Source organism: Balaenoptera ricei, chromosome 6, assembly GCF_028023285.1.
Source record: "Balaenoptera ricei isolate mBalRic1 chromosome 6, mBalRic1.hap2, whole genome shotgun sequence".
NCBI lineage: Eukaryota > Metazoa > Chordata > Mammalia > Artiodactyla > Balaenopteridae > Balaenoptera > Balaenoptera ricei.
In genome coordinates, this window is record NC_082644.1 from 100,957,263 (window position 1) to 101,245,620 (window position 288,358).

The 288,358-nt window shown below is 39.1% G+C and overlaps 5 protein-coding genes, 1 non-coding gene and 2 pseudogenes across 8 annotated transcripts; 4 read left to right on the plus strand and 4 right to left on the minus strand.

Annotated features, from left to right (window-relative positions):
• Positions 1 to 12,512: 12,512 nt before the first annotated feature.
• Positions 12,513 to 20,966, plus strand: ZNF483 (zinc finger protein 483). Its single transcript, XM_059925295.1, has 5 exons — positions 12,513 to 12,948; positions 13,420 to 13,508; positions 15,371 to 15,497; positions 15,875 to 15,970; positions 19,364 to 20,966. Exons 1-5 carry the CDS (start codon positions 12,561 to 12,563, stop codon positions 20,887 to 20,889), a joined length of 2,226 nt encoding a protein of 741 aa, XP_059781278.1. The 5' UTR covers positions 12,513 to 12,560; the 3' UTR covers positions 20,890 to 20,966.
• On the minus strand, positions 17,860 to 18,303 carry LOC132367594 (large ribosomal subunit protein uL15-like; annotated as a pseudogene).
• A 30,787-nt stretch (positions 20,967 to 51,753) lies between the features above and the next one.
• On the minus strand, positions 51,754 to 72,921 carry PTGR1 (prostaglandin reductase 1). Its single transcript, XM_059925297.1, is given in 10 exon segments — positions 51,754 to 52,016; positions 55,055 to 55,089; positions 55,092 to 55,171; positions 58,789 to 58,904; positions 61,618 to 61,773; positions 64,371 to 64,488; positions 68,084 to 68,251; positions 69,979 to 70,024; positions 71,406 to 71,521; positions 72,768 to 72,921. Coding segments are annotated over 9 exon segments (924 nt in total). The 5' UTR covers positions 71,512 to 71,521; positions 72,768 to 72,921; the 3' UTR covers positions 51,754 to 51,917.
• Positions 72,922 to 88,341: 15,420 nt separating this feature from the next.
• On the plus strand, positions 88,342 to 88,507 carry LOC132368267 (U1 spliceosomal RNA). The gene has a single exon (XR_009504011.1). It is a non-coding gene; the product is annotated as a U1 spliceosomal RNA (small nuclear RNA).
• An 8,770-nt stretch (positions 88,508 to 97,277) lies between these two features.
• On the plus strand, positions 97,278 to 114,484 carry DNAJC25 (DnaJ heat shock protein family (Hsp40) member C25). Its single transcript, XM_059925296.1, has 4 exons — positions 97,278 to 97,681; positions 110,563 to 110,715; positions 112,498 to 112,968; positions 114,118 to 114,484. The coding sequence occupies exons 1-4, from the start codon at positions 97,349 to 97,351 to the stop codon at positions 114,238 to 114,240; spliced, it is 1,080 nt and encodes a 359-aa protein (XP_059781279.1). The 5' UTR covers positions 97,278 to 97,348; the 3' UTR covers positions 114,241 to 114,484.
• An 8,469-nt stretch (positions 114,485 to 122,953) lies between these two features.
• On the plus strand, positions 122,954 to 134,364 carry GNG10 (G protein subunit gamma 10). Of its 3 annotated transcripts, none has more exons than XM_059925300.1 (3): positions 122,954 to 123,100; positions 127,531 to 127,662; positions 133,281 to 134,364. In XM_059925300.1, exons 1-2 carry the CDS (start codon positions 123,020 to 123,022, stop codon positions 127,654 to 127,656), a joined length of 207 nt encoding a protein of 68 aa, XP_059781283.1. In that variant the 5' UTR covers positions 122,954 to 123,019; the 3' UTR covers positions 127,657 to 127,662; positions 133,281 to 134,364. The 3 variants fall into 3 exon arrangements, with proteins under 3 accessions (XP_059781283.1, XP_059781282.1, XP_059781281.1); XM_059925299.1 differs by lacking the exon at positions 133,281 to 134,364 and adding an exon at positions 128,701 to 130,947 and having other exon boundaries at positions 122,955 to 123,100; XM_059925298.1 differs by lacking the exon at positions 133,281 to 134,364 and adding an exon at positions 128,698 to 130,941 and having other exon boundaries at positions 122,959 to 123,100.
• Positions 134,365 to 135,299: 935 nt separating this feature from the next.
• Positions 135,300 to 222,987, minus strand: SHOC1 (shortage in chiasmata 1). The gene is made up of 27 exons (XM_059925293.1): positions 222,943 to 222,987; positions 220,373 to 220,493; positions 216,551 to 216,638; positions 208,946 to 209,130; positions 201,704 to 201,869; positions 201,389 to 201,500; positions 200,310 to 200,460; positions 199,253 to 199,354; positions 198,060 to 198,168; positions 190,047 to 190,141; positions 188,703 to 188,945; positions 182,773 to 183,186; positions 179,689 to 179,808; positions 178,534 to 178,710; positions 174,028 to 174,132; positions 170,323 to 170,501; positions 160,887 to 160,959; positions 156,737 to 156,803; positions 154,544 to 154,722; positions 152,749 to 152,866; positions 151,452 to 151,563; positions 150,055 to 150,176; positions 145,831 to 145,924; positions 141,752 to 141,883; positions 139,486 to 139,635; positions 137,864 to 138,827; positions 135,300 to 135,447 (listed from the first exon to the last, which is right to left on the minus strand). Exons 1-27 carry the CDS (start codon positions 222,985 to 222,987, stop codon positions 135,347 to 135,349), a joined length of 4,524 nt encoding a protein of 1,507 aa, XP_059781276.1. The 3' UTR covers positions 135,300 to 135,346.
• LOC132367941 (heterogeneous nuclear ribonucleoprotein K-like) lies at positions 192,953 to 194,523 on the minus strand (annotated as a pseudogene).
• Positions 222,988 to 288,358: the final 65,371 nt, after the last annotated feature.

Below are 288,358 nucleotides of genomic sequence, written 5' to 3' on the forward strand. Positions count from 1 at the left end.
TTTTTAAAGTTCAATTTCAAGTATATATGCTTATAGGAGTTGTTTTCTTAGATCTTAATTCTAATCCCTACGTTCTTTTTGGTAACCCGAGTGATTTATTTTGAATATAGCGATCTTAACTTTATGCCTTCAGTTTGTCCGTGAGGTCACTTAGTGAAAAACACTTGCAATATGGAATTCAAATTAAGGGGTTGCATAATTGCTGTACTTTAAGTGACAGTACTGTCATAAATTAGGTACAAGGTCAGATACACTTTTTTTTTTTTTTTGGTATAAGAGGAAGAAATCAAGATCCTAACTGAATTGAAATTGCCTTTATCCCTAAAAGAAATCTGTAAAGCCCTAGTTAACGTCTTGAAAAATGAATATATGTCATTCCAGATGTAACTTGGGCAAGTAAAAGGTACTTACACAACATTAAAGACATTTATGTCCTTTATTGCTTTTATTATAGAGATTATACATGATCTTTGTAAAAACTGCAAATAATTCAGAATTTAAAAATGAAAATGAAAGGCCTTGCTTCCCCTCCCAGCATCCCACTCCCCTGAGGAAACTATGGTTAACAGGTACAGTTGAGCGTGCACCCTCCAAGGCCTTGTTTCTGTGCACATGTGTATACGGCCCCCAAAATAACGAAGTGGGGAGGAGGTTCAGACTCATGATAAAGTTCTGTATCAGTGTTTTTCCTCCATAAACATTCTTCCACGTTAACTCAAAAAGCTCTACACCACCACCACTCTTTTTATTAATGACTTCATAGTATATAAAGTTAACCAGTCCCTTTTTTTGAGCACATTTTGGCTCTTTTTGTTTGATGGTGACACAAAATCGAATCACAATGAAGTATCTTCAAACAATACTGAAGTGTATAAAGTAAAGGTTGTCCTCCACCTTCCTGCTCACCATCCCCTCATCGTACTCCCTAGAAATAATCCCTGTTAACAGTTTGGTGCATACAACCTCTCCTGACCATTTCTATGAATGTATAGAGTGACTGTACCAAGGAGTAGTATGGGGAAACTTTGACTTCCCGTAACTTCCAATAGATCCTTCTAAAGCCAAGCCACCGTCCCCCCCCCAACCCGTGCCAAAAGTATAGAATCTAAGTTAAAAAAAAAAAGTTCGTTTGAAATTTTAACTTCCAGACAAGGCCAGTTAGCAACTCATAAATTCCTCCTATATAGGCATTCCAGAATCCCACATGTGTGCAAATCACATATAGGTATTTACACGCAGATTTTGTTTGTTTTGACAAAAATGAAATCCTACTATACATATTACTGTGTAACTTTACCTTTTCACCAAACTGTATATCACAGGTATCCTTCTATATCAGTAATAATAGCTATACTAATTGTGCCAGGCACTATTTAAAGTGTTTTACTTGGATGAATTCATTTAATCCTTACAACAATCTTATGAAGTAGGGATTTTTATGATACAGGATGATTGAGGAACAAAACAAAAGTGCCGCAAACTAGTAAGTGGTGAGGCAGGAATTTGAACCGATACAGTGTGGATCCAGAGTCTACATTCTTTTTTTCTTTTTTTAATTTATTTTATTTTATTTTTTTTTTTGGCTGCGTTGGGTCTTCGTTGCTGTGCACGGGCTTTCTCTAGTTGACGCGAGCAGGGACTACTCTGTTGCTGTGCATGGGCTTCTCATTGCAGTGGCTTCTCCTGTGGAGCACGGGCTCTAGGCGCGCGGGCTTCAGTAGTTGTGGCTCGTGGTCTCTAGAGTGCAGGCTCAGTAGCTGTGGCGCACTGGCTTATTGACTCCACGGCATGTGGGATCTTCCCGGGCCAGGGCTCAAACCCATGTCCCCTGCATTGGCAGGTGGATTCTTAACCACTGCACTACCAGGGAAGTCCCCAGAGTCTACATTCTTAACCGCTCTGATCTGTATGTGCAGAACTACCTCATTCTTTTAAATGACTGCATGATAGTCTTTAACAAAGACTTGCAAAAAAGAAAAAAAGACCCTTCATGATAAGTACATGACAAAATTTAATCATTCCCCTATTGATGAGCATTTAAGTTTCTACAATTTTTTACTACTGCAAACAATGCTACTGTAAAACATTCTTATAAGTACATCTTTATGAAGTCACATATTTCTATATGTAGACATGGAATTGTTAGGCAAAAAAAAAAGATGGCATTAACATCTCATTATATACAGTAGTTTATAGCAGGTTACAATGCTGCTTCTAATCACTACTGTTTAAGCTTTTTTATAGCTGCTTCTTCCTTCAAACTACTTATAGTTTATTTTTCCCACTAAATAACGTCATCATCTTACTAGGCACTATGGTTTTGAATAGTAGCCTTGAGATACTTCCTATCTAGAATTTATTTCAACTTTAAAAAACAGACAGGAGACTTCCCTGGTGGCACGGTGGTTAAGAATCCGCCTGCCAATGCAGGGGACACCGGTTCAAGCCCCAGTGCAGGAAGGTTCCACATGCTGCGGAGCAACTAAGCCCGTGCGCCACAACTACTGAGCCTGCGCTCTAGAGCCTGCGAGCCACAACTGCTGAGCCCAAATGCCACAACTACTGAAGCCCGTGCGCCTAGAGTCCATGCTCCCCAACAAGAGAAGCCACCACAATGAGAAGCCTGTGCACTGCAACGAAGACCCAACGCAACCAAAAAAAAAAAAAAAAACCAAGAAAGTCCCTCATGGACCGTTGGTAGGAATGGTAATTGGTGCAGCCACTATGGAAAATACTATGGAGGTTCCTCAAAAAATTGAAAATAGGGGAATTCCCTGGCGGTCCAGTGGTTAGGACTCCGTGCTCTCACTGACAAGGGACTGGGTTCGATCCCTTGTCGGGGAACTAAAATCCCACAAGCTGTGCAGTGGAGCCAAAAGAAAAATTTGAAAAAAAGAATTGAAAATAGAACTACCATATGATACAGCAACTTCACTTCTGGGTATTTACCTGAAGAAAACAACACTAATTCAAAAAGATACATGCACCCCAATGTTCATAGCAGCATTATTTACAATAGCCAAGATATGGAAGCAACCTAAGTGTCCATCAATAGATGAATGGGTAAAGAAGAAATGGATACATGTATACAGGAATATTATTCAGCCATTAAAAGAAAGAAATCTTGCCATTTGGGACAACATGGATGGATCTAGAGGACATTATGCTAAGTGAAATAAGTCAGACATAGAAAGACAAATACCATATGATCTCACTTACATGTGGAATCTAAAAGGCAAAACAGAGAAAACAAAATGAGGACTTCCCTGGTGGCACAGTGGTTAGGAATCCGCCTGCCAGTACAGGGGACACGGGTTCGTATCCCTGGTCTGGGAAGATCCCACATGTCACGGAGCAACTAATCCCGTGTGCCACAACTACTGAGCCTGCGCTCTAGAGCCTGTGAGCCACAACTACTGAGCCCGCACGCTTAGAGCCCATGCTCCACAGCAAGAGAAGCCACTGCAATAAGAAGCCCGCACACCACAACATAGAGTAGCCCCTGCTCGCCACAACTAGAGAAAGCCCGCGCACAGCAACAAAGACCCAATGCAGCCAAAGTTTAATTGATTAATTAATTAATTAATTAATTGAAAAAAATGAAAACAGACTCATAGATACAGAGTAAAAACGGGTGATGCCAGAGGGGAGGAGACTGGAAGGTAAAATGGGTGAAGGGGATTAAGGGGTACAAACCTCGTTATAAAATAAATAAGCACAGGGATGTAAATATACAGCATAAGAAATATGGTCAATAATATCAGAACTTTGGGGACAGACGGTTACTAGACCTATTTTGGTGATCATTTATTTCGTAATGTATGCAAATGTCAAATCACTATGTAGTACACCTGAAACTAACATAATATTGTACATCCTATTTTTCAGTTTCAAAAAACAGACAAGAAGTAATTGGGGGAGGGTAAGAGGGGGGCCAAGAAAGGCCACTGAGAAACCAAAATAATATATCACAAAAATCCAAGAATTAAAAATTTGTATTTTACTCCTTAGAAGTCCCCTCTCCCTCTTGTAGGTCCTACTCACACTAAATATCTGCATGGTTCTGATAAGGTGAACAATCTTGCTTCCATAGTCAGTCAAAGCAGAGTAGAAGCAGAATATTAGAGGGCACTCTTCTGGGCAGGTACATGGATGACAAAAGTACTAACGGACACCCTGAAAACAAGGGAAGAAGGAGGAAAATTATGAAAAGAAGCTATAAGAACTCAAAAAGCAAAGCATGCTGGGGTTATTTATAAAGTACTGAAAGCACTACCCACCACATAGGCCCTGAAATCATTTCACTTGAATAAGTGATGTTTATGGTGCTAATCCTGACAACAAGAAATGGTGAAATAGGGACTTCCCTGGTTGTCCAGTGGTTAGGACCCCATGCTTTCACTGCCAAGGGCCTGGAGTCAATCCCCTGGTTGGGGAACTAAGATCCCACAAGCTGCATGGTGTGGCCAAAAAAAAAAAAAGAAATGGTGAAATTATGTCTAATTTCAAGCAACAAAAATCAAGGAAGTATGAAGTATATTTTACAAAGCTTTTCATCTAAAATGATTATAATAAGTAAGCAATTTTTGGTGCTTAAAGGTTTAATTCTAAGCTATCTAGAAAATCCAGCTATCCTAAAAGATTCAATTATCCATTCCCAAAGAGCCCCAGATAAGCCAAAATTCTATATAAATAAGTCTAATATAAATAAGACTTATATAAATAAGTCTAATTGTTTCGGTTGCTGAAAAAGTTAGGGACTGGATCCAATCCGCCAACAGAGGCACAACCCTAATGATCTTCTTCTCTGCTCTTCTCGGTCAGTTATTGACTGAAGACATATTTCATGGCACATAAAACCATGTCATGACTCAAAACATTCCACTTTCTAAAACTTGAACTCAGAAACATCAATCTCTAACCACCATATAGAATCTTTCCTCTGTTTTACTAATTCCTGTGGATTGGAGTACATTTTTTTAATCATTGAACATTTTATTTTTAATTTTAATAACCGAGTAAAACAGTAGGCTTGTCATAGCAAACTAGAGAATTAGCAAATTGGGAGATAGAGGAATGCTAAAAGTATGTCTGTCAGAAGAATTAAGAGAGAGAAAATACAAAAAATGAGTTTGAAAACATAGAAGCTTCAAACTTCTCTATTAGAAGACTAGGTGGAAAGAACATAGAAGACTGTGGAAAAGCAATTTTTGAAGCAATTCCAATTGTGGAATGGCTGACTGCATCTAGAAACTAATGCAATAGCTGTAATTTGTTTAGAAGGGTCTGAGTCAACAGATATGTCATTTTTGCTTCCTGCCTTTTCTGTTAATTCTGCCTGGAATTTAGGCAAGGCTGGAGCTCCAGTGGCCATGCTGTGAATATGACATACCTACAGGCCATTTAAGCAGAAACATAGCACGAGGCCAGGTCTCTGAATGTATTGTGAGAGCTGCCATACAAGCTATGGTCAGCCTGATTCCGATTTTATTACTGAATGAGAAAAACAAAATCCTGATTAGCTTAAGCCTTTATTTTTAGGAACATAGAGTACATTTTAGATCCTCATCATCACCTCGAAGTTTTTGACCACTTTATGTTCATGGCAATGAATCCTTATTAGCACCTTCAAGTTTTTCTTTCCTTGATTTCTCTCTTACATACAGTGCCAATCAATTCCCAACCTTGGGCAAACCCCACCATTCACTTTATTTTTCCCCTCCCAAATATCACTGGAGAAAGGCAAAAAGCTGATCTGGTCCAGTATAATACTACACCTTGCATTTTGGAGAATGAGGCAACCTGTCCCCTATCTTCTAGGGATAGGATTTATCCCTATACCAGAAGATTCTACCTCCTCTGATTTCCTTAGGACAGTGACTTCACAGGTTTTTGTTCACATCTCCCCCCAAAAAATTTTTTTTGAAAAACAATGTAACCCATTTGCACATTTTTAGGTTGACATCTAAAATTTCCCCTTATTACTTAAATAATTGAAAAGAAGAAATTTTGACAATGAATTCTATTGTAAATAGTAGCATTTTAAATAAAGGCCCAGGGACTTCCCTGGTGGCACAGTGGATAAACTCCGCAGTCCCACTGCAGGGGGACTGGGTTCGATCCCTGGTCGGGGAACTAGATCCCACATGCATGCCTCAGCTGAGGAGCCCGTGTGCCGCAACTAAGACCCCAGGCAACCAAATAAATAAATAAATATTTTTAAACAAATAAAATAAAATAAAGGCCTGGGACTTCCCTGATGGCGCAGTGGTTAAGAACGCACCTGCCAGTGCAGGGGACACGAGTTCGATCCCTGGTCCGGGAAGATCCCACATGCCACGGAGCAGCTAAGCCCGTGTGCCACAACTACTGAAGCCCACGTGCCTAGAGCCCATGCTCTGCAGCAAGAGAAGCCACCGCAATGAGAAGCCCGCACACTGCAACGAGGAGTAGTGCACAACAATTTATACTAAGGCAATATAGTTTTAACCTTGAAAGTCTTATTGTTTACTTTATCATCCTTTTCTTCAACAAAAATATGTATATAAATTTAAATATTTGAAAATTTTTCTATGGTTATTTTAAAAATTACTATGAATAATCATAATTAATAGTACACAACTTATCAAAAACAACATAAAATACATTACAACATTTTTTAAGGTTTCAACTATTAGTGATTAGCATATTTTTTATGTTACAGCTTTTTTTTTATGTTACAGCTTTTGAGAGTTATTAAACATGAAAAGTAAAATTTTATTGGAAATGTATTTCAATGAAAAGGACAGGGGCTTTAAAAAAAAAAAAAAAAGATACCCAGTTGCTGTTATTCACTTCCTCATTACCTAATTTAATATATCAAATTGTCCCTTTGATGGTAGTCGTCAAGTTCTTCCTCTGAGGGCAATCAACCCTCGTTATTCTAGTCGGGAGATGGCTGAGAGGCATGGCTTGCTTTTGTAAAGTGAGAGAAGGGCCATTGTGAAACAGGACATCCTGATTTTTAAAGGCATTCTTAGGCAAAGCAATTTGAAGAAACACTATATATGATCTAGAGATTGATTTTCTTAGTACTATCCATGCCCCTATATCCTAAGAAAATCTTCATGTACTCCTGAGGACCCTTGTTCCAGAACAATGCATCTTCAGTGTTCTTCCTTCTTATCCTATTCTGTCCCTAGTCTCTCTTTGAAAAAATAACCTACCCAATACCTTCTCTTTCCATTCTCATATTCAGGCTGCACCTTTATTCTTTCCTCAACCCCCTGGACTTCCCTGAAATTAATTGCCTGAGGATCAACCAACTGCAAACGCCCATGGACACTTTTTCATTCCAATCTCATTAGAACTATTGACTCCATCGTCCCTTTCAAAATTCTCCTCTGTTGGTTTTCCTTTACCAGTTTCTCCTGATTCTTTTCTACTTACCAGTTAACTTCACTGCCTTCTCTCTCTGCCACCCCCTCAAAGTCAGCATTTCCTTGGGTTTTAACCACAGACCGCTTCTCACTCCACCTCCTCTTCATTGCAAACTTCACTCCCTCATCTTTAATTACTAAATGACTCTTTAATTTCTTTCTCCAGTTAAGTCATCTCTACCTAGATGTCCCACATGTGCTTCAAACTCAATGTATCCCCAGCTGAATGTTAATCTTCTTTCTCAAACCTTCTTCCTGTGTCCCTTAGTGTATGTGGAACCAGCATCCAGTTGATCAAACCAGAGACCCTGGAGTAGCCTATAATCCCTTCTTCTCCCTCACTTTTTTTTTTTTTTAAAGCACTTTTCTTTTTTATAGCTACTTTATTTATTTATTTATTTATTTTATTTTTGGCTGTGTTGGGTCTTCGGTTCATGCGAGGGCTTTCTCTAGTTGAGGCAAGTGGGGGCCACTCTTCATCGCGGTGCGCGGGCCTTTCACTATCGCGGCCCCTCCCGTCGCGGGGCACAGGCTCCAGACGCGCAGGCTCAGTAGTTGTGGCTCACGGGCCCAGCCGCTCCGCGGCATGTGGGATCTTCCCAGACCAGGGCTCGAACCCGTGTCCCCTGCATTAGCAGGCAGATTCTCAACCACTGCGCCACCAGGGAAGCCTTCTCCCTCACTTTTATTCACTATCTACATATTGTCACTGAGTACCGTCAGTTGGGGTTTCTCTGGTTCCTGGCACAGAAAAATCTCATGTATGTACAAAAATATTTGAAGAAGAGTACTGGAGTAGTTCACAGAAACAAAGAAAAACTAAACATCATGAAGGATAGGACCTGGGCAGCTCCCAGGATCTCTGCAACAGGAATTGAAGATCATCCCCCAAGGAACTGCAACCAAGTGATCCAGCAACAGCAGAGCCTTTCATTTCTGGGTGTTGCAGAATGAAAATCCGAAGTCCCAAACTTTGATTCAAGCTTGCTTGAAATTAAAACAAACCATAGGTTGAAATGATAATAGATAAGAGGGAAATGACTGGGCTTCCCTGGTGGCGCAGTGGTTGAGAATCTGCCTGCCAATGCAGGGGACATGGGTTCGAGCCCTGGTCTGGGAAGATCCCACATGCCGCAGAGCGACTAGGCCCGTGAGCCAGAATTGCTGAGCCTGCGCGTCTGGAGCCTGTGCTCCGCAACAAGAGAGGCCGCGATGGTGAGAGGCCCGCGCACCGCGATGAGGAGTGGCCCCCACTTGCCGCAATTAGAGAGGGCCCTCGCACAGAAACGAAGACCCAACACAGCCATAAATAAATAAATAAATAACATTTAAAAAAAAAAAAAAAAGAAATGACCTTGTTGACATAAATTCTCTGGGAATCCAAAGTACTCTGTTGGTCTAGCATTTCTCAAGAATAGAAGAGATAATTAGAAAAATTTGCGTTCTGATGACTAGAGGAGCACAATGAATAAGAGATTAACTCTTAAAGGGGCAAAGGTCATGTTTAAATTTCCAACCTATGCATTCTCTATTTCTTGTTATTATGATATAGTTCTTTAATAAGAGGTTCCTGTCTTAAGGAATTGAATTTTCTTTTTCTTTTTTTGGCTGCATCAGGTCTTCATTGCTCTGCGTGGGCTTTCTCTAGTTGTGGCGAGCAGGGGCTACTCTTCGTTGCGGTGTGCGGGCTCTAGGCGCGCAGGCTTCAGTAGTTGTGGCACATGGGCTTAGTCATGGCTCGCGGGCTCTAGTGTGCAGGCTCAGTAGTTGTGGTGCACCGGCTCAGTTGCTCCACGCGCGTCATTTGGGACCTTCCTGGACCAGGGCTCGAACCCGTGTCACCTGCATTGGCAGGCAGATTCTTAACCACAGCGCCACCAGGGAAGCCCCCTCCAGCTTCTCCTTGATGTCCCCTCCATTTTCAGCCAGTCAAGGGGAGGTGGTAGAGGAGAAGAAAATGCATTCAGACCTGGGACTGGACAGCTTCTTGACTTCGGGCAGCCCCGTTTCCTCGGCTTGCCTTGCTGTCTGTGAGATGAGTGCAGGGGTTCATTTAGTTGAGCTTGTTCTGTTCCTTTAAAGTCTCAGAGCCTTGACTCACCCTGCTCCTTCAGTCTAGAATACTTTTCTCTCCCAAGGGCACCGCTCCAAAAGTCACTTAGTTATAGGACACTCCCGACAATCCTTCTGGAGTTCGTCAGCCCTTTTTGCTATTCCCCCAGTAATCCCTGCAAGTACCATTCACATATTCAACAAATATCTGTTGAGCACCTACTACATGCCAGGTACTGTTCTAGGGCCTGGAGAGTGTATTTCCATGGAACAAACCAGATAAAAATCCTTATCCTTGTGGAATTGATAGTCTAGTGAAAAAGCAGACAATAAGCAGTAATCAAATAAGAAAATGATATGATACGTTGAAAGGGGAAATAGGAGTGAGGATGGGATTCCACTTTAAGCAGAGAAGTGATAGAGCTTCACTGAGAAGATTCGTGAGCCATACAGGATACCTAGGCAGGCAGCAAGTCAGCCATACGTGCCAGGCAGGTTGGAGGGAGAGGGAGAGCGAGGAGGCCATTGTGACTAGAGCAGGGAAGTGGGGGTAGAGGTCAGGGAGGTTATGAGTGGCCAGATTCCATCGGCCTTGTAGCCCACTGTAAAAATTAGAATTTCTACCCTGGGTGAAATGGGAAGGCTTTAGAGGGTTTTCAGTAGAGGAAGTCCATAATCTGTTTTTGGTTTTTTAAGCATCTCTCTGGCTGCAACATGAAGAGACAAGAGAAGAAAAGTGAAATCAAGAAGCTATTGCAATAATCCAGGCGAGACATGATGGTGGTTTGGACCATTATGGTGGCAGGTGTGTAAGCCATAAAATTAATATTTGTTTAATTCAAGTTGCGGCATTAATTATGGCTTGCAGTGAATGCACCACTAATATGCTTCTGCAGTGGGTTTTTGCAGCCTGGATTTCGGAGAAGGGTAAGGAAGAGGGGAGGGACGGTTTGAGGTTACCAAGGAAACAGAACATCAGAGACCTGAAAACGTGAGACGGCTCTAGGCCTTTAGCCCTCTGGCGCAGCAATAATTCCGCAGTTGAGACCACCAGCGCTTCCCAAAGACCATGCGCAACAGGCCGGGCTGGGAGCCTATGGAAAGCACGGGACTTTCGCAAAACGGGACAGGCGCATCCCGGGAATCGTAGTTCTGCGCCCCTGCGCAGGCGCAGTGAGCCCCCCGCCGGTGGGGCTTGCGCGCGCAGCTTCTGCAGGACCAGTTTCTAGAAGCTTGTTGCGGTGGTGTGGGTCATGGCTGCGGGTCCTGACGCAGGTAGTGGTTGCCCTGGGCCCTTAGTTTGGGGGCTGCGGCCAGGTCGCCAGCTCCGAGGGCGCACCTTGGGCGGGGTGGGGGCCGAGGGCAGTCTCGCTGTGCACACCCAACGCCGCAGCTTCTGCGGGAGGTGGGCGCGCTCCTGGATGGAGCTTTCCTCCATCGCTTCCCTGCGCCCATGGTCTTGCAACTTCGCTACTTTGGTATTTTGGGCGGGAAAATTAATTGTGTGAGCATGGGGGTAGGGGACTGTCCCGTGTACTGCGGGTTGTTTAGCAGCCTTTCTGGCTTCACTCATTAGGTACCCGTAGCATCCCTCCTCCTTAGTCGTGATAACCAAAATGTCTTCAGACATTGCCAAACGTCCCCTGCGGGGCAAATTCCCCCCCGCACCCCCCTCGTTTGAGAACTTCTTTCTGCCTGCGTCACATTTTCGCAGAGCCTTTATTGTAAGCTCCCTGGAGATCGTGACAGGTGCCTTGCTTAACCACTGCAGAGTCTCAGGTGTCCAGCGCGGCGCCAGGTACGTGGTGGGCGCCTAATATTTGGCGGAGGAAGAAATGACGTAATGCATACTGTGTGCCGGCCTTTGTGCTCGGAGGTGGGTAATTTTTGGTATGATAGTTGCAGTTGGAGGACAGTGTCCTCACTTGCCGGAGTGAAGCACATCTCAGACTATATTGTCATTTTTTGGGTGCTCTGTGAGGGTGGGGGCCCAGTTTCACTGTCCATGCCTGTCTCCTTAGTGTCCCACTCTCAGGTCATTGTATATGGTCAGTTATTTGTGGAATGAGAAAATGCATGCAACACAGGGCAGGCTTTGTGCAGAAGAGCACTTGGGAATCAGAGAAAGCCTCATACAAGAGGTGACAGTGGAAAGGAGTCAAGTTTTAATGAGTAAGCTTGGTAGGAGAGGAAAAGAAGGCAGCATTCCAAGGAGAGGGAATGGCTCTAGTGCAAAGGCGGAAGGAGTTAGAGTTTTTGGAAATGGAGAGATACCTTCTTACGGCTGCAGTGTCCATCAGGGGCAGCTAGAGCTGGAGGTGAGGTCATCAGGGCAGGGTTTCTAGACCATCACTTGTGGCTTCAGTGTTTGAATTTTATCTTGAGGCAGTTGGGGAGTGATAGGACCATATCTTGCATATTAGAAGGAATCCTTAGGCTTTGGTGTGAGACTGAATTGAAGAAGGCTGTCCTTAGGTAGTTTCAGTAGGAGAGAATGGAGAGGTTCTTATGAAATAAAACCACCAGATCTTGGTTATTGATTTTGTTAGAAATTTGAGAGTCAAATATGAAGTCAAGTTTCTCAGTTGAGCAGCTGGTGGGAAATTGTGTGGCCATTCATTGAGAGAGGGCAGGAGTGGAATAGGTTTGGATCCTCTTGTAGCAGTGAGCCTTTTCTGATATGTTTTGCTGATGAGGAGTATTTAGTCTGAAGAAACTGTTTTCTTGGAGGGTACCTTTAATTACCCTCAAGTAACTTCTCAGCTTTTCACCTACAGAGAAAATTATTCTTTTAATACAGTAGGGCGGTTCTAGGCCTCTGAGAATGTGTGTGTGTGTGTGTGTGTGTGTGTGTGTATGTATGTATCAGAACCAAACTAAGAACAATGTTTTTTAGGAGTCACAATTTGTTTCATTTATTTCATAACTTATATTTCTTGACAGTTTCTGCAAGACCATAAAGTGGATCCTTGGAACACTTGATATTTTGCTGGAGAGTGCCTTTTGGTGGCCTGTGTTGACACTTGAAGTCTAAAGGGGACTGAATTCCTCCTGGTGATACACATTGCAAGCCGGAGTAGCCTGAGCGAGATGACAGCCGTCTCCCTAGATCCTCACACTTTGGTCTCAAGTGAACAAAACAAGGTGCTAAGAATGGAGACCCCTGGGGATCAAGAAGCGCTCCTAAGAGGAGACACTGTTGACCCAGAGTCTTTCAGACAGAGGTTCAGGTGGTTTTGTTACTCCGAAGAGGCTGGACCCAGAAAAGCCCTGAATCAACTGTGGGAGCTCTGCATTCAGTGGCTGAGACCAGACATCCACACGAAACAACAGATTCTCGAGCTTTTGGTGTTTGAGCAATTCCTGACCGTTTTGCCAGGGGAGATCAGGATTTGGGTCAGGTCACAACATCCTGAGAGTAGCGAGGAAGTGGTGACCCTAGTGGAGGAGTTGACCCAAGTGCTTGAAGAAAAGGAAGGTGAGATTAATAGATGGAGGGAGGAAGTGGGAGAGATCTCCTCAAGATATGAAAGTAAACTCCCCAAAAGAGCACTTTCATTTAATAAGTGATTCTTGCTCAAGCCACTGTGCAAGGACTATGAAGAAAACACTTTACTACATAAAACAGATGTGGTATTTCATCTTAATATACCTTATAAATATTTTAAAGATTATTATGAAAATTAAATACGTTAAAACAGTGGGTATATGGAATGAATGAAATCAGTTTTTGTGAGCTTAGAAATTGAAAGGATATTTTATGAGGTGGGGGGGAAGCTTGGGTTTTAATAGGAAACTGTATCTTTGGCTGTCCTGTGTGTCTTCAAAGCGTAGGGAAAACTTTTTTTCTGTTTTTTCTGACCTTTTTCTCCAGAGTGACATATATAATAATTTCTAGTCTGAGGAGCTCATTTAAAAGGTTGGACTGTTTTTTTTTCCCCCTTCCTAGATACGATCTCTCAAGATTCTGTTATTTCCCAAGAGGAGAATCCTGAAGAAGATAAAACAGTTTCTGTTCCTCCAAATACTGAGTCCCAAGTAAGCTTCCTTTCACTGGTTTTCATTCATTCATTTTTTTTTTTACCGGAAATTTTCATTCTTAAGTTAATTTGTTAATTGAGGTTTGATTGACCTACAACATTGTATTAGTTTCAGGTGTATGATGTAATGATTAGATATTTGTATATATTGTGAAATGACCACCACAGTAAGTTTAGGTAACATACGTCACCATGTATGGTTACAGGTTTTCATTCTTAAGTAGATACTCACTGAGCTCCTCCTGGGTGGTATAAAGATGCTAGAATAATTAAGACAGTCTCCTTTTCCTCACAGCCTTCACATTCTTAGAGCTCATTCTTCATATGCTATTTTACTTCAGTTACCAGAATTGATCATGTCTGACTCTAATAAAAACAAAAATATTTATTAAAATTCCAACAGTTATTCCTGATAAAATTGGCCAGGTGGAAATAGAATTATATTTCCTGAACATGATAAGAAAATTTTCCAGCTGGATAATGTTGGAAAATTAAAAGCAGTCCTCACAATAAAAAGTAAGAAGATAAGGATGTCTCACCTTACTGCTATTAATGAGTATTTTCTGAGTATTCTAGCCAATACAGTGCTAGAAGAAGGAAATGAGGTAAGTACAGATATGAAAGAAGCAAGTGTATATTACTTACAGATAACATAGTCTTTTTGGAAAACCTCAGAGAATCAACCGAACACGTACTGAAACTCATACAATAGCTGAGAAAAGTAGCTGGTTACAAATCAGTAAGTTTCCTGTATACCAATAATTATCAGTCAGGAAAAAAAATTCTTATTCACAATGGTAAATAATAGTGCTCTGGTAGGCTGATAATGGCCCCCTGAAATATGTCCACTTCCTAATCCCTGGAACCTGAGAATGTTACTTTATTTGGAAGAAAGGTCTTTGCAGATGTGATAAAATAGGGATTTGAAATGAGGAAATTACTCTGGATTATATGGGTGGGCCCTAAATGCCATCACAAGTGTACTTAGAGAGAGCTTGAACACAGGAACAGGAGAAAGGGACGTGGCGATTGGAGTGATAAGGCCGCAAACCAAGGAACACCACGGAATGCTGACAGCCAAGGAAACTGGAAGAGGCAAGGAATGGATTCTCCCTCAGAGCCTGAAGGGCGTGCAGTTCACGCAACACCTGGATTTCAGACTTCTGGGCTCCAGAATTTGGGAGGATAAATTTCTGTTGTCTTAAGCCACCAGAGTTGTGGTAATTTGTTATAGGAGCCACAGGAAGCTACTCCAAGTGCTAATAGTCGCTCTGTTGTACTGCCTTTCAAAATGTCATGCTGTAGAGGATGCTATGGAAAGTGTGTTTTAAGGATTAATTGTGCTCATTTGTAATTTGGAGTAATTGTAAGTGTGAGTTTGTCATTGAACACAGATCCTTGTTTGATTGTGATAGAAAATAATTGCTACTTAGAGCCAATTGGAAGTTACAGTTTAGAATATAGTCACTGATGTTACTCTTACATGTTTAATTATTGCCTGTAGTGCTTATATTCTGCAGATTTCGGGTTTGGGAATGTAATTTGTATCCTTAATTTAATATTTTCTGTTAATCCTAGAAATCATTGTGTTAGGGTGAATTTGATCAGTGTTAGACATTCCAGAGAATCCTTGTACAGCATTTCACACCAGGAACTAAATGGCAAAGGCAGGGATTGTTTCATAATCTTGTTCTGTGTCACTTGTAATAGATGTATAATAGCTACCTTGAAGTTTGCTTTGGAATTCTCAGAAACTTGAATACCATCAAAACTAGTACTTTGTATCCTAACTACTTCTCTGAATTCTTAGGATCTATTTGGGAATAACCCAATGCGAAAAGGCTGTCTTTGGTGTTCTAGGAATCCATGACACTCAAGGATGTAGCTGTGGCCTTTTCCAGAGGAGAGTGGAGGACGCTGGAGCCTTCTCAAAAGGAGATATATAAGGAAGTGCTGCTGGAGAACTATAGGAACCTAGAATTTCTGGGTAAAGACATCTTCTCTTCATAATCTAGCATCTAAGCTGGGTATCTTTTTGTCCATTTTTATTGAAAGATAAGTGCTATTAACTGTTTTGGCTGGGCTTACAGGGGTGATGTGACTAATCCTAAAAATGGGTCCTAAAAATGTACTTTTCTACAATGTTTTCTCCAAGAAAGAGTCTTTGCTTCATTGTGCTGAAAATGTTGAGCACCATTTTGCTGTCGCCGAGGCCATACCTTCCCCAGTGTTCTCCTCAAATGCCAGTATTGAAGTCTGTTTGGCAGCATCCTTTTCTTCCCTGGAGAACCAGAGGCTGTGAATGTTGGAATGTCTTTGTTCTAGGCAAAAACAGCCATTTTCTATTCTTTTCTCTATGAGCAGGCTTTCCAGTTTCCAAGTTAGATTTGATTTCCCAGCTAAAGTGGGCTGGACTACCACGGCTGCTGCAAAAACAAGCCTCAAGAGGCTCCAGACCAGGTGAGTCGGTGAAAAGTGGAGGAGGAAATTGAAGTAGTTGCTTTACCAAGCCATTTGGAGGAATTTTGGAAATGTTGGGTGGGCTCGGTGCTAACATAGAAAGATGATTAGAATATCCACCTTGCCGTCCTGGAATGTTCAGTTTAACAGGGGAGACTGTTAGTTTGCGTCCTCGAGAAGCAGATGCCCAGATACGATTAGCCAGGTCAGAGACTTACTGGGGAGAATTCCAGGGAAGGAAAGCTGGGAGGGGACTGGAAGAGGCTGGGATTGCTGTCAGAGTGTGATGCAGGTCTGACACCTGTGACGAGAGAGGGAAGGAAGGAAGGCTGGGTAGGATGAGTCTTAGATTGAAGTGCAGGTTGAGGAGGTCTTGGCAAAGCCAAAAAAGAGTCTTCCCGCCAAGAGTCACCTATCAGAGTCGTATGCCTCACGGAAATGGGCCTAGTATCCCTGCCATACTTGAAATTGACTGGGAGCACCTGTGGCAAAGTGGCCTTGGTGTGATGCTGTGGTGGTCATTGAGCAGCAGCGGGGGGCTGTTGGGTAAGCACCCCAGAGGAGGAGCTCTGAGAGGCACGTTTCCATGGATGCCATAGATGCAGACATCAGAACTAAACGTGTTGGTAATGGGATGTATGTCCTAATGGTGGCATGTGTAAGGAGCAGTGGGAAGATACAGGAGCAAGGGCTTAATTAACAATTGAATTGAGTCTTGGAGAAGAAATAGGAGTTCGTTCAATGGACAGCATGTATAGTATAATTTGTTAAAAGGAAAAAGTACATATACATGTATATGTTTAAATGTATAGATACATATGGGATTTTACTGTCTGGAGAACATTCCATGTTAACACTGGTTATCATTGAGGGATTACATTTTTTCTCTATTTTCTTCCTTACACTTTAATAATAAACATATTAAGTTTGTATTTTTAAAAATCAAAATAAATTATTATATATCAATACCTTGGTTTATTTTAAGGAAAAAACCAATAATTTACTTTGCTCTATTCCATCTTATTAACCGTTCATTTTAGTCAACCTATTGGCTGTTTCCAGCATAGTTACACAAGTAAAGGACGGCAGTTGTCTTTTTATGTTTAAGTACATTTGGGAGAGTTGTTTTGAAAACGGATTCTAAAAATGTTTTGAGTAAAATCTAGCAGCATTGGTATAAATACACGCCTCTCCCCCCAGGATGCTTATGTAAAAGAAGCATCATTTAGATGTACAACTTATTTAAAAAGTCATTTACAACAGAATGGAGAAAAAGGTTTTGACAGACAAAGCCAGAATCAAGGGCTATGATTTATAAAAAGCTCGTGCAAATCAGCAAGGAACACTGAGTATGTCAGAAAAATGAGCAAGGAACTTCAGCAGATAGCTAACCAAAATAACTGACAAAAATAAAATTTAAGGAGCTGTTAACGTGAAAAAAGTGTTCCAAATCACTGGTCAACAATGTAATTTACATTTAAGGAACAGTACTATTTATTATGAATCAAATTTGCAAAGGTTTAGAGAAAAAGCATTTGACCATAGAAGAGTAGTCAGATACTTCTCATCATGTATTATGTGGTGATAGAATTTTTCTACCCTTTGGTTCAGTGATTCCACTTTTATGACTGAGTTCTGAGGAAGTATTAATCATTTGATAAACATGCCATAAGGAGATAACTAAATAGTAATATATTGATATGATGGATTATTATGTGATTAAAATCATGAAGAATTAACTAATGAGGTGGGAAAGAATTATGAATAAAAACAGTAACTGTACATATTATACATAGATTTTCTATTCTACAATGTGCAGAAAAATTTCCAGAAGAAAATACACAGAATTTTTAATAATGGTTAACTTCTGGGTAATAGGATTTTATGTCTTATTTTATTTCTTTATGTTTTGAAAAGCGCTCGCCAATCTTCTCAGCTTTTCTGCTGAAGAATTTGGCCTTCAGGATGACAGGCTGCTTTGGGCGCTCTCTCTTCCCCAGAACTTTGTAGTAGCTCGATTGCTCCACATTAGTGATAGGAGCAGCTCCAGTCTTGTTTTTGGCAGCATTTAGCGTATCTGCTCACTGACCAAGGTCCACAGTTTATCCAGGTTGACATTGGGGCAGAAGCTCTAGTTCCTTGCTAAGTGGTAATGCCTCATACCAACTTTCCCAGAGTAACCCTGGGTGATATTTTTCGAAATTGATCCTCTGGTGACATGTGCCACCAGCATTACCCTGGCCTCCCAGATGCTTCTGGTGTTTGCTGATGCGATCATGGCTGGGGCTCATGTGGCCCCTAAGCTTCCAGTTCTTCCTTAGTCTGGATGGCATGTTGGTGACTGTCAAGTCTTGAGAGCCATCCAGGATTTTGTATTTTATAGTTATCTGGTTAAAAAGTCTTATGAAAGTGACACTGGAATCTCATAACTAAGAGCCAGGATGAATGATGTGGTTAATAAAAGAATTCAGGGTTCTGAGAGGAGCACAAATCTCGAGAGGGTGGTGTTGGAGATTGTGGGACTTGCACCCTAGGCCCTATCAGATTTTCTGTGTTTGTGATAGTGAAGGTGCATAGGGATTGAATTCTAGGCAGTATGAAGTATTAAGATGCTGTCGTGTAGTAGGGACCATAAATGGATGTCTGGTTAGAGTATTCATAAGATTGGTAGGGCCAGATTGTGGTAACCTTTGAAAGTCTAGCATAGGTGTTATTGCATATCTGTGATGTGATTAACATTGTCTATAAACTTAGTGCTATTTGGCTGCTTTGAGGAGAGGCAGTATGGTACAGGGGTCAGAAGTGTGGGCTTTGGTGTCAGACTGGGTTAAAAATCTGGCTCTACCACTTACGGTACACGTAACCTTGGGAAAGCTGTTTACACTCTTTGTGCCTAGTTGTCACATCCATAAAACAGGGATAATAATAGGACCTACTTCATAGGGTTATTGTGAAAATTAAGTGAAATACAAGTAAAGTGCTTGGTATGGGACCTGGCATTTGGTAATTATTCAATAAATGTTTGCACTATCATTATTATTTGGAAGGAGGATAGATTGGATGGCAAGAGGAATAAGTTTGAACCTATTACAGAAATTTGAAATGAGGGTGAGAACTTGCATCTCTAACTATAAAGCACAAACCTTTCATCTTCCTCAGTATTTTTCCTAAGCTCTAAGTTTCCCCAGTTCCCACATGTCACTTTTCCCTTCCCTGTTTTATGACACTCTGAGAATTGTCCACACCCTGTTTCTTACAGTCTCTACTGTCTCTATTCCTATTTTAGTCCCAAATGCAGCAGCTTCCTTTATTGCAAACAGGAAATATTGTATTTGTTATTTCTTTTAGAGTGTGAACTTAGCGGTGAATTGAAGGAATCTGGCGGAAATCAAGATGTTCTTATGGAAGAATCGACTTTAGATAAAATAATAGAAAGGTATCTAATGAGTGGTGATTGTGACTTGACGGGAGAATCCTGGAAACATTATGGCAGACTAGAGGAGGGTCGTAGTGATAGGGAACATTCACAAGTAGCAATCACACAAAAGAAAACTCAAGGGAGAGGCAATAAGGGTGAGGAATTTGACTCAGAAAAGAGCCCTTTTGGAAATAACTTCAAACCACCTTCAGACCTAATTAAACATCTCAGAATCTACTTAAGGAACAAATCTCGGAGGTATAACGAAGGCAAGAAACCCTTCAGTTTTCATTCAGACCTTGTCCCGAACCGCAAGGAACACAGTGGAGAAAAGCCACGAAAATGTAATGAAGGCAGGAAAGCCTTAAGTCACTCTTCATCTCGGACTGAACATCAGAAACATCAGAAAATCCATTTTGGGGAAAAGTCCCAGAAGTGCAGTAGCTGTGGGGTAGCCTTTACTCAAAACTCATCCCTTAGTAAGAGAAAAAACTCCTCTACGTGCGAAAAATGTTGGAAAGATTTAGGTCAAGATGCAGCCGTAGATAAAGACGAGGGAACTGAGACGGGAGAAAAAACCCATAAATGCAGCAAATGTGGAAAAGCCTTTGGCTATAGCGCCTCACTGACCAAACATAGGAGAATTCACACTGGGGAGAAACCCTACATGTGCAATGAGTGTGGAAAAGCCTTCAGTGACAGCTCATCACTCACACCACACCACCGAACCCACAGTGGAGAAAAGCCCTTCAAGTGTGATGATTGTGGAAAATCTTTCACCCTGAGTGCCCACCTCATTAAACATCAGAGAGTTCACACTGGAGAGAAACCCTATAAATGTAAAGAATGTGGGAGGCCCTTCAGTGACAGTTCATCTCTTATTCAGCATCAGCGAATTCATACTGGAGAAAAACCCTACACGTGTAAAAACTGTGGAAAATCCTTCAGTCATAGCTCATCCCTTTCCAAACATCAGAGAATTCATACCGGAGAGAAACCCTATAAGTGTGGTGAGTGTGGGAAAGCCTTCAGACAGAATTCTTGCCTTACCCGACATCAGAGGATTCATACTGGAGAAAAGCCGTATTTGTGTAATGATTGCGGGATGACTTTTAGCCATTTTACATCTGTGATTTATCATCAGAGACTTCATTCAGGAGAAAAACCTTACAAGTGTACCCAGTGTGAGAAAGCCTTCCCTACCCATTCGCTCCTTAGCCGTCATCAGAGAATTCATACGGGCGTCAAGCCTTATAAATGTAAGGACTGTGGAAAATCCTTCAGTCAGAGTTCATCTCTTAATGAACATCATCGAATTCATACTGGAGAGAAACCCTATGAATGTAACTACTGTGGAGCAACCTTTAGTCGAAGCTCAATCCTTGTAGAACACCTGAAAATTCATACCGGCAGGAGAGAATACGAATGCAACGAATGCGAGAAGACATTCAAAAGTAATTCTGGCCTCATCAGGCATCGGGGATTTCATTCTGCAGAGTAATTCTTGGAAATATAGTAAGGTGGGGGGTTGGATTTAGTCACAGTTGTCCCTTGTCAAAAACCTGGGGTGTAAACTACCACAACATTGATTAGTAGGAAATTTAGTCACAATTGTCCCTTATTAAAAACCTGGGGTGTAAACTGCCACATCATTGGTTAGTAGGAAATTTAGTCACATTAGTCCCTCATTAAAAACCTGGGGTGTAAACTGCCGCAGCATTGATTAGTAGCTGCAACTTTGATGGGTTGGCAGCTAGGAAAAAGATACTTTTTGTCATTCACCCCTCTTCTTTGCAAGGATGTCAACTTTCAGTAGATAGTGATTCGGGTTGGTAAAGTCACATGAAAAGAGAAGAAAGTAGTAGTATGAGATGTGAAATGATTCTGAAAAGCCAAATGTGAATTTAAAAAGCAGGAGAGGGGTGCACAGGGCCCATCTTACGAACCTCTTCTCTTCAGATTGCCTTCTCTCCTAGCTTCCGCGTTCACTACCATGTAGTTTTATAGAAAGAGGACCTGACTGTAGTCAGGTAATCTGGGTTCTGTCCCAGTTTGCTGACCAACTTCCTATATAACCTTGGATAAATCATTTGACCTTTCTGAATTTTAGTTTCTTTATTGCTAAAGTGAAGGGGTGGGACTAATGATTTCTGAGGTTTCTTTCTTTGGTACCTCTGGTACTTTCTGAAGCTGTGGGAATAAGTTAAACATTTTTGATTCTTTGGCATTTTCAAGTTTCCCTAGTAGAAAATAACTCATTTAAGCTACTGAACTTCTGGCTTAGTGACAATGCAGTATGCTTTTTGAATACTTGATGCCAGAATTGCTCAAATGCTGTGCACAGGAACAAGTCAGTAGAGCTCAAACAGGTTTGCCTTCAGGGAGTGTTTTGATTGGACAAAGGACCCCAACCTGTTTTTCCTCTAGACTTTGGCCGTGGGGATTGGGAATCTCGATGGCATGCTCCTGGGCCATCTCAGCCATGAGAGTAACAGTCCTAGGAAAATAGGTGAGGGGTTGGGGGGGAAACGGGTACTGAAAACGGCTATTTTGGATAGATTGTCTTTTGCAAAATAGAATTCTATTTTTTAAAAAGTTTGCCTGTACTAAGTACAGCTTCTTGTAATTTAAGTGCAAACGTTCTGTATGGCAAAGGTCACAAGCTAAGATTGGGCCCTTTTACATGTTTTAGTTGGCCTGTATGGTAAGGTGGTTTTGTGTGTGTGTGTGTGTGTGTGTGTGTGTGTGTGTATGTATGTAATTAGTTGTCATCATTTAAAAATTAGGAAATTTCATACCCCCCGAAAAAGAGTCTTGTTTTGAAAAATTAATAAGGGCTGACAGTACTGGGCCCATATTTCAGTGGGGCAGTCAGCTGGTTTCGGGTAGCTGCTGCTACCTTTAGATGGGGAATCTATTCTCATACTTGCAAAGTTATCTCATTTATGTAGCTTGACTTGCCCACCGTAGGAAACTGACATTACAATCCCCTACCATCTGGAGAATACGTATCCTAAAATCTAAAGAGACTCCACTGATAGTAAAATTCAAGAAAAGAATGTAGAAATGATACAGAATAAATTTTAAGTTAAGTTTTCTGTTATGAAATTAGACCTCACAGGAATAGACTATACAGATATTAGTGGGTTATGTCTTATGAATGTCAGTGGTGGAGTCTGAATAATTCTAACTGTGAAAAAGGAACTGAAAACCCTGGGTCAGTTAGGTTTGGGTCTCAGGTCATAGGGTTCTAGAGGAGCCCCACTGACTCAGCAGTGGTGCAGAGTTCCTAAAGTTGAAATTTGAGGCAGCTCCTGTAGAAAGAGAACAAAACGGGTAAACTTTCGGCTTCCGGAAGTGAAGAGATGCTTAATGCTCATCTGAGATTCAGCAATATTTGCTGTGATTTAATGGGTTTAGTTTGCAGTGCTACTTCTGGATGATGTTTTTGGTTTCTTCCTTGTGCACCACCCCACAGTAGTTCAAGTGTTGCTGTGGGATAAATTAGTCTATGTAGTTATTGCTAAGTGGACCAGCTGGAAACATTCTAGTCATGAAAGGAATATGGCTTATCAGAATTATTCACCCCGGCTTAAGTTTTTTTCTGAAAGGATAGAAACCTTGGTTTGTTTTCTGGAAAGATATAATCTAAGAATTAAATACGTAAAAATCTTGAGAAGAGGCTTGTTCCCGGATGTTTACTTCTTACATTCCCCAGCATTCATAAGAGGAAGTTTTATATAAATAGCAGTTGGGAATCCAGAACATAACCCCCACCCCCTTTTTCTTTACTGTGTTATTGAGGTATAAATTATATATTGTAAAAGTCATTCAAATGTATAATTCAGTGAGTTTTAGCCAATTCACTGAGTTGTACAGTTGGTGCCACAATCTGTTTTTAGAACATTTTATCATCATGATAATATCCCTCACACCCATTTAGAGTAATCCCATCCCCACCCTGATCCTAGGCAACCACTAATCATTCTACTCTCTGTCTCCTTAGAGTTGCTTTTTCTGGACATTTTATTTAAAGGTAATCAATCATATGTGGTCGTCTTTAGTTTTTCATTAACTTGTTTCTGAGTTCATCCGTGTGGTTTTCTGAATTCATCTGTGAGGTAGCATATTGGTACTTTAATCCTTTTTATTGTCAAATATTATCTGATTGTATGGATGTTCCATATTTTGTCCATTCACCAGTTGAAGGACATTTGGGTTGTTTCCATTTTCTGGCTGTGAAAAATAATGCTGCTTTGAACATTAGCGTGCAAGTCTTTGTGTAGACATAATGTTTTCATTTTTCTTAGATGCCTGAGTGGAGTTGCTGGGTTATATGGTGAATTTTAGTTCAACTTTTTAAGAAGTTGCCAAGTTGTTTTCCAAAGTGACTATGTCATTTTACATTCTGAACTTGAGTGTATGACAGTTCCTGATGAAGTTACATCCTCACCAACCCTTGTTATTGTTTGTATTTTTTATTATAGCCAACCTAGTGATTGAAGTGGTATCTCTTTGTGGTTAATGATATTGAGAATCTTTTCATGTGTTCTTTAGCTGTTGATGTACCTCCTTTGGTGAAATGTGTTGTCCACACGTTATTTATATTATTAACTTGCAGTTCTTTTTATTCTACCTATAAGTCCTTTATCCAGTATGAACTTTCTAAATACCATGTACTAGGCACAGAAGACAACCTCAAATCCTGCTGTACAATATTCATCAAAAGTTTGGTTTCAGTAACTGCTTACATAAAATTGCCTAAAGGATATTTAGTCTGGCCTATTATCTAAATATTTAAATTCATTTTTGGGGTTAGATCATCAAAAGGTTTTAAACTTCTTTGGACTCCTTATAGAATTGCTTTTATTAACCTGTTTTACTTTATGCTCTTTATCTATGACACATTTTACTTCAAAATGAAGAACTTGCATTTAAAAATGTTTCCTCTTAATGAGTTTATATTGAAGAAATTTCTTTTCTGTCTCAGGACAAGACAAGGCTTTTCCTGTCAGTTAATTCACTTCTATTTACTTATTTTAGAGTTCCTTTTAAAATTTATTTATTTTTTATTTATTTTTGGCTGCATTGGGTCTTTGTTGCTGCGCGTGGGCGTTCTCTAGTTGAGGCGAGCGGGGGCTACTCTTCGTTGTGGTGCGCGGGCTTCTCATTGTGGTGGCTTGTCTTGCTGCAGAGCACGGGCTCTAGGTGCGCGGGCTTCAGTAGTTGTGGCTTGCAGGCTCTAGAGCGCAGGCTCAGTAGTTGTGGCACACGGGCTTAGTTGCTCCGCAGCATGTGGGATCTTCCCAGACCAGGGCTTGAACCTGTGTCCCCTGCGTTGACGGGTGGATTCTTAACCACTGTGCCACCAGGGAAGTCCCTAGAGTTCTTTTTTAATGTGGTAGAATATACATAACATAAAATTGACCATTTTAATTCTTTTTGGGTGTACACTTCAGTGGCATTAAGTACATTCACATTGTTGTGCAATCATCCCCACTATTCATCTCCAGAACTTTTTTTTTTGGCCACACCGCGTGGCATGCAGGATCTTAGTTCCCTGACCAGAGGTCAAACTCATGTCCCCTGCAGTGGAAGAATGGAGTCTTAACCACTGGACCGCCAGGGAAGTCCCTCCAGAACTTTTCCATCATCCCTAATTGAAACTTAGTAGTTAACCATTAGCTCCCCATTCTCTCCTCCCCCAAGCCCCTGGTAACCACTATTTGACTTTTTTTTTCATATGTCTATGATTTTGACTATTTTAGGTACTTCGTATAAATGGAATCATTCAGTACTTGTCCTTTTGTGTCTGGCTTGTTTCACTTAGCATGATGTTTTTAAGGTTCATGTTGTATCATGCATCAGAATTTCATTTTTTTTCATTATTTTAACACTGAGTAATATTCTGTTGTAAGTATATACCACATGATTTGTTTGTGCATTCATTTTTCAATGGGCGTTTAGGTTATTGCCATTATTTTGGCTCTTGTTAATAACACTGCTATGAACAGTGGTGTGCAAATACTGTTTGAGTCCCTGTGTTCAGTTCTTTGAGATACATACCTAGAAGTGGAATTGCTGGATGCCCTCAAGGTTCATCCATGTCATGGCGTACAACAGGATTTCCTTCTTTTTTAAGGATGAATAATGTTCCATTGTATATAGATACCACATTTTCTTTATCCATTCATCCATCAATACACGTTTAGGTTGCTTCTATCTCTTGGCTATTGTGAAAAATGCTGCAGTGAACATGGGTGTGCAAATATATCTTCAAGGTCTATTTTCAGTCTTCTGTATATATACCCAGAAGCAAGATTGCTAAATCATGATAATTCTATTTTTAATTTTTTAAGGAACTTCCATGCTGTTTTCCACTGCAGCTGCACCCATTTCACATTCCTACCAGCAGTGCTCAAAGGGTTTCTGTTTCTCCACATCCTTGCAACACTTACTTTTTTCTGTGTTTTGATAGTGGCCATCCTAACGGGTATGAGATGATATCTTGTGGTTTTGATTTGCATCCCCCGATGATTAGTGATGTTGAACATCTTTTCATATACTCATTAGACATTTCTATGCCTTCTTTAGAGACATGTCTGTTCAAGTCCTTTGCCTCTTTTTTTAATGAAAACTTTCATTTCTTATTCCATTCCTTTTCACTGCTTTGATTGTTTTCTTTGCTATGTAGAAGTTTTTGTGTTTGATGTAGTCCTATTTGCCTGTGTTTGCTTTGTTTTGCTTGTGTTTTTGGTGTCATAGACAAGAAATCATTGCCATATCCTGTATCATGAAGTTTTCCTCCTATATTTTCTTTCAAGAGTTTTATCACTTCAGGTCTTAATGTTTAGGCCTTTAATCCATTTTGAGTTAATTTTTGTGTGTGGTATAAGGGTCCATCTTCATTCTTTTGTCTGTGGGTATCAAGTTTTCCAAGCACTGTTTGTTGAGGATATTATCCTTTCCACATTGTGTAGTCTTTGTACCCTTGTTGAAAATCATTTGGCCATATGCACTGATGTGTTTCTGTGTTCTCTATTCCATTGGTCTATATGTCTTTTTTTTTTTCTTTTGTTTTTTTTTTTATAAACGTATTTATTTATTTATGTATTTATTTATTTATTTTTGGCTGTGTTGGGTCTTCATTTCTGTGTGTGGGCTTTCTCTAGTTGCAGCAAGTGGGAGTTACTCTTCATTGCGGTGCGCGGGCTTCTCATTGTGGTGACTTCTCTTGTTGCAGAGCTGGGGCTCTAGGTGAGCGGGCTTCAGTAGTTGTGGCACGTGGGCTTCAGTAGTTGTGGCTCACGGGCCCTAGAGCGCAGGCTCAGTAGTTGAGGCACACGGGCTTAGTTGCTCCACGGCACGTGGGATCTTCCCAGACCAGGGATCGAACCCGTGTCCCCTGCATTGGCAGGCGGATTCTTAACAGCTGTGCCACCAGGGAAGTCCCTGGTCTATATGTCTTTATGCCAGTACCATGCTGTTTTAATTACTGTAGCTTTGTAGTATGTTTTGAAATCAGGACATGTGAGGCCTCCAGAGTTTTTCTTCTTTCTTGAGATTGTTTTGGCTCTTTGGGGTCCTTTAAGATTCCATATGAATTTGGGGATGGTTTCTTGTGTTTCTGCGAAAGACCACTTGGAGTAGTATAAATATTTTAGCAATATTAAGTCTTCAAGTCCATAAACATGGGATGTCTTTCCATTCATTTGTGTCAACTTTCAGCAGTGTTCTGTAGTTTCCAGTGTACAAATCTTTTACTTCTTTGGTTAAGTTTATTCCTAAGTAATTTATTCTTTTTGATGATAGTGTAAATAGAATTGTTTTCTTAATTTCCTTTCTGGATTGTTGACTGTTAGTGTATAGAAATGCAACTGATTTTTGAATTTTGATTTTATATTCTGTAACTTTGCTGTATTTGCTTATTCACCAGTTTTTGTGTGTGTGTGTATGTGTGTGTGTAATGTTTAGGGTTTTCAACACATAAGATCATGTCATCTGTGAAAAGAGATAATATTACTTTTTTCTTCCTAAGCTGGATGGCTTTTAATTCTTTATCTTGTGTGATTGCTCTGGCTAGGACCCAAGTACTGTGTTGAATAGAAGTGACTAAAGTGGGTATCCTAGTCTTATTCTTGATATTGGAGGAAAAGGTTTCAGTTTTTCACTGTTGAGTATGATGTTAGCTGTGATCTTTTCATTAATGAACTTTATTATGATAAACAGATTTGCTAGATATAGAATCCTCAACCAACAGTTTTTTTCTTTATGCACTTTGAATATATCAACCCACAGACTTCTGGTCTCCAAGGTCTCTGAGAAGAAATAAGATAGTTTCATTGAGGATCCCTTTTATACGATGAGTTACTTCCTCTTGTTGCTTTCAAGGTTCTCTGTCTTTGGATTTTGACAATTTGATTATAATTTGTCTAGATTTGTGCATCTTTGTGTTTACAGGCATATCTTGTATATATTGTGGGTTTACTTCCAGACCGCTGCAATAAAACAAATGTTGCCTAAATTGGATAGCACGAATTTTTTTGTTTCCCAGTGCATATAAAAGTTATGTTCACACTCTACTGTAGTCTGTTAATTGTGCAATACCATTATGTCTAAAAAATCGATGTGCATACCTTAATTTAAAAATACTTTATTGCTAAAACAAAATGCATCTGAGCCTTTAGCAAGTCGCAGTCCTTTTGCTGGTGGAGGGTCTTGCCTCATTGATGGCTGCTGACTGATCAGGATGGTGGTCGCTGAGTTGGGGTGGCTGGGGCAATTTCTTAAAATAAGACAACATTGAAGTTTGCCTTATTGGTTGGCTCTTCTTTTCATGAACAATTTCTCAGTAGCTCTCAGTGCTGTTTGATAACATTTTACTCACACCAGAACTTCTTTCAAAATTGGAGGGACTTCCCTGGTGGCACAGAGGTTAGGAATCCACCTGGCAATGCAGGGGACGCGGGTTCGAGCCCTGGTCCGGGAGGATCCCACATGCCACGGAGCAACTAAGCCCGTGCACCACAACTACTGAGCTTGTGCTCTAGAGTCCGTGTGCCACAACTACTGAGCCCGCTCGCCTAGAGTCCGTGCTCCACAACAAGGGAAGCCACCGCAATGAGAAGCCCGTGCACCACAACGAAGAGTAGCCCCCGCTTGCCACAACTAGAGAAAGCCCGTGCGCAGCAACAAAGACCCAACACAGCCCCTAATAAATAAATAAATAAATAAATAAATAAATAAATAAATAAATAAATAATTGGAGTAAGTCCTTTCAAACCCTGCTGTTGCTTTAGCCAAGTAAGTTTATATATGTAATATTCTAAATCCTTTGTTGTCATTTCAGCGTTCTTCACCAGGAGTAGATTCCATCTCAGGAAACCACTTTCTTTGCTCATCCATAAGAAGCATTCCTCATTCCTTAAAAATTTTATTATGAAATTGCAGCAATTGAGTCATATCTTTAAGCTCCACTTGTAATTCTAGTCTCTTGCTATTTCCACCACATCTGCAGTTACTTCCTCCACTCAAGTTTTGAACCCCTCAAAGTCACCCATGAGGGTTGAAATCAACTTCTTCCAAACTCTTGTTCATGTTGGTATTTTGACCTTGTCCCATGAATCATGAATGTTCTTAGTGGCATCTAGAACGGTGAATCCTTTCCAGAAGGTTTCAATTCACTGTACCTAGATCCATCAGAAGCACCCATCTCCATCAAGTCATCTTCTGTTCATTCTGTTAGCTCTTAAATTTCTCCAGGATCCTGTTTTGAAACCTTTCAACCCCCCCCCCCCCCACACACACACACTTTTTTGCCATATCCACAATCTCTTTAATCATTTCCTTGGTTGGCTCTGTTGTAAGTTCTGTGGAGTCATGCACATCTGGACCCAGTTTTCTCCAGCAGGAATTTATTGTTTCAGGTTTGATGGCTTTCATGGCTTTTTCTTTTAACAACGATGGTGTCTTTAATGATGTAATCCTTTCAGACTGTAATGGTGTCCTCTCTGTCTAGGTTCTCTTCATAGCACTGACAGTCCTTTCTGTAGAGTACCATGTGGAATGAGCCTTAAAGGTCCTATGACCCCCTGCTCCAGGGGCTGAATTACAGATGTTGTGTTGGGGGCAAGTAGATCACTTTGACTCCTTCATTGTTGAACTCACGGGGTTCTGGGTGGCCAGGGACATTGTCCAATATCAAAAGAACTTTAAAAGGCTGCCCCTTGTTGGCAAGTTACTTCCTGACTTCAGGGACAAAGCACTGATGGAACCAGTGCAGAAAGTGTTCTCGTCCCGGCTAGTGTTTATCTTTTCCCTTCAAGGTTCCGTGTTAGCAGCTTCATAGTTGAGGGCAGCCCTGATCATAAACTCCACTGCATTTGCACAGAACAGTAGAGTTAGCCTGTCCCTTCCTGCCTTAAATTCTGGTGCTTCCTTCTCGTTGTTACTAATAAATGTCCTTTGTCATTTTTTTCCATAATAGGGCACTTAAACATCTGCATTAAAAACCTGTTTAGGCAGATATTCTTTCTCAGCAATTTTCTTAGTGGCATCTGGGGAAGTCTGCTGCCTCTTGGTCGGAAGAAGCTGTTTCTCCTGTTATCTTGACATTGTTTTAGGCCAAACCTCTTTCTAAAATTATCAAACCATCCTTTGCCGGCATTAAACTTTCCATCTTTCCATCTTTCAACTTTCTCTGCTTTAAGTTGTCACATGACTTTGCTTTTTCTTGAATCATATTAAAGTCTATAGATATGCCTGCCTTAGAGCAACCTTGCATCCACATAAAAGCTGCATTTAAAGGATAAAAAGGGGGACTTCCCTGGTGATCCAGTGGTTAAGACTCCATGCTCCCAATGTGGGGGGCCCGGGTTCTATCCCTGGTCCCACATACTGCAACTAAGCCCGTGCACTGCAACGAAGAGCCCACGTGCCGCAGCAAAGACCCAGCACAGCCAAAATAAATAAAATTTAAAAAAAGGATTAAAAGGTATGTATTTTATAAAAAGAGCAAGGTTGAGCTAGTATGGTTGTGGCTTGAGAAAGATTGAAACAGGTATGGGAACATCCAATTGTTACAGCCTAACCCAGTAGGTAACATCCGTAGGCTTGTAGATATAATTGGCAGTGACACTTGGGATTAAAGAGAAACTGGTTACAGATAAGACCAAGGGGTCTCAGTCATCGTGAACAGACTGGAGTTTCTGGTGACAGATCCAACAGTCAGAAAGGTTTTCCCCTTTTGCAATGGATTGGGAGATGTGGACAAGAGCGTTGCCTTTCCAAGAAAGAGGGGGGAAATAAGGTAAGAAACAAGAGCAAGAAAAGGGTATACAGGCCTGGTCTCATCATTTTGGGAAAGCTGTCTCCTTTGGCTGTCGTCTGCTTCAGTTCTTGGAAATCTTCAGAGTGAGGTCACCAGTTGGTGTGCAGGTCCCATAAGGGTTTGAGGCTTTAGATGAGACACGTGGATCCAGGAGTCAACTCCTTGGAGTTTGGTGGTGCAAGGATTGGTCAGTTACACTTGATAAAGGCCTTTCCAGCATGGTTGAATAAAGTGTTTTGTGGAGATGTCTTTTCCAATAAAGAAATCTCCAGGCTGCAAAGTGTGGCGTTTGACGTCTTCATCTTTAAGAGGATTGCTCTATTAAAGTATGGTTATTTTTTTTAAAAATAAATTTATTTATTTATTTATTTATTTTTGGTTGTGTTGGGTCTTCGTTTCTGTGCAAGGGCTTTCTCTAGTTGCGGCGAGCGGGGGCCACTCTTCATCGCGGTGCGCGGGCCTCTCACTATCGCGGCCTCTCTTATTGCGGAGCACAGGCTCCAGACGCACAGGCTCAGTAGTTGTGGCTCACGGGCCCAGTTGCTCCGTGGCATGTGGGATCTTCCCAGACCAGGGCTCGAACCCGTGTCCCCTGCATTGGCAGGCGGATTCTCAACCACTGCACCACCAGGGAAGCCCAAGCATGGTTATTTTTAATAGATGTAATTAGACCTATGCAACATTGTAGTATATCTCTTTTCATTAGTTGTAGATGAAAGAGGCAGGAGCTAGATGCATGGGGTGCCCAGCAGTTAGATCAAAGGGTGAGAGTTTATGAGTTCCAAAGTGACTGGACCTGAGTTTGAGAAGGACCAGAGGCAGTGCTTTTGGCCAAAGTATTTGGAGGATTTCCGCAAATTTTGATTATTGAGGTTTTTTTTTTTTTTTTTAAATTGGGTATAGTTGCTTTACAGTGTTGTGTTTCTGCTGTAAATTGAAGTGAATCAGCTATATGTATCCATGTAGTCCCTCTTTTTTGGATTTCCTTCCCATTTAGGTCACCAAAGAGCACTGAGTAGAGTTCGCTGTGCTATACAGTAAGTTCTCATTAGTTGTCTCTTTTACACTTAATGGTGTGTATATGTCAATCCCAATCTCCCAATTCATCCCACACCCCTTTCCCCCCTTGGTGTCCATACGTTTGTTCTCTGTCTGTGTCTCTATTTCTGCTTTGCAAATAGGTTCATCTGTACAATTTTTCTAGATTCCACATACATGCGTTAATATACGATACTTGTTTTTCTCTTTCTGGCTTACTTCACTCCGTATGACAGACTCTAGATCCATCCACGTCTCTACAAATGACCCAATTTTGTTCCTTTTTATGGTTGAGTAATATTCCATTATATATATATACCACATCTTTATCCATTCATCTGTCGATGGACATTTAGGTTACTTCCATGTCCTGGCTATTGTAAATAGTGCTGCACCGAACATTGGGGTGCATGTGTCATTTTGAATTATGGTTTTCTCAGGGTATATGCCCCATAGTGGGATTGCTGGGTCATATGGTAGTTTTATTTTTAGTTTTTTAAGGAACCTTCATACTGTTCTCCATAGTGGCTGTATCAATTTACATTCCCACCAACAGTGCAAGGGGGTTCCCTTTTCTCTGCACCCTGTTTAGCATTTATTGTTTGTAGCTTTTTTTTTTTTTTTTTTTTATAAATTTATTTATTTTATTTATTTATTTTTGGCTGTGTTGGGTCTTCGTTGCTGTGTGCGGGCTTTCTCTAGTTGCGGCGAGCGGGGGCTACTCTTCATTGCGGTGCGCAGGCTTCTCATTTTGGTGGCTTCTCTTGTTGTGGAGCACGGGCTCTAGGCGCATGGGCTTCAGTAGTTGTGGCACTTGGGCTCAGTAGTTGTGGCTCACGGGCTCTAGAGCGCAGGCTCAGTAGCTGTGGCGCACGAGCTTAGTTGCTCTGCGGCATGTGGGATCTTCCCGGACCAGGGCTCGAACCCGTGTCCCCTGCATTGGCAGGCGGATTCTTAACCACTGCGCCACCAGGGAAGCCCTGTTTGTAGCTTTTTGATGATGGCCATTCTGACCACTGTGAGGTGATACCTCATTGCAGTTTTAATTTGCATATCTCTAATAATTAGTGAGATTGAACATCTTTTTCATGTGCCTCTTGGCCATCTGTATGTCTTCTTTAATGAAAGGCTATTTAGGTCTTCTGCCCATGTTTTTGATTGGATCTTCTTTTTTGTTATTGAGGTGCATGAGCTATTGGTATATTTTGGAGATTAATCCCTTGTCAGTTGCTTCATTTGCAAGTATTTTCTCACATTCTGGCCGTTTTCTTTTTGTCTTGTTTATGGTTTGCTTTGCTGTGCAAAAGCTTTTAAGTTTGATTAGGTCCTATTTATTTATTTTTGATTTTATTTTCATTACTTTAGGAGGTGGGTCAAAAAAGATCTTTCTGTAATTTATGTCAAAGAGTGTTTTTCCTATGTTTTCCTCTAAGAGTTATGTCAAAGAGTGTTTTTCCTATGTTTTCCTCTTAAGAGTTTTGTAGTGTCCGGTCTTACACTTAGATCTTTAATGCATTTTGAGTTTATGTTTGTGTATGGTGTTAGGGAGTGTTCTAATTTCATTCCTTTACATGTAGCTGTCCAGTTTTCCCAGCACCACTTACTGAAGAGACTGTCTTTTCTCCACTGTATATTCTTGCCTCCTGTGTCATAGATTAGGTGACCCTAGGTGCGTGGGTTTATCTCTGGGCTTTCTATCCTGTTCCATTGATGTACATTTCTGTTTTTGTGCCAGTACCATATTGTCTTCATTACTGTAGCTTTGTAGTATAGTCTAAAGTCAGGGAGCCTGATTTCCTCCATTCTTCCAGCTCCACTTTCCTTTCCCAAGATTGCTTTGGCTATTCGGGGTTTTTTGTGCTTCAATACAAATTGTAAAATCTTTTGTTCTAATTCTGTGAAAAATGCCATTGGTAATTTGATAGGGATTACATTAAGTCTGTAGATTGCTTTGGTAGTATAGTCATTTTCACAATATTGATTCTTCCAATCCAAGAACATGGTATATCTCTCCATCTGTTTGTGTCATCTTTTATTTCTTTCATCAATATCTTAAAGTTTTCTGCATACAGGTCTTTTGCCTCCTTAGGTAGGTTTATTCCTAGGTATTTTATTCTTTTTGTTGCAATGGAAAGTAGGATTGTTTCCTTAATTTCTCTTTCTGATCTTTCGTTGTTAGTGTATAGGAATGCAAGAGATTTCTGTGCATTAATTTTGTATGCAGTGACTTCACCAGATTCACTGATTAGCTGTAGTAGTTTTCTGGTGGCATCTTAGGATTTTCTGTGTATAGTATTATGCCATCTGCAAACAGTGACAGTTTTACTTCTTTTCCAATTTGTGTTCCTCTTATTTCTCTTTCTTCTCTGATTGCCATGGCTAGGATTTCCAATACTATATTGAATAATAGTGGCAAGAGTGGACACCCTTGTCTTGTTCCTGATCTTGGAGGAAATGCTTTCCGTTTTTCACCATTAAGAATGATGTTTGCTGTGGGTTTGTTGTATATGGCCTTTATTATGTTGAGGTAGGTTCCCTCTGTGCCCACTTTCTGGAGAGTTTTTATCATAAATGGGTGTTGCATTTTGTCAAAAGCTTTTTCTGCATCTATTGAGATGATCGTATGGTTTTTATTCTTTAATTTGTTAATATGGTGTATCACATTGATTGTGTTGTGTATACTGAAGAATCCTTGCAACCCTGGGATAAATCCCACTTGATTATGGTGTGTGATCTTTTTTTTTTTTTTTTTAATTTTATTTATTTATTTATTTTTGGCTGTGTTGGGTCTTCGTTTTCGTGCGAGGGCTTTCTCTAGTTGCGGCAAGCGGGGGCCACTCTTCATCGCGGTGCACGGGCCTCTCACCATCGCGACCTCTCTTGTTGCGGAGCGCAGGCTCCAGACGCGCAGGCTCAGTAACTGTGGCTCACGGGCCTAGTCGCTCCGCGGCATGTGGGACCCTCCCAGACCAGGGCTTGAACCCGTGTCTCCTGCATCGGCAGGCAGACTCTCAACCACTGTGCTACCAGGGAAGCCCGGTGTGTGATCTTTTTAATGTGTTGTTGGATTCTGTATGCTAGTACTTTCTTGAGGATTTTTGTGTCTATATTCATCAGTGATATTGGTCTGTAATTTTCTTTTTTTGTGATATCTTTGTCTGGTTTTGGTATCAGGGTGATGGTGGCCTTGTAGAACATGTTTGGGAGTGTTCCTCCCTCTGCAATTTTTTGGAGGAGTTTGAGAAGGATAGGTGTTAACTCTTCTCTAAATGTTTGATAGAATTCGCCTGTGAAACCATCTGGTCCTGAACTTTTGTTTGTTGAAAGATTTTTTTATCACAGTTTGAATTTCATTACTTGTGATTGGTTTGTTTATATTTTCTAATTCTTCCTGGTTCAGTCTTAGAAAGTTGTACCTTTCCAAGAATTTGTCCATTTCTTCTAGGTTGTCCATTTTATTGGCATATAGTTGCTTGTGGTAGTCTCTCATGATCCTTTGTATTTCTGCAGTGTCACTTGTAATTTCTCCTCTTTCATTTCTAACTTTATTGATTTGAATCCTCTACCTTTTTTTCTTGATGAGTCTGGCTAAAGGTTTATCAATTTTGTTTATCTTCTCAAAGAACCAACTTTTAGTTTTATCGGTCTTTGCTATTGTTTTCTTCATTTCTATCTTATTTATTTCTGTTCTGATCTTTATGATTTCTTTCCTTCTACTAACTTCAGGTTTTCTTTGTTCTTCTTTTTCTAGTTGCTTTAGTTGTAAGGTTAGATTGTTTATTTGAGATTTTTCTTGTTTCTTGAGGTAGGATTGTATTCCTGTAAAACTCCCTCTTAGAACCGCTTTTGCTGTGTCCCATAGGTTTTTTTTTTTTTTGGCTGTATTGGGTCTTTGTTGTTGTGCACGGGCTTTCTCTGGTTGCGGCAAGCGAGGGGGCTATTCTTTGTTGTGGTGTGCAGGCTTCTCATTGCAGTGGCCTCTCTTGTGCGGGGCTCGGGCTCCAGGTGCACGGGCTTCAGTAGTTGTGGCACATGGGCTCAGTAGTTGTGGCACACGGGCTCAGTAGTTGTGGCACACAAGCTTATGAGTGTAGGCTCAGTAGCTGTGGCGCACAGGCTTAGTTGCTCTGCAGCATGTGGGATCTTCCCGGGCCAGGGCTTGAACTCGTGTCCCCTGCATTGGCAGGCAGATTCTTAACCACTGTGCCACCAGGGAAGCCCATGCGTCCCATAGGTTTTGGATCGTTGTGTTTTCGTTGTCATTTGTTTGTAGGTTTTTAAAAATTTTTTCTTTGATTTTTTTCAGTGATCTCTGGGTTATTCAGCAGCGTACTGTTTAGCCTTCATGTGTTTGTGTTTTTTACAGTTTTTTTTTCTGTAATTGATTTCTAATCTCATAGCGGTGTGGTTAGAAAGGCTGCTTGATACAATCTCAATTTTCTTAAATTTTTCAAGGCTTGATTTGTGACCCAAGATGTGAGCTATTCTAGAGAGCATTCCATGTGCACTTGAGAAGAATGTGTATTCTTCTGCTTTCAGGTGGAATGTCCTGCAAATATCAGTTAAGTCTGTCTGGTCTGTTGTGTCTTTTAAAGCTTGTATTTATTTATTTTCTGTCTGCATGGTCTGTCTATTGGTGTAAGTGGGGTGTTAAAGTCCCCCACTATTATTGTGTTACTGTTGATTTCCCCTTTTATGGCTGTTAGCATTTGTCTTATGTATTGAGGTGCTCCTATGTTGGGTGCATAAGTATTTATAATTGTTATGTTTTCTTCTTGGATTGATCCCTTGATCATTATGTAGTGTCCTTTCTTTTCTCTTGTAACAGTCTTTATTTTAAAATCTATTTTGTTTGATATGAGTATTGCTACTCCAGCTTTCTTTTGATTTCCATTTACATGGAATATCTTTTTCCATCCCCTCACTTTCAGTCTGTATGTGTCCCTAGGTCTCAAGTGGGCCTCTTGTAGACAGCATATATACGGGTCTTGTTTTTGTATCTGTTCGGCCAGTCTGTGTCTTTTGGTTGGAGCATTTAATCCATTTACATTCAAGGTGATTATCGATATGTATGTTCCTGTTACCATTTTCTTAATTGATTTGGGTTTGTTTTTGTGGGTCTTTCTTCTCTTGTGTTTCCCGCTTAGAGAAGTTCCTTCAGCATTTTTTGTAACGCTCTTTGGTGGTGCTGAATTCTCTTAGCTTTTGCTTGTCTGTAAAGCTTTTGATTTCTCTGTCAAATCTGAATGAGATCCTTGCTGCATAGAGTAATCTTGGTTGTAGGTTTTCCCCTGTCATTTTAAATGTATCCTGCCACTCCCTTCTGGCCTGCAGAGCTTCTGCTGAAAAATCAGCTGATAACCTTATGGGGTTTCCCTCATATGTTTTTTTTTGCTTTTCCCTTGCTGCTTTTAATATTTTTTCTTTGAATTTAATTTTTGTTAGTTTGATTAATATGTGTCTTGGCATGTTTCTCCTTGGGTTTATCCTGTATGGGACTCTCTGTGCTTCCTGGACTTGGGTGGCTATTTCCTTTCCCATGTTAGGGAAGTTTTTGTCTCTAATCTCTTCAAATATTTTTTCAGACCGTTTCTCTTTCTCTTCTTCTTCTGGGACCCCTATAATTTGAATGTTGGTGCTTTAATATTGATTGTCCCAAAGGTCTCTGAGACTGTCCTCGATTCTTTTCATTCTTTTTTCTTTATTTTGCTCCTTGGCAGTTATTTCCAGCATTCTATCTTCCAGCTTACTTATTTGTTCTTCTGTCTCAGTTATTCTGCTATTGATTCCTTCTAGTGTATTTTTCATTTCAGTTATTGTGTTGTTCATCACTGTTTGTTCTTTAGCTCTTGTAGGTCTTTGTTAGACATTTCTTGTATTTTCCGAATCTATGCTTCCATTCTATTTCTGAGATTTTGGATCATATTTAGTATCATTACTCTGAATTCTTTTTGAGGTAGGTTGCCTATTTCCTCTTCATTTTTTTTGTTTTGTAGGTTTTTACCTTGTTCCTTCATCTGTTACATATTTTTTTGTCATCTCATTTTTTTTGATGGGTGGGCCTGTGTTCTTGTCTTGCTGGTTGTTTGGCTTGAGACATCCAGCACTGGAGTTTGCATGCAGTTTGGTGGAGCCGGGTCTTGGTGCTGAGATGAGGACCTCCAGGAGAGCTCACACTGATTAATATTCTCTGGGGCCTAAGGTTCTCTGTTAGTCTAGCGTCTTGGACTCAGTGCTCCCACCACAGGAACTCCGGCCTGACCCCCAGTCTGATTGTGCAGTGATTCCTCCCATCCCCTTAGGTGTCCAAGGTCCCCCACTAGCACCCAGTAGGTGTTCTGCAAGCATTACTTCAACGCATTCTTTTTTTTAAAAATAAATAAGTTTATTTATTTATTTATTTGTTTGTTTATTTTTGGCTGCGTTGGGTCCTCGTTGCTGCACACAGGCTTTCTTTTAGTTGCTGCGAGTGGGGGCTACTTTAGTTGCGGTGCATGGGCTTCTTATTGCAGTGGCTTCTCTTGTTGCCAGACACCGGCTCTAGGCACGGGCTTTAGTAGTTGTGGCACGTGGGCTTAGTAATTGTGGCCCATGGGCTCTAGAGCGCAGGCTCAGTAGTTGTGGCAGATGGGCTTAGTTACTCCGTGGCATGTGGGATCTTCCCGGACTAGGGCTCAAACCCATGTCCCCTGCATTGGCAGGAGGATTCTTAACTACTATGCCACCAGGGAAGCCCCTCGATGCATTCTTGTTGTACTTGTGAGGAGATGCGAACTCCGTGTCCTCCTACTCTGCCATCTTGACTCTGCCGCCCCCACCGCATTGAGTTTTTTTTTTAAACTCTAGGTTTTTTTTTAAAATTAATTAATTCATTAATTTACTTACTTATTTTTGGCTGCGTTGGATCTTCGTTGCTGCAGATGGGCCGTCTGTAGTTGCAGTGAGCGGGGGCTACTCTTTGTTGCCATGCACGGGCTTCTCATTGCAGTGGCTTCTCTTATTGAGGAGCACAGGCTCTAGGCACGTGGGCTTCAGTAGTTGTGGCACGTGGGTTCAGTAGTTGTTGCTCATGGGCTCTAGAGCGCAGGCTCAGTAGTTGTGGCGCATGGGCTCAGTTGCTCCTCAGCATGTGGGATCTTCCCGGACCAGGGCTCAAACCCGTGTCCCCTGCATTGGCAGGCGGATTCTTAACCACGGCACCACCAGCAAAGCCCCCCCCCTCCCCAACTGAGTTTTGATGACACTTAGTTCATTTGATTAGTCCTGAAGCCTGGTGATGATGTGTAGAGTGAAAGTACTGAAGATTTGGCCAAACAACACATACTTGCTGTAATATTTGACCAGTAAAACGGGTCCCTTGGTTGCTGTGGAGCTCAAGAGGGGTTCATCAGGTAGGGATGACTTTTTCCAGTAAGTTTTAGCTACTGAAGAGGCAATAGTTTGTCTATGTGGGAAAGCTTCAGTCCAGTGGGAAAACATACAAATCATTACCAAGACATATTTGTATCCATGGGGTGAGGTAGCTGAGTAAAGTCCATTTTCCAACTCTGATGGTCCACTGGGCAATTTAAAATGTTTGGGGGCAGGGCGGACAGGTTTCCCAGGATTATATGTTGAACAGGTGGGGCTTCTCTTTGGGGTACAGAGATGATTAGAGAGGATCCCATGATTATTTTTTTGGTGGCCTTAACTAAAAGGACAGTAGCAGGAATGACTCTAAGACCAAAGGGGTATACTCGTGCCCAGGGTCTAGCTGCCAACTCTAGTACCCTATGGGGTGATGGTGATCCCCATGCTTTTGGGTAAGTACTCTAAGTGCTTCTCTTCTTCTCTCATATGAAGAGGAAAAAGGGAAGTTGATCAATAGTAGGGAGATTTATCAAGCTTTCTTTAATGTATTAAAAGCTAGATCATTTGATTCATCCAGTTGGCTATTTTGGTTGCTGCTATCAAATTCTAGATTTATCGTCCCCTTTTGGTAGAAATGCCAGCATGACATTTTTCTAAGGAATCTTGGACCAATAAATGAACAGGGATAGAGGAACTAAAGAGAAAAGGGTAGCTATCTCTTAGCTTAAACCAAAGGGGATAGGTTAACAGACAGGAACCTGGGGAGGTTTATTTTGAGACCACCCCCCCCCCCACTGAGCCATTTTAATTCTCTGAGTCAGGAGCTATTGAGTAACAGTGAGGTTGAGCCCCAAGACTGTAGCTCTGGTGTCAGTGAGGATGGAGGGACTCATTCCCAAGCTGGAGAGTGGTTTCTGTAAGTTGATTGAGGGGAAGGATTCAGGAAAACCCCTGCAATTCCCTGGGAATTGGGGAAGCTGGTTAGATGATTGAAGGTGCCTGGCGCACTTAAGCTTGTGACAGTCTTTCCTTCAATGTGCTGGCTTTTTGCAGTAATGGCAAAGACCAGGAGGGTTTGTGTTTCATTTAGGGGCCTCCACTTGGTGGAGTTGAAAATTGAGGATTTTAGTTAGTGGTCTTCCTTTTAGTTGAATCATCTGTGGTGCAGGTGAGCTGATTTGCTGAATTAAATAAATCTGGAGTGGAAATAATTTCCCATTCCATCCTGGTCCTTTTAACTAGAAGAGAAAGATCCCTATTCAACACATTAATGAACATAGAGTTAAAGGCTACCCCAGGGGCCAGCAAAATTGAGTTTGTTTGGGAATAACAGAGAAATTGCAATTTGGGACATGCAAACTATGGTGAAATTTATAGGCATGTCTGGAGAAGGAAGGTGAGGAGTGTTCTTTTTACAGAGGAAAGGAGGAAGTTAGGAGGGGCTGTTTTGAATGAAAGTTCATTGGAGGAGAATGAGAATTCGGGGTTGTGGTGGCTTCTCATTGGCTGAGTTGCAGTGGTTTCTCATTGGCCGGGCTGTTGTTGGCGAGGGAGAAGTCTTTCTTCCTGCTGAGGAACGTAGAGTAAGCTGGTATGTGCTTGAGAGCTCTCTCTTCAGGGCTTCCAGTCTTCATTTTGCATGAGGTTTTTCTTTTATTTTTTTTTCACAAGTTCTAAGAGATTATTTCAGGTTGGAGTCCTTAGGTGTCTCTCCCTATAGAGTGGTTCTGATAACTTACAGCTTTGCTAAATCTACCTGTAGCTCTTCAGGGGCTTTTCCCCATTGATATTCAAGATGTTTATGGTTTTGTTTTTTTGTAAAGTGCGACCAAGGAGAGCATTCCTTTTTAATTTTTATTTTGTTTATGGCTGTGTTGGGTCTTCATTTCTGTGCGAGGGCTTTCTCTAGTTGCGGCAAGCGGGGGCCACTCTTCATCGCGGTGCGCGGGCCTCTCACTATCGCGGCCTCTCTTGTTGCGGAGCACAGGCTCCAGACACGCAGGCTCAGTAACTGTGGCTCACGGGCCCAGCCGCTCCACGGCATGTGGGATCTTCCCAGACCAGGGCTCGAACCCGTGTCCCCTGCATTGGCAGGCAGACTCTCAACCACTGCGCCACCAGGGAAGCCCCTTTTTAAATTAATCATTAATGGATACATATTCCCCAGTTTTTTTCTGCTCTGAAGAATCTTCTTCATTTTCTCTCTTGATCTGCCAACATGTTCAGAGCCTTCCTTTAGCTCTTTGAGCATATTTGACAGTTATTTTAAAGTCTTTGTCTAGCAGGTCTGAGTTCCTCAGATATACCTCCTGTTTCTCTGTATGCCTTGTGATATTTTTTTGTTGAAAACTGGATATGTGAATCTTACATAATCATCCCCCCTTATGTGCAGGGGATACGTTCCAAGACCCCCAGTGGATGACTGAACCTGCGGATAGTACTGAACTCTTATATATACTATGTTTTTTCCTTTATATACACACCTGTGATAAAGTTTAATTTATAAATTAGTCCCAATAAAATATTGACAATAATAATAAAATGGAATTATGATAATATAGTGTAATAAACATTATGTGAATGTGGTTTCTCTCACAAAATATCTTATTATACTGTATTCATGATGATGATGTGAGATGATAAAATGCCTATGTAATGAAATGAAATGAGGTGAATGACATAGGCAGTGTGACATAGTATTAGGCTACTATTGACCTTCTGACACTGTGTCAGAAGAAGGATCATCTGCTTTGGGTGATCCTGGATCACTGAACATGATGTTGATGGATAGATGTTGGGAGCAGAAGATGTTTTTGGTTGGGAATCCCGGGCAGGTTGGAGCGGGATGGTGTGAAATTCTATCACACTATTCAGAATGGTGTGCAGTGTAAAAGTTATGAATTGCTGGGGGCTTCCCTGGTGGCGCAGTGGTTGGGAATCTGCCTGCCAATGCAGGGGACACGGGTTCGAGCCCTGGTCTGGGAAGATCCCACATGCCGTGGAGCGGCTGGGCCCGTGAGCCACAACTGCTGAGCCTGCGCGTCTGGAGCCTGTGCTCCGCAACAAGAGAGGCCGCGATAGTGAGAGGCCTGTGCACCGCGATGAAGAGTGGTCCCCGCTTGCTGCAATTAGAGAAAGCCCTCACACAGAAACGAAGACCCAACACAGCCATAAATAAATAAATTTAAAAAAAAAAAGTTATGAATTGCTTATTTCTGGAATTTTCCATTTGGTGTTTTCGGGCTGCAGTTGACAGCTGTTAACAAACTGTGCAGAACCAGACCATGGATAAGGCGGGGGACTACTGTAGTGTGGTAGCTCTGGAAATCAGATTCTCCTTCTCAGATTTTTTTTTATTGTTTGTTGTCGTCTCTGTGCCAATTATCAGTCTGTGGTGAATGCTTAGACTTTTCTCAGGTCTTTTCTGAGCCTGCCTTTCCCTGGGCAGAGGCAGAGGCTTTCTAAATTCTCCCATACGTGGGGGGATGGTTCAGGCGGTAATGCGAGGGATGGGGAGCGATGGGGAGTGGCAGGTGAAGGTTCACTCGCCCGCCCACTGCTCACCTCCTGCTGTGCGGCCCAGTTCCTAACAGGCCGCCGACCGGTACCGGTCTGTGGCCCAGGGGTTGGGGACCCCTGCTTTAAATCCCCTGGGAGCCACTTTAGCCAGTGGGGGGAATTGGAAGAATGGCCACTCACCTCTGTGTCTGCTCTTCCTTCTTGATCAGAAGCAACCATCCACAGTCAGGACCTGGGACCCTGGTATTTGGAGGAAAAGGTCTTTATTGCCCACCTTGGCTCCAGCAAGTCAAACTAGAAATGTTTGGGCTGGCTGATGGGGAATGGGTAGCTGCTACTGTGCTAAAGGCTAAAACCCACCACTAGTAGTTGCACTTTACCACTTTAAGGTTTCTCCTGGACACTACAAGCCTTAAAATAGACTCCTGTGTTCCAAATAATCACTTTAGGTACTTTCTGCCAGTACAATTGTTGTCTAGGTGGAGAGATGGATTCCTGGCACCTCCTACTGCTCCATCTTCCCTGACATCAGTCCTTCCATGTCTTTGGTTTTTATCCTTCTTTCTGGAAGCTGTTGTCAACTTTTATCTTCCAACTCTACTACTAAATGTTTTGAATGTTTTATTTTTGTTGTCATATTTATATTTCCAAGTGCATTTTCTGATTCTCTGCTTACTCCTTTTTTAAAAAAATCATATTCTGTTCGTGTCATGGGTGAAATACTCATTTCTCGGAGGATGCTAATATGGTGTCTTTTAGTGTTACCGCTCCCTTCATTATCTTTCCTCTAAGTTGTTTTTACTTGTTTTCTCTCTTTCTCCTTGGAGGCTTTCCTCAAACTTCTGGTGATCTTTGACTACTCACGTTTAAGAAGAGGGCTCTAAAACACCACTTGGAAGGTGTTTCAGTTACTGTGGCACTGCCCATTAGGAATAGAATGTGAGCCACTTAATAATTTCAGATTTTCTAGTAGCCACTTTAAAAAGGTAAGAGAAGACAGGTGAATAATATATTTTGTTGTACCCAGTATATCCATAATATTAACATATAATCAGTAAAAAAAATTATTGGTGAGATATTTTATATTATTTTTTGCACTGTCTCCAAAACCCATGTGTATTTTACAGTTGCAGCACATCTTAGTTCATACACTAAATTTTTATTTGAAATACTTGAGCCATATTGAGATTAATAAAACTTAGAGTTAAAAAGTAGATTCACATAGTTCTTCCAAATGCACTTTGTTGTTAGTCTACATATACCTAAATTTTTCAAGTATCAGAAAATTATTTTCCTTCGATATTTGCATCCACATTTACAAAGTTGTTCATCTTTTTATTAGAAGAATTGATTTGATTTTGAAACAAAAGCATATAGTTTCAAAGCAATATCTGTTTAAATAAATTCAACTCTTCTGTCAACTCTGTTATTACCATTAAATTCAATGAGGCATTGCATACATGGAAACAAAACTAAATTTATCAGTATCAACCATTCTTCACATTTTTCTTGTGTTTTGCAGCCAATTTATACAATGCTATTGATTACATTGAAAATTTGCATGTTGACTCATGTTAGAAAAATGTGTAATGTCATTATTTTTTGTTTATATTATGAAATGTTTCAATTTTAACTAATTTTTCTCACCTGAGTAGGTCACAAGTTTTTCCCATTCTAAGAAGCTTCAAATGTAGCTCATTCATATTCAGTGTGATACTGCCACTTTTTGTCTTTGATTTTCGAATACTTAGCAGTCATTCCTTTCATTTCAAGAAAATCTTGAATTGGAATTCCCAGTACAGGAAATCTTTGTAAAATTCTTTTATGATTCAACCAAGGAGTATCAGTAAAGAACACAAGATCATTAAAAACACTATTTTCAAAAGTTTCATAAACTAGCATTGATTATATCATTTGCACGCATGTACGGAAGAATTTTAACATCTATATTCATGTCTGTCTTCTTGGAGTCTGCTTCAGAAAACTGAACAGATATTTTCAATAGTTACCATATAGTGGAACAAAGCAATGAGGGAAATACCATTCTCTTGCTTTAAAATTCCAGTATATCTGTCTTTGGACCTAACACAGCTGCAGTCTTATCTTTATGATAGAAACGAATTTTTTTCTCTAGTTGAAATTTCTTCTTTATCCGGTGGAAAATTGTCAAAAATATCTGTCATGCGTTTGAGTTTTTAGGCAATGAATTGACATTTCTTTATAAATTTGGATGTTCTTTGAGACAGAATGTACTCAAAGTTTTCAGTTGGCAGTGTCTTATATCTTATATTACATACCTAAAGCTAAGTACTTGAAATTTTTCTAATTTTGAACCAATTGATCTTTGATATTACGAGAAATTTCTTGTCTTCTATGAGCAAAATTAGAAGGTTAATTAAAATTTTCAATTTTTATGTGTCTTTTTAAGTCTTCCTCATAATTTTCTAACTAGATTACCATAATTAAAATGGTCATTTCTTTTATCATCTCTCCATCGAAGATCCTTGTGTGTGTGTGTGTGTGTGTGTGTGTGTATGTGTGTGCGCGCACGCACATGTGCAAGAATTTAAACCATTTTATAGCTGGCCAAGTATAAGCTTGAAATCCTGTTAAAAATTGTTTAAATTTTTTGATGGAAATGTAATTCTCATTTCGTAGGACTTATTTCGTGGATTCTTTTTTGACTATTGGGAGAATACTTATCACTAAACTGTTGCTGAAAAAATGAAATAACTATTAGCTGCTGTCTTAAATATTGTCTACTGTATTGAACACTTGTGTACAACAAACAGCCTTCTCATTTTGCTGTGCCTGCAGTGAGTTGCATTTGCTACTCATCATCGAATGTGCACTGTACCCTCTTGCACTCTTTTTTCTTTGCTATACTCGTGGTACTAGCTTCTATATTGCACTGAATTCTGCCTCATTAATATGCCTTCATTAAAAATCTAAATATTTTTCCATATTTTTAGCCTAGATAATTTTATTATATTACAGTTAAAATAATAAGTGTCTCAATTTATGATTATGGTTTACATATAGGTGTCACTGTAACTTGTGCTGTCTGCATAGGTGTTCTTTAACTTGTACTATCTACATAAAATATCCAAGTAGACACATTGTGATGTTACTTCAGTGCATAGAAAAAAATCATCTGAACTGAATCAGTCTGTTGATACTGACTAGATTGGTGAAGTGTTTATCTGTAATACTAGAAGTCATGCACGTTCCTGTACAAGCATTACAATACAACAGCAACGTCCTGTGCCGTGCAACAGTTAAAGTGAATTGTAGTTCTACCAAAACAATAAAGTTGTGTTTAATGGAAAAATATTTACTCTGCCTCAGTTTTTTAAACCTTGAAATGTGGCACTCTATCCGTATTTCCAGTTCTCAGTCGCCTTAAGTGGCTACCATGTTGAACAGTACAGAGTTGGAGTACGCAGTGCTAGCCACAGAGAACCCAACAAATCAGAGTGACGTTAACTCAGGAAAAGTTTATTTCCCAGTCAGACTTCCACCGTTTTCTTTCCAACATTTTGTAGTCATGCCATCTGGAACATACGGCCTCCAAGGTCCCAGAAGCAAGGAAAGCAAGACCTGGAACATGATACAATGTTTCTAAGCACTGGCCTGGAAAAGCTTAGAACCTTGGGTCCCATTTTGGTGCAAAGGTGTCCCAGGGCACTGTAGAGAATTCACAAGGGCTTCCTAGGATATTTTAAATTTTAGGGAAACAGCTATAACTACTGGACATGGCACCAACGAATATGTTGCTTGGACCTAACTATTTAGCAAATGGAACAGTCAGGTATTTCTTTTGGCCCAGGGACACTGTGAGAAAAGGATTTTGCTACTAAGGATGCTGTAACCAAGAAAGTTTGGGAACCTCTGGCTTAGGATAACCACACCCTTTCCTTCTTCCCACACCACACGTTGTACATACTTTCCCCGAGGGAGACAGTCCGAAGTCTGATTCGATCCATGTTCCCAGCTCAAAGTCCAGGGTCTCTGGGTTGGAAGTTTGAGTCCATGGGAGCAGCAGGTCAATTTGTGGGCTTCACAGAAGGGTGATGGGGGTGTTCACTTAGATTTTGCCTTTGGAACCCTAAATGTCAGTGTCTGTCAGTCCTTGGAGCAGTGTTATTTCTTCAGAAGGGTCTACAGTTTTACTAGAGAAGGACTTAAGCTGCCAGGGGCCATAAGCCTGGCTATTTTTCTGGAACAGGTGGAAGAAAGCTGCATGGTAGTATGGGTGTTGGAGTTCACCCGTATACAGAATTCCATGTAATCTGTTTTCAGCCTAATGTCCTCCAGGGCCAGGGTCCCCAAGTTAAAAGCCTCTCAAGTTCTCTTTGGTGAAAGATGATACCTTAGATTTCAATGGGGGTGAAATTTTCATAGGGTGATGGACAGTCCCTGACCATGAAGGGTGGGAGTGGCATGTGGGGCTTGAACCGCTCTGATGCGTGTTTTCAAGCACTTTCTCTCCTTTGAGTCCCTGATTTCCTCCACCTCGTGAATCGTCCGGATCTCATCAGTACCTTTTCAGAAGGCAGTCATGGCTTTTTCTCCTGCACTAAGTCAGTAAAATTCTTCCGAACGGTATATGTTTTCAAATATTATTGTTTGGGCTTATATATGTCTCTTAATTTTTATATCAGGTTTATTGAGATGGAATTTACATAAAATTCACCTTTTTTCAGATTTTGTCTATCTAGTACAATTGACAAAAATGTAAGTTATTTAAAGTATATAACATGATGATTTGATATACATTGTGAAATGAGTCCACACATCCATCACCTCACATATTTGCCCTTTTTTTTTTTTTTTTGGCAAGAACATGTAAGTTCTACTCTCTTAGCAAATTCCAACTATACAATATAGTGTTAAAAACTGTAGTCACCATGTTATCCACTAGATCCTCTGACCTTATTCATCTTATAACTCAGTTACACCTTTTGATTAACCTCTCCCTATTTTACCCAACCCTGGCAACCACTTTTCTACTTTCTACTCTATGCGTTCTTTTATTTTTTATTTTTTTGAGTCCACATGTAAGGGGTACTATAGAGTGTTTTTCTCTGATTTATTTCACTTAGCGTGTTCTCCAGGTTCATCCATGTTGCTGCAAATGACAGAAGTTCCTTCTTTTTTTAAGTCTGAATAATATTCTATTGTGTGTGTGTGTGTGTGTGTATATATATATATATATATATATATATACACACACACACACACACACACCACATTTTCTTTACCAATCTATCTGTTGATGGACACTGAGGTAGTTTTGATACCTTGGCTATTGTGAATAATGCTGCAAAAAACTACCTCTTTAAATTTCACCATTTTACATTCCACCAGGAGTGTATGAGTAAATTGGTAAGATCATTGTTTCATCTTTCTGCCATCACCTGTTATTTTCTGTCTTTTTTATTACAACATTCTACAGCTTCCCCTAAATTTTTCTTAAAAATTTTTCTTTTTGGGCTGCAATGTGTGGCTTGTGGGATCTTATTACCCCGACCAGGGATCGAACCCGGGTCCACAGCAGTGAAAGCCCTAGCCTTAACCACTGGACCGCCAGGGAATTCTTCCCAATTTTTGTTTCTTATCATCTATATTGTTTTGGATTTTCCAGAGGAGAAGGCAGAATTCTTTACTACCTTAAAATTGGAATCTCTGTAGATCTTGCTTAACCTTTTCAGTGGGGCTGATAAAATCTGTCATTGGTGATAATCCTGCCTGGTTCTTACCAGGGAATGTCTCCTGGAATGTTGACCACCACTTTGCTATCGAGATTTCACTGAAAAAGATTTGTGCACCTGGGATATACACCAGTTCACAGAACATAAACTAAATGTCTGAGTTGTAGAATAATAGCACATGCTGGCAAAAATCGTATTTTCTTGAGGCGGTGAGTTATATCAAGTCCAATTAGCTACCTGGCAGCAGTTATGGATTTGCCATAAGCATCAGGCTAAAACATTGTGGCAAAAGTTCTAAATGCATTAATCTGAAATACTGTATTCAAAAGAGCACTGTTTTCTTTAATACTTTATTCCAGAAATGTACAAATTAATTGTGCATAGATTGATAGGTGTAGTTAAAAACTGTCCAGAACTCCAGCAACAACCAATCAAAAATGTAATGGAGGGACTTCCCTCGTGGTGCAGTGGTTAAGAATCTGCCTGCCAATGCAGGGAACACGGGTTTGAGCCCTGGTCTGGGAAGATCCCACATGCTGTGGAGCAACAAAGCCCGTGTGCCACTACTGAGCCTGTGCTCTAGAGCCCGCGAGCCACAACTACTGAAGCCCACGCGCTCTGGGGCCCATATACTGCAACAAAGAGTAGCCCCCATTCGCCGCAACTAGAGAAGGCCCGCGTGCAGCAACAAAGACCCAACACAGCCATAAATAAATAAATAAATAAATAAATAAATAAATAAATAAATAATGTAACGGAAAAAACGAACAGATGAGTCTAGATGTGGAACCATGTTATCTATTAATAGAATAGATTATAAAGGAAAGATGGACTATTCCATAGTGGTGTATGAAAAACTAGCTTGTCTCTTGGAAAAAATAAAGATGGATACCTATCTTACTGTTGGGCCCAAAATAAATTCTGGAAAGAGATTTAGATGGGCATGGGGGAAACATGAAGATCTTTGTTCTTCCTGTCTCCTCTTAAGGTGAAATATATCAGTGCCCGCTTGGGAGGCTTCTCCACAAAGAATGTAACATGTGATTGTGGATCCTACAGATGTTGGCCTTTCTTTGGCTGTTTATTGTACTTCTTTCTCCCTACAAGTAATCCAGGAGTCCATAGCACTTTGGTAGCAAGCAAGCTCCTGTCTTGTGGCCTAAGTTTTGTACTGGACCTATTTTTCTTCTTTTTAAAAGTTAACTTTACTGACGTATAATTTATATGCAATAAGATGCACGCATTTAAATGTACTGTTCAATGAGTTTTGACAAATGTCTACCCTTATGTCACCCCCATCCCAACAGAACATTGAAATCACCCCAGAAAATTCTCTTTTGCCCCTTTGCAGTCAATCCCAATCCCCTATTCCCTGCTCCATCACAGATCTAACGTAAAAGCTAAAAGGGTAAAACTTACAGAATAAAAATATGGGAGAAAAATTTCATGACCTACAGATAGGCAAAGATTTCTTAGGTGAAAGACTAAAAGCACTTAACCATCAAAGAAAAAATGGTAAGTATTATCAAAATTTAAAATATATCCTCTTGGGAATTCACTGGCAGTCCAGTGGTTAGGACTCTGCACTTTCACTGCCAGGGCATGGGTTCAATCCCTGGTTGAGGAACTAAGATCCAGCAAGCCACACAGGGAGGCCAAAAAAAAAAAACCCAATATATATATATTTATAATATATATATGTGTGTGTATGTATATATGTACACACATGCTCTTGACTTCTGGTTTCTGGTCCAGCATGTATTGCGCTTGGGTGTCATCAGTCTGTCCTAACAACAAGAAAAACATTGAGCATAAAAAAATTAACAACTCTTTTGAGATCAAGCAGAGACCTTAGGTCACGGGGTAAACCACTGCCCCCAGAGTGGGAGAGTCAGACAGATACTGAGAGTCACAAGCTACTGGGGTAGAAGCCCTAGAACAGAACCCACCACAGGACCCAGTGCCGGGGCAGGAACCCTTCACCTGGAGCTGACACGCTGCTGGAGGCTCAAACTTGTGGACAAGTTCGAGAGGTAAAAACACCAGGGGGCGCCCAGCCTTAGGGGTGACCCCACCTTTTCCTGAGTTTTTTCTCAAGCATATGTTATTTCCCCCATATGGGAAGGGGACACAGAAGCACAGGGACTTTAATTTTTTTTTTTTTTTTTTCCACATATTGTTTTTTTATTTAATTAATTAAGTTATTTATTTATTTATTTATTTATTTATGGCTGCGTTGGGTCTTTGTTGCTGTGTGCGGGCTTTCTCTAGTTGCGGTGAGCGGGGGTTACTCCTTGTTTTGGTGCACGGGCTTCTCATTGCGGTGGCTTCTAGTTGTGGAGCACGGGCTCTAGGTGTGTGGGCTTCAGTAGTTGCAGTGCGTGGGCTCAGTAGTTGTGGCTCGCGGGCTCCAGAGCGCAGGCTCAGTAGTTGTCGCGCCCGGGCTTAGCTGCTCCGTGGCATGTGGGGTCTTCCCGGACCAGGGCTCGAACCCGTCAGTGTCCCCTGCATTGGCAGGCGGATTCTTAACCACTGCGTCACCAGGGAGGGACTTTAATTTTTTAAATTGCATTTGTAATAGTGAATAAATTTGTTCATTAGATTCAGAATTCAAAAAGCACAAAAGTGTAGTTTTTCTCTTATCCCCCATCCTTCAGGCACACCTCAGTTCTTGTCCCTGGGTTATTACATCTTTCCAGAGGTTTTATACACACACACACACACACACACACACACACACACAATCGCACACTTTTTTCCCTTATTTTTTCCTTGTACTCCAATTTGATCCCTCCTCTATTTGGTAGCAGAATTGATCAACAGAACTGACATTTCATGATACTGAATCTCCCAGTCCAAGAGCATGGTAACTTCCATATGTTCAGTCTTCTTTTGTGTTCCTCAGTCATGTTTCAAAGCTTTCTTTATAATAATCTCTCACATTTTTGTTGGCTTATAAAGATTCCCATATGTTATCTTTTTTTGTAGCTGTTGTAAGCGATAGATTCCTTCCTTGGTCTGCCACGTTAGACCTGCCCGCAGAGGACCAATGGGGGCTCCCCTGAGTCCGTGTACATCAGCAATGGTTATTTCTCCTTGTGTAACCATAAGCCATAGGGGTGGTGATCTTCACTTCAAATTCACTGATTTCTGCAGGGAGGTAGCTAACACTTACTGAGTACCTAATATATGCTACGTGTTATGCTGGTGTTTTAAACAAATGTATAATATGTATGTGAAGCAGATGTTACTGTCCTCACTTTACAGATGAAAAATCAGAAGTTCAAGGTCACAGAAGCAGTAAACTTTTGGACTCAAAAGCCATTATTTTCTACCATAACCCTGAGGGAACTATAGCAGGCAGTAAGTTCATTTGGCCATTGTTCAATATGAAATTTTCACTCTCTCTTGCTAATTATATTCCACTTAAATGTATTTTATTAGGTAGATCAAATGCATTACAATTAATGTTTTTTAGATCATGAAGACAGCGTACCTTTTACTAAATGATTATAAAGAAACTAAGTAATCATCCAAATGATTTCTAGATTCCATGTGTCATTTTTGTTCATGCTTTCACTATTGCTTCCCCAAATTCTCTCCTTTCAGCATTCCCATAAATGCAGCTGGCATGTTTTCAAATCCTTCAGTGATGTGTTCATGGTACTGGATTTTACCCTGTATCAAAACAACAACAAATATAATAGATTAATTTTATATTCTAAATTATATACTCATTGTAGCAACAAATTTATCAGTACATCATGGGAAACTTGGAACTAGGAAGTGGAGACCCTATTCTCTTTGAACTTATAGTCATTTGGGGGGCATGACCCACATACACAGTGTATGTAACAGATTACAGTACACATAAGAGTTTAATAATGGGCGTCAGATCACAGTATAACAATACGAGAAATATCACAAGGAAGCAATTAACTAATTTCTAAGTAAACTGAACAGAAAAATTTAATAATGTAATGATCTCAGAAGAGGTGGATGCAGATGGAGCAGGGGACATCCTTGCAGGGTATCATCTGTGTTCATCTTTCCAGTAGCCCAATGCTGTAGCATCATTACCTCTATTTGACCCCTGAAGAGGCAGAACCTGTTCAGGAAATGTAAATACGACGGCAGTCTAATAATATGTCTTCCCTTCAAGCCAAGATTTGTTCAATACATGTTTAACATTCATTTAGGAGTGTGGGAGGGAAGAGTTCATTTAGTGAAGAAGGGTTTTCATTTCTCTTTTTTCTACAAGGCACAGTCTACTAAACAGAACTAATTCACATTCTCACATTATTTTAAAGAGGTCTTATGTGGAGACCTAAGTTACCTTATACTATTTTTCCCTAATGTATCCAGTGATGGTTTAGCATCATTTATGGATTTATGGAGGGACTATTTATTTGCTTGAGGTCACTCAACTAGTACGTAGGGAAACTGGGATTTGAATACTTAACTATCAATAGAAAGCCCCAGCTCATTCCTGTTCTTGAAGAGGCCAAGAACCTGGAAAGGGTCAAAAGCTATAATCAAAAGTTTAGAGGTTAAAAGTAGAGCTTGAATACTAATATAAAATGTTAATAATATGGGAAATTAGGATATAATAGAATACAGAACTCTCTGTACTCTCAGGAATTTTTCTGTAACTCTAAAACTATTCTAAAATAAAAAGTGTATTAAAAAAAGGGGGACGGATGAGAAAGAAATAAGTAGATGAGAGAGAAATTAAACCAATTCACTAGTTACTTAGAACAAAATTATAATTAGGTTCACTTTGTAGGAAGAAAGCATTTGGGACACCAGCACAGTGGTGTCTGCTGTCAGCTGTGATCATGTTTGATTTCACCAACAGGGACAAAGAGGCTACACACTGGGAACTCTAAAAGCATCCCACTCTTCCCAGCTCCCTGGAAAGAGCCCAGCCCAGCACTCGGAGAGTGTTAGACTGGGAAGAACGCCAAGCTCCAGGGGATGCCAGGGGAGCAGTCTATGTCTTTGAATTTGGAAATGATCAGGAAGCCAGGAGTTAGGAAGTATGGTACCACTTTTCTCCTGGGAAACGAAAATAATGCCACCTCGGTTATTCAGATTTCTGTTGACTAAAACTCCACATGGCGTAAGGTGGGAAAATGATCACAGCTCAGGACAAAGCGATTGGATTCTTCCTCTGGATCTGTAAGGCATGGCTATAAGACGACTCCACTCTAGGACCTCGAAGAGCCATGGCAAAATATACGCCCCTCTAACACTCATTCTTCTCAACAATGTTCATCTAGTGCCTATTCAGACTATTCTGGGTGGTGTGGACACATCAGAAAACAAAATGTGTGAATATTGCTGCCTTCGTGGAGGTTACATTCTCATGGGAGGGAGACAGACAATAAGTATAATAAATAAGTGAATTATAGTGTATATTATGTTAAAAGATGATAATTGCTATGGATCAAAGTAAGATAAAGAGGATCAACCAGTGAAGGGGGATTGCAATATAAAATAGGGTCGTGTTCAAAGCTTCCTCATTCAGAAGGCAGTTTTCAGCAAAAATGTGAAGGAGGGGGTGAGAATTAAGTAAGCAATTACAGAGAAGTGGAGGGGTGTGGGGAGAGACAGTAAGAAATGAAATTAGAGAGGTAACGGAGGCCAGATAGTGTCCAGCCTTGCAGGGTTTATTCTAAGTGAAATGGGGAGCTTTGCAGGGTTTTGAGCATAAGATGACTTGGTGTGGTTTATGCTTTAAAAGATCGCTCTGGCTGCTGTGTTGGGAATTGTCTGTAGGGGTGAAAAAGTGGGAGAGCAGATTAGAGGTCACCACAACATCCGGGCCAGACGAGACGGTGGCCGAGACCAGGATGGTGGCGGTGGAGGAGGGGAAACAGGGCAGATTCTGAATGTATCTCCGAGGTTGGGCCACCAGAATTTCCCGACAGATTAGACACGGATATGAGAGAAAGAAAGGAATCAAAGATAAATTTCAACGTTTTTGAATTGAGCAACTAAAAAGGTTGTCATAACTGAGACGGTGCGGTCTATATATAGAGCAAGTTTGGCAGGAAAGATCAAGACATTTTTGGTTTTTAACACTTTAAGACAGAGATGGAGAAGTGTATTGCACATCCAAGCACGGCTGTTGAACAGTCTAGAGCTCAGGGGAGAGATCTGGGCTGGAGACAGACAGTTGGGAGCTGTCAGCATACAGATGATATTTAAAAGCAAGAGAGTGGATGAGATAATGAAGGGCTGAGAGAGAGTGGACAGAGGAGAAAAGAGGCCCAGGGACCATGCATGGGGACACTGTTATTAATTTGGAGAGAAGAAAAGAAGCTAGCAGAGGAGTCTGAGGAGGACCAATCAGTGAGGAAAACCAAGAGCCAAGGGAAGCCAAAGGAAGGAGGGAGGGAGTGATGCCCTCTGTCAAACACTCCCCACAGCCAAATTATGCTACGAGCCGACGACTGGCGTTCGCGGTGTGAGGGGCATCGGCGACCTTGACAAAAGCTGTGTCGGTGGAAGGGCAACAGTGCAAAACCTGATAGGCGGGTTTAAGAAAGAATGGAAAGAGGGACTGCAGACGGTGAGTGCAGACAAGACTTCCAGGTATTTTGTTATAAAAGGCGGAGCAGTGAGATGAACCCATATTCCCAGTGGAAATGAAATCTGCAGCATCCAAAGGGAAGGGGATCTGGTGGAGGAGTGGCTCTGGAGCCTGTCACCTCTGAGACCCCTGTCAGCAAGTCTTTCAGAGCCTCTGACGGACTTCTCCTTGCCAGCGGTAGACGGGGAAGCCTTCGAAGTGAAGCTCCTTAAAGATAATGGCCTCCGGGGTGGGCCTGTGAAGAGGAGGGCACATTTGGGCACCAGGGCCCAGGCAGGTGGCCGTGGTGAAAACGCAAGCGGTACAAGGCATGTCAGAGTTCTCCCAGTGCCCTCCCTTCTGTTTCCTCCACTCTTTCTGACCCACGGGACTGCCCACAAGTCAACATGCACTCTGTGGTAGGCAGAATAATGGCCCCCAAAGACGTCCACATCCTGATTCCCAGAGCCTGTGAATATGTTACCTTACGTGGCAAAAGGGACTTTGAAGATATGACTAAGTTAACCTTCAGATGGGGAGATTATTCTGTATTATACAGGTAGGCCCACACGAGGGTCCTTGTAAGGGAAAGAGGGATGCAGAAAAATTGGAGTCGGGAAAAAATATGTGATGATGGAAGCAGAGGTCAGAGCGCGAGAGAGAGAGGGAGATTTGGAGATGCAGTGCTGCCGGCTTTGAAGGTGGAGAAAGGGAGTATGAGTCAAGGAACGCAGGCGGCCTCTAGCACTGGAAAAGGCAAGGAAACGAGTCTCTTCTTGAGCCTTCAGAAGGAATGCAGCCCTGCCGACCCATGTTAGACTTCTGACCTCTAGAACTGTAAGACAATACATTTGTGCTGTTTTAAGCCACTAAGTTTGTGGTAAGAGTTAGAGCAGCCATGGGAAACCGACACACACGTGGAGTCCTTGTACAGGCCAGTCAGCCAGGAACTGTTCACCGCTCACCTGCCAGAAGCAAGGTCCACCAAAAACTTCCCAAACAGTTCTAGGGAACAGAAAGAGGTCCTGAAGATAACACGTGAAACATTTCTGTGCTACTCAAGGGTGAATACCCTGATATTCACAATACTTAGCATGTTCTTCTTTATGGCTTAATACAGTCATTTCATGGCGTAAATCTATCAATTTCTGTTCTGTTCTCAAAGCGGATGCAAAACAACTAGTGTCCACCCCTGGCCTACAAGCCAATAAGAGAATAGATCAAGGGGCTCAGCAAATCCCACACCTGCCCCTGCCCTCGCCATTTCAAGATACCAAGAGTTAGCCTGAAACAGTGGGTCTCACGCTTTCATAAGTGTCAGAATAACGTGGAGAGCCTGTGAAAAGCGATTGCTGGGCCCCTCACCCAACTTCTGACTGTGGAGATGGAGTGGGCCCCAAGGATTTGTATTTCTAACGAGTCCCCAGGAGACGGTGATGCTGTTGGTCTGGGGCCCACACTTTGAGAACCACCAGCGTAGAAAAGCACAGGGCGACCCTGCAGCCTGTAAAAAAGATAGTACTCTTCTGTGCGTGAGAGAAAAGGTCGCATTGGTTGCCTGGTTTATTTTCCCAAGGATCCTAAGTGACCAGAAACTGAGGGAATGACACCTGAGCATAGTCTTACAAGTACCAGGAAGTCAGGTGAAAATGCCCAGGGAATATCAGGGCCAGAAGAGCCCAGACGACTGGCAGAATCTAGCTTCAGCATCCTTCTTAACTGGCATTACTCAGGCCTAAAGTTCCCACTTGCTACTTTGAAGAAAGTAATGTCAGCAGTCAGAAAAGTAGGGCTTTGGGACTTCCTGGTGGCACAGTGGTTAAGAATCCACCTGCCAATGCAGGGGACACGGGTTCAATCCCCGGTCCAGTAAGATCCCACATGCCGCGGAGCAACTAAGCCTGTGCGCCACAACTACTGAGCCTGCACTCTAGAGCCTGCAAGCCACAACTACTGAGCCCACACGCTGCAACTACTGAAGCCTGCGCGCCTAGAGCCCATGCTCCGTAACAAGAGAAGCCACCGCAATGAGAAGCCCACGCACGGCAAAGAAGAGTAGCCCCCGCTTGCCACAACTAGAGAAAGCCCGCCTGCAGCAATGAAGACCCAAAGCAGCCAAAAAAAAAAAAAAAAAAGAGAGATAAAGAAAGAAAAGTAGGGCTTTGTCCTGAACCAAAAGAAACTGATGCAAGATGAGTGAGACACGAGAGGGACACATCCAAATGCTAGATTAGTCTTGCAGAAAGAGTGCTTCTCCGGAAGACTCACCCCAGCCATATTTCTCTTGGGTTAAGAAGTGGAGTCCTCATTTTCTCATCTTGGAAGAGGATGAAATACTGTTTCTGGGATTGTCCACGCTGATGGGGATGTGGTTTCTTTATTGCGAGTAGAAAACAAATGTGGCATGAAAGCTGGGGGAAACAATTACTTGCCTCCAAGCTCTCCTAACAGTGAAATATGTTAGAATTTCTGGAGATCAGAGGCAGAGCAGAATCTCACCTGATTAAAATAGAATGGACAAGGCCAGCTTGTCCACAAGGCCAGATAGGTCTCAAAGACCTGAGACCTGAGCCGCTGAACTTGCAAAGACTAATTGCTTAAAAGCCTAGATCAAGTTACTGTGTCCAAAATATTTGGCTGTGGTCAGGAAAATGCATCCTGGACCTCTGCTCAGTTGGCAGGAAGATTTCCCAGGACTCTAGCTTAGCATCAATTAGAAAAATATGGGGGGAAAAGCCCCTAATAAGATTGCCAGGTGCACCTGGAGTGTCCTTCTTGGAGAAAGTAGCGTCTTTGATTTTTCACAACCCAGCAGGGAATCTACAAGTGGTCCTTCCTCAGCCTCTTCCACTCCCACCCACCTGTCTCAGTGCAGCCGAGGTGTTGTTAACTAGCAGGGTTATAAGGTTTCATTCCCACGAGTGAAGCCCATCATTTATTTGTGGTTGCCTGGATCCTGATGGTAATCTGGAAGATTCCTTTTTGTTCTTCTTTCTCCTTTTTAAAAATTTTTAGACCACAGGTAAATCTGTAATCTCACCAACAGCACAGAATCATTTGTAGCAGAAAGGACTCTGTATGAGGAGTTCAGAAGATCTGCTTTTATTCTGAGTCTGTCGCTAATAGGATTGAAAGAGTCTCTGGTCCTTCTGGCCATCCATCTCCCCATCTGTAAAATAAGAGGCCTATACGACATCTCTTAGAAAATTGAGATTTAATGAATATAGTTCTCTAGTTGATGCTGCATTTGGACTTATTTGAGCATGGAGGTGGGAGGGGAAGGTCTCAGCATAAGAGAGTGGAGAAGCGGGGGATGGAGGGCATGGCAGGGCACAGGAGAAGCAAAACAAGGACATTCTAGGGATGGAGAGAAAATGCATGCTCATTTCCTTTGTAGTGGAAATTGTCAGTTTGGTGCTGCTGCAGGAAACTCTGCCCACTACTGTCTGAAGGAAATGGCAGCCTGTTTTCCCTTCACCCACATTAAGCCACCATCTACCCACCCCCAAACCTCCAGCACATCCCGAATATCCTGAAGAACCCTAAGTTTTTACCAGCCAGGACAACGTGTTCTATTTCTAAATCAAATCATGGCTTTTTACAACTTTGCAGAAAACAGTAGGTAAAAAACTAAAACTTTTAATAACTCTGTTTCTTCCATATTTTCAGCTCCTGTTACTTTCTCTATGTCAAAATCCAGTATAAGCTGATTTAGCACAAATATACACAATTATGTATTTTTAGTTTAATAAATACTATTTCATCAAGAATATTAGGAAATCTTTTAAATACTTTGATAGTCACTGGCCTATACCATATCTGTGAATCTCCTCCTTGTCCCATCTTTCTACACCTGTGATCATGTGTGTGAGCTCATTACCTGGGGGAAGGGGGCCGGTTCTGTCATATGTAGAGATGGGTCCACGTATAGCAATTCTTCCAAATTTCTTAATCTGGGGGATAACAACGTTGGAAAACTCTACACCCACCTAAACAGACAGGGAAACAAAAAACCGAAACCTTTAAATAACCTAAACCCTAGAAGATTCAGGAAAATCATTAACTCACAATGATCATTTCACAATACTTGTTTTAGCAGCAATAACACTGATTAAATTAGCACCGCAGGGCAGAAAATTGCAGTTGGAAAAAGACATTAGAAACTAGGCATTTTCATTTGACTGTAGAAATATACCTTGTATAACTTATAAATTTTACTTCACTATAATTTGGGGTTTTTTGATCAGTTCAATAATCTCATTGCCTTATCTAAAACTATGGAAAAATAACTCAGAAGCCATATCAAGAACAAAGTTGGAGGACTCACATTTTCTGATCTCAAAACTTACTACGAAGCTGTATCAATCAAGACAGTGTGAGAATGGAAATATAGATCAATAGTACTAAATTGAGAGTCCAAAATAAGCCCTTACGTTTATAGTCAATTGATTTTTGACAAGAGTGCCAAAACAATTCAACAGGGGAAAAAACAGTCTTTTTAACAAATGGTGCAGAACAACTGACATCCACACGGAAAAGAATGAAATAGGACTCTTTCCTTACACGGTACACAAAAATTAACTTAAAACGCGTCATAGACCTAAATGTAAGAGCTAAAACGATAAAACTCTTAGGAAAAAACCATAGGAGTAAACCTTTGTGACCTTGGATAAGGCAAAGGCTTCTTAGACATGACACCAAAAGCCTAAGCAACAAAAGAAAAAATAAATTGGACTTCATGAAAAATTTAAAACTTCTGTGTTTCAAAGGACACCATCAAGAAAGTGGAAGAAAAGAAAAGGAAAGTGAAAGCAACTCACAGAATAAGAGAAAATATTTGCAAACCCTATACAGGAGATATTATTACTAATGATCCTCATTATAAGTATATTCCGTATTTGAGAATTGGACGACTTGCTAAAATTTATTTATAACCCCAAAATCAATACTCATAGAGCTTTCCCTGGTCATTTGCAGACATACACAGAGTGGCTAGTGGCAAAAGAGACACAAAGTTCCCAGCTAAGGTCAAAAAAGGCCAAGGGTCTGCCTTCTTTTTTCAGCTCTCATACCAGAGATTACCAGAGGATGAAGACAGTAGGGGGCAGTGTAGAGTGGTTCAAGAAGCTCCAGCTCGGGCCAGCTGAATGGAGTATGAATCCCAACTGTGGGAGGATTAGTCCTGGGGCAGCCTCAGACAAGTTACTTAACACTTTTAAACAAAATTTTTCTCTTTTGAAATAAAGAAAAGAGAAGCTATAGGAAGGACTTAAGATTGTAATCTATGTAAGATATGTGCATGTGTGTGCACACTTCCAGTAGGAGCAATGGTTCAGTGTTTGTGGTGACTTTATAGAACATAACAACCAGGAATACTGAGAATTGACTGTATCTGATAAGGGACTTGGGTCCAGAATATATAAAGAACTCTGACAACTCAACAAATAACCCAACTGAAAATGGTCAAAGGATTTGAGCAAACATTTCTCCAAAGAAGACATAAAAATGGCCAATAAGCACATGAAAAGATGCTCAACATCATTAGCCACTGGAGAACTGCAAATCAAAACCACAACAAAATATCACTTCAAACTCACTAGGATAGCCACAATCAAAATGACAGATAATAAATGTTGCTGAAGATTTGGGGAAATTGGAACCCTTACAGATTGCTGGTGACAATGTAAAATAGTGCAGCCATTTTGCAAAATAGTATGGCAGTTCCTCAAAATATTAAACGTGGAGTTACCATATGACCCAACAATTCCAACTGTAGTCAAGGAAAATGAACACATATCTCCACACAAAAACTTGTACATGAATGGTCATAGCAGCATTATACATAATAGCCAAGAAGTGTGAATGACTCAGTTGCCCATCAACCGATGGATGGATGAATAAAATGTGATATATCCATACAATGGAATATTATTTGGCCATAAAAAGAAATGAGGGACTTCCATGGTGGTGCAGTGGTTAAGAATCCGCCTGCCAGTGCAGGGGACACGGGTTCAATCCCTGGTCCAGGAAGATCCCACATACTGTGGAGCAAATAAGCCCACACACCACAACTACTGAGCCTGCACTCTAGAGCCCATGAGCCACAACTACGGAGCCTGTGCGTCTAGAGCCTGTGCCACCGCAATGAGAAGCCCGCGCACCACAATGAAGAGTAGCCACTGCTTGCCGCAACTAGAGAAAGCCCGCACGCAGCAACAAAAACCTAATGCAGCCAAAAATAAATAAATAAATAAATAAATTTATTAAATAAAAAAGGAAATGAAGTAACATTGTAAATCAACTATATTTCAATTAAAAATTTTTTAAAAAGGAATGAAAAAATGATACATGCTACAATATGGATGGACCTTGAAAACTTGCTAAGTGTAAGAAGCCAGTCACAAAATATCACTTTTGGGGGGACAAAGGGGAGTGACTGCTAATGAACACAAGCATTTGTTTTCAGGGTGATGAAAATGTTCTAAAATTGTGGCAAGGGTTGTACAATTCTGTGAATACACTAAAAATTACTGAGTTCTATGCTTTAAACAGGTAAATTATATCTCAATAAAGCTAGTTTTTAAAAAAGGCATATGTGCTTTCCTCATATATTTTTAGATGGAAACTCTAGAAGTAGATTCCCTCATATAGTGCTTTGTTGCTTTGCTAGTAAATCAGATATTAAGTCCAGTTTGTACTTACATTATCAAAATCACAATCATAACCCTCAGGAGAGGCTTTTTGCAAAGTTTCTTCCAAAGACTTTACTGTTTTGTAGTTAAAGGCAACATCAAATCCATACTTTTCAAGGCAGGTAACCCTTTTGTCAGACCCTGCTGCTCCAACAACTTTGCAGCCCTAAATGGGGAGAAAAATGGAAACCATTTATAAACCACAAGCATGGGCCAAGTCTATCCTCCTAGTCTAGAATGGCCAGATTCCTCCAAAACACCCTCCTAGGTGCTGAGCCACATATATAATGGGCCAACAGACCCCCTAGGTGAAATTCGTCCCTAAACTAACCTATGATACAACCCAACCATAACTTCAGCTTGCCTCTGACCACCCCACCGATCCCTCCTATGTTTAGGTGGTTTGCAGCTCATTTCAACCTGCTGGCTTGACTCTCCTGTTTCTTTATGTTGGGGCTTCTTCTCCCTTGCAATGACTTGCATGCTATCTCTTGGTGCAGTGACTCTTTAGACTATAATTTTGGCTCTGCCCTGGGACTCTCATATCAAAGACAGCCCTCCTGGTAACTGCCCCGTGTTCTGTGATTTGGCCCAAAGCACTGGACTAGATGCTGCCTAATCATAGAGGAACTGGAGTGCATTCTGAGAAGCACTTTCAGGTTGAGACTAGAGATTATATTGGTACATAGAGAGTAGATCTTCAGAAAGCTCTCTTCTATTCTGAATGTATCGTGAAGACCAGAATATCAGCCTCTGTTCACTTCCAACTGGGGAAAGGCCTTTGGGTTCGTACATGTATCTGTACAAACAACTGCCATATACTTTTTCCATTCCTTCATGATTCAAGAAAAAACGATTTTGCAAAATCTCTTATCCTTGGTCCTTTTGCCTTCTAACCTTATACTCTCATAAGATGATCCCATTTACTCTTATGACCTCACTGCCACCTTCATGCAGATGATTCCCTTGTTTATTAACTCCAGCCATGCCTCTCTCCTGAGTTCCAAATCAGTATTTCCAACGACCTATAACAATCTTCACTTGGAGAGCCTAAGGGGCCTCCAATCAATGTGTCTAAAATGGAATCTTTTTTTTCCTTGCTTCTTACCTGTTGTTCCTCCTCTATTCTTTATTGTAGTGGGTGATACCACGCAGTTATCCAAACCTGAAACATGTGGGTCAAAGGAGATGCTTTCCTTTCTCCTGTTATCCACATCCAATCACCAGGTGTTTATTCTTTTTCAACAAATATCCTTAAAAGCTGCCTCTGACGTCCCATCTTCACTGTCAGGGTATCATAATTTTTATCTGAATTATTGTAAGAGCATCCTAATCTGACTTCTTTTTTCTAGTATTGTGTCCCTATGAACTATTCTCCTCCCAGGGTCAAAAAGATTTCTCTAAAATGCAGAATTAATCATGTCATTCCTCTAAGGATTAAGCACAAACTTCTTAGCATGGCAGTCTCTAACAGAGTTTCTAAAAGAATAGGTTTAAGAATGAGTCCTATCAGGACTTCCCTGGTGGTCCAGTGGTTAAGACTCTGCGCTACCATGGCCGGGGGCACGGGTTTGATCCCTGGTTGGGGAACTAAGATCCCACATGCTGCATGGCACAGCCAGAAAAAAAAAAAGAAAAGGGAGAGAGACGGCTCTTCCCTAATTAAAAAATACGTCCTATCAAATTTTTGAAATAAAAATCCCTTAAAGTTTTAATAAAACATTTAAAATTTGAATTTTGGAAGTATTACTAATTCATTTTGTAAGTCTAGCATAACCCAAAGCTAAACACTGATAAGTTCCAAACAAAAGACTTTAAACCAAACTCACCTATGAATATAGATGCAAAAATTCTATATAAAATGTTATTAAATCAAATCCAAAAGTATAAATTCATAATACACCATTGGTAAATAACGATTATTTCAGAATGCTATTATGGTGTAACATTAGAAAACTAATGTAATTCCTTAACTGCAGAATTTGCAACCTGTATGACAGCCTCATCTCTTTATTTGTATTCCAAGCTCCCATTAGCACTGGAGACCAGCCCAAACCCTTGGCTGTTGGTTGTAGTCCTGTACTTATCTGTATTCTCCCTGTTTCCCTAGAAACTAGATCCTGAATCCAACATCCAGCCTCTGGCAAAGGATAAGCCAAACCAGATCACCTTGGAACATTTCCACTATGTGATACATCCTGAGCATGTGTGAGCTGCCTGATGTCTTGTACCCCTACCATCAAATCAGATCTCTTGAGCACAGACACCTGTCCAGATCAGAGGCAATGTTTCCATGCCCTGCGTGCCTCCCATGAGTTAGTTCCCAAGCTGGGGCCCCACCGCTCTGGGCTGACTGCAGTAGCCTTTTGCAATGGGGCCGTGTGAGTGATGACTCTTGGTTGGCTGATCTCAAGTTCCTCTTTTAATTGTTGGGGGCAATCATGAAGAAAGGAGATTAAGTTGTAACAAGAAATGTTCAGTAAAAACTATGAAAATAGTTACTGCTTACAAATTCACTACTCTAGCAGAGGCCATTCCTGACTTGAGACCTGCAGTGGTATCAAATTACAGTGTTCAGGTCATCTTTGCTGCGCCATTTCCCCCATTCCCCCCGTTTCTCAGTCATTCCCAATCTCCAGCTTCTCAACGAAATAGACTAGTAGACCAAACTCCCTGAGACGACAAAAGGTCTGCTGTGTTCACCTCTGTATTCCCAGGGCACGCTGTGGGCGCTGAGTAAATGTTTGTTACGGAGGAAGACACCTTGAGCTTAGCGATCTGCCCCACAACGGAGCCCACTGCTCCTGCGGCCACATTAACCAGCACTGTTTCTCCACCCTGCACACCACAGATGTCAAGCCGGCCAGAGCAGGCTTTTAGGCTAAGGGAAGAAAAGTAAGGCTATGGGGATAAATTTGTTTCTTTCCCTTGTATCTCATTTATATATACCCTGAAGGCCTTCTCGGCAGCTCAGTGCCATGGGTCCACGTAAAAGACAGAAAATATAGGAAATGGATATTACCAGCCACTAATGGTCCACCTCCTCCTTCTTTACCTCCAGGAGAGGAAAAAAGATGATGGGAACTAGGGAGGGAACAGAGAGGTGGCTGGAAGGGGGGAGTTTCTGGCGAAGTTTCAGGGGTGAAGGAAAATAGATCCCCCTTAAACTTTAGGGATCCAAGAACAGAGAGCTTATGCCTCATTCCTATGTAAGTTCTAGGGAGATGGCGAGCTTCATGGGGAAAGCCTCCATGTCATCATGATGCCATAAACAGATATAATGGTATATGGTGTCTAGGCCTGAGAGGGCCAGGAAGAAACACCTTGAACTTCCCATGGCTCCAGAGTGGTATGAAAGAACAGCTGCAATCCCCGCATCTCATCCCTAGTGAGATGCCAAAGTTAGCTTGCAGGGAAACGACTAGTGGGCCTGCAAAGATGCAGCTCACATAGCACTGATGGGGATTAGGTCAAGAAACCACCACACTTCAGTGGATTTCCAGCTTGGAAGGGGATGTGGCTGAGGACTCAATGAGAAAAGTTACACTTTGAGACGGGGGGACCAACACAAAACTAAGATCAAGAGCAAGAAGTTGGGCTTCCCTGGTGGCGCAGTGGTTGAGAATCTGCCTGCCAATGCGGGGGACACAGGTTCGAGCCCTGGTCTGGGAAGATCCCACGTGCCGCGGAGCAGCTGGGCCCGTGAGCCACAATTACTGAGCCTGCGCGTCTGGAGCCTGTGCTCCGCAACAAGAGAGGCCGCGACAGTGAGAGGCCCGCACACCGCCATGAAGAGTGGCCCCCGCTCGCCGCAACTAGAGAAAGCCCTCGCACAGAAACGAAGACCCAACACAGCCATAAATAAATAAATAAACAAATACTTAAAAAAAAAAATGACCTTTGATATATGTTAATGACATTAAAATTTCCTTTAAAAAAAAAAAAAAAGAGCAAGAATTTGTCCCCCCTCTGCTGGGTTTGTGTTAGCCCTGGGAGCTTTACATCAACCCTAGGGAGAAGACAAAGGAAATTATGAGTTTTAAACCTGAAATGATGGGAGAAATCACTGGTTTAACGGAGGTTTTATTTTACTACACCAGCTTGAGATAGAAATGAAGTACAGGAGTAGAAACATTTTAAGTTCTATTTTTGCACCCCTGAGTCTGAGCCCATGAAATCTATACCCATTACGGTGACGGTTAAGCCACTGGCAAAATTTCAGATAATTCATATAAAGTCATTTCTGTGTAAAACAAACTACACGTTGGCGTGACTTAAGCTTATTCAGCCTTGACTACATTTGAGGGCTTGTTAGAGTTGGGCATTGAAGGGAAAGCAGTGAAAGGCAAACAGCACTTTTTCTGAGGCTCCAAATATCTAATATTCCCTTAACCCACTGTTTTCAAAAGATGGATGGAACACCACTTGTCTCAGAATCACCTGGAGCTTTATTAAAAATTTAGATTCCCAGACCCTGCCTCAAACCCACTGATTCAAAAATACTGGGATGTGGATATATGAATTTTAATAGGACTCTAGGTGATTCTTATGAATGCAAGCAACTGAGAACCACCGCCTTAATGAATGCTGATATCAGAGTATGCTAGGCAAGTTAGCCTAACTCCCAAAGAGAAGCAGAAGGTACATTTTCAGATTGGGTCATTCCACCCATGACAACCTGTACACCCCCTCCCCCAATCTCCCGTCTAGATGTCTGCAAAATCAGCTTTCAGTTAGACATACTGACCTAAGATATACAAGGTCTTTCCCAAACATCACCTCCTTTTAAAAGTAAAATGGAGATAGGATGAAGAAGCCAGCAGTAAAGAAATCCTAGAGGGAAAATGAAAGGTATGCTTTGGACGCAGGGGGACTGGATAGAATCAACAGGTTGGAGAGCAAAACACTTGAATTCTTCCAGCTTAACAAGAAGACAGAGATCCTATTGAAGGAAATAATGCAATACTTTGGGAGGATGTTAAATCTTTGGAGCCTGGACAGCTGAAAGACCCTAGGTTCAAAGTTCAACTTCTTTTATAGTTTATAGCAGAAGTTCCAGCATTCTGGAAGGGTTGACCCATCCCACTGGTAAGGGCGCATAATGGCAGGAATTCTCAAAGAATTGGTGGTGTGTTGCTCATGGAGGCTAGAAATATGGCATATGTAACCCCTCCCCCTCAGTCTTTGAGAACCACTGGTATGAAGTTGATTATCTGGAGTAAAAGCGTACTCCTTAGGGGCTTGAAATGGGTGAATGAGAAATATACCCACAAATGAATACATTATCCTCTGTTTTTAGAATTCAAATCTCCTAATATTTTACCAATTACTTTCTCTCCAACTAAGTCATGGGAGACTGGCTCCTTGGTTTCCTCATGTCTGCCTTCACCCCCGTGCTCCTACCCCCAGCTCACCATTTAGAGAAGGATGGATGGGATAACAAGGTGGGAGAGGAAGAGCTGTCACTAGTAGAGGGTACGGGCAGGCAGGAAAGACCAGAAAGGGCTGTCATTCTGTTTAGTGCCTTAAGCATCCGCTAATTTCACAATGTTGTCTCTTGGCTGTGGCAGTTCTGAGGAGCTCAAATTCTGTGTGTTATATGAACTTGGGGGGTATGGGACTGGTTTTGCTGGAGGCTGATCATTTGGGGATATATATATTTCTGCTTCATTCTTTAGAAGTCCTTCAAAGGGTGAAAAGAAAGAGGGAGGAAGGGTGGGAAGAAGGAATGAAGAAAGAAAAGGATCACACAACTTAGAGAAATTACTTAGAGAAACTTTCCAGGCTAGGAAAATTTGGGGGACTTCAAAGGGAATTCAGTTGACCTTGCTTCTCCAGGACCTGAGAGGAAACTTGAGGTGCAAAGTGCAGCTGGGCCCTGGAGGGCAGACACAGGATGAACTGACCAGGAGTCTTCCTGAGGGATAAGGCCAAGAGACACTTGAGTGTTTTAAATCTGCACCACACTGACTGTACAACTATACTGTGATTCATCTCAGTTATTTAAACTTCAGATCCCCTGACACCTCCGGAAACTCAGATGTGGAAAGGAGGTGAGGTGTCAGAGACAGTACAGAAAGGCCAAGGTACACTGAACTCTTTTTCCCTTTTTAAACTCTGAAATGGAGGCAGACATGAGTGAGGGGTGAAGCCAAGACCTTTCCAGGGACAGAAGGAGCTGGTTCCTTTGTGTCACGCCATTTACCAGAGGCTTGAGAGGGACAATGCGCCCCCTCCCTCCCACGCTGCTCCTCACTGTCACTTTCTCTTTGCACCTGAGTTCCCCTCTCTCTCCTTCAGTCCCAAGGCTAACTCTAGCCCCTCTTCTTCCCTTCTTAGTCCCATCATCCTTTCTAATCAGCCCCTGAGCCTAGAACGTCTCGAGTCTCTTCTCGTTGATCAAGTTCTGGACCAACCATTTTGGAAAACCAGGATGTCAGGTATTCAAACGAGTGAAATAAACCCATGAAACTCACCTGGGCATGCCAACCATTCCCAGAGCCAAAGACAGTGGTAACGTGTCCGGCCACTCTGCAAGCAGCTTTTCCAGGTTTTTCCCATCAGAAATGGAGTGCGCTGTCCAGCCGGAAGGAGCCACTACAGTAGTTCCTATTGGGAAGGCTGCGTTTTTACTTTCCACAACCCTGAAAGAGACAGCACATTCAGACACGGGAAACCCCTTTCCTTTCCAGTGAGTCCGATGCTGCATGGTTAATGGCCACAGACGGGTACTGAGTTTCATGTTCCGTGATTTAATACCCTACCACATCTCTCCATCTGAACTCTTAGCCATTGGTCTCTCCTCCTCAAGAAAAAATATGGGCCCTCAGAGAGGAATTCTCAACTGGTCCAGCATCTGTCCCTGTCATCACTCACTCTTCTCTCTAAGCAAGAGGTGTTCATCCTCTGGCTCAAGGTGACCTGGACACCAGCCTCTTCTCTTCTTCAGAGGCTACCCTCCATTTCTTAGCCCTTCCTCTCTTTTGAATCCTCAACATTCTCCTCTCTTACTGTCCCTTTCTTACAATCTCATCCTATCTCTACCTCGTCTCTCTCTCTTCTTCTTCTTTTAACAGCCAAGTTTCTTCACTTCCCATTCACTTGATAACCCAATGCAACCTGCCTTCCACCCCCACTGTTGGAAGAAACCTAAATGTCCATCAAGAGAGGAATGGATAAAGAAGATGTGGTACATATATACAATGGAATATTACTCAACCATAAAAAGGAATGAAACTGGGTCATTTGTAGAGATGTGGATGGACCTAGAGAGTGTCATACAGAGTGAAGTAAGTCAGAAAGAGAAAAACAAATATCATATATTAATGCATATATGTGGAATCTAGAAAAATGGTATAGATGACTTTATTTGCAAAGCAGAAATAGAGACACAGATGTAGAGAACAAACGTATGGATACCAAGGGGGAAAGGGGTGGGGTGGGAGGAATTAGGATATTGGGATTGACACATACATACTATTGATACTATGTATAAAATAGACAACTGATGGGAACATACTGTATAGCACAGGGAACTGTACTTAATGCACTGTGGTGTCCTAAATGGGAGGGAAACCCAAAAGGGAGAGGATCTATGTATATGTATGGCTGATTCGTTTTGCTGTGCAGTAGAAACTAACACAACATTGTAAAGCAACTAGACTCCAATAAACATTAATAAAAAAACAAAACAAAACAAAAAAACATAAGCCAGGTACACTGGGTACTTGTTACCCAAAACACCAGACACACAAAAAGGGATGCTAGTTAACATTTGGAAACATATTTTTCACTTTAGATTTTAATCTCTACCAATCAACTATGAAAAAAATTATTTAAAAGAATGATGGCTGCATTGTTTACCTAGGCAAAAAGTTACTGAGTCAGTGGCCAGTGAAAGCGTTTTTTCTCTCCTCTCCCTGAACTGTTTACTAAGTACACACGTTTTAGTCGACTGCAGATTACCTAAATTAAAAGAATATAGGTAAAGGAAAGGCAAGAAAACCTAATTTTAGTCTTAGCGTCTTTCTCTACCCAAATTATTTGCCAGTAGTGAAATGGAGAAATTCGAGCTTGGCTTCTTTCTTCTTTTACGTTTTTGGGAAGGAATTCTGGTGAACAATGAGAGGTAAATTGTGCACATGAAGATAGGGGATGGCTGTAAAGTAAAGGGGCCAGTGTAATCCCTCACTGCTCTGCTCAGACTTTGGCCTGAAAAAGATGAGCATCCGTGAATCCCATCACTGACATCCTACTGGGAGAAACAGGGGGAAGTCACAGCGTTTTGAATCAGCTGGATATTTTAAAAGATTGACCACGTCAAAGTAGTGTCCAATGCACAACATAAGAATTTTCTGGAGGAAAATAATACCTCATATAAGGATCCACAGTGAAGAACAAAGCTTCCAGCAGGACCTCTACAAAATAAAGCATTCCACAGGCAATTAGAAACCCTGGCCTGATGCCTTGTCTCTGGCCTTCTAAATAAACACAGACAATCTCTCTGCTTCTGGGTTGCCCTCTCTGTGCTTTCTACTGAAGAGCCAAGAAGGGCTCTCACCTTTGTCTCAGTCCAGTTAATAAAAATAAAATTAATTTTTAAAATTTTTAAATAAAATTTAAAATTATGTTTATTTATACAGTACTCACTCCATGCTCTACATAGACTATTTCATATGATGTTCTGAACAATTATTGTTTCCATTTTATTTAAGCTTAGGTTAAGTATCTTGACCAGGGCCACATTTGTAACCACTATGTTACAGGGCTCACATAGGGTTTTATTACCAGTCTCAGTTAGTATTAAAAAATACATGCATTTTGCTGGAGTGACCCTCATGCACCCATCCTCTGGAATTTTGGTTCTGAGTTTTGGCTATCCCAATCTAGATGGGATCGATAACTTTGCCATGCTACTTGATTGCATGCCCTTTTCTCAAAGCTTACCTACCTGAAAATAGCCCTTAGAGACACCCTTTAGCACGTGCTCTGCAAAGCTTGTCTCCAAACACGTGATGGGGTGTGTCACCATTTCTCTCCCTTCAATTTCTGCAGGGATATTGTCTGCTCACAGGGATAGTCTGAGGTCTTCACAGTGCTGCTAGGCAGTTCTTACCCTACTGTCATCGTGGGGCTCACTGGGACAGAGAGGAAATCCCCCCCATGGGCTGGCGAAAGTCAGGAAGAACAATGCACCCAAGAATGCGTTTCAATTACCAAGGAAAGTAGAGGGATCTTCTAACATGACACTGAGGCTTCACACACACAGCCTTGAAAAGGTCTCTGCGGCCATTTGCAAAAGGGCCACAGATACCACCCATCCCTGTGTGCGGGCTTCTTTGCCGTCCTCCCATCAAGAAGTCTACTGCCACACCTTGAATCTGGGCTTGCTTTGATGAACATCATATTAGCAAACATGATATAAGTAGAGGCTTGAAAAGTGCTTGCATATTGGATCTTGCCAATTCCTGTTGCTCTAGATTTATGAAATCACAGTGAAAACAAAGAGCTCAAACCAGCCAGCTAGGAAGGCCACATAGAGGAGAACTGAGGCGTGCACCTGAGCAGAAAGCCGGCTTACATGACATGTGAGTGACGACCATCCTAAGTTAACCATTTAGCCCAGATGAGACCTACAGAAGGCCCACCAACTTAACCCAGCCCAAACTGCCAACCCACAGAATTGTGAACTAATAAATGATTGTTGTTTGAAGTCACTAAATGTGGAGGTAGTTTGTTATCCAGCAAAGGCAAACTGATATAGTCTCTTCCAACTTAAATCTAATAAGTATGACTTACCTCCATTTTTTAAGGGTGGGAGTTCGACTGTCTTCAATTCAAAGTCACTATTAGTAGGGTGGCCTACAAAGTGCTTCTTCAGGGTCCAGCTCTTAGCATGAACCATCCTGAAGCTCCTAGAACACAGTAAACATGTAGTCAATGCCATGAAGTGATTGGATTCTTATGGCTCCCTAAGTGTTGCGCTGAGGCCAGACAGCAGGGTCTACCCATCATCAACTTTGCCATTATCATTTAACATCAATCACGTTTATTTAGTATTCACCGTTTCTATTGGTGTGTTAAGCACGTCATACTTATCATCTCATTTTACCCTCATAATTTCCCTATAAGATAGGTATTATCATTGCCAGTGCACAGTTGTACAGAAGAGGAAACTGAGGCTACCTTAGAAATCTCCAAGGCAAGGAACAACGTTAACCCACACAAATTCCTCCTAGCCACTGCTAAGGTTTCGCTAGGGCACTGAACAACTACCTGGAGTGCAAATATTCCATTTCTGTCCTCATATGAAGCGAATTCTAAGAAAAAGTATCAAACACAAAGAACCGACGTCCATGCACATCTTTCAAAGGGACAGAGCGCTGCGTTCTAAGGCAAGCAGTCTCAGGAACACCTGACAACCGCCGGGTGGCGCTGCGCTCAGCCCCATTTTCAAGCGCGAGTTTTCTTTGGCACCAACGGGGAAATCAGGGTCTGTTTGGGTTTAAACTTGCCTGCAGACAAGGCCAAGAGAAGATGATTCAGGCGGCCCTGAGCTCTCAGGACATTTTGCTTGGAGCGATCGAGGTGGTTCGACCCGAAACCTTACTGTTCCTACTTGTCTTTTTTTTCCCAAAAAAGGCAGCCGCTGAGAATTCTGGACTCGCCATAAGTCCAGAAGCACCCGTGGAAAGGGCGCGACTGCGGAGGCAGGCGAGGATCAGGACGAGCCCCACCCGCTAGAGGAAGGGGGCCAGGTGGGATGCCCGGTCCAGGCGCACTCGCCCCCGGATCCCACCTCCTCGCCGCGCCCATACCCGTCCGTTAAATGAATTCCGACCCCTGCCTTTCTTCTCCTTCCACACTTGTCCCACTTTTGTAGTCCCGCAAGTTCCTTCGCCAGCCCCCTCCCAGGTGCAGGCAGCTATGCCAGGCACCCGAAATACAGCCAGGCCACGCCCTTCCCTCCGGCAGCCGTCTCCCATCTCTCCAGGAACCTGCACGGGCCAGGAAGCATCGGTCCGGGCGTCCTGCTTCCAAGTTTCTTCCGAGGGCAAGACGCAGAGGTTACTCAGCATTAGGAGAGGGCGAGCAGCACGCAAACGCTCCGCCACAGGGGAGTCTAGATTCTAAAGCTGTGGGGTGGGCATATTTACTTACCAACGTCCGCAGGCTCCATTACCTAACGCAGGGAGTTGGGACTGCGCAGCGCAACTCCGGGAGCCGGGATTTACGGCCGGTCCCAGGAGAGGGTGGGGTTTCCCCCAGGGCGCGGCTGCTCCGGGAAGCGTGTGGGCACCGGCCCGGGGAGGGTCACAGGGATCGAGGAGAGTGTGTGTGTGTGTGTGTGTGTGTGTGTGTGTGTAGTAAAAGCCTCCAGGGAGCAAGGGGACCAAGGCGGGGTCCCGCCGCGGCCGGGGGGCTCCTCCTCAGTCCCGCGGCTTGCCCGGCGTCCACACCCCCACCCTGGCACTCGGGTGCTGGCCCCGTGCCCGCCTGGCCCCAGTCTCCGTGATGAACACCTCTTTACCCTGCAAGAGCCAATTCAAGGCTCACCGACTCCGTGAGTCTTTCTCAGACTCTCCCGGGCAGGAGTGAGCGCCCCTTTAGTTAGGGCGCCCCACCCGGGCGCCCCACCCCGCCGCAGCCCTGCAACGCCCAGCCCTTGGTAGGGCCTTTCCCCGGCGACTCCAGGAGGAATGGTGGATCCAGGGACGCGCTGTGCGCAAGGCAAAGGTGCCCGGGCTCGGTTCCAAGCCTGCGCCCACCACTTCCTAACAGTGCAGCTCTGAATGAGCTACTTAACCCCTTCCTGCCTAACTGACCCATCTGCGAGATCGGGATAAGAGTAGTGCTTCATGAAAATTAAGTCTTTTTAAAGAATAAAATGAGTTAACACCAAGTGCTTAGACTAGTACTGGCGTGTGGTAAGCTCAATAAACGCTAGATCCCGGTAACAATCTTTTGATCTCCCCACTGGCCCTGAGTCAGTCCCAGGCACCCCACACTGTCTCATTCAATTGTACACCCCCAACTCCGAGCCCAATCCTGGTCGGTCACATAAACAGTGAAATAATGCAAAGATGTTTAAAGAACACTGCCCCTTCTCCTGCATTACCCTCTCCGAAAGGCAACAGATGTTACCAGTCCACTGCTGACCCTTTCCCTCTCTTCCCCACAGTCATTCAGACATATACACTTAGAAGGTTCCCCGCCCCCCGACCCGTTTTCACAAACACGTGATCATTCTAAAGCTGGTACTCTGCATCTTATTTTTTTATTTTCCCAGACTGAAAATCTTAGGCCTGGGTTATCTAAACCAGGGATAGGATTCTTTTTAACAAGGCACTGAGTGAAAGATTCAGAACTCCAAGAGGATATAGCATTAAGTAATAATCAGATGTTAGCTATACAGTATTGCCAGATTCGCAGGAAGGATTGTTTGTTGGCTTCAAAAACTTTCCACAAAAGAGTTGAAAGAAATCTGGATGTCTCTGAAAGAGTGTATATTGGATTGCTAGGGCTGCCATAACAAAATACCATAGACTCGGTGGCTTAAACAACAGACATTTATCTCCTCATGGCTATGGAGGCTGGAAGTCCAAGATCAAAGTGTTGGCAGGTTTGGTTTTTCCTGAACCCTCGCTCCTTGGCTTGCAGATGGCGGCCTTCTTTCTGTGTCTTCACATGGCCTTTTCTCAGTGCACATACATCCCAGGTGTCTCTCTCTCTTCTTTAAGGACACCAATCATATTGGATTTTAACCTTACCTAACAGTCTCAGTTGGATTTAATCATCTCTTTGAAAGCCCTGTCTCCAGGGACTTCCCTGGTGGCGCAGTGGTTAAGAATCCACCTGCCAATGCAGGGGACACGGGTTCGAGCCTTGGTCCAGGAAGATCCCACATGCTGCAGAGCAACTAAGCCCGTGTGCCACAACTACTGAGCCTGTGCTCTAGGGCCCACGAGCCACAACTACTGAAGCCCACATGCCTAGAGCCCGTGCTCTGCCACAAAGAGAAGCCACCGCAATGAGAAGCCCACACACCGCAACGAAGAGTAGCCCCTGCTCGCCTGCCTGTGCCAATGAAGACCCAAAGCAGCCAAAAATAAAGAAAGAAAGAAAGCCCTGTCTCCAGATACATGGATTAGAGCCCACTCATATGATCTCGCTTAAACTTAATTACCTCGTTAAACTCCTATCTCCAAAAATGATTATATTCTGAGGTTCTGGGTTTGGGGTTTCAACACATGAATTTTGGGAGAACATAATTCAGCTCATAACAGAGTGTATGGGTAAAGTGTGGTGGATGTACACTGGGAGGTATCACGCAGCTATCAGAAGCACTGGGTTAGATGGACATAAAGCAGCCTGGATGGATCCTAAAAACACAACGCTGCATGAGAAAAGTACGGAACAGAAAGAAGTGTGTGACCCGGTATCATTTCTATAAATTAAGGGCACTATGAGCCCTTAGTGCACATTATGCAAGAACATTTACAGAAAATACAAACTACATATTAAATACATCACAATAGTTGCCTATGGTATCAGGAGGAGAAGAGGAGGGAATGGGGATTGCTTTTTAAAGGCACATAAATTAATGAGAGACAGAGGGAGAGAGAGAATTTGGCAGACCAGTGGTGATAGTACACTGTAAACTCTGATGAGTATGAGGAACTCAACCCTCCGGCCCTCAGTCCAAAATGAAATATGCACAGTGTGGAAATCAAGACACCCCTCCCGCATCTTCTTAGCAGAGCGTAGAGAGAGGTTTTGCTACAGTCCAGCTCCATGGACACAAGACAAACTGCTTCCCTCTTTTTATCTGAGACATTGGCCCAAGTGGTGACACCAAGTTGCAACATATGCCTTCCCATTTGGGGCTCAGAAGATGTATGGTTTCCTCTATTCTCTAACAGAAATATTGCAAAGTAACCAAAGTAATAAGTATGTACACTTAATGGCAGAGAGCCAGATATAAAGACTTTGAAAAAGATTTCATGCCTGGTATATCCAGTGGCAGACCATGTTGGTTGCCTGTCCAATATCCAATATCCTCTTTGTCCTTCCTACATACATAGCCCAATTTTGTTTAGGGTAGCCGTGTACCCAGTTAAAGAACTCTGCTTCCAGGCTCCTTTGTAGCTGGGATTTTGACATAGTTCTGGTCAATGAGACAAGCAGAAATCTAATGGGTAGGGCTTTTAGGAAACGTATTGTTTCCCAATTAAAATATAAAGGGAGAAACTCAATAGACATGCATCTTTTGTCCTTTGTCTTTCTTCCTGCCTGAAACGTGGAGACGCTGCCCAGGGGTGCAACGAACATTTTGTGACCATGGAGCCACTCACGACAGGTGGCAGTAGAGAAAGGGAAAAGATGTCTGGTTTCCTGAGTAGTTGCATGAGCCCTGGACTTCCTTCTTTGGAGTCCTTGTTACATGAAAACAAAAAAAGTGCTTTTTAAACCATTGTAGTTTGGGTTTCTGGAACCACTGAATCCAGCCCTGACCCCCTGCAAATGGAGCAGGTGAGCCTGTGCCTCCCTGGTTCCCTGGTGAGAATTGATGAAGTCCATCCTTCTTCCAGATGAAGAGAGGAATATCATGGCAATTGGTCAGGAAGTCCCCTCTGCCTGTGAGGTGTGTTTCCAAAGCTTACCTGGCGTATGTGGCATATGTGGAGTGGATTTTAGGGAAACATCTGTCATGTCCACTACACTATTAAACAGGATTGTTGTAAAGATTGTGTGACATGGGATATAAAGTACCGGCAAGTACCAAGCCCCCCAAACATCTTCCTTCCTCTCTTCTCTATCATGACTTTTTAAAAATTAAATATTTAAAAATATTGAGCTGTGAACAAAGCATGTTTCAGGTATATCAGAGAATCAAAGATGAGAAAGACACTCTTTGTTATTGGATACTGGAAGTGTTAACAAAATCACAGGTGTGCAAAGTCTTTGGAAAGCAATATGAATTATAGCAATAAAGTGCCTGGAACAAAGTATCCCTCAAACATTTACTCACTTCTTGTTTGTTTGTTTGTTTGTTGTTTTTTAAAAAAAACCATTTACTCACTTGATATCAAATAGAAGGTATGGATAAGATTTGGCCACACCAGGTCAAACAGGATCCCAGTCGTGGTGACTCTGTCAGGCTTAATCACTGAAATTTGCCAAGTCATGGTGATTAAGCTAAGTCATGGTTGTTAAGTCATCACAGACAGAATTAGAATGTGGGGAAAAGGCCAAGGGAAAACATTTTCCCTTATTTTGCTCTGAGACAAAACCGAATTCAATTCAGTCCTCCAGCCTTAGGGTTCAGAGAGCTCTGATCTAGCTAGCTGAGGGAACAATTCACTGTTTAATACAATCACAGAAGTAATAAGAGAATGCATCTTGTCAAATAATTCAGACAATACAGATGCACACAGTGTAAGAAGCAAAAGTCCTTGTTCTCTGTTTGGGGAGGATTCCTTTTGATGTTTTTCTATGGCAACGCACTTTCAGAATGGACACTCATCTCTTCCTTCTCTACAACTTCCATTGCATTGACCTGGTAAGATAATGCTTGGGAAATAATTATAAAACTGGGTAGTAATATTATTCTCATAATTGAAAGAACCCCTTAATACATGTAAGACACTGCATTTCGGGAGAGGATGATTATGCCTCTTCCCACAGTACTAGGAGATGCATTGGTGCAGCACTAACTGTGAGCCTTACCCTAGAGAAGAGCTTGGTACCTAGTATTTCTTGTCCTTATAACAGTTCAGGGAAGCACTTGTTCTTATTATCTTCCTCAGAGCCTAAGGAAACTGAAGTTCTAAGAAGTAAAATAACTTAGACACAATCACATAGCTAGTCAGTTGCAGGGTTGAGATTTGAATCTGAGTTAACAAGCTCCAAAGCCCCATACTTTTCACTGTTCTGTTTTACTTTCCAATACAGGCAAGACGGATTCCTCTAATAGGTAAGAGCAAATTTAGGAAAGGTCACACTTATGGGATATCTGTAAACTATGATTAGTAATGTTATTTTATTCTTTTTCTTTTTCTTTTTTAAAATATTTATTTATTTATTTTGGCTGTGCCGGGTCTTAGTTGCAGCACGTGGGATCTTTTAGTTGCAGCATGCGGACTTCTCAGTTGTGGCATGCAGACTTCTTAGTTGCGGCATGCGAACTCTTAGTTGCGGCAGGCATGTGGGATCTAGTTCCCTGACCAGGGATTAAACCCAGGGCCCCTGCATTGGGAGAGCAGAGTCTTACTCACTGGACCACCAGGGAAGTCCCAATAATGTTATTTTAGACATGCAAATATGTTACCAAACTCAGGTTTGGCTGCTTGCTGCTCAAAAGCCAATACTCAAGAGGCAACTGTTGGTAGAAAGGAAAGTTGCTTTAATCAGAAAACTGGGCAATCTGGGGAGAAGGTGGGCTCATGTCCCAAAACCAACTCTGAAGATTCTGCTTGGCCATGGAAGTTTCTAAAGGGAAAAAGGGAAGTAATCTCAGTCACTGAGATAGGGGATCAGACTCATAGCCGTCTCCCACTGCATGCAGGCTTGTTGACTCCTCGTGATCTGTCTTTTTATGCTATCTTGTTCACACAGTTTGTTTGTGAGATTACTGAAGGTGAAGCTGGGGAAGAGATCTGGTCCTCTGTTAATTACTTATTATTCATTTCTACTTCTTTGATCTATGGAAAGAACTATGGAAAGATCTATGGAAAGAAAGTTAGGCAAGGTATAATGTGATCAAAAGATTGAAAGGTGTGCTTGGGCTGGAGATGAGTAGAGCATGGGGTGACTGGTTAAAGGTTAGCTACCATATAGCTTTGCTAAAGAGACAAGACAAAAGGGGCCTCCTGCAGAGAGCTCTTTCCTGCCAAAAGCTGCTTACAAATCCCCACTTGTCAGAACATCATTCCATTTCTACGGGATTATGGGCAAAGGTCCGTCTTCTGTAACTTCTTCATGCTGACATACAGCACTGTATTCTTAGAGTGGAAAATGTTGACATGGGTCTGTAGCATCCCTTTGCTGACAATTTTAGTTGCCCGCTTACATATATGGGCAGAACAAGATACAATTACTTTGATGCCCACAAAGATATAGATTATTATGAGCAGTAGTGTTAATCCCATTCTCTTAAGGCCAGTTCTTGGAATTGTGCTAGCCATGGATTCAGTACTGCTCAAGAAGGAACAGCTTATGTCATGGCTGCAGTCTGGTCATCATGCAGTTAGCTTTTCCCCTCTGGTGGCAGTTATAGTATCTGTAAAATGACTCCGGAATGTGCATCAGACACTGAAGAATTCTGTGATTCTATTGTCCTAATCATTAACTGTTTGAGCCTGCTCATTTGGGACTCAGGGAGGCCTGGGAGAGTTCAGCTTTTCTACAAACAAGAGGCAGGGGACATGGAGGGGCCTTTGTACTTGGGAGGGTCCCTGCAGGGTTCTGCTCGCTTCCAAATACACTGAACATCTTGGAATGTCACTCTCTCATCCTGGCCTTCCCCTCTTAGTCCCTCTGCCATCCTCCTATCCACTTGGCTAGGGTCTGATGCAATTCTGTGGCAGTCTTCTTTCTGCCTCATGATGGCAGGTGCTGGGACTGGGGCAGAGAAAATAAAGATGAACCTGAAACATCTTTTTGTACAAGTAAGAAAGTATGTAAAATATGATGGGGACACAAAAGGATAGGGGTCATGTCAAAAGGACATAGAAACCCTCTTAAAGGAGCTGCAATAGGCCAAATCTAAGACAAGTTGAACATCAAAACAAATTCAAAGAATGGCTAAACAACAGGGTCCCACTGTATAGCACAGGGAACTACAGTCAATATCCTGTGATAAACCATAATGGAAAAGAACATTAAAAAAGAATGTCTGTATGTGTGTAACTGAGTCACTTTGCTGTACAGCTGAGGTTGGCACAACTTTGTAAATCAACTATACGTCAATTAAAAAAATAAAATTAAAAAACCCCCCAGACGTTATTGTGGGCAAAAAAAAGAAGTATATCCTCCCCCCACCAAATTTAAAATTAACATATTAGCACCCATATGATTAACAATAACAATTATATGTTAATGTAATTAACATATTTTATCACCCATAAAATAAGTTACCATGAGTTCATAAATGTAGAGATAAGGAAAAGATCTTCCTTACAATAGAATACCAACTAATAAATGTGGGTGGAAAGATGGAATTAGAATGTCACCATTTTGCAACCACTGTATTAATAACTGATTCAGGCAAAAATCATGGAAGCTAAATAAGCAGGTGAAAGCTTGAGGAGGAATAGAATAAGTCTAAAAGTATCTCTTCACAAGTTATTTATTAAAGGAGAAAAGGTAACTTTACAGTAGAATAACAGGACAGATAACGGTTCAAAGTCAACATCAGTGTTGAGGCAAACAGACATTATCTTGTGCTTTCTGATACTGTGCGTCGAGCACACAACATCATTTCTGTGGTATCCTGATAGAAATGCATAACATGGATTTCATTATGAGGAAATATCAGACAAACTCCAATTGTAGGACCTTCTATAAAATAACTAGCTGGTAATCTTCAAAAGTGTCCAGGTTATAGAAGTCAAGGGAAAACTGAGGAATTGATTTTCTAGCTTATAGGAGACTAAAGAGACATGACAATTAAATGCAGTGCAGGAAACTGGATTGGACCGGGGGCAAAAGGATAGCTATAAAGGGCATGATTGAAACAACTGTGAAATTTGAATATGCCCTACAGATTAGATCAAGAGTTGGCAAAGTACATATGGCCTCTGGTCAAATCCAGCCTACTGGTTTTGCTTTTTTGGCTGCACCGTGCAGCATGCAGGATCTTAGCTCCCTGACCAGGGATTGAACCCGTGCCCCCTGCAGTGGAAGCGGGGAGTCTTAACAACTGGGCCACCAGGGAAGTCCCCCAGCCTACTATTTTTGTATGGCTTGCAAGCTAAGAATGTTTTTTACATTTTAAAAATTTGTGGTGAAAAACGTAACAAAATTTACCATTCTAACCATTTTTAAGTGTATAGTTCACATTATTGTGTAACAGATCTCTAGAACTTTTTCACCTTGGAAAACTGAAACTCTGTACTCACTGAACAACTCCCCATTCCCCTCTCCCCCACCCCCAAACCCTGGCATCCACAATTCTATTGTCTATTTCTATGAGTTTGACTGCTTGAGATGACTTATACAAGTGACATCATACAGTATATGTCTTTTTGTGACTAGCTTACTTCACTTAAGAGTAATGTTCTCAAGGTTTATCCATGTTGTAGTATGTAACAGGATTTCTTTTTTTAAGGTTGAATAATATTTCATTGTATGTGTTTAACACTTTTTTTTTTAGTTTGTATATTACTTTTTTTTTTAGTTTTTAAAAATTTTATATTGGAGTATAGTTGATTTACAATGTTGTGTTAGTTTCAGGTGTACAGCAAAGTGATTCAGTTATACATATATATATACATTTTTTTTCAGATTCTTTTCCCATATAGGTTATTACAGAATATTGAGTAGATTTCCTTGTGTCGTATAGTAGGTCCTTGTTGATTATCTATTTTATATATAGTAGTGTGCATATGTTAATCCCAACCTCCTAATTTACCCCCAATCTTTCCTCTTTGGTAACCATAAGTTTGTCTTCTAAGTCTGTGAGTCTGTTTCTGTTTTGTAAATAAATTCATTTGTATCATTTTTTTTAGATTCCACATGTAAGTGATATCATATATTTGTCTTTCTCTGTCTGACTTCACTTAGTATGATAATCTCTAGCTCCATCCATGTTGCTGCAAATGGCATTATTTCATTCTTTTTTATGGCTGAGTAATATTCCATTGTATATATGTACCACATCTTCTTTATCCATTCATCTGTTGATGGACCTTTAGGTTGCTTCCATGTCTTGGCTATTGTAAACAGTGGTGCAATGAACATTGGGGTGCATGAATCTTTTCAAATTACTGTGTTCTCTGGATATATGCCCAGGAGTGGGACTACTGGATCATATGGTAGCTCTGTTTTTAGTTTTTTAAGGAACCTCCATACTGTTCTCCATAGTGGCTGCACCAATTTACATTCCTACCAACAGTGTAGGAGGGTTCCTTTAAGGCAGTTTTAACCGCCAGGGATGAGAACACTCCCAAAAAGAAAACACAGACAAATGGATAAAGAGATTCAAGAGGGAAGTGTGACAGCAACAGGACAACAGCAAACCTGTTTCAAATTTTCATCCAAATAACTAGAAAATACAGATTATAGACTGTTACTATTATATAGATTACTGTAGATCACCTTTCAGTGGGACCCTTTGATGTATGCACCTGAAACACAGGAAAACTTATGTCTCAGAGTAGATATAAGGAAGGAAGGAAGGAAGGGAGAAGGGAGGTAGAGAGGGAAGGAAGGAGGGAGGGATGGAAGAAAGGAGTCAAAAAAGAGGAAGGAAAAAAGAAAAGAAATTCCCCCAAATTTTGGAAGGTGAGGAGGCAGGATTCAGAGGCATTTCAAATCTGCCCTAGCTTCTCATTATCATAGAATAAAATCTGTCCCAAAGCTTTTTAAATTTGTTTAAACCAAAAGAACTTTGGGTGAAGGCAAATTATTTTTAGAATGCTCGTTATTCAGGTTGAAGTTACTACTGATACAGAACTCATAAATTATACAGTAACAATTTGTTTTCTTATTATAACATTAAAAATAACATAAACCAGTGCAGTATTTTTGTGCATCTGCTGAATGAAAGAAAGATAATTTAAATTGGGAGCCTCCATGCAGTTCTAGGCAAGTTCGAGCAGAAACTCTCTGTATCAGTCTCTGACATGGCAATTTTCTAGGAAAGAAATTCATTTAGGGAATCAATCAGGAATTCATTCGTTATTGTTTGGTTAATATTAACTAAAGATTTTTTTAAAAATCACCCTTGTCTTCTTCATTTGCTCATCTTAAGTTGTGAGTATATGAAAACAATGTTTACTTTTCTTATTGAAGACTGTGCAGAAAGACCCACAGGTATTTGTCTCTGGGTGGGAAGAGCAGAAGATCTGGATCTGAAGGCTGGCCTGGCCTCTTACCTGCTTTGTACCTTTGGGTAAGTCACATCTCTTCGCAGGATCATACATACATATTCATGTCCCTGACAGAGTTGTGACACAAGGTACATGGAAACAATCTCCGACCTCAAAGGGCTGTATAAATAATTGTTTATAATTATTAATATAGGGACCAAAGTGCTCTGTGATAGGAATAAGCAGTCAAAAACACCCACTTTCGGGACTTCCCTGGTGGCGCAGTGGTTAAGAATCCACCTGCCAATGCAGGGGACATGGGTTCGAGCCCTGGTCTGGGAAGATCCCACATGCCACAGAGCAACTAAGTCCGTGCGCCACAACCACTGAGCCTGCGCTCTAGAGCCTGTGAGCCACAGCTACTGAGCCTACGTGCCACAACTACTGAAGCCTGTGTGCCTAGAGCCCCTGCTTCACAACAAGAGAAGCCACCGCAATGAGAAGCCCGCGCACCACAACGGAGAGTAGCCTCCGCTCGCCGTAACTAGAGAAAGCCCGCGTGCAGCAACGAAGACCCAACACAGCCAAAAATAAATAAATACATTTATTTAAAAAAAAAGACAACAAAAATACCCACTTTCAGGGAGAGGCAGGAAGACCTGACCCTATTCGGATTTTCTCCATTTGCCCTCCAGATCCACTCTCCACCCTGCTTCTCACAAATCCAGCCCCCTTCCCTAAGCTTCTGCTTGGTTTGGGCCGGTCTAGTGTTGATTCTCCCTATAGGTTACTTCGGACTGGCTGTGTCCTTCTAACAAAAGCCACAGCTCCTTCAGGCAGCCCCTGGGCACACCTCCCTCCCCTGACCCCTTTGGGCCCAAGGGGTCTTCCCAGGCCCTGTTGGTTTCCTTTTTCCCTGCACACTGCCCTCTGGGTGGGTGTGCCATCTGACTCCTGCTAGGAGGAGGCTGCTCAGTCTAATTAACTTGTGTAATTACTGTAAAAAATATGAAAGTACATTGACTTTGAAAGAAAAAATAAGTAAAAACAGGTAGTTTAGACAAATGGTTTAAATTAACGAAACTGGGAAAAGGAACCCTTCCCAAAGATATATGGATGCGTATGACACCTTGCCACGTCACCATTGTGGGGAAATATGCACACATTTCTCAATCCAGTAAAGAAAGCTCTGAACTGTAAACAAACAAGCACACAAAAACCCAGGGTCATCACCCTGCAAACTTCTTTTTTACCCTGCATACTTTTAGTGCCAAAATAAATGAACCTTGAATTTTTCCTGTAAGTTATATACTTACTCCCTGACATAACTCCATCCGTAGCATTTTCAATGCTGACCTTTTGCAGATTTGCAACATTCAGGGCTATCACAATCATGTGAGAAAATATATTTTTCCACTAAGAACAAACTGAGTGTAAACTTGGGAATGCTGGCAATCTTGTGATTTTCTTTTCATTTAAATACATGTTGTGTTTGTTAATATAGTGAGCCAGTCCTTTCAAAGCTTGTACTTTCTTTAAACATTTTTATTGCAAACAATCTATGCTTTTTTCCTTTTTGTTTCTGTCTTCCTTACACAGTAAGAACTCAAAATCCTATGTTTTAAATAAAAGGAAATAAAATTCTTGGCTTTATTAGGTAAGCATAAATATAGAGAAGAGTAAAAAGTTTTGCTAAATAGTGAACGGAATTAAAAAGGTGATGCTTATCTTTTAAATCAGTGATTCTTAAGGTTTGGTGTCTATCAGGATAATCTGTGGGGCTTGTTAAAAATAAACATCATGCCCTCTCCATGACTGTCTAGCATTCTGTATCATTATAAAATTCAATGTTCTCATCTGTGAAATGGGGATAACCTCACAGAGTTATTGTGAGGATTAAGTGGGATAATGTATATAAAGCACCAAAGCACTTAGAACGGCTCTTAATGCACAGTAAGCTATAGGAGTGTGGCTACTATTATTTTTGTTGGGAGACAATTCTCCATGTTTCTGCATGTCTTGGGAGCAGAGGCACTGACCACCTTTGTTCTGGACTATTTTCTCCAAGATGTTTGTATAGCAAACAGCCTTGGAAGATACAGGGTCTCCCTCCAGAGCAGGGGGCAGTTGTGTTTTCTTTCTAGTGTAATAATGTCTCCCTTTGGTAGCAATGTCTATTATCAAGATTTGGGCTCCCTAGCTCAGAGCTCCTCAGCTGTGATGCAAATCCTCTGCAAGCATGGCATTCACATGGGCCCCTCTGTCTTTCCCCTGTGAACTTGGGGGTGGCAAGAGGAAACCAACATGAACATGAACCTCATGCTGCTTGCCGTGCCATAAGTAATAAAGTCCTTTGTCTCTGACCCAGGAGTTTTGAGTCTTCTACCAGCATCTGTGTGGCAGGCAAAAGGAAGGTTAAAAATCTCAGCCCCTTCACAGTTCTTGACAATTACAGGGTTCAGAAGCATGCAGTCATGTTTAGAGAAGTGCATTTTGTCAACCAAAAGTAATTTAATTAAAGTAATTAAAAAGTAATTTCAGGGAATACCCTGGTGGTCCAGTAGTTAGGACTCTGTGCTTTCATTGCCAAGGGCCTGGGTTCCATCCCTGGTCAGGGAACTAAGACCCCATGAGCCACGTGGCCAAAAGAAAAAGTAATTTCATTTTCCACTCCCATCTCTAAATGAATATTTGGAAGGATCCAATTCATAGTTTTCTTATTGCACAACCTTGGCACCATCCAGCCGCTCCCACATGCAACCATGGTCCCCGTCTTATCTTCTGGTTTGAAGAGTACTATTAATGACCTTTGGAATCTAAATCCACCTGGCCATTATTCAAAACCACTAATCAGTGGCCAAATGGTAGAGCTGCAGAAGGTTTGAAGAGAATTTGCATTTCTGAACTTCCTCCAGGATCTCAGTTGACCCCTTCCTCACCATTCCAGCATATGATGCACAATTCCCAGCATCCTCCTCCAGAACACCTTATTTCATAGCAACTATAGTTTTGCCCCTGTTACTTCCTCAACCCACTCAGCACCACTGACATCTTGATGACTGACTCATTCCTAAGAGAATATAGGCCACCAAGAAGGGAAACCCTCCGGAGGGGCAAACACTATTAGAAGAAAGATGACTGGTACTAGCTCCAGAGAGAAAATCCAAGCGGTGGACACCCCCTGGTTCTCCCACCGTAATTTACACATGACCAAGTCTAAAGCCGGAGGACAGCTACTTGGGTTCTTTCAAAGGATGCAAGTCGTCAGGCCAAGGCCCTTTGGACCCAGTGTATCTGCTCTGTCTTTTACCGTTCTTTGGCAAGCCAAATTCAATGAGGGCACAGAATAGATAACAAGAGAATGTTATTCAAGAGAAGTTGGGGGCTTCCCTGGTGGAGCAGTGGTCGAGAGTCTGCCTGCCAATGCAGGGGACACGGGTTCGAGCCCTGGTCTGGGAAGATCCCACATGCCGCGGAGCAGCTGGGCCCGTGAGCCACAACTACTGAGCCTGCGCGTCTGGAGCCTGTGCTCCGCAACAACAGAGGCCACGATGGTGAGAGGCCCGCGCACCGCGATGAAGAGTGGCCCCCGCTTGCCGCAACTAGAGAAAGCCCTCACACAGAAACGAAAACCCAACACAGCCAAAAATAAAAGAAAAAAACAACTCACTCACTTAAAAAAAAAAAAAGAGAAGCTGGACTCATGGTGCATCCCAGCACACAGAGGAATGGCTGTGGGAAGGGGTCACCGTTAAGAGTACTGGAGCCTTGCTCCCCCGAGTGCGGTCCCTGGACCAGCGGCTGTGAGCCTGTTAGAAATGCAGAATCTCGAGTTCTCAGTTCAGACCTACTGATTCAGAAATTACATTTTAAACAAGATCCTCAGGCGATTCAGATGTACATTTTACAGTTTGAGAAGTACAGCGTGATAGCTTTCAGTGCGGGGAACCCAGGGAAATACTAGTTCTGCTTTGTTAATGGTGATCTGGGTGTGAGGGTGTATGTGTGTGTGCATGTGTGCAATCTAAATGGCCTTGTGGCCCCTAATACTCTCCTCATTACACATCATTGTGGGCTAGACTCCAGCATCCCAGGAAATGTCTCCCAGCTCCTGCCTGGCATTCTGAAGCCATAAAATCTGTTTGGGGTCTCTGCTTGCCGTCTCATTACCTTGTACCTGATGCTTAATTGTCTGCTGCACACAATTCCACATCTGCATCTCCTCACCTCCACATGGCCGCGGGACAACCTCATTTTGCCTGTGTCCCACAAGCTCCATGCTGGCCCTCCCAAATTCTGTGTCCGTGGGAGTGGGGTTTAATAACAAGCACCCATTTCTCTGCTAGATTACTGCATGCCCAGCTAGAAGCTTTTGGCCAGGAAAAAAGTGAGTCAGTAAGAAAGTGGTCTATATTCTTTTATCTGTCTGAAAGACTTGGGAGAAGAAACATCTCTTGGTTGCGTCCTCATAGCAGAGGCTGAGGGTTCTAGCTGGACACTTCTGGGCATGCTTGTTTTGGCTGAGGCTGAAATGCAAAGCTGGTGCTTTTTGCTAATGCCCTCACTGCACTTGTCAGGCTTGTTGAAAAGCCTCTTACCAGGAAAGGAACAAGCAATGAGGATTTGGCAGAGCACAAAGCTCAATTTTAATATCGTTATTAAGGGTCCTTTATGCATCTTTGATTTATGTGCTTTTTTTTTTTTTTTCAGCCATGCCTTGAAGCTTGCAGGATCTTTGTTTCCCTGGCAGGGGTTGAACCTGGGCTCTTGGCAGTGAAAGCGTGGAGTCCTAACCACTGGGCAGCCAGGGAATTCCTTTATGTGCTCTTCTTTCCCTGGTTTTGACTTTTGGGCCTTTGATTACCATAATCATAGTGGACATTAATTTTTAGTCCAGTTTAGTTCAGATAAGATTCCAACGTGCTCCACTGTAATTATTCCCTGGCAAATGCCTTCAGCTTCCTTGTTTCTCTCTTTCTCTCTCAATCACCTTGGCATAAATCCCCGAATAAAACCAACCATTGACTTTTCTACTCCTTCCCATGAACAGCTGAACACTGTGAAAAATCACACAACCACACTGACTGGTTTTACTTTAATTATCACAGACAATGTGTAGGCACACTCAACCCTGTCCAGCAACTCCAGGATTCTCCAGTAAATTTGCTTTCTCACACAATGTGATAACAATTTTATACTTTCACTTCTGTTCTCACACTTCAGCCCTCAATAGATACTCTTATCTTACGCTTCATTGAGAAAACAGAAGCCACTAGACCAGAGACCTTGTCTTTTCGTGGTCAAAGCTACCAACTTCTCTGCATCTGCACCCATCTTTTCTTCCTGCAATGATGGAGGAAGTGTCTCTCCTATGAAAGGTTAAAGTAGTACTCGGATCCCAACTCTTCTAACCTTCTTGGGCTTACTTGGGTTATTTCTTTTCCCCTGCATAACTAACCTCTTCTGTAACAACTCGAAGATTTTCACTGCAAATAAAAAGACAGAAAACACTTATAAAGGCTCCCAAATTTACATCTTCTGCCTACAATCTGGAGCCAGACACCTGAGTGGATGTTATGCTAATTAGTAGATCCACGTGTCCTTAAGCTTCCCGTATAAAACCTTATTATAGAGAATATTTCTGAAATGACTGTTTACCTAACTTCACAGATTATTCAGACTAAAAGTAAATAGGTGTTAGCCTACACATTGGAGATTTTTCTTTGCAAATCTTTCTCCTCCCTTTAAAAATGAAGCCAAACGTATCCATTGCACTCCGGATGTGCTGACCCCTGCAATTTCCCCAAATGTGGGAAACTCGACTGCATAACTTGTGGTAGTGGGGGACTGCATTCGTGCTTTTCCCATTTAAAAAAAAAAAAAAGAAGAAGCCAAACACCAGTGTATCAATTGTGTGTTTGGCTCAAAATCCTCTTAACCACCAACCCATTAAGAAGCATGCCAAGGGAACGGGCATTGGAGCTATGTTTAGCTTTCCCCTTTTGTCTAGGCAACCAATCAGATAGGTTTATCTTCCCTTTGTAGATGCTTGGTTTTAAAAAGTGCTTCATGCATGAATTCTGAAGGAAGGCTAAGAAAAATTGGAACCATTCTAAATTGTGGAATTCAGCCATTAGACACCTGTAGCAGACTGTACAGGGATGGGTAGCATTCTTCAGTGGATGATTTTGGAACTGGCGTAGTCTCTGTTGGATGCATTGTAACCAGTTGGAGAGATATGGGGCCAGGGTGAGATCCCTCTAGAATCTCTGCTCAACCAGATTCTATCTGTGGCTCTCTGGTGGTCAGCAAGTAAGCAGCTGGCCTCTGTCTCCCTGATGACCTAGTGGGTCCAGGCTATAAACCCACTAGGAGTGGCCTGTGTGAGTTGTGTGATTTTTCCGCTTGCTCTAAATAAGGATGCTGGAGGAGTGGGAGGATTGTAAAATGAGTTTCTCCACAGAAATGACTGAGTGGGCCGGACAGTAAAGGGCAAGTGGATGTGAAAAAGACTGGAAGGAATATTGACAGAATCCCCTCCCCCCTCCATTCTTTAAGTGGATGGCTGATAGAAGAGGTAAGGAGGAAACAGATACTAACTCTTAAAAAAGGAGGCATATATCAAGAAAGCAGAAGAGAGGTTATATTCATACCAGTCTGACAAAATTTAAAAATGGGGTTGGCAATGCAATTCATGATATTCCAACTATATAAACCACCTCACTCACACTAGCAGACCTCTGGGCTAGAGACATGACCAAAAGGAAGTTCAAGAGTAATGCTGGCTTTGACTTAGCCCCTACTCCCGGCCCAGTTTTAAGATATTCTTTATTTTAAAAAAATGATCTTATAGTATCAATTCCTTGCCTTATAAGTATAGTGTACTTTAAAATACTGCAATATCCAAAAGTCATATATGGAATGGTTGTTTTTCAACTATTGATTTGTGAGTGTGTAGGTATAACTTTTGCTCACTTAATACAAATCAACTTTTAGGCCAAGCAAGTCAATGGAAGTATGAAGAAAGTATACTCAGTTTGAATGGAAAGAACTTTTAAAAGTCTTGTACCCAGAGATTATAACAAGAGGTCTTCTCTCATTTCAGGTAAATGGAGATTATCGATACATCTGCATTGGTCTGTGCATTTTGGTCAACCAATCATTAGTCACCCAGCATGGTAGTACAAGGGTCAGCTATCTGGAAGTATGAATTATAACAACCTTACTGCTGTAGTTGGACAGTAGATCCATTAGGCTAAAGTTTATGATTAGAGCAATTTTTTTTTTTGCCTTAGTAATTTTTTTTCTTTCTTTTTTTAAATTGGGGCATAGTTGTTTTACAATGTTGTGTAGAGCAATTTTTTATCTTTACTGTTTTGTCACTGGATATGTAGACAAAGCCAACTGAATCCAAATTGTTTTACCCAGATTTTTTGCCTGGCAGATTAATCAATTTATTCATCATTCAGAAAGTATTTATTGAATGCTAAGGCATTATGGCCTTAGTGTTTATTTACAGACAATTTTTTAGAGCAGTTTTAGGTTCACAACAAAATTGAGGGGGGAAGGTACAGAGAGTTCCCATACACCCCTTTCCCCCACATGCACAGCCTCCCGCATTATCAACATCCCCCCACCAGAGTGGGACATTGGTTACAACTGATGAATCTACACTGACACATCCCAATCACCCAAAGTCCATAGTTTACACTAGGGCTCATTCATTCCTGTATAACATTCTGTTTGTTTGGACGAATGTATAATGACATGTGTCCATCATTATAATATCATACAGAGTATTTTCACTGCCCTAAAAATCCTCCGTGCTTTGTCTATTCATCCCTCCCTCTCCCAACCCCTGACAACCACTGATTTTTTTTTTTTTTTTTGCTGTCTCCATAGTTTTGCCTTTTCCAGAAATGTCATATAGTTGGAATCATACAGTATGTAGCCTTTTCAAATTGGTTTCTTTCACTCAGTAATATGCATTTAAACTTCCTTCATGTCTTTTCCTGGCTTGATAGCTCACTTCTTTTTAACCCTGAATATTATTCCATCGCCTGGATGTACCACATTTATCCATTCACTTACTGAAGGACAAACTTAGTGCTTCCAAGTTTTGGCAGTTATGAATAAAGCTGCTATAAACATCCATATGCAGGTTTTTGTGTGGACACATTTTGAACTCCTCTGGGTAAATACCAGGGAGTGCAATTGCTGGAGTGTAAGGTAAGAGTATGTTTAGTTTTATAAGAAAATGCCAAACTGTCTTCCAAAGTGACTGTACCTTTTTGCACTTCCACTGGCAGTGAATGAGAGCCCCCACTGCTCTACATCCCCCTCAGCGTTTGGTATTGTCAGTGTTCTGGATTTTAGCCATTCTAATAGATGTGTAGTGATACTTCGTTGTTTCAATTTGCATTTCCCTGATGACATACAATATGGAACATCTTTTCATATGTTTATTTGCCATCTGTATATCTTCCTTGTTGAGGTGTCTCAAGATTTTTGGCCCATCTTTTAATCAGGTCTTTCATTTTCTCATTGTTGAGTTTTAAGAGTTCTCTGTATATTTTGGCTAAACAGTTCTTTATCAGATGCGTCTTTTGCAAATATTTTCTCCCAGTTTGTGGCTTGTCTTCTCATTCTCTCAACACTGTCTTTCACAAAGCAGAAGTTTTAAAATTTTAATGAAGTCCAACTTATCAATCATGGCTTTCATGGATTGTGCTTTTGGTGTTGTATTGTTAAAGTCACCAACATACTCAAGTTGAGAGAGCTTTTTAATCTGTGATTTTATTTTTAAAATATATATGCATTGAGCATTTTTTTCTTCATTTGGAAAAGAAAGATTTTGAGACTTCCTGCAATGTGTGTGAATTAGTTGTGAGTGTACTTGCAAATCTGCAAATGTTACTGTTAATAGAGACTTCTATTTTGGAATAAGTATGTGTGCTTAGTCTGTGAGAAGTTAACATCAAATGAAATAAAATTAAGTTTATGGAAGTTTCAAGTCCATATTGATACTAGAAAATTAATTGTATTCCATATGACTTTCCAATACTGTTTATCAAAACTTAGAAATGCTGTAGAGGTCAATCTCAGTTACCAGAATCCAAAATTCAGCTGTGATCAAGTTGCTAATCATGAACGCTGTTTTAGGCTATAAGTCTACTAACTCACTGAGGTCATTTGACTAGAGATTGTCTGTGAGGAAATCACTGTTTACTATGCTATCGTTTCTCCTTTTATAAAGAAATCCAAGGAAGAGATAAATAAGGAATAGAATGTATAGGCTACATCTCAAAATTCCACGTTTGCTCATCTAATCTTGAAATTTGGACTAAAATAACTAGAGCCAAAGGCCAGAGATTAGATAATAAGGATGTTTTGGTTTCAGATGTTATTGCTGAAATAATTTAATATTGGTCACCACAACCCTAATTGTGTTGGGGTTTTGTTGATTTATTGAACGTGTTTTTACCTAAGCAGTTGAGCCACAGGAGGTAATAGCTCTTAAACCCCATTCCCCGGGTTCTAGTATGAAATGAACCAATGAGTGATAAGTCTCCCTGCTTCTTCTAGCACAGCCTTGGGAAAGAAAGTCAGGAAAGAAGAAGTTCTGCTCTGTGGACAACGGCTGTGGGGAAAGGGACTTCCCTGGAGGCACAGTGGTTAAGACTCCGCGCTCCCAACGCAGGGGGCCCGGATTCGATCCCTGCTCAGGGAACTGGATCCCACATGCATGCTGCAACTAAGAGTTCGCATGCCACAACTAAGGAGCCCTCGAGCCACAACTAAGACCCAGCGCAACCAAATTTAAAAAAAAAAAAGGGTTGTGGGGAAAACATTACAAATGGGATAGCCCTGTGGCTGCAGTTAGTAGTACATCCATTCCTATTGGATCAAGATGTAGGGCTTTTTACAAATACTGTTGGATTCAATTAGCTGTTATTTTTTTCTTGTCTTACCCTTATCTGGTGTTGGAATCTATATTACACTAACTTCATGAAACGAGTAGGCAGGTTTTGAAAGTTGTCTATTTTTTTGGTAACAACTTGTTCTTTTCAGGAGAACAGTCTGATGACTTTTTTGGTCATCAACAGTCTGATGACAGTCTGATGACTTTTTCAGTTTCCTTAATATTTATACAAGCACCACTTTTGGCATTTTATATATTTCTAGGAACTTCTGCATCCCACCCATGTTTTCAACTTACTATCTATTTGGTGGTTTTCCTAATATTTTATTCTAGGTTCTGTTTCATGGAGTTTTCTAAAATGAGACAGATGAAATGAAACCTGAGCAGGTCAACACTTTTCAAACACATCGTCCACCCCTCTGAGCAGGGTAATTCTGCCCAGGATGTAGCACCCCCATGACTAGTCTATCATCTGACTCTTACCTGGCCTGGCCCTTCTGTGGTCCTCCCTGGTTGCCATCTAGTTTGTCTTACCTTCTCTCAGAGTTCTAACCCCAGCTTAGGCATCCTCCTTGATGATGCCGGCCATGGTAAATAATCAAAAGGGGTAAAAGAGAACTCTAAGGGGTACAGAGGAAAGAAGTAGCAAATGCATGCTTTATAGGTACAGGATTTCCTTCTGGAGTGATGAAAGTTTCCGAAACTAGATCGTGGTGATGGTTGCACAACTTTGTGAAAGTATTTCATGCCGCTGGATTGTACACTCACTTTAAAATGGTATGCCTGAAACTAATATAATACTGCATGTCAATTATACATCAACATAAATACATACACTGGTTCAGATGGTAAATTTTGTTATGTGTATTTTTCCACAATAAAAAAAAATTAATCTCAGACTTGGGGCAAGAGCCTCCTCTGAGTTTCTTAGTTCCTTATTTATTTACATTTCCCTCAGTCGCAGGGGTAGTAGCTACCCTTTGCATTTACTATTTTAAAAAAAATTTTTTTTGAGGGTTTCCCTGGTGGCGCAGTGGTTGAGAATCTGCCTGCCAATGTAGGGGACGCGGGTTCGAGCCCTGGTCTGGGAAGATCCCACATGCCGCGGAGCAACTGGGCCCGTGAGCCACAACTACTGAGCCTGCGCGTCTGGAGCCTGTGCTCCGCAACAAGAGAGGCCGCGATAGTGAGAGGCCCGCGCACCGCGATGAAGAATGGCCCCCGCTCGCCGCAACTAGAGAAAGCCCTCGCACAGAAACGAAGACCCAACACAGCCATAAATAAATAAATAAATAAATTTAAAATGCATTAAAAAAAAATTTTTTTTTGTTATGTATAAACATAACAAAATCTACCACCTTAGCCATTTTAAAGTGCACACACACTTTTGTTTCACAGTTCTAGAGGTTATAAGTCTGAAATCAAGGTGTTGGCAGGGTTGGGTCCTCTTGGGACCTCTGAGGGAGAATCTCTTCCATGCCTCTCTCCTAGCTTTTAGTGGTTGCTGGCAATCCTTGGTGTTCCCTGCCTTGTGGTAGCATAACTCCAATTTCTGCTTCTGCCTTCACATGGTTGTCTTCCCTGTGTGCACGTCTCTATTTTCTCCTCTTATAAGGTCACTGGATTCAGTGACTTCATTTTAACTGATTACATCTGCAAAGACCCTGTTTCCAAATAAAGTCATATTCACTGGTACCAGACGTTAGGACTTGAACATATCTTTTTGGGGAGACACAATTCTACCCACAACAGGAGTCATCACCAATGTGGTGGCAAAGAAAACTGATGCCACACAGAGAAATCTGCACATAGACCTGTTTACTTGAGGGAAAAAAAAGTCCCCTTTTCCTTTTCCAGCCTTGCAGTGTGCTTCAAGCACCCTCTACTGGCAGAGTTTAACATCCAGCCAGCTGGCAACAGGGAAATGCAGTCTGCAGAGTGCTGTTCCCTGGGGCAAGGGATGATGGGCTTTGCAGCTCAGAGGCAATAAATTCATAACAGCCACAGACTAAAGTTCTGTCTGCTTTGAAGTGAGCCTTCCCTACGTTAGTTTTAGCTTGACTACGGAGCTCTAAATCAGCTCTGGGACTAAAACCTGGGAAGGGAAGAGTCCAAAGAGAGGAGCTGGTTAGGCTAGGTCTGGTAGGTTATAGGAGGTTGGAAGGCCTTGAAGTGGGAGAGGGATGATATTTTAGGCAGAGGGACCAGTATGAGCAGAAGCAAAGCATGGGAGACCCTAGGTTGTTATGGAATTCTGAAAGCCACGTTAAGGTATTTGAACTCTAATCTGAGGGTGAAGTTGGGTAAGAGTAACATGACCAAATTTGTAATGTAGAAAATTTCCTTTATCTCCAGGCAGCATGGGAACTCCTTCTGTTTGGGAAGGAGAGCCCTGAACAGGCAGCAATGAGCTTCTATAGGAGGAATGTGCACGAAGGAAGTGGGCTGGGAAACCTGCATAGCTGAAGAGCCTCTTGGGAGACAAGGTTCAATGAGAATCATCAAATGTTTCAAGTATGGAAACGACACGATCTGATGTGGAGATGGCTGGCATCTCAAACACAACACGTCTCAAATGAATGCATCATCTTACACTGTAAGTTTACTTTCCTTGTGTTCCTTATTTCAGGAATGGCACCTGATTTCCTAATCTAGAAACCTTAGCGTTATCAGGACTCAGTGCTCTCCTTCACTCCTCCAGAACCAATGATTAAATACTGCCCATTTTGCTTCATAAATGCGTCTCAACTTTTCTCCATTCTCAATACTACTACCTTGAAACACGCCTGTAGCATCTCTTACTTGGACTCTTATAACTGTCTCATAACGGTCTTCCTGATATCTCCCAGCTCATTTTCTCAGGCAGAGTAATTGTTCTGAAATGCAAATCTTACGGTGTCACTTTATTACTTAAAAACTCTACACTGGCTCTCCATTGCTCTTAGGATAAATAGCAATTTCTTCAACATGGAACAAAATGACCCCTCATAATCTGGCTTTTTCCAGTTTCATCCCCTCCACTCCTCATCCCCCAGCCCCACCCCCATCCCAGCCATATGGGTTGTCTTTTATTTCTTGAAAAGCTTCACGTGGGACTTCCTCAGCGGTCCAGTGGTTAAGACTCTGCGCTTCCACTGCAGGGTTCCACCAGGAGACTGGTTCAATCCCTGGTCAGGGAACTAAGATCCCACATGGTACACTGCAGGCCAAAAAACCAAACCAAAACAAAACAAAAAAAGCCAAAACAAACAAACAAACAAACAAAAAAAGAACCTTTAAAGTTCAGGTTGGGATATGAACCACGGGGGAAGGAGTGGCTAGAGGGAAGGGGGAGATGGAGATGGTATAATTAGCAATATGCCTACGGCTGGGAAAATAAACTTGCTCTTTAAAAAAATAAAAAATCACGTTTTTTTCCTTGACTGTCTCTTTTTCTCTTCTTGGTACTTATGTCACCACTCCCTTATCCCAAAACTTCTCCCTTACTCCCACCCCTCAAATTATCCTCTATTTTTCCTTTAAAGTCAGTTTAGATGTTAATTCCTCCTAGAATAATTAGTCAATGACCCTAACACTTGTCCTTGACTCTGATAATTTCAAGTTCGGCAACTCTCCTATGTGTTTGCATTAATTCTGTTCTCTCTCTTTCCTATATATATATAATATACATACACATATATAGTATGATATATGCTATATCATACTATATTTTTAACTTTATTTTGTTCCATTTTCTTAAAAGAATTTATTATTTCTTAAAGTTTATTTGCTTGTTTATTGTCTGTCATCCTCCACCAGAATATATGCTCCTTGAAATTAAGAACCTTGTCTACCTTGCTCACCACTATGTCCTCAGAGCCTACAACAGTGTCTAGTTCATAGTAAAGACTCAAGAAATATTTACTGAGTGAATGATAGAAACAACTTTTTTGAGGTAAAGTTCTTCATGTTGCAATAGAGTCCCATGCAATATTTTGGACATAATATACTAAAAAAATGTTTATCTGAAATTCAGATTTAACTGAGCGACCTGCATCTTTTCTGGCAGCCGTACCCCCAGAACACATTTGAGAATACGTGGATACATTTTTGATTGTCACGACTGAGGTGGTGGTACTACTGGCATCTAGTGTGTAGAGGCCAGAGATGCTGCTAAACATCGTACAATGCATAGGACAGTCCCTACAAGGAAAAGAATTATCCAGGCCAAATGTCAATAGTGCGGAGGCTAAGAAACCCGGAACTAGATGGCCATGAACTTTAAGGCAGAGAGCGCCTAGAATCTCTAAGTTAAACTTCCTTTAGGAAAGGGAAAATGGAGTTAGTGAGACGGAGTCGGGGCTGAGACCCAGCTTTAAAACCCTGGGCACACATCTTGAGGCTGATAACCAGAGGGCAAGAGAGCCAGACTACCTACCAATGGCAGCAAACGAAGTCATGATGCCTAAAAGATTGCCTGGGAAGGGCACTGTGGACAGTAAAGCACTCTGCATACACTGGTTAAGTGCACCTCAGACACAGAGACATCCTTTAGGTCCGTCCAACTGAGGACAAACCCTCTGGCTGCTGGGACTAGGAACGCGTTCACAGACAGCCGAAGCAGCCGGGAGGCTGAAGCGTCCTACTCCCCTAGCAACGGTCGTGACGGAAGTGGTTGAGGCAGCCGCGCCCGGTGCGCCTGCGCGGAGGCGCCGCGTGCTGACGTGGTTCTGGGTCCCGCAGCCCAGCCGGGCGCGCGGTGGAGTGCCGGGGTGCGGCTGGGCTAGTGGAGCCGTGGCCCAGCCGGGATGGCGACGCCGATCGCTCCGCGCCGGGGAGCCGGCGCTACCGGCCGGCGCTGGTTGGTGCTGCTGCCGCCCCTGCTGCTGGCGGTGCTGCTGCCGCGGCCCGCGGCGGCCCTGGTGGAAGGGCTCTACTGCGGCACGCGGGACTGCTACGAGGTGCTGGGGGTGAGCCGCACGGCGGGCAAGGCGGAGATCGCGCGGGCCTACCGCCAGCTGGCTCGGCGCTACCACCCCGACCGCTACCGGCCCGAGCCCGGCGACGAGGGCCCCGGACGGACGCCGCAGAGCGCGGAGGAGGCCTTCCTGCTGGTGGCCACCGCCTACGAGACTCTTAAGGTAAGCCTGGGGGCGCGGATGGGCTGCGAGGACCCGCTGGCGAAGCGCGCGGCGTGGCCCCTTCGGCCCCTGGCCCGGGGAGCGAGGCTCCCTGTGACTCCGGCGCCGGGCGCGACCACCGCCACCACCCTTAGGATGCTCGCGCTTCCCCACGTGAGAGAGCGCATACGGCCCACTGACAAAGATGGGAACCCCCTCGGTCTTGGAGGGCAACCAGCCCCCTCCTTTTTGTTACAGTCTTTTTTATGCAAAGCTTTGGGCTTCTTACGATTTAGTGAAAATGTTTTAATAACGTGCAGCTCACTCTCGGAAAGCAGGGTGATTGTTATTACCAAGATCTGTGATAGAACGCAGGAAAGGGCTCCAGTGACAGTGAGAGGCCCGAATTTGAGTTGACAGAAACTTGGTTTCTGGGGATGGTATTAATTGTGACATTTAGCTTGGGTTTAAGGATGTAGAAAAATACTAAGAACAACACCGGATGTTTGACTCCGGCTCTGAACACCCCTGTATGACCTTGGATAGTGACTTAATATGCCTGTTTCTTCATAGGCACAATTAAGGCCATGATACCTGCTCCACGGGTTGTTATGAGGTTAAATGATAAATGAGAAACCCCCTATACAGGACCTGCAAATAGGTGCTTAATGACTTGGGTTTCAAGACTGAGAATTTCTAGTAGGAAATATTTTGTGAGTATATGTATAGTCATTTGCCAAAGGTTTTATTGAGTCTTGTGGGGATGGGGAGATTTAGCCTGATCCTGTTTTCTTCTACTGCTGGGAAAAGCAAACCATAAAAAATCACTATGTACAAATCATATTTGGTGGAAGTGTTACTGCTTCAAGGGCCCCATCATGCTAATGCAACAGCAGTTGCAGTTGTAGGGTACTTTTTTCTAGCTTTTTTTTTTTTCATTTCTTTTTGAGGCAGAGTTTTCCATGTTGCTGTATCATCTGCTTTTAGTGACTACTTTGAGTGGGTATGCTATAATTTAACCATGGATTATTTTTCCAGGTTAGATTTCCAGAGCTGAAAATACTGAGTCAAGGAGTTCATGGCTTACTTTCCAGAGCAGTTTGGATAATATGGAGTCATAAAATTCACTAAATTCTCACCAGCATTGGTGAGATTGTAATTTTTCTTGGCAGTTAACTGAGGAATGGGGGGTTTGGGAAAGTGCTGAGGCCAGAGGGCTTGGTTGCCTATTATTTGGGATAGAGAGTGATTGAGGAAAGACTTCAGAAAGATGGGAAAGAACTTCATTCAAGGCAGCCCAGCATCTGAAGCTCCAGTCTGCTTTTCTGCAGTGAGGAAAGATAGTGGTCCAGACGAGCATCCAGAAGGGCTGCCACTGGTCCTCCAAAGCCCTCGTGGCACAAGAGGGAGCACTGGGCAGGTGGAGAACTTCCAGAAGAGAGGCAGCAGAAACAGTGGCGACTGTTGCCTTCTGCTGGGGTTGGAGACGGGTAGATTTGGCATGAAAACGGTGAGCACGATAGTAAGAACTTTGAAAAAAAGTGCCAAGAAATAGAGACTGTAGAAAATCTGGCTGGGAGGAATCCCAGGACTCTAAATATTCTTGCCATTTTCTTGAAGAGACAAATTCAGAGGCTGATCTGGCTGTAATGGTTGCCTCTAAATGCTGCTACAAGTTTAGCACTGATTTGTCAGCTAACAAAAAGCTCAATAAAATAATTTGTCCACTCAAGAACAAGGAACTTTGAGGCAGTTAAAAACTAGTATGTCTGGAGAAAGTAACACTTATTCTTGACTGGGACAGGTTTGCGGTAGCTGCAAATGCCTCCAAACAGGAAACTAGAATTGGAGTTGCACTGATGGAGGGTGGGAGAGAGTGTTCTATAGTTTCCCCAACCCCACTCATTATTACTGCAGGAGAACGAAAATTATCTGTGAGAGAAAAGGGCTGTCTGGGCTTAGTTTGGACCCATGGAAATCAGACTTAGTTGAGCTCTATGAAAACTCCCATGTTAAATTTATAGAGATAGATAGGGATTCCACTTCCAAGTGGAACACCTTCAGAAACTTTTTAAAAAACTTCATTGCAGATGCTCTCTTCTGGAATAAGGAAAAGGACTTTGACTTGCCATGTGTGGAAGAAGTTATTAAAAACAAACAGGGTGGTCTAATTTTATTGCTGTCATAATGGAGAATTGTGAGAAGGTTGCCAGAAGATATCATTTCTGGGTAATGCAGAGATCTGATAAACTGGGGTCATCCCCTTGAGGCAACAGGGATGTAACCACTGTTTTGCTTGGATTATATCCACAGACTGGAAAGAGGGCTTGTGAGGGATAAGAGGTCCACCTGGCCTTTACTACGAGCAGGTCAGATAGAATAGTGGGAGAAGCTGATAAGTTCCAGTGGCTCTGGAATGAAGATGAGCCGCAGAAGCCTACCTGAAATTCCATATATCATCTCATGGGGGCAGCAACTGCAGACCTGGGACCACATTTCATTTCTATTTGCTCTTTTTGTTATACGCTATATATTTCTCCATAAAGAATAGCAATAAACCCTGTGAGAGCTGAAAAGGAGGGAGGGCCTTGGGAATACTGTGTCCTCCTTCACAGCCATGTTCAGTTATTGCTGGCATATAGAGGGAGAAGTTGATTCTATATTTGCTTTGTAGAATGCCCAGGTGGATTCCATCTCTGGAACAGTGTATCTAACAGAAATTGTTTCTTTTGTGAAATCTGAAATAAATTAGTTGTAAATTCATTGGAGCCAGGAGCCTTTTTTCTCTCCCCATAATGTTTTGATAACCTTCTTAATTTCTTATTCTTGGTCTGTTCAAGTCTCTTAGCATTTTTAACATGTATGATATAAAAAGCTATACTATATCCTCATTATAGTCTTACAGTGGTGTTCCATCAAAACTTATAACAACCAAGCATCTCTGAATAACCAAAATGAGAGATATATTTGTGTAAGATATAGTGGATTTATGACTCTGAAGTTGTCTTGGTTAAATAAATGCCTCTTTGAGAGAGAGTTTTTTTAGATGGAAATTGTTAAAAAATAAGGATACTAACATGATTTAAATGCAGTTGGTCAGACAAGGAGATATTATCACAGCTGGTCATTGTTTTCATAGCAACAGAGATTCTACCTGTGAATAGAGAGATTGAGAAAAACCAGAAAAAGAAGGATGGGTAATAATGGAAGGCAAAGGGACTTGTCAGATGCTTTTACCAAGTCATGCTTAGTTCATGTTCTCAAATAACTTAAACCTCTAGATCTCAGCAGGACTTGAAACCATTATGATTTCACACACTGCTTTATATTTGTTTCATAATATGAGTTAAGACGGTGAAATAACTATTTAGTGTATTTGACTACTGGGGATTCAGGGACACATGGACTTTGGAAGTTAAGTAAACAGACTCTCACTCGCTGTGTCAACATTCGATCTTTTTATGTGGATATAGCACTTATCACACTGCACTGTAAATCCTGAGTAGCCCTTCTCCCCTCTCCACTAAACTTCATTTTTGCATGTATATCCATGGCACCTAGCACAGTGTCTGGCACATAGATAATGAATGCTTGTAAAATAAAAACTCCTATCTGGAGATAGATTCAGATAGGATGGAAATCGAAAGTGGATTTCTGGCGTTTTGACATTGTTATGTGAAGCCTACTTTGGCATTTTACCCCAAATTAATTGTAGTTTTAAAGAGTGGTACAGATAAAGTAGATTGGATGGGTATGAATGAAAAATTCCTGCATGAGAGAAAAATTATACTTCTGTTTTTAAGGAGAAATTATTTTCTCAGGGCTTTTAAGAACATTAATTATTTTTGATATAGATATGAACTGGATGAATTAGATAAAACGAGAAGGATGGCATAGAAATCAGATGAGGGAATAGGTGGTAAGGATGCACTTAGAAAAACTGTAATTGGTAGAAAATGGTAGAGTTTGACAGCATTCTGCAAGATCGTGAGAGAAGAATACAGAAAAGGTCTTGGAGGTATTACTGGCATGCAGGTTATCTGATAAATTGAAGGGATGTATAGAGAGAGACTTCTGCTCCTCCAGCCTTGTCTTGGCAGGGAAGTCACAGGAACATGTCAGTTTCTTTTTATCAGTCTGGTTGATGTGGCAGGGCTTTAGCACTTAAGAGTGATTTGACAAAAAGGGGATTATGAACTCCCTGCCCTGTTATGGTTACTGTTTATTGTTCTCCCTTTGTATATTCGCTTAACCCTTCCTCTAACTGGTACTGACACAGGTGCTGGGGGAGGAGACCATAACAATGAAAACGGCACAGTTCCTGCCTTTAAGCTTTTAGTATAAGAAGGATACAGATACTTATTGTTTGGTTATTATTTATCTAAGTTATATAATAAAAACTTGTAGATTATATTGCAGCACTGAGAGAACACAATTATTTCTTCTCAGGGGATTGGAGAAGAATGTACTCTTTGATCTGGATCTAGAACAGTCACCAAGGTTGACTGGAGGGACATTTCTGGTAGAGAAAAGTCTTGATCCACGAAAACGTGGAGTCATGAGCGTGCAAGGCTTGTTCCAGGAATGAGATGTAGGATCACTTTTATTATGCTTTTCCCAGGGACTCTTCGTTTTGGAGGAAAAAAATTAACCGCACTTATTGGTATTACAATATTTCTTTTCCAGCATCGATCCAGGTTTTAATCAGTCATTCATAATAATTGGGTATTCATAAAACTAATAGAAATGATGTAAATTTCTATTACAGTTGTGATGCTGATAAACAGCCAAGTTAAGTAAGCTTGATGGCAGATAATTTTCATTTCACATGCCAACTGTAATTGGTCTCGACTCCATGTAACACTTGTAAATTTGGGGCCTTTGTCTGGGTTTAGTGGAAAAGATGACATGTTAAACTGTTCTCCCATGGGCCCAGGAGAAGGGTGTGGTACCTTATGTGCCACATTTGCTGTTTCTGCTGTGAACCCATAAGTGTTGTTTATTTTTTACTCATCCCTTAATTTCACCTGTTATTCCCTACTTATGGCCAAGGTTGATTATACACCAGATGTGTTTAAATCTAGTGCTGTGACTACCTGACACATGATGGTATCAACAACACATCAGAGCTTTTTCGAGTAACACAAAAACTACTGAGTTGATATAATTCTAGCCAGAAACTAAGCACTTGATGTTTTAATTTTGCTTGTGCAAATTTATCATGGGTAAACAGAATATTTTGAGATATTCACAGCACAAAGACCCTTACTGTATTTTTAGAGACTGTAGGGGATCTACTATTTCTAGGTTAGAAGCCTGTCAGGTGCATGGTAGGGAGAATGTTTCAGGAGACTGGAAATAGTTTGGGATCGACCCTTTAAGCTGTGTTCAGGCATGTGAACCTTATGTATTGAAGTTACCAGAGGTTTTAAAGTGCATAAGTAACACAATCTGATGTTTGTTTCAGAAAGAAAGTTCTGGGAACAATGTGGAAGATGGGTTGGGGGAAGGCAGGAAGGTATTCTTGGCTGAACTCATTTTATTTCCATCTTAGTCTTCTGGAATCTCATCATTCCTCTTTGGTAACTTAAGAATCTCTTATTTGGTTCATTTCTCATTCCTTAATTTTGCTTCTTTTAAAGCTATGGTCAATTTTTCTTCTTTCTTCATTGTTGGCCATCCTTACTTCCTCATACCCCTTTCATTTAAACTATCATAGACTGACATGTGCATCAGCACACGTTCTGGAGCTGTTCTTCCTAAGATGAATAGTGATGCTCTAAGCATCAGATCAGAGGGCTGCTCTTCCTGTTGGAACTATTTGTGGCATTTGATGTTGACCACGTAGTTCTTTAAGCTGTTCTCCCTTGACTCCCTTCATGTAATTCTCTCCCCTTTCTCCAAGCTTTCTAGCCATTTCTTTTAGTCTGTATTTCTTTTCCTCTGCCTTTACCTTAAACATTGCATTTCCTTAGAGTCCTGTCCTTTGGGTACTCTTTTCTTTTTATTTTCTAAGCTCGTCCTGATGAAACTCAACTACATCCTTGACAACCCTGAAATTCGTGTATTCTCTAGGTTCATATTTTTCGATTGTCTCTCATTTGTAGCACAGGTACCCAAAATTATACATGAACCTAATCCTGTTTTCTTTGTTAAAGCATACATTTTAAAAGAGGTTGACTCTTGTACAAATACAAAATGAACATGTGTCAAAGATTTTATTTAACTCATTAATTAATGAGGGAACCAGTAAGATATTAAAACTGGTTCAAAAGAGAAAAAGTGCCACACAGTTTACAGTCAAGACAAAGAGTGCTGAAATGCCTGTAATACTGGTCAGTATGACAAGGCAGTTATCAGTTGCCTTAATTCCACTGGTCACGATTTGTCTTTTTGTGAATAAGAATTATTTGCATTACTTCCAGTTTTCCACAAGTTACTTCTTTCTCTACAAAGTTAAAATAGACTTTTCAAAGACAAATAAAGGCACACCCCTCCTACAGGGATAATCCTTGGAGGCTCCAGGCATTGAAAAGCTATCCAGTAATTTTCTTTCCTCCCCATTTCAAAATCTTCCACAATTTTCCCCTGCCTCTTCTCCACACTTGCTGTCCTCTTCCTTTATTCTTAGAATAACATGGTTCACACAGTGACTATAATTAGAAACATCACTCATGCTCAACATGATTGATTCCTGTACCCCTTTAATCACTAAGTCCTATTTGTTCTACTTCTTAGTCTCTAAAATCTGTTTCTCCCTCATTCCTTTCTTTACAATACTATCAGAGTTATCGTCCCAAAATATACACTTCTACTCAATGCTATTTATTTTTCTCATACTTGAAAACATTTTATGTTTGAATAGCACAGACAGTAACACCCTAACACTTTAGCATGGCATATAAGATCCCCTGTGGTTCTTATCCAAACCTATCTTCCTGGCCACATTTACTACTCCTTTCTTCCCTAAACTTCCCCAGTGCTTAAGCTTCACTGAATCTGTTCTATACACTGATGCTTCTGTACCTTAACACTTGCTGTTCACCTTGCCTGGAACAAATTTTACCACATCTTACTTGCTTTTCAGGATCTAGCACTCATTTCATGTCTTCTGTGAATCCCATTACCAGTGGTCTCAGGCAGAGTTAGTCCTTAGTACATTGAATTGTGCTCTTCTTGCTTGCTAGATTCTTCTTGTAGATGGGAGAGTTATTGAGGCCAGGTCCTTAATTTATTTGTTTTTTTATCCTCCTTTGTGCTCAGCACATGGCTTAAGGCCCTGCATAACTATTTGCTGAACTGAAAATAACTAAGGTTTTTTAAAGCTCAGGTAACCAAGTAGATGGTGATACCGTTAACTGAGACACAGGAGCAGATTTGGGTTTTGAGCATGTTGAATTTGAGATATTTATGTTACATTTAGGAAGTGTTCAGGAGGTATCTGAAAATAGTAGGAGCAGGGAAAACAGATCTGTGTGTCATTCGTATATGATATATAGGTGATACTGCAAATGATGGAAGTTGCTATGACCACATGTAGACTGAGAAGAGAAGACGTAGAAGATAGTTGCACGAGTGGCTGGTGGGTAGGGAACAGGAAGAGAAATGAAAACTCAGAGCAGTTAACTTTCTTCCTCTTTAGTAGGGTGTAATGTCCTGGAAAAAAATTTAGGGGAACAGATGTTATTTTTTTAAAGGATCATTTGTGTGTGTATTTCTCTTAAAAACAGGATTACTATATATATTTAAGAATGAACAAACTATTACTATATTTTCATATATTATTGATTCTTGGCCTTTGCCATCCTAAATGGTTTCTATTATTTGTATAATCGAAGATTTTAAATGTGAAACTGGCTGCAATATCTAATTATTGCAATTTAAGTTTATTGAAATCAAACAATTCATTATTTCTTTCAAGGACAAGAACATAATATATTTTTGCCTCTGGGGAGGGGGGAACGATCATTTTCATAAGAGAAGGAAGGATTCAGTGCTTTCTTTGCTTGTGGGTTTCCTCTTGTTCACTTCTGATCTAGATATTGGTGGTTATGTTCCAGTCCTCCTGCATATGCCCAAGAGGATTGGGAGTGGAGTGGACACCAGCAGAAGCACCATTTTTTCCTGTAGAGATTAGAAACAAGGAGCTTATTGCCCTGCTTGTCAAGGCTCAGGACAGAGAGGAGGAAGAAACAAGTATAAAGGTTTTGGTTTTGGAAAGAAGTTGGAATCTCCTGACCCTGGGACGTTAAGATCCACAAAATTGCTGAAAGAAAAAATACTACCTTATTGAAAGGTAAGATATTACACTGTTTTAAGGTTTAAGCTATTTTAGCCACATTAGCATATCTTCATAAGCTATGAAGACAAGCAGTCATTTCTGCCAAGCCCAAGTTTTTGTGGCATAGTCACCCGTCTCACCTTCCTGGTGAGGTGGAGACCTGTGTGGCTGGAGAGATGTCTGTAGTGAGGGAGAGCCTTTATAAAATTTCATTCAGTTTTGAAATGGTATTTATTGAATGCCAGGCACTGTGCTAGGCCTTGGATATACAGAGATTAAGGAATCACCCTACCTGCCTTCTAGAAGTTCTCATTCAAGGAAAAGAAAAAAACTGATGATTACAATGTGATAAGTGCTATAATAAATAGGTAATAAGTGTAATAAGAGTGGTCTAAATCTGTCTACTAATGTTTATGTTCTAAAGGATTAATAGGAGCTCATGAGGTTGGAAGAAAGGCTTGGGCATTTGAGTTAAAGTGAATAATTATCTGTTCAGTCATAGATATAAAAGAGCATGCTGTACTTGAAGAACACACCAAATTCCAGAAATTGCTATCTGAATGTTTGCTATGGGCAAAAGAAGGGAGAGTGATAAGATGTTTCTTAAGTAGGTAAGTTTGGGTCAGTTATGGAGGCCTTGTTGCATGACAAGGAAAATTGAACTTACCTTACTAGACACTGGGAAGTGTTGGACAGAACAAACAAACAAACTGTGAGGCTACTTTAGTCCCAAGATGGGTAGGAGAAAAAATAAATATATGGTATTAAAAATAAATATGTGGTAAAAATATGTAAGAATGTACGTGAAACTCTCTAACTGGGTCCCAGTCTGTCTTTTCTTTTTTGCTAATATTCCTGGTATCCTGTGTTCTTACTAGGTTGATTCTAAACTTAGTAGGCTACTGAAGAGTAGGACTTTGACTTAGATTGTTGAGAATCCCTAACTCTTCAATTTGTGCCAACCTTGAACAACCTTGTAAAGTGTATTATGCATGCCTCAGCCTAAAATCCATTTTCTTCATTCTGGAGAGAAAGCTTTAAACACATTAAAAAAAGAAGATTGTGGCTGAATAAACGCTGTAACAAGGAGATCGCAGACCTTCTTGTCTCTAATCATGACCAAAACAGGGTCATGAAATTATGGTGGCCCCAAGGAAAAGAAAACCATTCTAAGAGAAGTCAGACTTGACCCTGAAACCTTTTACAGGGATGAGGTAGTTTGAGGACTCATTATAGAGGGCCCTGAATAGACCCTGCAGGCTCTGGTTACAGTAGAGAGGCGAGACATAAGGTATAAATTTTGGAGTTGCTGGTACTGGAGCATTAGCTGACCATCCTGTTAAATGAAGCTCTGGACTTGATGAAGTCACAAATCCAGGGACCAGTGAGATGGTGACTCGGGGGGAAGATATGGGTGAAAAGCTTGAAGAAGGACATCTGCATTCTGTGGACTGTGACCTTCACTAAGATAAGAGAACAAACAAGAGAACAGCCACTAGACGCATGACGTTCACAGAGCAGATTTCAGTGACACTCACAGATCTTGCTGTATACTTCAACCAGGAGGAGTACAGACAGTCAGACTGGGCAATGGACTGTGCAGAGATAGTGATGCTGGAGGACTGTAGGAATCTCATCTCAGGGGGGCAGTTAGTTTCAAAACTACCTGTAATCTAGTTGGAGCAAGGAGAAGAATCGTGTTTGAAGAAATACATTTCAAAAAGCATCTGCCAAGATTGGGAGGCTGAGTTTAAAAGGCAACGAATTCAGGCCAAAAGCAGAGCATATCTATAAAATTAGCCAAAAGGGCAAAAAAATGGAGGGAGAATGGAAAAATTCTCAAAGGATGTCTTGAAGTACTCAGAATGAAATACATCAAGAGACATAGGCTTATGACCTGCAACGTTTTACCCTCTTTAGGTTAGAAACTCTAGAATATGATGATGGGTTATAGGAGGAATAATGGACTGACAGTTGAGGCATGTGGCACGCAGCTTGCGGGATCTCAGTTCCCCTACCAGGGATTGAACCCAGGCCATGGCAGTGAAAGGCTGGAATCCTAACCAGTAGGCCACCAGGGAACTCCCGAGAAAATCTTTTCTAATGGAAGAGAACATACAAGGAGTGAATTTGAAAATAATATCAGCCTGAGGGGCTTCCCTGATGGCGCAGTGGTTGAGAATCTGCCTGCCAATGCAGGGGACGCGGGTTCGAGCCCTGGTCTGGGAAGATCCCACATGCCACGGAGCAACTAGGCCCGTGAGCCACAATTACTGAGCCTGCGTGTCTGGAGCCTGTGCTCCGCAACAAGAGAGGCCGCGACAGTGAGAGGCCCGCGCACCGCGATGAAGAGTGGCCCCCACTTGCCACAACTAGAGAAAGCCCTTGCACAGAAACGAAGACCCAACACAGCTATAAATAAATAAATAAAAATTAAAAACAAAAAAAAAAGTTACAAAAAAAATCAGCCTGAGCTCAGCTTTCCTTATATAATAGATGATTCGCATATTGGCCCTCCATACAGTGCCATGGAATAGACTTTAAATATATTTACATCTAATTATACTAGATACTACTTCATCTAGTTTCAAATTCCAGTCAGAGGTAAAAAATATTTTGAATGTAAGAACTGTTACTGAGGGCTTCCCTGGTGGCGCAGTGGTTAAGAATCCACCTGCCAATGCAGGAGACACGGGTTCGAGCCCTGGTCCGGGAATATCCCACATGCTGCAGAGCAGCTAAGCCTGTGTGCCACAACTACTGAGCCTGCGAGCCACAACTACTGAAGCCCGCGCACCGAGAGCTCATGCTCTGCAACAAGAGAAGCCACTGCGATGAGAAGCCTGCGCACCGCAACGAAGAGTAGCCCCCGCTCGCCGCAACTAGAGAAAGCCTGCTCACCATAACTAGAGAAATCCTGCGCACAGCAACGAAGACCCAACGAAGCCAAAAATAAAATTAAAATAAATTAAAAATAAATAAATTTATTAAAAAAAAAAGAAAGGAGGAGGCCCTGAACAGACCCCAGCGCCTCTGTGGTAACAAAGCACTAAGTGCAGATTTTGAAATGTTTAGCTAATAATCTGCAACTTTATGAATGCTGAATAATTAATTTATCATAGAAAGAAGTCATCTAGGTTAAAGAAAGATTTTTTTTCATAATGGTTTATGTTGTACTCACTTATAGAGAGTAAAGAATTTGCTGTAGTTTTAGTCTTTAACATTTTTTGGAAACAAGACAAGCTGAAAAATAGGTTTCCTGTGGGATTAAAAAAAAAAAGCAAATCATAACCTAGCTTTTCAACCTATGTAGCTCAGTAAAAGATTGGCGTTTATACCTGTTGGAAACTGATTAAAATTAGAGAAGGTTTTAAGAAATGCTTTATTTGTGACCATTTGAGCAGCATTTCAGAATGCTATAATTTTTTCAACATGTTTGCATGATTAAGAAAGAGCTATACAGGGGCTTCCCTGGTGGTGCAGTGGTTAAGAATCCACCTGCCAATGCAGGGGACATGGGTTCGAGCCCTGGTCCGGGAAGATCCCACATGCCACGGAGCAACTAAGCCCGTGCGCCACAACTACTGAGCCTGCGCTCTAGAGCCCGCGAGGCACAACTACTGAGCCCACGTGGTGCAACTACTGAAGCCCGTGCACCTAGAGCCTGTGCTCTGCAACAAGAGAAGCCACCGCAATGAGAAGCCCGCGCACTGCAACGAAGAGTAGCCCCCACTCGCCACAACCAGAGAAAGCCCACGTGCACAGCAACAAAGACCCAGTGCAGCCAAAATAAATAACTAAATAAATTTATTTAAAAAAAAAAATAAAGAAAAAAAAAGAGCTATATATTACCTTATTTATGAACTGGGCTGTGAAAATGTGTTATAATAGTGAAATACTACATATTTTTAACCTGTTTTTTTGTATACTGTATGTCATCTGATATACAAAATAACCCTGTAAAATTAGTAGGGCAGCTATTAATATCTCTAATTTACAAGTGAAGAAGAGTGAGGCTCAGAGGCTAAAATTTTTGCCTAATATCACAAAGCTAGACTTTGACCATTATCCTGCATCGATGTCTCAGTGTTTCCTTGGGATGAGCATAATTCAATTTTGAGGGCATAGACTGGTTTCGTCTACTTTTTTGTTGTTTTAATCATTGCTTTCGAAAGAAAACCTTCTATACAAGGTTGGGAAATGATTGTGAATATATACAACAGAGATAAACATTCTTTTTTCTATCAACAGTTACTGAGAGTAGGTGTCAACATGCTCTTCAATTGTAAGAACACGGCGACATCCTTATTAGCACCACAGCACTGGCTAAAAAGGCATGGTTCATTGCTACTGAAGTGTTTTTATTTTTTCCAGGAGGACTAATACTCCTCAAGAATTTGAGGAAATTTTTTAATTATGCTTTATACCTAGTATTAAAGTTCTGGAAACAAATTTGTGTGTCCCTTTGAGGAATTATGGGAAATTTTTTTATTTTGACAGTTTATTCTTTTATTCAGATTGATTACATAATTACAAAATTCTAGGTTTGACTTTAACAGATTATTAACTAAGACCATTTTATGAGCTGCCCTATGAAACTGGATATCTTGTTATTTTACAGGATGAAGAAACTCGAAAAGATTATGATTACATGCTGGATCACCCAGAAGAGTACTACAGCCATTACTACCACTACTACAGCAGGCGCTTAGCCCCTAAAGTGGATGTGAGAGTTGTGATCTTGGTCAGTGTGTGCGCTATTTCAGTGTTTCAGGTGTGTATTGATGGATGTGTGTATCTACGTGCATGTGCAGGAGTGCACAGTGGCTAGTGCTAGTCATTCATACTGAACTAGAAGTACCTTTTTGTAGAATTTTACTTCCAGGTGAGATTAATTTTTTATATTAGAAAAATATTTATTTAACCAATTGATAATATTGGAATCTTTGTTGGCAGGCAATCTAAGAAATCATGAATGTCATTATATAACTGTCAAAAACAAACAAAAAACTCAGATCTTTTTCTCGTGGCCCCCTCTAGAGTATTTTCCATATAACAGCCAGAGTGAATGCCAACTAGATCATATCATTTACAGGTGACCCTTGAACAACATGGGTTGGAATTGCAGTGGTCCACTTACACACGGATTCTTTTCACTACATGTAGTACCGAACCGCAGCGGTGCGCCATCTGAGGTTGGCTGAATCGGAGGGCCAGCTATACGCTGCACTCAGATTCTGCAGAGGGTGGTGCCCCCCCGCATTGTTCAAGGACGAAACTACTTTCATAGGACTTTTCAATGATTTCCCATTAAACTTGGGGAAAATTCCAGACTCCTTAATATGGCCTAACTAGTCCTGGCACCTACCTGCCAAATGCCAGGAGTGTAGAGCTTGCCATCATTGTAACAAACAAAAATGTCGCACACATTTCCCCATGGCAGCTAAGGGCACTCCTGCTCAGTTTGAAAACCACTGAAATAGACTAAAAGTGCTACAGTAACTTTTTATGTTGTTTTAAAATATCACAGAAATACAAGTTTAGCCTGAAATGAGTTTTCCCTACTATTATTCCTCAACTAACCACACCTATCATATCCTCCTCTGGAAGAAAAAAGAAAGTCAAGTGACTAGAATGAAGCAATTTGCTAGTTTCAGAATTACTTCTCCAGTTTAATTCCCAGAAATGAAATTCAATCGATATGACAAGAATTCCTATTGAAAACTAAAGCTGTATATTTTAAATGTATCAGCTTTTGTAGTGTTGCCTTTTCAACAGGGAGAGGAAGGGCAATCTTACTTTTCTGTTTTAGATAACGTAATACCCTAGTCATTTTTTTTTTTTTTTGCTATTCCTAATAGATTGCTACTATAATATTTCAGGATATTATTGGTACAACTGCTGTATTTATTCAGTAAAATAGCTGAAATGTGTGGAGGTACTATATGAGGAGTAGGACTTTTTCTGATAATAAAACCCTTTGCGGTTGAATATATTTATGAAGTGACTTAATGTCTTCCTGTCCAAATAAGTAAAGAGTTCAAACCTATTTGAATCTTTCAGTTCAGAATATGATGAGCATTACTGTGGTATGTGCAGATGGTCTATAGTTGCCTAAGTCTATACCCAGGGATTTTTTGAAAGAAACTCCTCACCAACTAGTTTTACCATTCGATTCTTCCTCCAGTAAGTAGACTGCAACCTTAAAAAAAAAACAGAAGAAGAGGGATTTCTTAATTGTGATCCAGGGAAGAGTCACATGGTAAAGATGTGAAATCAACAGGTGTGATGTGATTCCACCTATCCATCCTCTGATCCTGGGTGTCTCCTGTGGAGAATCAGTGGCTTTTTGGCTCAGCTCAGGGCTTATCTGACTTATCAGGCCTGGAGATCCCGTGTCCACATGGGCATTATTCAACTGTATCTTTAACTTACAGAGTAAGATTTTTGAGGTCCTGTTTTTAATCAGAATAGGTTTTGGGGGGGGGGTTGTTGTGTTCACCAAGATGAATTTTGGTAATAAAAATGACCCAGTTTTCTTTGTTAAATATTCTAGTTTTTCAGTTGGTGGAACAGCTACAACAAGGCAATCAGCTACCTGGCCACAGTGCCCAAGTACCGTATCCAAGCCATGGAGATTGCCAAGCAGCAGGGATTGCTGAGAAAAGCCAAAGAGAAGGGCAGAAACAAAAAGTCCAAAGAGGAAATTCGTGACGAGGAGGAGAACATCATAAAGAACATTATAAAAAGTAAAATAGATATAAAGGGAGGCTATCAGAAACCCCAGTTCCGTGACCTTCTCCTGTTTCAAATTCTCTTAGCTCCCTTTCACCTGTGCTCATATATAGTCTGGTATTGCCGGTGGATCTATAATTTTAACATCAAAGGCAAAGAATATGGGGAAGAAGAAAGACTATATATCATACGTAAATCTATGAAGATGTCAAAGTCTCAGTTTGATAGTCTAGAAGATCATCAGAAAGAAACTTTTCTTAAACGGGAGCTTTGGATAAAGGAGAATTATGAGGTGAGTAATTACTGTAACCTTCGTTACCAACTTAAAACTAGGTATGTGACAAGGGATCACAGAAGTGTGCTCAAATTTCTGAAATCGAAGAGTTAAATATAGAAAGATCTTTTGTTGACTGTATGACTATATTTAGTAGTGGAACAGTGGGTTTTTAACCTATAATTTGTCATTTTATAAGATGAACTTCAAATACTTTAATTTACTAATGCTAAAAATTTGAAGTATGGTCTAATTTGTTGTGTTAAACTGTACTGTGAATTGCCAGAATGATTTGGCAAGTAGATATATTCAGCCTACTTACAAAGAACATAAAAATGGAGGGTAACATGGTAGCTCCTAAATTATTTGATAAGTTTTCACTTTTAAGTAGTTGAAGCTGCCCACTATACAATAAGCTCTGTCTGTCATAGAGTGCTATCCTGGGCTGAATTATCACGGTATTACATGAGGTTATCTTAGTCGTTACTCCCTGAAATTTGGAAGTAAAATAATTTCTTTCTGAAATTTGATATGGCTGTGAAATTGGTTATGAAAACTTGTCCATTTAGCTTCAACTGATACCCACAAAAGGTTATAGAAATGAAAGATGTTCTTTGTTCTTAACCTCTGTGGTTTATTTAACTGTCTTTGGGAACTTTAGTTAAAAATATTTTGAAAAACCAATAATTATCATTGAAGATAAAAGTAGTTGTAAGTTCAATCTGGAGACAAATGTATTTATAAGGTCACTTTGTTCCTTGGTTAGGATCAACAAAACTGAAAGTCATCTGTTAAATTTACAGAGTTAAAAAAATAAAGTGTTGATTCTTTAATATTGGACATTAGTCATAGAGAGGAAATGTTTAAACCCTTTAAACTCAGCTTATATATGATTTCAAGGAGGAAAAGAATGTATTTCCAGGTTACAGAAATCAGTGAAAAAAATTACTAGTTCTTGCACAAGTTATTCGTTTTTATTTAACACTGAACATTAAAGTGCTTAATTGCTTAGTAATCTTAGGTGCATGGTCTTCAGAAGACAAACCAATACATTCATTGGAAACTTTTACCTAAAGTTATATTTGAAAAATATAAACATGCCATAAAGCTAATGACAAATGTTTCTCTTTGGATTGTCAAGTCAGTTTATGTTATTTATGCTGACAGGTCTACAAACAGGAACAAGAAGAGGAACTAAAGAAAAGACTGGCAAATGACCCTAGATGGAAGAGATATAGGAGGTGGATGAAGAATGAAGGGCCCGGACGGTTAATGTTTGTGGATGACTGAAGATTGCTGGAATGCTACTATGCCAAACCTTAATTGTGATACTATTTTCATAACTGAATTATTTTAGAAATGTACTGACTGTTCCTCAGCAGTAACTAAAATTCCTCAAGTATTTGATTAAACAGAATAATGTAGAAATTTAAACTTTCCCTTCAAACTTTATACATAAGACATTTATGATTGTTCAATTTTTATAATCAATTTGTGGATTTTGTTAAAAGATTTGACATGAAGATTTATTAGTTGCCACTTAAAAATTTTATATGTTTGGTTAAAAAATTTGACATGAAAATTTATTAAATACCATTTAAAATTTTTGCGTGTTAAGTGTTTATTCTTCAAAAGTGTTTCCTTATTTTGTTATAGTGCTACATTTTTCTGCTTTCGTGGCCTCTAATAGTTTCACAAAACATAATAATTATAACAGCATTTAATTACATTTTTGAGTGTCTTTCTAGACACAGACTTCTTCAGCAAAATGATTCAACTATCATGTCATCTTTATGACAGTCATTATAGGTTTGAAATATGTTCAAAATATCTCTCTAGGAGAGTCTTCTGCTGGACTGTCTTTATAATATCTCCCCCCCAGTCATAATATTCTTACTAAGATCAGAAACTCTCCAGGAGAGTGACTCTACCTTCATGTCCTTGTAGGATGAGCTTGATTACAGTCATTATAGGACTATAAGTGTATTCTCACACATTTCTCCAGAAAGAACCTTGTAAGAAGGTCTTTCGTACCACAGTATTGCTTTTTTACCCCCCTTCAATTAAAAAAAAAAAAGAGCAGAAATAGTGTCATGAAAAGTTCATATATTGTGAAGTCCTTGAGTGGTGAAAAATCCATTTTATGTGAGCATATTGACATGCATATAAACCAGAAAGAAGAGGTGCATGGCTGTGTGCTGTTCTATCAATGAAATGTAAATGTTTTATATGTGTGAAAGTGACAGTAATTCACACGTAATTTGACTGAATCAAGTATGATACTGCAGCAAAGTATCGAAACACATTCATGGTAGTGAATCAATACTCCTGTTAAAAGACATATCCCAGTCCGTCATATTAATAAAACGGTTGCAATATATCACAAGTTTGTTGGTATGACATTTTAAGTCAAAGATTAACATATTGCTTTTTGTATTATATAATTGTAAAAGACGTAGCATAAAAGTGTAGCATGGTAGCTATGCAGAGTCTGTTTCTACTCAAAGTAAACTAGTCCTTTCAGGAGCTCAGCCCAAATATGTGACACATACAAAGATGCAGGAGGGAAGAGTTCCATCCTTGCTAATACAGCAAAAGGCCTGAGGTGGGTTATTTAGCCTGTGAGTGAAGGCCTCAATTCCTCATTAGAAAATTAGGGGAGGAGTTTGACCAGATTATCACTAAGGCCTTTTGCAGCTTTAAAATTCTGAAATTATATAATATTTATATTTTTGTAAACTTGAGATGAAAGTGTTTTATGCATCCATTCTTTTTTGGGAGCGTGGAGAAATTACAGTGCTAAATTGTAGCAAGCTGTGCTTCAAACCCCAAATGCCCAACTCTACACCATAGGTAAATGCCTTTGAAAGGTGCTGTGGTTGCAGTCAGTAACCCCTGTCCCAGCGAAGATGTTACCACACACGTGCCACACAACAGCATTATCACCTAAGATTAGACGTGGGTACCATATGTTATGCAGACCAGAAAGAAACGGAGGCTCTTGCCCTTCTGTTAAAATTTCAAATAAATTTATGATTAACTGTATTTCAAAAAAACCTAGTGATAAGGAAAAATAGGAGGACTGAATATGTTAGCATTCATAAAGGTTGGCTGATAAAAACCATGTATCTTTGGATATTATTTTGCATATATGCTAGATTGCTATATTTCTGTCTTTATATAGAAGTCTCATTTCTGGAATTGTTCTGGCAGCCTGCTCACTTGGTAAAAGTTTGGTTGGTCTTTTGGAATCATGGTCATCGTATGGGTGATATGAATGGATTCGCCTTAACGGAAGGACTATGATTCTTTTCTCCCCTTCCCTCAACAAAATGGCTTTATGCTTCAAAATCCTGGAGGAAAGGAAGGGCAATTAGTTGTGTCACAAGTGTCATTCACGTATTTTGGGTATCTTTACTATCTCCATACTCTGCCAATCCCCCACCAAAGAACCAAAAGCTTCTCCATTTCAGAAACACTTGGAGAAGAATCCTGGGCAGGGGATCCCAGAACCCCACTATAGTTAGAAAATTTCTCTTGTGCTTCATTTGAGGGCTATCACCATTTCCTCCTTGCTTGGAATTCAGGGGTTTATAGAGCATAGCTGCTTATTGCTTTCTATTATCACTTCCTATAATTGAGGTCTGTGCTAAAATTACCCTTAGGGTTACTTACATTCATGTCAGATATCCTCAGAGCAGTTTCTAAAACTGACCCTTCCCTCACTGGTCTTATTTCTTTATGAATTCTCCAAGCTCTACAAATCCTGGGTTGCAGTTTCATAACATATCTATCAAGTAGGGGCCATGCGTAGAATTTTAAACACTACAAGTGGTATACAGAAATTTTAAATGTTACATGAAAAAATAGTTCAGTTTATAGAATTAACTATTTTAGTACTACTGCATTTATGTTTAGAAAAATAGTAGTTTTACTTCCTTTGAGATTCTTTTTTTTTTTTTTTTTTTTGGACTGAAATGGCAGGAAACTTTTAACACCCACACCTTGGAAATATTTCCTCGAGTAGAAGCCAACTGCTAAGCTAACATGCAGCTAGTATTATGGACCAGTGTGCCAGCCCCATACTGAAAGTTCTGTGGAAGTTAAAGAGAAATAGCTTTTATTAGACATTAGTATGAATAGGTCTAGCTACTTAAAGACTTTAAATCAGACATGGTCTCTGTTGAGTTATAATTGTGCAATTGAGGCAGATAAATGTTGGTATTGATACAAAATAGTTGTGTACGGATGAATTTCTTTTTTTAGCTGCGGCATGCGGACTTCTTAGTTGTGACATGTGAACTCTTAGTTGTGGCATGCATGTGGGATCTAGTTCCCCAACCAGGGATCAAACCCAGACCCCCTGCATTGGGAGCGTGGAGTCTTATCCACTGGACCACCAGGGAAGGCCCCGGATGAGTTATAATTAATTTTATTTACAAAGTGTGATACTCTTCACATTTAAATATGGGCTAAGGCCAAATCTAGCCCCTGATAACTAAATAAAATTTGCTAAACAAATTTAACCTCTCTGGTTTCCTCATCTGTGAAATGAGGGGATCTTTTTAGATAATTAGGACTTAAAAACCTATAAGCCTGCAAATTTACATAGGTTTAGGGTCTGAAGGAGGTTAGATTGCCTGCAACTGAGAAAGGTTATGAGTATCTAAGTAAAAAGCCTATATGATTTGTCATAAACTTTAATCAGTTTCTTAACGTATTCAGAGTATCCTTGACAGTTATGCATGGAGTGGATCACATGGTCTTAGAGCAGGGACCTATGGGATTTCCTACAGGCTCCTCCCCAGTTTCATCAGGGGATGAAGAAACTTCCTCCCGTTTGACAGTGTCTCCTTTTATAACCTCAAGAAGAGTGAGCAGGGTGCAGGGGAGTGGCTCAGGCTTTGCAGCCGGATGGACCAAAGTTTGGTTCCTGGCTCTGCAGTGAATAGTTTGACTTCGGGCAGGTTAACCTCTGAGCCCCATTTTTCATCTCTAATAGTTAGCAGGGATACTAACTACTTCACAGGATTATTATGAGAATTAAATAAGATGCGGTAAAATGGCTGGCATATATTAATGCTTCAGAGGGAACAGGAAAGAGTCTCGTTTGTTAAAATCCATGGTAATAGAGTGTCTGGTGATGATTACAAACCCGTTGTTTCTTTATTATTTAAATAGGTATTTGAACCCCTTACTCTGTGCGGAGTACGGTGCTAGAGTGGAAGAGTGATGCTCCTTAGCATTGGAATTGTGTGTCTTAAAAGCAGCCGCCTGCCCCTTGTCGTGCCCTGGGGTACCAGGTGAAGCAGCTGAGATGACAACTCAGGAAAGAAAGAACTTTCAGAGCGAATAGAATAATCCGCTACTCACTAGTTCAAGGCCTCCATTTACAGAAGGGACACTTCCAGTGAGATACAGAGGCATGCCTGGAATGGCTGCTCAAAAGAACATCAAGTAGCCCCAAGTCACACTGCCTCGCAAAGTCTCAAGCAGCCTGTAAAAATCTCTCCAGAGAAGCTGAATCCACACATCTGTTGGCGAATCTTTTACTCCTGAGTCATTAAGTTCTAAAAATAATGCAATGGGTAGAAGGGAGTGAAATGATTTTTTTGGGGTACATTATACTGTGTCACATTAAATATAGTTGTTAATGTGTTTCCCTGTTTCTTTTTTAGAAAACTGAAGGTAGCAGAAACACCTTCCCATTTTATCATTATTTTTATGGAGAAGAGTGATTTAAAGCTGCTTTTCTGGAAAAATAACCTACTGTTAGTAAAAGGGTGACAAAATACATGTCAGGAGTGAAGAATTACAGATCACAACAGGGAAACAAATGAAATGTTTGTCTTTACAAGGACACTGACATTTCTCAAAAGTACTGAGACTCTTAGAAACAGTGGAAATTTATAAGTTTTATTCTTAACCAAGAAAAAAATGGGTAACAAATTCTCTAAAATAATATACTGGTGATCTGTGCATTTTAGCTGGGGTGAGGAGGAAAGGATACTCTGTCCCCATGCCTCACCTTTCAGAGCTCTGGAAATAACTGCATCTGTGGGGACAGACTCTAGTCCTCCAGGTGAGCAGTGACTTCTCTTGAAAGCTAAAATGGAAGTTCTTTTCCTCCCACTTTGTGTGATACTAGGCAAGTCACTTTTCTTAGTGGGCCTTAGTTTCCTCGTCTCTAAAACTGGGAATGGACTACCTTATCTGAAGGTCTCTTTCCACTCTGAAGTTCCACGATGCAAAAATAATGGATGAGAAGACAGTTTGGTGATGTATAAAGCAAAGCACAGATGGTCAGCCCTCCGTTACAAGTGGTACCCAGCCTGCCTGTCCATGGATCACTGCAGGAGGCTGGATGCTAAAACCTGGCTGTTTCTTTCAAAGCCAGACCACTTCTCTCCAAGAAAAGCACAATCAATCATACAGCAGCAAGCAGGGTGGTGGGTGTGATCGGGCATGAAGGAGGGAGATGGGGCACACTCCTAGACCTTTTCTGCTACCTCATGGCTGACACACAAGTATCACCTTGGGTGTTCCCTCACCGTGGGCAACCCCAGAGCCCCCTTTTCTAACTAGAGATCATTTCATTTCTTCAGCGACCATTAGGTTGTGCAGATGTCTCCCACATCAACATCTGCCACTAAACATTTTCAGCAGCCTAGAGGCACGAAGCAGTACAGCTGAAGACTTACTTTCTCCTAAGCCAAACTCATCCTTATTCTTCTCTCCTACCTTCAAACCTAGTCCTGTTTCCTAATTTCTGTGACAGGCATCAGATCTCACCTATTCTCTGCTTCAGAAGCCTCTGCCCACTTTCCTTTGCATTTCATAACTACAATGAAGTCCTACTGATCTAATCTCTTGAATTTGTTCTCCATCCCACCTTCACAGTCCTCTCTAGGGCCTGGATCCAGCCACTCCACCAGAAGGACAAAACTACTACTGAAGTCATCTTGTCTCCCCAGCTTCAGTTCATTTTCTATCCTCATCCCAGATGAATATTCCTAAAATGTCTTACCATGTGGCTACCCCGCTGTTTGCCGCAAACTCCTGTTTCTTATGAGGTTTTCTGTGACTTTTCTGTTCCTCACAGAACAGAGCCTTCTTTTATTCATTCACTAATTCATTCCACGTGTGCATGGCCTCCTGTTCTCCCTGCTTTCCCCCTTCCTTTCTGCCATCTGCAGGACACATGTCTCCAAGGTCTAGGTCTCACCATCTAAGATGAGCTTTTCCTGATCCTCCAGGCTATATCTTTGCTCTGAGATCTTTGCCTCATCTTTCTGACACACAACTTTTCTATTCTGTCACCAATTTAGTCACGTTTCTAACGTGTACTTTCATGTTTTGACAGGAATATACGTTCTTTGTGGTGAGGGAGCCCACGGGAGAGGGCTTTAAAATTTGCAAATCTGCTCTTGTCATGAGATAAGAAAAACTCTTTTTTAACACCTCAAAGATTGAACACATAGCTCACAGAAGGAATAGGAGAAATGTTCAGCCTCAACAGTTAAGACATCTAAAAGACTTAAGACACCATTTTTCATCTATTAGGTTTTTAGAGATAAAGAACCACAATACAGAACTGTGAGGGTGCAGAGAAACAGGCAGTCTTCTGGTGGGAATAGCAATTGCTACCACCTTCTGGAGGATAAAGAAGGGAAAAGTTTTAAAAACTGTTTTATATTCTTTGATCCACCAGTTCCACTTTTAGAAATGCATCATAAGGAAATAAAAAACATACACAAAGCTGTATGTTTCAGGTGGCCACCACAGTGTTAAATAATAGGGCAATAAGGTAAATAAATTATGACCCAGTTGTACAATGGAATATCATGCAGTCATTAATAATAGTTGAAGAGCAGATCTTTTTTTTGACTCCCCCTGGCCCCCTTCTAGTATCAGCATCCTGGTTTTCCTTTAGGGAACTGATCTTCCCCTTTCAGTCCATATGGTTTGGGTGGGTGTCTTAGTTTGGGTTCCCCAGAGAAACAGACTCTGAGATGGAGATTTTCACGCAGAAAGTCTGTTGGGGAGTGTCAGGATCAACACCTGTGGGTCAGTCCAGGAACTGGGGATCAGGCAGAGGGAGGAACTGAACTGTGAGGCAGCTGCCATAAAGGCCTCACATGACCCCAGGGGGCGCTCTGAGCTGCCGTCATCCTTCACTGTTGTGGCAGCTTGAGGCAAGGGGGTTGGGGTGCAGATCTTATGCATCCCACACATCCGTCATTGGATGAGGGATGACCCTGGCAGGGGGGGCTCTCGGGCTAAGGGCAGTTTCCAGAAGGACTCAGCTGAGAGGCATCAGCCGCTGCTACTCCCGGCAGGTGGGGCAATGAATGCCTTGGTCCTAAATGGGAAGTTGGGTGGCACACCACAGGGCCCACTAGAGGTGGGGCTGACCCCAGCCCTCATCCTGCTCTCGGCCAGGGGCAACTAATCCAGGCATTCCAACACCACACAAACCCTTGCCTTCGAATGGACTTGTTCAGGGGTGGACACATGACTCAATAAGGTCAGTGAGGTCCATTATGGGGATTTTTGCTGCAGCAATTAGAAAGACAGAAAAGAGGTGCTACTGCTCCTGGGGTTCCTAGGCTGGGACAATAAAAGCATGAAACTTTCCTTCACAGCACTAGAGAGAGTCTGTTTACCATTGAAAAAAGCAAGGCCAACAGTCAGCAAAAGCAGAGCCAAGAGATGGAGAATGAGAGCCCCACAGCTATTATTTGGGCAATTAAACCCATTACTTTAAAGTCCCTGGGCTTTTCAGTTACACAAGCCAGTGTATTACCTTTTTGCATTACTCAATTTAAGTGGGTTCTAACAAATACAATGGCGCACAAAAATAATAAGGAAATATTCATGATACATTAAGCGAAAAATAAAATCAATAAAAAACACACGTTTGGGTCTTCCCTGGTGGCTCAGTGGTTAAGAATCCGCCTGCCAATGCAGGGGACATGGGTTCAAGCCCTGGTCTGGGAAGATCCCACATGCCGCGGAGCAACTAAGCCTGTGTGCCACAACTACTGAGCCTGTGCTCTAGAGCCGGTGAGCCGCAACTACTGAGCCCGCATGCCACAACTACTGAAGCCCACAGGCCTAGAGCCTGTGCTCCGCAACAAAGGCAAGCCACAGCAATGAGAAGCCCACGCACCGCAATGAAGAGTAGCAATCACTCTCTGCAACTAGAGAAAGCCCTCGTGCATCAACGAAGACCCAACGCAGCCAAAAATAAATAATAAAATAAAATAAATTAATTAAAAAAAACCCCAAAACCACACGTTTTACATATAGTAATGATGCCAGTTTTGTGAAACAAACTAATGTCCATTATAAAAAAAATGCAGCACAACAGAAACAATGGTTACAGTTGAACAGCGAGACGGGAGTGAGGGGGGCTGAATTGAATTTTCTTCTGTATGTTCTGCAAAGATGTCAGGGTCTGCGATTTTACCCTGCTTACTTTACTGACCCTGCCGGGTCAACTGCTAGGATTCCCGTCACACAGTCACAGGCTAACGCAGAAACCTGTTTCTGTTGCATGGAAACCCCATCGACCGTCCTCACCTACCCGAGGATAACTCCCTCGCAGGGCTTCGAAGCCTTCACACGTGGCGCCTTATTTCTGCCACTCGCTCCACACCTTGCTCCAGCCACACGCAGTCACAGTTCCGAGTCTCCCGGGGAGCGCTTCGCCATTTCCACTCCCCACACCCACTCCTGCTTCTCCTAGAAGCTTCGATGTGCAGGTGGGCGCCCTGTGTGGGCCCCGCGACGCGGCTCGGGGGACAGGGGTAGACGCAGGCGCCCTCCCTGCTTAGCACGCAGAGTTAGGTGTCAGTCAGCTCGGGACCCCAAGGTGTCGCTTACCTGTTGGGTCTGCCACTGAGGGGAGCGGCTGCCCGGCGAGGCCGGGAGCGGCCGGGAGCGGCCGGCGGGCGGCGGGGCAGGCGCAGCGGCTTCCCCGCCCCGGGGCGGCGCCGGGCCTCGGGGCCTCGCGTCTCCGCCCGCCCACCGGCTTGCTCACTTGCTCGGAGCCCAGGCCGCCGCCATGTCTTCCGGGGCCAGCGTGAGCGCCCTGCAGCGCCTGGTGGAGCAGCTCAAGCTGGAGGCCGGCGTGGAGAGGATCAAGGTGAGGCCCGCGCCGGCGCCTGGCCTCGGGGTGCGGAGACCGCCCGCTCCCCCCCGGCCGTCCGCGGGCCTGGGAGGAGGAGGCCGCGCCCGGGCGGACAGCTGCGGGGCCGGCCCGAGCGCGAGCCGGTTGGCCGGACGCGGTGGGCGGCCCCGAGGACGGCGCCCGACCAGGCTCGCAGCTCGGCCTCGGGCGATGGGAGTCCGCGCAGGGCCGGGCCCGGACCCCGGCGCCCGGGAGAAACGCACCTGTCCCCGCGAGGGCGGTCCGGGACCGAGAGCCCCGGCGCGGTCACGTTTCAGTGATGGGGACAATGACTCGGGGTGCCCGACGGACGCGAGGACACCAGGAATGCGGGCGACGTGCTGGTGGCCCCCCCGGACTTGGCTGGTGCGGGAGGATGGGGTCCAGAGCTGCGGAGGAGGCTGAATGGATGGATGGGCCTCGGTGATGGGTTGATAGGATGAGGGGGGGAGGAGGGCGCTGCTCGGGTTTCTGGCCTGGTGACAGGATGGATGGCGTTGCCATTCGCTACGGTAGGGAGGAGAGATGATGCGTAAGTTTCGGATACGTGGACTTTGAGGGGATGCCCGGGAGGTGTTTGGCTACCGGGGCCGAAGCTCAGAGAACAAGGCTGAAAGAACGTATGGGAGTGAAAACTGTAGGAAGTGACCAGAGCGTGGAACCCAGGGACCAGCCGAAAGAGATGGCCGCGAGAAGGGAAGCAAGGGAAAGCAAGGGTACTGAAGCGAGGAAGGAGGGGTTTTCACAAATCTGGGGCTTAGTCAACGTGTCCAATGGTTAGTCAGTTGATTAAAAAGCATCTGATGTGTAATTGTGTTTACCAACTAGTATATAGCATTATTTGTAGAATGTGTGTGTGAATGAATGGACACTGCTGCGATAGTCTGTGGACCTCAATAGTGCCTTTTCTTTGTACCAGGCCCTATTCTAGGTACTGAGAATACGTCATTCTGGTGGGGAAGATAAACAATAAACACACTAACCAATAAATAAAATAATTTCAGAGAGTAATTGATGTAATTGATTCTAAAACAAGGTAGAGAGAGAGCTGTGGAAAGCAGAAGGGGTTTCAGTGACATATGTAGTAGTAGATGCTGAATCTAGATTGTAATAGGATAGAAAGACTTTTTTGAAAAAAAAATCTGGTTTTAGAGAGGAAACCTTTTTTTTTTTTAATCTAGGAAATGAAAAGCTGTGTTTTGAGGTTGAGAGGAAGGAACACACTGTATTTTTAGGTCGAGGGGGAGAAACAAATGGAGAAGGAGAACTGGAGGTAGAGACAGGTAGTCTATCTAAGGGGGCCTGGGGTTGGAGGGGCACCTTCTGAGACAGGAAGAAAGGAGGAAGGTTATGTGTTAACATAGATGTTTCCAGATAAGGGCTTAAGACCTTGTATGATGACAATTTTCTTTGTGAAATAGGAGGCCAAGTTTTCTTTTAAGGCAGAAAAAAGGGAACTTATGGTGTCACAAGCGCTGAGGATGAGGGAGAGAGTGCTGTTGGGAGTGGGAGAGGACCCCCTAGCAGGCACAATCATAGACACCTTGTGATTCTGAAGACCCAGCTACTGTGAGATTGATTGTCCAACTTTTTTTTTTTTTTTGTCTCCAGCAGTATTTGGCTGCCCACGAATCTGAGTGCCCAAGGTGAATGGTAGTTGATCCAAGTAGTGGGTTAGCGGGGGAGTTTTGCCAGAAAGACAGAAATGGGAGTGGAGAGCAAGGAATTTGAGAGTCTGGCTGGAAAGAGGCTGAACCCAGGCTGAATGGAGAAGGAAAAGAGCCAGCCTCCCTGTGATGGGCCAGACAAAAAAGGACGAGATGTTCCCCCTGAGGTCAAAGAGCAGGTATAGTGAGGAGAAAGGAAGCAGCACCCTGGATGGGCAGGAGAGATTGTGATTGGAAGGCGGGATGTTGGAGTGTGAAATTACAGATGCGGAGCAGTTACAGGTGTTGGCTGTAACTACTGCTGTTGAGGAGAAGGTTGTTTGAAGAGAGAAGCTCAGGGAAATGAAACTAGGGTTGTTGGAAATGTTTAAGATGATGTGGGGACCTGAAGTGGAAAGAAAAACTGTGAGCCAGATGCCTGCCTACCCTGTGAAGTAGCTGGGGAAGGTATTCTTATCTACATTTAAAAAGTAGTTACAGGTGATGAAACTGAGACCCAGAGAAGTCAAGTGAATAGCTCAAAGTCACACAGATAATAAGCTTATTTGCGGGGGTGTCCTCATGGGAGTATGGTTCAGGGTGCTGGGCAGGGCTTCTCTCAGGCAGCACCTTAGGGAATCACAACCTTCCAGGGTCTGGTTTGACTCATTTCAGGGCTCAGTGACGGATGGATGTTCTCAGCACACCCAGAGACGTCTTCTCTTTCACAGACTTGCTAACTGGTAAATAAACCAGAATACCAGTTTCTTAGCATATGATGGAGGGCACCCCTTCCCAGTGCTTCAGTGCTCAGTATCCTTCCAAAGACCCCTTCTTTGCTTTGGAGAAGTCTCTCAGAAGTTGATGGGTCAGCCTGGGCTCAAACCAAAGAAAGTCATGTGATTTGGGTAGGAATTATCCCACCTCCATTGGGAGGATACAACTTCTAAGGGTTTGGGTTTGTATTCTCCCAGGCCAGAGTTTCTTTCCCTTGAAAGTGCTAGAGAAATGCTGACCACTTTACCCTTCTCTCATTTGCTTTGCATATCCCTCACCTTAACTTTTTGACCATGTTCTTTAGGCTAGGGTGCAGTTAGTCCCATTTCTCTGGGAGTCCTGGGAGACAGTCTCTTTCCACCCATCATGTGTGGAGTTCACTCGTTCCCTCTGAAGGTGAAATAATAAGCATGAGCATAATTGGTTCCAAATTTCTTTTGAATTAATAACATATATATATATAATCAGTAATTCCAATTATAATTAACATGAAAATGTCAGAACTTCTGTGGAGGGAAAGGCAAGCTTAAACATTAGTTTGGCAATATTCTATTACATGTTTATATGATATAAAGTAGACTGTTATTACATTAATGAAACCAAAATTCCTAAAGTATTCTAGAAACTAGATGGTAACTGACACCTAAGGAATTGATTTTTTGAGTTATTTGGAAGCTTGGAAAATTAACACAAATTAGTAGTAATACTTGAACAGCAATTGGAACATTTTTGTACAATATGGGTAAGATTTTATACAAAACACTTTTTCAGTACAAGAAAAATGGAAAGCAAGGAAAGCCTCCAAGTACAAATATGCATCAAATGGAGGCTAAGAAGAAAGGCAGAATAATATTGTGTCAATGCTGCCTAAAACACTTCTTCAGAACTTAGTGGTTTAAAACAACCTTTATAAACTCGCCATTCTTGTATCAACAGTTTAAGCTGTGCTCAGCTGTATAGTTCTGCTGGTCTTTGCTGGGCTCTCTGTGCATCTGCCATCAAATGGAGGGTTGGCTGATGGCTGGATGATCTAGGATGGCCTCACTCATATGTCTGGAGGTTGGTAGGCAGGTGGCTGGGGTTTGGCTGACTGGTTCTCCTCCACAAGACCTCCAGTAGGCTAGCTTGGGCTCATTTGATGGTGGTCTTACAGTTGCAACTATAGCAAGAGAAGTAGCTGCAAAGGCTTCTGAGGCCTAAGCCTGGAACTTGCCCATTATTTCTGCCATTGTCCTGGTCAAAGTAAGTTTCAAGGCTAGCCCAGATTCAAGGGGTGGATAAAGACTTTACTTCTTGGTGGTAGGAGCTGCAAAATATTGTGACTGTTTCCGCAGTCTGCCACAAATGATTGCTAACTAGTGTGAACACTATTCTAAGTGCTTTACGTGCATTAACTCATTTAATTATTACATCAACTCAGGGAGGTAAGCACTGTTACTAAATACATTTCACAGATGAGAAAACAGGTACTGAGAAGTTAAGTAACTTGTCCAGAGACTGCACTCTTAACCAATAAGCTGTTCTGCTTCAAAAACATGATGGAGGGACCTCGTCACTTGTTTTGAGCAGACCAGATAAGGCTCCATCCAGCCTTGTAAACATTAAAATAGTCTGTTCACATGGCAGACCTGGATATATCAATGCATGCTTTATAAGTGAAAATTTGTAAAGGGCACACTAGGATAAGCTATTTCTTTACAAATTCAGTCTCAAAACTAGGATTCTAAATGGATGAAAGATACGGCTTTATCTTTCCTTCGTTGAGTAAGCCACTAAACCAAAAATACCCTAAATCAAGGTTATAGAAATTGTAACCTTTCCTCTTTGGAGTTCAATTATTAGAACTTTCAGCAAAAAAGACTCTTGGAGGTTGTACAAAGTATGACCTTTGTCAGGTTGTATGATCATTTTTCAGAGTCTCAAGTGGCTGCGGGATGGATCTGGCTGTGAGCAGCATGTCAAGCTCTTGTTCCTTTGTTTCAGGTCTCTCAGGCGGCGGCAGAGCTTCAACAGTACTGCATGCAGAATGCCTGCAAGGACGCCCTGCTGGTAGGTGTTCCAGCCGGAAGCAACCCCTTTCGGGAGCCCAGATCCTGTGCTTTACTCTGAAGGCTGGTGAGTAATGATACACCAGGCCGTCTTGGGGCCATGGCATTATCATGGGGCTTCCCAAAGGACTTGGGCAACTGAGTTTTAAATATCTACTGTTCTTGGGGGAATTAAAATAAACCCAGCAAAATGCACAACTTTCCCTGAAGGGTGACTCTAATCCGCCTGCTTGTGGAATACATCTAATTAGAAGAGTCTCAATTCTCTTTGCACTAACTCATGAGATGCTAATATCCTTATGTACTTGAGCTTTTGAGCTGAGCTGGCCAGTAATAATTTCGTGACCTCAATACCATCTTCTCTGTCCTTACACCATCCTGGAGTTGTGATTTGTTGCTTGGTGCTATCAACTGACTTGTTACTCTTGGGACTAAGGACTCCCCAGAGGAGACTTGGTCCTATCACCAGCTGTGATTTCTTTCCTAGAAGCTTTCAGAATGTATTTCTGTATTTTAATGGAGGAAGAAATGGAGTAACTGGGGAAAGTGTGAGTAGGGTTAAAAGAACCTTAAAAATTTATTCTTGAAATGAAAACACCTCTTTGGTGGCCTATAATAAATTTCCTGGGTTCTAGTGTGTTGTATGGGGTCTCATTCACATTTTCACTGTTTTTTTTGGAGGCGGGGGAACAGGTCAGGGCATAAATTATTAGCGTCTTTTGGGGCCAATATATTTCAAATTACATGTTCTAAGGGGTGTTTATACAGGAAGTAATCATCTTAGGTCTTTTTTCATATACTTGAAAAGGAAATTATTCACATTAACAAGAAGGAAGTAATCATACTATCAGATACTATTGTACCTTTTAATGGAAAATGTCCACATTTATGGTATTAAAATAATAGTCTTATGCTGGCATAACATTTTTCTTTTTACAGAGCACTTTCATGGGTCCTACTCATTCAATGGTGTACTTTGGATTTTCTGGTATTAACATGTTACTTTCTTCTTTGAGAACCCTAAAGTGACCTATGAAATGATGACTAGTTAATTTTATGTATAAATCTTACTAAGTGAAAGCCTACCAAATTCTCTCTCCAGTAGGGAAGAAGTCCGCTGAGCAATGCTTTCAAACACCAAGTGATGAATGACTGCCTCCAAATCTCAAGAACACATTTCTCCAGCCAAATGACTTTTAGATATTTCACAGGACCTTTCCTGTGGCCTGGTCCTTTAGCCAAAATTCTATGGAAATTTATGAGTTTCTACTCAAGGAAACTGGGTGAAGGAGTAGATTTTAAATAATAATGGCCTGGTTCTTTGTTGAAGTGCTTTATACTTAAACAAAAACCTTACCACCAAATATACCAAAATACACCTCTTTCATTAAGTGAATTACTAGTGTTTCTATACCTGGAATGTTACGTATGTTTTATTTACTAGATGTTTACATTTTGGGAAGGAAAACAGTATTGTTTGTTAAAAAAATTAAATATTTGTAATTTGTTGTTCCCGACTAAGATTTTTATACCATAACAAAATTTGTTCTTTTCTCATGAATTTATAATTTCTAAATGAAGACAAGCAAGTATAAAATTGGGGGAAGAATGGGCTTTATTAATCAAATGATGTCTTGATTTTTCTAAATGAGAGGATTGTTTTATTTTTAACACTAAATATGGGAGCTGTTTCTTAGCAAACTTGTTTGAAAGGATTAATGTTGTGTTGTGTATTAGATTGCCCCATCCTGTATATGAAGCAGATTTGATCTTTGTCTTCTTAAGTTCCTCTATTTTATAATGGTGGTTTTACTTAAAAAAAAATACTGAATTATTTCATGTCTTTAAAACAACGTTTAAATGTGATCTACAGAATATTGCAAATGATTAAAAAAAAAAAGTGATGTGAAAATATTACAACCTAAATGAATTCTCAATGTCACAAGTGTTTTACTTTGATGATGTGCCTTTGATTTAATTTGGGACACTTAAAAGAATACTTTGTGTTTGTTATAATCTTTGAAGAGCTTGGAAATAAAATTTCTGCTTAATTTCTGCTAATGACAGCAACATTTTGTATCTGATTTTGTTTTAAGGCTTCATAGATTTTGTTTGCTTGTGAGATTGAGTGCTGGAAGTGGGAGGTGAAATTTTTGTTTACAAGCCCTCATAGAATTTTGTGAAAAATAGATATATGTATAACATGCAGAAATACCTCAATTACTGGCAACATTTGCTCTTTGAAATAGCTATGTATAAATCCATAAATAAATAAATGAGAATATATTTGAACATAAGTAGTGTTATAGTAGAGAATGTAGAAGTCATAAGATGGAACTCCTTTAACTTCCGGCCACTAAACTTCCAAATCTAAGTGATCTGAATCCCTTCCATTCGATCAAAATTCAGGTGTCCTTTTTCTAACCCTCTTATTTATTCTGTGGATCCGTTTCACCTTCTCTGAAATGTCACACTATCAGTTAGCCTTTTTCTCCTTTATCTTCAACATTTCTACTACATCCTTTTATCAGCATTTAAACATGTTCCATTCTCCATCTTAACAACAAAAAGCATTAAAAAAAAAAATCTCCATTAAAAAATAACTTTTCGGGACTTCCCTGGTGGTTCAGTGGTTAAGACTCCATGCTCCCAATGTAGGGGGCCCGGGTTCGATCCCTGGTCAGGGATCCCGCATGCTGCAACTAAGAGCCTGCATGCTGCAACTAAAAGATTCCTGCATGCCGCAGCTAAAAGATCCCGCATGCCGCAACGAAGATCCTGCGTGCCGCAACTGAGACCCAGCACAGACAAACAAAACGAAAAACAAAAACAAAAAAACAACAAATTTTCAGCTATAAAAGATGAGTATATCTTAGAAATCTACTGTTTAGCACAGTGCCTGTAGTTAATAGTGCTGTACTGGATACTTTAAAATTTGGTAAGAGGGTAGATTTTATGTTAATTGTTCTTATCACAAAAAATAATAAGGCAGGAGGAAACTTTTGGAGGTGATGGGTAAGTTTATGGCATAGATTGTGTTAGTGGTTTCATAGGTGTATACGTATCTCCAAATTCATTAAGTTGTATACGTTAATTATGTAGAGTTTTTTTGTGTCGAAAAATATCTCTTGATCTCACTTTCCCTTTGGCAAAAACTTGGTAAGATAGTACAAGAAAACTATAGACATCTCACTTATGAGTATAGATACGTCTTAAATATAAGCAAGTCAAGTTCTGTAGTTTATCAAGAGAAGATACAACCTTACAAAGCTAGTTCAACATAAGCAAATCTATCAATGTCATTCATTACATGAAGGGTTTAAAGAAGAGAATGTTTATTACATCATTTCATTTTTTCATCTTACTGCATTAGCTAAGACTTCCAAAGTAGTGCTGAATAATAGTGGTGATAAAAAGTATTTTGTGTGTTCCTAATATGCTGAATGCTTCCACATTTCACCATGTAATATGAAATTTCCTGTTGATTTTAATAAACTGCCTTTATCATCTTTGTTTCTCTTATTTCACTAATTCACTTAGTTTTTATTCAGAACAGCTATTGGATTTCATCAAATGACTTGATGGCATAAACATTTAAGAAGAAATAATATCTGTATTTATGGATTATATAATTTTACACTTTGAAAACTTAGTTTAGTAAAAGAAATACTTGAATTTGTAATATTACAATTTGGGAGGCTGGCTGGATACAAAGTATGTATAGAAAAATAAAAAGCATTTTCTACACTGACAATAGCTAGTTAAAAATGGAAATGGACACAACTTTGTAAATCAACTATAATTTTAAAAAATAGAAATGGAAACTATCCCATTTCCACTTTAATGACAAAACTGTAAAAAATACTTGAAAATACATTTAACAAAAGTGTAAGAATCATAAAAGATTTTACTGATGTTTATAGAACAGGGTCCAAATAAATTTCAGGATATTAGGACAATTTCATTAAAATGCAATCTTACTAAAATTTATATAAATTTAGTGGAATTCCTATTTTATTTTTTAAGGGAAACTGGTTAAAATATCTAAAAGTTTATATGGAAAATCAAGTGTCCAAGAATAGCTTTTATAACTGTGCGTGTGGGCTTCCCTGGTGGTGCAGTGGTTAAGAATCCACCTGTCAATGCAGGGGACACAGGTTCGAGCCCTGGTCCAGGAAGATCCCACATGCCACAGAGCAACTAGGCCCATGTGCCACAACTACTGAGCCTGCGCTCTGGAGCCCGCGAACCACAACTACTGAGCCCATGCACCACAACTACTGAAGCCAGTGGGCCTAGAGCCCATGCTCTGCAACAAGAGAAGCCACCGCTATGAGAAGCACGTGCACCGCAGCAAAGAGTAGCCCCCGCTTGCTGCAGCTAGAGAAAGTCCGCGTGCAGCAACGAAGACCCAATACAACCAAAAATAAAAAATAAATAAAATAAATAAAACAAAACAAAATCGTGCATGTGTGTGTATAAAACATGGGAGGGTGAAACTTGCCTTAGCAGATACTAACTTACTTTGAACCTGCTGAATCAGAACAATATGACTTAAAAAAACAAAATATTCAAAACAAAAAATTCAAAGTAAACAATATTCTTGTAGTATAGCACTAGACAAATAGATGATTGGATGTATCATAATAGTTCAGAAATAGACCTGACTTTTTTTTTCTATTCCGTGGAAAGTATAGTTAATTTAACAAATAGTGCTGGCATTATTGGCTATGCATTTGGAAGGAAATAAAATTGGGCCTGTATTATACTATGCAAAAAAAATTCCACATAGGTTAAAGAAAGGTGATAAAAAAGCATTAGAAGAAAAGTTAGGAGAATAGTTGTGTAACTTTAGGGTAAAAAAGGGCTTTGTAAACAAGGCAGGAAACCCAGAAATCAAAAAAGAGAAGATGTGTATACTTGATGATCAAATTAAACTTAAATAAATAAATAATTTAATTTAGTATGGAATTTAAAATTCTTGTACGGTAAAAATGATAAACCAAATAAAAAAGCAAAAGACAGAAAACATATTTTTTTCAGCTTTCATTTTGGATTGCTACAGTTTGCACTCCCCCATCCCCTCCAACCTAGGCTACTCCATTTATTAAATTGTTGGATACTTTGCTTTAGGGCAGGCTTATTATTTGGGGAGAATAACCAGGCTCTTACTGTGAGAGGCAAGGCGTGGGACACCCTGGTGTTGATCCCCAGTTGTACGCTGAGTCTCACTGACGAGGGAAGGAGTATCTTATGTCCACCCACATCTGGAAGGGACAGCTGATGTTCTGATGAGTCCTACAGAGTTTGGGCTGGGCCTAGGAACTTGGGGGTAAGGCTACTCAAAAGCCCTCAAAGGTGAGCATCACAACTACCAGTCATAGATCTAAGGGCAAGTAACTCCCCTTAGAACATGAAAAACCTCATGGGGAAACGCTCTCAGAGAATCGAAGTTTCCATGGCAAGAGCCAACCTGGGAAGTTGGGCCTATTCTAAATAATTCCATGTGATATGGTGTTTGGGAGAGGATCTTGGAGGCTGGACTGACACTTTTGACTCCCTAACAAGGGCCTATCCAAACCCTTCAGGCTTCTCCTATGGGCCAACCCAAGCGGTCATGTGACAATCGCTCCCTGGGAGTGCTCTGCTGAAGCAGAACTCATTTACTTTATCCTCTGTTCCCAGGCTACCAACACAAGACTTGCCTCCCAATAATACCTCTGATGGGCAACAGCATGAGAGGCTGCTCCAGACCCACGCAGAATGAATGTGTCCTTAAACACCGAGCATCACTGAGAAATACAGGCAGGAGGACTCAGACGCTTTCACTCTATTTGGTGAGGAAGCAGGGGGGTGGGTGTTGATAGCCTGGCCTAAGCTGGCCCCAGTCTAGGGCCTGTAAAGAAACTCCTCTCCTCTGCAAGCTGATTAAAGATGGGATCAAGGGACTTCCCTGGTGGCGCAGTGGTGAAGAATCTGCCTGCCAATGCAGGGGACACGGGTTCGACCCCTGGTCCAGGAAGATCCCACATGCTGCGGAGCAACTAAGCCCATGTGCCACGACTACTGAGCCTGAGTGCCACAACTACTGAAGCCCGCGGGCCTAGAGCCCGTGCTTCACAACAAAAGAAGACACCGCAATGAGAAGCCTGTGTACTGCAACAAAGAATAGCCCCTGCTTGCCGCAACTAGAGAAAGCCCACGTGCAGCAACGAAGACCCCACGCAGCCAAAAATAAATAAAATAAATAAGTAAATAAATTTTTAAAAAAAAAGTTAAAAAAAAAAAAAGGATGGGATCAAGGAGATCCGCAAACTGCCAAGACAGCCTTACCTTAGTTTAGGAGAAATCCTGCCAAAACTTTAAGAAAGCACAACAGAAATTCCAATAAAATTTCCAGAAATAGTTTCTCTTTGAAGTCTCCACCCACCACACACCCAAGCAAAACCAAACATCCTATAAATAAAAGTGTAATAAAAGAGTAAGAGAGTTGATTTAAAGTCAAGTTAAGCCAGTTTCAAAAAGGAGGACGTGATTAACAGTATCAAACACTGAAGAGAAATCAAGTGAGGTGATGTCTGAATGTCCTTTGGATCTAAAAAGATAGAGGTCAATTTTGGTAGTAACAGGGTGATAATTTCAGAAGCCAGGAAAGAGAGAGAGAGAATGCTTGTGGTCTTCAAACATTTTTGCAAAAAGAATGTCCCAAATCCATGTACCTCCATTTTACAGTTGACATATAAAAGTTTTATCAGAACTTTGAATAGTTGCAAAGAATAAAATTTTATTAGAAATACTGACATTTTAAAATAAAATTATTACATCTTTCTTTTAAATGTATTCAATGGAATACAAGTAATATAGTAATTAGAAACCTACAATCATCCATGTAAAAATATACCAACTATCCTCCCCAAATGTTGTACCAACAATACAGGAAAGCGTTCTTTCTCCCATATGCTGACACTGGAATTCTCAAAAATTTGCTGATCTGATACGTGAAAAAACAGTAATTTATTGTTTTAATTTGCATTTGCCTAATAAATAATGAAGATGCATATTGTTTCAAATGTTTATTGGCTATTTTTGTTTCTTCTGTGAAATATCTATTCATATATTTTGCCCATTTTTCTATTAGGTTGTCTTTTTTCCTATCAATTTGTAGGAATTCTTTGTATATTAGGAATGTGTGCCCTTTTTCTGTCATGTGGGTCGCAAATATTTTCTCTTAGTGGTTTGTTTGAAAATTTTGTTTATGAAGACAGCATTTAAATTGGAAGTTCTCTAACTTCAATTTTGCCCTAGGTTTTAACTTTCTTGGTGGTGGAGGGTTGACTGTGGTGATCTTCACTTCTGGACTAGAGGGTCAGACTGAGATGGAGGCTCATTTCAAAGGCTTTTGCTGTTGGAAAGGTGGAGGCAGCAGGCCCTTCAGGAGACAACAAACAACCCTTTGATATACATCCGGCAAGGTTTTCTATTTCTCTTAAAAAAAAAAAAAAAGGCTTTTCATGTTTAAGTGAATCTGGGAGCTATTTGGATCTTATAACAATATTATGTTAATTAGGATACTTTACTTACAAAGATATAAACTATAAGGCAAGATATATATTATGAAAATTTAATGTAGAAACACCGAGAACATCAAAGAACAATTGCATTTTCGTTGATATATGAGCAAATCTAAATCATTTTATTACTGGTTTATCATAAAAAAGAATGAAATGTGGCATGCAGCACTATCCTTTCTTTCAAAAAAACCTCAGACGAGTTTGTCCATCACGTCTACCAGGGACTTTTTCATACACTAGACGTCGTGTTTTGAATGGTGGTAGTTGTGAGCATGTGAAATCTGTTAAAAGGAGAAAAAGGAAAACCATTTTATTGCTGATAATAATACGTGCAGGTATTTTTTTTCCAGCGGTTCAAGTGGATCCTGTCTCTTCATCATCTATTTACAAAGTGTTAAAATTTCCAAACTGAGATAAAATAATTATTAAAAATTACATTTTTTTAGCATATATGTGCTTGTTCTTAAAGGCCCAATACTGATTAGTGTTAGATACATGTATTTGTATTTGTATGCTCATGCCTTGTACAAACAATTAAATCTCCCTGGATTTAAGACTCTTGCTTTTAAGTTTTCCTTCATTAAGCCTGTTTCTTAATGCATATCTGTAATGTTGTGAAATTTATCCTGAGCTCTGATATATGATAGGTAGTGATCATGTATAGACTCATCTTTCATGATTGTATTATAAATGACACATTAGCCTAAAATATTCTAGATTTGGATACTTATAGAGATTGATTCATTAAATCAATAAAAAGGGAGGCTAAAATATTTAAGACAGTAGTAATTATTCTTGGCCATATAATCTCAATGGCAAGAGTTGGATGCCATTATAAGCAAATTCAAAAGGCAAGGCAATAAATAATTTTATCATAGAGACCACAAATATACATTCAGAACAAACGGAAAATTATCTTGAGGTTATACCAATGTCTCTGGACAAATTTTCTAGGGCTGCATCAATATGAATTCAAAAAGTGTTACATCTTAAACAACATATTTGGAGGTAATGATGTGCTATGGAAAACCACAGTAAAAAAGTCAAAAGTTGCCATAGTGATAATGAAGATACTAGCATCAAAGATTCTTGTTAACAGTTTGAATTAAGTTATTTTATAAAAATAATTGCAAAGTGGAAAAAAGAAATATTTTTAAACCAACATTATTTATATGATATATGATTGTAAAATATATTATAACTAAATTAATGAATTAAAATATAGGTAGACATTGACTATTCCATCTATATCCCTAAAACCTTAAATACTAAAATTTATTAAAAAATAATTTCTGAGATCTTCTCATTGAGAAAATGGGTTATCTCATACATTGGGATGCCCTATGTTAAAAAAATATACAGTAATTCACATGCTTAATTTGTTCCAGGGTGGAAAAAAGATGAAATTTTCATCCAGTTCATTTATGAAGCCAGAATCACCTTCATGTCAGACTGTTATGGAGTACAAATAGAGCACAATAAATTAATTTCATTATGAATGTAGATATGAAAATCAAATAAATATTAGCAACCATATTTAATAGCATATTTAAAAAAATCATTCCTTAAAAGCCAATTAGGGGGATATGGGGATATATGTATACATATAGCTGATTTACTTTGTTGTACAGCAGAAACTAACACAACATTATAAAGCAATTATACTCCAATAAAGATATTTAAAAAAAGCCAATTAGGTTTATCACAGAAATGACAAAAATGATTATTAGTAAACCTGTAAGCATTTACATTAATGTCAACAGAGAGAACATGTTTGATTTTCCTCAATAGGGACCAAAAAGAGTTTGAATAAAATTCAGCATCTATTCCTCACAAAAGTTCTTACAAAACTAGGGATAGAATATTTTCCCTTAAAATCAGGAACAAAACAAATCATGACTATTAAATGGGACCAAATCCAAGTTTTGTGAGTCTGGAACTTTTATAGTTTGAGTGTTCCTCTTTTAATAAAACAAAGAATATAAGATTTTCTGGGCCCCTTTTGGCCTCACAAAATGGCCTGGGCAAAAGAGGAGTTTTGAAGCTTCCAGCTTCTCCTTTCTTTTTGTTTTTTCCCCATCATAGTAAGGCTACCTTTGTATGACCATCAGAACTTAATATTTTGTTCTAAATGCTTAGGCCAAGGCAATAAGAAATAACACAGAAAAAAAAGGTATAATTACCAGAAGTGAGAAAATAAAATTGTTCTTTTAAAAAATTGATATGACTAAATGTTCAGAAACATCAATTGTAAAATAGAGAGCCAATAGTAGTATCTATTTAATAGGATTGTCAAAATTAAATAATCCACATAAAGGAAATATAATAAGTTCTTAATAAATGTTAGCTCATTAAATATCCCTGCTTGACAAAGAGGCTACTTTTCTAATTCACTAATTTCTTTATTTAATCTTTGTTAATTTTAGCCTTCTGCTTGACTTAGATTTGTTCCATGTTTTTACTTGTAACTTCTTAAGTTAAATGCTTAGCTCATCTAAAGCTACGAGAATTTGACATATTTTCTTTGCCTTTATTTTCTTAAAAGTCTATAATTAGAATTTTGATTTTCTTTGATGCCAAAGTTATTGAAGATTCTTAAGTGTAGTGATTAAAACAAAAATTTTTTTTAACTTGGAGATGAGTCTATCTTTTAAAATTACATTAGAGAGTCATTTTATCAACTATAGACAGTATTACCTGTTAATGATTTCTTGTCTCCTGAGTTAGATGAAGATACAGAGTGCCTTTTCTGTCCTAAACATTTTCCAGCTCTTTGGTAGAAATAAAGACTGTTGAATTCTTTTTGACTTACATCAGAATCAGAAGCACAAAATAAATCCAAACTGGGGACGGATGGTAATTCTTTCCAGAAAGTCTTTTTAGTCTCAGCATTTGAACTTTCACATATGAAGCCTTCTAACTCATCCGATAGACATTTTTGCTGATTAGTGAATAAATTATCTTTCTGAGAGTACCATTTGTCACATGTATTCTGCTCTGCACCATATTGTAAGTTGAATGAGTGATTCTGTTGTTCCCATACATTTCTCTTAAAGTTCCAGTGAAGAGGAGATTGAGAACCCTCTAGTGAAAAGACAGGGGCATACAATTCTTTATTTGTAGGTCCTTTTGCTTCATGTGTTCCCTTTTTCTGATAATTTATAAAGTTAGGGGTAACTCTCTTCTGAGTGTCAATTGGTGATATCATGGTTTCACAATTCATTGCTGTTAGACCCAAAGAAAAGACATCTGACTCTGAATCATTCTGGTTCAGAAAGGAATTACCAGACACATTCCTTGCTTCCGTATTAGTCAGGAAAGAATTATTCTGCACTATGTTAGGGTTACAATTGGACCCTTTCCAGTAGCTGGTCTGATTGTAAGAAGTCACAGGTGGTAAAATGCATGGCATTTCTTTTAGTTTCATAAGGGAAGAGTTATAATTTGAAGCGGTGTTTGTGTCTTCATGCACTGTCTCTCCTAAGTCTGAATATTGGTAATATTCATTATGTTCTTGAATGACAGAATCTGAAGAGCCAGAAGCTGAACTCTGAGAAGTAAAGGCACTAGTTTGATTCCTATTTTCCTGAGGTGATGAAATTTGAGGTGATTTTGTTACGGAAGGACTAATCTTGAATAAGGAAGTGATGTCACAAAAATGCTAAAAAAATTTTAAAAATTAATTAATATAATAAAAATACAACATAAACATGTGTCAAGTAAATATAAGTAATGACGTTTATCTAAATGGAAATAAGGAAAAATATAAATAAGTCCATCCAAAGGTATTATATTGATCCATGTAGTGAGAACATGACTTAATTAGGCTCCATTAAAAGAAAAACTTATTGTAATTTGCATCTATTTTCTAATCACTTAAAATAAAATTTTTAGTTACACAATTTACATGAATACCATTTCCTTCATAAAAATTAAAGAAACTTACTGATAGGACTAAAGTTCTTTTTAGCTACTACTATAAAGAAGGGCTTCAGGATTATTTGGAAGAGATAATGTAAACACATATGAATAGAGTGTGTAATTGAATATCTGTGGGTAGTATAACACTTCAAAATGATTTGAAGTGTGATAAACGATCTGTACAGAATTATCTATATAAGATAGCTTTAAAATATATAATGTGATTGACGACCAATGAGAATTCTGTATGAAATTTAGTTTAAGTAAATCATTTCTTTGCTCTGTGAAGTCCAAAACAAACTTGGATAACTTCATTTTGAAAACCCTTATGGTAAAAATAGATACTCAAATGCAAAGGAAATAAACTCATAGAAGAATATGGATCTCAAATAGCTAACCTTTAACACTTTTTCTGGAACTTCAGGTAGGAGTTCCCGAAGTTGACAAAGAGTTGCTAATAGTATCCAGTTCAGTGAAGGTCCTTTATTTAACATGAGCTGAGCCACCAATGGATTAACACTTGGAAAATCAAGTAAGTACATTTCTTCCTAGAAAAAAGTGTAAGGAATAATCAGCCAGTGGTTTTTTCTTACTCTACTCACTCCAGCAGATTAAAATTTGTGTTGTTGCACCTACCACTCAATTTGAGATGCTTGGGGGAAAAAAGTATGGCCAGGAGGAAGGAAACTTGTTTGTCAGTAAAGATTCATACACCCAGAATTGGGAAGGATCTTAGAGTTCATTCAGTCTAATCACTCATCCAAAGAGACTCATTACAGTCCATTTCCTTCAAATGACAATCGTTTTATCTAATGACAGCTCTTCTACCTTTCAGGGCAGGGTTAACCAGCCCCCCGCCCGCACAGCAGGAGGTGGGCGGAGGGCCAGCGAGCGAAGCTTCATCTGCCGCTCCCTGTCGCTCGCGTTACCGCCTGAACCATCGCTTGCATCACCGTGTGAACCATCCCACCCCACCCCAGTCCGTGGAAAAACTGTCTTCCACGAAACCGGCCCCTGGTGCCAAAAAGGTTGGGGACCGCCGTTTTAGGGGACTTAGTTATATAGCTCAAGATTTCTTTAGCTCTCCCTTTGAAGACCATATACTATCATGGTTTGGTTAAATGAACCATGTTTATGATATCTAGCAGATGTTATAATTTCAGGAAAGGCTTATTGTGAAAAGTACAGGAAGAATTACTATCAACCAGAACTGACCCTGACAGTCTAAAAATATACATTTTCAGAGAGATCTCATAAATGTCTAGAAATGTAGCAGCCACCTTTATTGCCAAATTTCTTTTTTTTTTTTTTCTGGGTTACACTGGCTTTTTGCACCCTCTTTTAGTTTATCAAACGACAGACATGTGAATAGATTGGACGTGCCTTTGTAGGAAGGAAATTGCACATACATACATATATGTCATAATTAATTATACCCATACTTGTTGATAGTGCTATGTTCTGTTAGGCATGTAAAAGTCCTGTGATTTAATATATATGACTATTTTATTTATTTGTTTTATAATTTTATTTTTTCTGTAGGTAAAATAGTCACATGGTTCAAAATTCAAGAGGCACTAAAAGGTATATGGTGAAAAGTCCCATTCCTACTCCATTACCTCAGTTCTCTCTAGAGATAATCAATGTTATAATTTCTTGGTATCCTTCCAGAGATATTTTATTCATTTACAAACAAATACATATAAATATTAATTTCCCCTTGTTTTACACAAATGGTAGTGTACTGCATACTCTGCACTGCAACTTTCATGTTTCACTTAATATATTTTGAAGGTCATTCCAAGTTAGTACATAACGATCTTCATCATTCTTTTCTCATGGCTTCAGGATTTGAATATATTAAAAATAAAGGCAACAGAAACACTAGGTTGGTATGAGAGCCTGGAAATATTTATGCTTAAACAAAAGGAATTTCTGAAAATTAACTAATCTTATAACTATTTCATAACTTTACTTTCAATTATATAATTGAGTTACTGACAAATCACAGAATGATAGAATTTTGCTATTCTCATAATATACCTACTATTCTTGAATGCTGAAATGTAGGAATTAGAAAAATTATTATATTTTAAGAATATTAGACATTGAAGCCATTAGATCACCCTATAATAAGTTAGATTTGAAAGTTCATTATAAAAGATCCCATTAAAATAGTTCTATGAGGGACTTCCCTGGTAGTGCAGTGGTTAAGAATCCGCCTGCCAATGCAGGGGGCAGGGGTTCGAGCCCTGATCCAGGAAGATCCCACATGCTGTGGAGCAACTAAGCCTGCAAGCCACAACTACTGAAGCCCGCGTGCCTAGAGCCCATGCTCCGCAACAAACAGAAGCCACCGCAATGAGAAGCCTGTGTGCCACAACGAAGAGTAACCCCCACTCGCTGCAACTAGAGAAAGCCTGCATGCAGCGACGAAGACCCAACACAGCCAAAAATAAATAAATTTATAAAAAAACAGTTCTATGAGATTGAAAATATTCATAATTCTGGAAAACTGTCTAAATAAATGCTGTGCATTATGGCTATTGTTACATATGTTCATGCAAGCATGATAGAACAAGAAAATGCTACCAGAAAGAGAATTCAAGTACATGTATTTATATTTGCTTTGCAAATATCTAATTTATATATTAGGAAATAAACCTTAGATGGTGAAACTTCAAGCCAGGATTTATCCAACCATTCATGAGGATCCCTCTTCGAGGTCATTAAATTGTGGTCAGCAATTTGTCGAATTAGCAGTGCAGTCTCTTCCACTCCTGGGGCAATTATAAGCTAAAATATATTTTTTATGTTAGATTATAGGAAATACTAGGAAACAAAATATATCACTCAAAAATTGTTTGCAATTAGGAGAAAAACTCCCCCAGCAGATTCTAATCTTTGTACACTGTTTTAGATATAATTTACTAATTTATCTATGTGAAATCCAGGATGTTTTATTTGTGAGGATAAACAATTTACTTTCCTTCTTTAAATATGATATCCTTGTAGTTTCTAATTTTTGGAACTAAATTGTTATTCTTCACTTCCATTTGGCATTTATTAATAAAGTCTTTTAAACATATTTGGTGTTTTATTTCATCTGTATTAGAAAAAAAGCAATTTGGATGTCACTAGCAATAATTAATATTTTGCTTTTTCTAGGTTAAACTTAATAGTTCTCAAATAAAAATAAGAATTAAACAATAGTGCAAGATTTTTCAAAAAAAAAGTTGAAAAATAAGGATATTTACAGATTAATTTGATGCTGTATTCAAAAAGAAGAATGTGTTTTGATTTAGAGTATTCTTGGTATTGTTCATCCAATCTTGGCTTATTTGATGGTAAGATACCCCTGCCAAAAATGTGTGATGTGTGTGTGTGTTAAACTTAACTCTAAAAAGAATTTCTTAATATCCCCTACTTCCTGTCTGTCTCTTGTGTTTTCCTCCATGCCCTTCCCTCTTCTGAAATGCCAGCCTTTTCCTTCCCCTTTCATTTCTATTTTTATCTTCTGCTTCATCTTTTGGCTTTGGTTGAAGGAAAGATAGTTCATGGGTTAGCAGTTTAATGTGGATAGAGAACACTGCCCTAAACAATCACATCTTAAAAATATGAATATTCTGTCCTGTAGTGGAAATTTAAAAAACAAAGACTGTACAAACCTCACAAAATAATTATGACTTTTTTTTCTTCCACAAGAATAAATAAATAAAACTGCTAGCATATACCTGGGGGTATATGCATGCTAAAGAAGGATTTTCTTTTTATATTAAATATATAGAGTACACAGAAATACACTGATTCCAAATTTATTTTATTAAAAGTTTTGGACATTTTGAGAAGATTTGAGACTTTTATTTAAATATAAATTTTATTTTAAAGGGCGTAATTTTATAATGGTAATGAATATTACCTTAACTTAAGGGTAAGGATTCTGGAGCTCATGGCTAGACTTTGGGAGATTCAAGAACCCCCGCTAACATTGTTTTCAAAAATTTGCATATGTGTGTATCTATGCATTTTTCTGCAAAGAGAATTCATAAGAAATTTATAGAATTTTTTTATATTAGAGTAAAATATGGCATGACACTACTAGCTGTATTTTCTTTTAGTTTGAGAAAATGTACTTAAATTTCGTAATGTTCCCTTTATGGCTAGGCTCTCCAGACGCTTGGAAATAAAAAAATAATCCAACCTGATGGATTTTTTTGGCCTAAGAGGCCAAAAGCCATATTACTAAGTGTATTCTAAAATAATACGAGTCTCGGGAGCCCCCTTTAATGTCATAAGGTCATCAAGTTAGGAGAATGGGAGGCTTGAGTATTGGTGATACATTGATACAAGAATTAGAGCAAATTAATCATCTTGTTTCTTAAATTCCATGGAAAAATGGATATACTTTTAAGATTATTATGTAAACTTGAAAAGCTTTTGGAGTAGTTTGATCCAGGTGGGAACAGACTTTCATTTGGAATGGACTGTGCCTGAGCAGTACCTCCTATTTCATCTCCAAATGCCTTCCTTGGAACATGTCCTCTGTGGATCATGTCACTGTACCTGAATAGGGTCACTTACTGGTATCAGATAACCCATGTATAGATTTTTTAAATGATTTTCTAAAGCATATTTTGCATATGACTGCTTTCTATTAGCTGAAGAGAAAAGAGGCTGATTAAGTGGTAAAACCTCACTTGAATGAATAAATGAGACAAATTTATATTTATTTAGATAACTTTTCTAAGAATTTTACTTCTATGTTTAACATGCATCACAGGATCAAAATTATCTGGATTCTATTTCAAATAGATCATTTGTTGATTTTCTTAACAGGTTCTGCTTTCACTGAATTCTATTTAGTAGATGTTTGTTGAATATTTTTACTGTGTACAAAACACTGTGCTAGATGCTATAGGCTTTACAAAGAAAAGGGCCTAGTTCTCACCATCCAGGGTGGAGGGTATATGAACAAACATCTCATATTATAATAAAGGTATAAGCATTATTAGGAGGATGGGAGGAGAGATTCCTCTTGAGAGAGTATAACTGGTGCAAATTTTTTAAAGGAGGTGGTATTTGAGCTGGGTAGAAAAAGTCAGAACTATGAAGACTGGCAGTAAGGGGATGGGGAATAGTATTTCTGGGGGAAGACAGGACAGAATCAGATGGCTGAGAGGTGGGGGCATATTCAGGAAAAGGTGAGTAGAATGATGTTAAAGGAAGGATTACTAGGGGTCAAATCATGGAGGAGTTTGAATCCACCTGAGGTTAACTCCATTTTGATGAAGTAGGAAGCTACAGAAGGTCTTTTGAGCACAAAAATTCAATTCAACAACAAATATTTATCAAGAGCCTACTACATAGGCTCTGTGCTTGGTGCTAGGAAGACAAAAATGAAAAGCATGTTCCCTTTCTTTTATGCTTACAGTCTAGGGAGTGAAATATTCACAGCTGTTATTTCAGAAATGTAATTGGTGTCAATATACATGATGCACGGGAGTGGGAAAAGAGTAGAAATAAAGAGATTAATTAGGAAGTTACCTTAGAACGCCAGGTGAGAGGTGAAGGCCTGAATTTAGGGAAATAGCAATGGGAGTAGAAAGGAGAGGCATACTCTAGAGACACTGCAGAGTTAAAAGGAAGATTTAGCTACTGATTAGATTAGAATAGTGATGCCATAAACTAGGTGTAAAAAACTAACAGAAACCTTAATTAAAATAGAGTTGGGAGACCAGCAGGAGGAGCTCTCATGCCCTACCATGATAGTACAATTCAATAGGAAGAAAGACTTCCTCTTCTTTCCTAGCAAGAGCTCAGCCAATAAGAGGCTGTCACAACTCAGCCAATGAAAAGCCACTATACTTCGAACTCTCAACTCCTCCAATGGACTCTTTGTTTACTATAACCCTCCCAACTTCCTTTTCCCCTCTTTAAAAGATTTCGCCTCTCGTTGCTGTGCCCGGACTTGCATATGGCTTGCCATGGTTGCAGGCCCTGAGTTGCAGTTCTTTGTTGATCCCGTATAAACCCATTTTTGCTGCAGAAATAACTGGCAGTCTACTTGTTTTAGGTCAATATCAAGTTTGGGGGAGGATGAGAAGTTGTGTTTTGGATATGCAGAATTTGAGGCACCTGTGGGATATTCATGTGGCGATTTCCAGTAGAATTCTAGAATATAGGTGCAGACCTTAAGAAAAGTTAGAAAAATTTTAAGGATTTTCTTAAAAATGAAAGCTAAATTTGTGGGAATGTCTGAGTTTATCAAGGAAAGAATATAAAGTGATAATAGTAGAGGACTGAGCCCTGAATTTTGGGGAAATATATAAACTTCAGAGTGGGACATTGAAAAAAAGCCAAGAAAGGAGACTGATTAGAGATCATCAAGATATTGCTCTATTCATATGTCATAAGATTTCCATTTTACAGCAGATAAAAACAGTATGTCTCTCATAAGTGAGCATTTTTGATCAAGGGATATTTATTTTTATTCATATCCTGACCTGTTTCAAAAAATCTAAGTAGTAATGAAGAGATAAAATATGAAGTTAAATTCATTAAAGGCTTTTAGAGCAGAAATTTAAGTGGAAAGAATATTTGTTAATTTGAAACTGTTCTTTATATGGCTTTTAAGTGTTTTTTAGTTTACCCATTTAATGTTTCTTCTCACTGGGCAGTTGAGTTTCAGATTTCATAAATTTTGGTTTATGAAAAATACAAACAAACATATAGAAAAAGAATACCTTTACATCCAGTTCTTCTGATTTTAGCCCAGATGAAACCAAAGCTGCATAAATCAAAGCTAGGTGATGAAGTGTCTTTTCTGTAAGATAGTACCTAAAAAAAATTATATTATTATATTCTACTCATTTGATGTCTGACTATACTTACTAAAATTCATTTTATTTTTCACGTTTTATAAAGTTTTTAGAATAACCTGGCTAAAACAATGCTTGTGTGGCAGACTCATTTTTTCTTCCACTCAGTACTCTTTTGTAAGAACAGTTCCACCTCCATTCTTCAATAGTACCGTTAAATCTAGGAGATGCTGAGTGTGCGTGTGTGTGTGTGTGTAGAAAAGTTTAACTCATCCCCTTACTAGCCCCAGGGATGGCTATGTGACTGAAGCCTAGCCAGCTAGAATACTCCATCCCCCTGGCCAAAGTATCAGGTTCAGATATGAACATATGACCAGAGCCAGGATAACTAGAATCCTCCCTGGGTCTTTTCCCTGAACTGTTAGAAAAAACACTCTTTTAAATGATCATTATATGATGTGATAGAGGTGTTAACTAACACTAAGGTAGTAATTATATTGCAGTATATAAATGTATCAAATCAACAGAGTGTACTCCTTAAACTTACACAATCTTATATCTCAGTTATATCTCAGTAATTTTAAAAAACACCGCTATTTTCCTGTCTATAGTTATTAAACAGGTCAGATGTGACTCGAGCTGTGGGTGGATATTTCTACTATCTTTATCCACTTTAAGTACTCCAAGCAACGAAAAAGAAATTTGTTGGCTTATATTACTAAGGGGTCCAGGAGAAGACATTTTTGGACCCAGGGACTCAAACAATGTCATTGAGACAATGGCTCTCTTAATCTCTTTGCTCTTTTTCCTCTGTTGGCTTCTTTCTCAGGTAAGCTCTTTTCAAAAGAGTGGCTGATAAGAGAGACACACTGTGCCTAAACTGTTTGTTCAAACAATGTGGTTTCTATTGAACACCTGCTTTCTTTTTGGAATCTAGAGTTTTGATTTGTGACTAGCTCCTACTGAAAGCCCTGGGCACTGAGTGTCTGGAGAGTTTCCCTGGTAGACAACATTTTACAAACGTTATCACAACTCGTTGCTGGGGAAGTTAAGCATGCTCTGTGTGACTCTCCTAGGAGAGGACTCTCGGAAGCTTCCTCCTAGTTTCCTCTGGACTTTGATCCACGCCCTTTCTCCCTTTGCTGAATTTGCTTTGAGTACAAGAATATTTTCAGCGCTGTGAATATTCCTAACAAATCATCAACTTGGGGGTTGTCTTGGGGACTCCTGACACATTTTCTCAAATAGGAACTAATGGCATGAACTACTAAAGTAATTAAAAATTTTTATTTTGTATTTTCAATTCTCCTCATTTGGTCAGTTGATTAAGATACTTTAAAAATGTTCCAATGATCTAAAAATATGAAACCGAGATACCTAGAAGTCTGAACAGAATTACATTTTATAATAATATATTATTGTGAATAAATGATAATTCTAGCCTGAACACAAAACAATCTCAGAGTGTTACATAATTAATTTTTTTCATGAACATCTGGATAAAAATAAGTGTAAATCTCTTCTTATAATCTCTTGTACTTCAATTGCACCTCTAGGTGGATACCAATCTAAAAACAACTTTAAAAAATTTCAAATCAATTATTTATCCAGAATACTTCCAAGTTCTTGATAAAGCTTAACATGCTTTACAGCCTTTATTAATCTTCAAAATGAAGATTTTAGACTTGAATAATTTTTAAAAATATCTTTATTGGAGTATAATTGCTTTACAATGTTGTGTTAGTTTCTGTTGTACAACAAAGTGAATCAGCTATAAGTATACACATATCCCCATATCCCCTCCCTCTTGCGTCTCCCTCCCACCCTCCCTATCCCATCCCTCTAGGTGGTCACAAAGCATCGAGCTGATCTCCCTGTGCTATGCAGCAGCTTCCCACTAGCCATCAATTTTACATTTGGTAGTGTATATATGTCAATGCTACTCTCTCACTTCGTCCCAACTTTCCCATCCCCCCGTTAGAACTGAATAATTATTTTAATTTTTCAGTTCTGGTAGAAAGGAAAAACTATATTAAGTGACTACTAGAGGTTATTGTTAATAGAGGAAGGAATAAGAACCAAGTTGTTTGTATTCTTACATTCTAACTTACACGTATCGTCACATGATAATAATAATTTTATACAAAGAGCTTGGTACAGTAAGATAAACAAAATGGAGTCAAACAAGAAAGTCAATAATGGAAAAAAATCACACAGATAATATAATGTTAAATAAGATAAGATATCTGTACCTTATCTAATAACTAAAGAATATTTTTGAAACTTCTACTATGATGTGGTATGTGTAATGTAGTATTGTAGAGATTAAAAAAGTGAATAAGGCTAGTGTGCAATTTAGTTGGGAAGATTCATTCATTCAATCAAGGAGTATTTACCAAGCATCTATCATATGAAAGCAATGTGGTCACTGCTGTAGGGCAAGTGCCCCAAAATGATAATACAAAACAAAATACGATAATATCAAAGATGAGGAGAAAACAGGGAGCTAAGGAGTTCGAAGGTTGGAAAGGTTACAACTAAATATCTGTTTATATGCATGAGTGGGGGATACTGAAGAAAGGTTGACTAGAAAAAGTAGATAGGTCCTGAAAAATAGGCACAATTTCACCAGATGGAATAGCTGGAGGAAGGAAGGAATATCGTAGGAAGAGAGAACTGTATGAGCAAAAGTAGAAGTAGGAAAGCAAGGAGGATGTTTGCAAGCTAATGAGCAGAACTTTTGATTGAAATGGAAAGCAGTGAAAAGTAAGCCTGAAAATATAGGTTAGGATTATATGCCGAAGACTTTGACTATTAGGGTGAGTAGTCTGTATATATTCAGTAAATAATGGGGAAGTCAGTGAAGGTGTTTTATCAGAGTGAAATAATAAGAGCCTGGTTTTAGGAATATTAATTGAGTGTATGACAGATTATGGAGAGTAATGTTGAGAGTCATCTGGAGGTGGGAAAACCGTTTGTTATAATAGTCCACATAAAATAATGAGAAACTGAACTAAGATGTTGGTAATATAAATAGAGCGAGGGGAGAGATGAAAGTCCAGTGGTTGAATCTATAGGATTTGTTTTCCAGTCTTGATGACTAAAAGAAAGGCAATGGTCATAAATAGCTAAAGGGCAGAAAAGAGGATATGCAGTTTTGGAGGGAAGAGAGAATAAAATGAACTCATACTATGTTAACTTTGAGAGCCTGTGGAATATAAGAGTGGAAATATTATATAGAAAATTAGAGATATTATGTCAGGAATTTCAAAGAGAGACTGCAGCTGCAGATAGAAATATAATAATTATATGCAGAAAGATGATAACTGAAGCTATGGGAGAGGATAAGATTTTTAATGGACAAAATAGAAGAAAAAAAGAGATTTCATATCTATCTGGAGACTGGGACAAGGAAGAAGAAGAGGTAAAGACAGAGAAGAAGTAGAGAGGTAGAAGATCAAAAACATTGAAGTGCCATGGAACTGAAGAGTTTCAAGACAGAAAGCACTGACAATAGTCTTAAATACTTCAGAGCAGTGAAAGATAAAAATATTTTTGGATATGATCATAAGAAAGTCACAAATGATGAGTGACATCTGAGAGATAGAGATCAGTATAGAGATAGAGAGAAAAGCCAGATTGCAAAGAATAAAAGGAGAAAGTGAAGGCAGTACGTTCATAAAATTTAGAACGAGGGAAAGGAGAGACATATAATGATAATTTGAGCCAGTGTCTTGGCGTGGATTTGGGGGGCAATTTTTCAGTTAAGCACATCAATGAAAGGAAGTATAGTAAGATGCTAGTTAGTTGGTATATCTAATAAAATTTTAGAGAGAAGTGATTGAAGAATGACATTTTTTAACAGACGAGTCCAGAATTAAAAATTAATAAGAAGTGAAACACTCACAGCAGCAATTCTTAGTGAGGTAGAGGAGGGGAGCATGATTTGCACTGACTGTCCAGGGGAAATACATCATCTCCGAAATTCCGATTTGTTTTCTAAGGGCATGCCTTCACCTTGAGAATCCCTTACTTAAAGCAAACTAGATGAGCAAGAGGAAAATTTACATAGCTACTTTTATTCGAAGAAGAAAATGGAATAACTTAAAAGATATATATGTGACTTTGGATGGAGACGTGTTTACTTACTCTGAGTTTAATGGTTTTTTGGCATATAAAATTATCCAACAATAGCTGTACTGGAATGATAATGCCATCAGTCTCATAATGATATTGTCTGATGCCTTCTCACAGTTTAATTCTTCTAGGTCCTACCAGAAAATAAATAAAATAAAAAGATTCACTGGGTTGACCAGTTGTTACGAAATTATTGTTGCCATATTTCTAGTATCTATGATATATAAATTATAACTTGAGAAGAAGCATGGGTATGGGTTCCCATTTTATGGAAAAATTAAAGTCACACTGGAAGTAGTAGGGGAAAAGCTACAGTAGTTGTAAAACGGTTAATGATAGCCTCAGCAAGGAGGGTTCATGAATCTCCCAAAGTCCTAGACATGAAGCAAGCAGTCTACAGAGTGCTCCTATCTGGGCAAAGTTCTTTGTAGACAGGGATCTGGCTACTCTTAAGGACAAAAACCCATGGGATAATCTGCACTTAATGCTTACTTAAGGAAGATGAAAAAGCAGCAGTTAATGGACTTATAGGAATGTATTTCTAATGATCTAGAATCCCTATTTTCCTTTAACAATATTAATTTTTGATAGAGTGAATAATTCAAGAAGTATTTTATTCTAACAGTAAGTTATGTAAGCATGGATTAAAACAGTTTTCCCAAACAGGATTTCCCTCCCACAAATAATTGTTATTTAATAACCTTAAATATGCAAGACACAATATTCCATAAGAATCTTTCTAACAGAGCTTTTTTGTTTCCGTCATATAATTCTTATAGTATTAACATTTGCTTATCAAATCAGACTTCTACCTTACCATAATACGTGCCATTAATTTACACTCCATACCATCAAACTGCTTTCTGCTCTCCACTCCCACACTATTAAATTAATTTCTTTGTAATTTGTACTCCAATCAAGCAAACAAATCAGGGAGATTCATACATCTTAAATTCTAAAATATATGGATTTTTGAAGAGATTTTCTCTCTCTTTTTAAAAACTGACTAATCTATAGGCAATCCCCACTTACTTTAGAGGAAATCCCGTATTACCAATTACAGATTAATATGTTACCTCCTTTTAAGAAACACAGTGGCTAGAATTTGATTTTTAAAGTTTTCAACACTATAATTATTCTATAAATGTATTTAAAAATAGGTCAATACAGAATATTAAAGATACTATATTTGCTCTATCTTCTTAAAGTATGTTAAAAATTACAAGGCATTGAAAAAGCTTGGTAATAGCCATTTTCTACGGTGATGATTTTAGCACTTATGGTCCATTTGCAAAGTTTTGGAAGAAATCATGAGTAGATTATAGTTAAGCTCTCTAAAGCTAATAGATTACATGGTTACACATGTATTTTAATATACTTGATTCATATTTTTTATTGTATAGTTTTACCTGCAAAATTATGGTGGTGTTCTCATCAATTGTCACCACTACATAATGCTCTGTACCACCAAAGAGTTTCAGTGACTCACTGCAGCACCTCTCCACCAGTGTGATATTATACCTGTAAAATATAATATTTTGGGGTGACAGATGGCTAAGAAAAATTCTTTAAGAAAAACTGTACTGTCCTCCTGCATATTAAATTATTTGAACTACTGTGCAAGTTTCATACCTCAATTTATTCTACTTAAGAAATTTGAAGAATGAAACTATGAATTATTCAGTTTATGACAAATTAGTTGAGATATGTGTTGCCTTAGGTATTTTGCTAAATATTACTGTACATGATACTATTATAAATGTTTTTTTTGTTTGTTTGTTTTTTGGGGTTTTTTTTTTGCCCGCACCCACGCGGCTTGTGGGATTTTTGTTCCCCCACCAGGGACTGAACCTGGGCCCCCGGAAGTGAGAGTGCAGAGTCCTAACAACTGGACTGCCAGGGAATTCCCCTATTATAAATGTCTTGACCAATTTATTCTGGCTCCGCAAGTAATAATTCATGAAATTAAAACATTGTGTTATGAGACTAAAACATTCTGCATTTATCAGAATTTTCTTTTTTCTCCTGAAAAGTTGCCTAGATTTAAACTATCTTTTACAAGCTCGCAGTTTTCTGTGAATGCCGCACAGCCTTAAGTTATAAAAACAAAAGCATGGAAAATAGATCTGCATTTTAACGAAGGTCACAGCATAATTATCCTTCCTTGTCTAAAATCCTATGTCTAACCTTCCTGTGACAACTTGTATGCTATGATAGTGTTTTAGATCATTTAAAAATGCTCCGTGTTGGTATGATGTTAGAACTAAAGGTCTAAAAACTTGAGAATTCATTTAGAACTTCATAATCTTGTTTCCTAGTCAGTGTTTAAAGTCCCCTAAATAAGAATACTCATTCTCAATATCAATGACCCAAAGACATGACCATGTAATTCACAGAAAACCCCCCCACATAAAATGTTCATATTTGCTGGTAACAAAAGAAATGCAATTAAAATATGAATTGAAATAATAATTAACTATTTTTTCTCCACAAAATTGATATATAACCAAAAAAAGACAATATTCAATAATTATGATGGTGTACTATAGGGAGAGAGTATAAGTTGACATAAACTCTATGGAAAACTATTCCTATGTGATATAATTCCAGGCTTGAATCAGAAAGAAATAGTGCCACATATATAGCATAATATTTAGCCAATTAGGGTATATATATCTTTCCTAAGTTATGAAATCAATAACTTACTTGGATTCTAACAATTGAAGTATTTCTGGAGTATTAAGAAGTCCTTCAGATGCAAAAAACACATATGGAATCTGAATTTCCAAAAGAAAACCACCAAAACTATCCAGCAAGTTGCTCCCTAAATATGAAAAAATTTATAAATATTTCTCTTTTTTCTCATCCCTCAGTTCTTTCTCTTTTTACTAAACATGAGAATAACAGGTGTATGCTCAAGGAGTAGTATAAAAATAAAACATATTCATTGTAAAAATATGAATTCAGAATAAAGAAAGGTCTGAAGAATAAAATAAAAACCATGTTATTCTACTCCTAGAAATAATAGTTAATAGAATTTATTAAAACTACTATATACTAAAAACAGAGTTTAACACATACTTCCACACTTTTTTCTATATGTTTGCTTGTCTATACTTACACATGTACATTCACTTGAAAAAATAAGGAAAAGAAAAAACAGGATCATACTCTACCTGAATGTTAATATCTGCTTTATTCAATTAGTACATGTTGGACATTTCCTGTGTAAATATATATACTGATTTACATCAAAATTTAAAATTATGCACAATAATCCATAGGGAATACTACAGATCAATAGGAAAAAGGTCATATACCTCAACAAATAAGTGGACAAAGGACATAAACAGGCAATTTATAAAAGAATGGCTATACAAGATCAATTCACTTATGAAATGATATGGATAATCAAAGAAATGCAAATTAACACAACTATAAAATATTATTTGCCTCTAATCCTTTCAAAAATTTAAAAGATTAATAATACCTACTCATAGTAAAAATATGAGGGAAAGGATTCTCTCACACTTTCTGCATAAACATAAATTGGGATAGAATTTCTGGAAAGCTATTGGCAATATATAAATGTGTGTATACCTTTGAACCGGCAATTCATTTTACCCTGGAATTTTTACTTCTCAGGACAAGTACATAAAGATATATAAGATATATAAGCTACTGTAAATCTTGTGGTATAATAGTAGAAAATTGAAGCATTATAAATGACCCAAATAAGGAATTGGTTGAATAAATTCAGTTTAAAGATGAATGTTTAACTTTTATCCCTTCTTGAACCCATGTTTTCATTATTTAATGAAGTTAACGCTTAAATCTCTGTATCAAAGATTCCAAAGTAATAATTATGGTTACTGTATTTTTAGAATTGAGTTGGAATGTCTCAGAATTCAAACTTCCTACTCATACTTCAGGTGGATGGAAAGTAACTTATGGCAAGTTTTGAATGAGAGATGCACTGGGACTAAAAATATACAGGCTTTTTAATTTAATGGATCTGAGAATTCACAACCTTAGTCATGTGAAGCGTTACTGAGAAATACAAAGAAACCAAATGCTATGCAAAGTGGTTTAGGCTCTTTGCCAAGCATTTGTGCATTATTTTTTGTTGTGTATTAAAAGTTCTCTGTGTCAGTCAACATACTATGACATATTTTCCCCTAAAATTCAATAAAAATATTGTTGCATAAAAGTCAGATTAAGATTAGATATAATTATAATTTAATTGTGCTATTGTAAGTAAAATTTAGAAGCTAAAGGGATGAAGACAAATAGAATCAGTAAAGGCTATTTTACAAAAGAGGAATATGAGGCAAGAGATAGTTAAAGGCCTTGCTCAAGGTCACACAGTTGGTGGTGAGGTTAGAGCTTGAACTCAAGTCTTCTAATGCTATAGTTTATTCTCTTTCCATAGATCAGAAATAGAAAGCAGAAAATTTTCACGCTAATGGAACAAAAAAGGAATTTTAGTTTATATCCTTACTCTTTAAAACTGTGTCTGGAAGAATCACTTTAAAGGCCAAGTAAGGAATATTCAATTTTTTGCAATGTTCAGTCCAACAAGAGTTTTCTACAAAATTGTATTCCACCACAAATGAGAAATTACTCCAGGGGAAATCTGCTCCAATATATTGATTGTGTACAACTGCACAGAAACTTGTACTGAAGACAAAAGAAAGCCAAGAAAATAGAATTAGTCTCGTGTCATTATATACTTGGAATGCTAAAAGATGACTGTTTTGGCTATTTTATTCTTCTCTAATCTATGCCTACTTATCTTGGAAGGACACTGGTGTATTTTCTGTTGACTTGTTTTCCAATCGTGCTAATCTCTTTTTATCTTTCTTTTTGATGGTCATACTTAAAAAAAACAAACAAACCAGGATATAAAAAAACTGTGGACTATTTGACATCCTCATATGCAAGGGACCCTATTTTATTACCTGAGTCTTATCAGTAATACACAAATCACCATGAGAAATCAACCTCATTTTCTTATAAATGTGAGATTTTAATCTTTGAGAATCTATATAGTAGAATATTACCTGATTACTTTGTTTTTTATTTATTTTATTTTTATTTTTATTTTTTTGGCGGTGTTGGGTCTTCATTGCTGCGTGCGGGCTTTCTCTAGCTGTGGCGAGCGGAGGCTACTCTTCGTTGCAGCGCGCGGGCTTCTCATTGTGGTGGCTTCTCTTGTTGCGGCGCGTGGGCTCTAGGTGCGCAGGCTTCAGTAGGTGCGGCACGCGGGCTCAGTAGTGGTGGCTCGTGGGCTCTAGAGTGCAGGCTCAGTAGTTGTGGGGCACAGGCTTAGTGGCTCCGCAGCATGTGGGATCGTCCTGGACCAGGGCTCGAACCCGTGCCCCCTACATTGGCAGGTGGATTCTTAACCACTGTGCCACCAGGGAAGTCCCTACCTGACAACTTTGAAATGGCTTTTTTTTTCCTCAATGGGCTTCATAAGTGATTTAACAACAACAAAAAGATGGGTACTTAAATATCATAAGTTTATCTTTCCCATCTTCAAATTTCATATAACATAGCATTTACTATAATTAAAATTCTCTATTGCTGCTTTCTATCTAGAAATAATTTCACATAAAATAAGGCAAAATAAAAACATTTTTAGACAAGTCAACACTAAATTTATTATTAGCAGGCTCTCACTGAAAGAATTTCTACGTGATGTACTACAAGAAGAAGGGAACTCAAAAGGAATGAAGAAAATATAAAAAACAATGCTGAGCAAAAACACTGGTAAAAAAAAAACAAGTGTAAGTCTAAATAGGTACTACTTGTACTGTCACTAACAATAGCAATGATAATTTGGAGATATTAAAGAAAGATTGAACTAAAGTTCTGGATGACAATAATACATAATACACAAGGCAATAAACTTAGTTAAAGCATTTTTCAGGAAGAGAGTAGAGACATTGATTAATTTCAGGTTTTATTAAACCTTTTTTGGGACTTCCCTCGTGGTCCAGTGGTTAAGAATCTGCCTTCCAATGCAGGGGACGTCAGTTCAATCCCTGGTTGGGGAACTAGGATCCCACATGCCGCAGAGCAACTAAGCCCGCGCGCCGCAACTACTGAGCTTGTGCACTCTGGTGCCCACATACTGCAACTAGAGAAATCCACGTGCCCCAACGAAAAGACCCGCATGCCGCAATGAAGATCCCATGTGCCACAACTAAGACCTGACGCAGCCAAATAAATAAATAAATAAATAAATTTTTAAAAATTGGTTTTAAAAAAACTGTTTAAAAAGTTAAGTTCTAGGGCTTCCCTGGTGGCGCAGTGATTGAGAATCTGCCTGCCAATGCAGGGGACATGGGTTCGAGCCCTGGTCCGGGAAGATCCCACATGCCGCGGAGCAACTAGGCCCGTGAGCCACAACTACTGAGCCTGCGCGTCTGGAGCCTGTGCTCCGCAACAAGAGAGGCCGCGCCAGTGAGAGGCCCGCGCACCGCAATGAAGAGTGGCCCCCGCTTGTCGCAACTAGAGAAAGCCCTCGCACAGAAATGAAGACCCAACACAGCCAAAAATAAAATAAATAAATTAATTAATTTAAAAATTTATAAAAAAAAAAAAAAAGTTAAGTTCTAGGAGAAACTGTGCTTTTCCTGTGGAACTGGTGTGTCTCCTCCCCATAGATGAACAAATATGTTTTTACCCATTTAAAACACCTTTGGATTCCAGAAAATCTTTTTTGTTCGAATGGAAGACAGTCAGTGTCAAACCTGTTGGAAAAAAGAGTAATACAAAAAGTTTTTTTCAATATTTTGTTCATATATATTTTTAGGTGTGTCATATATTTCACTACCATAAAAATGAATTAAAGATCTGTGCACAAGGATTATTTTTCTAAGTCTAGGGAATCAGAAAGTTTGAGCCATGGGCACTGTTTCTGGTGTGTATATATGTTGTGTGTATATAAGCCTGGAAATTCTGAATTTATTATGTAAAATAATAAAATGGATCAAAAACTTAATGTTAAGATAACTAAACACTCACCAATTCTGTGCAGTTCATTTTATTTTGCTAAAAATTATGGTAGATTTTACCTTTTTTCTAGCCAAAAATTTAAGTACATAACTAAACAGCAAGAGACTATATTTCAGTCTGGTAGGAATTTTTTTTCCTTTCTCCTTGCTGTATAAGAAAAAGAAGACTTCCTGGACACTACCTGTTTCGTAGATTCACTCCTGCTTCTCAATTATAATTTAAATTACTTATATTATTTATGTTATATTTTAAACAAAATATAATAAACTTAAAAATTTTATTATACCCACATATACAGTTTATTTTTGGTAGACATAATTGATTTAAGAGTAGCTAATTCTAGTTAAAATAAATTCTATACTCTATTAGTGAACTTTTGTCAACTGTAGAGTTCCCAAAGGTGTGATGTAATAATGGCAGAGTAATGTTTAATAATTTCATGTTTACTTGATATGACAGTAGTTTTGGTGATAATAAGAATGGAGTTAGTAGTATTTCTCTTTTATAATTTATGAGGTCATATTATTTAAAACCTCATCTCCTTAAGTGGTTTGTACTAGCTTTGATCCCAAAGCAGATTACTTGCTGAGCACATTACTAGGATCTTTCAAACACATGGAACGATGGAACTACATCTTATTTTCTAACACTAGACAGAAAAAAAGGCCTAGCTTCTAGATACAGAGGATAGTTGCCAGTTACAAAGAGAGTAAGAACATTTTTCAGTATATAGAGTCAATATTTTTGTGTCAGCAGACCTTGTTGAAACAAAACAATAAGAGTAGTAATGATATAATCCCAAATGTCAAGAGAAATAGGAATGTTCAGCATGAAACCTACATAAGAACCGATATATATACAGCAATAATTTGCCAATATATCTTACGTGACATCAAAGGAAAATGTGTCTCATTAAGTAGGTTTAAGTATCCTTTTCTGTGGGGCAGGAATATTTCCTCAGCTTCTCCACAAAAATATTCCTTTGGTTATCCAAATCCCTTTGTCTTATTAATATTTTAAATTTTATTTTTTAGAATTTTTATTGGAGTATAGCTGATTTACAATATTGTGTTAGTTTCAGGTGTACAGCAAAGTGAATCAGTTATACATATACATATATCCCCCTTTGTTTTATAATGCTAACATTGATCAGCGCAATATACACTACTATGTATAAAATAGATAACTAATGAGAACCTGCTGCATAGCACAGGGAACTCTACTCAGTGCTCTGTGGTGACCTAAATGGGAAGGAAATCCAAAAAAGAGAGGATATATGTATACATATAGCTGATTCACTTTGCAATACAGCAGAAACTAACACAACATTGTAAAGCAACTATACCCCAATTAAAAAAAAAAAAGTTTCCAATTACCCTGATTGTCTAGACAACTGTGGCAGCTTCAGCTCCACAATTGTTAAGTATTGCTCTAGCATTTTGGTACTAGTAAGGATCTTGTGATTTGGTAAATATGAATTCATCTTCCCAGGACTGGAATACTGAATGAAATAATAAGATCCATGCTTGAAAATTTGGACTCTAGCACATGATAACATCATCAAGAAATAGCACCGTATAAGGCTCTGCTTAAAAGAGTTTCCATTCTCACATTACTATTGATATGTTTTAATAGTTTACTAAGAGAAGCAGATATTTGTCACAATACTTGCATATATTTCAGTTAAATCTTTCTCACTAGTCTTAGTCTAAGTAGGGTATATAGGGAGGTATTCATTAGCTCATTCATTTATTCAATAAATCTTTATGAGGTGCCTTCCATGTTCCAGGCATTTTTGTGGGTGCTGGAGATACAAATCAGGGCATGGTCATTACCTTCCAGAAGCTGAAATTTTAGTGAGGAAAACAGACAAGATAATCAGTTATTATAGCCCAGAATGGTAAGAAGTGCCTTAGAAGGATGCACATAATACCCTAAGAGTAGAGAGGGAAAGTATTTAAATCAAGTTTTCCTAAACAAATGTTTTAACTAATTTTTAAAGGATGTGTAGGAGTTAGCTTCCTAAAGAAGAGAGAAGAGCATTATGATAGCAGGAACAGGAAGTGTAAAGGCATGGAGATAGGAAACAGCATGATAAATAGTTTGGTAGGGTTAGAGCAAAGAAATATTTTGGGAGATGACAAAAGATGCAGTTCATAGAGGGAAGAGAATAAATAAAGGTTAACACAGGTTGAGGGTGGTATTTTATTTTATTTTTAAGACTGGAAGGCTTAAAGATTAAGAGAAAGAGTCATTAGAGAAGAAGGCTGGCTGGGAAATAACTGATGGAACAAAATGTTTGAGACTGCATGAAGAGATGGGATCCACAGCACAAGTGATAGATTGGTTTTCAAAGGGTGGAGATTCACCTCCTCTGTAGAGAAAGGAGGAAAGATAAAAGAATAGAAGAAATAAATGTAAGTTTGTAGATGGTGGGGAAGATGAAACTGAGGAGGATTATTACTGGACTAAAGGATGTTAGAAGGCATAATTCCCTTCTCAAAATGAGGGGATGAGTGGCATGATACGGGTTTATGGTACAGCCATTAGTATGATAGGAATGGGAACTAAGAACATACAGAAAGATTGTTAAGAATTATTAAAAGCCCTTATAAGTTCAGAGAACCTGATTTTGTAGTGGTACAAATCTATCTGATTTTCTCCAGTAATGATCAGCAGCTCAGGTGTAGGATAGAGAGATTAAATCTTGATTGATTGAGGGTTGAAGTTTAAATGGAAGTTATCAATACAATAGAAGAACAAGACTGATTAAAGTGATGGCCATCACCAATTCTGGAAGGAGAAAAAAATGAAAAAAGGAGTTGACAATTTATAAATCTCTAGAATGCTGAAGATCATGAAAGAGCTAGAGGTAGCTGTAGACACAGAACAATGTATCAGAGTTTAAAGTTTAGAGGCAGGACAGTTCTGTATTATCACAAGGTCGATAGCAAAGTGAAGGAGTGAATATCATATTTGTTGTGAAGGCCAATGAAACTAAAAGGTCAGGGTGTTGAATGAATCATTCACATTAAAGACACCTAGGATAATGGCAAGACCAGATGCAAAACTGTCCATGGATGATTGTGGGGTAGTAGAGAAGGACATGGCAATATGGCATAGCCTCAAAGGATGGAGGAATAAAGTTTTGGAAAGGATAATGGAAAGCAAGAAATGGCCTTCTCATCCTTATACATAGAGAGAGAAAATTATCAGCTTCTATATGAAAGGGATACAGGGGAAGCATTATCATCTAAAGAAAGTTGGGTTTCACTTAAGACAAGGAGATGAAGAAGGAGAAAAGTTTACATCTTAGCAATGGGTTCCACAGCACAAGGTGGAAAGGGTTGGCAGAGGTGGCAGTGGTGGGTAGAAGAGTTGAAAAATGACCCTGGAACAAGAGAGACTTAGGTTCAAATCCTGATTCCCTCACTTACTACCTGCGATTTTGGCGTGATACATCACTTTTATGAATTTTAGTTTCTTCATTTGTAAAAATTGACTTAATAAAACCTATTCATAGAGTTGTAAGTAGTCCATAATATTAGTGATTAGTAGACAATAAAAGGTGTCAATTGGTAATAATAATTAACAGTAATGATAATGTACATATAAGTACATTGTAGTATATTTATATTGCAGACTAATATAGTCCACATTGATTTAAAAACTGATTAGATCCCACTGAATTATATATTTTTAAAGTATGAATTTTATGGTGTGTTAATCATATCTTAATTAAAAACTTGGTTAGATCAGTACATTTTTATATATTCAAGCATTTGTTATCAAATGAAGCATAATTTAAAACTCCCTACCTTCTATTTTGTTAAGGGTTTTAATGAGTAAATGTTTTTCACCATCTGAATCCATTCTTATTATAATCAGCACCTGTTCAAAAATAAGAATTTCATATACATGTATATCTGAATGATTATTCTTTTTCATATTCTTTTGCTACAGTGACAAAAATAACAAACTTCATTGGTTACATGAAACTAATGACAATAAGGTGGCAAAGTAAATATTTGTGTTGCAAAAGATATAAGTGCTTGAACACAAAGGAATAAATTCTAGTAAGATCAAATATTAATGAGGAAAGTATTTTGGGGTAGGGCATTCCTAGCATTCCTCAAGAATTCCAATATAGGTGACTATATATAAGTTGTCTCTGCCTGTACTGTAAGTGTTAAATTTAACCCAGGCAGGTTTGAATTGCTGGAGAAAACCAATGATTTGCTACTATACTTTCCTACTTACCATTACAGTTTTGGGGGTGTGCAGGGTGGAGATAACAAATCAACCATAGGTTGTTCCCGTATCTTGGCTATTGTAAATAATGCTGCAATGAACATAAGGGTGTATCTTTTCAAAGTAGTGTTTTTGTATTCTTTGGTCAAATACCCAGAAGTGGGGTAGATGGTTCATATGGGAGTTCCATTCTTAATTCTTTGAGGCATCTCTATACTGTTTTCCATAGTGGCTGCACCAACTTATGTTCCCACCAACAGTGTATGAGGGTTCCCTTTTCTCCAAATCCTCACCAATATTTATTATTTCTTGCCTTGTTGATAATAGCCATTATGATAGGTGTGATGTGATATCTCATTGTGGTTTTGATTTGCATTTCCCTAACAATTAGTGATGTTGAACATCTTTTCATGTGCCTATTGGCCATCTGTATGTCTTTTTTGGGAAAATATCTATGAAGCTCCTCTGCCCATTTTAAATTTTTTTTGTAGTTGTTGAGTAGTATGAGTTCTTTATATATTTTGGATATAACATCTTATTGAATATAATAATTTGCAAATATCTTCTCCTATTCAATAAGTTGTCTTTTCATTTTGATGATGATTTTCTTTGCTGTGCAGAAACTTTTTAGTTTGATGTAGTCCCATTTGTTTGTTTTTGCTTTTGTTTCCCTTGCCTGAGGAGACATAGCCAGAAAGATATTGCTCAGACTGATGTCAAAGAGTGTACTGCCTATGTTTTATCGTTTCAGGTCTTACATTCCAATCCTTAATCCATTTTGAGTTGATTTTCGTGTATGGTGTGAGACAGTGGTCTACTTTTTTTTTTGTATGTGGCTGTCCAGTTTTCCCAACACCATTTATTGAAGAGACAATCCTTTCTCTATTGTTTCTTCTTTGTTCCTTTGTTGTAAATTAATTGTCCATATATGTGTGGGTTTATTTCTGGGCTCTCAATTCTGTTCCACTGATCTATGTATCTGTTTTTCTGCCAATACCATGCTCTTTTGATTACTATAGCTGTGTAATGTAGTTTGAAATCAGGGACTGTGGTGCCTCCAGCTTTGTTCTTTTTTCTCAGGATTGCTTTGGCTAGTTATGGTCTTTTGTGGTTCCATATAAATTTTAGGATTTTTTTGTTCTATTTCTGTGGAAAAATGTCCTTGGGATTTTGATAGGGATTGCATTGAATATGTAGATTGTTTTAGGTAATATGGACATTTCAACAATGTTAATTCTTCCAACCCATGAGCATGGAATATCTTTCCATTTATTTGTATCTTTAATTTCCTTCAGCAATATCTTATAGTTTTCAGTGTACAGGTCTTTCACCTCCTTGGTTAAATTTATTCCTAGGTATTTTTTCTTTTTGTTGTGATTGTAAATGGGATTGTTTTCTTAATTTCTCTTTCTGCTAGCTCATTTTTAGCATATAGAAATGCAATAGATTTTTATATGTTGATTTTGTACCCTGCAACTTTACTGTATTTGTTTTGTCATTTCTCATAGTTTTTTGGTGGAGTCTTTAGGGTTTTCTACACATAAAATCATGTCACCTGCAACAGTGACAGTTTTACTTTTTCCTTTCCAATTTGGATGCATTTTATTTCTTTTTCTATCTAATTGCTCTGGCTATAATTTCTAATACTATATTGAATAAGAGTGGTGAGAGTGGGCATCCTTGTCTTGTTCCTGATTTTAGAGGGACAGTTTTCAGCTTTTCACCAGTGAGTATGATGTTAGCTGTGGGTTTGTTATATATGGCCTCTATCATGCTGAGATACACTCCTTCTACACCCATTTCATTGAGAGTTTTTTTAATCACAAATAGGTGTTGAATCTAGTCAAATGCTTTTTCTGCATCTATTGAGATGATCATATGTTTTTTATCTTTCATTTTGCTAAGGTGTATCACACTGATTGATTTGAGAATATTGAACCATCTTTGCATCCCTGGAATAAATCCTACTTGATAATGCTATATGAAACTTTTAATGTATTGTATTTGGTTTGCTACTATTCTGTTAAGGATTTTTGTATCTATATTCATCAGAGATATTGGTCAGTAATGTATATTTTTTGTATTGTCTTTGTCTGGACTTGGTATCAGGGTAATGCTGGCCTTGTAAAATGAGTTAGAAAGTGTTCCCTCCTCTTCAATATTTTGGAAGAGTTTGAGAAGGATGGATATTAATTCTTCTTTGAATGTTTGGTAGAATTCACCTGTGAAGCCATCTGATTCTGGGCTTTTGTTTTTTAGGAGGTTTTTGTTTCATTACTGTTTTAATCTCTTTACTAGAAATTGATCTATTCAATTTTTCCATTTCTTCATAATTCAGTCTTGGAAGGTTGCATGATTCTAAGAATTTCTTCATTTCTTCTAGGTTGTCCACTTTGTTGGTTACTAACTATTCAGAATATTCTCTTACAATCTTTGTATTTTTGTGGTATCCATTGTTATTTTTCTCCTTTATTTTCTAATTTTATTTATCAGAGCCTTCTCTTTTTTTTTTCTTAGTGAGTCTGGTTAAATGTTTGTCATTTTTGTTTACCTTTTCAAAGAACCAACTCTTAGTTTCACTGATCTCGTCTATTGTCTTTTTAGTCTCTATTTTATTTATTTTTGCTCTGATCTTTATTATTTCCTTCCTTCTACTGACTTTGGGCTTCATTTGTTTTTTTTCTAGTTCCTTTAGGTGTAAGGTTAGATGATTTATTTGAGACTTTTGTTTCTCGAGATAGGCTTGTATTGATATAAACTTCCCTCTTAGTACTGCTTTTGCTGCATCCCATAGATTTTGGTATATCGTATTTTCATTTTCATTTGTCTTAAGGTATTTTAAAAATTCTCTTTTGATTTCTTCATTGACCCAATAGTTGCTCAGTAGCATGTTGTTCAGTCTCCACATATCTGTGATGTTTTCAGCTATCTTCTTATAGTCTCATAGTGTTGTGGTCGGAAAAGATGCTTGATATGATTTCAGTCTTCTTAAATTTATTGAGACTTGTTTTGTGTCCCAACATACGGTTTATGCCTGAGAAAGTTCCATGTGTGCTTGAGAAGAATGTGTATTTTGCTGCATTTGGATGGAATGTCCTGTACCAATCTATCAAATCCATCTGGTTTAATGTTTCATTTAAGACCACTGTTTCCTTGTTGACTTTCTGTCTGGATGATCTATCTATTAATGTAAGTGGGGTGTTAAAGTCCTCTCCTATTATTGTGCTGCACCAATTTCTCCCTTTAGGTCTGTTAAAAATTGCTTTATATATTTTGGTGCTCCTATGTTAGGTGCATAGATATTACTAACTATTATGTCTTTTTTTGTTGTTTTACTATTATGTCTTTTTGATGAATTGTCCCCTTTATCAGAATATAATGTCCTTCCTTGTCTCTTGTTACCTTTTTTTGGCTTAACGTGTATTTTGTCTGATATGAGTATGGCTACATCTGCTTTCTTTTGGCTGTCGTTTGCTTGGAGTATCATCTTCTATCACTTCACTTTGAGCCTATGTTTGTCTTTAGAGCTGAAGTGAGTCTCCCAGAGGCAGCATATAGTTGGCTCTTGTTTTTTTTTTTTTTTTTAGAAATTCACGTTCTTTTACTTATTTATTTATTTATTTATGACTGTGTTGAGTCTTCGTTTCTGTGCAAGGGCTTTCTCTAGTTGCGGCAAGTGGGGACCACTCTTCATCGCGGTGCGCGGGCCTCTCACCATCGCGGCCTCTCTTGTTGCGGAGCACAGGCTCCAGACGCGCAGGCTCAGTAATTGTGGCTCACGGGCCCAGTTGCTCCGTGGCATGTGGGATCTTCCCAGACCAGGGCTCGAACCCGTGTCCCCTGCATTGGCAGGCAGATTCTCAACCACTGCGCCACCAGGGAAGCCCGGCTCTTGTTTTTTAATCCATCCAGCCACTTTGTGTCTTTTGATTGGTGAATCCAATCCATTTACACTTAGGGTGATTATTGATAGATGAGTACTGAGTACTGCCATTCTATCTTTTGTTTTCTGTTTGTTCTATATCTCCATTGTTTCTTTTTCCTGTGTTTCTTTCTGTCATTTTGGTTTGGTGGTTTTCTATGTTTTTCTCAGTTTCCTCTTTTTTTTATGTTTTGTGTCTCTGTTCTAGATTTATGCTTGGTGGTTACCAAGAGGTTTGTGTGAAATGTATCATAGATAAAGTAGTCCTTTTTCTGCTGATAGCATCTTATCTTCATTTGCCTATATGGGTTCCCTTCTTTTCCTCTTCCCCTTTTATGTTTTTCTTGTCTCAAATTATCCCTTTTTATATTGCATTAGTTACCAAATTGAAGTAGCTATTGTTTTTTTCCTGATATTTCTCCCTTTAACCTTTATGTTGTAATAAAGTATTTAAAAACCTATTCTGATACAGAGTTGCAATTTTCTGATTCTGTTCAGCTATTTATCACCTTAAAGTTTTGTGTACTTTTGCCTTTTTTTTCTGGCAGCAGAGCTCCTTTCAACATTTCTTATAAGGCAGGTCTAGTGTTGATAAAAATCCCTCAGCTTTTGTTTGTCTGGGAAAGCCCTTATTTCTCCTTCATATCTGAATGATAACTTTGTTGGATAGAGTATTCTTGGATGACAGTTTTTATCTTTCAGTACTTTGAGAATGTCATTCCACTCCCTCCTGGCCTGTTGAGTTTCTGCTGAGAAATCTGCTGATCCGCTAATAGGGATTCCTTTGTAGGTTGCATCCTTTTTTCACTGACTGCATTTAAAATTCTTTTCCATTGACTTTTGACAGTGTCTTGGAGAAGATCTTTTTGCATTGAGGTGATTAGGTGTTCTCTTAGCTTCATAGACTTGTATATCCAGTTCCTTCCCCAGGTTTGGGAAGTCCTCAGCTGTTATTTCTTTAAATAAACTCTCTGCTACCTTCTCTGTTTCTTCTTCTGGGATAACCATTACCCTAATGTTGCCCTTCCTAAAAGAGTCAGATAATGCTCATAAAATTTCCCCCTTTTTTATATCTTAATTCTTTTTCCTCTTCTACCTGTACCATCTCTAGATTTCTAAATTTGAGCTCAATAATTCTTTCTTCCATATGGTCTTCTCTATTTCCAGTGCTTTCTAGTGAATTCTCAATTTCATTTATTGAGTTCTTCAGCTTCAGAATTTGTTTGGTTCTTTTTTAGTTTCAGTCTCTTTGGTAAAGTATTCCTTCTGTTCATTAATTTTATTCCTGAGCTCATCGAACTGCCTTTCTGAGTTTTCTTGTAGCTTGTTATTTCTTCATGACAGCTATTTTGAATTCTCTATCAGTTAGATTGCAATATTCCATGACTTTAAGTTTGATTTCTGCTGAATTGTCATTTTGTTTTTGTGATACAGTGTTGCTGTGGTTCTTCATGGTGCTGGATAAGTTGTTCCTCAGCTGACACATCTGAAGTAGTGAACACCTTTCTTCTTTAGGTAAAAATAATTTTTTCTACTTGATTTTAATGAACCAACAAGTTATAAATTAGAAGCCTTTCTCTTTTTTTAAAAAAACATAAGACGCTGTTAGGAGATTTATTTATCACAAGGAAAAGATTTATCCAGCAAAAAAAATCTACTGAGACACAGCAGTTCCCCTTTCAGAGGTGCTGCAATAAAGAAGACAATAGCAATATCTTTACTGTTTAGGTTGATATAATTATTGGATGGGTGAAAGCAAGGAGCAAAAAATGTAAATTTCACACTCAGTGACCTAGTAATTTGTCAGTCATTTTTCTGCCTTAAACCTAATGCATCCTCTGGGACTGGGGCAGAGGATTCCAGAGAAATCGCACTCCTGGCCTGGCCATGCTCCAAATTCCACACCATCTTTTCTATTCCTTTCTTTCTTTTTTAAATTTTCATTGAGGTATAGTTGATTTACAATGTTGTATTAGTTTCAGTTATACAGCAAAGTGAATCAGTTATACATATACATATATCCATTCTTTTTTTAGATTCTTTTCCCATATAGGCCATTACAGCATATTGAGTAGAATTCCCTGTGCTATACAGTAAGTTATTATTAGTTGTCTATTTTATATATAGTAGTGAGTATATGTCAATCCCAATCTTCCAATTTATCCCTCCCCCCTTATCCCCTGTTAACCATGTTTGTTTTCTACATCTGTGACTCTATTTCTGTTTTGTAGCTAAGTTCATTTATACCCTTTTTTTAGATTCCACATATAAGTGGTATCATATGATATTTGTCTTTCTGTGTATGACTTACTTCACTCAGAACGACAATCTCTAGGTCCATCCATGTTGCTGCAAATGGCATTATTTTGTTCTTTTTTATGGCTGAGTAATATTCCATTGTATATATGTGCCACATCTTCTTTATCCATTCCTCTGTTGATGGACATTTAGGTTGCTTCCATGTCCTGGCTACTGTAAATAGCGTTGCAATGAACACTGGGGTGCATGTATCTTTTCAAATTATGGTTTTCTCTGGGTATATGCCCAGGAGTGGGATTGCTGGGTCATATGGTAGATCTACTTTTAGTTTTTGAAGGCACCTCCATGTTGTTCTCCATAGTGGCTGTACCACTTTACATTCCCATCAACAGTGTAGGAGGGTTCCCTTTTCTCCACACCCTCTCCAGCATTTACTGTTTGTAGATCTTTTGATCATGGCCATTCTGACCCGTGTGAGGTGATACCTCGTTGTAGTTTTGATTTGCATTTCTCTAATAATTAGTGATTTTTTAAAAGATTTATTTATTATTTATTTTATTTATTTTTGGCTGCATTGGGTCTTAGTTGCGGTACTTCAGGCTCTTCGTTGCAGCGCATGGGCTTCTCTCTAGTTTTCTCTTCTCTAGTTGTGGCGCACGGGTTCCAGAGTGCGTGGGGTCTGTAGTTTGGGGCCTGTAGGCTCTCTAGTTGAGTCATGTGAGCTCAGTAGTTGTGGCATGCGGGCTTAGCTGCCCCACGGCATATGGGATCTTAGTTCCCTGACCAGGCTTTGAACCTGTGTCCCCTGCGTTGTAAGGTGGATTCTTTACCACTGGACTACCAGGGAAGTCCCTAATTAGTGATGTTGAATATCTTTTCATGCGCTTTTTGGCCATTTGTATGTCTTCTTTGGAGAAATGTCTATTTAGATCTTCTGCCCATTTTTTGATTGGGTTGTTTGTTTTTTTGGTATTGAGTTGCATGAGCTATTTGTATATTTTGGAAATTAATCTCTTGTCGGCTGTTTCATTTGCAAATATTTTCTCCCATTTTAAGGGTTGTCTTTTTGCTTTGTTTATGGTTTCCTTTGCTGTGTAAAAGCTTTTAAGTTTAATTAGATCCCATTTGTTTATTTTTGTTTTTATTTTCATTAGTGTAGGAAGTGGATCAAAAAAGATCTTGCTGTGATTTATGTCAAAGAATGTTCTGCCTATGTTTTCCTCTAAGAGTTTTACAGTGTCCGGCCTTACATTTAGGTCTTTAATCCATTTTGAATTTATTTTTGTGTATGGTGTTAGGAAATGTTCTAGTTTCATTCTTTAGCATGTAGCTGTCCAGTTTTCCCAGCACCACTTACTGAAGAGGCTGTCTTTTCTCCATTGTAAATAGAAGCCTTTCTCTTATTTTCCAGTAGGTGACACTACAGCACATTGTTTCCTCTTACCTGCACTGCCTCTGGTTGTGTTTGAGTATTGGCACTTTCTACCCTCCGTGTCTACGTCAGAGGGGTCACCCAAAGCATTTGTTATCACTGCTTGTGCCTCTGGGGTTGTTGGTGCCTTGCTGTTTCTGGTGTTACTGATGTCACTGCCTGAGTACTAGGATGGTGGCCTCATTTGGGATCCTTGAGTCACAGGCTCTGCCACTGCAGGAGGAGCAGGAAGGCCGGGAGGAGGAACTGGGGTCATGTGTGCCGTTCCTTTTCTGGTGCTCCTGGGTTTCTGGGTTCACCCACTGCTGATGGAGGGTGGGGCGCCAGAGCTGTGGGTGGCTCTGAGCTGGAGGAACAGGGTCACAGGCCTTGTGCCACGGCTGCTCAGCTATCTGTGGCTGTGGGTACCAGTGCAAGTGGGAGGCCAGGGTCATGTGGGATGCCGCCCTCGCTGCTGCTGGGTTCTTCTGGACTGGGGTTCACCTGCTGCAGCCCAGGGGCCAAAATTGCAGGCACTGCCTATGCTGATCCTCCAGTTCCGCCTCTTCTATGGGTTCCATTCCACCTATCTTTACATGTACAGATGGGTGGAACTCTCCAGTGTCCTGGTGTGTTGGGCAAAGGCCCTTTTGTTGAGTTGTGGATGTTTTCCTGGTTGCAGATTGAAGGGGAGAGCCGAGAGAGCATCTCTTCCTGCTATGATGCTGACATCACTCCCCAATTTTAAATTTCTTACTGATTGATTTAATTTGTTTTAATGACTTAGGCAGTTACCCAAGTAACCACAGAGTTGGGAATAAAAATATCCCCAGCAGGGACAGAGAGGAAAACGAAGAAAAAGGCCAAATTTGTTTCCAGATTTAGTGTAAAGATTTTGAGATGCTTTTCTGCTTGAAAATTTTTTTTAAGTATTTTCTCTTAAATCTTTACTTACGCAAATTTTGTTCAATGCTTGAGGTAGAGTGGGCAAAAAATTTCCAACATAATCCAAGGAATAAACAAGAGCTTTTTTTTTTTTCTTAGAATTATATAAGATGAGATTCTGGCTCAATATCTAAAAATTAATTATTGTAGTTCTATTGTTGGGTATGTGTTCATGAACTTACAAGTAGAAAACAAAATTTTTGAGATTTAAAGGATTAATCCACAGAAAACTATGTATAATAAAAATTAAAGTATTAAAAAAATTCAAGACATATAAATAATGATGCCAATGATCCCTTCTCTGGGTCTGATTCTGTCCTGTTAACTTACTTAAGGAGAAAACTGTCAAGGGACCAAATAGTATATACTATACTATTTCATAATTTCAAATTAAATGCAAAAATTTATCTTACATCCAATTCTTATATAAGCTGATTGCTGTTATCTGCTTTATTTCAGTACTTACCTTAATTTGCTGTCCACTTTGCACCCAATTTAGTATCTGACATTGCAATTCTTGTATCTTGTAGTTGGTTTCAGGCTTTTTTTCCCTAATAAACTGTACAATCTCCAGTTGTCGCCAAATGTCATCCAAATAGGAGCCTAAAATGCTTCTGTAGATATCTTTTGCATTTGACAAATATCCTGTTAAAAACAAAAGTGGGAAAAAAAGCATGTCTTTTTGTTCTTTTAGAAACTGCATGGTAAAAACCTAAAAGGAAATAAGGGTCATAGCAGAGACAGTTAAATTTCCCTTTACTACTTTTCTGATTTTGATCAAAGATAGCAACTAATGAAAACCTTAAATTTAAGTGACGCTGAGAAATATGTAGCAAATGTCTATTTTTAAGCTACATAATACCAATATAACTGGATATACTCTACATATTCTCTGAATATTTCTCATCCTTTCCTGGCTTCTGGCTTGTTAAATGCTATTGCCTTCTTCCTAAATCCTAGAATCTACACTTACATGCAAGTCCTGTGGTAATGCATTTCACTGAGATTTTCTTGGTATGCTATCGATACAGCTTTGCACTTGATTTCTGGTTATTTATGTATATGACTTAACAACCTCACTAGTCTATAAGCTCTCATAATCCATGATATTTAAGCATAATTAATTTATGTAGCTGCTAAAACAGAAGTGCCTAAATTCAGACTCACTAAGAGCAATTTTAAACACAGAATCCTGAGACCTATCCTTGAAGGTTCAAATTCAAGAAATCTAGATTGAGTTCCAGGGATTCCTATGTGTAAAACTTCTCCCAGTGATTCTACTGCACAGTGAATTTTGTGAATTACTGAAGTAGAGCACCTGGCAGAGTAACTTATGTAGATCAGGTATTCAATGAATATCTGGACAATAAATACAATAATAAATCAAAAATTTAATGTTCATGTTCATATTTTTATACTATGTACATATTAATTCTAATTTTATTTTAATACAGCTAGAATGATGGGCAATTTAGAGACTGATTTATGTTCTTTCTGCTTACTAATCTCCAAACTTCCCACTGATTCTCCATACTGCCATTAGATGTAACCTTCTGAAAGACAAACCTAATCCAGTAGCTTTCCTGTTTCAGTGGTTCCCTATTATTTACAGAGTAGTGACTGAATTCTTTTGTGTAGCTTAAAAGGCTTTTCATGATTTGGCTCTTTCTTACTTCTTCAGGCTTAGCTCTCTTTGCTTTCCACCTTGTACTCTTCAATTTAGCCACATGGAACCGTTTGTCATACACCCACTAAGTCATTCTTCTGGGCTCTTAATTCTGCCTACAATACCCTTTCGTACTTTATTTACTTGGCAAACTCCTACTTATTTTAAAAAAAATTCAGCTTGAAAGGCTAACAGTCACCATCCTTTGTGCCATTACTATGTATCTTTACTACAGTACCCATTACACAATACTGAATTTATTTCTGGGTTAAAGCCCAGAAGTGAAACTCTATACTTTAAACCTTGAAACTAATTACCTTGCTAGTTTGGGAGAAGAAGCAAATTGGAAGCTGGGAGAAAATACAGAATTCTGGGTCCAGGGTAGGCAGCCAGACCCACATGGACCTTTCTTCCTCTGTCACTATTCACAAAGAAAGAAAGGAGGACAACCTAACTTGCTCTTTGATTTTGAGAGGTTTAGAGGAGTGAGAAAGCCTTCTACTAAAAATGTCCAAGGCAGCAAGGTTACTCATTATGGCTTGGTACCCAGGGTTTAAGAAGTTATGTTTTCCAACAAGGATTTTACTTTTATAAGTGTTCCTCAAGGTAGCCAAATAATAATGCCAAAGTGTGATTTAGTAAAGGCATTTCTTTGAGGAACGGAAACAATTCAGTTCAAGTATATAGCTCTCAATGGTCTCACTTAATCCTAGGGTAAAATGTAGAATACTTAAAGGTGAACATACTTTAAGCAATCCTCCATAAATATTATTTCTCTAATTCAAGATTTTGATAAGTATTGAGCACGAGTGAGTCACAACTGTACTCTCCCTGGGAATCCAAATATTCTAGATTCTGATATTCTGCCTTACTATTATGCTTTTATAGTTAGCTTAGTTGTTGTCTGACAATCTTCTATGGCAGCTGAAAATTATAATGAAGACAGGTGGCTAAACAGAAGCATGTGACACTACACCATTATACTAGCTACAGATACTGTAAACTAGGGCTATAGTTGTCTGGGAATGGAGACAAGACAACTTCATTCAGCATCAACACTCAAATGCTTTAATTGGAGAAGAAAGGAAAAGCACCATGTTGGGCTTTCTAAAGGTAGCTGTAACTTAGTTACAATACCTGGCCAGATAATACTAATATAATACTTGGCCAAGTATTACAACTCCCAGTGATGTAGAGGGAGTACAATTGTAACTCGCTGCTGCCCAGTACTTATCCAAACCTTGGATTAGAGAAATAATATTTGTCTGAGTCACAGATAAGAGAAAATGTCTGGGTCATAGATCAGAGAAAAATTATTTTCACTTTGTATATAATGGGTTCTAGAAACTTTAAATTATAAAACATAATCCTAAAAATATACCATTACTAAACAAGTCTAAACAACCTGCAATAAGGGGCCTAAAACAGTAATGCAGTAAGACAGATACTTTAGGGATTTTAATAGTTTAGAAAAAATTTCCAAAATCTTTAAAATTTTCAACACACTCAAAATAGTTTGATTTTTAATACTCAAGTAATTCATATCCTAACTTACATGCACAACTAAAAAAGAAATTGCAGAAGATCTTGCTATATAGCTATATTGCATCTAGCAAAGATTCGAAGCCACAGATATTCAATGAGGACCTAAAATGTACATGTCTAAGTGTCATCTTACATTAAAAAGCAGTGCATAATAAAAAGAAACGAAATTGAGTTATTTGTAGCGAGGTAGATGGACCTAGAGACTGTCATACAGAGTGAAGTAAGTCAGAAAGAGAAAAACAAATACCGTATGCTAACACATATAGATGGAATCTAAAAAAAAAAAATGGTTCTGATGAACCTAGGGGCAGGACAGGAATAAAGACGCAGATGTAGAGAATGGACTTGAGGACACGGGAAGGGGGAAGGGTAAGCTGGGACGAAGTGAGAGAGTGGCATGGACATATATATACTACCAAATGTAAAATAGATAGCTAGTGGGAAGCAGCCACATAGCACAGGGAGATCAGCTCGGTGCTTTGTGACCACCTAGAACGGTGGGATAGGGAGAGTGTGAGGGAGATGCAAGAGGGAGGAGATATGGGGATATATGTATATGTATAGCTGATTCACTTTGTTGTACAACAGAAACTAACACACCATTGTAAAGCAATTATACTCCAATAAAGATGTTTTAAAAAATGCAGTGCATAATAATGATTACACAGTCAAATCCCTTAAGGCCATTAGGAGTCTGTAATTCAGGCCTAGAATAGAGAATCCTACACCTATTTTTCTAGGTGATGATTGTTGTTACAGAAAATTTCTTTTAATGAATATAAGTAGAATAAAATATATATTCCATTATAATTATGTCAATATATATATAATGTTTAATGCAGAAGGAATAAAAACTACATAATTTCTTACAAAGCGCATCTTTTTCAGAAAAGTAAACGTTACTTCAGACAAAATATTTCAATAAGAAGAAAAGGGGAAATAAAAAATTTTCACACCAACCCAATGCTGTGTCCAAGCTACATGTTAAAAGGACATCTCTAATTGTTACCAAAAGGTGTAAGAGGGCAGCACACTTGAATGTCATTTCTCTTTCAACATTTTTACCTAGGTAAGCAAAAACATAATTTAAAGACAGAATATACATTAGAATTTTAGAATATATATCAGAATGCTTAACAATAATAGATAACATTTATTATTGAGTGCTTACTATGTGCCAAGCTGTATATAATCTGTTTATTTCATTGAATCTATAACAATAACCCTATCAGACAAGTTTACTATGATCTTGATTTTATGGATGAGAAAACAGTCTTAACGAGGTTAGGTAACTGCCCAAGGTCAATTTGTGAATAAATGATGGAGCTGGCATTCCAACCCCTACAGCTAACCTTAGAGTTCATACTTTGCTGCTTCCAGAGAATGTTCAATTATTTCTACTCTTGGTGGGAAGAAGGACAATGATTCCCAGTTATGGAACAAGAAGAAAATTAAACTCATAACTTGCCAACTGGTTTAGATAAAGGTGGAGGATCATAACGTAAAGCAATATCTTGAAATGGAGGTAGACACCTGGGAATATTTGTCCAAAGATATGACTCAAACAAAAGAGGTACTTATAGGGACAAGACAGTTATCTAATTAATACGTTCCATGTAGTTCCAGAGCTTATTGAAGATGATAGATTGGATTTTACTGCATGCAAAAGTGGGGCCAAGAAGACCGGATTCCAGGCCTAATTTAACCAGAGAAGCTCTACTTCTCTCTGTTTTATATAGTGGGATGCCATGTAATATTTATTGAACAAAGAGTTCTGCTAAAAAGTATATGTATAGCTGATTCACTTTGTTATAAAGCAGAAACTAACACACCATTGTAAAGCAATTATACTCCAATAAAGATGTTAAAAAAAAAGTATGAAAACTATTGATTTAAGCAATGAAGATCAAAGCAAATAATCAGTGGTCACTGGGAATCAAGGAGCAACAGAAAAACCAGTTATGGGTAGTATCTCCCTGGAAGGACTTGTGTAAACAAGTCAATCATGACCAGGAAGGGAAAAGAAGAGAGCAGAGAAACCAAATTTGGTATCATTTTGTTCTGTCTTTAGGAAAACATTTCTTACAGTGCAGATCCGCAGCTGATGAATTCTTTCAGCTTTTGTATGTCTGAAAACATCTCTATTTCCCCTTTGTTTTTGTAATGTATTTTTGCCTAGTACAGAAAACTAGGTTGGTGGTTTTTTCTTTCAGGTATTTTAAAGATGTTATTCCACTGTCTTTTCACTTGCACTATTTCTGACAAGAAATTTGATGTCAACCTTGTCATTGTTTCTCTTTTGCAGCATATATTTTTTTCCTTCTGGCTGCTCCTACAATTTTCTCTTTATCACTGGTTTTAAGCAACTTGATTATAATATGCCTTGGTGTAGCTTTATTATGCTTCTTGTGCTTAGGGTTCACTGAGTTTCTTGGATCTGTGGGTTTGTAGTTTTCACTGAGTTTGGCAAGATTTCAGTCATTATTTCTTCAAATATTTTATCTGTTTACCCCCTTTTGCCTCTCCTTTGAGAACTCTAATGCTAGTATATAAGGCTATTTGAAGTTGTTTCACAGCCCGTTATGCTCTTTTCTTTCCTTCTTTTTTATTCTTTTATCCACCTGGGTTTTATTTTAGGTAGTTTCTATTGCTATGCTTACAAGTTAGCTAGTTTTTTCTCCTGCAATATTTAATCTGCCATTAACTTCATCCAGTGTATTTTTCATCTCATGCATTGTAGTTTATTCTCTAAAACTATGATTTGCATCTCTTTTGTGTCTCTAGCTTATTGAATGTATGGAATACAGTTATAATAAGTTTCAGTGTCCTCTCTGATAATACTAACATCTTTGTCAGCTCTGAGTTTGTTTTGATTGATTATTCTCCTTATGGGCTGTGGTTTCCTGTCTCTTGTTATGCTTGACAATCTTTGATCAGATGTCAAACATTGTGAATTTTACCTTGTTAGTGCTAAATATTTTTGTATTCATATAAATAGTCTTAAGCTTTGTTCTGGGATGCAGTTAATTTCCTTGGAAATAGTTTGATAACTTTGAGTCTTGCTTTTATGATTTTTTTAGGCAGGTCCAGAGCAGTGCTAAATCTAGGGATAATTATTCCCCACCACTGAGACAAGACTTCTCTAAGTATGATGATCAATACTCTATGAATTATGAGTTTTTCTAGTCTGGCTGGTGGGAACAGACATTATTTCCTGCCCCGTGTGAATTCACAGTACTATTCCCTCTAATCCTTTCAGATGGTTTGTTTCCCAACCTCTGGTAGTTTAGTTCCTCACATATACATTTATTTTTTTTGAGATGGCTGTTCTTTTTTTCTTTTTTCCATATTCTTTTCCATTATGGTTTATCACAGGATATTGAATATAGTTTCCTGTGCTATACATTAGAACCTTGTTGTTTATCCATTCTCTATATTATAGTTTGCATCTGCTAATCCCAAATTCCTAATCCATCCTTCCCCCACCCCACCCCCTTGGCAGCCACAAGTCTGTTCTCTATGTCTGTGAGTCTGTTTCTGTTTCATAGATAAGTTCATTTGTGTTATATTTTAGATTCCACATATAAGTGATATCATATGGTGTTTGTCTTTCTCTGTCTGACTTACTTTAATTCGTATGATAATCTCTAGGTCCATCCATGCTGCTGCAAATGGCATTATTTCATTCTTTTTTATGGCTGAGTAGTATTCGATTGTATATATGTACCACATCTTTTTTTAAAATAAATTTATTTATTTATTTATTTATTTTTGGCTGTGTTGGGTCTTTGTGTCTGTGCGAGGACTTTCTCTAGTTGTGGCAAGCGGGGGCCACTCTTCATCGTGGTGCGCGGGCCTTTCACTGTCGAGGCCTCTCTTGTTGCGGAGCACAGGCTCTAGACGCGCAGGCTCAGTAGTTGTGGCTCACGGGCCTAGTTACTCCGCGACATGTGGGATCCTCCCTGATGAGGGCTTGAACCCGTGTCCCCTGCATTGGCAGGCAGACTCTCAACCACTGCGCCACCAGGGAAGCCCTGTACCACATCTTCTTTATCCATTCATCTGTCAGTGGGCATTTAGGTTGTTTCTATGTTTTGGCTATTGTCCTCACATATACTCTTTGATCAGTACTCTGCTGAATACTTCAGGGTGATTTTCTGCAAATTTCTAGGACTCTCCTTGTGAAGCTCTCTGCTCTCTAACCTTCTACCCTTTTTTAAAAAAATTTATTTATTTTAATTTATTTATTTTTGGCTGCATTGGGTCTTCGTTGCTGTGCATGGGCTTTCTCTAGTTGTGGCGAGCGGGGGCTACTCTTCACTGCGGTGTGCAGGCTTCTCATCGCAGTGGCTTCTCTTGTTGCAGAGCACAAGCTCCAGGTGCACAGGCTTCATTAGTTGTAGCATGCGGGCTCAGTAGTTGTGGCTCGTGGGCACAGTAGTTGTGGCTTGCAGGCTCTAGAGCTCAGGCTCAGCAGTTGTGGCACACGGGCTTAGTTGCTCCGCGGCATGTGGGATCTTCCCAGACCAGGGCTCAAACCCATGTCCCCTGCATTGGCAGGCGGATTCTTAACCACTGTGACACCAGGGAAGCCCCTAACCTTCTATCCTTTGAACTTTAGCTGCCTTGGTCTCCCTGGACTCTTAGCTCTGCTTCTTCAACTCAGATTGTCCACTGAGTTCTGCCTCTGGTACCTCTCCCTGTGCCATGGCCTGGAATTTCTTTCAAGGCAGTAAGCTAGGGCAATGGTAGGGCTCACCTCACTTGTTTCCCATCTCTCAGGAATCATTGTGCTTCGTTGCCTGATGTCTAGGATCTTAACAACTGGTTTCATCTATTTTGTCTTTGTCTTTTTGTTTGTTTGTTGTTGTTATTTCTGGAAGGAGGGTAAATTCAATCCCTGTTACTCCATTTTGGCCAGAAGCAAAAGTCCAGGATTGACTTTAATCAATTTACTTTTTGACCTCCCCCCACCTTTTTGGGAGGGACCTAAGTGGTTCAGATGCTAACAATAATAGGGTTAATTTGGTTTCTGCAATAGGAATCTGTCAAGTAATATATATGTCAACTAGGAGCTTTACTGAGAAGCAATGCCAGATGATACAGGTTTCCCCCACTATCTGAAAATAGAGAGTTCCTATGAAACCTTCTGTAAGCTGAAATGGAGTAAAGAAGCAAATACCTTTTTTCATAAAAACGAAAATCCTCTTTGATTTCTTTCAGTTAGTGAAAACAGATATTAATGTAGGTCTTCATAAAATCAAAGTGACATAAAGCAAACATGAAAAGCAGGCGACACTTGTATTTCTTACCTTTTTATCCTTGCTTAGCTGATATTCCAGCATTGGTCTGTGGGTGCCATATGCTGAATTACAGTTATGCCTCCATCTATGACTAATTTCTGCATTTTCTAATAATCCATAAATTTATATCCTTTAAAATAATGTGACTTTTATTTGTACTCACCTTGGTGAATGGCATCACTTATTACTTTTTCTTGTTCTTTTAAGAGGAACCTTGTTTGGTCAAAAATGACAGTGTCAAATTTCCAGGTAGCAGCAGGAAGAGTACAGAGGCATACAAGTTTTTTTAAGATAGGAGAAGCTGCTGCTTCTAGGAGACAGTATGCTTGGCACTGGCTATCTGCAAAAATAAAAGCATTAAAGGCAGTGTTTTTATAAGGATGGTATGTTCTTTTTGACAAATCAATCATACATGTTACTTCATGGAAACCTGAACTCAATCCAAATTCTTTTCTGAGTTAAAAATCATGAGATTCTATACAGGCTTATTTTAGGATATTTATTCTAAATAAACTAGTAAAAACAAAACAAAAAAACCCTCTGTAGAATTAATATAATTTTATGGCTATCTTGTTTATTAGAAAGGATTTATTCAGTGACTAATTTGGCAGGGCAACTATAAGGAAGAGAATCACATAACTTTTTTCTTTTCCCTCCACTATTAGCTTACAACCTTAAGATGAACACATTTATAACAATGACAAATTGTTTTTAGTTTTCACTAGAATATCAATATTTAAAGATCTGCATTGTCATCTAAAGGTCATAAATGAAATTTAGCCAAAAGAATGAAATGATATTCAAGAACTAGTGTCATATTTCCTTATCGATTTTAATAGTGAGCATGATGTTCTTAAGCAGGCTGTTCTTTAGTGGTCAATGTAAAGAATATTTTTCTTTACAGCAGAACAAATAATTTTAATTGGTATAGGAATCAATAATAACTTATTTACACCACCTTGATGGTGGGTAAGAGAACAGAGAGAGCAACCATCAACAGTTCATTTTTCCAGACTGGGAAGAAAAGTCTGAGTGAGGAGTTGCAGTTTGCTGTTCTCTGATGCATGTAGAGAAGCAGCAGTTTAAATGAAGGAAGAAATAACACTTAGTGGACTGGAATAGGGCGATGGGGAGGGAGGGGCAGAGGCAGTGAATAAGGCACTCCAGGTTTGGAAATAACCTGAAAGTAGGACTGGAATGAAGAAATATCTGAAACAAGTGAAGAAAATTACATGGAAAATAAGGTGTGTCCTAGATACCCAGGAAAGGGCTTTCAAATTTACTTAATTTGAATGCATTTAAAAAGCATAATGCATACCTGATGCTTGAATTTCAATGACATTATCTGCTCTCCTTTCCTGATTTGCTTTCTCTACTGTTTTATTAGTACAAACAATAGGATTTTCTTCTTGAAGAGTTAAAGAACGTTCTTCTTTGTCTTGAAGTTCTAATAAAAATATTAATTTGCATTGTTCAGGGAAACTTAATGTTGATTAAAATGCTCTCTTGTAATATGATCATAATTGTTAAAATTCTCTGAAATGCATCAGTATTAAATTGATCAACTATTCAGGTCAACGGACTTATTGTGCTGGATAGGAAGCTGAATGGTAATAAAGGAAGGAACTTTGGCATCAGATCAGTGTTTCAATCCCAGTTCTGACACTAGCCTCAGTTTCCTCATATGTAAAATATTGATTAATATACCTACTTCGAATATTGTTATAAGGTGTTATAAACACCAAGGATGATTCCTGACACCTAAAAGCCACATACTGTTCTACTTCATTTCTCTGTGACTGTCCACAGACCCTTCCTCTGTTACTAATTCTCTCCTATGCCCCAAACCCTACCTGTCTCCATCCTTTCTTAATAAGGTCATTTCTTACTACTTACCCTTTAGCTCTCAGGCATTTTCTACAGGAAGCCTTATATAACTGCCCACTCTACTTCCAGGCCAGCAAAGTGCCTCTCCTTTTTGTTTCCTCAGCACTCGGCATAGTCTCCTGGCACTGACAATGTTGTATGGAAATTATCTGCATGTCTGGTCCACTCTATTACACTGTAAGCTTCTCAAGGTCAGCAACGTTATCATGTTTATCTCTGATATGTGATTTAGTGCCTGGTACACAATGTTCAATAACTGTAGTTTTCTTCCTTCGTTTGTAAGTATTGTAGAGGATTAAAAAATATATATATATATGTAATTTATTTATGATTAGAGTTATATTAACTAGATTGCAATGTTGTCCATTAATAATATGATTACAAGATAATTTTAGGAAAACATTGCCATCTTGAAACGTTTGAATATATGAGCTTTAAATACACAGTGAAAAAAAACCAGAGTGAAATATCCTAAACTAGCTTTTTATTATTTTCAAGTATATTTTTTATTAACTATAAATAATTTAAATAGCTATGATTAAATACTACAAATTATTGGAGTTTTTGAGGGGGCCTAATAAGTTGTAGCATTCTTTCTCACCCCTGTATCAACTATAAAATAAGACAAGAAGTAAAATATATATCAAAATATTACCTCTGTTACTAATAAAAACTAAGTTGGAGAAAGGAGCTTAGTTTGAGAGTCAAAAGAGCTTGTTAATTAAACAACAGAATTAGAGTTACCTACCCTGCCCCAGACTATACTGGACTGGGCCAGGATTCTGCACTGTTGGGGAACTGCTTGGGAAAGATTCATGACATAGAGAAGCAGAGGAGAATGCCTGTTACTTGTGAGGCAGCTCATTCCTGCAAGCTTATGCCCAATTTATTCTTTTTCAAGTTTACAATACAGATAATTAATTCCAGTTCCTCTGGGGAGAACACATTAAAGGGCAAAGAGGCCAGGAACATAATACTAATAGAGGAAACATCAAGAGTACAGAGCATTCCCACCTAACATCAGTATTCCTTTAATTGTTTAATTAATGGCTAACTTTTAAAATAAGAAAATATTCTTTTTATCTTTTTCTCCTTTCTTGTTGCTTTCTCTCATTTTCTGTTGCCAATATACCTTGTTACAAGACATCATCACAAGTATGACAACCAGAAAAGGATGTCAGAGCTAATTTTGGATTGGTTTCCTTTTTTTTTTTTGTTTTCTGGCCTCAAATATGAATAGAATCTGAAAACATTCACAAACCTGAAAACAACAAATCTTTAAAAAATTCCTATTTATGCATCACATTCATAAGATAATTCTTTATATTTTGCTCATTCTTTCATGTAGAAATTATGCTCTGAATTATGGTGCAAATTGGTTAGAAAGATCTGTTACATATAGAATTGTCACCTAGCAAGGTAAGTTATAATGTGGTCAAACAATTACATGAAAAGAAACTTTATGACAAATATATATAAACATAAAGGGTCACAAAATTCTGAGATCTTTAAATACTTTTCTGAATTTTTGTTGAATTTTTCATTGTGAAAATGCACTGATTGACAAAGTAATATAACTTTATATAGATCTATAAAAGGCTGTCATATCATGCTGCACACAAAGAACAAGCATTCTTTTCTGCTTTTCTATGTCATGACTTTTTCCCAAGCAACTCCTTAACCATGGGGAATCCTGGCCCAGCCCAGCACAGTCTGGGTCTGGGTAGGTACTCTGCCCAATTCTGGTGTTTAGTTAGCAAGCTCATTGGACTCTCAAACTAATTTTTGGTATATATTTTACTTCTTGTCTTATTTTACAGTTTATTCAGGGGCAAGACCTTGTGTACATTAACAGTATCAATACATAGGACAGTAAGACCTAAGTATACTCTAACTCTCACAAATAAATATTTTTGTACTTATTTCATTTGGGTAATCTGTGTCAAACACATTCTAGAATGCTAGAATTCTAGAATTTTTTTTTTACCAGAAGTGAAATGATATGACGCATTATACTACTTTGATATGTTTATAAGCGATGAATGTAAAACAGTTACAACTCAAACAGAAACTCTCTGATAAAGTTAAAAAGAGTAATAGGCAATCAAACAGGCAAAAGGTTCTTAAGTACACATTAAAATACAAGTTAAAATATGGAGGTAGAACTGTGAGCTAAAAGAGAAAAAAGAATGGCAGAATGATCAGCAAAAGTTAAAAATGTTATGAATCTGTATGACCAAGTTGTAGAAAGTGAGTTTTTACAAATAGTAAACTTAAAAGTTTTTTCTTAAAAGTTCAAATGCACTTTTAAATTTTTTGGAAAATACATATCTACATCTGTATATCCCATATGTATCTCCGTATATAATGTGTCATGAATCAATGACATTTTCTTTGACTTTGAAGAATAATGTGTTTTATCTGAAGAGCTTTATTTCTTTACCTTCTATAATAAATTATACATTTAGTCCTTGAAGCTATCATACCTACACCAAAATATTACTAAATTACTCACCATCTTTTCCATCACTGTCTGTGACTTCAGTCTTTGAGGTGCAAGTCTTATACTTATTTCGCAGCATAATAAAGTCATTCAAAAGGTCCAAATTATTCTCCTGTTTTTTACCACGTTTAAAAGATGCTTCTTCAATTTTGGAAGAGGAAGATGATTCAGTAGATGGTACTGTGCTGTCAAGTTCCAAGTAATCTTTATTTTCTTTAGTTCGGATTATTCTATAACCTAGTTCTAGGTCATTCTTTGGTTTTTCTTCTTTTTGTGGTCTTTCAACAGCGACATATTCATCAGAAAAATACGAGTCTGTTACTTCTTTTGCCAGAGGTGGAGTCTTTTGTGAAGGTGATAAATGATCATTTGTAGATATCTCAATAAGTTTAATAGGTGAAGAACAACTTTTATGTTCTAGCCATGCTGAAAACAGAAAATGAAAATATCCAATGACTTTCATGCCTAAATGAATGTTCTACTAGGGTATTAAGATAACCTTTAGTTCTGGGTTCTTATTAATATAATTCGATCCTTACGAGTACTTTGTTTACTGCTTTTAAAATCAATTTTTGGTCTGAATAAAATAATTTTTTAAAGGATAAAAATTCAGCACCTCTTTTTCCTACTACTGGAGCTAAGGTTACTGAGCAAAGAAAGAATTCCAGACTATTGTCAATAGTTTAACAACAAGTCATAGCCTTGGAGCTATCATACCTACAGTTATTCTAAGGGTCAAAAACTTACATACAAAGCAAGCCACAGACCAGAAGAAAATACTTGTAATACATATACTTTAAAAAAGACTGTATCCAAAATATATAAAGAACTCTTATAACTTAATATTTTAAAAGAAAGTCAATTAAAAATTTGACAAAATATTTGATCAATACTTTATATAAGATATGCACGTGGTGCAATATGGATGAATCTTGAAAACATGCTAAATGAAAGCAGTCACGAAAGACCACATATTGTATGATTCCATTTCTATGGCACATACAGAAGAGACAAATCTATAAAGACAGAGAATGGGAGTGACTGCTAATGGGTACAAGATTCCTTTTGGGGGAGGATTAAAGTCTCCTAAAATTGATTGTGGTGATGATTATACCTCTCTGTGAATATACTAACTTTGAATGGTAATTCAATGGTTTTTAGTGTATTCACAGAGACGTATATACTTTTAATGGGTGAATTATACAGTATGTGAATTACATGTCCATAAAGCTATTAAATATTTTTTAAAAGAAGGTATAAATAGAGCCAATGAGCTTGTAAAAAGATGGTCATCGTCATTAATTATCAGGAAAATACAAATTAAAACCACAATGAGATACCACAACATACCCATCAGAAGGGCTAAAATTTAAGATTTTCAATGCCAAGAGTTGGCAAGGATATAGAGTAACTGAAACCCTCACACATTGCTGGTGTAAATGTAAAACAGAGCAACCACTTCGGAAAAAAGTAGTTTCTTAAAGAGTTAAACAAACACCTACCATAAAACCTAACAGTTATACTCCTAGATATTCACTGAAGAGAAATGACAACAAATGTCCACAAAAAGACTTCTACAAGAATATTCATAGCAGTTTTACTCATTACAGTAAAAAACTAGAAAAAAATCCAGGAGAGTTGATAAACAAATCTTGGTACAGCCATATAATGAAAAATTCCTCAGTAATAAAAAAGAAATGAACTAGAGATACACACAACATCATGAGTGAATCTCAAAAATGTTATTCTGAGTAGAAGTCAGACACGAAAGAGTTCATACTGTATGATTCCATAAATGAAATTCCAGAACAAGGGAAACTAATATATAGTGACAGAAAGTAGACCAGTGGTTACTTGAAGTCAGGGGTGAAGGTTGGTAGGGGAGAAGGGTGGGATAGAAGGAGAATCACTATAGAATGCAATGGAGCACAAGGGAACTTCCTGGTGATAGAAATATTTTATATCTTAATGGTGGTGATAGTTTCATGGTATAAAAATACATGTGTCAAAATTCATTAAACTGTACAGTTAGAACAAGTGCATTTTATTATATGTAAATTATACCTCAAAGTTTATTTGAGAAAAACATAAGTGCCTTATAGGCCAGCTAAATAATGTAAATGAGTGAAGTATAGGGCCAGTGCTTAAATCATAATCTTTGGGAAGATAGATTTTGGTTTTTTCCTCCAAAATGTGGTCTATAAATTTTTTTGCTTTTGCTTTTATTACAGATACTGGTATCGGAAACATTTTACTTTTCTCTTAACTATTATAAATATAAGACAAAAGTGCAAGAGTAATGCTAAATACCAACCAACACCTGGCCTCAATTTGTGAGTGCTGGGAACTACGGTGAACTGGAGGGTGCATGGTCTGTCTCAATGGTGAGCTACTACCAGCCCTAACCAGTTGTTGCCATGTGAGAATCTGAGTCTGATTTTTGGAATTTTAAAGACAATTTCAAAATACAGATCACTTTTGTACAACCCTCCAAATTTTAAATGCTGGTAACTAATTAAAATACCATATGGGTCAACAGTACATGGGCTGAACAGGATCTGAGTGCTACCAATTGGCAACCTCTGAGATATTTTCTAGAGATATTCTGGAGTGTTTAGTAGGTAAATAGGAACTGTTTACAATTTCACTTTTCTGATTATTTTCCTCTACTACTCTCTTTAACCACCCCTATCCTGACAACGTGGCCATGGGCTCCTGATAAAGTTATTGCTTTTTAAACTTCAGAATGAAACTTCGGGATTCATAATTCTACTAGATAACAGGATGAGTTATATGTTTCATTGTAACCTCAATATAGTTACATATCATAATAAAGATTATACATAGTTTTATAGATTTAATACATTATTATGGATATTGGAAGACCCCATAAAATCATCTTCTCTCTTTTCTTTGTCTCACAATCTGACCTCATCTCTTTTAAAATTCTTCTTCTACCATGGGTAACCATCTGGGTCTTAGGATAGACTGGTGTGCATTTGCTTGACCTAGTCTGTTTATCTACCCTCTTTTCTACCACATCCAAAGCCCTCTGTCTTCTGTCTTTGAAACATCCCTTGATAACAATTCTCACCCCAATTCCTATCTCCTTAGAGCAGTCTTCCAACTTACACAATAATGTCTAAAATTCACTTAAAAAAAAATTATTTATTTATTTATTTATTTATTTATTTATTTATTTTTGGCTGTGTTGGGTCTTTGTTGCTGTGCGCAGGCTTTCTCTAGTTGCGGCGAGTGGGGGCTACTCTTTGTTGTGGTGCGCGAGCTTCTCATTACGGTGGCTTCTCTCATGAAGCACGGGCTCTAGGCACGTGGGCTTCAGTAGTTGTGGCATGCAGACTCAGTAGTTGTGGTGCATGGGCTTAGATGCTCTGCGGCATGTGGGATCTTCCCAGACCAGGGCTCGAACCTGTGTCCCCTGCATTGGCAGGGGGATTCTTAACCACTGCACCACCAGGAAAGTCCCTAAAATTCACTTTTAAATATATTTATTTACTCTGTAATAAACAAAAAGTAAACTTCCCCAGCTCCTTTAAAAGCTAAATTTATTAACTATTGCACAAACTGATTTTAAAACAATACGTATTTAAAACAATACATATTTCAAAAAGGTATAATTGAGTCTAAGTATGTTCCATTTACTATAATGGCATACACAGCAACCCAAATAACTCAAAAGAGGAGGGGGAGTGGCCAAGATGGTGGAGCAGGAACACCCTGAGCTCACCTCCTCCCATGGGCACACCAAAATTAGTACAACTATTTGCAGGGCAACTACTGATGAGAAAGACCTGAAGACTAGAAGAAAAAGATCTTCTACAACTGAAGATATAAAGAAGAAACCACAATGAGACAGAGAGGAGGGGTGGAGACAGAGTATAGTAGACACCCATACCCCCCCACCGGGTGGGTGACCCACAAATGGGAGGATAATTACAGAGGTTAATTGCAGAGGTTCTCTCCAAAGAGTAAGGGGTCCGAGCCCCACATAGGCTTCCACGGCTGGGGTCATGCACCAGGAGGACGAGCCCCCAGAACATTTGACTTTGAAGACCACAGGGCTTACTTTTGGGAGAGCAGGAGAGCTGTAGGAAACAGTCTCCACTCTCAAAGGAGGCACACAAAATCTCACTCACCCTGAGACCCAGGGCAGAAGCAGTACTTTGAAAGGAGCCTGGATCAGACCCACCAGCTGATCTTGGAGAGATTCCAAAAAGGCCAGCGGCAATTGGAGCTCACTCTGGGGACATAGAAATTGGCAGTAGCCATTTTTTGGGAGCTCATTCTGCCATGAAGATTCTGGTGATGGTAAGTGCCATTTTGGAATCCTCCCTCTAGCTTATTAGCACTGGGACTGGCCCCACCCATCAGCCTGTGGACTAGTACTGGGATGCCTCAGGTCAACCAGCTAGCTGCGTGCCCCACCCACCAGCCCCACCCACCAGCAGGCACCCCTGAACCCCTAGCCACCCTGGGACTTGGTCCTGCCCACCAGAAGGCTCAGGACCCATTCCTGCCCACCAGTGGCTGGACAACAGCCCCAGAATCTCCTAGGCCTCAGCCCTGCCCACCAGCAGGCCAATACCAGCTATGACACCCCAGGACCCTGCAGCCAGAGACCCCAGCACCTGTCTCCACCTACCAGTGGGTGGGCACTAGCCCTGCATCCCCTGATCCCCACTGCCACCCCCCAGTAGGCTAATGTCAGCTCTGGGACACCTTGGCCCCTCAGCCAGGCACCTCAGGATCTGACCCCACCCACCAGCTGGCCGACACCAGCTTCAGGACACCCCAGGCCCCACAGCTAGCCAGGTCAAAAGCCAACCCTGCCTACCAGCAGGCTGACACTAGATCTGTGACCTGCAGGTCTATAACCAGCCATCCTGGGACCTGGCTTTGCCCATGAGTGGGTCAACAGTAACCCCAGGGGCCCCCAGAGCTCCAGCCACCTTGTGACTCAGCCCCGCCCACTAGTGGCCTGCAGCCTCCACACAAGGGCAGGGCTTGGCAACCAACTGAACAAGGGGCCAGCCACGCCTATCAGACCACTCACATTAGGCAGTCTGCCTCAACAGAAGTGCGTAGACAGCCCACATAAGAGGCACCCCTAGTGCATATAGCTCTGGTGGCCAGTGGGGAGTGTGCTGCTGGGACGCATACGACATCTCCTACAAAAGACCACTTCTACAAGACTGGGAAACATACCCAACCTACCACGCACATAGAAATAAAAACTGTGAATCAGGCAAAATGAGGGGACAGAGGACTATGCTCCAAATGAAGGAACAAGATAAAACCCCAGAAGAAGAACTAAGTGAAGTGAAGATAAGCAATCTACCCAATAAAGAGTTCAAGGTAATAATCATAAATATGCTCAAAGAACTTGGGAGAACATAAAGTTCCTAGAAGAAGAAAAAAAATTAACTCAAAAGACATTTTTGACTTCTTAAATTATACAAGTAAAAAACCCTTAATGAGTAAACTTTTTGGTAACAAAGGAAGATTTTCTATTGTTGAAGAGAGATTACTAGATATTATTGAACACTTAAAGCTCAGCTGTCAGGTTGAAAAATAACAGTGCTGGTTTGTATCTAGGCTGATGTAAACAGAAAATGGGCTAGAAATTAATCATTTATAAAAGAAAACAAAGACACTAATTGAAAATGGCTAGCCATTTAAAGCTGAGACTATAGAATTTTAGGACAGAAAGAGATTTAATGATTAGCTAGTCAAACTTCCTCATTTTTTCAAGGAAGAAAATGAGGCTTAGTGAAGGTCAAAGTTTTAAATTCTGGTGGAGCCAGAGCTATATTGAATGTTGGAATTTAGTTTTATTTTCCCAATAACCTAGTGGAAAGCCAGTATCTAACATCTCATTCTGAAAATGTTTACACAAGTGATATTTACTATTACATACTTACATTCTAATTGAAGCACATTGGTAGGCAAAAATGTCTCCAGTTTACTATCATCAGAAGATAGATTATTATGATGCAGATATGTACTTAGATGTTCCAAAGTTTCTGTCATTATCAGATTTAGTCCTGCTTGTTTCCACCACTCTGCGTTTTCAGGATTAACCACAAGGCTTTCTTCTTCAATAGAAAATATCTTTTTAAAATCTGCAACTGAATATAGACTGTTGGGCTCTTCAGTTCTTGGCACTTAAAAAACCAAAACAAACCAAAGAACAAATAGTGAGAAACAGTCCACAGGACAAAGATTAAAAAACGCAATAAACAGAACCACACTGGAAATTTCTTACTAAATAGATTTTTACAAATTAGAAAAAAAGTAAAATAAAGTTATGTCTAGTATTTCATCTTCAAGATGCTAGTATTTGTAAAAGTCCAAAATATTATAGCAATAGAAGTCACATAAAGGTTTATTTCAACTTACGGAAATATCATGAAGTTAACACTATTCTACTATTTAGTAGGAGATGGAACTATTATTTTGTTTGACCATTTTAGTAATTACTAAATTAATACATTAGACAATATTTTTTTTAATAAATTTATTTATTCTATTTTATTTATTTTTTGCTGCGTTGGGTCTTCATCGCTAAGCACGGTCTTTCTCTAGTTGCGGCGAGTGGGGCTACTCTTCGTTGCGGTGTGCAGGCTTCTCATTGCGGTGGCTTCTCCTTGCAGAGCACAGGCTCTAGGCATACAAGCTTCAGTAGTTGTGGCACGCAGGCTCAGTAGTTGTGGCTCTCGGGCTGTAGAGTGCAGGCTCAGTAGTTGTGGTGCACGGGCTTAGTTGCTCCGTGGCATGTGGGATCTTCCCAGACCAGGGCTCGAACCCGTGTCCCCTGCATTGGCAGGCAGATTCTTAACCACTGCGCCACCAGGGAAGCCCTCGACAATATTTTGAAGAGGTAACGTAAGATTTATTAAATCAGAAATTCCAATTCATTATTATGAGCCTAAACAAGATGATATATTTTATCAGATTTTTATGATGACTATCATTTTAAATACCATGACACAGAACTTTCCGCTTCATTACTTTTTAGTCTAAGTAGGGACACAGAATATTGTATGGAGGAACTGAAGTAGCACAACTACTTAATATTATTAACTGCATTACAAGCCTCAACCCAAAATTAGAATTATAAATTTTGAAATCCTAATTTTGGAATGGTGTTTTTTATAATGACAGTGTTTTCAATAATAATAATAACAATACTGACAATACATTTCTACTGATTGTACCTTTTATCTATACTTTCTATTTAGCATTCAAAATCAATTAATCTTTACCTCTAAACAAAAATGGATTCAAAGAGCTTCTGCAGCTTTCTGATTGCCACACCATACAGTATTTGTTAGCTGATTCTTCAGCAATAAGCAAAGTACTGAAAAAGAAGAGTTAAAGTTTAATTTATTAATTATATTATCATTTTGCATAATAAAATTTCAAGAAAAGTATTTTTCTAAGTATTTTCTACACTCAAAAGCATGTCAAAAATGAACTCTATTTTAGGGCTTCCCTAGTGGCACAGTGGTTAAGAATCCGCCTGCCAATGTAGGGGACACGGGTTCCAGCCCTGGTCCGGGAAGATCCCACATGCCGCGGAGCAACTAAGCCCATGTGCCACAACTACTGAGCCCGCGTGCCACAACTACTGAAGCCTGCGCGCCTAGAGGCTGTGCTCCGCAACAAGAGAACCACCGCAATGAGAAGCCCGCGCACCGCAACGAAGAGTAGCCCCCGCTCATCGCAACTAGAGAAAGCCCACGTGCGGCAACAAAGACCCAACGCAGCCAAAAATAAAATAAATAAAATAAATAAGTTTATTTTTAAAAAATGAACTCTATTTTATAAATGTGTAAACTGAAATAGAGAGTTCCATAGACCAAATTTCAAGTGCTTATTTCCTCCTACCCTAGGAAGGTTTGTCAGTTTGTCAGCTCCCTAACTGCTCCTGCTTTCCTATAACTTACTTCTACTTCCTTCCATTTCCTTCAGTGGAACCTGGAGCCACAGGGGGCTGACTTGGGAGGGTTTTAGCATTTCCTTCCATAAACCCTGCTAGCACCAACACTATAAGCCACCCAAAATAAAAATGCGATTTACATAAAATTACCTTGCTTACCGTACAAAATGGTAGCTTCAACACAAATTTTTATAAAACTGCTGTCCCCACCAAGTCCACTCTAAACAGAACTTCTGGAGCTACTACTGGCTGAGGATCAGAACTATGAAAAAGTTCTGTCTGCTCTACCTTCTCAGGAAGTGACAGGCCCTAAAGTTTAGTTCAAGTCCTTCAGTCTTGTGTGTGAGTGAGCGATGTGCGTCTGTTTGTGTGTTTTGGGTGCTGAGGAGAGAAGGAAGTATGTATGACAAGCAGTGTAAATCAGTAAGTACAGCTTATTAGTAGATATGAAGTTATTAGCCTTGGTAGGGAAGAGACCATTAATTCACAAACCCTTTAATCTATGCCCCAAACCTCCCACTCCCTCCTAAGTGAGAATTGATTGTATTTTGTTTCTCTGTTCATATGGAGCATATATGAGCATGCTAATTGTAGGTATTGCTAGTTAAACTGACAGTTCTGAGTAGTAGCAGACAACTAGGTCTTACGTCTAAACCATCCAATTTACCCATATAATCAAAAAATCTGGCATGTGGTGGCAATATTTGAGAATCTAGACAATTCTTCAACCTTACCAAGGTCTCCTTGACAACCAGACACCTCATATTGTAGGCGATTATTTTAAAGTGAAAGGAAGAGAAAATATTTAGGCAAGCCATGTTCAGCAGAAAACAATAATACAGACAAATATTCTCATTCCTTTTTTTTTTTGTTTTGGCTGCACTGCACAGCATGCAGCTATCTTAGCTCCCCAACCAGGGATTGAACCCGGGCCCCCTGCAGTGGAAGCGTGGAGTCTTACCCACTGGACCGCCAGCGAAGTCCCTATTCTCATTCTTAATGGAGCTTTCTGAAGATACGTCTGAATTTGATATCTTCTTTGGTCATGTATAAAAATATATTCACGATTCAGTAATCAGTGCGGAAATAAAGATGCAACGCCATACAGACTTTTCTTTTTAGCACCATAAAATCTAGCATAGAGTTTTACATGTAGCAGGAACTCAGAATATTTGTTAACTGGGCCTACCTCCAGCCAAAATGTTGTGTTCTGAAATAAAAGTAATTAGGGCCATAAAAGCAAGTTAAGAGTATAATAACATTACATATTATTTTTCCTTTCTGTTTTTTTTTAAACACTTTTTCTCTTTGTTTTTAGTTTCACAGTTGAGGTGTAAATCTATTTCTTAAATAGGGATTTTTAAGTTTTTATAGTCATGAACCAATGGAAACAATTTACTTTTCGCCAGTGATGAGAAAATTCCTTTAAGTTGTTTCAAATGGCCCTGGAACCTTCGGCTAATTTATTTATTTATTTTTTAGGTTCACTAAATTTATTTTAAAAATCGTAAAACGTTTCTTACAAAAGAGCATTACATTCTGCACACTGCTCTGACTAGATGCCAGGGACATATGGACTATTGCTACTTTTCCTCCCTGTCCCACCCCCCAAATGTTACAGAGACCACAAAGGAAAGTGTTCACAATAATTACATGGGGGGATTTTTTTTTTAATATTATTCCATTTTTCTTTTTTTTTTTTAATTAATTAATTTATTTTTATTTATGGCTGTGTTGGGTCTTAGTTCCTGTGCGAGGGCTTTCTCCAGTTGTGGCAAGCGGGGTCCACTCTTCATCGCGGTGCGCGGGCCTCTCACTATCGCGGCCTCTCTTGCTGCGGAGCACAGGCTCCAGACGCGCAGGCTCAGTAATCGTGGTTCACGGGCCCAGCTGCTCCGCGGCATGTGGAATCTTCCCAGACCAGGGCTCGAACCCGTGTCCCCTGCATTGGCAGGCGGACTCCCAACCACTGCACCACCAGGGAAGCCCCGGATCTTTTTTTAAACCACCACCAATGAACAAAAATTAAAATTCACTCACTCTGCTGCTGTTTCAAAATTTCAGTGTTTCTGCACACCCTTCTCCAACCCCCACCCATTCGTAAGGAACTGAAACATTACATCTGGTGAACAGCAAAGATTTCACTACACCTCAAATTCAGAACACCTATGAAGCAGAGGAATGTTGGCTTTTTAAATAGAAGCAGATAAAAGAAAAAGACAAAGGACTCCTTCAGTTCTCCACTAGTCTTAGAAAAACTTTCCAGAATACTGCTTCACACTGTTCTGCAGCAAATACTGTGTATTCTGTATCTGGTCCCATGTTCCTGTAATGGTAATGATCTGATCTTCAGACCCTTCTAAAGGCTCATCAATTTTGATCGAAGCTCCTGACTCATGACGGGTTTGTTTAATCCGCTGACTACCTTTGCCAATAATAGATCCAGCCAGATCTTTGGGAATAATTACGTGTGTAGTAATAATAGGTCCACCAAGATCACCCTATGAACCACGACCCCCTGCATAGGAATAATCATATCCAGAGCAACCCTGTGGTTCATAAGCCATCTGCCACTCTGATGGGCTCCATGTATCTATTGCAGAGTCCCAGGTTTCATCAGCACTGAAACCAGCCATGCCATCATAACGGTCTCCAGGTTTTCCTCTTCTGTCATAGGCCATTAGATCTCCTCCTCTAGGTGGTGGTGGCGGAGGAAGAAGAAGATTCCGAGCTCTGCCACCACCCCGGCCCCCTCGTCCAGGAGGAGGTGGAGGAGGTCCTTGACGAGGGCTCATATCATCATAATCTCTTCTGGATGGAGGCATGGGACGCCCACCCCGACCAGGAGGCATTCTGTCAAAACCACCTCTTCCCCACATGGGAAATCCCACAGGACGTCCACGGCGGTCATCAAACATCATTGTAAAACCACCATAATCATAGGTTTCATCATAAAAATTGGGATCATAAGGCTGAGCACGTCCTTTGATGGGAGACTCTGATATAAGATCAGGGATGATCTTTATGCACTCTACAACCCTATCAGGTTTTCCTCCGATAAGAATGACTCTGTTAGTGGAATGAGGACAACATTCCTGGAAAAGTTTGATTGTTGTCTGAGTGTTCTCTCGAAGTTCTTTGATTTTAGCACCTTTGACCCCAATAATTCCTCCAGCCAGACTCTGATGGATCAACAGTCTCAATTCGCAGTCAAAGTCGCTTCCTTTATAGTGTTGGTAATTTAAGCATTCCACAGCATCAAATTCGAGAGGGAGCTGGCTGGTTGCAGTGGGTGATGGCAACTGCAGGCCCTCTTCCAAGGTAGGGATGATTTTCTTCAGAATTTCTCCAATTGTTTCAATATCAGCACTGATACTCAGTGTGCGCTCGGGGCCACTGCTGTCTGGGACTGAAACACTGGCATTGTAGTCTGTACAGAGAGCCTTAATATTCTTGCCTCCTTTTCCAATCACTTCCCCAAGATTCTTGCTCTGAAGCAGAATGCGTAATTCAACCATCTCATCAGTGTTTCTAGATCTTTTAAAAGCTTGTTCAGCTTCCATATCTTCAGCAGGGCGTTTACCAATTCGCCATTGGTTCCGGTGTTGGGAAAGGTTTCCTCTGGCTGTTCAGTTTCCATTTTCTTGTATTATAGGGACACACCAATCAGTTATTAAATATATACTTGCAGGGCAGAACTGAAGTGTTCTGGGCCGGACCAACTGACACCCTAGTGCTGCAGTAGCCAGGCAAGGCTACCGTCCCTATGCCGCCGCGCTGCCTCAGCCGGTCACAGCTAGACAGAGAACGAGCATAGGCTTTTAACGAGTGTAACGCTTTGAATGAGCGTTAAAAGTCTTTTTGTTCGTTTCTTTTTACGGCTGAGTAATATTCCATTGTATATATATATATGCCACATCTTCTTTATCCATTCATCTGTCAATGGACACTTAGGTTGCTTCCATGTCCTGGCTATTGTAAATAGAGATGCAATGAACATTGTGGTACATGACTTTTTTTTTTTTTTTTTAACATCTTTATTGGAGTATGATTGCTTTACAATGATGTGTTAGTTTCTGCTTTATAACAAAGTGAATCAGTTATACATATACATATATCCCCGTATCCCTCCCTCCCTCCCTCCTTATCCCACCCCTCTAGGTGGTCACAAAGCACCCAGCTGATCTCCCTGTGCTATGTGGCTGCTTCCCACTAGCTATCTATTTTACGTTTGGTAGTGTATGTATGTCCATGCCACTCTCTCACTTTGTCCCAGCTTACCCTTCCCCTCCCCCTATCCTCAAGTCCATTCTCTAGTAGGTCTGTGTCTTTATTCCCATCTTGCCCCTAGGTTCTTCATGACTATTTTTTTTTTTTAGATTCCATATATATGTGTTAGCATATGGTATTTGTTTTTCTCTTTCTGACTTACTTCACTCTGTAAGACAGACTCTAGGTCCATCCACCTCACTACAAATAACTCAATTTCGTTTCTTTTTATGGCTGAGTAATATTCCATTGTATATATGTGCCACATCTTCTTTATCCATTCATCTGTTGATGGACACTTAGGTTGCTTCCATGTCCTGGCTATTGTAAATAGACATGACTCTTTTTGAATTATGGTTTTCTCAGGGTATATGCCCAGTAGTGGGATTGCTGGGTCATATGGTCGTTCTATTTTTAGTTTTTTAAGGAACCTCCATACTGTTCTCCATAGTGGCTGTATCAATTTATATTCCCACCAACAGTGCAAGAGGGTTCCCTTTTCTCCACACATGTACATATATACACTACCAAATGTAAAACCGATAGCTAGTGGAAAGCAGCCACATAGCACAGGGAGATCAGCTCGGTGATTTGTGACCACTTAGAGGGATGGGATAAGGAGGGTGGGTGGGAGGAAGAAGCAAGAGGGAAGAGATGTGGGGATGTATGTATATGTATAGCTGATTCACTTTGTTATAAAGCAGAAACTAACACACCATTGTAAAGCAATTATACTTCAATAAAGATGTTAAAAAATAAAATAGAATAAAATAACATTGCTATTTAAAACACCAAAAAAAAAAGTCTTTTTGTTCTAACTTTGGCAAATCATCATACACAGATAAGACAAGTTTCATAAATTCTCATTAGATATTTGAATTATAACAATAAGTAGGTATATAACTTGTGTGATTAAAGAGTTTACTGCAGTTTAAGTAAATACTTTCAGTATCAGATTGAAATTCAAGATTATACTAATTTCAGCTAGTTTTTGTTTCTAACTGCCAATCTGCCTTAACAGATGGATTAGGGTATATGGAGTAAATAAAAGAGTAAAAGAGCACACAAAAAAAGAAGTATAGGTCCTGCAAATAAACATCTTGCACCTTAACAAAGGGATTAAAAATATTTAAACCAATTTTAGGTAGTTTCTGTACTCATCCCATGCTATTTTTTTAGAGTTCATATCTGATATGGGCAGTTCTAGTTCATGGTAGAGTTCTGTATAGCACAAATTTACCCCCCAAAGGAAATACCTCTTTGCCAGAAGATGAAGATAATTGGGGCCCTCAATGTCAGGCTCCTCCACCTTATGCTGTGACACCTTCCTGAGACCATTAATAGAAGCCTGAGCAGCTAGTGGTGAGATGCTCCAGTTGCTTCCAGTAATCCAAGAGCATTCTCCTCTGGCAGATCAGCCAATCACAGCTAAGAACTCAAAACACAGCACACAGTGTCCACTCTGGGAATAATTTATTAGAGACTTGGAGACGTTCCTGTAATTTTCCTTAAACTGTGTTATTTTAGGACATATGAAGTTCCAGGATTACAGTGGGGAAGAAGGGGGTTGTACTGGTTATGTTCTTAGTTGTGTAACTAGCATAAGAAGTAGGGGAATGAGGTGACTTTATTCCAGGATGGCAGACTAATCTAACATAAAAAACATTAAATTACAGGTATGCTGTATGGTATAAGATAGCAATCAAAGCTATCTCAGACTCAGAGGACAAAGATGCCGGGCTATTAAGCTATGCAATTTTGGTTAAAACTAGAATACAATGATCCAACCCTGCAGTATAAACTCTGAGACGATTACAGACCATCCTGGGCTGTACTGAACATATTTGTGGCTCAGTATCTGGTTCTACATATCTGGTTTCCCCAACACCAATACCACATTGACACAGGTAAAGAAGGTCAGTGGATGTCCTCTGTTAGAGAGGGGATGTGATCTCTGGTACTCCTAGGGAAGTAAGTTGATAGCCAAATCTATTGTTCAACCACTGAACACACTGCTCTGTTATCCTTGGCTCTTCCTGGTCAGAGAGGTATGACAAATCTTTTGGAAGACCCCAAAACAACCCTATGAGGTATGTACAATTATTATCCCAATATTACAGATAAGGAAACTGAGGCACAGGGCAATTAAGATCACAGAGCTAGTAAATGATACAGCCAGGCAATCTGGCTCTAGTTCAGGACTCTTAACTACTTATTATGGGCTGAATTTGTCCCCCTCAAAATTCATATGTTGAAGCCCTAACTCTCTGTACCTTAGAATGACTGTATTTGGAGCTAGGGCCTTTAAAGAGGTAATTAAGTTAAAATGGGGTGATTAGGGTGGGCTCTAATCCAAATAACTGGTATCCTTTTAAGAAGAGGAGATTAGGACATAGACATGCATAGAGGAAAGACCACATGAAGACAAAGGGAGAAGACAGCTATCTACAAGCCAAGGAGAAAGGCCTCAGAAAGAATCCAATCCTGCTGATATCTTGATCTTGGACTTCTAGCGTCTAGACTGTGAAGAAATAAATTTCTGTTGTTTAAGCCAGCCAGTCTATGGTATTTGTTATGGCAGCCCTAACAAACCAATATACCGCTACACTGTATTTCATGGTAATGAGTGACAACAGAGGCAGTGTCATTGGTAAGCATCCACTGGCAATGTTCTAAGCAGATTGTTTAAATTTTAAATTTTAAATTAAAATTTTCAAGTTGTTTAATATTTAATGGTAATATATTCACATTCAAAATACTAAAAGTATAAAAGAGCCTAGCTTGATCACTTACTAGCTCCTATATTGCCAGGTTACCCAGTTCCCTTCTGGGCTCAACCAACAGTACCTGATTTTTGTGTGCCCTTCTAAAGATATTCTATGCATATAAAAACAATTATGTACATATATATTCATATATTCCCTTCAGTTGCTTACTATGAACACCATTTAATCTCTTACATTTTTTTCACAGAGCTATCTGGGAAATTGACTTTATATGGAGAGATTTAATTAAAGATTGCTTCTTCTGAATTGCAATTTGAGTTCTAGATTTAATCTTTACTTACATTTTACAAGAAGGAGAAGATGGAAATTTCTGAAGTTCTGCACATAATGAATTCACTGAAGAATGTTGGTTTGTTAGGTGTAGATGAGTTAATGGCATTTCTAACTCTACTAGAATATATAAAATTTAAAAAATCATGTTACATAAACATTGAATAAAATTATGTATAATTCATAACTTTCTGTAAGCAACTATTATGTTTGATCATTGTGTTACAACAGAAATTTTCAATCAAAAGAAATTTGGGTCATTTGAAATACAAAATAACAGTTTTAAATTTCCATCCATATAAAGGATTACACATATACCACATGGTGTCTCAACTATGATACTAGTGATTTTTAAAAAATACGTTGGCAACTAAACTTTATTGTTTACTATATAAGATAAATTCTAAGACCTTATGTGTAATAATGTTTTCAATTCTGACAACTTATGTTGTCAGTACTTAAGAGGTAGTACTATTTTTATCTCCATACTAAATACTGGTGATGTTAAACAAATAGTATTAATAGACAGTAATTTTTCACCTTAAAAAGTATGGAGTCTAGGTGGCCTAGCACAGAGTTATATCTTTTATAGGGTGGGCTTGAAAAACTAATCCTCATTTATCATAAGTAGTCAGTGTGTTTCTGTCACTTTCATAAATAAAGCAGTATACTACCAAATAGATGATTAATATGATCAGATATAAATGTAACTAAATAACAGCATCATCAACATAGTTAGGGAGCAATACAATCTGGCATTACACTGGAACAAGAGATGATTCTGAGATTCCAAATTTGGTAGGATAGTGATAGTAACAATAATGATGGGATTGCTTTGGGGATTAAAAAGTTAAATTTACAAAAGTATAACAAGGGTCAGCAAGATTGCTAATACTGAGGTAAAATATAAAGTTCTTTTTAACTGAGCTATAAAATTACAAGATTTCTATTTTTAATATTAATGCTATTTCCTCTATTCCTCTTCCTCAATCTTTGTAACTCTCCTCTTTTGATGCTAGAAGGATGTTAATGATAGTAACAAATGTAAAGGGATAGATAAGAGAAAAGAACAACTTGGCTTGCAATAATCAAATTTTAAACATGAAAACTGTCTCATAGTAGACTTTATATGTGAATGTATTGTACTTTTACATCATATATAGGTATCCCCTGATAAGCTCCATGATTTATTCAAAATTTCTACCTGGTTCCTTGTACTCTGGTTCACATTGACTTTGAATGGCCAAAATTTCTGTGGAGCTGCATTTTATATCCTCAATGTGAATTCCATGCTTGATAGTAAGATCTGGAAAAAAAAAAAAAAAGGAGAAAGTCTACTACCAGCAAAAGTACTATGATATTAGTTTTTCTGTAATCTTATTCATTCCTCAGTGGCAATGATTCTGAGGAGTCATTTAGTACACCATCAGGGCCAAGTGAAGGCTGGGAGCGTAGCACCACAGTCATTCAGTAAATTCACCTGTCCTTTTCCATTACCATGCATAGATCTGTGTCCTTCTAACAAGCCCATGGGCCACCTGCAGTTTTGAGCTCTGCTAGATTTCCAAGTTCTGGTATAAATTTGATCTATTTACTTAGGTTGGCTTTTCATTACCTTGCTTGACTTGTAGGCTCATCAGTAATCCCCTTGATTTAGTCTTGTCTGCAAGAATTCCTTCAATTCTGTTGATGGCAAGCATCCCTATTGTCAATGGATATCACAAATCCCCCTTCACTTCTCCCTAATATTATTTATCTTCGATTATTTCAACTGGAATGTATGAGAGGACAGTTAAATATTTGGGCTTAAATTATATTAAAAGACTTCAACAATATTTACTAGTCTAACTGGGAAGAAACCATCTAAATTCTAGGTTATGACTCTCCCAGTCATCTGATTCCATGAATCATAACCTTACTCTGAGCTTCTAAAGTCAGCATAGAAGTTGTTAGTGCTTTGTCACTATGTATAAGAAAATAACTCAAAAAAATTAATACAGTCATATGTGTTTTAGCTCTATTTTTATAATTATCTTGAAATGGTTAGATTAATTTCAGAGACATTTTAAGCTTGCAAGTGTATAAAGAGGAGACAATGAGAAAAGTGTCTTATCAATAATAATTTTGAGATTTCGTTGTGTAAACTTACAGGACACTTCAAAAATCTGAAGGTTCAGAAAAAAGTTTAATGAACAAGAATTTTTATAACAAACATTAGTAAGTACTTCTAACAAGTAATAGATTTAAAAATTAACTCTCACCTCTTTTGAAAAGCTTTTCATTTTCATCTACATAATTTATTATTTCTGGCATTAAGTTTAATGACTCCTTCAGTTCTGAGAGTGATGGAATATCAACTTCTTGTTTGAGGCTTGTAGATATTAAGAATTCACACTCAGGCAAAATTGATGGCTGAAATAACATATAGGTAAAACTAGTTTTTAGTGAGGTTTTCCAAATAAATATTTCTGAGTTCATAAATAGATACATTTGCTTAATTGGTGTACCAAATTTTAGACTAAACCCACACTCAAAAATTTTAATGCTCTGCATACATTTTATTTACAAAGTAAGTGTAGCAGCCAAAAAAATATATTACAAGCAATGTTCTCTCTGAGTAATATCCTTCATGGCCACTGATTACATTAGTGACATACAATATCCCTAGATGCAGAAGTATCTTCTTTTATGTTAATAACAAATTTTCAAAATTCTAAATTAAAAACAATCACTGCAGCAAATGAGAGCTGGTGAATGGAGAGAAGTAAAAAGAGCAGATGGAATGGAATGGATCTTTACTGCATTCCATAGAATTTATTTCTCTTTCATTCCTACAGAACTGGATTCTTCAACAAGTGAGACTATATGTGCATAACTCTCAGAATTAACAGGGGAGGAAGAGGGGGACTGGAGAAAAGGGGCTAATAGGTGAATTAATATTTTTACCATGTGTGTTAAAGTTTTTAGTTAAAAAAAAAACCTTTAAACGCCTTAAGACCAATATATATATGACCACTTAATGTCCTATACCAGGTATATTGATTAAAATTATTAAAAAATTCCCTATACCTGGGCTGCACACCAGACCAATTAAATCAGAATATATCTGAGTAGGATCCAGACTTCAGAATTTTATTAAAATTTATCAAGTACTTCCAATGTGTAGCCAAGGTTTAGACCACTGTCTCTGAAGTAAATTTGACTCCTTAACTGATACACGTTCAATCCATTATCAAGTCTTTTTAACTTGACAATAGTAGATGGCCAATGTATATTACTACATCTTGTAAAAGTGTGATTTACTAACTTTTATTTAAAAATTACTGAAAGCAAATATTACAGCTTCGTTTAAACCTACTGTATCTTCTAGCTTCTCCTGATAAAAGTTCTCTTTATCCATGTAAAAATCTTCCACAAAACCTTTCATATCTCCTTGAAAAGAGAAACACTCCCTTAACAAAAAATAAAACATTATATTAGTGTTTACTAAAAGCAAGGTACATACCAAATGTAGTTAATCAAAATACATAGTGATTAAAATTAGAGTTGAAGTAAACAATGATAAAATACTATGATTGATAACATCTAGACTTGTGAGCATACAAAGAATATTTTCTTCTCTTAAAAATATTCATAACACTGGGCAATTAAGTACCTGAAAAAATTAGCTTCTGTGAAGATCTGTCCTTTGAAATCTAACAGGGGATCCTTTACCAAAAACAGTTTTAGCCTACTCAACAGAGTTTGCAAAGTTGGTAGCTGACTTCTATAGGCCATCAAATCATTTACAGAAATTATTTCTTCATCATCAATATAAAAATCTGAAAATAAATAAGAAATATAAAGGAAGAAGAAGAAATCTAAAAGTTATACAAAAGGATCTAGATAGTTACTGTAGTCAGCCATTGATACAGTCGGGGGTTTTCAAACACATTTTTAAAATTTATTTATTTATTTATTTATTTAAAGTATAGATGATGTACAATATTATATGTTACAGGTGCACAATATAGTGATTCATAATTTTTAAAGGTTATACTCTATTTATAGTTATTATAAAATATTGGCTATATTCCCTGTGTTGTACAATATATTGTTGTAGCTTATTTTATACATAATAGTCAAACAAATTTTAAATTCTTTAGTTCTTCATTGTACTGTGCAAATAAATCATGTAGCATAGTACTGGTACATAGGCAGAAACTCAATAAAATTTAACATTATTTAGTACACTGAGTAGTAACCAAATGTCCTGAAAGAGTTGTAAAGGCTCATATTTTTTTCCAACAAAATTAATGTAATCAATGGAGGAAAATATCTTGTGGTCTTATGCCTCAAAATAGCCAGGGCTAGCCTCAGCAAGATTGTAAAGAAATAAAAGCATTTGACTTTTGCTGACCCTAGTGTTTTCTTCTCTGTAAGATTTTATCTCTTAAGGTCTCCAATTCATCCCCAGAGACTGACATGTAGGGAATGGAGATGGTCTAAAAAGCCTATAAATGAGACCAACTCTCATTCTAGCACGCTAAGGTTGTTCAAACATGTTTGTTATACAATTAATTACAATGGAAGCTGTGTAGTGAAGTATCTACTAGAAAAATGTGATACAGCTTACATATTAGGAAACACGACTGCTAACAGTTAATTGTTGGAATAGGTTTCTCCTCTCTATCCCGACCCTATCATGTTTGGGTCACTTTAGAATCTTAGCTAACAGTGTCAGTGCTTTAGCAGTTTCTAGGCCCAGGAGGGAACATAAAACCTACTCCCATTCCTCAATAATCTCTGAGTGGAAAAAGAAAGAGGAAAATATAAGCTCAGATGAGGAACTACTCAGAAAACCAAGCTCCCCAAAGCGAAAGCCACCTTGAAGGGGAAGCAATGGTCTCTTGTTTTGGGCAGTGGCCTTTCAGTTAAGTAATTTTAGAATGGTACGAGAGAAGGATAGCATGAAGTGATGTCTCCCATGACCAGCTACATCACTGGTATACATGTGCTTAATAAATATGTGGTGTAGAGTAGAGAGGCAGGGACCATCTCTTAGCCTAGTGCTAACTTAAAATACCAAAAGAGAACTTATTGTGTAAACTAGCCTCCTAAGAGATTGTTTATCTGTTTATTGGAACCTGTTAAGTTCTTGACAATCCTGTGGCCAAGAGCTTCCCATGCATGATACACCGCAGAAAGCTAGCCAAAATCAGTTCCATGTCTAAGCAGGGTTTAGCTGAGACGATTTAAAGATGGTTTGTTTGCAAATCCATTCTGTAAGTACTAATGAAGTCATGTTAACAGTAAAAACCCAAACAGCATTCATTTATATCCCCATCTCCACCTTCCACTTTCAAACTCAGCCCCTCTAGCTGTCTTTCCTTCCTACAGGCTCATCCTGGTATTTTTGGGAGTCCATGAGGATGTCTCATATCAGTTATGAGGTCTTGTTTTCTAACCACCTTTTTTTTTTTTTAACATCTTTATTGGAGTATAATTGCTTTACAATGGTGTGTTAGTTTCTGCTGTATAACAAAGTGAATCAGCTATACATATACATATATCCCCATATCCCCTCCCTCTTGTGTCTCCCTCCCACCCTCCCTTTCCCACCCCTCTAGGTAGAAACAAAGCACCGAGCTGATCTCCTTGTGCTTTGCTACTGCTTCCCACTAGCTATCTGTTTTACATTTGGTAGTGTATATATGTACATGCCAGTCTCTCACTTCATCGCAGCTTACCCTTCCCCCTCCCCGTGTCCTCAAGTCCGTTCTCTACGTCTGCGTCTTTATTCGTGTCCTGCTCCTAGGTTCTTCAGAACAATTTTGTTTCTTTTTAGATTCCATATGTATGTGTTAGCATATGGTATTTGTTTTTCTCTTTCTGACTTACTTCACTCTGTATGACAGACTCTAGGTCCATCCACCTCACTACAAATAGCTCAATTTCTCTTTATGGCTGAGTAATATTCCACTGTATATATGTGCCGCATCTTTATCCATTCATCTGTCGATGGACACTTAGGTTGCTTCCATGTCCTGGCTATTGTAAATAGTGCTGCAATGAACATTGTAACCACCTTTTTCTGTTGGAGCCACTTGAGGGCAGCATCACACCACAACTAATGTTCTTTATAACTATCAAAGGTTTTACCAGGGATGTTACTTCCTTATATTCTAAGAAATCCAGCATACCCTGGATTTCTTACCTTATTACCACTAGTACATGTACCAACACAGATATGAGGAGACTGTTTTCCTCTATTGTAGAGGAGTGTTAAATTGTCATGAGGAAACAAAATTTTGGCTAGTTAACTATGAAAAAAAGCAGAAAGAAAGAGGTCTACTGATAGGAAGGAAGATAGGGTTATTCTTTGCAGAAGATACTTTTGTCTACTTAGAAAACCCAAGATAACGAAATGAAAACAACTGAGTTCACTAAAGTGTCTGATAAAAAATTATAAAATCAATGGTTTTCAAATATATATATATATATATATAAACCTAGTCAAAAATTAATGGAAAAACTCGTTCATGATGGCCACAGATATGCAAATATTGAGGAATAAACATAACAAAAATGTGCAGAAAGTATATGGAGGAAACCATAAAATGTTACTGAGGAGCATTATCAATCAATCAACCAAAAAATAAACTTGAAGAAAAGGCAAGATAAACCATTTTCCTGGCTAAAAAGACTAACTATGGTAAAAATTCTAAAAGGTACCAATAACATTTCAATATCTCAAGTGGTCTGTCTTGGAACTTGGAAAACTGATTATAAAGTAAGTCTGGAAGAATATAGACGTGAGAGTAGGAAAAAAATCAGGAGACTATTAATACATGTTACACTAGTGTATTAAATAGTTAAAACTGTATGATACTGACACAGTAATAGGTAAATCAATAGAACATAATAGAAAATCCAGAAACAAACAGTAATGTGGATGAGGATTTGGCATATGATGTAAGTGGCATTTCTAATCAGTGGGGAAAGGAAAGAGTATTCCATAAACAATATTGGGACAACTGCCAAAACATTTAGGAAAAAATTTTTTTATTTTTACTTTTAAACATATGCTAAAATCTTGAAGAAAACCTCAAACAAAATATGAATAAATATTTATTTAATCCAAGGAAGAATTTTCTCAGTATTAAAAACAATGAAAGAAATCACAAAGGAAACATTGACAGGACTGGTTAGGTTCAAATTAAATATATTTGGGGTTATTGATATCTTTGATACATAAAGATAAAATATAAGAATAGAAAAAGAGACAAAGGAGAATCATCTCACAACATAAAAATATGCAAATGAACATTAAACACCAGTAATTTAAAAAATGCAAGCAAAAATATAATTTTTTGCCCATCACATTGGATAAATGTATTACAACATCAAGAGTAATGATGATAAGGCTGGCATGAATAGGGTATTCTCATACCATGCTAGTGGACATATAGCCAAAAAATGCTTACATCAATAATTTCATTTCCAGAAATTCACTCTAAGGAAATAATTGGAAATGGAAACATAATGCAAAAAATTAAGAAACAGAAGCCTCATTAAATAGAGTTGGGAGATGATCAGGGGAAGATCTCATGCTCTGCTATGATAGCAGAGCCCAACAGAAGAAGGAAGACGCCTCTTCTTTCCTGGCAAGGACTCAGCCAATGAAAAGCCATAGACTCTTTGTTTACTATAGCCCTCCCAACTTCCTTTTCCCCTCTATAAAAGAGTTCCCCCGTTGCTGGGCAAGGACTTACATGTGGCTCACCATGGTTGCAGACCTGGAATTGCAAGTCTCTGCTGATCCCAAATAAACCCATCTTTGCAGGAGAAATATCTGGCAATCTATTTATTTCAGGTCCACAATACATTTAGGAACGTACTTTAAATTAAAAACAACATTAATTGGGAAATCTATAATACATGAATAAGATTAAAAGCTGCAGTCATTAAAAGCCATGATTTGGAAGAAAACTTAAATATATGGTGAAATGTTCCCAAAATACTGTTAACATTTAAAAATACTATAAGGCATATACAATATGATCACAATAGTAAAACAATTTTGTTTAGATTATAGGATTATAAGTTTTTAGTAAAGGGACATTCTATATACTTAAGATGTAGGAAAACATAAAATTCATTAATAAAATTTTAAATGAATGAGGACTGATAAAATTCAGTCCTCATTCATGATCAAAAACTCTTAGCAAACTCAGAATAGAAGAAGCTTCCTCAACCCTATAAAGTATGTAAGTTTTTCTAACGTTTCGCCGTTGAAAATGATGTAAACATTGAAATAATGTTTACATCATTTTTAATGGTGAAACAAAGTATTTCCTTTACTATCAAAACAAGACAAGGATGGCAACTATTACTGCTTCTATTGAACAATGTACTATAGATCCTAGCCAGCACAGTAAGACCAAAAAAGATATAAATGTTGTAAAGGGAGAAACAGATGCCTAATGAAATCACTATCTCGAAGACAGTCTTCCCACGTTCACTGCAGCATTATTCATAATAGCCAACAACCTAAGTGTCTGTTGAGAGATAAATGGGTAAAGAAAATGTGATACACACACACACACACACACACAGGGAATATTGTTCAGCCTTGAAAAAGGAAATCCTTCCATTTGCAACATGAATGAAACTGGAGGGCATTATGCTAAGTGAAATAAGTCAGAGAACAACCAAAACTACCACATGGTATCACTTATATACAGAATCTAAAAATTTTTTTTAATTAAAAAATAAAAAGCCAAACTCATGGAAACAGAGGGTAGAATGGTGGTTGCCAGGGGCTGGAACTGGGGTGTGGGGGAAATAGAGAGAGGTTGGTAAAGGGTACAAACTTGCAATTATAAGTAAATAAGGTCTGAGGATCTAATGTATAACATGGTGATTATAGGTGATAATACTGTAGCGTTTAAATTTGCTAAGAGAGTAGAACTTAAGTGTTCCCACCAAAAAAAAAAAAGAAAGAAGAAAAAATAAGGTAAATATGTGAGGTGATGGATGTGTTAACTAACTTGATGGTGGGAATCCTCTCATAATGTATACATATATCAAATCATTACATTGTACACTTTAAATACATTACAATTTTATTTGTCAGTTATACCTCTATAAAGCTAAAATACATGTGGGTGGTTGATGAAGCTAGGGGGCTGCTGCTTTTTACTATAAACATTGAATAACTATGTGATTCTCTAAACTATGTACATGTACAATTTTTAAAAATTAAAAATTTGTATTTGTTTATATATTCCTGGGATGTCTAAAAGGATATTCATAAAAATGGTTACATTTATTGACAAATAATATGTGAATATTATAGAAAAATTAGTACATATCAACAAACCAACAAACAATAAAAAAAAATACCCACTGTTTTTATGTCTTAAAGAAATATATGTTTGGAATTAACTTATAATTTAGTAATAACTATATTTCTTATAAGACAGAGCAAATTTACAGTATCAATTGAATCTCAAAGTATAATACATTCTTTTCCATTTAGACAGTGAGACCAAAGTATCTATAAATCTGGTAGCAATCAATATAACTGCAAGGAAAATAAATGGAATTGCAAATTTAAATTTATAAAGTGACATCAAATGACACAGGACCCTTAAGGAGATATAGGATATGGACAATTCATATGTATTTGGGAAACTCAAGCATATTTTCATTCGGTGTATAATAGTTAAAGAAGCTTCTGGTTCTAGCTGATGACAGATATTATGAAATTTGCCAATAGATGCTTCTAGCTTGCCCCATTAATATAATAACAGTTGTGGTTGGGTAGCCTGTTATTTTTTATATATCATATCTTTACATGTACATATATATAATTTGATCCCCACAAAATTGTTTATAAGAAATTAAAAGAATGAATTAAAAGAAAGAAATTATAGAAGAAAATTGAAAACCTTAAACTTTTTAATAACTGTCAAAATTGTGCCACTTTTTAAGAGTAGATTTAGACTATGATCAAATCTTCTGACTCCAAATTCAGGCTCTTCCTATTATAGCATGCTCTCAAGTTTAGTCTTTAATGCAATCTCTATCTTCTCAAACTATAAGAGGGATTTAACTCTCTCTATATCACACACATATTTACCAACACTAAAAATTTTATACACCATTTATATATATACATAAAAACAGCACTAAAAGAACCAAATTATTTTTCATGTTCAAGCTAAAGCATATCTTAAATGATAGTAGCAATTATATAATGGAGACATAAGTTTTTCAATATAAAAATGGGATAGGTTGTTATACATACAAGAAAGGTAGTTATCAGCAAGTTTTTACACAGTTGGAAAAATTTATCACCCTCTAGTAAGATGAGAGATTTGGAATATAGTTTGGATAAAATGTATCTTTAATTATTACTTACTGTAAATTTGTAAAAACGGAGTGAATTTCTTGACCTAATACTGCAACTCTTCTATCTCCACTTTGAATTATGGTTTCATATAAATTAGATAAGATTGAAAATCTTTAGCATATTTGGGAAAATAAGATATAACTATCACTTAATAATCTACTAATTTAATGTTACACCAGACTGCTGTGTCATCAGATCTGTACAGAGATGCTAATATCATTATAACAATATGTTGTGAGCAACCTATGATCAAACCTCTGAGGCTATTCTGAAGCTCAGCACACTTAAACTCCAAAAACAACTACATTTACAAAAAGGGGATTAATATGAAAGAAAATATTTCACTAATGTAAAACTTAGAATTACAATTTTGTGGGTGAATATCCTTAGCAAAATAAAAAATTTAAAAATCCAATAAAAGAAAAAAAAGTCACCGAAATGAACATTTGTATATTAGTAAGAAATGTTTTATAACAATGGAAATAACAAATGTTTTACCTTGCTTCTGTGCTTGAAGTAATGGACATTTTTCTAAGCCGTTGACAGGTGTAAAGACTTCATTGTAGTCCTTATGGGTATATAAGCTGGCTTCTTCTACTTCAGTTTGGGAGTCTGGATTTGGACTTGGAACAATTTCCTCAAATTCACAGCTAAGCTTAGCCACCATTCCTGTAACTGTTTTCCTGTGACTTTAGAAAATTACTGATTTTGTGTATGTCCTATTTTAAAACATCTTTATTAACAAATAGTATATGTTCACTCTAGAAAATTTCCAAATTCCAACAGATCCAGAGAAAAATTACCCATAGCTCCACCATTCAAGAGATGAATTTTAAAATTTTGTATTTTCTCAATTATTTTGGAATATTTTAAAATAAAAGTGGATTCAAGTACATAGTATTCTGTAACCTGTTCTTCTTCTGCTAAACAATGAAGCATGAGCACATTTATATGTCAATCAATGTACAATTCACTCCATTTTTGAGTGGATGAACAAGAACCCATTGTATTGGTAAATAATAATTTATTCAACCAGTTCCCTAGTATTGGAAATTTAAACTTGTAATTGTTTGCTATTATGAGCAACAATGCAAGGAATATCTTTGTGCACTTGTCTAATCGTTTTCTCAAAACGCAGTTCCTAAAAATGGAAATGATGAGGTTAAAGATACATAGATTTTTAGACTTTGCCATGCATTGCCAAAATGCCCTTGTGCTGGATATTGAATGTCTGTTTTTCCATGTCATTATCCAACTTTTGCATTCTGTTCTACAACCTAGGAGACTGATCTCTGTGAACCAACTAGGCTCCCTTGCTCTGTCTTCTGGTTGCGTTCAAACAGTGGAAGCATTGGCAGGAGATCAGAGGTGGGAAAACAAACAGGTTGAAATATTATTCTTTCCAAATCTTTCCCTCCTGGGCCACAGTTTGGAGAAGTGGCTGCATTCTTCTACCAACAGTTACATCTTTTATCAGACAGCCTCTCTCCCATAGCTGCAGTTCTTACTGTTTTGGTTACTGCTCCTTCAAGCTTAGGGTGGTAACAACTTCCAGCTGTTGTTAGTCCTGGGAACTTTTTTTTTGGCTCCCTTGACCCTGCCTGTACCTTGCCTGTTTCCTGATTGATCCAGGTATATCTGCCATTGTCCATATCATTGGGGTATTTGGACTTACAAGAGATCTTTCCACTGATTTTTGCAACAGATAAATATATTATTGGCAATTTAGCTACACATTCTGATATACATTTTTTATGATATCCTAAAATATTTTAGCCTTAATAATTCTCTGTACAGACTGAAAGAACCAAAATCAATATAATTCCCCAATGTAATTAGAGAAAAATAATGAACATGTCATACCCAAATCATATATAGAAAAATCTCTAAAGTTTCTGCTTTACTCTTTAAGAAAATGCAAGGTACAAGAAAAAATATTTCAACTCACCCAGGTCCATATTACTCAAAAGAACACTGATTCCTATGTGGATCTTTATAGACTTCTAAATTTAGTGCTTAGATAACTGCTTTTTAAAAAAATAAATATTACTGACAGAGTCACTACTTTATAAAAATCCTTGGTACTATAGTTTTGAGAAAACCGCATCAATTCTCTTTCCCTAGATATAAGTGAACTGTAAAGACCAGTATTTCCTGGATCTCCTCCTTGTCCAATATTATCTATTCCTTGTTCATTGGTGCCACTCCCTCTGCCTAACTTGTAGTGCTGATGTTTCCCAGGCTTCCAGTCTATATTGTCTTTGCTTTCTTTCCATATCATTCTTTTTGAGTAAATTAATCCACTGCAGTTCACTAATTCCTTAACTTAAATGAAATATTTATTGAGTGTCTACAATGTGCTAACACCTCTTTAGGCACTGGGAGTGGAATGGTGAACAAAACAAAGTTCTTGCCCTCATGAAGTTTACCTGCTAATGGGACAACAGACAAATATATAAATAAGTAAATAACATAATGCCAGGTGGTGAAAAACTGTTATGAGTGAAATAAAAAGAGGTATTAGAACATCAAGTAACAGCCAGAGGGTTGACAAAAGGTATATTTTAGAGAGTGTAGTTAGTAAATGGCCTTCTGAGGAGCTACAGCTACCTGAATAATGGTAGGGAGTAAGCCATACAGAGGCTTAAAATAGGGGAGCAAGGTTGGCATAGTCTAAGAAAAGCAGAAAGGTCAGGGTGACTGGAACTGAGTAAGATTAGATAGGTGGGCAAGGATCAGATCATGTTGGATCTTACAGGACTTGGTAAGAACTTTGGATTTTATTCTATGTGAAATGGGATACCATTGATGAAATGGATAAACCACCAATAACTGAGACATTTCACGATCTGATTTACGGCTTTAAAAAAAAAATCACAGGCAAACTCTTAGAAGAAAATATAGGAGTAAATCCTTGTGATTTTGGTTGAGGTAAAGCCTTCTTAGATATGACACCAAAAGCACAAATAACAAAAGAAAGAGTAGATAAATCAAACTGCATCAAAATCTAAAAATTTTGTGCTTCAAAGGATACCACCAAGGAAGTGAAAAGACAATCCACAGGAGAAAATATTTGCAAATCACATATCTAATAAGGGACTTGTATCTAGAATACATGAAGAACTCTTAAAAGTCAATAATAAAAAGGCACATGACACAATTTAAAAATGGCAAAGGACTTGAATAGACATTTCTGCAAGGAAGATATACTAAAAGCCAATAATTACATGAAAAGATGCTCAACATCATTAGTCATCAGGGAAATGCAAATCAAAACTACAATGACATGCAATGAGCCACCCACCAGGATGTCTATAATCAAAAAGACAGATGATAACAAGTGTTGACAAGATGTAAATAAATTTTAACTTCATATACTGCTGGTGGGAATGTACAATGATACAGCTGCTTGGAAAACAGTCTGGCAATTCCTCAAACAGTTAAACACAAAGTTACCATATGATCCAGCAATTCCACCATTAGAGAAATAAAATCATATGTCTGCACAAAAACTTGTCCACAAATGTTTATAGCAGCATTACTCATAATAGCCAGAAAGGGGGAAAAAATATCCATCAACTGATGAATGGATAAATAAAATGTGGTATATCCACAAAATGGAATATTATTTGGTTATAAAAAATGAAGTGCTGGGAATTCCCTGGCAGTCCAGTAGTTAGGACTCCATGCTTCCACTGCAGGGGGCAAGGGTTTGATCCCTGGTCAGGGAACTAAGATCCCTCATGCCACATGGCCAAAAAAAAAATAGTGTTAATACATACTACCAAATAGATGAAACTTAAAAACATTATGCTAAGTGAAAGAAGCCAGTCACAAAAGATCACATACTGTATGTGTGATACTGTGATTTATAACATGAGATATATATTTGGTCTTCATATCCGTTTCTAGCACAGATCTCCTAAAGCCATTGGAATTTCCTAAGTGATGAGAGCGATAAAGTTATCTCTGGTTATGTGAATAAGGTGACTTTTGGAAAGCACCTAAGGATGGGGACTGGCTGCCATGAGAAACAATCATGTGAGTAGAAGATTGTAACTTTCAGTTCCACCCTTCCGACCTCCAGGGAGGGGAGAGGGGCTGGAGGTTGAATCAACTGCCAATGACCAACGATGTAATCAATCATGCCTATGTAATGAAGCCTTCCTAAAGACCCAAAAGGACAGGGTTAAGAGAGCTTCCAGGTTGGTGAACACATGGAGGTGCTGGGAAAGTGGGGTGACGGGAGAGAGTATGGAAGCTCCATGCCCTTTCCCCATGCCTTGCCCTATGTATCTCTTCTATCTGACTGTTCCCTTTTGTAGTAAACTGGTAATCCAGTAAGTAAAATGTTTCTGTAATTCTGTGAGTCTATCTAGCAAGTTGATTGAACCCAAAGAGGGGGTTGTTGGAACCTCCAATCTATAGATGGTCAGTCAGAAGCACAGGTGATAACCTTGCAAACGGCATCTAAAGTGTGGGGTGCGGGGGCAGTCTTGTAGAACTAAACCCTTAACCTGTGGGATCTGATGCTATCTCCAGGTTGATAGTGTCAGAATTGAGTTGAATCGTAAGACACCCAGCTGGTGTTAGAGCATTGCTTCATGGTGTGGGGAAATCACCACCAGCGCCCCCCCTGCTGGGATTGGTGTATGATTTTAGTTAGATTCCATTTAAAAGAAATGTACAGAATAGGCAAATCTGGAGAGGCAGAAAGAAGACTAGTGGTTGTCCGTCCAGGGTAAGGGGGAAAGAATAGGGAGTGATTGCTAATAGGTACAGAATTTCTTTTGTGTTGATGAAAATGCTCTAAAGTTGATTGTAGTGATGGTTGTACAACCCTGTGACTATACTAAAAACTGTTGAGCTGGACACTTTATTTTTTAAATTTTTAAAAAAAATTTAAAAGATTTTTTTGATGTGGACCATTTTTAAAGTCTTTATTGAATTTGTTACAATATTGCTTCTCTTTTATGTTTTGTTTTTTTGGCTGCAAGGCATGTGGGATCTTAGCTGCCCGACCAGGGATCGAACCTGCACCTCCTGCATTGGAGGGCAAAGTCTTAACCATTGGACCAGTAGGGAAGTCCCAGAGTTGGACATTTTAAATGGGAGTTATATGGATATGAATTTTATCTCAATAAAGATGTTATATAAACCAAACCAGAGTATAGGGTGTGAAGTCATACAGACTACGGTTTGAGGGTTTGAATCCTCACTCCAACTATTGACTAGCTACATGTCTGTGGGCAATTGACTTAATCTGAGTCTTAGTTTCTTACATGTAATGTTGGGATTGTAATACCCATCTCACATAGTTATTATGAGGTGTACATGAACTAAATATATGTGCAATGTCCTGTATTCAACTGCATTTATCTGAATGCAGCAAGCCACAGAGGAATAGAGAATGTTGTTATATGTTCTTCCTCTTGCTCTACTTGGCCATGAGCTCTGTCCTGGAAGCTAGGAAGCTTACTGCATGGTTATCCATGATCTTTTTGCATTTTGCCCTTGTCTCCATAATTCAGTAGCCTCAACTCCTCCTTTAGCCTGTCCATTAAGATAGCTTCATTTTTTCAAATTTCTATATTTACCCTAATATGTATTTATTTGTTAGGAATTTAACATGTCTTTTCAAGTATGCTGGTGGTCTTTTTTAAAATAAATTAGAATAGTTATTATTTTTATTAGTGCTCTGTTGCAAGTTGCATAGCTTTGACTACAGAAGCTAATTTTCCTGTATGCCCTGTTATTTTTACTGTGCAGGTTTGAAGAACATAAGGTTTTTCAGGACACATGGCAGAAAATGCCTATATATGTTAAAACAGTATACTAATAAATTAATAAAAGTAAAAAAACTGAGGTCTTAGAATCAATATTAAGAAGTAACAAAACAGGAAGAAGAAACAGAGGTGAGAAAGAGAGGACAAGCAAGGTTTAGGAAATCTAGGTAGTGCTAATGATCAGAATGTTTACTCTTAATTTCCATTAGGTAATAAAACTCCCAAATTTAAAATTAAATTTTGATATGGGAAATCTCTAAACCTTCTGCTCAATTTTGCTGTGAACCAAAAACTGATCTAAAGAGTAAAGTCTATTAAAAATTAAATTTCACTTCATGAGACAAACTTGAAATTAATGATGGCTAAAACACACACAAAAAGTCTCAAGGCTAGAAGGTCATGGCTAGTGAGACAGTTTCACAATTCATCAGGGACTGAGGCTTCTTTTGTTCCACTCTGCCATTCCTAGATTTAGTTCTTATCCTGTATACTCCAAGGTGGTTGCTGGAACCAATTGTTACATCTGTATTCTATCAATAACATCAGGAAGGAGAAAAGTGAGGAGCAAGACACACCACTTCCTTTTAAGGACATCCCTCAGAAATTGCATAAGCCTCTTTTGCTTATATGCTTTGGGAAGAGCTCAGTCACGTGGCTACAGGGAGGCAGAGAAATATAAATTTTATTCTAGGTGGTGCCACAGATTCCACCTTCTTTGCCATGGACATGATCTTGGTACTGCAAAATGGAGGGTCAGATATGACGGGGTGCCCATTCCTTCAGGGCCTCGCATTTCTCTCATACAGGAATCTTTTGTTTGAGCCTCATCATTGCCTTCGTTGAGTAATTATTGCACATTTTTGCCTCTATTCAGACGGGCTGTTTCCTTTGCCTGAAATGCGTTCTCTCAAGTTAGTTTCTCCTTCTTTGTCCCGCTCAAGCTCAGTTCCTACTTCTTTATGAAGCTGATCTCTCCTGCTTATAAAGGCACAGCCCTACCAATCTAACTCTTAGGGTGAAAAGAAATTCTAGAGAGCATCGTGTATCTTGTAACTCAAAGTAGGCTCCTGGACCAGCAGCATCAGCACACTTAAGAGCATATTAGAAGTGCAGAATCTCAGGTCCCGACACAGACTGACTGAATCAGAATCTCCATTTTTAATAAGATCCTCAGTGATTCATATGTACATTAAAGTTTGAGAAACACTGACTGATCATCATTATACTGAAACAGAAAGTGAAGATCAGAGAGAGAAAATGACTTGTTGAGGAGTCAGTACTTGACTTTTCAAATCAAGTCTACATCTTTTATTTCATAGTGCAGAGCTCTTTTCACTACAGCTTTCTGCTTCCTCCCTGCTCTACAGTTTAGTCATGTGATAGATACTTTGCATTGACCTTATACCTTGTGAAAGACCTTTTGATGGTCATTTTATATTATCATTTAATTCTTAACATTGTTAATTTTTTCTGCTCATATATTATCTTCCTAACCTGATTTTTAAATTCCTAGATGACAGAAATAGTATATTGGGCTTCTCTGTAACTAAGGAAAACTTAAATTACTAAAACTGGAAATCTGAACAATAACTAAATCCTTCCTGGGTCTGATCAGCACTCTTTGCATGAAGTGAAGCAGCAGAGTAAATTATTTATATTTGCACTAAAATCTCTACTTTATGTCTACCTGAACATCATAGAATGGGTTAGATGTTCTTCCTCATATTATGCTCTGTGTTCCTATCTCTGGCATTGTACTTCCCACATTCTATTGTAATTATTTATTTATAAATCTCTATTCCCTATTTTCTTGTGTTCTTTGAGAGCAGAGACTGTATCTTATTCATTTTTTATCCTGTATGCAGCATACAGAATGGTATCCAATAAATATCTGATGAATGACTGAACTAATAATAAATAACGTTTTGACAAAGTATGTTAGAAAACAACCTTAATCTGTATTTCTACTACAGGGATAAAAAGACTGATTTTAATAGAAAGGATTTTTTATAGACTCTTTCCACCAAAAGTTTACTTACTGTTAAAAGCATAATAGCGTCTTGGATTTATTTCTGTCTTTTGCAATACAAATGCATAGAAAAGTGTTAATATGTGATAAATGAGGGAAAGATAAAAAAGAGGCTGTAAATCATTTTGATTAACCCCTCCTTTGTGGTTCAGACTAGGGCTTGTTTTTTGGATAAAAGAAGAAAACCTGTGAGGATATAAAGGAAAGGATCTTCTCTCTTAGGTGTCTGGAGAATTTACTATTCATCTTCTAGATGTAAAGGGGAAATTTGGGATTAAGGACACATACTTCTCAAGGAGCTCCTCCACAAAGAGATTTGCTTTCTGTTGATCCAAGGCTGAGATTTCTGTCATTCCCGTAACTGAAACAGCTGAAACTTGAAAGGAGAATGGTAAACGTTAGCTTCTGGAATTTTCTTTTAAACTTAATACAAGGAAGCCAAACATTCACCTTTTACATTATGGTGTTATCTTTATTTGTTCACAAATGTAATTTTTTCAATGTTATACCAGATTCCAAATACTTAAATAATCATTCTCATTATTACAACCCCCACTAAAAAAAAAAAAAAAAAAAAAAAAAAAAAAAAAAACCCTCTCTACCACAGTCAGAACAATATCACCTGAACAGAGCATCCTCATTTTTACAGCCTCTCTTTTGCTTATACAGCACTACCATCCTAGATAATCCTGTTCAACAGCTCATGTAACTTCTCATAAAGCCTTTATTTACCATTCCAGCTCACTCTGATACATTCCCCTTGAAGGGCCATAATATTGTCAGTGGCACTCACTTCAGTACTTAATCATATACAGTCATAGTTTAAAATTTTATGTGTATCTATAGCTTGTCTCCCAAATTAGACCCTTGGTTCCTTAAGTAGCGGGACCACGTCATATGCTAGTGTCAGAAGCAGCAACTGAGTGAAGAGGCAAAGGACCTGTATTCTACCTAAGCGTTAGCTCTTACTATTCTTGTTACCTTGAACAAACAACTGAACATCTGAGTCTGTGCCTCACTGAAAAATATAGAAGTTTAGTGGTTAAGAATACAGGTTCTGGAATCACCCTGCCTAGATACTTATACTGCTACTTATTAACTGTATGATCTTGGGTAAATCTCTTAACCTCTTTCTATCTCAGTTTCCTTATCTACAAATTAGGAACAATAATGGCCTTTTCAAAGTGTTGTTGTAAAGATTAAATGTGATAAGACATGTAAATTGCTTAGAATGGTGCCTGACATGGTGTAAATGCCTAATAAATTTTGGTGTTATTGTTATTATTATTTTTAAAAAGAAGAAAAGGAAAAGAAATAGGAAAAATAATTAACTTATTTTTTTCCTTCTATAGTTTTACAGAAGCATTTGATGAAAGCTACTCTCTACCTTATTTCCAACCTGACTGAGACCTTCAATCCACTGACCCTTCCATTTTTACAATATATTCATCCTCCCTCATGTCCTCACTTCCTTTCTCATACAGCTTAGGTTCCACAGCCAGTCTCATAATCACTCCCTTACAAAGACTTAATTCCCTTGCCTCTCTTTCCCTTATACCAACTTAGGAAACCCCCTACTCTTCACTTTGTATATGTACACTAGAACAGTTGAAAATTATTTGGAAAAAAAAAAAGCCATTCTGAATAAGCTCACTTGAGATTTTGACCATAACTTCTAAATGGGCATCCAACATTGACAGATGATAATGGTAATTCATCTTAATATCCTTCTTAATGAAACTGACTTTCTCATTCTTCAGGACAACTATGTGACACTCCCCCCCCTCAAATTTTTGATACTCATCCCCCTACCCACTCTCTATGTCCTTGCCTCCACACAAAAACTTAGTACAAATAGAAAAGAACGACCTCATCTTCTATCACCAATTCTAACATCTCACTAGCATAAGTACCTACAAACCCTGCCTTCCTATCCTATCATAGTGGAAGAACCATCCTGGCTTCTAATACCAACTCCTCCCATTGTGCTCTTGATACTATCCTCTTTTACTAAGTTATCCTTTTTACTTCCTGCATCATCATTTTCTTTCTTTTTACCAAGATTATTTCCATTGGCAGACAAACATTTTATAGTCTCTTTCCTTATCACACATATATTTTTTTAATTCGCACATCTAAAAAAATAAACTCTTTACCCTATTTCTCCCTTCAGCTAATGCACCTCTATTTTTCTATTTACCGTCATAGCAAAATTCTTCAAAAGAGTTGTTTATAACTACCATCTCACATCCCACTTCGCATTCTCTTCTCAACATACTCTGATCAGGCTTTTCTACACAATATTCCAGTGGCACCACTCTTACCAAGGTCATCAATGATCTACATTTAGTTCAGCTAATGGTCAACACACTATTCTCATCTCACTTGACACTTTAACAGGGATCAATGCTTTTGACCACTTCTTCCTTCTTGAAACACTTTCTTCTTTAGACTTCTACAACACCACACTCTTCTGGTTTTTCTACCTCACTTGTCTTCTTAGCTGGGTTCACCTTCTATATCAGCCTTTGAATGGTTGGAGTGTTCTACTGCTTTGTCCTAGGTTCTCTGCTCTATCTATACTCATGCTCTCAGTGACTTCATACAATTCTACAAATGAATGTGCAGTCTACATATCAATGACCCCAATTTGAAACTCCAGCTGTGCTCAATATTAATATAACCAATTGCCTCTTGATGTCTCCACTTAGATGCCTAATAGGCATTTTAACCTGGCCAAAGCAGAGCTACTGACTCCAGCCATGAATTGGCTTCCCCACAAGCCTTTCCCCATCTTAGGAAATAGCACTGCCATCCACCCAGTTGCTCGGGTCAAAAACCTAGAAGAAACTCTTTATTCTTCTATTTTTTTTTTAACCCTCTCACTGTTGGCTGGACCTCTAAAATAATCCCAATCTCAACCACTTCTCACATCTTTATTACTATAAGCCTAGTCTAAGGTACCATCTTTTATGTAGAGTATAGATTCACCTAGTAGTCTAGATTCTGAACCATACCAGTAGCTTCCTGATTGATTTTCTCACCTCTACCCTTGCCTCCCAATCCCTACCCCTTCCAACCTCCAAACAACCAGAATGGTTTTTCTAATACAAAAATCAGGTTATGCCACTTTTTCTTAAAACTGTCCAATGACTTACCATATCAGCCATAATATAAATAAACAAACAAACTCCATCTTATGGCCTTCAAAGCCTCATATCTTTCAGAACTTGCCTACTTGTCAGATGTCCCCTTTTTTCATTAAGTAGTCATGATGGCCTAATTTTCTGGTCCTTACACACATCAAGTTTATTCCTGAGTCAGGAATTTTGCATTTGCTTGAAAGTCTTCTCCCCTATATCTTTTTATGGCTGCTGTTGTCTTATTACTCAGATCTCAACTCAAATGTCCACCTCTTCATTGTAGTCCTACCCTAACCATCTTAGGAAATAGCATTCCCTACTCCTGAAATTTCATATAACATTACAGTATGTGTCTTCTCTATACATTTATCAATACCAAATATTAGTTTACATATTTAATGGTTTTATTGTTGCATCCTCCTTACCTGTCTGAAAACCCACTGAAGGCAGGGACTATTTCTATGTCTTATTAGTAACTGTGTTCTTAGCACCTGTAATGGTGCCTATACAGAATACAGGGTAAATAAATGTTGTTAACTGACTTGTATCCTCCAGGGAGGCTAGTCTTTCTTAAGTCTATGACATGATAAAAGCAAAAGATGGTATTTTGTATATATACATTTAAAAAGTTTTATATTCAGTGTATTATTACAACTTAAAGTAGCCTTCCTACAGTTGAACAAGATCCTATTATAGTACAACAAATGTTACAATGTTAGAATATTTTAAGACTTCATCACCTACATATCTTTTATTTGTTCTAGTCATATCTAGTATAAGCTTTCCAGTTCCTTACTTTGTCACCTAAATTCTGTCATAAAAATATTAATTTGTAAACTTCTTGGAATTCTGATATGAATACAATTTTATATAATGAGAAAATCACTGCATTTTCTTAATAATTTATTATGCTAAACTCTGAAATACTTTTAAAAATAGATTATTAAAAAATAAAAATAAAACATACCTCTTGTCCATGGCCTCCTAAATTTATTATCAATAACTCTTGCAGGATAATTTTCATCTTGATATAAACATGAAGGGATTCGAAGCAATAAAGCTCTGCAAAACTTCTTTCTAACTACATTCTATGTAAGAAAGTAAGATTATAAAATCTTTTAATATATAGATAGTGGATTTAAAATACTTATCTGTCAATATTCAGAATATTAAAATTCTCTATTCTTTCAAATTTATATTATTTTTATTTAAAGGTAATACATGCTCACTATAAAATATCTAACACAGAACCACATAACTGAGAAAGTCAAGGTCCCTAGTCATATCAGTAATAGTTTCGTGTATTTTCCTAGATACTTTCTTTTCTAGATTAGGCTAAAATGTGTGTGTGTGTGTGCGCGCGCGCGCGTGTGACAAAAAAAATGGAATCACATCATTTATATACCATTTAGCAATGTGCTGTTTTTCACTTAACAGTATAATATGGCTATCTTAACTTTTGTTTTCCATGTCTTTGCAGTTTCACTTGTGACATCCAGCAAATATGTTACTAATTTTTAAAAAAATCTAATAATTAAACCTTAAAAGGATGTTAAATCAGTTAAGTAAGCTTATAAATCAAAATTCTCTATACTTGGGTCTGCCTTTAGTTTCCTGCTTTATTTCCCATTACTCTTTAATACTAACTGTGGTCTTTAAATAGATCAATTACTACCCCATTAACATTTAGTGGTCACTTCCTCATCAACACTGTGGTCTACACTGTGCCTCTGAAAAATGCCCTGATACTCTTCTCTAGCTATCAAAATTCTATTCATCTTTCAAGGCTCATCTTAAGCAATATTTCCTCTATGAAGCCGTCCCTCAGTGACTCTCAACTTCCCACAGAATTCATTATTCTATGTATTTGGACAAATGATAGTTTCTTGCATTACTTCCCAAGAGTTTGTTTGCTGAAGGTATAGTAACATATTAAATAAGAGGTCTTCATTATCTAAGAATAAATGGTACAAAGAAAAGCTCAGTTAAAGTAATTTATATAAAATGAGGACCAAAGATTCATAGTAAAAAGGAAAGAAAAGCTTGATTGGAACTTTGTCTAAAAAATGAAATAAAATTATAAAAATTAAAATTTATATTTAATGAAATTTTGTTCATAGTTAGCTTATATTTATAACTGATTTTTTGTCATAATTTCCCTCAAAACTGTATTATATGATGATATGCATGATACTAATCATTATTTCACCTTTGATCATAAATATTTCTAGAAAATATTTGAGGATTTAATCAAATTTTCCCAAGGCATCTCTGACTCCTTTGATATTCAAACCATTCTCTTTCTCTTGTCTGTAATCTGGTCTAATTTTGTAAAATCTTCATCTGATAATAGCTTTACCTGTTATTTGAGTGGTTCTTCAACACTGTTTTCACGAACTTTACAAAACCCAGTATCTTTTGCAAGATTTGCCATTGATTAGTATATTTGTATTGTATCATGGCAAGAAACTAAGATATCAGCAAGAAACTAAGATACCATTGGCGAGGATAAAAGTTTGAGGATGTTTGAGTATAGACTAATTTTGCAAGTGGATAATATATTCATAAATATTTGTGTAACAATGACCTCTGATTCCCTACCATATATGTGTTATAATGATACATTTGCCTTCCTTGGTTATGAGGGAATAAGAAAACCTGAAGATACCTATATACCTTTTTTATTTCCTATAAAATATAACACAGTTTTAGTTATAGTGGAGCAATTTTTTTCCTGATAGATGGGGGTCAAGGTTATAAAGAAACCCAAAATTTAACTTGTTAATTAAGATCATAAGAACTATGAACTGTTGTGTGACAACTATTCTAATTAGTTTCTTTTTTCTTTCTTTTTTTTTTTTTTGCTGCACGACATGCGATATCTTAGTTCCCCCACCAGGATCGAACCCATGTCCCCTGTATTGGGAGCGCAGAGTCTTAACCACTGGACCGCCAGGGAAGTCCTTAATTAGTTTCTTAACAATGTGCCTGGTTTGAATTTCAGCTTTGTACAAGCTATTTAACTGCTCTAGACACCATTTTTCTAACCTGTAAAACTGTAAAACCTGATAAGATAATAGTATCTTCCTCATGGAGTAGTTATGATCATCAAAATGACATAATCCATCAAAAGAGCAAGTGATCAAATGATATAATCCATCAAAGAGCGAAGTATCTGGCCCATAGTAAGTGGCCAATACATACTGTTACTGTCATTTTATCATAAAGATAACTGGGATTGCTTTTTCCCCACTCCTCTCAAGATCACTCAAGATCATTCATAAAAGCAGCCCAAACTTGTCAAGAGTTTCTATATTTTTTTCTGCTGACAGCTTCAAATTCATGTTAAATTGTCAATAATTTCCTTCCCAAAGTAGCATTTTTAAGGTATATTAAAAGTGGAAAGTAATTTTAAATGAATTTCAAAGTAATTAGACTAAGGATTACTGAAAAATGATCATAGTCATATAGTGAATGTAGATAACACTTTTATATCATAATTTTTAGTAAATAGGTAGTGATCCAGTAACACTCTACCTCATATGAATAGTCTATTGCGCAATATTTGAATGCTGGAAACATGTCTTCTTTCTTTGGAAGCAGTACAAATTTCAACGTCCGGAAATATAAAAATTAAAAGTAAATGTTGGTAAAACAGCAAAGCCAGGAGCAGAAAACCATTCTTAATCACAAAACATTGGTTCATTCGTTTTAAAAAAGGCTCTGAATGATAAAAATTTAACTATGAAAATAACATTTATTACTATGATTTAAATCTAATATGAAAATAATATATATTGGTATAAAATTGTTCATATTTTTTTTCATACTATTTTATCCATATAACTCCTAGTTGGTGGATTGCAATATATTTAATGCGATCATTTTGTTGCAAAAGAGGCTGGGGTTCACAAGACTGATAGAGTGATTTTCTCAGGATAACTGTATTTCCTAAGTGGTCTCGAAATCGAATAACCAAGGGCAAAACTGTGCTGAAGCAGTGGAGTAGGATTTGGAAAATTCCACTCTCTTAGAAAATAAAAAGCCTGAGTTAGAATTCCCTACTACCTCATTTGGAATAAAGCAACTATGGTATATTATTTTTAGGTCATTGGGTCATTATTAGTAAATCAACAAATTCACCTAATGAAGTAAATTTTTTTTTCTTTTCCATTATGGTTTATCACAGGATACTGAATATAGCTCCCTGTGCTATACAATAGGACCTTGTTGTTTATCCATCCTATATATAATAGTTTGCATCTGCTAGTCCCAGATTGTCTCAATAAATTTTGAATGCTGAATGAGTCCAAAATGGTTCTCATTTATGTGAGAATCAGAGGAATTACAGCTTAGAATATTTACTCTAGGACACAGTCCAGTTTATCAGAAAGTTCTTAGCATTTTGATCAATCATTTAAAATGTTTTTGGGAATTCAGATATAAACTAGAAGTTTTCATACAGTAGTAGTTTTTCAGTAAGCTTTCAGTGAATGAAATATACATTTTAATCCAAATGGTGTTGCCTTAGTTTCATTATCATTTAAAATCTGTTTGAGGTTTACCTATTTCCAAATAGTAAAATTGCTCTCCAGAAGAACTGAAGATCTCATTTATGTTAATTGGCTATGAATCTATTCCTATTTTCAGTTATCGTCAAGTGAACATTCTTAACTACTCAATTACTGGGTTAAAAATCTAAGTGCAAACTTCTTAATATAGAGCAAAATTATTTTATTTCACTAATGAATCAGAAGACATTTTGGATATTATAATAAGCATTCCAATGAAAACAAACCCAATAAGTTATATGAATACTTTTTAATGTTGTTAGATTCTGTGATATCAACAAATGTGGGGAACACATAGTGTTGGTACCCTCTTTCACTCTTAATGCCAACATAAGCATCTTCTAACTGGTGATTACTTCTCTGGAAATATTTCCAACCATTGTACTTCCATACCTTTTCCATACAGAGTATCACTGATCTTTGAAGCAAATATTGATTCTAGAATTTCTACTTCTTGATATTGCACTTTCAGGAAAAATTATCTGAATGTGCCCGATAGTAGAAAAAGTTAAAAATCAACCAACTCTACCTAGTATATCCATTCAGTTTATTGTCAGCGTTTATCTTAAATTTTCCTTTCTTGTGAAGCCTAATAGTCTATCAGCTTTGGATTCATCACTCTCATCAACTACCTTAAACAATAATTACTGTTGTATTGAAGTTAGTCATTTAAATTCATGCTAAATGTATAGTACTTAAATAAGATACCGGACATCATATACATTCATAAAATTTCTTTCATCTGTCAACTGTATTTCATTGCATTACAGATATTTGAATCCATCTCATAGCAGTGGGTGGACAGGAAGAGAGAGAAACTGGCCTTACTTCTAAAATCCAAGACAAGGGGGAAAACAAGCAAAATCATGGTTAGAGAGAAGGTATCTTAAAATAATCAACTTCTGAATTGCAGCAATTCCTGAAATAGTTTTCCTTACATATTCCTAAAAATTTTATTGCTCCTGTGCTACCTCCTGACAGAACTCTGTTGGGTCAGAATAGAAATGCATACAAATCATTAGGTCAGGCTCTTATGCACAATGCTAGAGAAGTTAGGTTTCCCAAGATTTTTTCCACCTAGCTTTATTGAGGCAGAATTGACCAATCAAAATTGTATCTATTTACAGCGTACAAATATAAAATGGAATATTATTCCCAAGATTACTTAAGATCACACAGAGGTGAGTGTGGTTTGCAGTCTTCCCATCTCTTTCCACCAGCCTCAGGTATCGGGAGATTTCTTCCCTTCCTCACTTCCTTGCATAAAAACCACACTTTCACCATTGTCAAATCGCAGAGGAGGCAAGGTTCACGGATATTCTCAAGTTGTTTAATCTATGCAACCTAATTAGTGGCTAGAAATCCTATTGGTCTTTCTGTTCCTTTCACACCCTCTATTCTTGACCAGTTAGGTTAGGTGGGCGCTGGTTCTGGGGTCTTGTCCCCACAGAACCACATCAGCCGGGCCTCACAAATCTGTCTTCTAGAGATTTCGGAGTCGCCATACTCTAGCCCCAGCCCGACCTTTTCTTCCCCTCAGCTCAAGAACACCTTACCTCCCTCCTCTCTCCAGCCTCTCAGGGTTTTTACCAGAGGTGAAATCGCGTCCTCCCGTTCTTCTCAGGAGAAAATTCCCGCCCGCTGGACACCTGACCTCTGACCTTGAGCTCAGTGCTTTCATTGGCCAGCCGGGCCAGGCGTCGCCCCACCCCGCCCTCTTGCCCCGCCCCTCGGGATGAGGGCACTTCCGTCTGCCGTGGCCCACATCCTGGGACGCCCAGGCAGGAGACGGCCCGAGCACGTGATGTGGTCAGCGCCGAGGTTCTCACGGGTGAGCAAACCTTCGCGGCACAGGATGGACAGTGACCGTGGGGATGGTGGCGGGAAGCTCGGAGGAGCCGGTGTGAAAAGTCGCGATGGCCACAGGAGTCTGGAATTCTTTGGTGTGGCTGCGCCGAACGCGGAGGGACCAGATGAGGGCAAGGGCAGAGGCGTGCCAGAGGGCAGATGAGAGGATTTAGCAGCCAGATTCAGGGGCAAAGGAAAGCAAAAGGGAGGAGGCAAACGTGACTCCAGACATGTCTGGCTAAGTGATGGTCGTGCCTTGGCAGAAGAACCTTCGAGGAGGGGCAGGAAGAGAACGAGTTAGACTGGGGAAATGCAAATTGTATACCTTGATCACAGCCGCCCTTTCACCGACAGACCCATTTAGGAGTCCCTTGATCCACCCTAGAAGGAAGGAGACTTGTCCCTTTCTCTCCATTTCTTTTTTTTTTTTAAATTAATTAATTAATTTATTTTTGGCTGTGTTGGGTCTTCCTTTCTGTGCGAGGGCTTTCTCCAGTTGCGGCGAGCGGGGGCCACTCTTCATCGCGGTGCGCGGGCCTCTCACTGTCGTGGCCTCTCCCGTTGCGGGGCACAGGCTCCAGACGCGCAGGCTCAGTAGTTGTGGCTCACGGGCTTAGTTGCTCCGCGGCATGTAGGATCTTCCCAGACCAGGGCTCGAACCCGTGTACCCAGCATTGGCAGGCAGATTCTTAACCACTGCGCCACCAGGGAAGCCCTCTGTCCATTTCTTAACTCCTGCCTTCCTGACATAGCTTGGCCTTTGATTCCTTCCCAGAGGATTGCAAGAAGTAACATAGACTTGTTTAGTTTACTAACACATGGATTTCTTTCAAGTTAATTATTAACGAAATACTAATTATGAAACTCAATGGTTAAGCCACAGTAAGTTACCTACTTCATTCTACGTTGTAGAGGTTTGTGCAGTTTGCTACAGCGATACGGATTTTATGTTTAGTAACAATCAATTGTAAAGGTGTTCATCTGGCATTGAGTTACGTTAATTATTCTGTGTTCTTGGATGTATACCTTTTATTAAACCAATTTTAATTTAATTTTGCAAAAATTACAAAAGTAACACGAAGTAGTTATACTCATCATAACCAGTAAAACTATCCGAAGATGGATACAGAAAAAGTAATCTCTGTTACCACCCCAACTCCCAGGTAGATGATGTTAACAATCTGGGGTGTATCTTTTCACACTTTCCTGCATGTTCATACAAATTTATACAGGTATGCATGCACAAAATAGTTTGGCCGATTATATAAAAATGGGTTACTTACTTCCCTCACTAAACAATACATCCTGAACAACCTTCCAGATCAAGACATACAGATTTAACTCATTTTTAAACAGCCACATATTTCATAGTAAGGATGTGCCATAATTTATCCAAACTTTCTACTACTGATGGATTTTAACAGATTGTTTCCAGTTTTTTACCTTGAAAATAATACCGCAGTAAGAATTCTTGGACATATGGTCTTGAATATTATTGCTGTTATTTCTATGGTATATATTTGTGTTGTTCTGCTGACTCACGTAAGTGAGAGCATTTCAGATTTAATAGATATTGCCAATTTACCTCCCAAAAATTTATGCATTTTATGTTAACAGTGCCTGAGAGGAACCATTTTCCTGAATACTCAACAGAAATGAATATATTGCTCTTTAAATATTTTTGCTGATCTGATACGTGAAAAATACTATCTTGTTTTAATTTGCATTTCTCTGATTGCTGCTGAGATGAAGCACTTTTTAGAAGTTTATGAGCCCTTTGGATTTCTTCTTCAAGGAACTAATTGCCCAGGAATTGTGTGTGTGTGTGTGTGTGTGTGTGTGTATGAGATCATGCAATTTTTCTATTGAGTAGGTTGTCTTTCTGAAGATCTTGAGTATAGGTATATTAGTTAATATCAAGTTTGGCTGTGTAAAAAACAGAAAATTCCAAAATAATATAAAATTTATTTCTCTTTCATGTAAATGAAGCATAGAGGTAAAAGGTTCAAAACTGATATGGCAGCTGTCCTCACAAAGTCCTCAGGGACTTACCTTCCAGCTCATTACTCTGATATTCCTAGTTTGTGATCCTTGTTTTTATGGTCTCAGGTGACAGTATCTATGTTTCAGGCATCAGGATGGAGGAAGGAATGAAAAAGAAGAGAGACCAAAAGCACAATGTCCCTTTATAGAATCTGTAATTTAAATTGTGAAATACAATGTTCATGTAGAAAAGTCCATAAGACAATGTGTAGTTTAAAAATTATTTTAAAGAAACATCCATGCAACTCTACTCAGAAACAGAGCATTACAAGAATTTCAGGAGCTCTCTGTTTCCTTTTCTAATCATAACTTTCCCTAGAGGAATTCTCCTCCTAGATCTAGAGATTACTATAATCCTGATTTATGATAATCATTGCCTTGCTTTTCTTTAAAGTTTCACCCAAGTATGCATTTCTAAATGATATAGTTTTGCCTATTTTTGAATCTTACTGTTTGTGTTAGTTTGGTTCTTGCTTTTTCCATTCAGTGGATGTTCTTGTACGTATATATGTTAATTCAATTTCATTGTTGAACTACTCCCTTCATATAAATATACCTCAACTTGTTTATCCATTCTATTATTGATGGATCTTTGGATTATTAGTTTTGGGCAATTACAAATAATGCTGCTGTCAATATCCTTGTACATGTATCTTAGAACGCATATACCATTCTCTAGAATATAAATTTAGGAATGAATTTCTTGATTATTGAGAAATGTGCATATTTTTACATTTAATTCAAGAATGCCAAATTGTTTTCCAAAATGATTATACCAGTTTACATTCCCACCAGCAACGTTTGAGAGTTCCTGTTGCTCTATATTCTCATTGACCCTGATCAATTTCATTCTATTTAATTTTGAGAATCTGGTAAGTATCTAGCTGTCTTTTAAGGAAGGTTCCCGTAAGCTTCCACATGACACTTCTGCTTACCTCTCATTGGCCAGGCCCTAGTCACATGGTCAGTCCTCTCTGTAATAAAGGTTAGAAGATTCAGGTTTTATTCTGGACAGTCATGTGCATAGTTACAACTTGGAGATTCTATTACTAAAATAGGAAGGAGAGAACAGATCTGGGGGACATACATAGTAGTCTCTGCCACATTAAGAATAATAATTTAAAAACAGCTAACTTTTATTGAGCATTTACTATGTGACAAACACTATTATAAACACTTTGCCACTCTTTATAAACTAGATACCATATTACAAACCCCAGTTTACAGATAAGAAAACTGGGACATTGAGAACTTAAGTATCTAATTTAAGTAGTGTTAAGCTAGAAAGTATGAGACAGAATTGCAAACCCAGACAGTCTGGTTCAGAATCCATGCTTTTAGCTAGGCCATACACTCTTTAAAAGGAATATTTGTTCTTGGTCTGCTATATGTTTTGCGAATGTTTTCTCTTTGCTTATCTTTGGAAATTTCTAAAAGTTTTCTTTATATATCTACAGTGAATTTTATCATATCTAAATCATCTGTATTTTTTCTCAGTAATGTTTCTGCATAATTTCTAAAATTATGCATTTAAAGAGAATCTTAGGACAATTACTTTTCCCCATAAGTTTTAATTCACCATTATTTGCTCCATTATTATTTTGAATCCAGGTGGAAATAAATGTTTAGATACACTTGGATATAAACTAAGTTGAGGAGCCATAAAGGAAGGGGGGAAAGCTCCCTTTCTATCCAGATTAATTCCACACATTTGAGGAAATCTCCCGTGATGATGTTAAGCTTCATTGTTATATTCACATGCTGTGCTGTCGAGGCCATAGTAATAATGTTCAATGTTTTTGAGAACGTACTTTTGCCAGGCACAATACAAAGCACTGAAGATGCAAAAATAAGGAAAACAAATCTTTACCTTTAAGAAGCTCACAAATCCTTGTCTGAGGTTGTTTTTCATCTCTTCAGACAATTCTATACACTGCTGCCAGGATGATATTTCTAAAACAACTAACTGAGAATATCATTCTGCTGCACATTCTTTCATCTTTCTCTCACATACAGGATAAAATCTGAAATCCTTACCAAGGAACGACTACTCACTCAACCCCATTTACTTTGCAACCCTGAACCGCTGGCCATTCTCTGAACATCTCCCAGATCCTCCCACTTCCAAGTCTTTGTTCCTGCTGTTTTATTTTGTTTTCTGATCACATGTTGAAACCCAATTTATTCTATAAGGTTCAGTTCAAATGTTTCCTCCTCCCACTGATACTTTTAGAATTAGTTGTTACCTTTTCAGCACTCTTACAGTTTTTGTCAACATCCCACTTTGGGAAATGTTCATGCTTTGGTTTATAATTGTTTTGTTTGTGTCTGCTTCCCCCACTAGACTGCGGTCTTCCTGAGATGGTAGACCATGGACCGTGTCTTAATTATATACTTTGTAACTAGCACAATGCTTTATCTAGAATAAGCTCTGAAATGAATATTTAATTTACTTAAAATCTGGCACTAGGTCATTTTGAAATAATAGCTATCAAAAAAATTTTTTTTGGTATTTTTAGGTTTTTGATGTGTTTGCAAGAGCACTAATGTGTATGAAATATTACACACACACACAGACACACACACCAGCCAAAGGGAACATGACATGAATATGGCAGATAATCATCTTGAAACAGAATTGCAGATTAGTCTGAAACTGCTAATGGAGAAAATCTGGATATATGAAATGAAATAATATTGCACAAATGTGTTGCATAAGTAGCTTATTGTCTTGTTTGCTAATTTATGGGTGTAGCCTCACATACTATCTTTTGATCAGTAAGGGACTATTTCACATGAATAGATTGAGAGCAAACATTTTAGCACAACATATTTAATCTAATTAACCTAGATAATAGTGCTAGAAAAGAGCTGTGGTAGCATCAGCATGTAAAGAAATTTTCTCAAGTATAGAAGAGAAACCTAACATTTCATATTCACTAGTTTACTTTTTTTTTCACATAAAGAAGCCAAATGTTATTGTAGCTTATTTTTGCAACATTTGTCTCTATAAACACTATCACTTTTCTCTGTTCCACATGTCTAACCCCTCAACATTTTTCTAATTATGAGCCATCTCATACCTCACATGTTTATCAGATCTTTCACACGCATTGAAAATTCACATAAGTGAAGTTTCTGGCCAGGATGAAAACTTTATCCATGCTTATATTTGACTCTGTACCCACCAAAGAAAACACAGGCTGGAATAAACAGTTATGCTTGAGTGTCCATTTCCTTAGGAAAAATGAAAAAGCCAACTCTACACTTTAATATTTCCCTGGGTAACATTTACCCTAACACCTTTCATACTGTTACCGAACCAAACTTGGGTCCACTCACCCTTATGCAGTAAAGCCAATCTACTGACACCAGATTGTGGTAAAGGAAGGTGCAGCATTTACTGCAGGTCACCAAGGAAGGAGTTCAAGACAGCTAGTGCTCCAAAAAGCCAGAACTCCCCCAATGGGTTTCAGTAAGGCATTTTAAAAGGCAAAGTGAGGGAGGGACATCCCAGGGTATGTGATAAGCTTGTGCACAATTCTCTGATTGGTTGATAGTGAGGTAACAGGGCGTGTGACAGGGGCCAACATTATCAAATCCTTAGGCGCCAGTAGGTCTGGGGGCTACGTGCTTATGATCATCAAGTAGTTAATTTCTTCCATTTGCTGGTGGTTTTACCATCTGTAAAACAACTCAGGAAATATGCATCAGATACTGTTATGTAGGTACTTCAGAGAGGAGTTAAAGCAGAGGATATGGGGGGGAAGTCTGTCCTGGGAAGGCCCCATAAGGTCCTGCTCAGTTATAACACTTCATGGTCCAGTGAGGGTAAGCGATTTGCCCAAAATTACATAGGTAGGTCTAGAACACAAGTCTTCTGACTTCAACCAGTGAGGTGTAATTGTTCAGTCACTGATTTATCCATCAATTATTTTTAAGCGTATATTATATGGAGGAACCATGCTAGTTGGGGAGAGCAGATGATTCTACTCTGTCACTGTGGCAGGGAAAAGGAGACATTCACATAAGTAACTAGTTATTCCCTCAGAAAATTAATGTCCTGAGAGTTATGGGAGTATAAAAAGGAGAAAATGTTGTATTATTTTTTTAAAGATTTATTTATTAATTGATTGATTGCTATGTTGGGTCCTTGTTTCTGTGCTAGGGCTTTCTCCAGTTGCGGCAAGCGGGGACCACTCTTCATTGCGTTGTGCGGGCCTCTCACTATCGTGGCCTCTCTTGTTGCGGAGCGCAGGCTCAGTAGTTGTGGCTCATGGGCCTAGTTGCTCCACGGCGTGTGGGATCTTCCCAGACCAGGGCTCGAACCCGTGTCCCCTGCATTAGCAGGCAGATTCACAACCACTGCGCCACCAGGGAAGCCCCTGTTGTATTATTTTAACAAATAAGTTGTAGAGATACAGAAGAATAATTGATTAGGTAACTCATTTAGATATTTCACCAGATTAACCACAACTATGGGAAATCTAGCTGTTTGAGCCACAAAAGCCGTAACAGTACTACTATGTACCTAATGAAAAATGAACCAACTTATAAAATAAATAACTTCCTAAGGTCTAAATTTGAAAATTCAAACTATAATTAGTTATAACAAATGTCATAAATATCTAAGGTAGCCAATATCATACTTATAAAAAGTGGGAAAATGATTACTTCTCTTTTTCTCTCCAGAAGAAGTCTTAATATTGTTTGAGGCATCCTTGATTGTATTTATGCTTTATATTTTTTAAATGGAGGAGATTGGGCATTAAACTAAATTTGGGAAGAGGATATTACATTAATAGTTACATTTCCAAATGCAGGAAAAATAATTATATGAAAAACTGAGGGAGTGCTTTTCCCATAAATCAAAAGATTTGAATTGTAAACAGCAATTCTCACCACTTCATATTTTATTCTATTTTATTTTATTTTTCCTTATTTTTCTATTTATTTGATATTTCATAGATATTCCTGCCATCCAGAACTAACAAATATTCAATTTTTGTATTATTTATTTCAACTAGGTTTTGTTTTGTTTTTTAGTAACAAAGGATGTAATTAAGGTCTACTTTTTAACCTATCTCTATCCTATTCCTCAACTTCCCTTTCAGACCACTTCATATTTTGAATTTAGACCCAATCTTGTACTTTAGAATATAAATTAATTTAACAAATAATTTTTTAACAGCTACTATGTGCTCAGTATGTACAAAGTTAATAGGAAGTTAAACAACTTGTATTGTCTTTTACAGGAAAAAAAAGAACAAAAAGAAAAATAGCTGGAAGCAAAAACAACTAACAACTAACACTATTTGACCTCCTTCTCCTTTAAATACTTTCCTCTTTTGACTTCTAGCTTTCTGGTTTCTCTCACCTCTTCTGGACCTGCAATCTCCATAATTTGGGGAGAAAATATTAACTATAAAATCAGTCTCATTGGTTCCACTACAAATATACGCTATGCAACTTCATCTCGTCCTTCAATGCCAATTATCAATCATTATTTCCTTTCATTTTCTTCCTATCTATCTATCTATCTATCTATCTATCTATCTATCTATCTATCATCTATCTGGAGAGTCAGTATGTGCCAACAATGTCCTAGATGTGAGAAATAACTTCAAACAAGACAATGTCTGTATCTTTAGGCCCCTTATCATATTCCAACAACACCTAGACCAGTGGTTCTCAAATGGAGGTATTTTTATCTCCCAGGGGGCATTTAAGTATGTCTGCAGACCTTTTTGGTTGTCGCAACTGGGGGAAAGGCTGCCACTGCCATCTAATAGGTAGAGTCCAGGATGCTGCTAAACATTCTAAAAAAGAGAGGAAAACCCCACATCTTCCCTAAAAAAGATTGAATTATCCGTCCCAAAACATCAATAGTGCCAAGGTTGAGAAATCCTGATATTAACTAACTAAAGACTAAACTATTTCCACACTTTTCTAGTCATATATATAAAACCTACCTCATTCCTTGCAGATGGCTTCACATTCTTCTTGAATGAGAAGTTATGTTCCTTCACTTTTCTCTTTTTGTCTCAAAATGCCTATGTAGCCTCATTTGGCATTTTCTTACTCTCTTCTTTCTATGGATAAGTATTTCTCTTTCTTTTCAAGACTATTTTCAGTCAATACTTATGCCCTACCTTATTCCCCAAATTATGCTACCTACAAAAATGCATTCTGTATCACAGAATAAAAACAGATAAGAAATCAGGCAAATAGTACTATTCCCCTTGGATTCTTATTTATTTATTATTTATTTTTAATTTTTAAAAAATTGTTTGATATTTTTTTATTAGACTGAGACAGTTCAGCATCAAGTCTCTCTTTTTTTTAATTTTATTTATTTTTGGCTGCGTTGTGTCTTCGTCGCTCTGCGTGGGCTTTCTCTAGTTGTGGTGAGTGAGGGCTACTCTTCATTGCAGTGCGCGGGCTTCTCATTGTGGTGGCTTCTATTGTTGCGGAGAACGGGCTCTAGGTGCGTGGGCTTCAGTAGTTGTGGCATGCGGGCTCAGTAGTTGTGGTTCACGGGCTCTAGAGCACAGGCTCAGTAGTTGTTGTGCACCAGCTTAGTTGCTCCGCAGCATGTGGGATCTTCCCAGACCAGGGATCGAACCCGTGTCCCCTGCATTGGCAGGTGGATTCTTAACCACTGTGCCACCAGGGAAGTCCCTCCCCTTGGATTCTTTATCTCATCCCCACTCACCTTCTCCAGAATTTAGTTCATAGCTTGTTTCCTCTCGTGTACATCGTCATTCTCTCTGCTGTATTGCATTTTCACTGTGTCCAAAGTCTGATTAATTATATTCTGTCCTAAAATATTCTCTAAAACTTATTTTGATCGTTTTACTTTTTAACTTTTCTGTATCCCCTAGGACTCCTAGCCTGCTGTAATTTTCTCCTAACTGTTCTCCTAGCCTCTAATGTAGTCTGCTTAGTGCTGTAGAATTTAGATTATGTCCACTGTTTTCATTAGAGTCCTTCAGTAGTCAACCAATGCTTATACATAATAACTATGCCATATCAAGCATCTTCTATTTATAAGGTGCTATGCTTGGAACTTGACTCAAGTTAGTAGTATCTCAATCATATAAAAGAGAAACTGAGGTTAGGTGGCGTCAAAACTATATGGCTAGGAAGTGCGGAGCCAGGTTTCAAATCCATGGCAGTCTTATGCCAAAGTCATACATTTTACTGAACTCTTCATTCCCTAAGGAATCAAGTCTAAGCTCCTTAGTTGGGCCTTCAGGATTCTTTGTGATCTGGCTCCAAACTTTTTCCAGTTACTGCTGACCTTCATCTACCCCACACTCTTGTTAAAGTGATGTTGTTTTCTTCATATTCTCTTTGCTTTCTTTTCTTCTATTTGCTCTCACTTGTATCATACCCTCTGTCTATGTTATCCTTCTCATACAACTCTAAAGGTCCAAATACCCACCCACCTTTCAAGCCCAGCTCAAACTTCCCAGATGAATTCTGTAATCTTCTCTGATCCTCCCTTCCTTCCTTCCTTCCTTCCTTCTTCCTTCTTCCTCCCTCCTTCCTCCTTCCTTCTTCCTTCCTTCCTCCCTCCCTCCTTCTTCCTTCTTCCCTTCCTTCCTTCCTTCCCTCCCTCCCTCCTTGCTTCCTTCCTTCCTTTCCCCCTTCCTTCCCCCCTTCCTTCCTTCCTTCCTTCTTTCCTTTTATCCCCCTGGTGGAGCTTTCCTCACTTTCAGATTTTGTTATCTTTAATCATATGTATGCTTTTTGCCCTCCTTTAGAGCAGGGAACTTGTTATGTAATAGTAACATACTTTTGTGTAGAATTTTACAAAAACTCTTTTATACATGCAAAGAACCTGGTAAAGAGTAGGAGCTCAATAAATGTTTGTTTGTTTGTTTGTTTGATTCTAATCTGCATAGCAATTCTCCAAGGTGTGATTATACTTTACAAAAGATAAGGGAACTGAGGCTCAGAGAGATCAAGAGACCTGCCAAAGAGCAAAATTGTTCTAAGCTCTAGCCCAAGAGTTATGTCTCCAATTAAGGGCTCTTTCTACAACACTACCTATGGCTTCTGAGTTTGGTTCCCCCCCATATATTCTAGCACTTTACCTTGGTCTGAGTAGTTATTGAATATGTTCTGAATGAATGAGTAAATGTCTGTTAAGAACATATCCTTCCACTTTGAGAATCATGAGAGATTTATTGGCCACCAGGAATAAGAGCACTTCAGGATGTGACTCATCCCCATACATGGTATTTATTGTTCATTTAAGCAGAAGGAAAAACAAACCCTCCCATTCTGATAAAATATCTTAGGCAACATTAGGTTGAAGTCTGTATTATCCAGTTAGAAACACCAGTACCACACACCTTTAACAAACAAGTTTCTTTATGTTATTTAAAATCAGTGAGTAGGAAGAAAATGGGAGAGTAATTTTTCAATTTTTGTTTTTTATTTTTATGTAGCCAAATTTATCATTCTCTTTCTTACTGTTTCTGCTTTTAGGGTCATGGTTAGAAAGGCCACCTCCATTCCAAATATTCAGGTATGTTTTCTTCTGTTTTAATCATGTCATCCTTTACGTTTAGAATCTCTGGGATTACGTGTGTGTGTGTGTTTATGTGTTTGTGTGTATGTGTGTATGGCATAACATAGGTTTATAATTTAATATTTTTCTTATATAGTTTAGTGAGTTATTTATTGATTTACCCTTCTGACTTTAAATTACATACTCCCATATGCTAAATTCTCATATATGTATAAATATATCAACTTTCTAGATCTGTCATTTTTTCTATTGATGGTTTACTCCTCGGCTGTTTTTATTTATTTATTTATATTGTTTTAATTATTAAAGTTTTAACTTCTGGCTGGCAATCTCATTTACTACTCTTCTTTAAAAGAAATATTCCTGGCTACCCTCTTAAAAATCAGCATATGAAAAGTTTTTGTCAAGATTCCACATTTTTAAAAAAACTGGGATTCTGATTGAGATGGAATAAAAGTTATAGATTAATTTGGAGAATTGACATATTTAATACGTCTGGTTTTGAATCTTCAAAATCAGAAACCCTGATATGGTTTTCCATTTACTCAAGCCTTCTCTCATTTCTCCCAGTACTTTTATAATTTTACAATTTTTGCGTAGCTGTGTGTATATACATGAACCCTTTAGTAGAGCATAGTGCTTTAGAGCATGTATGCAAGAATCACACCGCCTGGGTTCCAAACTCAGCTGTGCCATTAGCTAATCATGTAACCTATTCATTCACCTTTGTGTGCCTCATTTTTCCCTCCTGTAATATGGGAACAATAATAATAGTGCCTCCTAGACTTATTGTGAAGATGAAATGGGTTAATATACATAAAGTACTTAAAATAGTATCTAGCACATAGTAAGTACCATATAAGTACTACCTAATGTTATATGTGTTTATATACTATATGCATTTCATGTTACATACTAAATTTAATTGTATTTTATACATTGTTATTACAAATGAGATCTTTTTTTCTATTATCTTCCTGTTGGTTTTTACTTTATTAATTGTGATTGTAGAGTACAATCCCAATAAAATGCTAAACTGAAATTTCAGCCTCCAAAGGGCTCCGCTTTCCTGTGAATTACTGTCATTTTCCTTTCTTCCCTCCCTTCCTTCCTTCCTACCTTCCTTCCTTCCTTCCTCTCTCTCTCCCTTTCTTTCTTTCCTTCTTTCCTTCCTTCCTTCCAAGTTTCAGGTGGACAGCATAATGAGTTGACTTACATACATCAAGAAATGATTATCACAATAACTGTAGTGAACATCCATCATCTCATATAGATATAAAATTAAAGAAATAGAAAAAATATTTTTCCTTGTGATGAGCACTCTTAGGATTTATTCTCTTAACAATTTTCATATATAACATATAGCAGTGTTAAATATTTATCATGTTGTACATTACATCCCTAGTATTTATTTGTCTTCTAACCAAAAGGTTGTATCTTTTGACTGCCTTCATCCATTTCCCTCTCCACCTACCCCCTGCCTCTGGTAACCACACATTTGATCTCTTTTTCTATGAGCTTGTTTGTTTTTTGTTTGTTTGTTTGTTTTTTGTTTGTTTGTTTTGAAGTATAATTGACCTACAACACTATGTTCGTTCCTGTTACACAATACAGTGATTTGATATTTTATACATTTCAAAATGATTAATGCAATAAGTCTTCTTACTATATGTCACCATACAAAAATGTTACATAGTTATTGACTATGTTTCCCACACTATACATTCCATAGCCATGACTCATTTACTTTGCAGCCAGAAGTTGGTACCTCTTAATCTCCCTCACCCTGCCCCTTTGGCAATTACCTGTTTGTACTCTGTATTTATAACTCTGTTTCTGTTTTGTTATTTTTGTTCATTTGTTTTCTTTTTTAGATTCCACATATAAGTGAAATCATAGAGTATTTATCTTTTTCTGTCTGACATTTCATTTAGCATAATACCCTCTAAGTCCATCCATGTTGTTGCAAATGGCAAGATTTCATTCATTTTTATGGCTGAATAATTTCATATGTATATGTATGTGTGTGTGTGTATAAATATATACACACACATATATACATATATATGTGTATATATACACACTTATGTTGCTTCCATATCTTGGCTATTGTAAATAATGCTGCAATGAAATATGGGTGATATATCTTTTCGAATTATAGTGTTTTCATTTTCTTTGGATAAATACCAAGGAGTGGAATTGATGGATCATATGGTAGTTTTATTTTTAATTTTTTGAGGAATTTCTGTACTGTTTTCCATAAAGTATGCACCAATTTATATTCCAACCAGCAGTGTATGAGGGTTCCCTTTTCTCAACATCCTCACCAATATTTATTATTTCTTGCTGTTTTGTTAATAGCCATTCTGAGAGGTGTGACGTGATATCTCATTGTGGTTTTAATTTGCACTTCTTTGATGATTAATGATGTTGAGCATCTTTTTATGTGCCTGTTGGCCACCTGTATGTCTTCTTTGGAAAAATGTCTGTTCAGATCCTCTGCACATTTTTTATACCAGGTTGTTTGGTTTTTTGATGTTGAGTTGTATGAATTCTTTGTAAATTTTGGATATTAACGCCTTACTGGGTATATCGTTTGCAAACATCTTCTCCCAGTCAGTAGGTGGACTTTTCATTTTGTTGATGGTTTCCTTTGCCATGTAAAACTATTTAGTTTGATGTAGTCCCATTTGTTTACTTTTGCTTTTATTTCCCATGCCTGAAGAGACATATCTAAAAAAAATTACTAACTGATGTCAAAGAGCTTACTGCCTATGTTTTCTTCTAGAAATTTTATGGTCTCAGGTATTATATTTGAGTCTTTAATCCATTTTGAATTTATTTTTGTGCATGGTATAAGAGAGAAACCCAGTTCGATTCATTTGCGTGTAGCTTTCCAACTTTCCTGACACTATTTATTAAAGAAGCTGTCTTTTCCCCATTGTATATTCTTGCTTCCTTTGTCATAGAATAATTGCCTGTATAAGTGTGGGCTGATTTCTGGGCTCTCTGTTCCATTCCATTGATCTGTGTGTTGGTTTTTGTGCCAGTACCATACTGATTTGATTACCGTAGCTTTGTAGTATAATTTGAAATCAGATGGCATGATACCTCCAACTTTGTTCTTCTTTCCCAAGATTCTATTGGCTATTTGGTGTGTTTTGTGTTTCCATTAAATTTTAGAATTATTTGTTCTAGTTCTGTGGAAAATGTCTTTGATATTTTGGTACAGATTACATTGAATCTGTAGATTGCCTTGGGTAGTATGGTCATTTTAACAATATTAATTCTTCATATCCATGAGTACAGTATATCTTCCCATCTGTTTGTGTCATCTACGATAATTCGTTGTTAGTGTATAGAAATGCAACAGGTTCTGTATATTAATTTTGTGTCCTGCAACTTTACTGAATTCACTGATGAGCTCTAATGGTGTCTTTTAATGATGTCTTTAAGATTTCCTATATATAGTATCATGCCATCTGCAAGCAGTGACAGTTTTCCTTCCTTCCCAATTTGGATTCCTTTTATTTCTTTTTCTTATCTGATTGCTATGGCTAGGACTTCCAATACTATGTTGAATAAAAGTGGTGAAAGCGGGCATCCTTGTCTTGTTCTTGATATTAGAGGAATTGCTTTCAGCTTTTCACTGTTGATGCTACCTATGGGTTTGACATACATTATTATGTTGAGGTATGTTCCCTTTATACCCACTCTGTTGAGAGTTTTTATCATAAATGGATATTGAATTGTGTCAAAAGCTTTTTCTACATCTATTGAGATGATCATATGATTTTTATTCTTCAATTTGTTAATGTGGTGTATCACACAGATTGGTGTGTGGATATTGAACCTTCCTTGCATTCATGAGATAAATCTCACTTGATAATGGTGTATGATCCTTTTAATGCATTGTTGAATTCAGTTTGCTAATATTTTGCATCTATACTCATCAGTGATATTGACCTGTAATTTTCTTTTCTTGTGTGTGATATCTTTTTCTGGTTTTAGTATCAGGTGATGCTGGCCTCATAGAATGAGTTTGGAAGTCTTCCTTTGAAATTTTTTGGAATAGTTTGAGAAGGCTAGGTGTTAACTCTTCTCTGAATGTTTGGTAGAATTCACCTGTGAACCTATCTGGTCCTGGACTTTTGTTTGTTGGGAGTTTTTTGGTTACTGATTCAATTTCATTACAGGTGATTGGTCTGTTCACATTTTCCATTTCTTCCTGGCTAAATCCTGGGAGATTGTACATTACAAGGAATTTCTCCATTTGTTCTAGGTTGTCCATTTTATTGGCATATAATTGTTCATAGTAATCGCTTATGATCCTTTGTATTGCAGTGATGTTGGTTGTAACTTCTCCTTTTTCATTTCTGATTTTATTGACTTGGGCCCTCTCTCTTGTTTTCTTGATGAGTCTGGCTAAAGCTTTATCAATTTTTTTTGTCTTTTCAAAGATGCAGTTCTTAATTTCATGGATCTTTTCTATTGTTTTTTTAGTCTCTATCTTACTTATTTCTTTTATAATCTTTATTATAAATACTCATTTTGGGTTTTGTTTGTTTTTCTTTGTTCTAGTTCCTTTAGGTGTAACTTTAAGATATTTATTTGAGATTTTTCTTTTCTCCTGAGGTAGGCTTGTATACCTATAAACTTCCCTCTTAAAACTGCTTTGCTTTGCTGCATCCCATAGATTTTGGATCATCGTGTTCTCATTTTCATTTATTTCTAGGTATTTTTTTTGATGTCTTCCTTGATTTCTTCAGTGACCCATTGGGTTTAGCTTCTATGTATTTGTGTTTTTTACAGTTATTTTCCTTGTAAGTGATTTCTAGTCTCATAGCGTTGTGGTCAGAAAAGATGCTTATTATGATTTCAGGTTTCTTGAATTTACCGAGGCTTGTTTTGTGGCCTAGCATGGGATTTATCCTGGAGAATGTTTCATGTGCACTTGAAAGAATGTGTATTCTGCTGCTTTTGGGTAGAATGCTCTCTCTATATCTGTTAAGTTCATCTGATCTAATGTTCTGCTTAAGGCCAGTGTTTCCTTATTGATTTTCTATCTGGATGATCTGTCCATTGACATAAGTGGGCTGTTAAAGTCCCCTACTATTATTGTATAACTGTTTATTTTTCCCTTTATGTCTGTTAATATTTGCTTTATGTACTTAAGTACCCCTATGTTGGGTACATATATATATATTTATCATTGTTTTATCTTCTTGGATTGATCCCTTGATCATCCCTTGTTCAGTCTTTATTTTAAAGTATTTTTTCTGATATAAGTATTGCTATGTTGGCTTTCTTTTGATTTCCATTTGCATGGAATACCTTTTTGCATCCCTCACTTTCAGTCTGTGTGTTTCTTTATATCTGAAGTGAGTCTCTTGTAGGCAGCATATATATGGGCCTTGTTTTTGTATCCATTCAGCCATTCTATGTCTTTTGATTAGAGCATTTAGTCCATTTACATTTAAAGTACTTATTGGTAGGTGTATACTTATTGCCATTTTCTTAATTGTTTGGGGTTTGTTTTTGTAGTTCTCTTTTGTTCCTTTCTTCTTCTTTTGCTTTTTTTCCTTGTGATTTGATGACTGTTATAGTGTTAAGTTTGGATTCCTTTCTCTTTTGTATGTGTGTATCTATTATAGATTTCTGGTTTGTGGTTACCATGAGATTTATATATAGCTATCTATCTATCTATCTATCTATATGTGTATGTGGTTATTTTAAGTTGTTGATCTCTTAAGTTCAAACACATTTTAACAACCCTTCATTTTTACTCCCCCCTCCTCCCAGACATTTACTGTTTTTGACATCATAATTTACATCTTTTTGTTTTGTGTGTCCCTTAACTAGTTATTTTGGATATAGATGATTTTACTACTTTTGTCTTTTAACCTTCTTACTAGCCTTATATGTGGTTGAATTACTACCCTTGCTGTATATTTACCTTTGCCAATGATATTTTTTCCTTTTGTAATTTTCATGTTTCTAATTGTTGCCTTTTCTTTTCCACTCAGAGAAGTCCCTTTAACATTTCTTTTTTTAATAAATTTATTTATTTATTTCTGGCTGTGTTGGGTCTTCGTTGCAGTGTGTGGGCTTCTCATTGCAGTGGCTCCTCTTGTTGTGGATCATGGGCTCTAGGCACGAGGGCTTCAGTAGTTGTGGCGCACGGGCTCAGTAGTTGTGGCTCACAGGCTCTAGAATGTAGGCTCAGTAGTTGTGGCACATGGGCTTAGTTGCTCCACGGCATGTGGGATCTTCCCAGACCAGGGCTCGAACCCATGTCCCCTGCATTGGCAGGTGGATTCTTAACCACTGCGCCACCAGGGAAGTCCCAACATTTCTTATAAAGTTGGCTTGGTGGTGCTGAACTCTTTGAGCTTTTGCTTTTCTGTAAAACTTTTGATTTCTCCTTCAAATCTGAATGATAGCCTTGACAAGAATATTCTTGGTTGTAGGTTTTTTCCTTTCATCACTTTAAATATATCAGACCAATCTCTTCTGGCCTGCAGGGTTTCTGCTGAAAAGTCAGCTGATAGCCTTATAGGAGTTCCCTTGTATGTAATTTGTTGCTTTTCCCTTGCTGCTTTTTAATATTCTCGCTTCATCTTTCATTTTTGCCATTTTACTTACAATGTGTCTTTGTGTGATTCTCTTTTGGGTGTCCTAGAACTGGTGCTGGCTGTTGGTGGGTGGGACCAGGACATAGGGGGTCCCATAGCTACAGCTGGCCTACTGTTGGGCAGACCTTGGCCCCGGGGTCTTTGGCTGTAGGGTCCTCGGGGGTCCCAGGCCTGGTGTCAGCCCACCAGTAGGCAGGGCTGGCCTGTTCCTAACATAGCTGGCAGTGGTGTCTGGGGTGTCCCAAAGCTTGTGTCATCCCACTGGTGGGTGGGGCTGCATCCTTAGGCAGTTGGCTGAAGGACCCAAGGTGTCCCAGAGCTGGTGTTGGACTGCTGGTGGGCAAGTCCAGGGCCCAGGGGGTCCCCAGGTTGTGCCAGCCTGATGGTGGGTGGACTGGATCCTGACATGACAGGATGACAGGCTGCGGTGGTCCTGGGTCTTGGTTTCGGCCCACTGGTGGTTGGGGCCAGGGTCAAGGGGATCCCAGAGCTGGTGCTCACCAACTGGTGGATGAGGCTGGTCCTGGGGATAGTGCTGTCACTCTGGTGGGTGGAGCCAGGTTTAGGGTCTCTGGCTGCAGGGCCCTGTGGGCCCTGAGGCTAGTGCCTGTGCACTGGTGTATGGAGCTGTGCCCTGGGTCCTTTGGTGGACAGGGCTGGGTCCTGGGGAGGCTATGGGTTCAGGAAGTCTTAAGGCAGCCAGCCTGGTGGGTGGGGCTGTGTCACTGCCAGGCTAGTTGCTTGGACTGAGGTGTCCCAGTACTGGTACTGACAGGCTGGTGGGCTGAGCCAGTTCTCAGCACTAATAAGCTAGAAGGAGGATTCCAAAATGGTGCTTGCCAGCACCAGTGTCTTTGTGGTAGACCAAGCTCCCCAAAATGGCTGTTGCCAGAGTCTGCATCCCCAGGGTGAGCTCTAGTTGCTTCCTGCCTCTCCAGGAGGCTCTCCAAGATCAGCATGTGGGTCTGACCCAGGCTCCTTTCAAATTACTGCTCTGCCCTGGATCCCAGAGCTTGTGAGATTTTGTGTGTGTCCTTTAAGAGTGGAGACTATTTCCCACAGCCTTCCGGCTCTCCCAAAAGTAAGCCCCACTGGCCTGCAAAGCCAAATGTTCTGGGGGCTTGCCTTCTAGGTGCAGGACCCTCAGCCTGGGGAGCTTGATGTGGGGCTTGGACCCCTCTTCCTTTGGGAGATAGTTTGAAGTCAGGAAGTGTGATGGCTCCAGCTTTGTTCTTCCTCAAGATTGCTTTGACTTTAGATTTTGAGAGCAACTTTTTTTTTTTATAAATTTATTTATTTATTTATTTTTGGCTGCATTAGGTGTTTTTTGCTGCTTGCAGGCTTTCTCTAGTTGCAGCGAGTGGGGGCTACTCTTCATTGCGGTGCACAGGCTGCTTCTCATTGCAGTGGCTTCTCTTGTTGCGGAGCACAGGCTCTAGGTGCGCAGGCTTCAGTAGTTGTGACTCACGGGCTCTAGATCACAGGCTCAGTAGTTGTGGCACATGGGCTTAGTTGTTCTGCAGCATGTGGGATCTTCCCAGAGCAGGGCTCAAACCCATGTCCCCTGCATTGGCAGGTGGATTCTTAACCACTGCACCACCAGGGAAGTCCCAAGAGCAACTTTCTTAAACCCTTAAATTTTATTGAGGCTTTTATTGCCCATCTTCTCTTCTTGCTTCTTTTCCCCCCTATGTTTTTGTCTCTTATTCCTCTTTTTCTTAAATTTTTTTTCTTTTTACTTCTATTCCTCATTTTCCTTCTTTTGACTCCCCCCTACCCCGTAGTCATGTCATTTCTTCTTTTCTGTATTTATGTAACACAAATGATGGGTTGTTTCTAATGTAAGCAGCGAAGGGAGAATATTGACAAATACAGACTCAGAGAAACTGTCTGTGGTACTAGGGTACAATTGTCTAAGAGTCTAGGGAGAGTATTGAAAAATGCTATGAAAAAGGTAATTGGATTGCCAGTACATATAATGATGCCTAAGATGAGAGGAAGCTGGGGAGAGTATAAGTCTTCCCAAAGGAAATATATACCTGGGAAATATTCCAAAAGGAATGTGGCTGTGATATTGTGATTTATTAAAAGAAATATAGGGCTTCCCTGGTGGCACAGTGGTTGAGAATCTGCCTGCCAATGCAGGGGACACGGGTTCGAGCCCTGGTCTGGGAAGATCCCACATGCCGCCGAGCAACTGGGCCCATGAGCCACAACTATTGAGCCTGAGCGTCTGGAGCCTCTGCTCCGAAACAAGAGAGGCCGCGATAGTGAGAGGCCCGCGCACCGCGATGAAGAGTGGCCCCCACTCGCCGCAACTGGAGAAGGTCCTCACACAGAAACGAAGACCCAACACAGCCAAAAATAAACATAATAAATAAATAATAAATAAAAATTAAAAAAAAAAAAAAGAAATATATATTTAGTCTTTGTCTTGTTTCCAGGGACAGGGCTCCTAAAGCCCTTGGGATTTCCTGTGATGAGACAGATAAAGGTTATCTTTTGTTATGTTAATGGGGTGACTTTTAGAAAACACAACAGTGGAGCCAACCATGGGATTTGAAGGTTGAAACTTTCAGTTCCATCCATCCTTTCCACCTCCTCCCACCCCCCCAACCCCTGCCACCTCCTGGGAGAGAAGAGGGACTGGAGATTGAGTCCAATCACCAATGGCTAATGATTTAATCAACCATACCTATGTAATGAGGCCTCCATAAAACCCCAAAAGGATAGAGTTTGGAGAGCTTCTGCATTGGTGAACATGTGGAGATTCTGGAAGAGCAGCATGCTCTGAGAGAGCATCCCTTTCCCTGTATCCTGACCTATGCATCTCTTCCATCTGGCTGTTCCTAAGTTATATCCTGTTATAATAAACTGGTAATCCAGTAAGTAAAATGTTTCTGTGAATTCTGAGTCCATCAAGCAATTTGATCAAACCCCAGGAGAAGGTTCTTGGACGCCCTCTGATCTACAGCTAGGTGGTCAGAAGCACTGGTGACAACCTGGACTTGCAACTGGCATCTGTAGTGGTGGTAGTGGGAGGCAGTCTTGTAGGACTGAGCCCTTAACCTGTGAGATCTGATGCTCTTTCTGGGTATATAGTTTCAGAATTTAATTGAATTGTAGAACACCCATCTTGGTGTCAGAAAATTGCTTGGTATGGGGAAAAAAACCCACACATCAGAATTGGATGTAGAATCTTAAGGGCACATTCATCCTTTGAGAAATTTCTAAGTAAATAGTCAAAAATTCTGGTTAGAAAACTAAGAAAAACTTGCTTCTTCAAGCTTCAGGTGGCCTGTTTCTGATTTCCAATGATTATAGAGACTTCCACTAAATTCAGAATTGAGGGAATTTAAGAAGTATCATGATATAATCACCCCATGAGTTTTGATATGTGCAGAGGTTCCTCTTAGTCACAAGTAATTTGATCTGGCTGTTTGGTAAAAGTACCGTAGGTTAAAGTGTGAATGCTGAAAGATTTAACTAACTGTCTTGTGAGGACTACCTAACAATAACAAGCTGATGCCAGGCAGGTGGGTCTGGTCCAATACGGATGTTGAAGTGGTCTGTCTACTACTACTTACTTTTTTTTGGTTTCTGAGCTACGGTGTCTGGCTGGGCTTCGATCCAATACCGCTCTATCCCAGCAGGCATATCTATTTTACAGAATAGGACTATTCCCCACTCTTATACCATCCTACCTCAACCAATCAGGTGTGAAGGCAGAAGTCATGACCAAAAAAAAAAAGACAGTTCTAAATAACCCTGTACAGAATCTGACTTTGGATTTCATATGACAATCTAAGAAAACAAACCATTTTGTATTAAAGGATAGTACATGATCTCAAAAGTTCTGCTAAAGCTATTTAACTTCTGTTAATTCAGCTAATTCTGGAATGTTTGTCAAACCTTCTTTGAATGGTGCCAACATTTCTATACTCACTTGTGTGTAAGGAAGGTTAAACACAAATAAAAATTTTGACTTGCTGAAATCTAATCCTTGATAGTTGAAAAATACTATATAGGCATGAAACCAGAACTTTGGACATTAGATTATAAATAAAGTGACCATATAATTTATTCTCTAAACCTGATACTTCTAAGAATTAAAGAAGAAAACTAATAATCATGCCAGGGCAGCAAGAACAAATGGAGGCTATCCCAGGCAAACCAGGGAGTATTGTCACCCTAATTATAAACTACATTTTGTGTAAACATACTCAGGATTTTACAAGTGGGGGAAAAGGGAGTTCTGGAGAGTTTCTCTCCCTGCATCTACTTTCTCATTTTCCGTCCTCATTTCCTTAGAGTTTCCTAATGGCTCCTCCTATAACCCCAGCTACTTTTTTTCATTCTTATCCATTAGAATATGAGCTGAATTCAACATAAAAATAAAACTAGTTTCACACATACTTGAACTTCAATGGCTAGCTACACTTAGCAGCAAAACAGGTGTAATTTTGGGGGAACTCCAGAGTGGCTATCAGTATGGCTGCTGGAGAGGTACACCATTTATGTAAAAGATAAGTCCGTATTTCATATTTTCCTTTAGAGGAGGAACTCTATGCCCCCTTTCTGGTGTGTAAAAAATCAGCAGTGTTAGAATGTTAATTAGAAATTGAAGTTTTATACAGAGTAGCTTATAGATCAATAAAATCCTCTTGATTCTTCTTTTAATTGAGGTACAACTGACATCTAACATTTTGTATGTTTAAGGTATACAGCATGTTGATTTGATACACTTATATAATGCAATGTGATTATCACCGGGGCAGTAGCTAACACATCTATCATGTCCCATAATTATCGTGTCTTTTTTGTGGTGAAAGCACTCAAGTCTTTCCTATGTGCCACTCACATGGCTTTTCGTATCTCCCCCAAGCAAAGAGCGAACAAGTCTGCCTTATTCATAAATTTGTGTATCTGTGCTAAATGCTTTAGAGGCACACACCACGCAAGTCACAAGATGTGATCATGTCTTCATAAGGTTAAAGAAAGAGGTAAACCTATGACAGCTGGCCCAGTGTCCCCTGGGAACTTCAAGAAAATGTCAGCAACTTCACATCTGACGGAAAGGTCAGAGGGAGGGCAAAATATAGGAGGAAGATATAATCTCAAACGACTTATAAAAACTGGCTTTTAAAGTGGGAAATAGGATGTCCTTACTTATAAATTGGGCAATATCTGTTCTCAAGTTCCTGGTATGAATGAGATCTGGGAAGAATGTCATCTTCAACCATTTCCCCATGATTGGCATATGGGAATCATTTTCAGAAGAAAGAGGGAGTGCTCTTTTGAGAAACACTGGAATGTCTCATAATGACTTAAAGAATTGCCAATATTAAATGAAACTTGCTGTGAATCAGAGACTGTTCTGAATACTTTTCATATATCATCTCAGGAAAATCCTGGGCTTGGTGTCATAGAGGTCTGAGTCTGAGTCCTGGTTCTGTAACTTCATAGCTATGTGGTCATAGGAGGAAGGTTCTTAAACTCTAATATTAAGTTTCTTCAAGTGTAAAATACTCTTAGGGTTGTTGTGGAAATAGGTGAGATCAGGGGTGCACAAGCACCAGCAGGGTGCTGGCACATAATGTTCCTCCTGTGTTGGATACCCTGTGAGCCTTCAGATGACACAAATTAGTGCTAGGAGAACATTGTCTGAAGGCCAGTGAGTTATTAGCCATTCTGATATCACACGATATGGGACAGTCACATGGGTGCCCATTAACTTTAAGAAGATTGTGTGCTTCTTCCTGCTTGGGAAAAATAGTCCCCGTTTTTATGACCTGTGTTCTACAAACATGGAGAAGTTTGGAAGCCAAGAGCCTGGTAGGATTCACCGAAGCCAAAGGAGACATTATAAGAATGGCAAAGACCTAATATTTATTATGAAGATGATGAAGTTAATTTGCATTTCCTTTCAGCATCCTGAGTTAAAACTTAGTTAAGATTTTATTTAACTAGAAGGACATTCATGGAGAGGTATCTAAATGTACAACATCAGAAACATTTATTTCTTGTGAACTGGCACTTGTTGAAAGAGACTGACCCTTACATGGTTTCCTTTTGTCAAAAACTTCTGAAATGCAAGACTTTCCTGGTGGTCCAGTGGCTAAGACTCCATGTCTCAATGCCAGGGGCCCGGGTTCGATCCGTGGTCAGGGAACTAGATCCTGCATGCCACAACTAAAGATTCCGCATGCTGCAACTAAAAAAAAAAAAAAAAAAAAAAAATCCTGCATGCGAAGATCCCGCATGCCTAAGACACGGCACAGCCAAATAAATTAAAACAAACAAACAAAAAAAAAAAACAACTTCTGAAATGTGACATTTACATCTCTACCCATACAATTACCAATAAAGAGTATAGATAATTTATTTTGATGATTCTTGGTACTAAAAGACTTGCTAATCAAAATAGTCAACAACCACAAACCACTTTGGGAGTGAGGCTGGTCCCTATAATTAACCTCATTTTGCAAGTGAAGGAAGGAACTTGAGCACAGAAAGAGACAACATGACCTAGCCAAAGCCACAGCTACTCAAGGGCAAGGATAAAGACTAGAATTCAATGAACCCTGAATCTCAATCACAAAGCTTTGTTTAATCAACCTTTGTTAACCTTCAGCAATGTTATGGTTGTTTTCTGTGGTTGGGTTTGTGGGATTCAGAAGTGGGCTTTGTTGTTCCTTGGTATATATAATAAGCAAAACAAATTGTATTTAAAAATCTCTCTCTCTCTCTCTCTCTCTCTCTCTCTCTCTCTCTCTCTCTCTCTCGCACGTACACACACACACACACACACACACACACACATCTACTGAGAAAATTCCTTCCCAATAATGACCAACTAAGTGCTTTTAGATAATCAAAGGATAATTGCATCAAAAGTACATGGTCCTGCTGAGTCTTTTTGGGGGAATTTATAGGCTAACATGCTGTACACAGGGGTACCAGGAACGCTTTAGGGTGTAAGGTGGATCACTTGCACACTTTACCCTGTTCCTGGCCCTTTCAATTTAGCCAGCCCCATAGAGAATATGTCAAAGTCAGTCACCAGTACCAGCCCTCAACACTTGTATTTGCTTAGGATCCCCATCCCAGGGTGCATGAGAATCCTGTTATTCTGCATTATCAGCTCCCTGAGCTCTCTGATGTTCTGTTATATTCTGGTTTCGAGAAACTATCTTAGGCCTTTCTCTGGCTGACTGGTTTCATACCCCCAGAAACTCTTAAGACTTTGTGTCCATGATCTGTATTATAGCTAATAAGCTAACAGGTATAAAATATTTTAAGATATTGAAGGTTGTTTTCCTTTTGACACTTGTGCTTTTTTGAACAGCTATCCTCTTCCCATCAGTTGGGTAGCAGCAATAGTTTCTAAAGGTACTGCCTACAGAGCCAGGAACAAAAAGTTAAATTCTGGGCTTTCAATTCTAAAGTAAGCTCTTGAAATTGATAGCAGAGACAATAAGTGCAAGTAGAGACTTTTAAATTGCAAAAGTTGGGCTGTTTGAAAGTGAAAGTATGCTTAAGTTCAGAAGCTTGGCTTTGAAAATCAAAAGCCAAAATCCAAATGTAAAGTTTATACCATAATTATCAACTTTGGAACAATATAGGATGATGTAAGAGCAGTTTTCCAAGGCAAAAGGAAGTAAAATTTCCAGGACTTGGCAGGAGAAAGAATTGGAGAGAACATGAAAGAAACTTGGCTTCATGGGGGTAGTTTCTGTCCTTTATGCTCTTCAGACTGAATCCCAAGAGGAATATGGGCAAAACACATCAGCTATTCCGCTAAGGTTTAGGGGGCTCTCAGAGCAGGAGAACCATCATCCAGCTCCCCAGAGTGGTGCCTGGTGAGATGGCATAGCCTGTGGTGAAGCCTTAGTCTCTAGGAAAGCATCTGAGCTGAGGAGGAGCATTGGCTAAATGAGATCACCAGGTAAATGGGCCTTAGGCAGCTTCTCAGAGTCCTGCACACCCCTGCATGGTGTGGGAGAACCTTCTAAATTCCTAAGCTACAGTGTGACAGTTCCTTAAAAAATTAAACATAGAATTACCTTATGATCCAGCAATTTCACTTCTAGCTGTAAACTCAAAAGAATGAAAAGCTAGGGACTTCCCTGGTGGCACAGTGGTTAAGAATCTGCCTGACAATGCAGGGGGCATTGGTTTGAGCTGTGGTCCGGGAAGATCCCACATGCCGCGGAGCAACTAAGCCCATGCACCACAACTACTGAGCCTGCGTTCTAGAGCCTGCGTGCCACAATTACTGAAGCCCGCGCACCTAGAGCTTGTGCTCCGAGGCAAGAGAAGCCACCGCAATGAGAAGCCCACACACTGCAATGAAGAGTAGCCCACGCTCACTGCAACTAAAGAAAGCCTGTGTGCAATGCAACAAAGACCCAACACAGCCAAAAAAAAAAAAGAATTAAAAGCAAAAACTCAAACGTATATTTCTATAACAATGTTCATAGCAGCATTATTCACAATAGCCAAAAGGTGGAAACAACACAAATATCCATTGACAAATGAATAGGTAAATAAAATGTGGTATACGCATACAATGGAATATTACTCAGCCTTAAAAATGAATGAAATTCTAATACTACAATAGGAATGAACCTCTAAAACGTTATGCTAAGTGAAATAAGCCAGATGCAAAAAGACAAACACTGTATGATTCCATTTATATGAGTTGCCTAGAATAGACAGAAAGTAGAATAGTGGTTATCAGGGGCTTGGGGGAGGGGAGAATGGAGAGTTATTATTTAATAGGTACTGGGTTTCAGTTTGGGATGATGAAAAAGTCATGGCAGTGGATAGTGGTGATAGTTGCACAGCAACGTGAATATGAACAATGATGCCACTGAATTGTACACATAAAAATGGTGGAAATGGAAATTTTTATGTTATGTATATTTTACCACAATTTAAAAAAATCAAGGTGAAAATGTTCTCATACCTGCAGTAGGAAGACAAAAATGAAAGTGAGGCCGGTAGGCCTGGAGAGGTCAGGATAAGATGGATTTAGAGTGACTTGCAATGTCCTGGTGACTGGTGGCTCACCAGTCACCAGGACACAGACATTTCAGCATGGTTATAGTAGGAAAAGGCAACCAATACAGGGGAAACAGGGATTGTTCTCAGCAGAAACCACCTAGGTGGTTTGCAATGACCGTGAACCTTCAAAGTCAGGATGATCGACCACCCAGGACTTGGATCGTTTAGAACTTTCAGAACTTAGATTACTGCTAAGAAGGGACAGAAGGAGGTGAAGGGAGAAAATATTAACTTGACCTTTATCCAAAAAACATTGAGATTACATTGGATTACAGGGTTAGGTTTTCAATCATCAGTGAAATAAAGACTCCAGAGCTAAAGTAAGTTGAGTTATAAGGAAATCATTTCCACTCTGCACACATGAATGTATATGACTGTGAAAAATACTCCCATTACATTGCTATATGCCTTTTCCAAACCTGGGCACTCCTCAAATCAATGGCAATCCTGGAGCTCTTCTGTGAGTTCTGCTTGGCTCAGGATTACTGCAACTTCTTTGGGCTCACCATCTGAGACAGCTACACAGTTTCACTGATGGCCAACCTTTGGACCAACCCCAGAACATGGGTGTTCATGAAGCTGGGTCTTTGGGGCACCTACAATTAAAGCAATGAACAAACACAACTCTCCAGCTCCCATGTTATACCTTGGCTTTTGAGAGCATCTTTATACTATTTTATACTATTTGGACTATTGGATAACCCTCCCACCATCATCTTCCAGTGGCAAATGGTAAGGATCCAGAAGGAGCTCCTGAACTAATAGCTATTAATAACGGCTGATCTATTACATACTTATTCTATGCCGGCACTGTGCTGAGTACTTTATAGGATGTCTAGTTTAGGCCTCACAGCAAATCCATGAGATAAGTACTACTATTAATCACATTTTGCAGAAAAAGAAACTGAAGGCAGGTAACTTGCTCCAGGTCACACAGCCGGTAAACACCAGAGCCAGGAAGACCCTGGAAACATGACTTCACAGCTCAAGTGCTAATTATGACACCACATCACTTACTTACTGTTATTGGGACATCCTCCTGATCTACACCAAAAATCTAGCTTCACAGAAATCACGGACGTGGATATTCCTGGATGCAATATAGTAAGAACTGGCTTAACCGTTGATCTGTGTTTAAGGACTCACAGGTTGATTACTGGTCCACATAACCAAACAAGACTTCCACGTGATGCCTAATAAGTTAACAATGGTTTTGAAATGGGATTTTCTCAAAATTATGGGAAGTATTTAGCATATCTTTGGCTTTAGTAGTCTTATGGACAATTCATCTCCCAATTTTATCCAAACCACCTCATAAAAAAGAACATACTGTGTGATGCATTGCTACATCTTCAAGCCATGAAAAACTCCCATCATCCCAAGCCTTTCCCACCCCCATATTGTCAGAAGCTTTACTTCCATCCCTCTGGTATAGGATTATCATATTCATAGAGGAGCCAGATAACTATGACTCCACAACTACCCCATGTGGGAGTTAGAGTTATTGGCTTTAAAGGCTACCTCAGAGGCATGAAGACGAAACCTCAGGGAGTGAGCTTAGAACAACTGAGGCCCTAGAAACTTACCTCATCTCGTACAAGGTGGGCCAGGTTTTGTTTCTGTCCTGTAGGCACTGGACAGGCAAGTAGATAATGCCTTATCTCACAAACAAGGGAAATAAAAATACAAACACTTCCACGTTGCTCATTCCCCCGCCTTGTGATATCTCAGCAGTCCAGCCCCAGTGATGATTGGGCACCATCTGGTACAGGAAGCACACAGATACTCTGCACCTGAGCTTGATTATGCGGCCCCCCCCCCCGCCCAAATCTTTCTCCCAGCCATCCAGAGCTGGCCCCAGAAAATGAAGAATTCAAAGGGGAACTGTTGTAACCAAGAAAAGCCAGTTAAATCCAGAGATACCCATCTCCAGGTGTTTTGTCTCTGTCCTAAAATGAACATAGCCAACCTCTCCAGACTATTCAAAACCCTGAACTCTCCCCACAGAGACATTTGTCAGCCTGACCTGTCCCCTTCTAATGTACACACACACCTGAAGCAGACATAAAGACAAACCTCCAGAAGCCTAAGGAATTGCTCACTTATTTCTGATCCTGAATATCACTGGGACATCTTCCAGAACATGTCCCTCCACATAAAGTCTTTCCAGAATTTTCAAGTTCTGAGAGAAGATTGTTTTCAAAGTATAATCCAACACTAAGCAAACTATTAACCAAGGATAAGGGAGGAAAACAGATCTTTTTAGACACACACAAAAATAAAAATTCACCTTCCAAGTACCTGTTTTTAGAACTTACTTGAGGGTGTACTCCAGCAAAATTAGAGAACAGACCACAAAGATGAGATATGAGATCCAGAAAAGAGTATAACACTCTAACTCAAAAAAGCAGTGGAAGGAAGTTCCAGGATGAAGCTAATTCACAAGTCTATGGAGCAACTGTTCCAGATTGAAGCTGGAAGATTAAGGGCTCTTGGAGGAAAGCTTACAGAAATAAAGGGAACCCAATATTAAAGGAAGTATTTTTTACAACTTGGAAAATTTGAAGAAAATGTAAATACAAATAAATAAAGAAGAAAGAAAAGCCACTAGAAATTCCAGGAGAAGAATTAAGAAATACAGAAGAGAGTCATGACCCAGATATGAAGCACATAGACTTTCAAGGTGGTGCAGTGGATTTATGCCATGAAAGCTCACTTGCTCCATCCACAGCAATAATAAAAATAAAATATGGAGAAAGAAAAGCAAAAGGTATAACTAGGCTCAAATACCAGATAAATATATTCAAAATCCCCAAAGGATTAGAAACTCAAAACAGTGAAAAGAACTGAAGCTGGGGCAGCAGGGAGTTGGCTTTTATAAAGTGAAAAGGATTTAAAGCGCTCAAATGAGACAGGAGAGTGGAACCAGACACATAACTCAAAGCCCCGAGTGGTCGTGGGGCACCTTCAACACTATGAAAAGAGAATGAAAATGAACTACTGCTAACTGCTGCCTGAGACCATAACTTCTAGTGAACTGCAGGCCAAAGGAGGCCAAGGTCAAGATCATAGCCTTGCAACCGGGAGGTAAGCCAAAACATCCAATGGTATATGACAAAATCTGCCCTATCCTTAATATCACCTCTGATTCACTATTATGAGACCAGGTTCTGAATTAGGGATACAGAGGCCTGAGTGAAGGTAATTAAAAAACTGATAGACAAACAAAGGTGAGAAAGCTTGAGAGAGAGAGAAAGCCATAAGATAAAAAACAAATTTGCACTTAAAATGAAGCAAAATCTCAAGACACAAATTAATTGCTAACAAGATAAGCCAATAAAATCTACAATTAGAACAGGAATTCAATACAGATAAATACTTTATAGAATGGTCTGATAAGACCTTAACCATAAATATGTTGAGGATGTTAAAAAATATAAATTAGGACATAATTTCCCTTTAAAGGTCATAGGATTGTAAATAAAATAGGTAGAAATGAAACTAGAACATTGGATAACTGAAAGAACCAATTCAAAATCTTGGAAATAAAAAATATAATCATTTGAAAAAGGTATGAAGTGATATATATAACAACAAGGATGAGCCTCAAAAGCATTATGTTAGATGAAAGCCAGATGCAAAACACCATAGATTGTATGATTCCATTTATGTGAAATGTCAAAAAGAAAAAAAAAGAAGGAAAGAAAAAGAAAAAGCAAACCTATAGAGGCACAAAGTAGATTAGTGATGGCCGAGGACTGAGAGTGGAAATAAGGATTGACTACAAATGAGTAAAAGGGATTTTTTTTGGAGTGATGGAAATGTTCTAAAACTGGACTGTGGGGAGGGATCTACAACTCTATAAATTTACCAAAAATCTTCAAATTGTACACTTAAAATGGGTGAATTTTATAGTATATAAATTATACCTCAGTGAAGTTTAATCATTGGAATAAAAAACTGTTGTAGTCAAGTATACTCTCAAAACTGGAAACAATTGAAAACTTAGGAATGCAGACATTACTGGGGAACTTGGTATGCCAGGTAGAGATAGATTAAAATTGAAAGAGCATTAAAAGACATGGAGGATAGATTTTGAGGCTCCAACAATTGCCTAATAAAAGTTCCACAAGGGGAATGGAAGTAGGTTAGAGAAGAAATATTTGAAGCAAGAATGGCTGAGAATTTCTAAAAACTGAAGAAAGACATTGATTTATTGAAGAAATATTTGTGGGTTGCCTGTTTTGTGCTAGGCATAGGAATACAACAGTGAACAAAATGAAATCTATGCCCTCACTCAGATTAAATTTGTATTTTCAGTACCAAGGAGGATAAATAAAATTACCAAACTATATTATAATAAAACTGGAGAACATCAAGGATGAAGACATAATCTTTTTTTTTTTAAATCTTTATTGGAGTATAATTGCTTTACAATGTTGTGTTAGTTGCTGCTGTATAACAAAATGAATCAGCTATACGTGTACATATATCCCCATATCCCCTCCCTCTTGCATCTCCCTCCCACCCTCCCTATCCCACCCCTCTAGGTGGACACAAAGCACCAAGCTGATCTCCCTGTGCTATGCAGCTGCTTCCCACTAGCTATCTGTTTTACATTTGGTAGTGTATATATGTCCATGCCACTCTCTCACTTCATCCCAGCTTACCCTTCCCCCTCCCCGTGTCGTCAAGACGATTCTCTACATCTGCGTCTTTATTCCTGTCCTGCCCCTGGGTTCATCAGAACCTTTTTTTTTTTTTTTTTAGATTCCATATATGTGTGTTAGCATATGGTATTTATTTTTCTCCTTCTGACTTACTTCACTCATATGACAGACTCTAGGTCCATCCACCTCACTACAAATAACTCAATTTTGTTTCTTTTTATGGCTGAGTAATATTCCATTGTATATATGTGCCACATCTTCTTTATCCATTCACCGGTCGATGGACATTTAGGTTGCTTCCATGTCCTGGCTATTGTAAATAGTGCTGCAATGAACATTGTGGCACATGACTCTTTTTGAATTATGGTTTTCTCACGGTATAGGCCCAGTAGTGGGATTGCTGGGTCATATGGTAGTTCTATTTTCAGTTTTTTAAGGAACCTCCATACTGTTCTCCATAGTGGCTGTATCAGTTTACATTCCCACCAACAGTGCAAGAGGGTTCCCTTTTCTCCACACCCTCTCCAGCATTTATTGTTTGTAGATTTTTTGATGATGGTCATGCTGACCGGTGTGAGGTGATACCTCATTGTAGTTTTGATTTGCATTTCTCTAATGATTAGTGATGTTGAGCATCCTTTCATGTGTTTGTTGGCAATCTGTATATCTTCTTTGGAGGAATGTCTATTTAGGTCTTCTGCCCATTTTTGGATTGGGTTGTTTGTTTTTTTGCTATTGAGCTGCATGAGCTGCTTGTATATTTTGGAGATTAATCCTTTGTCAGTTGCTTCATTTGTAAATATTTTCTCCCATTCTGAGGGTTGTCTTTTCATCTTGTTTCTGGTTTCCTTTGCTGTGCAAAAGCTTTTAAGCTTCATTTGGTCCCATTTGTTTATTTTTGGTTTTATTTCCATTTCTCTAGGAGGTGTGTCAAAAAGGATCTTGCTGTGATTTATGTCTTAGAGTGTTCTGCCTATGTTTTCCTCTAAGAGTTTTATAGTGTCTTGCCTCACATTTAGGTCTTTAACCCATTTTGAGTTTATTTTTGTGTATGGTGTTAGGGAGTGTTCTAATTTCATTCTTTTACATGTACTAATTTTCCCAGCACCCCTTATTGAAGAAGCTATCTTTTCTCCATTGTATATTCTTGGCTCCTTTATCAAAGATAAGGTGATCATATGTGCATGTGTTTATCTCTGGGCTTTCTATCCTGTTCCATTGATCTATGTTTCTGTTTTTGTGTCAGTACCATAGTGTCTTGATTACTGTAGCTTTGTAGTATACTCTGAAGTCAGGTAGCCTGATTCCTCCAGCTCCATTTTTCTTTCTCAAGATTGCTTTGGCTATTCGGGGTCTTTTGTGTTTCCATATAAATTGTGAAATTTTTTCTTCTAGTTCTGTGAAAAATGCCATTGGTAGTTTGGTAGGGATTGCATTGAATCTGTAGATTGCCTTGGGTAATATAGTCATTTTCACAATGTTGATTCTTCCAATCCAAGAACATAGTATATCTCTCTATCTGTTTGTATCATCTTTAATTTCTTTCATCAGTGTCTTATAGTTTTCTGCATACAGGTCTTTTGTCTCCTTAGGTAGGTTTATTCCTAGGTATTTTATTCTTTTTGTTGCAGTGGTAAATGGGAGTGTTTCCTTAATTTCTCCTTCAGATTTTTCATCATTAGTGTATAGGAACGCAAGAGGTTTCTGTGCATTAATTTTGTATCCTGAAATTTTACCAAATTCATTGATTAGCTCTAGTAGTTTTCTGGTAGCATCTCTGGGGTTCTCTATGTATAGTATCATGTCATCTGCAAACAGTGACAGTTTTACTTCTTCTTTTCCAATCTGGATTCCTTTTATTTCTTTTTCATCTCTAATTGCTGTGGCTAAAACGTCCAAAACTATGTTGAATAATAGTGGTGAGAGTGGCAACCTTGTCTTGTCCCTGATCATAGTGGAAATGGTTTCAGATTTTCACCATTGAGAACGATGTTGGCTGTGGGTTTGTCATATATGGCCTTTATTATGTTGAAATAGGTTCCCCCATGCCTACTTTCTGGAGAGTTTTTATCATAAATGGGTGTTGAATTTTGTCGAAAGCTTTTTCTACGTCTATTGAGATGATCATATGGTTTTTCTCCTTCAGTTTGTTAATATGGTTTATCACATTGATTGATTTGCTATATTGAAGAATCCTTGCATTCCTGGGATAAACCCCACTTGATTATGGTGTATGATCCTTTTAATGTGCTGTTGGATTCTGTTTGCTAGTATTTTGTTGAGGATTTTTGCATCTATGTTCATCAGTGTTATTGACCTGTAGTTTTCTTTCTTTGTGACATCTTTGTCTGGTTTTGGTATCAGGGTGATGGTGGCCTCGTAGAATGAGTTTGGGAGTGTTCCTCCCTCTGCTATATTTTGAAAGACTTTGAGAAGGGTAGGTGTTAGCTCTTCTCTAAATGTTTGATAGAATTTGCCTGTGAAGCCATCTGGTCCTGGGCTTTTGTTTGTTGGAAGATTTTTAACCACGGTTTCAATTTCAGTGCTTGACATTGGTCTGTTCATATTTTCTATATCTTCCTGGTTCAGTCTTGGAAGGTTGTGCTTTTCTAAGAATTTGTCCATTTCTTCCAGTTGTCCATTTTATTGGCATATAGTTGCTTGTAGTAATCTCTCATGATCCTTTTTATTTCTGCAGTATCAGTTGTTACTTCTCCTTTTTCGTTTCTAATTCTATTGATTTGAGTCTTCTCCCTTTTTTTCTTGATGAGTCTGGCTAATGGTTTACCAATTTTGTTTATTTTCTCAAAGAACCAGCTTTTAGTTTTATTGATCTTTGCTATCATTTCCTTCATTTCTTTTTCATTTATTTCTGATCTGATCTTTATGATTTCTTTCCTTCTGCTAAATTTGGGGGTGTTTTTTGTTCTTTTTTCTCTAATTGCTTTAGGTGTAAGGTTAGGTTGTTTATTTGAGATGTTTCTTGTTTCTTGAGGTAGGATTGTATTGCTATAAACTTCCCTCTTAGAACTGCTTATGTTTCATCCCATAGGTTTTGTGTCGTTGTGTTTTCATTGTCATTTGTTTCCAGGTATATTTTGATTTCCTCTTTGATTTCTTCAGTAATCTCTTGGTTATTCAGTAGTGTATTGTTTAGCCTCCATGTGTTTGTATTTTTTACAGACTTTTTTCCCGTAACTGATATCTAATCTCATAGCGTTGTTGTTGGAAAAGATACTTCATATGATTTCAATTCTCTTAAATTTACCAAGGCTTGATTTGTGACCCAAGATATGGTCTATCCTGGAGAATATTCCATGAGGACTTGAGAAGAAAGTGTATTCTGATGTTTTTGGATGGAATGTCCTATAAATATCAACTAAGTCCATCTTGTTTAATGTATCATTTAAAGCTTGTGTTTCCTTATTTATTTTCATTTTGGATGATCTGTCCATTGGTGAAACGGGGGTGTTAAAGTCCCCTTCTATTATTGTGTTACTGTCGATTTCCACTTTTATGGCTGTTAGCATTTGCCTTATGTATTGAGGTGCTCCTATATTGGGTGCATAAATATTTACAATTGTTATATCTTCTTCTTGGATTGATCCCTTGATCATTATGTAGTGTCCTTCTTTTAACAGTCTTTATTTTAAAGTCTATTTTATCTGATATGAGAATTGCTACTCCAGCTTTTTTTTTTTTACAGCACTAGTTTTTTGTTTTTTGTGTTTTTTAAAAAATATTTATTTATTTGGTTGCGCCGGGTCTTATTTATTTATTTATTTTTATATTTATTTTTGGCTATGTTGGGTCTTCGTTTCTGTGCGAGGGCTTTCTGCAGTTGCGGCAAGCGGGGGCCACTCATCATTGCGGTGCGCGGGCCTCTTCACTATCGCGGCCTCTCCTGTTGCGGAGCACAGGCTGCAGACGCGCAGGCTCAGCAGCTGTGGCTCACGGGCCCAGCTGCTCCGCGGCATGTGGGATCTTCCCAGACCAGGGCCCGAACCCGTGTCCCCTGCATTAGCAGGCAGACTCTCAACCACTGCACCACCAGGGAAGCCCCCCAGCTTTCTTTTGATTTCCATTTGCGTGGAATATCTTTTTCCATCCCCTCACTTTCAGTCTGTATGTGTCCCTAGGTCTGAAGTGGGTCTCTTGTACACAGCATATATTCAGGTCTTATTTTTGTATCCATTCAGCCAGTCTATGTCTTTTGGTTGGAGCATTTAATCCATTTACATTTAAAGTAATTATTAATATATATGTTCCTATTACCATTTTCTTAATTGTTTTGGGTTTGTTATTGTAGGTCTTTTCCTTCTCTTGTGTTTCCTGCCTAGAGAAGTTCCTTTAGCATTTTCTGTAAAGCTAGTTTGGTGGTGCTGAATTCTCTTAGCTTTTGCTTGTCTGTAAAGGTTTTAATTTCTCCATCGAATCTGAATGACATCCTTGCTGGGTAGAGTAATCTTGGTTGTTGGTTTTTCTCTTTCATCACTTTAAATATGTCCTGCCACTCCCTTCTGGCTTGCAGAGTTTCTGCTGAAAGATCATCTGTTAACCTTATGGGGATTCCCTTGTGTGTTATTTGTTGCTTTTCCCTTGCTACTTTTAATATTTTTTCTTTGTATTTAATTTTTGACAGTTTGATTAATATGTGTCTTGGCATGTTTCTCCTTGGATTTATCCTGTATGGGACTCTCTCTGCTTCCTGAACTTGAATGACTATTTCCTTTCCCATATTAGGAAAGTGTTCAACTATAATCTCTTCAAATATTTTCTCAGTCCCTTTCTTTTTCTCTTCTTCTTCTGGGACCCCTATAATTCGCATGTTGATGTGTTTAATGTTGTCCCAGAGGTCTCTGACCCTGTCCTCAATTCTTTTCATTCTTTTTTCTTTATTCTGCTCTGCATAGTTACTTCCACTATTTTATCTTCCAGGTCACTTATCCATTCTTCTGCCTCAGTTATTCTGCTATTGATTCCTTCTAGAGAATTTTTAATTTCATTTATTGTGTTGTTCATCCTTGTTTGTTTGCTCTTTAGTTCTCCTAAGTCCTTGTTAAAAGTTTCTTGTATTTTCTCCATTCTATTTCCAAGATTTTGGATCATCTTTACTATCATTACTCTGAATTCTTTTTCAGGTAGACTGCCTATTTCCTCTTCATTTTTTTGGTCTGGTGGGTTTTTACTTTGCTCCTTCATCTGCTGTGTGTTTCTCTGTCTTCTCATTTTGCTTAATTTACTGTGTTTGGGGTCTCCTTTTCACAGGCCGCATGTTTGTAGTTCCCATTGTTTTTGGTGTCTGCCCCCAGTGGGTAAGTTTGGTTCAGTGGGTTGTGTAGTCTTCCTGGTGGAGGGGACTGGTGCCTGTGTTCTGGTGGATGAGGCTGGATCTTGTCTTTCTGGTGGGCAGGACTGTGTCCGGTGGTGTGTTTTGGGGTGTCTGTGAACTTATTTTGATTTTAGGCAGCCTCTCTGCTAATGGGTGGGGTTGTGTTCCTGTCTTGCTAGTTGTTTGGCATGGGGTGTCCAGCACTGTAGCTTGCTGGTCATTGAGTGGAGCTGGTTCTTAGTGTTGAGATGGAGATCTTTGCGAGAGCTTTCACTGTTTGATATTATGTGGGCTGGGAGGTCTCTGGTGGACCAATGTTCTGAACTTGGCTCTCCCACCTCAGAGGCTCAGGCCTGACACCTGGCCGGAGCACCAAGACCCTGCAAGCCACGCTGCTCAGAAGAAAAGGGAGGAAAAAAGAGAAAGAAAGAAAGGAAAAAAATAAATAAATAATGTTTTTAAGATAAAAAATAAAAAAATATTATTAAAAGTAAAAAAAAAAAATGAAAAAGAAAGAAGGGAGCAAGCAAACCAAAAAACAAATGCACCAATGATAACAAGCACTAAAAACTATACAAAAAAAAACAAACAAACAATGGACAGACAACCCTAGGACAAATGGTAAAAGCAAAGCTATACAGACAAAATCACACAAAGAAGCATATACATACACACGCACAAAAAGAGAAAAAGGAAAAAATATATATATTAAAAAAAAGGAAGAGAGCAACCAAAGCAATAAACAAATCTACCAATGATAATAAGCTCTAAATACTAAACTAAGATAAACATAAAACCAGAAACAAACCAGCTGCAGAAAGCAAACGCCAAATCTACAGTTGCTCCCAATGTCCACCACCTCAATTTGGGGATGATTCGTTGTCTATTCAGGTATTCCACAGATGCAGGGTACATCAAGTTGATTGTGGAGATTTAATCCGCTGCTCCTGAGGCTGCTGGGAGAGATTTCCCTTTCTCTTCTTGTTTGCACAGCTCCTGGGGTTCAGCTTTGGATTTGGCCCCGCCTCCACGTGTAGGTCACCTGAGGGCATGTGTTCCCTGCCCAGACAGGATGGGGTTAAATTAGCAGCTGATTAGGGGGCTCTGACTCACTCAGTCCGGGGGGAGGGAGGGGTACAGAATGCAGGACGAGCCTGCGGCGGCAGAGGCATGACGTTGCAACAGCCTGAGGCATGCCGTGTGTTCTCCCGGGGAAGTTGTCCCTGGATCACGGGACCCTGGCAGTGGCGGGCTGCACAGGCTCTTGGGAGGGGAGGTGTTGATAGTGACCTGTGCTTGCACACAGGCTTCTTGGTGGCTGCAGTAGCAGCCTTAGCATTTCATGCCTGTCTCTGGTGTCCGCGCTGATAGCTGCGGCTCGTGCCCATCTCTGGAGCTCGTTTTGGCGGTGCTCTGAACCCCCTCTCCTTGCACACCCCAAAACAATGGCCTCTTGCCTCTTTGGCAGTTCCAGACTTTTTCCTGGACTCCCTCCCGGCTAGCTGTGGTGCAGTAGCCCCCTTCATGCTGTGTTCACGCAGCCACCCCCAGTCCTCTCCCTGGGATCTGACCTCCGAAGCCAGAGCCTCAGCTCCCAGCCCCAACCCGCCCCGGCGGGTGAGCAGACAAGCCTCTCAGTCTGGTGAGCGCTGGTCGGCACTGATCCTCTGTGTGGGAATCTCTCCACTTTGCCCTCTGCAACCCTGTTGCTGAGCTCTCCTTCCCCCCTGACCACCCCCTGTCTCCGCCAGTTAAGGGGCTTCTTATTGTGTGGAAACTTTCCCTCCTTCACAGCTCCCTCCCAGAGGTGCAACTCCCGTCTCTATTCTTTTGTCTCTGTTTTTTCTTTTTTCTTTTGCCCTACCCAGGTACATGGGGAGTTTCCTGCCTTTTGGGAATTCTGAGGTCTTCTGCCAGTGTTCAGTAGGTGTTCTGTAGGAGTTGTTCCACATATATATGTATTTCTGATGTATTTGTGGGAAGGTGATCTCCACGTCTTACTCCTCCACCATCTTGAAGATCCCTGAAGACATAACCTTAAAATCTTCCAGGAAAGAAATGGATTATTATCTACAGAGTAGTAACATATAAAGAGCAGATTTAATATCAGCAATAGTAGAAATCAGAAAACAGTAATGATGGGGTTGTTGAAAATATGCATCTGTACAGAATTTTTTATACAGACAAACTATGATTCATTACTGAGAGGGGAAAAGATATGTTCAATTATGCAAACCCAAAAGAACTTATCATCCATAGAACCCCATTAAATTAAGAGCTATTAAAGATGTAATTTAGCAAGGAAAAATATGAACAGAGAGAAGATGTGAGATATGAAAAACCATGAATAAAATATGTCAATAAGTTTATTTCCTGTAAAAAAACACAACCCTAATTTCTGTGTATTTTTAAATAGAGTTAAAACTATAGCTCTAAATAATGGTAAGATGATGGGGCTGGTATTCAATGGGTCTAGCATCCTAAGATCTGTGACTGGATTAGGGGTATAATAGAAATACTGAATTATTATAAACTTTATAAGAAAACTGATACAGCCACTATGGAGAACAGTATGGAGGTTCCTTAAAAAACTAAAAATAGAACTACCATATGACCCAGCAATCCCACTACTGGGCATATACCCTGAGAAAACCATAATTCAAAAGAGTCATGTACCACAATGTTCATTGCAGCACTATTTACAATAGCCAGGACATGAAAGCAACCTAAATGTCCATCAACAGATGAATGGATAAAGAAGACATGGCACATATATATACAATGGAATATTACTCAGCCATAAAAAGGAATGAAATTGAGTTATTTGTAGTGAGGTGGATGGACCTAGAGACTGTCATACAGAGTGAAGTAAGTCAGAAAGAAAAACAGATACCATATGCTAACACATATATACGGAATTTTAAAAAGCGGTACTGATGAATCTAGTGGCAGGGCAGGAATAAAGACGCAGATGTAGAGAACGGACTTGACGGGGGGGAAGGGGAAGCTGGGATGAAGTGAGAGAGTAGCATTGACATATATACACTACCAAACGTAAAATGGATGGCTAGTGGGAAGCTGCTGCATAACACAAGGAGATCAACTCGATGCTTTGTGAAGACCTAGAGGGGTGAGATAGGGAGGGTGGGTGGGAGGATGAAGAGGGAGAGGATATGGGGATATATGTATACTTACAGCTGATTCAGTTTGTTGTACAGCTGAAACTAACACAACATTGTAAAGAATTTATACTCCAATAAAGATGTGAAAAAAAATGAACTTTAGAAAAAAAATTTATAATTAATTATGTAAATAATTTTTAAATTTAAGAATGGAAGTATTATCTATAATCATATTTAATTAATTAATAGAGGGGAAACAAAGAAGTGAAAAACAAATTGTATGAAGGCATGAAAATAGAGAAAAAGAAAAAAAAACAAGAAAAATGATAGTAAACAGAAAACACAAATTAAGATGGTAAAATTAAGTTAAAATACATCATCAGTCACAAAACATAGAAATGAATTAAACCCACCTAAATAAAGACAAAAATTGGGTATTAAAAAATCTAACTTGGACTTCCCTGGTGGCGCAGTGGTTAAGAATCCGCCTGCCAATGCAGGGGACACGGGTTCGAGCCCTGGTCTGGGAAGATCCCACATGCTGCGGAGCAACTAAGTCTGTGTGCCACAACTGCTGAGCCTGTGCTCTAGAGCCTGTGAGCCACAACTACTGAGCCCACATGCCACAACTACTGAAGCCCGTGTGCCTAGAGCCCGTGTGCTCCTCAGCAAGAGAAGCCACCGCAATGAGAAGCCCGTGCACTGCAACGAATAGTATCCCCCGCTCGCCACAACTAGAGAAAGCCCTTGTGCAGCAACGAAGACCCAACACAGCCAAAAATAAATAAATAAAATAAAAATTAAAAAAAAAATCTAACTCTGTGTGTCTGGGAGACACATCTAAAACAAAACTATCCAAAAAGGATTAAAATAGGTGAATGGAAATAGGTCATTTAACTACTAACCCTGTAGAAGCTGGGATGGCAATATTAATATAAGACAAATATGATTTAAGGGAAATAAGAAACAAACTAAAATGTAGCATAATTTTAGTTGGTTGATAGTATAGGAAAATAGATGCCTTGGTTTGGCCTTGATGTTAGGAACAATTTGTCTTATACCGCTGAGGGATCCCGACACCGGAGGAGAAAATTTAATCCTAACATGCTACCTGGCCCAGCATTGGACAGTATTTACATTGTCATACTAATGTAAGTGTTGTTGATTGGTTTACAGCTTTTAGATTCATCTTGGAAAAACCAAGGAAGTCTTGGTTGTTGTTGCAGGCAGAATGCACACATTAACACCTTAATGAAGTAAAAATAAAAATCTGCTGACAGTGGTGGCACAAGGGAGGGGGAAAAAGTGTACGGGAATTAACATTCTCACATAAGTAGGGAGTCAAGAGACCCTGTCAAAAGTTGATGGAATAAGAAATGGAAGTTTAAGCATATTATTTAAAATTCAACATATAATCCACAAAGCATATAATCAATAAAAGAACCAAAAATAATAGTATAAAATTATTCAAGGGAATAGTGAGCCAAATACTTAAAATTGATAAATCAAGAAGTAGAGGTTTAAGAATGTATATATAACCTGATGGAGGTAACCAATAAAAGTTCTAAACTCTTAGAAGAGGCTGCCTCCTGAGAACAGAAGCAGGGATAGAGTGGGGTAGTGTAGGAGACTATTGTTTTTCATCATAAGCAGAGCTATTTGATATGTTACCATATCCATAAATTACTTGAATAAAAGTAAAAATTAAAATGAAATTTAAATACAGGAGCTGTACTACAAAAGAACTCTTCTTACTCTTTGGGCCTGGGCCACTTTACATTTTCCCATCAGGAAGAATCTATGCAGCCTGAATAAATTATTGGGAGTATAAACTAGAGCCACTGGATGTGTGGCTTGAGAGGAACCATATCTCCATGGGATTTCTGAGATTTTTTTCTTAGCTTCAACACTTGGGATTTTGGTTCTACCATTGTCAGTAACAACAACAGATACTCATGTCAACTAACATTGAGGTCAACAGTATTGGGGTCCTTCCTGTCTTAAGTGGCATTCTGAATTTCTGCTTCCCTAGCAAGGGACAGCAGTCAATAATCATTAGGACTTTTTCCTGGCCAAAACACACGTGAGTGGCATTGCAGAGATTTTGACAAGGTTTTTATTGTCCAGCTAGAACCCTTCTCTTGTCATCCGATAAAATTTCCCATAAAGAGTAAATACTTTGAGGAGAATAGGGAGGCTAGATGACAGAGGTAGGAGGGAGACTTACTTTTCTCCATCTATACTTTGGTATCTTTCAAACCTGCGGCATGGATTTTCTTTTTTGTTCAAAGAGTCTATGGGAACCCACTTGCTTTAATCTCTAAATCTTAAATTGACAATATTACTAATCTTAAATTGACAGTATTACTAATCTTAAGGCTCTCTGTTTAAGGGTTTTTAAGAAGAGCAAGGCTTTCAGAAGCTAAGCCCAGAGATCCTGCTGACAGTTTTATGGAGTAGGCACCCAATAACTACTTGCTGACAGTGTTATTATTACAAATAATGTTTGTCATAGTGCCAATAATGAGATGAGCAAGAACTCATTTCATCATCCCATAAGGCAAAGCACTGGAGCTTTCTTTGTGAAGAGTGAACACCGTGATTTCCCCAGAATGGCATGTCAACAATGCCACTGCTCATTTCCCTCAGGGCTGAGCCCCTTGGCATGGCTTCTACCTGCTATAAAGAGTCTCTCCTCTGTACTCTCTCAGCATATCATTCTGCCCCCAAAAGGGGTTTTCCAGGTATCTCATCATCAGCTCTGGTAACCCTGACTCTAGAAATTCTCTCCATTCAGTAGTTGATGCTGTGGTTGAGAGCAACCCACGGTGTTTGGGAGGAACCCACCTTTCAGGAAGCCGTAAGTGCTCACTAGTCAAGCAAAGTATCATGCACAGAAAGCGTATTATTAAGTGATGTGCTCCTATCTCTCAGGTGCTGAACACATCCACTCAAGCTTTGTCTGGCAATTGCAGACCTGCAGACTGGGGGTAGGGGGAGAGACATATGCAGGTCATTGTCACCTAGACATACCATTCAACCTAATTAATCATGCATCAGCCATCTGGATACAGCATGGCCCAAGGTTGATCCGGGAATTCTATATTCTTCATCACATAGACATGATCTTTGTCACAGAGGATTCTCCATCCCTGCTCTTCCCTCCCTTCCTCTTTTCCTTCTTCCCATTTTCTTTCCTTCACTCACCAGACATCATTTGAGCTATGTGTGCCAGACACTACTTCAGTAAGAAGGTGCTAAGAATCATATGCCAACTTCCAATTTAGGAGAGTCCAAAAAATCCCAACATCAGGAGCTGAAGTGGGTTTTTGTCAGACTCTAACTCAGCAATAAGTAGAACAAAGTTCAGTTAAAAGTGAGTAATTCCCATCAGAGTTGCATCTGCCTGAGTAACACCCTGTCCTACACCCACACTTGGTTGGTAAGGTTCTGTGGGCAATTGTAAGTACACGGATGGGCTCTTTGGAGGAGGGACAGAAAGAGCCACTGCCCAATATGATTGTGCAACTTGGGCTTTGTAGAGGAGTGCCTGGAAGAGGTAAGTCAGGGCAGAAATCTAGCCCATGTTCTGCTCACTGAGACATGAGGCTAGGGACCCAGAGAATGGGCACATTTTTCTCATTCTCCCCAAAGAAGCAGATCCACGTTCTCTGATTGTAATCCTCTGATGGGAAGGTCAGGGAGTTATAAACCAGAGTGGGAACACAGACTATGTGGAAAAGCACAGGCTTTTCAGAGCAAGGTACAGAGTGAATATCACTATCCATCCACACCAGGTCCCCTTCTTTGAAACAACCGAGGGCCAGGGTTTTTCTGAAGGTCCTGATACATTTCTTACTTGGGGTTTGAACTTCATAATGGATCCCTTGGTTTCTACCCAGTCACTCTTCACATTAGTCCTATTGATGTTTAGCTCCCAAATAAATATGTCTCCTGAACGTAAATACAATGTATCCTCTTCATCCTCACTGACATTTTCATATGGTTAAATCCCCAGAAAGATACAATTAGACTTGAACACAGGATTTAAGGAGATGTGGCATAGAATCGCTAATTTTCCAGGGCCAGCCTAGTTGTTACCTAAAAACCTGTCCGGAAAAAAGGTCCAGGTTCCAGTCGTGGCTTTGATGCTAACTCTTGCCTGCTCTTGAATAAGTCCTTACCTCTCTCTGGGCTTCAGTCTCCTGGTCTGTACAATAAGAGGATTGGGTCTTTATTTAGTTCTGTCAGGCTGCGGTTATACCCAGTTTGGCTTCCAGAGGTTGGAAGCAGAAAGGTGAACTGGCAACAAGCCCTGTGGACCCTGCATCTAGGACAAGAGGGAAGATATGGTTGAAAGGCACAGAGCCCTGGCTTCTCTCCGTATTCAGTTCAAGCCAGGTGAATCAAGGATATAATATCTCTCGGCATACCAAACATTACTTATACTGACTTCAGCTTCAGCTTCTCCTTTTGTTCATTAAGCCCTTGTGGAAGTTGCCATCCCTCCCACCTTTACATGAGTATGCAGAAAGCTACAGTAAAAACCCAGCAGCTTTGAAGTCCTGGTTCCACCCCTTATTAGTTATGTGACTGATTCCCAGTTTCCTAATCTGTAAAGTGGAGATGATAATGTTTATGTAATGGAATTTCTGTGAGGATTCAATGAAATTTTGTCTAAAAAGGAGGTAGCACTGGACCTGGCTGATACATGATCACTTCCTTTCCTCTCCTTCCCCTCTATCCTCCCCGCCCCCACCAGGGTGCACTTGTCAGTAAAGACAATTAACAGTTTTGCACCCTGGGTTGACTGGCTAATGACACAAGTTCAGGCATGAAACAGGTATGCACTTGGTTATTTGTGGCTTGAAATCTCACCCCTGCGATTTTTTCAGTATGCATTTCATCGGAAGAGATGTCTCATTAGAATGAAAGAACATATTGTTCACTCTGAAGTGATGGGTGTCCCCAGTTTTGTTGGATGTGATAATCCTACATGTGTGTGTGTGGAAGAGCTTAGCATCCAATGGGTCCACTCAAATGGCATTGGAAGGTTCACCTAAGTTTCAACCTCAGCGCTCTCTGTTAAACTGACTGTCTCCTACCATCCATCCACGATTTGAAGCCCCATTGTGGCGTCCCTGATACCGAGCCACTGCTTGAGGAATTTTACCCCCTCACTTAGGCGCCCATTCCATCTGTGGAGAGTTCTCGTTTAGTGAAATGTACAATCTACAGCAACCACACACTGTCCCTACCTCTCTTTTTTTGAGGTATAGTTGATTTACAATATTATATAAATTTCAGGTGCACAACATAGTGATTCACAATTTTTAAAAGATTGTACTCCATTTATAGTTATTAGAAAACATTGGCATTGGCTATACTCTCTGTGCTGTACAATATACCCTTTTTTTTGGCCACGCCGCATATCATGTGGGATCTTCGTTCCCCGACCAGGGATTGAACCCGTGCCCCCTGCATTGGGAGAGTGGAGTCTTAACCATTTGGCCACCAGGGAAGTCCTATCCTTTATTTTATACATAGTATTTTGTACCTCTTAATCCCCTACCCCTGTCTTGCCCCTCCCCACTTCCCTCTCCCCACCAGTAACCACTAGTTTGTTTTCTATATGTGTGTCTGTTTCTTTTTTGTTATACTCACTAGTTTATTTTTTAGATTCCACATATAAGCGATAACATTCAGTATTAGTCTTTCTCTGTCTAACTTATTTCACTAAGCATAATCCCCTCCAAGTTTGTCGATGTTGATACAAATGGCAACATTTCATTCTTTTTATGGCTGAGCAGTATCCATTTTATATATATATATGTATGTATTCCACATCTTCTTTATCCATTCATCTGTTGATGGACACTTAGTTTGCTTCCATGTCTTGGCTATTGTAAATAATGTTGCTATGAACAATGGGGTGCATGTATCTTTTCGAATTAGCGTTTTTATTTTCTTCGGATATATACCCAGGAGTGGAATTGTTGGATCATATGACAGTTCTTTTTTAGTTGCTTGAGGAACCTCCATACTGTTTTCCACAGTGGCTGCACCAATTTACATTCCCACCAACAGTGTACAAGGGTTCTCTTTCCTCCACACCCTCTCCAACATTTGTTATTTGTGGTATTTTTGATGATGGCCATTCTGACAGGTGTGAGATGATGTCTCATTGTGGTTTTGGTTTGCATTTCTCTAATGATTAGGGATGTTGAGCATCTTTTCAGGAGTCTGTTGGTCATCTGTATGTTGTCTCTATAAAATAAGCATGTTGGTATAACATACTGGTTAAGAGCAAGGCCTCCATATTCAGACTGTTTGATTTTGAAGAATGAGTCTACTGCTTACTTACTAGCTTTGTGATCTTGGGTATAGTTAAATTCTGTTTCCTTATCTAAAAAATGGGGCCAATAAGGCCAACCTGATTAGGTTATTGAGGTGATTAAATGAGTCTCTTTATATACATAAAGTGTCTGGTACATAATAAGTTCTTATAAATGTCTATTATTATTAATAATGATCTTTTCTCCACATGATAAGTTGTCATATCCTAGAACAAAGCTGAGAATGGCCCAGTTAACTTCAGTAGAACAGGGTAGGTGGAGAGGAGCCAGTACCTAGAACTTGCACCATCTGGTTCGGAGATATATCCAGCCTCAGGTCCTCAAGATAAGAAATCTTATCTTGAGACAGACCATTGTAACTGGGAGGAAAGACCATAAAAGCAGATAGAAGATATTCAACGTGAAAGGCAGTTTTCTGCCTATAGATCTCCTGCCTGATCATATAAGAGAGCTCAAGTTCCCCTCTCTGCCAGGTGGGATATCTAAGCCCACTAATGTCAGAATGTCTGTGAATTCCTGATCACCAGCCATCTTGGCATTGTTAGTTTGATGGTCATGGCCCAACCATCTTCTGGAATTTCTAGCCCATGGCCTTTACTTCAGTCTGCTGCTGTGAACAGTATATGTAACTTGTGTCAGTGACCAAATGGCTTCACCTGGACTTGGAGTACCTGATGGAGAGGATTTTGCAGAAGAAAAGGCAAAAGAGCTACCCCTGGCTATGAGCTCATGCCTAAATCCTAAGAGTATGCTTGCTTTTGGTGCTGAAGGCATGAGTCCTTAGAAAGGATACAGCAGAGAATCTGCTGGTAAGTGTTCCTCTGGCATTTACCCTGCCATAAAAAAAAAAAAAAAAAAGCAGGAATCAGGACGTGTTGCGATTGCTAAGGCTTCTTTCAGTCAGAGCATGCACTGACTACCTACCCTTGATCATTCTCAACTTGCTGGGCCAGCTGAGGAAAGCTGGGATATTCACGAAGTCTGAACTCAGGGCAGTATGTAACCTCATCAGAATCTAGGAGGATACTTGGAAGGCAGCATTCTACAATGACTCAGACAATCTGAATGCTGAGGAATGCCATTCAGTTTCTGTACCTGAAGACATTCATTTTTAGAAGTGCAGAGAATGAGGGATAAGGGGAATGAGGGGAAAAGTTCCCTGGAGGATGTGGTCTTTCTTACTCTACTCCCACTTCCAAGATCAGCTTCCCACTTTCCCCTCACTCCCACCCCTGGACCGTAATAACTAAAGTCCTCTACATCTTTGACATTTTTCTCCTATTGTAAATGACATAGGTTCTCCCCTAAGGACACTATTTCCCCTCCTGCCCTTTCCATACTCCCATCTACCACAAGACCCAGAAGAAAGAGCAGCATTCTTACATCCCAATGTCATTTACAGTCCATTACTCTTATAACCTCAAGTAAATAATTTTCCTCTGTTGAATTTCAGGCTCCCTATATCACAGCTCCCTTCTGTGACTCAAACTACCATCTTTCTTGTGTCCCTTCCCCACATTTACCTCTGACCCCTGATCCACCTCCAGTCCCACAATCACCATGGGTGACCACAATGTCCATATGGATGACCTATCCAACAGCTTCTTGACCTTCTCAACCCCATTACCTCCATGTAACTTTAGTCATCCCCATTCACAAACAAATCTTGGATCTCGTCAATTGCCCCAAACTACTCTACCTCCGGAATCTTAAACTCTAGTATCTTACTCTATGGCTTCAATCTTCCATTTCTCTCATGCCTTGCTCCTTCTAGACCTCTCTGATCCTAACAAGACCTCCCAGTACTTGATTCTTCCATTTTCTTCCAGTCTATTTGTCTCTTTCTTATCCAACCTAAATTCTTAGCCTTTCAGATCAATCACTGTGTTGACAGAAGTGTCTGTTCTTTTGTCCCCTTAACCTTTTACCTAACCTACCTGGAAAAACAGCTGGGCCTTCTCTGACACATCACTGGTCAGCTCTCTTTTCTATTTCCCCATAGCAGTTATTTCAGACTTCTCTATTCTTTTCAAACTCTCTACTGCTTCTGTGTCCCACCCTATTTCTTCACTCTTACAAGATGGCCTCATTTGACACCTTACAGAGAAAATAAAAAGTATTAAAGAGTAATTACTTAAGGCTCTGTTCCTCATCTCCAGTATGCAAAATTACCTTCATCTGTTCACATCCTTTCCTCCTTCCCCTGGTCTAAAGCTAATCCTCTGATCGAAAGCTAATCTAAAGCCGAAGCTACCTGTGCTGTGAATTTTATCCCTCTCCACCTCCTCATGGGCCTTACTCTATCAGTTAACTCTCAGTATCATTATTGTCTCCCTCTCTACTTGCATCTCAGAAGCTTCTAGACCAGGTAGGTCCTTGTTCACTAGGCCTTTGCTTCACCTGGGAAACATCCTCTTTGAGCATTTCTTCAGGGACACCATTTATAGAAGTAAGTCAAAAAAGGGGAAATATTTTCAGGAACAGGAATTAGGAATTGAGATTTTAGTTTTTTAAATTACAGTTTGATGGGCTATTCCAGTATAAATGTAAAGTAGGAAGTTTGGAGATGCAAACATGTAGTATCTTTAGGAGAGAGATCAGTCCGAGACATTCAAATTTCTTCCTTACTCTGATACATCAAAGGCATGTAACTATGCATGAACTTGGATGGAGGGGGTGGTCCCTGAGTATTTCTTTTCATAGTGTTTTCTCCTCCAAAGGGCCTTTAAGTTTTTGGCATATTAATGCATTGATTTTAAAGATATTTCAGTGGTATTGAAAACACACATGTTACAATTCTGAATTTCATCTCAATCTCCAGAAGTGGAATCCAGAAAAAAATTACCTAGTCTTATGACAGAGCAGGAAATGACAGTATGACTCTGGGTCCTTGTTGGGAATTTTATATTTTTGTATAATTAAGGAATCTCTTAGGGACAATGTGCAGCCATATTTATTAGGAGAAAGGCTCCCAAAACTCTTGATAAAAAATAACTTTACTATTTCTCTGGGAGTCAAAATGCACTAATATGCACTCATGTGCAGATGTGTCACCCTCCCCTTTGGAGTACATCTGCTAACATAGTATGTGCTACATTTAGGGTAGAAAGAAGCAGAGGCTGAGAAATGCTGAGGAGCGAGCTCTTGGGTAGCATGTCTTTGGCCTCTGGTTGAAACTACTTCTCAGAAGTTTATCATATTCCAGATTCACTCAGATAAAGTTGTGCTTTATTTCTCTGATGGATAATTGTTCTGTCAGCCTCAACTACTTCATTACATATTTAAAATTTATCTTCTATTGCTTGAAACTAATCAACATATTCTTTTTTCATTATAACACACTGGTTATCAATATCATCACAAAGTGCACTTGAACATTCATCAGAAACTTGAAGATTTCCTTGAACTCACAGGATGACGTTCATCAGCGTACTTGAATATCTTCAGGGCAGCTCTGCCAAATGGTCATCTGTCTTCTCTTTGAATCATAGGTCATCGCACAGAATTCAGATAGATGAAAACCTGTCAATGAAAAGACAGGCTAGAATGCTAAGACTAGAAGAGTCTTTTAAAGGTCACATACTCTTTTCAGTTACTATACTATAAAAGCCATTCCATAGGATGAGATTTTATAATCTATTCCTATCTCCTTCCCTTTCTTCTTCCTCTCTTCTCTTCTTCCCTCTCGTCCTTTTATATAAACATTTACTGAGCACCCACAATGTTCCACGTCCTATATTAATTATTGAGGATTTAGTGATGAACAATAATCAGTTCCTGCCTTAATACTCTGTCTAGTAGAGGAAAGAGAGACTTTGTTACTACATCCAGGAGCCCAGGTAGGACATCTGTATTCCTTAACTCAACTGAGTGATTAGGAAATATTTCTAGGGAGGTGAGGCTTGAACTCATCCTTTAAAAGATGAGAAGCAATTAGCCAAGCAGGTAAAGGAGAAAAGGCATTCCAAACAGAAGGACATCATGGCCACACCATGGAAGAGTGAGAGCACATGAAGTTGGAAATGGGTGGCATGGCTGAGCATGTGTGAATGTGGATAAAGGGGAGTCCTGCTCACCTATTCTGATGATGGCGTTGCAGTAAAAATAAAATTAGCTCAGTTTTAATCCTCGTCTTGGCAGAATCCTTAAAAAACTGACAAGAATAAAATATGATTCTATATCATTTAATCAGAAGTGCCTTACTACCAAATACAGGAGAGGAAAGTCAAAGGAAATTTTTCATCTCTTTAACTTTCACTGAGGGCAATGGTTATTAATAGGAGTAGTCAAGAGAACAATTTCTCAATTATTCTCAGCTGATTTTCCTGGCAGTATTTCATTCAAATCAGAAGGATGTTAATTCCATTTTTCATAAGAGAGGAATATGACCACTTGTATCAAGTAGAATCCAAACCTCAAATAGTTCCACGTCAGTTTGGATTAGCTGCAGGAAATCCTGATTTTTATCTGATGTGGCCCGTAAGTCCAATTATTATACTCACCAGAGAGGTGAGGTTATTTAAGGACTGGCTATTAGCCTCATTTTGCATTCAGAGGCAGGAAGTGATAAATCTTAAAACAAGGTCACATGACTTTTAAAACTGATATCACTGAGGTCTCTCTCCATCTTTCCCTCTTGATCTCTCTGCATCCTTCCTTTTGATCCTCATCCTTCCTTTTTGCCCAATCTCTTTTTCTTTTGTCTCCCTATTTTTTTCCCTTCTTAATTTGTCTTATGCCTACAGCTATCTCTTTGCGCATCTAAATTTTTCTGCTCGTGATAGTTGGGTTTCTAACACTTTCCCTTAGAAAATATTTCAAATAACTCTTCAGACTGCTCACTTCTCAAGGAATGTCAAATAAGCTCCTCTTACGATTCCTCACATACTTCCTCCCATGCTTGACAGAACCATACCTAGAGGAATGGTATTATTGTCTCTGTGTCACTCCAGAACAAGCTTCTTGTGGAGGGTCCTGTCTGTCTTTGGCCCTGCCCTGTCTGGCATTTTAAACAGAGATGTGTATGAAGACATGGATAGCAGAATTACCAAATCTACAGGTGGATCAAAGCCAGGAAGGGCAGCTAAGACCCTAGATGACAGAATCAATTTCCAAAGTGATCTCAGTTGGCTGAAATGCTGTATGAAACCAACAAACTGAAATTTAAATCAGGCAGATATAAAGTCTGACCTGTTAAATTTAAAGGGAATTTTCAGAAACTCAGGTCCTGACTTAGATTGGGTCATGTGGACTAGGTTGAAAGGTTTTAATTGAATCTTAGCTTAATATAAGTCTAAAGCATGAAGCAGCTGTTGAAAAGGCTAACATATTATTAGACTGTGATTGAAAGTAGGGTCCAGATCAAAGGGAGGAATTGTCTTACTCTACTGTGTGTTGTGGCCATATGTGAAACATGATTTTCTATGGGGAGGCAGAACAGAGGTAGATGAAGAGGGAAGGACAGTGAGAGGTAATAAAACTAAGAGGGTCTATAAATAAATCATGTCAGATGATAGTGTTAAAAAAAAAAAAAAACTTGGAAGGAAACAAGGAGGAGGAGACCTGCTAGATGAGTTCACCCACTCCAAGGTCAGTCTGTCCTACCTGTGTACTCTGTCTCTGCCCAGTTTATTTTATCCCTGTGAGTTCTAAAATGAGTCCAGACTTCTTCCATAACTGTCCCTAGCTATAAGTATACAGATTTTCTCTATCATGATTAAGGTATGGAAAGTGTTGGCTTCGTGGATGTATGATCTACACTTAGAAGGACCCCATGCTTGGTTTAATGTCTCTCACTTGAAATTCACAACAATTTTGAACAAGGGCACCTGCATTTTTATTTTTCACTGAGCCTCACAAATTATGTAGCCAGTGTTGGGTATAGAAAACATTCTTTTCTTCTTAGACCAGTTGGAGTTTTCTAAAAAGAAGTTTTGCTATCAAAATGATCTAGCAAACAAACAATGTCAGCTACACCGATAGCTAGAAAAGAATAAGCTTTCAGATTACGTATTAATCCTAAAGTGAACTGGAACTCAGCCAAAAAATGCTATTAGCACAGTTAAGAGAGGCTATAGCTTCTGGCTCCTTTCCGCCTCATTTTTAGCTGCCCCAAATGTTAAATTAAGATATGCACATGACCTGAGGTAGATTTTGGCTTGGCAACAAGAAATGAGCCCTAGGTCATTGGCTGTAGCTTCGTTATCGCTTGCCAATCCCTTGTTTCTGACCTCCTCCTTCTCTCTCTTTCTACCCATTGGAAATCTCTGGGGTTCCTGGCTTCTTCAGTTTGGCTCCATTTACTTTCTGTTTACTAGCCCATTGAAAAGGCCAGTTACACAAACTGGAGAACCTTGTCTTCCTCACCTATCAGTGGCATCATGTAAGGTTGCCAGATTTGGCAAATAAAAATACGAGATGTCCAGTTATATTAGAATTTTAGATAAACAATGGATCGTTTTTTAGTATATGTTCCAAGTATTGCATGACAGATACTTATGCTAAAAACTTTATTTTTTATCTAGCTGAAATTCAAATTTGTTTGAATGTCCTGTATTTTATCTTGTAAGCCTAACATCATGGGCACACATAGATCCTGGGCTGCCCCAGACATTCAAGATATGCCTACCATCTAACCTCCTTGGAGTCCATTGGCATCTCTTCAGTTTTATTTTCTGGAACCAAAACTGTCTCCTGGATTTGTCTAATGTCAGATTCTGGCTCCTGCGATTTCTACCTCCTCTCTCTAGTTCCCATTTCATCAAGAGAGCAGGAACGACTAGCGGATCCTGAGGTTAATTGAACAATCACCTATCTTTCCCAAGGCACATTACTAATTCTTTACATTTATTCAGGTTCTCTTTCACAATTTCATTGCCAAATACTCCCAGAGAAGTCATGCTTATTAGATTTTGCAACAGAGATTGTGACTCATTTTCTCACCATTATTTCCCCAGCATAGTTCTCCATGCTACTATAGTGCATGGCACCCAGTGGAGTTCAATAAATATTTGTTGAATGAGTTAAAGAATAAATTCCCTACAGACTGTTTGCTAGATTAGATGGAACAGAGCGTTCTACTTTATTCCAGAGGTGAGGACTATGGCCAACAGCATTAACATTTAGGAAAATCGTTTTTACTTCAACACGGCCCAAAATTCCCTACTATCAGAGGTCAAAGTGGTAGTGTTGAGAAGTCAAGAGCTGCTCAACGGTTCAGGAGGAAGCCGAATTCTCACCTGGTAAGGAGCTGCTGCCACAGACAGAATTTCTGGACTGCAGTGAGAATTAATTATTAGACTACTTCTAACCCTAAGATTCAAGAATGCTAATGCACTCTCTCCACACACACTTTTTTTTTCAAGCTTGAAAGTTGCCTATGTTACTGAATCCTCTTCTGAGACCTAGCAGGTATAACGGTTGCATACACATATTAATGATGTGCCAACTACTTTTGGTTTCAGATCTTGTAGGGCATAAAGATAAGGAAGTAGTTTCTGTCAATGGAAAGTAAAAAGCCCTTAATTTTTCAGTTTATCTTTGATTTATGTGTTTCTGTGTCTATATGTGGCCAGGCTTTCCTTGGCCTTTTTCAAAAAGATCACAGTGTAATAATTGAAGATGTGTGGTAACTGACTACATGTCCGTGGGGGAAATGTTATGTGTTACCCAAAATTACAGTCACTAATGGAATCCCACGCTAGTCCCTCAACATGAAAGAAAAAAGTATCTGTAGGTCTAGTAAACATAACCATTCCCCCCAGTAACCCTGGAATCCTTATATATCTCCCAATTCTTTTAATGTTGTAATGTGTGAGGGAAAGGACAGGATATTTGGGGTAGAGTTACTATGCATAGCTGAGCAGTGCCTCTGGTGCTAGTGGGCAGGAGGTCAGGAGGAAGGAGCGAAAGAGTTAAAGGAGAGCGGGGGCAAGCTATGTGATGTCCCTGGGGCCAGGATAGGGAGTATGGGGTGGCTCGGGACGTGTGTGTCAGATGTGAAGGCTGAGTAGAGGCTGTGTGTGTGTGTGTGTGTGTGTGTGCATGCAAAAATAAGGATGATTGGTGGAAGCCAAGTATGTGATGTGAATAGGATGGTAGAACAAAGGTTGTAGATGTATATGTGGTTAAGGTCTATATGAGGGTGGAGGTGAGTATGGTGTGGGCCCCTAATTGTGTAATGTAAAAGAGGAAAAAATCAGTGTGAATGGACTGATTATGAGCATGTTTGTGTGTGTACGGGAAAATGGTTGGTGGTAGCCAAGTGTATGGTGTGGGGTAAAGTGGTAGGGACAAAGTATGTGGATGTACATGACAGGATATTTAGAGGTGTGGGATTGGATGTAGAGTGTGTGTGTGTGTGTGTGGCGGGGGGGGCGGGTAGAGAGAGAGGGAGAGAGAGAGGAAGCTACCTTTGGGACATTTATGCTTATTTATGCGTAAGATATGTTTTTTTAAGTTATTTGTGTATGGACAGGTTATATGTTTATGTTTGGACAAGTGTAAGAGAAAGGTGTGTGTGTGTGTGTGTGTGTGTGTGTATCAGGACAGAGTATATGTACTGGATGGAGCTCTAGTGTGTTGGCATATAGAACAGTGTACACATGTTTATGACACGTGTGTATGTATGGTTAGTAGGTGTGTGCTGTAGGTCCTATGTAACAGTAAGACCCTACAAGAAGGAACGCCAAGTCACCGTTATGCAGTTTTTCTGTCTGACCTGCTTATCCCGTTTCCATTGTCTCCAGGTACCAGGAAGATACACTGAGTGCTGGCTCAGAGCAGGTTGAACGTGAATAAAAGAAGACCTTCAGTCCCCGCCCTTTGGGTTAGTCATGCCTAAGACACAAGTGGGCAGTGAGATTCCAACACAGTGCTTCCTCAATTATGCCCCGGGCATGGCCTTCAACGTGCTCTCTTGGAACTCAGGTGAAAGGGGTATACCCAAGAATGTTCACCTTGAGGGTTTTTCTTTTAATATTTATTTATTTATTTATTTATTTATTTAGTTGCATCGGGTCTTACTTGCAGCACGCGGGATCTTTCATTGCGGTGCGCAGGCTCTTATTTGCAGTGCGCGGGCTTCTCTCTAGTTGTGGCTTGCGGGCTCAGTAGTTGCGGCATGCGGGCTTCATTACCCGATGGCATGTGGGATCTTAGTTCCCTGACCAGGGATCAGACCCTCATCCCCTGCATTGGAAGGTGGATTCTTAACCACTGGACCACCAGGGAAGTTCCCCACACTGAGGTTTTGTGTGTTCACCCTCTTAGCATCCCTGAGTCTGAGCCACATCTCTGAGGCTTCATACCAGCCTCTTTGTTTATATACAGTATTAATATTTTATTCATCTCTGTCCTGGAAATTTGTAGACGTGAAGAATGTTTAGATCAGAGATATGCTAGCTAGTGATTCTCATTTAGGATAATGGGGGAGGGGGTGATAACTAACAGAATCTTAGACCTTGATTGAGAGTGGGGATGAGAGAGTGGTTCAGTGCTCCTTAGATAACTTGGATGTTACTGTTTTTTCTTCTAATTGAGAAATACTTCTCTGGTCCAGTCCTCTCTTATTTTAGAGAAGAGGAATCTAAGACCCAGAAAGGGTTAGAATCCTGCTAAATGTGAAATGGCATTATGATCGTATTTTTTGCCAGCTTGAGGTTCTCTGAACCACCCATTTAAGACTTTAACCTTTTGTAGGTGGGTCTATGTTTATTTAGCTCCATCTGTACAACCATGAACATAGCATCTGAACTAAATAAGCATTCTTTATGAAATTAATTAGAAAAAGATGGCAGATCTACTACAACATAATGTGGGACTTGGGGAAATAATAAGCATGCTACATGAGTTTCAATGAAAACTGGAAGATGAACAATCATGACCTTTATAAGACTTGTGAAATACACATTCATAATGGATAATGGACTAAAAATATCAGGTGGTAGAAAGCATTTTTCTGCATCAACCTTTGTCCTAAGAAGACAAACACTGGTCTTCCCAAATTATGAAGCTGTGTGCTTAGGAAACCTATTTCTTAGAAGAAATAGGAACTATCCCACCCTTTTTGCTTTCCCAAAACAGACCTTACAGAAAATAATTTTCTGAACCCCTTAAATTTTCCTGTTATTTCCTTTCTGCCTTCTTTGATCTCATGTTTATTCTGCTTACTGATCAAAAAGAAGAACAATGGGAAAGAACTCATAATCTGGAATCAAATAGATCTCTCTGAAAATCTTGGCTCCATCTTTAACTGTGTGACCCTGGGCAAGTTTCTCAAACTCTCTGAGTCTCAGCTTCCCCATCTGTAAAATAGTACAGTAATGACTACTGTGCATAGTTATAAAAATTAAATAGTATGCATATACTAAACGCATGGCCCAGAGCAAGCAGTCAGTGAACATGACTCCCATTTCCTTCCTCAACAGATGCTTTTACCTTTGCCTGCTACGCTGCCGAGTACCTTTGTCCAATAGGGTCACTAAAGATAAGAGACACCCCAGATTTCATCTATCAGTGGAGCCTAGCAGGGCCAAGACTAGGGTCAGATGAATGAAGTACTTTCCTTGGTCACCTTGGGCAGAATTTAAGGAGGGGTCAAAAAACTCAGTAATCAAGATAAATAATATTTGAAGTAATATTTTAAAAATTAAAATGAATGCTTTGGGTGGTGAACGTGTTCTAAAATTAGATAGTGATGATGGTTACACAAATGTAAATATACTGAAAAACCACTGAATTGTACACTTTAAAAGGATGAATTTTATGGTATGTGAATTATGTTTTAATAAAGTTGTTATTTAAAAAATTAATATGAAAAAAGTCATGATGAACAAAATATCAACATTTTAATGAAAGTAAGGATCAGACTAGAACCCACCCGAACCCAGGGGCACCAGATTCCAGATTTCAGGACCACAAATCCTGCTTGAGAAAGAAGTGAGAGGGAAAGAAAGGGGGTCGCATGCAGCAGGAGTAGCACCGTACTTCCTGATTCTTTTTTGTAGTTTCAGTTTTTTCTTTCTCAAGTCACAAGCACTGACTTCCCCTGAGTGCCTTTCTTAACAGCCCTACCGCATCTATTCCTTCCCTTTCCTCCCTCTTCTCCATAGTTCACAGTAGAGCAAGCACAGAGGGGAAGAAGCAGTCTAGTAGCTGAGCTGGCGTGGATGAGGAAAGCAAGTCTATCCTGTTTGTTCCAGGCCCACCTCTAACCCTGGGGAAAGTTTGTAATAAGGTGGGGAAAATATTCAACTAACAACTGGCACCCAAATTTCTAAGAGAGGAAACTTAAGGAGGGAAAAATGCCTCAAAACTGCTTCGAGTAGAAGATGGGACCCAAAAAGCATGTGTGTCAGTTGAAGACCAGGCTGACAGGACCAGCCTTGCTACCTCAGTCAAAGAGAGGAATTTGTTTATCTGGAGAAGACGGAGTGGCAGTAGGACATGAGAGAACAGTTGATTGTAATGGGAGAGGAAAAAGAGGGAATGTGGGGGAAGATATGAGACTGGGTTCTGCGTGGGCAGAATGGCCAGGAGAGGAGGAGTCCCCTGAATCAGGAAATGGGGAGGGCCACGAAAAAGACTTTTTAAAACAAGAATACCTAAATTGGCTTCTCAGAGTTGTTTAATGTGTGCTATGTGATGTAATCTCTCCCCCATAACCCCAACTCTTAAATAAAATCTACAGGTATGAGTGGGGGTTTGTATGCAAACCAGTGGAAGGACTCATATTCGTGAATAGATTGACCTGCTCAGAGTAGAAAATGGAACAAAGGAGGCAGAAGCCCAGGAATGAGAAGAGACTATAAGATGTAAGCTCCTAGACTATGCAAAAACCTTACAAAGGGCTCTGAACCCTTGCTGGTCATGGAATTAGGAGAGTTGAGTCAGTTTAATCTAGCTCTCAAGGGTCAGGGAGACCACATCTGAGATCCAGGTTAAGATTAGATTTGTTGAGCAGGGTTAAATCCTCTTTGGAGGGTCCTTGTGGGCCCAGTGGAGGAGTGGGGAGAATCTTGCCAGTACATTCCGTTTATAACTAAAAGGGCCATTGGAGGAAGGAAGAATAGACCAGAGTGACACCAACCATTGCTTCAACAGACTCAATGAAAATACTTGGGGCCCAGTTCTCTAAGGCCCATACTTAAATTTATTCCTTGACACATTTCAAGGGCTTAGTCATGCTCAAGATATTAGAATCTATATCAACCTCAGGGTCTCATCTAGATAGTCAAATTTCTTATTTTGCTAATAGATGTTCCAGTTTAAGAGCAGATGTTTGCAGTATTACCTTGTATATATTATTCTCATCTTTCTTCCTGATAATCTTCTTTCCTCATTAAAGGAGGTGTCCTATTGAAAATGATAGTTTAATATGAACCATGACAGACCCTGTGGTTTCCTAACACTCAAGAAGCATGAAGATAATTGCCTACTGGTTTTTCTATACTAGTTTCTTGTCAATAAATCATTTTCCTTTCCCAGAACTTTCTGGCTACAGCCCTATTTTGTTTTATGGTAGGCAAGCCTCAAAAAGACTCACTCTGGCCCAAATTAGAGTTGGGTCTCCACGCACCAGTATTTTTGTAATGCTCCTCAGATTATTCTAATGTTCTGCCTTAGTTGTGAATTCCAGGAACTGAATCTGTGGAGGCATGTGTATTTTATTTTTAACATCTTTATTGGAGTATAATTGCTTTACAGTGGTGTGCTAGTTGCTGCTATATAACAAAGTGAATCAGCTATATGTATACATATATCCCCATATCCCCTCCCTCTTGCATCTCCCTCCCAACCTCCCTATCCCACCCCTCTAGGTGGTCACAAAGCATGGAGCTGATCTCCCTGTGCTATGCGGCTGCTTCCCACTAGCTATCTATTTTACATTTGGTAGTGTATATATGTCCATGCCACTCTCTCACTTTGTCCCAGCTTACCCTTCCCCCTCCCCATGTCATCAAATCTATTCTCTACATCTGCATCTTTATTCCTATTCTGCCCGTAGGTTCTTCAGAACCATTTTTTCTTTTTTAGATTCCATATATATGTGTTAGCATACAGTATTTGTTTTTCTCTTTCTGACTTACTTCACTCTGTATGACAGACTCTAGGTCCATCCACCTCACTACAAATAACTCAATTTTGTTTCTTTTTATGGCTGAGCAATATTCCATTGTATATATGTGCCACATCTTCTTTCTCCATTCATCTTTCGATGGACATTTAGGTTGCTTCCATGTCCTGGCTATTGTAAATAGTGCTGCAATGAACATTGTGGCACATGACTCTTTTTGAATTATGGTTTTCTCAGGGTATATGCCCAGTAGTGGGATTGCTGGGTCATATGGTAGTTCTATTTTTAGTTTTTTAAGGGACCTCCGTACTGTTCTCCATAGTGGCTGTATCAATTTACATTCCCACCAACAGTGCAAGAGGGTTCCCTTTTCTCCACAGCCTCTCCAGCATTCACTGTTTGTAGATTTTTTGATGATGGCCATTCTGACCGGTGTGAGGTGATACCTCATTGTAGTTTTTGGTTTTTTTTTTTAGTTTTTTTTTAATTATTTATTTATTTATTTATTTATTTTTATTTACGGCTGTGTTGGCTCTTCGTTTCTGTGCGAGGGCTTTCTGCAGTTGTGGCAAGCGGGGGCCACTCTTCATCGCGGTGCGCGGGCCTCTCACTATCGCGGCCTCTCTTGTTGAGGAGCACTGGCTCCAGACGCGCAGGCTCAGTAGTTGTGGCTCACGGGCCCAGTTGCTCCGCGGCATGTGGGATCCTCCCAGACCAGGGCTCGAACCCGTGTCCCCTGCATTGGCAGGCAGACTCTCAACCACTGCGCCACCAGGGGAGCCCACCTCATTGTAGTTTTGATTTGTATTTCTCTAATGATTAGTGATGTTGAGCATCCTTTCATGTGTTTGTTGGCAATCTGTATATCTTCTTTGGAGAAATGTCTATTTAGATCTTCTGCCCATTTTTGGATTGGGTTGTTTGTTTTTTTGATATTGAGCTGCATGAGCTGCTTTTATATTTTGTAGATTAATCCTTTGTCAGTTGCTTCGTTCACAAATATTTTCTCCCATTCTGAAGGTTGTCTTTTCGACTTGTTTATGGTTTCCTGTGCTGGAGGCATGTGTATTTTGAAAAATCCTCATCCTCTCCTACCAGTTGAGACATTCAATAAGATGAGATTTAAGATTATCTAATTCTATGAATCAAATAATTAGTTATTTAGTACTTACAGTGTTAAGTATTACAAGTAATAGTATCACTTGTCAAAAGCAGAAGCTAAGGAATGAGAATTTAGAAATCAATATATTAACCCCGAAGTATCCTGGTAATTTAGTTCCCAATAATAATTTGAATTAGGGGCTTCCTTGGTGGCGCAGTGGTTAAGAATCCACCTGCCAATGCAGGGGACACAGGTTCGAGCCCTGGTCCAGGAAGATCCCACATGCCGTGGAGCAACTAAGCCCGTGTGCCACAACTACTGAGCCTGCACTCTAGAGCCCGTGAGCCACAACTACTGGGCCCACGTGCCACAACTACTGAAGCCCCCACGCCAGAGCCCGTGCTCTGCAACAAGAGAAGCCACTGCAATGAGAAGCCCATGCACCAAAACTAAGAGTAGCCCCTGCTCACTGCAACTAGAGAAACCCCGCATGCAGCAAAGAAGACCCAACGCAGGCAAAAATAAATAAATAAATTTATTTTTTAAAAAAAGCCAGAAAATGAAACAGTAAAGGCAGGTTATGCCAAAGGAAATAAATATGCCTACACTCCTTAGACATGTGATGAGGAACACAGATCTTGCGCCTTTGAGAGTGAGTTTATGTAGTTGATTGTGTGGAATGAGGATTGAGGGGAGGGACAAGGGCTCTGGGGCCAAACAGACACAGGTTCAAATCCTATGTCTACTATTCATTTGTATTGTGACTGAGGGCAAGCCAATTAAACAAATATAGCCTCAGTTTCTTTATTTGAAAGTGTAGTAAATAGTACACACTGTCCCAGATGTGATGTTTAAATAAATCCCTGTATGTGGAAGAAGTTAACTCATTTTGCGTATATAATATATATATGGGTTTCCCTTTCCTCTTATTATGGACAAAGTATGTCTCCTATTAAATTCATAGAAAAAGTCCTAAAGTGTAAAATGGTCTATTCAGACCATTTAACTAAATACTACTGTACCTTCTGTAAATTGGTTTTCAAAACCCTATTCTGCAGCCTTTGCTGATTGTGTGAAGTAATCCTCTTCTCCCTGTAATGCATGGTATTAAAAAAAGTAACCCTTAAGCCCTATAAGAGGTGTCTTTATTCTTATCCATTCCATCTCTGATCTTCCATCTTTCTCATACTATGCTGCTGTTAAAGATTGTTGAACAGGACTCAGAGATTGAATAATTGGCCTTATTACTGTAGTTTAAAATCATCAATTTGACAAATGTATTAGTTAGGATTAGTTTGACAGCATTTACCCAAAAGCCCTAAAAACAATGATGGCTCAAAAATACAAAAATGTATTTCTCATATAAAAGATGTCTTGGAAGTAGGCATTCCTGGGTTGACTCAGCAGCTCTCTGATAACATAAGAGCTTCAAGCTACTATTTTTCTGTCCAACATCTTAGCACATGGCTTCCATCCTCAAGGTACCTTATGATTCAGGATGGCATCTTGTCCTATTTGTAGATCAGAAGGAAAAAGGGCATGAGGACAGTAAAGGGCCACTTCCAGATGGGATAGTTTTCTTTATGTGGCCTTCATGTTCCACAAAACATTTCAGTTTACATTCCATTGACCAAAAGTAGCTGCAAGAGAAGTTGCAGACATAATTCCAGGTGGTAATATGCCCACACAAAAATCTGGATTCTGTTACTAAGGAGGGAGGGAAGAGTTCATGTTGAGATAGGCAACTAGTACTCTCTTCTCAGGGATTTCATTCACCCGACAAATATATGACTCTATTTATTAGTCACCAGACCCTATTCCAAATATTGAGGATTCATCAGGAAAAGAAAAAGGACAAATTCCTATCTTCACAGAATTTGCATTCTAGTGGAATGATAATTGATAGCATTTATTAAATGATTACTGTATGCCAGGCATGGTCGTAAACATCTTACTTGTACTAACTTATTTGATGTTTGCAACAATCCTTTAGGGTAGGTACCGTCATTATCCATATTTTGTAGATAAAGGAAGTAGAGGCACAGAGAAGTTAATAACTTACCCAAATTGATATGTCATAACTGGTAAATCCACGGTTTGAACTCAGTCTAAATTCCAAATGCATACTTTTAACCTCTATTCTGTATTACTTCTCCTCAATGTTTTCATGTGTTAAATTTATGTTCTCTTCTAGGCATAAATATTTATATACATGTTTTGGCGGCAGAAATATTTGGTCCCAATACTCCATCTTTCCTTAGTGGTGGTTAGGCATTGGAAGTGGGATGCCTGGCTATACAGTCTATCAGGAGTGAGTGGGAGAAAGTTGCAATATACAAGACCTAAGAGATTATTGCGTTGCTTACCAAATTACAGGGCTGCTCAGATGCAATAGGAAGTAGGAAGTGTCATCCTCTTTTTTAAGAGCTGTGTTTTGAATTGGGGTCAGTGATAGCATCACTAGTTGCTCAATCCAGAAACCTGGACATCATTTCTGACTCTTCCCACTCCTTCACTCCCACGTATAATCAATTAGTCCTTTTGATTGAACCTCCTAAATATTTCTAGAATTTGTTAGCTTACCTCCA

Excerpts from the sequence above, each read along its gene's own strand:
- ZNF483 (XM_059925295.1), top strand. The coding sequence starts at position 12,561 with ATGACAGCCGTCTCCCTAGATCCTCACACTTTGGTCTCAAGTGAACAA. Across the intron at positions 12,949-13,419 it reads AGTGCTTGAAGAAAAGGAAG|ATACGATCTCTCAAGATTCT; the intron begins GTGAGATTAATA and ends CCCCCTTCCTAG. Across the intron at positions 13,509-15,370 it reads CTCCAAATACTGAGTCCCAA|GAATCCATGACACTCAAGGA; the intron begins GTAAGCTTCCTT and ends TTGGTGTTCTAG.
- DNAJC25 (XM_059925296.1), top strand. The coding sequence starts at position 97,349 with ATGGCGACGCCGATCGCTCCGCGCCGGGGAGCCGGCGCTACCGGCCGG. Across the intron at positions 110,716-112,497 it reads GCGCTATTTCAGTGTTTCAG|TTTTTCAGTTGGTGGAACAG; the intron begins GTGTGTATTGAT and ends TAAATATTCTAG. Across the intron at positions 112,969-114,117 it reads GGATAAAGGAGAATTATGAG|GTCTACAAACAGGAACAAGA; the intron begins GTGAGTAATTAC and ends TTATGCTGACAG.
- GNG10 (XM_059925300.1), top strand. The coding sequence starts at position 123,020 with ATGTCTTCCGGGGCCAGCGTGAGCGCCCTGCAGCGCCTGGTGGAGCAG. Across the intron at positions 123,101-127,530 it reads CCGGCGTGGAGAGGATCAAG|GTCTCTCAGGCGGCGGCAGA; the intron begins GTGAGGCCCGCG and ends CCTTTGTTTCAG.
- SHOC1 (XM_059925293.1), bottom strand. The coding sequence starts at position 222,987 with ATGTTTCCAGCATTCAAATATTGCGCAATAGACTATTCATATGAG. Across the intron at positions 198,169-199,252 it reads ACCAGAGTACAAGGAACCAG|TAGAGTTAGAAATGCCATTA; the intron begins GTAGAAATTTTG and ends TATATATTCTAG. Across the intron at positions 135,448-137,863 it reads AGACAAGAAATCATTAACAG|ATTTCACATGCTCACAACTA; the intron begins GTAATACTGTCT and ends TCCTTTTAACAG.